Genomic DNA, 207844 nt, shown 5'->3' with positions numbered 1-207844 from the left:
CAACCAACTTTAGCCTGCTATAAAATGTTGGCATTCTTCTCCAAAACACAAACTTGCCGTTAAAAGGTAACAGCATTTTCAAACGAAAAAATGAAAAAAAAAAACTATTACTGACACCACACGCAATGACAAAAAGTGCTTTTTTTGCAGAGTGTAAAGCTTAAGTTAGCTGTTTAGTGAACGTACTTCCAGTGAACATTTCAAAATAAAAGCATGTCGTGTTCGTCATATAAATAACGATTTCTGGAGTTAATCCCACATACTTCAGAATTGAGATTTTACAAGAATAGCTTTAAAATGACACCCTTCATTAAAAATCTTATTGGCAATGAATAATTACTATTACTATTATATATAGTACTATATTCAGGGGTGCACATGTTTTTTGCCCAGGTTCTCAGAGGAGGACCTGGAGATGTGACTTGGTCCTCATTGACCTTGAGAGCTGACCCGCCTGATGCGATAAATTTATGACAAGCTTTACTTAGAGCCAATTAACTTTAATTAATTATATTAACAATTAATGCTTGATTAACATCAACTGGCACAACAAAATTGCCATTACTTTGAAGTGAAATGTAAAGAAATAAAAAGCACCAATTCAAAATAAAGGGCATTATGCGGCTCCCACATTAACTCCAAGCCTTTTTAAAAGTGGGATGTCCTCCTCATAAGACCTCATTGAACGTGCATGTTTAGCTTTGTAAAATGCGAGCAAAAACACGTTTGTCAGTGCATGTCGCTGTTCATTACCTTTATTCCGCCACTTGTCCATAGGGCGAGCGGGGTCCTGTTTGACATCGATAGTTTGCTTAATTGCCACATGCTCTCTGTTTTTTTCGTGCTTTTCAAAGTTTGGATGGCTGAAATTCTTTGACCCTACATAAAATGCGCTGCTCTTATCGGCGACATTGGGATTCGCACGGCACATTTTGTACCGCATTTCCGTGCGAGCATCATTTGCTTCTAGCCATGGTACATCCTGTAGCCACTTTTCAGCAAAAGTCCTTTTTTTCGGTAGCTCCGGTGACGTCTCTGTCGTCTATCTGTCTTTTGACGGGGGTCGGTGAACACGGAAGTAATTACTCAGTGTGGCCTGCCTCTTTGACATTTTGAGAAGTTATTTTCTCGTGTCCGCCGCAAATACGGTGGTCAGCCATCGGTACGCAAAAGCGTATGGAAGTCGTTGAGGGCCAGCGCGTTTGTCTACGTCCGGTACGCATGCGCGCATGCAGACCACTTATGTGCACCCCTGACTATACTATAATATTAATGCTAGGAATTTTTTAAAGAATTGTTTTGAATCATATTGGAAAGGCGAAGTCAGTGTTCTGAATCTGTTTACATTCCATTCTTTTGCACTAGTAAATGCAATCAGTTTTTGAACTCGTTTGAACTCGTTTATTTGTGATTTATTTTTGTTATTCACGTGTATATATATATGTATATGTATATATATATATGTATGTATATGTATATATATATATATGTATGTATATGTATATATATATATATACACATATATGTATACATAAGGACCGATTTTTTTTTTTTTTTTTTTTTTTTTATTGACACGGCCCTGTTGTGTTGAAGAAACACAACGATCCGTTGTCAACCATTACGGTACGTGATGTCACCATTTCAAAAAATAAGCTGCTTCAAATATACTTTTTTTTTTTTTTTTTTTTTTTTTTTTTTTTTTTTCAAAAGAAAAGTCACTTCATTCAAAAAAAAAAGTAATTCAATCGTAGCAAAAAAGGTTTGAATGTGAAAAAATAATTGAGACTAGGACTTTGTGTCTAAATCATTCAATCCGAATAAAATTTGCTTCAATCAAAAAAAGCTATTTTTAATCAAAGAAAAAAAATAATTTGCAAAAAATTATTAATTTTTTTTTTTTTTTTTTAATATATATATTTCATACCGGTGCCCTATTTTCGGCTTGGACTCGAACAGATTCCAATGGCTGGATGGAGCCCTGGTGGCCATTATTCTTGCTTCATGCTTTTATGCCATTGGCGTAGTCACCTGCCACTCAAACATGTTGGAAGTAGCGTTGAAGTTTGATCTTTGTGTCAAAATGATTTAATCGAAAAAAACCTTCAAAACTTTTTCCACTTCAAAAAAAAAGTGCCTTCAAAACTTTTTCCACTTAAAAAAAAAGTGCCTTCAAAACTTTGCTTTTCAAAAAAAGTGACACTTCAATAAAAAAATATATATATTTCAAAAATAAATAAATAAATAAATAAATAAATTTTAAAAAATTTAAAAACATTTTTGCTATTGATTTTTTTTCTTTGATTAAAAAGGTTTTTTTTGATTGAAGCAACTTTTATTCGGATTGAATGATTTAGACACAAATGTCCTACCCATAATATGCCTCAAACACAAAAAGGATTGCTTCGATCAAAGAAAACAGTTTCAATGAAAAATAAAGTGTTCAAATGCGAATTTCTGAGTCTCAAATATTTTTTCACATTCAAACCTTTTTTTCTACGATTGAGTTTTTTTTCATTTTTGAGTGAAGTGATTTTTCTTTTGAAAATATATTTTTTTTTGTTTGAAGCAACTTATTTTTTGATTGAATAGTAAAGACACAAATGTCCTAGCCAAAATGTGGTCCAAACGCAAAATTACATTACTTCAATCAAAAAAGTTGTTTCGATAAAAAAAACTTGACTTAAATTAAAAATATATATATATCAAAGAAAAATTGTTCTCAATTACATTTTTTTGAGTTTCAAATTTATTTTTGCATTCAAACACATTTTTTTAATTGAAGTGACGTTTTCTTTATTGAAAATATATATTTTGATTAAAGCAACTTTTTTTTTTTTAATTTAGTTATAAAGACACAAATCTACCTCCATACTGCACTCTCCATCTCACTGTCATGTCAGCCACACGGTGCGTTCAGGTACAGCACTCACATTAGATATAATTTATTTCTTTGCTATGTGTAATTGCCATTTGTAATAGTACCAGCAGTGTTTATTAAGGATTTAGTGTAGGTGTTGGAACTGTGGAACGAATTAATGGAATTAAAATGTATTCTTATGGGAAAATCATGCTCGACTTCGTATGTAGAGGTATCACTGTAGATACATATATAGAGAGAATTTGTATATGAAAGGGTTAATATTGTGGCCTACATGACTCAAAATACGATGTCAACATGTGTGGACGTCAGTCTTTATGGGGCTAAATTCTTTTAACGACCTAAAAAAGTCATTTTGCCTGTAATGCATTTTAATGCTAAACTATAATTATCAATGATTTAAGAAAATACTGTGAGTGTGGGGGTGAGTGTGACAACAATAGATATTTCTTCATCCATGTCCAATAACATTTATTCACTTAACAGAAAGAGAAAGTATTTTTAATTTTTCTAAATTAGATCTAATTCATTTTTGGCATCAACATGTTTTAGAAAAAATCCTGTAATCCAGAGTTAAAGTGGAAAAAGTTCTAAAATTATTTATGTGTCCCATTTCACAAAAGCCACATTGTCTTTGGCAAAAAGTGGCAGTGCATTTCCACAGACATTACATTGCATGCATGTACTTGCAGCTAAGCTATTGTTAGAACTCTCAAAGCAGGTATTTCCCTTTCATCACGAGTCTTCAATTTTCCATCACATAGCGATCCGAGCCAATCAGATAAGCACGATGTGAACAAATATGACAAGCACCGAACATGTTTAGTCTTATACTTGATTTTGATGATTGAATGTTTATTTGCAGATCAAAAATGGTCGTTTATCGGAAATGATCCGAGCCAATCCGATAAACATGATGTGAATAAATATGACAATAAGCACTGAGCATGTTTAGTCCTATACTTAATTTCGATGATTGACTGTTCGCTTGCATAGTCAACATGGTCACTTTCATCGGAAAGTTATCAAGTCTAAGCTTGCAATAATTTCCTACTGGCATATTTTTTGACAGGTAGACCTTTGTTTCAAACAAATTTCTCAAAACCAACGTAGTATTAAAGTTATGATTGCACATGGTGTAGATTCAGGGTTTAGTTGTTTAGTTTTATTTTTTTATTTTATTTTATTTTTTAGTTAACATTGATTGTGTTTGGAAAGATATGTAATTTTGGCTGTCAGATGTTCTGCACTCAAGACATCCACAGGAGCTCACTTTTATATGAATACCAAGTTTAAAAGGTTGATAATCAAACACTATCCCTAAACGTAAAGTATAAAAGCTCTTCCCACTAAGGTATTCAAAATTCATTGCTGTGGCAGCTAAGTGCATCTTTTATCTTAACTGTCTTCAACAAGCCATAGTAAAATTACCAAGGAAGTACACAGGAAGACTGCTAACTGTCATAAAATAGGAATTTACATACTGGTCAGACCAAAAATGTGAGTTTAGATAATGCGCAATTGAGATTTTTGAATTTGGAAAGCAGCTTTATGCCTCTGTTTATTTGTACAGGTAGTCCCCAGGTTACGACGGGCCCGACTTACGCGATTTATACTTTACGACGCCTGCGTCTCGTCGTTTTTTTTGTTTGTTTGTTTGTTTTTTTTTATTTTTACTTTTGTTTTGTGATGCATGCTTTTATTTTGGCCCAGGAAGCATAGAACAGGAAGTGAGAGCATGTACAGATACGCCCGCCCACCCCACACAGAACACGCACAAACAGAGCAGCCGAGTGACGGGTGACATCCTGCAGGCACATTTGTTGCTTGTGAAGCAACTAGAGGCGATTTCTGTCTATAACCCCTTTTGAACTGTTTATTGTGAGTTTTCAATTGTGGTCGAATACTTGGGCTGAGTTTATGTAATTGTTTTAGATGATGCGCGGACGCCAACTGATACATGCTAATCGTTTGTTATTGCTGTAACAGTAGCTACTTGTAAACGCACATTTGAATTGCTGTTATTGAAGATGAGACCGATTTAATTTCATTTACTTCTAGTTTCATTCTGCAAGTGCTGATGTCATGAGCAGCTGAATAAAGTCAGTAAACCACACGGACGTCGGACATCGTCATTTCGGAGCATAGATCACTGTCTTGTTAGGACTGCCAAAAGTATTGGCATCCCTGCAATTCTGTCAGATAATGCTCAATTTCTCCTAGAAAATGATTGCTTTTACAAATGCTTTAGTAGTAATATCTTCATTTATTTTGCTCGCAATAAAAAAACAAAAGAGAATGGGGAAAAAATCATTATCATTTTACACAAAACTCGGACAAAAGTATCGGCACCCTTTGAAAAATCATGTGATCCTTCTCTAATTTGTGTAATTAACAACATCTGTTACTTACCTGGGGCACATAACAGGTGGTGGCAATATCTAAATCACACTTGCAGCCAGTTAAAATGGATTAAAGTTTACTCAACTGCTGTCCTGTGTCTTTGTGTGTACCACACTGAACATGGAGAAAAGAAAGAAGACCAAAGAACTGTCTGAGGACTTAAGAAGCAAAGTTGTGAGGAAGCATGGGCAATCTCAAGGCTACAAGTCCATCTCTAAAGACCTGAATGTTCCTGTGTCTACCGTGCGCGGTGTCATCAATAAGTGTAAAGCCCATGGCTCTGGGCTAACCTCCCTAGATGTGGACGGAAAAGAAAAATTGATGAGAGATTTCAACAAAAGATTGAGCGTGTGGTGGATAAAGAACCTTGACTAACATCCAAACAAGTTATAGCTGTCCTGCAGTCCGGAGGTACAACAGTGTCAACCCATACTACCGTCGGCGTCTGAATGAAAAGGGACTCTATGGTAGGATACCCAGGAAGACCCACTTCTGACCCAGAGACATATAAAAACCAGGCTGGAGTTTGCCAAAACTTACCAGAGAAAGCCAAAACGTTTTGGAAGAATGTTCTCTGGTCAGATGAGACAAAGTAGAGCTTATTGGGAAAAGGCATCAACATAGAGTTTAAAGGAAAAAAACTAGGCCTTCAAAGAAAAGAACACAATCCCCTCAATCAAACATGGGGGAGGTTCCCTGATGTTTTGGGGTTGCTTTCCTGCCTCTGACACTGGACTGCATGGCATTACAAAGTCTGAAGACTACCAAGGAATTTTGCAGCATAATGTAGGGCCCAGTGTGAGAAAGCTGGCTCTCCCTTAGAGGTCATGGGTCTTCCAGCAGGACAATTACTCAAAACACATTTGTACTAGAAAATGGTTCGAGAGAAAGCACTGGAGACTTCAAAAGTGGCCAGCAATGAGTCCAGACCTGAATCCCATAGAACACCTGTGGAGGGATCTGAAAATGGCAGTTTGGAGAAGGCACCCTTCCAATCTCAGAGACTTAGAGCAGTTGGCCAAATAAGAATGGTCTAAAATTCCAGCAGAGCATTGTGAGAAACTCATTGATGGATACCGGAAACGGTTGTTCGCAGTAATTTTGTCTAAATGTTGTGCTACTAAGTATTAGGCTGAGGGTGCCAATACTTTTGTCCGGCCCATTTTTGGACTTTTGTGTAAAATGATAATGATTTAATTTTTTTTTTCCATTCTCTTTTGTGTTTTTTCATTGCAAGCAAAATAAATGAAGATATTACTACCAAAGTATTTGTAATTGCAATCATTTTCTGGGAGAAATTAAGCGTTATCTGACGGAATTGCAGGGTGCCAATACTTTTGGCCAGCAGTGTAGCGCCAACGTCTTAGCGAGGACAGTACAATGAGGTATAATACATGTTTTTGGATAGTTTTTTGTTTTGTTTTTTTTATTAAGAGGGTGGTGTTTTGATGTATTTAAAGGGATAATTCCGATTTACGCGGAAATCCGGGTTAGCTTGCCAGCGCAGGAACAGAACTCTTTCGTACACTGGGAGTGGGGAGAGTTGCTGTCGAAAACTGTCAACAGTGGCACGTGCATTTAAGGTAATTTTTTTTGTCTCATTGTTGAAGGTTCTGTGTTTCTCCTCAGGGAGAGTGAGAAGACAAAACTCCTGATTACACAGCAGACACAGAAAGTTGTGGAGAAAGAGGCAGAAACGGAAAGGATCAAAGCTGTAATTGGTAACATTGTTTCAATCATTCATAATATGGTCTATGCAGTAGTTCAAATAAAAAGACTGAATTAAGATGATGTGTCTATCAGAGGCTGAAAAAGTGGCCCAAGTGGCAGAAATCAAGTTTGGACAAAAAGTAATGGAGAAGGAAACTGAGAAAAAGATCTCCGAAATTGAAGGTTTGTATCCTGGGATCACATTGACAGTATATCATACAGTTCATAATTTTTGTGTAATACATTTTTATCCGTCATCAAAAATATTGAGCAAGTCCCAGCAAGTCATAGCTGCAATATGTACAGTACAATGACTAATGTCTGGCAATACTGTGTGTAGGTGAGCTGAAGAAATATAGGGATATAACTCATGTGGACCCTCTGGAGGTACACATTTTCTTTGATGTGGCAAGTCTATAATTTTTTCGTAGATGCAATTTCTTTCACATGCTTGCTGATTAAGAAGCAAAAACATTTTGCGTGTGTAGGAAAATTGAAACAGTCATTAAACCGGATGAATACCTCGATCCCACTCACCTGCAAGCCAAGTCAGGCCCCACACGCAGTTGCACAGCATTGTTAGGCAACCTTTCTTTTTCCGACATTGTTCCTTTGCTTTTCTTGCTCATAGATCAGGCTTTCCTGGCACGGCAGAAGGCCAAAGCAGACGCCGAGTTTTACACAACATTGAAAGCAGCAGAAGCCAACAAGGTAAGAGAAAAACATGTTAGACCGCACTGTAATAAAAGTTAAGGTGAGCAAGGCTGCTGAAAAGTACTACATGAATTAAATCTACAAATCATTGGTGGAAAGCATGATTTTGGTCATTATGGTGGTACTCAAAGAGCTAATAATTTTTTTAGGAGGTGTTTAGGGTGAAAAGATGGTGGACCACTGGTTTAACGTCAGTTTACACTGATACTATTAATGTTACCGATACAGCACTAAAATGGTACCATCGTTATCGGGGAGTACTAAGAAAAAGCGCCGGGCGCTGTCTATGGCTACCAGAAAGTTAAAAATATTAAATTTGTTCTTCCTCTAACCAAGATGCACCCTGCTGGCTGCAATTGAAATGAACATTCATTTGCTCCCCTTCATGGCAGACAATAAGTTAAGCACTCTCTGATCAAGCCATGATAGCAGATGTGTATGCAGTAATTAGGTATATACAGTGGGGAGAACAAGTATTTGATACACTGCCAATGGGAAAACCCTTTGGCAGTGTATCAAATACTTGTTCTCCCCACTGTATGTATATGTATATATATATATATATATCAGTACTGTGCAAATGTTTTAGGCAGGACACCTGCCTAAAACTTTTGCACAGTACTGTATGTGTATATATATATATATATATATATACATTTTTTTTACCCCTCAAAATATTTTTTTTTAAACGGTACAGCATCGGAAGATGCCACACATAGTGCTGGAATTGATATTGGGAGCCAAAAAATATGGAATTGGTGCAACACTAGAATAACCTTGTGTAGACCATTTTCATTGACCTTTATTGTGATGTTACTTACCGCCAAGAGTAAATTTGTAACTACCGTATTTTTCAGACTACCAGTCGCACTTTTATTTATATAGTTTGGCTGGGCCTGTGACTTGTACTCAGGTGCCACTTATATATCGATACTTGTACTTGAGCATGCCCTCTACTTCAATTTGGTGCAGTTGTTCAACAGTGATACTGAAGATAAAGAATTGAAGGGATGTTGTAGTGATTTGGAGGGAGATTGAGAGTTTGTTTTGTTTATTGGTGCCTGAATAACTTAATATGTCAACAGATACCTATTTTGCACTTTGTTCTGTGTTTTATTACTACTATAATGTTTGTGCTTGGTCTCTGATTAAGTAAAATGAACTCCACAAAATTCGATTTATACTCCAGTACGACTTATAGCATATGTCTTAAATTCTTTCCTCGTTTTGCGTTTTGGCTGGTGCGACTTATACATGGGTGGGACATATAATCAAAAAATTCCGTATACAAATCTGTTTGACTGGGAATGCACCAGAGTTAAAGCAAGACCTGGTAACTTTTCAGTTTTGGTCGATTTTAGCGACACAGTGGACAAAAGCGGTAGTGTTTTGCCTTAAGGAATTCTGCGTTTTCCATGAGGACCAGCACTGCGTTTCCCATGAAGACCAGCGCACACCCGCACAGTGGAAACAACATTTCTGTTTCCAGCGGCTGTGTGAAGCCAACGAGTAAAAACCGGGCCAATGTTTATTCTGTATATCTTGGGAGCCTCCTTTTTTTAATCCTCCCCAGACAAAACTTTTTGTCTCTTTTGTTGCTCTGCCCTCTTTGCAGAATTTGCACGAAAGCGTTCGCATCGACTTCCTTCTTTATAATGAATGGGGAAAGGGGGAAGTGACGTAAGCCGTAAAGCAGTCAGCACATTTGTAGTTTTTTCGTTTTTTGTGTGTGTGGCAGGGTTCCTACCACCCTCCTCAAAATTAGTGCCGGTGAAAGTGATACAGATCCCCTCAAAATATAACAGAGGTGTCATTCAACTAGTTGTCAGTCGACATATTATCACAAATGTAATGAAAATATTTTATAAAGGTTGAAAAGTTACCTAGTGTTGCTTTAAGTAAGTGAATGATCATCCAACCGAGCCCGTGTTCACAGATTTTCATTCTTTTTGTCTCTTGCAGCTGAAGTTAACACCTGAATACCTGCAACTGATGAAGTACAAATCTATCGCAGCCAATAGCAAAATCTACTTCGGGAACGACATACCCCAGATGTTCATGGACTCTGCTGGCACCCCATTGAAGGCTTCAGCAGCCATGGATCTTGTGGGGGAGCATATCTTGAACATGGATTAGACAAGAAGGTAAATGGGGACCTTGCGGTTGGTGGACTAGATGCTGGAGGGCTATGACATGTCACCCTCCAGCCCATAGACTCCCTGCTGAATATCTCTGAATCACTGCTTTCAAAAACACTGTCAATGTCTTACTCAGTGTTTAAAACCTCAGCCTAAAATGTTAAACAACCTCACTTAGGATAAAGATGCAATCCATTGTAAAAAAAAAAAAAAAAAGGGGGGGGGGGGGTGGGGGGATTCAAACTTTCAAGTGCAATGCATATGTTTTTATTCTCATCATCCTTAATTAGTCCCCAAATCCCTTCACCAACCAGCATGACTATCAATGTATAGTTTGTTCATTCCATATCTGTTTTAGAATCCAAACTCGTAAAACAGTTAACGACTAATTTCATTTCTCGTTTTCAAATGAAAAATCGGAAAACAACGGCCTATTTTTTTGCTGTTTTGATTTCGTTTTGAGATTAAAAATGGAATACGAGAGATGGCGGCGGACGTGTACGTGCTTTATCTACCATCATCTTCCGTCCTAAGTGTGACACACTTTACCTCTTTAAAAAGAGCACATTTTTTGCCCTATGGAAACAGCCTTCAAAGTACAAACACGGACCAAAATATCACTTTCGACACTTGAGGTTTTAATTGTTGTAACTGTCATCATTTTCACCTTTTTGTCTGGTCGAGTTTATTACAATGCACTGAGTGCATTTAGCACACAGTTTTTTTTTTTTTTTTTTACATTGTCTCACAGCCACAATGTACGTTATCTAGACGTGTAGTGTTTGAGCAGATGATAGAAACTACTCAGGAGTTAGGCTTAAATCACCATTGTTGATATATAATTCTATGCATACATGACGGATCTGTTAATGGCACACAAAAGTCGTTTTTTTGTTCCAGTTCGGGGGAGAAAAGGGTTTTATGATAAAGCATGACTTTGAATGTGAGGCTTTAAATTATAAAACTTCAGTTCCGCTGATGGAATGTTATGTATGTATGTGCTTGTGGGTACATATTGTACTGTTTTTTTTTTTTTTTTTACCTTACAAATTTCGATCAGGGTTAAAATTGGAGTGGATTCATGAAAAGATTTATTGTAGATATCTGAATGGGTCAAGTTGGTATTTAACTCATTCACTGCCATTGTCAGCAACAGTTGCACTGTCCATTATAATGGCAGCGAATGAGTTATTGACTAACAAAGGTTACTGTTATAATAAAAAGGCAAAGATATGTGCACTGATTTAAAATGAAAATATAATATGACAATAAAGCACTGTGGATTTATTTGACTGCCCAGAATTTGTTTTTCCCCTTTTGAATTGCATCTACTATCATACTTTTGATACTCTTTTTTTCATACGGTTTAGTGACAGACTGTCTGTGCCAAGATGTCCTGACGTACAGTTGTGTTCTGAATTATTCAACCGACGCTGCCGTATAGTGTTGGAAGAAGTATTCCTCATGAGAGCATGACATTTCTTCATTTTTGTTTCATTCATAAACATATCAAAAAGGATTTAAGTGTAATCAAAAAGGATTTTTGTTTGTTTTTTTTAACAAGTCTTAAAACTGCACCCGGTAACTTCTCAGTTTTGGTCTATTTTAGCGACGCCGGTGGACAAAAGCGTGTTTTGACTTAAGGAAGACTGAGTTTCCCATAAGAACCAGCGTACACCCGCATAGTGTAATAAAATGATCTCCCGGTTGCCTGCAGATGGATTAAATGACATTTCTGTTTTGAGCTGCTATTTGAAGGATGAATAGTAATAAGCTAATGAATCCAGTTGTGGCTAAACAATAGCATATGACTGTTAGCAACTGTGTGGCTTAGGGGCAGTTTACATGGCGACTGTGCGACACGAAGACGCAATGACTGTGTTGCGGAGTGGCCTCGCGTTCCTATCGTGTCGGCGAAGACGGAAGACAAAGACGCAAACCTTGGAATCCTGCCTCCAAAGTGGAAGAATTCGATTGCAGGGGTTGAGGGGGGCTTGCTTCGCATGCATATCAAAAACCCTGACGGCGCGGGACCGCGCCGATAACGTCAGCACTTGTACACGTCACATTGGACGTCGGCTTTAATTGACTGTTTTTATAATATTTTTTATTTAAATATGTTGAATGTTTCAATTTCTGTGCCTTTTTGAACAAAAGAAAATGATATTGCTTGGAGTGGGCGGGCATGTTGTCTTCCGGGCTGAGGAGGTCAAAGTGCATCATTCGCTGTCGCCTTGTAAATCTGCACTGCCCCTTGGGCCTGGCATGAATACTACATTGTTTTCATGCGGAATTGCGACATTGTTCGAATGGAGACGGAACCATATAAATGCAAACATGACATTTTTCGTCATCTCGGAGAGTCACCATGTAAACAGCCCGAGTTATACTTCCGCGTCAGACCTGCGCCGTCATGGAAGACCCGATTTACGACCCTGCGCCGTAGCCTGACGCGGTCCTATTGATTTTTCAAACCCTAGCGTCACTTTAATGCATATGACAAGGCGGAAATAGACTGTGGTTGGTTCGCTCAGACTGTTGTTTCCGGTTCAGCGCGAAATCACCGCCATTGTAAAACATTATTTTTCTAAACGCTAAAATGGACCAGGCTGACGGGAGTATCGTCGAAGACCAAGTCTCGTGAAGACATCATAAAGATTGCCAAATGGCAAGGTCAGCGATTGAATAAAAAAAATGGAAGAACCACCGAGACATGTGTGTTCGGAATTGAGTGGCCACACGAAGCGGTGACCCAGTCGGCCAAAAACTGCTAGCTTTTTTTCACTTTATGTCGTATTTTTGGTTGGTGCACTTCAATATTTATTGTGTACATATGTTTGCTGAGTCTGTGACTTATTTACATGTCATACTTCAAGTATATGAAGAATAAAGCACAGGTTTGGTGTGAAATTAGTTGTTTTGATATTTAATTTTCAATAACAGACAATTCACACACGATACATCATCACTGATTGAGAGTGCCTCGGTGCTTTTTATGATAACGTTAACATTAAGGCTTCCAACGCAGTTTGGGAAGTTCCATGGATGCCAGAAATCTGTTGTGGCTTCCCACTGGCTGGTTGTAGGACACTGCAAACAAATCGGGCTGGAGGGCTTTGCAGACCTCGGACAAAACGCTGGACGCAGTGCTCGATGCCAGTCTGAAGCTAGCAGCCACAGCTTGCTGGTTTCCATCCGAGGCTAGAACTCTATGCGGCATCAAAAGTTGGACGACCGCCTCGAAACAGTCTTCTGCGTCGCCTGAGCCTCAACATTTGTAGGATCAACATTTATTCAATGTTAATGAGCTGAAGATCCACATTCAAGCGTTCCATCTTGCATTGTTTATTTTTTCTCCGTTAAACTAGACAAGAGGAAGTCAACAAACATGCCCAAAAACCGTACAAAAATAACGCCATAGCCCTCTAGTGGCTTGGCGGTGAATTACAGAGCAACGCGTCACCTAGCCGGAGAACTATCGAATGTCAAATGACGCCGTAGTCGCTGCGCCGTCACCGCAACGCGGGAGGATAACTCAGGCTTAAAGTCTGAGTTATTAGTGTGGTTAACCCCCCTCTCCCCCCAACCGAACTCGTCAGCGCTGACTAGTTCGGGTGGGGTGCGGGGGAATCACGCCAGAGAGTTAAAGCCGGGCCATTGTTTATCCTTTTATCCCTGGTAGCCTCCCTACCCTTTTTCCTACTCAGACAAAACGTTTTGTCTCTTTTGTTGCTCAGCCATCTTTGCAGAATTCTTGCGAAAGCGTTCACATCTAATTCCATCTTTATAATGAAAGTTATGTATGCCGTAAAGCAGTCAGCACATTTGTAGTTTTTTGTGTGGCAGAGTTCCTACCACCCTCCTCAAAGTTAATCAGTGCAGGAGAAAGCGATATCGACCCCCTCAATATATAAAAGAGGTGTCATTCAACGAGTTGTCAGTCGACATATCTTCACAAATGTTATGAAAATATTTTAGAAAGGTTGAAAAGTTACCGAGTATCGGTAGAAAAAAAACTAGAAACTGCAATTTCTGGATAAGTTGCATGGGGATGCTTTACTATTAATTTTGGGGCATTTTCGGGTCACTTGCTTGTTAACTCACTGGCTGTAATTCAGTGTTGTTAATAGCGTCATTACAATATAATGGCGTTACTAACGGCATTATTTTTTTTTCAGTAGTGAGTAATCTAATTAATTACTTTTCTCATCTTGGCAACGCCGTTACCGATACTGAGGATGGAAAGGCGTGTGTTACTATCCGTCACTATATTGGTTGAATGACACGAGAAAAGTCTGAGGGAGACGGACTCACCGAGACGACAGAGCAGGAGTGGGGAGGAGGCAAAAAAGTTGTGACGCCGAGCAAACGCGATGCTAGGTGGCTCCGATAATATCTGACTGTAGCCGTTAGCCTACAAACTATGCCCGCATGATATGGTAGACATGGTAGATATCACACATATATATAGAACTAGATGCGAAATGACAGACACGGCGGCGTTAGCAACATGTACAGTACAGGAAATAGATGTGTTACTAAACAGCCGCCATCTGTAAATGGCGTGTGGGTCTGTGAATTTGCGGGCACTTCCGTTTTTGCATTTATTTTGAAAGGCACCGCGCACAACCCCATGCTCCCGTGTTTTTCTTAATGAGGAAATCTAGCACACCTGTCTGTAAACCTGTCCACACGCTGCACTGTCTAAGAAGCAGCACAGCCACATCGTAGGTGAGTCCACAAATAAATCGCAAGGGTTATTATTACTGCGGGAATTTATGTTTATATTAGTTTGGCTTGTATTAGTGTAAAGACTGTAGTGTGGAGAGGTTGTATTGGTCCGATTGAAGATAGCACGCTTGGAAAGCAGATGGAGGTAGGAGAAATGAAAATGTTTATTGTTGGTTTTGTGAATTGTATTTTAATGCCACACCATTGTTACGTTTGAATTTTTGTAGTTTTCACGGTGTCAACAAAAGAACAAAAAAATGAAAATAAAGTTAAAGAACACCCGTCGAAGCCCTCTGCGTGTCGCATCATTCCGAGCGGTCAGCTACAGTGAAAACTCCTCGGCGGCGACCAGCGCATGTTTCCCGGCTGCAACGGATTGCCATTTCGGTGGAGGCCCGGACGCCCTCGTACCTTAAATTCATCGATCGTCCAACAACAAGCCAACTAAACTAACTCCACTCCCATCGGCATCTTGCGCAGGGAAAAGCGCATTCAAGGTAATCTACGGACACAGACACATGACACAGAGCGACAAGGAGCAAAGAGGAGGGACATACGCACCCAATCTGGCAGTGGAATTGAAGATCCAGCCATGACAGCTCGCATTAGATGACGTCAAAGTAATTTGTGGCGTAAATTAAAAACTTTGGGGCGCAATTTTGGTTCAAATGTTTATGGTATAATATTACATGACATGTCTGTTTATAAAAGGGAAATACGGTTGAAGCTCTATAGCTATTAATGTCTATTTAGGGATTTCCATTAATGGCATTTTTTGATTGTCACTGTGTATGCTGAAATTCTATTTGAAGGTCCATAAGTTTTAAATGCTTGACAAAGTGTTACTCTGTGGTGTAAAATAACTGCAGCTTATAAGTATAGTTTCAAGCGTGGGACAATAAAAGGTTTCAAGCAAATAAGACAGTCAGAAAAAAAAAAAAAAAAAAGTTAAAATGTCACTTCAAGCCGAGAAAACAGACAATCCCATAGACATGCCACTCAGGTCTAGTTCACGTGAGAGAAAATTAACAGAAAAGGGCCAAGAGATGCAGAAGCAAATGGCTAAAAAACATGCTAAAATATTTCATAAAGCTTATAACTCTTGGAAATTGACGGCGAGGGATGTAAGGACTCAATTAAAGACCCTCTGCTTAGCAGAAGAACTCAACAAATCAAAGCAAGATGTTGAAATGAAGCACAATGCTGTAAGAGAGCAATATGAACCTATTTTAAGGAACAGTAACACCACACCTGAAATTGTCAACAAAATGGACGCCTGTGTTACTTTAACGAAGGAAATAAGTAATCTAATAGTTAACCGCCTTGAAACTGTTGACGAAGATTATAATGATCAACTTGAGAAAGAGCGAGTCAGAGCAGCTTTAAATAAAAATGAATATGGCTCAGTTTTTGGGTACACCATAACGGAAACTACAAGTTCATCTGAAACAACAAGTGATCATTCTGGGTCAAGCAGCACTCAAAGCAGCAGAGTAGAGGCCAAAGCAGAGTTAGCCGCTAGGATTGAACGATCCAAGTCCATGGAAGAAATTCAAGCACAGCAAGCCCATGTCCACAAACTGGAAAGTGAATGGAAGCTTAAAGAAGCAAAAATGATGTCGGAAATGAAACAAAGGGAAGTTGAAACGCAGCAGCAGCTAGAGCAGGAGAGGGCCAAACTGCAGCAGTTACAAGCAAAAAAGGAGGTCGCTATTGCAGCAGCTCGTGTGAGAGCATATGATGGTTTTGATGGCTATGAGAATCGCAACGAAGGAATCAATGACAGAATTAACCCTGTATGTCACAGACGACTTAAAACTGAGCCTTCATTGAATCCAGGTGCAGCACCGTTTCAACCTCGCCAAGCATCGTTTGACAATACGACGCAAGAGGAAAGTAGCCTAGCACAAGCAATTGCTAGTTCTTTGAGTATGAATCGGTTACCAGTGCCTGAACCCACCATGTTTAGTGGCGATCCTTTAAAATTTACAGATTGGAAAATGTCGTTCATGACTCTCATTGACAGAAAGCCCCTCCCTGCAAGCGAAAAAATGTTTTATTTAAAAAATTATCTTATTGGAGAGGCGCGCAGAGCTGTGGAAGGTTTCTTTTACCGAGATTCCGAAAATGCTTATAACGGAGCTTGGAAAGTTCTACAAGACAGATATGGAAATCCGTTTATTGTACAAAAAGCGTTCCGTGATAAGCTCTTAAAATGGCCAAAGATAAACACTAATGACCCACGAGCACTACAAGAGTTCTCTGACTTCCTCCAAAGCTGTGTTGAAGCAATGCCACACGTCAGTGGTCTAGCTATTCTTAACGATTGTGAAGAAAATCAAAGGTTGCTCAAAAAACTACCTGAATGGATTGTTAGAAAGTGGAGTCGAATTGTGGTCGATGAACTCGACACAACAGGCAACTTTCCAGACTTCGCATGCTTCACTGAGTTCCTAAGTAAAGAAGCGAGAATCTCTTGTAATCCCATTACTTCTCAACTGTTGACAAATTTCAGAACTATAGATGACAGGAACCTAAAGAGAGCTAAAGCCTTCAATACAAACACACAACCAAGAGATCTTGCACACGAAAGCCAAGTAGCAATTAGCAGTAAACCCAAATGGCCTTGTTTTGTGTGTAAAAATGAGACACATGTCATCACAAAATGTCCCACCTTTGCAGCTAAGAGCATTGAGGATAAAAGAGCCTTTATACATGAAAACAGACTCTGTTTTGGATGCTTGAGAAAGGGTCACATGACCAAGGATTGTAAAAGACGACACACCTGTAGCACCTGCAATCGACGTCACCCAACCTGTTTGCATGAGGACCGAAGGCAAGAACTGGTGGAAGCACGAACTAGTAACTCTGCTGCCACAGAAGGACATGAAAGTCAAGTGCCACACCATGCTGTGTCACACATATCAACACAACATACGTCTGCCACCTCAAGTATTGTACCAGTTTTTGTGTCATCAGTTCAAGAACCACACAGAGAAGTACTCACATATGCAATGCTGGACACACAAAGTGATTCAACATTTGTTTTAGAAGATGTGCTCGACAAAGTAAGTGTAAACGTCCAACCAGTAAACTTGAAACTTAGTACCATGACCGCAATTGACACAATTATACCCAGCAACTGCGTTCATGGTCTACAAGTACGAGGACTCAATTCTGAGATCCTCATTCAAATACAAAAAGCCTATAGTCGTGACTTCATCCCAGTAGATAAGTCTTATATTCCAACAAAGGAGACAGCATTGCGTTGGCCTCATCTCAAAACCTTGGCATGTAAAATACCACCTCTTCAAGACTGTGATATCGGGCTCTTAATCGGATACGACTGTCCTACAGCACTGGCTCCTCGTGAAGTAATTTTAGGTGACACAAACCAGCCGTTCGCACAACGATCAGAACTAGGATGGAGTATAATAGGTTCATCAAACCCCCACCTAGACAGACAAGGAAGTCATAGCTTTGTGCACCGGCTCACAGTCAAGGAGTTGCCATGTCCAACAACGACAGATGTTATAAAGGCCCTTGAAGCAGACTTCAGTGAGAAAGCGTACGAGGATAGGTACGTGTCACAAGAAGATGTCCAGTTTATACAGTTTCTCAGTAAAAATATTAAGCAAAATCATGACAGCCATTATGAGATGCCCCTTCCTTTCAAAGGTGACAGTTTACCTAATCTGCCAAACAACAAGAAATTAGCTATGGTTCGCTTACAGTGTCTCAAAAGAAAATTGAAGGCCGATAAACAATATTATGATCAATACAAAACATTCATGGAGGAAACTATTAACAAGGGTGATGCAGAGCCTGCCCCTACAACATTCAAAGGTCAAACAGAGTTGTATCTGCCGCATCATGGCGTTTATCATCCTAAAAAGCCAGATAAGTTAAGAGTTGTGTTTGATGGTTCTTCAAAATTTCATGGAATTTCTTTAAACGACACACTGCTAACTGGACCTGATCTAATTAATCCCTTAGTAGGAGTGCTTTGTAGATTCAGAAAGGAAAAGGTAGCCATTATCTGTGACATCGAAAGAATGTTTTATCAATTTTCTGTCTCTCCGGAGTCAAGAAATTATTTGAAATTCCTTTGGTGGAAAGGTGGTGATCTGGAGAAGGAACCACAAGAGTACAGAATGACAGTTCATCTCTTTGGAGCCGCATCGGCTCCGGGATGTGCCAATTTTGGCCTCAAGCATCTAGCAAAACAATACGAGGATAATCATCCACGGGCATTAACATTTTTGGAGAAAAACTTTTATGTCGATGATGGTTTAGCTAGTGTGTCATCAGTGGAAGAAGCCAAGAAACTGATCACCGAGTCACAAGAGTTGTGCAAAATAGGAGGCATGCGCCTGCATAAGTTCAAGTCGAATGAAGATGTATCTCCGTCAGAACAGTGTCTCTGTGTTCAGTGGTCAATTAAAGAAGACGCTTCCAACTTTAACATATCTGCAAAGGATCAGCCTTCCACCCGCCGTGGCTGTTTGTCCGTCATCGCCTCTCTCTTCGATCAACCTGGATTCATTGCCCCATTCATTCTAACAGGAAAGCGAATCCTTCAAGAGCTTAGTCAACGCAACACTGGATGGGACAAGCCATTCTCAGAAGATATTAGACCACGGTGGGAGGAATGGAGGAATGATCTTCTCAAATTGAAACAGGTTGTGAATTGTGCTCAATTAATTAGAAATGACAATGATCCACAGACTTGGGAACTTTTAACACCAAACCATCTCATGTTGAAAGCACAAGTTTCCCTTCCTCCTCCTGGAGTATTTGTAAAGGAAGATTTATATGGGACAAAGCGGTGGAGGAGAGTCCAATATCTTATTGAACAATTGTGGAGTCGGTGGAAAAGGAAATACTTCCTTAACATATGCACAAGAAAGAAATGGCACTTACCAAAGCGCAACCTAAATGTCAATGATATTGTTATCATAAGGAACGATCACCTTTCAAGAAATCAGTGGCAATTAGGACGAGTAGTTGAGGCAGTCCAAGATGGCAATGACTTAGTTCGGCGAATCAAGGTTGGCGCACGCAAGGCGCAAGAAATTCAGAGTTCCTCCTTTAAAAGGTCCGTTATCGAGACACCAATTCAAAAACTAGTTCTTCTCATGGAGAATTGACAGTAGTTATACACGCACACCGTCGAGAAATTCTGCACAATTCATTTTACTGTTTGTTCATTGTAACAGAATTTGGTGGGAGTGTAAATGGCGTGTGGGTCTGTGAATTTGCGGGCACTTCCGTTTTTGCATTTATTTTGAAAGGCACCGCGCACAACCCCATGCTCCCGTGTTTTTCTTAATGAGGAAATCTAGCACACCTGTCTGTAAACCTGTCCACACGCTGCACTGTCTAAGAAGCAGCACAGCCACATCGTAGGTGAGTCCACAAATAAATCGCAAGGGTTATTATTACTGCGGGAATTTATGTTTATATTAGTTTGGCTTGTATTAGTGTAAAGACTGTAGTGTGGAGAGGTTGTATTGGTCCGATTGAAGATAGCACGCTTGGAAAGCAGATGGAGGTAGGAGAAATGAAAATGTTTATTGTTGGTTTTGTGAATTGTATTTTAATGCCACACCATTGTTACGTTTGAATTTTTGTAGTTTTCACGGTGTCAACAAAAGAACAAAAAATGACTGAAAATAAAGTTAAAGAACACCCGTCGAAGCCCTCTGCGTGTCGCATCATTCCGAGCGGTCAGCTACACCATCTTAAAGCAGTAGACTTCTTAGGAAGGCTCTGTTGTAGAGAACCTTCCTAGCGAACCTAAGTAACTTTTTATCTAAAATACTCCTAAATCGACAAAATCTTGACTTGAATCTATCTTTAAATGATGAAACCGTTTTAAAAGTTACACATGTTAAAAGTAGACAGAAGGGAACTTATGCAATAATCGGAGCAATTTTAACGGTTGATTCAGGGTAAAGGGTAAATTAAGGTAAATAATTGGGCTAGGGCCAATTGTCCCAAAAACCTTTTAAAGTTCACATAGTATAACCTATGTTTTGTTTTTTGTTTTGTTTTGTTTTTTAAACATGAAAATTATCACCAATTACTTTGCCAAGTAACTAATTACTCTAACATTCAAGTAACTGAGTTACTAACGCAATTACTTTTTGGGAGAAGTAATTTGTAACTGTAATTAATTACTTTTTTAAAGTAAGATTAACAACACTGCTGTAAGTGACTGCGCCGGACATCCAATTCATTTTGACTGAGAGAGGCAGTTGTTCATTCACCTCTCCCAGTCCAAATGAATTGAACGTCTAGTGCTGTCAATGGCCAATTACTTTTTGGGAGAAGTAATTTGTAACTGTAATTAATTACTTTTTTTAAAGTAAGATTAACAACACTGGTGTAAGTGACAGCGCCGGACATCCAATTCATTTTGATTGAGAGAGGCAGCTGTTCATTCACATCTCCCAGTCCAAATGAATTGAACGTCTAGTGCTGTCAATGGCACTGAAAAATGAGCATTATCAGTCTTCCCAGCTTAAATCAGTTGAGTGTTTGTTTTGGGGCCCTTACAGGTCACTTTGTTTTGATTTTGAATCAATTTCTGAAGATTTGTCGGCATTCTCAAGTCACTTCCTGTTAATTTGGGGGCCATTCGAGGAAGTTTTTTTGTTTTTGTCAAAAATAATGACCACAAATGGAGTTTTTTTTTTTTTTTTTTTTTCCCCCCCAATTCCGAGTGAAAGCAATAGGAGTGAATGGAAACATTTTGTGGATGTTGAATGTGCCATTTTAAATGAATGGGGTCATTAAAAATGTATGGGGAATTTTTTGTTCAATTTTGGCAGAAATGTACGTTTTTTTCTCTCTTCTGTGCACCTTAATTTTGAGAATATTTTACTCTGTGAATCAGACAAAAAAAGGAGAACAAGTAGCATTTTGACATTTTGAAATGAATGTTTTTGCCATTGGAAATTATTTTTTGTCAAAAAAAAAACACAAAAACGTTTTTGGCACAACCGGGAACATTAGGGGCAAAACTGAAAGAGGGCCTGTGTTCAGGGGCGGACTGGGACTAAAAAGCAGCCCTGGACTTTGACTCAGCCCAGCCCACAAGAATCGCTTTACGAAGGGAAACAGACCCCCTAGGGGTGTCCGGGGGCATACCGCCCAACCCCCCAACCCCGGGGATAATTTTTTTTTTTTTTTTTTTTTTACATTTTATTGTAAAATGCATCAATTTCTTGCACTTTAAGAGAAAATGAAGAAAATATGTCTAGACTCTCACTGTCTGGGTGGCACGGTGGCTTAGTGGTTAGCACATCTGCCTCACAGTTCTGAGATCAAGGGTTCAATCCCGGGCTTCGGCCTTCCTGTGTGGAGTTTGCATGTTCTCCCCGTGCCTGCGTGGGTTTCCTCCGGGAACTCCGGTTTCCTCCCACATCCCAAAAACATGCATGGTAGGCTGATTGAACACTCTAAATTGTCCGTAGGTATGAGTGTGTGCGTGAATGGTTGTATGTCTCCTTGTGCCCTGTGATTGGCTGGCAACCAGTTCAGGGTGTCCCCTGCCTACTGCCCGAAGTTGGCTGGGATAGGCTCCAGCACCTCCGTGACCCTCGTGAGGAAAAGCGGCATGGAAAATGAATGAATGAATGTCACTGTCTGACTTGGGGCGCTCAAAGTACTGCAAGGCTGAACTGGAGTTGGGTTCATTTTCTGTACTAGCTCTATGATAGACCTAAATAAACAAATGAAAGAATGTATTTTTCAAAGCAAGTTTTAAGTATTCGGGCAAATTCCACATTCTGAAACTGTCAATGATTATGATGATGATGACAATGACAGTAAATTCATTCATTCATGTATCCGATTGATTATAATATATCTCTATATATCTCTGTCTATAAAACAATTTCATTGTTTATGCCATAATTCAGTGGTCTCCAAAGTATTCCACATAGGGCCGCAGCGGGCACAGGATTTCATTCCAACAAAACAAGACAACACCTATGCACCAATCTGGTGTCTTACAAGTGTAATCAGTTGATTGCAGTCAGGTGCTGCTTGTTTTAGCAGAAACTTCATTGGTTAAACTGTCGGTACTCGATCGGTTGAAAGAAAAACCAGGCCCCACAGTGGCCCTTGAGGACCGGTTTGGAGACCCCTGCCATAATTAATCTTGCCATACAAATAATAAATTTCAATGAAAATACAATAAACATTTCAAGACAAATCCTGTATACATAACCTTCATTGGAAAGTATTAACCAGAAAACAAAACGATATATAAATGATTAAAAATATATATCAATTTAACTACCTAAACTGTAAAGTAAAACCATTCATTTTATTAATATTTTGTTATATTTCTTCTGAATTAATATTGCTGCTGCGTGTGCATACGTTGTTTTACAGCTAAAATATTTTTTCTTAGGAGAGTGATAGTAGGACTAGCATATTGTAACTTGACACGATTGCCAACGGGTACATCGACTAGCTGGCACTAACCCTTTAATTGTCATTTATTTCATTTAAAATGTACCTACCTGGTGGATAACAATTGCCAGTATACCGAACAAGTGACCCTCTTCATCCATTTTTACTTGCTCTGCGCTTGTCTGGGGAACTTCCCTGTCGAACTTCCACCAGTTTATCATTACCCCCTCCCTCTTTTTTTCTCTCTCCCTGAACCGGCTGCGCGTCAGAGCGGCTGCCGCTCCCCCTCTCACGCCGGGAGTGGGCTGCTGTTACCCGACGTGGCCGTTGCAGCCAGACTGCTGCTTGCGAAAATATTTGTCAACTTATGACATTTTGATGCTTCGCTCTCCAGTTTCTTTAATTTTTTTCTTCCTAACCTTCTTCGCGCCACCCTTCTCTTTTCTTTTTTTGCCACCACCATCCATATTGTGCATTAACGCTCGTCGCCATTTTGCTTCCACAAGGAACCAATGAAGGCAACTTTGTGTTTCTTTCGTTCTTCTATCAGACTGGCGATGAACAGCCAGGCACATTGCTGCCACCTGTTGGATTGGATGCGAACTGTAGATAATCAGAGGCAAGGGGGGACAATAACAGTGATGTATAATGAATGGCGGCCGCCGGCCGTCCAGGGCACCGGCCGTTCTGTGATCCTCCAGAACCCACAGATTACCAGTCCGCCCCTGCCTGTGTTGCGTGAATTTTGGGAGGTTTCTAAGTTGGACTTGTGTGAATCGGTCAAAGCAATTGGAGTTTGAAGCACTGAAAAAGTGGGGAGAAAAAAAATCTGAATTGTACTGTATAAGTTTACATGTTCATATCATGTTACAACTAAACCGCAATGGAGGGTGAAGGATTTTGAACACAACTTTATTTCATGATGAACCATAATTATTTTGGAGTGTGTATTTAGGAGTCTCCATCAATAGTGTCCCCACTGGTGAGCTGAACAAAGGTTTTTCTTTAACATAAGAGTTTACAACAGTTAGGACATTATGACAATCATGCAGGCTCTATTGATTGCTTTCAAATGGTTTTCACATTCCAACCTTCTGTCGCAAAAACCTAAACAATACTTTTTTGGGAGATTTTTTTTTTTTTTTTTTTTTTTTAATGATTTCAAGAGGCATGCCCCTCCTCCAACTGCGTGGGCTGTAAAATGTGGGGGAAGGGGCTAAGGGGGCTCAGCATCACTCTCCATCCAGTAGAAGTTGATGTTATGAAACAGAAAGATGTACTTTTTAAAGGAATACTCATGCTGACTGAAGGTGTGGCTTGTTCTGACTATTACTACTAAACATGCGTGTACCTAAAAGTGAAAGTGACTCAGAGCCGGTATTGCCTACTTATTAGCAGAGCAGTGATGAAAATGTAGATCTACTGCGCTCCCCCGTGATGAACGTGCCTTCCACGCAGCGTGGAGAGCCATGTGGCCCGATTCTCCAAAGTCTGTGGGACTACGTGAGGAGTGAACACGAGGGGGTCCTTCTCTCCCCTCACCTGCCCGTGTTTTGCGCTTTCCTCACCCACGTCGCGTTTTGCACACCTTTCCTGGTCCTGGATCTGCTGGCCGGATTCAGTCGGCGGTTTCGTGCGTGGAGGATTTACGCCGAGGAGCCACTGCCGCCGTTTCGCGCCTGGTTGAAGTGTCTGTGGAAGTTGGCGGTCCAATACCTGACCGTCGTGCTCCCCGTTTCCGCCCTACTCCAAATGCCGAGATGTCCCCTTCGACTCCCCGGGAGGTCTCCAACGAGCTGGCAGCTTTTTGTGGACGTCTTTGCCTGTTTTCTGCTTTTTGATTCGCTCTTTTTCTTTTGGCATCTCAGCATGCACAGGTGTGCAACCTAAAAATGTCATATTTCCTTCGATTTCTACTTTAAAGTAAAATATGTTGTTAGAAACATATATAGCGATCTCTCGTTTTTCGCGGTTCATGGGGACCAGAATCCACCGCGATAATTGAAAAAACGCGAAGTGACGAGCCACTCCAACCAATTTTTTTTTTTTTTTTTTTTTTTGGTGTTCAATGTTTTTATCCAGATTTAGCATTGGAAAGAGATACATATAAGACATGTTTTGTTTTTTACCCCCCCCCCCCCCCAAGTCTAAATAAAACTTATACATACGTTTGTTTGTTTTTTTTAGATATAAAGATACTGTATTTTTTAAATAGTTTTAAGCACTTCAAATATAATAATTTTAAGTTTTAAACATGTTATTGTCCCACCAAATTATTTTTAAACAAGAGTAAAGTCTAAAAATGCTTGTTTTTATTAAATACTTCATTGAGTGAGTCCGCTCAAGCTGCTCACATACACACAATGAGTTGCCACAGCAACTGTTTAGCAGGTTTAAAAATGATTGACGCATGCAGCGCTTTGAAGCTTCGAGTTCCAGGCATCTGTGGCAAGATTCAAGATAAAATGTCTGACAATCTTAATTAACGCAGCAAAGAGCAGGGAGAGTGAGACTACGCGATCGGCTCGGGCCAGCTCATCTGTATTTTTATTTTCTTTTTTTAATTGAAAGAACATTTGCGACAGACCGAAGTTTGAAGTGCGAAGTAGCAAGGGATCACTGTATTATTGCCATTGGTTTAAAAATCTATAATATTTAGTACATACAATTGCTTTATAAGGAAAATCACGACTCCCATGTCACGCGGATGTATAGTGCTGTAGACTACGCGATTGTCTGTCGTATGAGGAATGCGGGTTTGAATCCCGCTGGAGACCTTCATTTGATTGCTTTTGCTGCTCGTTTAGTGAAATATCGACAGTGCTCATCACTTTTCCACTTGGGTTCAAATTGGAAAGGCAAATTCTATGACATGTTTAAGTAGCTAAAGAATGACACTGTGGTAGCCCGGTAGCGCCGCCCAGTAGATTCACCGCCCAGAGGGCATTGCGTCGTCAACAACAATGGCGACCTACGAGTTAAACAAATTTATTAAAATGAAAACACTGAGGGGTTTAAATATCAAGTTATTATAACTCATACTAACATTTATCTTTTAAGAAATACATTTCTTTCTGTCCGTGGTACCCTTTACGGCTTTATGGGGCAAGGGAATATTTATTTATATTTTTAATTCATGATTTTATTTCATTCAGACAGGGATCTCAAACTTGCGGCCTCAGGACAATATTTTGTGGGCCCTCCAGTTGACATCTAATTTTCGTATTAGTCTTACCCGTACATATTTGGAATAAAATTAATTTCAAGATCCTTTTTTTTTTTTTTTTTTTTTCGGAAAAAAATAATTGTACAAATAGTAGTAAGTAAAAAAATATAGAATAAAACAGGAAATTAAAAAAAAAAAATCTCTAAATTAAAAAAACATGAAAACGAATTGTAATAAATTAAAAATGAGAAGAATAAAGGCATTTGATTAAGTGTGACCCAAGTGTATTTTGCCCTGAGAATTTTATATATTCTTTGGGTTCATAAATCTCTTGTGACCTCACATATCTTAAATCTTTGGCTGCCATTGACAGCAATCCAATCCATTTTAACTGGGGGGGTTGGAGAGGTTGGGGCCTCTCACAGTTGAAACGTCTATTGCCGTCATTCGATGTTTTCAATATCAATTTCCCTCTTTTACTATCTACCACAACACTGTGACCTAGGATGTCAGTGAATGAGTTAAGCCAGTGATAACTTTTGAATAGGTGTACGCTGTGGCGACCACTATCCCTGAAAGGGTAAACTAGTAGGTCTGACTGTTAATGCTCATCTTCAATGCCATTGACGGCGCTAGACGTCCAATCCATTTTGCCTGGGAGAGGGCTAGTAGCGATCATTCGCTTCCCAGTCAAAATGAATTGGATGTCCTGCACCATCAGTGACAGCCAGTGAGTTAAATGAAGGCCCTATAAAGGGTTAATATTGTCTTGGCTGTATACTGTTTACAGTATATATTTTTGTGAAAGTATCATTTTTTAATTTTTAATTTCGCACCAGTTTCACTCTGCTGCGTGACTAACTTGGCTAACTCAGCATACACACGGTATGCTGCATATCTATTGTTTACATATTTTTTTATTAGGAGAATAGCATTATAATGTTAAACATTAATATAAAACATTCAATAAAAGAAATCAATTGGCTTTATTGCAGTGTTGCGATGGCTTTCAAGAGTGTGATGTAAGCTCATTCATTTTCACTGTTAGCATCGTGTTTTCGTTTTGTTTTAACGTCGAATGAATAGGCTACTTCTCCTCCCCACCCCTCAATCAAGCACCCTCGTACCTGAAAATATTTAAGTGTCTGTATTTTTGCTTTGACTTTTCTATTTGTCTATCACAATGTGAAAACGTTCAAGAGTTTGTAAATGTATTTTATTCTCTTCATGCCTACTTAAAATTTTGGCTCCGTCTTTGTGTATAATTGATCAGAAAGTGGTGAATGGTAAAGAAAAATGGGGCTCACTAGATACTGTTAATCATCAAGTTGGTGTATTGTCCTGTGTTTTATTAAGGAGCCAGAAGCCAGCAGATTTTTGTATTTTCTCCAAGCTAAGCAGTTTATTTATCTAAAATACTAATGGGATGAAAAGCAAATGGTTTCTTGTGCAATATTTTTAGTCCCTGTCTCCTTATGTTGTACCCTTTCACTGATTTCATTACTGGAAAGTGAGTTTTCGACCAACAAATGAGACCGTAGTTGGTGAAAGACTCTGCTGTGCAATCCATTTAATATATGTAGCTTCACGTATAATTTCTCATGGAATTGCTATTCTTCAACTTGTTTACTTTTTTCTTGTGTGTGTATGTGATGGAATGAACACTTCACTCCATATAAATGTTTACATTCTTCCAAGCATAAAGCCAGCTGCCACGATGCCTAAAAAAAATTGGCTCGATTATTATTTTTTGTTGTTGCCAGAAATTTCTTCACATGTCCATAGCAGGACAGAAGGGCTGGTGGTGTGCATGTCTGCCTCATAATTTCACAGTTGTAGCAGAGCTCCAAGTTCTTAAAGGGATCGACAGGTAGAAAGACTTGTAGTTCTTAAAAGATAAACGTTATTAATGAGTTAAAATAATTTGATATTGAAACCCCTCTTGATGTTTTTGTTTTTATACAATTTGTAAAATTAGTTTAATTAGTAGGTCGCCATTGTTGTTAACGTCGCAGGGCGATGACATCACATGGTTATGCTGCCGGGCTTCCAGAGTATGACTCTAGAGAAAAAAAACCCGTCATCTGTTCAACCCTTTCAATCTGAACACAAGAGGAACATTAATGAGTATGACAGCATTGTCAAAACGAGCAGCAAAAGCAAAATAAACAGGAAAGACGGGATGAAACGAGTAGGGAAAAAAATGGTGTTCTGCCAAAATGTGCTAAACTGGCTGAACGTCCTACAAGAGGCAAATTTGAGACCCAAAGTACTACCATTGGCTTTTGCATGCGAACAGAACATACTAAAGATACCTTAAGAAAATACTTAAACGTAGTAATATCAAATAAGTGTGGTTTAAATATGCTACAAAACATGTATTAAATATTATAGATTTTTAAATCAATGGCAATATTTTATGTGTTTCTAATTACATAATCTAGAAAAAGACAAAAATTTGGGCTTATCAGAGCCTACAAGTCTTTAAATCCGAGGTTCCCTTTAAATTTGAGTCAAATAATATGACAAGTGCCCTGAAACTGCGTACTGCAAGCAACACATCACTTCCGCTCATTAATATTATGACGTTAGCTACTGTTGCTGGGGGGGGGGGGGCATGCTTCCGTTTGTCCCCAATTGGAAATGAATGGAAATAGTGTACGAAGGAGATGTTTACAGAGCTAAACCTACCAATTCTGTCCGAAAATGATGTCCCTGGTGCCAAATTAACTGCCAAAGATGTGGAAGAACATACAAACGTTCAGTGAAAAAGATTGCTTGAGTGTCGAGGGCTGAGAAAGATGGAAAAAAGAAACGAGCCAACCTAAGCTTAGCCTAGCTTTTTTATCGACACCTTTTTTAAACGCCATTGACAATGACATTCTCCTGTTTTAACAATCTATCCTTTACCACCATATGCCCTGTCTTTCTTATACATTATATCCTCTGGTTGTCTTACAACTCTGACCTTTCTTGGGGGCAATTTACATTGCTATTTTTATGTAGCGATCGCAAATGCGACTCGTTGACAGCCAACTGACACTTTTAATTTTTTCATTAATAACAAATCTTAATGCTATAATTTATTTACACTTCACACTTACTAAAGTTGTTTTTTTTTTACAACAGAAAAGGTAACAGTGGCAGTCAGATGCCATTGTAATATTTTTTTCAGGTCAGTCATTGTCAGACAGAAGCAGCACGGCAAAAAGCCTCGCTAAAAAATAAGACCAAAAAAAATCAAAATGGCTTACCTCCTCGTCCTATGAAGGACCATAACCCCAACAAAATGATTACTGCATGTGAAATGTGAATGGCTTCACCTTACTGGCGTTAAACGTCCGCGCAAGTTGATCCGTTCACAATTTTTCCTCCCGAGTTTTTGGTTTCGGGAAACGTATAAAGAAAACATCCTTCATATGTCGTAATGTCTAGAGTCGTTTCTACAAGTTTCATAGTAGCAGTGTTTGATCGGCATGTTCGTTTTTGAAAGATCTCCAGAGAAAACTACCAGAGATACAATAGTTTGTATGCGAGGGCGCGTCTATAATGTCCCAATAATGTTTCTACAACTCACTCAACTGTGCTGGAAGAACTGTAGCAGTATTATTCGTAGCATAGTTTGTATGGACTGTGTGGTTTATTGTTGTTGTTGTTGTTTTTTTAAACAAAAAATGTACTTCCCCTTCAGGTTCCCTTGGTTGTACCGCAACATCCACCAACAACACCACCAGCACCGGGTTCCCTTTGCTCTGCAGGCCCAAGATGCCAGTACCTCCGAGCTGCTCTCTCTGCTGCTGCTAGCCCGAATCAGTGCCTTTTTGGTGAACTGTCACCCCATGAGTGAGATCCTCTTCCACATCCTCAACACCTGGCTGGCGGTGGAGGACCACTGTGGCTACAATCTGCCCTGGGCTCTGCACAGACTACTACCTTTTTTGGGCGGAGCTCCACACCACCACACTCACCATAGACGGCACAATGTCAACTTTGCACCCTATTTTACCCACTGGGACCACATTTTTGGCACATATAGCGAGGGCTGAATGTGTTTACAAGTTTCATCAATGTAATTTTAGATTTTTTTCATTTATCCCGCAATCTACGCAACAATTTTTGCATCCAGAAGTAAAATAATCTACAGTAGTGTGTACATCATGTCTACTGAATAAATCTATGAGCTTGTCTCCATAGGGACTTGCTGTTGAATCCACAAGTAGAAAATGAAATTTAACAGCAACATTACCGCGCTATTTTCATCATCAGACACAGGAAGTTTCAGATGTCCAAGTTTGTCTGGACTTGAGCAGGGAGAAGGCATTCGACCATTTCCCTCAGGGATTTCTGGGGGGGTGTTTTCATAGTATATTCTACCACCATATGGTACTACAGACGATTCAGTGCACCTGGAATCAGAGTTTGTTTCGCATTACTCTGCCAAGGCTTCTCTTTATCACTAATTCAGTTCATAACCTTTATGGACACTTCTTCATGCAGGAGAGTCATTAAGGGCCAGCCTGAGTACTAGATATCTGATTTTTGGAGGCAATGTGGCTCTTCTGCCTTCACCAGGCCGTGATCGTTAACTCTGTTAGGAGCATTTCGTAGCAAAGTGTGAAGCGTTTGGGATGAGAATTCTCATCTTTAAATCTTAGACCATGGTCCTCATTTGGAAAAAGGTGAGGTGCTCTCTCCAGGTTAGGACGGAAACTGTCAGGATGCGTGGACAAGGTGGACCCAAATGCAGAGAAACAGGAAGGCGAGGCAAGGTGGTGACCAACTCAAAAATGTTTTAATAATCTTAAAAACAAAGTTCAAACAAAAGTCAAGGGGATACAAAGCAGAAAGGCAAACAAGACTCAAGGTACTCACAAAAGGTATCAAAACAAACAGGAACGAGGGCTTGGACGGAGAAATAGACACTGGGATTGACATGAAATCAACACTCGCAAAGACATTTGGATAGACAATGACCCAACAAGAACAGAAAGCACATGGGGAACTTAAATACAGACATGGGGTACTGAGACACTTGCCACGTTTACATGGAGCCAAATATTCCAATTACAATCGGAATATTTGTTCAAACCGAATAAATGTGTTCCATATAAACACCTCATTCGGAATGAACAGGCCCAAACCGAATGGAATTTCATTCCGATTCACAGGGGTGGAATATTCCTTTTCCCAAACCGAATAGAAGTAAAATTATATCATGTAAACAGGGAAGCGGAATGGTGTCTGGTTGCGTTCTTTCTGCACATGCTCCGTACTGACGTGGTGACGTCACTTGGTGACGTAAGTAACGTCACTTGCAACATGGCTTCCAAGCACAGCGCACCTAATTGGAGTCCGGCGGAAAGATAGTATTTAATTCAAACTTTAAAATAATTGAATATAATTGCTCGCTTATACGGGCATAAAACGAGGAACAGTGAACTATATTAAAAAGTTCACGAGAGGTTACACGAAGCCGGAATAGACCGGAGCGTTGACCAGATTAGAAATCGGTGGAAAACGCTGACAACCGGCTACTACAAGGCAAAAGAGCAAAACAGCAGAAGCGGATACGACACCACAAACACAACAAGTGGGTTAAAGTTAAAACAGCAGCACTCTGACGATCGATCTCCATGTTTTGCAACGTGACGCTTTGTTTTGATTAATCTGCGCATGTCAGACGGCAGTTGTCAAACATCCTTTCGGAATAAAGGCAGACACATGTAAACAATGGGTCGGAATAGATGAAGTGACATGTAAACAGCCGATCTGAAATTTCCATTCGGAATTATTTGAATCGGTATGAATAAAAGTCAGCATGTAAACGTGGCTACTGAGACACCGGTGGTTGATACAAGAGGCAGCAGATTGGTCAAGACACAAGTAGCAGGCCACAACAGTTGAAATCAATGGGTAATCACATGGACAAGAATCGTTATGGCACAAACTGAACAGAACTTATTGTCAACCATGACAGAGGGCCACGGAGACAACCCAGGACACGCTAGAGACATGTTTCCCGACTGGCCTGGGAACGTCTCGGTACCCCTCTGATGGGGAGAAGAAGATGGATGGATGGAGTTTTATGGATTGCAACATCATGAACAACAACTGTGTTTTGTACAAGCCAATTTACCAGCTAAACTAATCAGACTTAAATATAAAAAAGTAACAATGGCAGCCAATGAGTTGAACACAACATCAGCAATAGATGTTCAAGCTGCCCTTCTATTATTAGAAGCAACTATCTTGTGCTTTCAAGTTAGCATACCATCCAAATATAATTGTTTTTATGTATTTCTCTTGCATCGAGTGGGCATTGTTCCAAATGTAAAAAGTATTTATTGCACATATTTTATCACATAAAGTGTGATTTAATAAAGTCAGTGTTCTCTTTTGTGTCACAGCTGTTTTTAACCTTCTGATGTATTTGATTAGTTTGTGGAAGATTCAAACAGAACGAAGAACACAGCTCACATTTCTATTTTTCTACCTCCGTTTAAGATTTCTGTGGCGCCTCCAGAAATTTTTCATAGGGGTGGCCAGATGGGGCCACTTAAAATCTTGGGGTGGCCAAAATTAAAAGCCATAATTTCAGGTTTTCATCATATTATTGCAGTAAAAAGGTCAGGGGAAAACTATCAGAAAGACTTAAGGACACGGCTACTGATATACTTTGGTGTATTGTGTAATATTTGATGTTACTAATGATTAAATGTGCATAGTCCATAACTGTCCAGTCAACATTTTGAGTTCCACAACAATTCTGTTTTATTGTGTTATGTATATCTTAGGCATAAGGTATAGATTTAACTAGGGCTGTCAAGCGATTAACATTTTTAATCGAGTTAATCACAGCTTAAAAATGAATTAATCGTAATTAATCGCAATTCAAACCATCTCTAAAATATGCCATATTTTTCTGTAAATTATTGTTTGAATGGAAAGATAAGACAAATATATACATTCAACATACTGTACATAAGTACTGTATTTGTTTATTATAACAATAAATCCACAACAGGGCATTAACTTTATTAACATTCTTTCAGTGAAAGGGATCAACAGATAGAATGACTTGTAATTCTTAAAGGATAAATGTGAGTTTGTATATTGTGACTAAATATTGCCATCTAGTGTATTTGTTGAGCTTTCAGTAAATGATACTGTAGTGACTTAACTGTTATGCCCAAATGCATGATGGCAAGTGGTGCAACCATGACTGTGTGTGGTGGCTGCAAATGCTATATCTTCTCTGTGTTGGGTACACTACTGGGTGTTAAGAAAAAGATCGACTCCTCTCATTCTTCCCCACGTTGCTTCCCACAATATTTATAGGTGCTGTGGGAGAGATGACAAAGCTTTTCCCAGTTAAAAGCACGGCCCCAATGAATGCTTGTATCTACTCCACTCTGCCTCTTATCTCTGTGTATAAAACGGCACCATTGTAGGCTGTTTGCGGCAATGCGTGAATGAGTCGTACAGCGAATGCGTTAATTGCGATAAATATTTTCAGGTGATTAATTTTTTTAAAATTAATTACCGCCCGTTAACGTGATAAATTTGACAGCCCTACATTTAACAAAACAAAATAAATGCTTTATTTGGGATGAAATGCATAACTGATGCTATAACAATCTAACAATATACTGGCAAGCAGGGTGGCCAGTGGGGTGGCCAATCAATTTATAGGGGTGGCCATGGCCACCCCCTGGTGGCGCCACTGCGCATGGACTTCTGTTTGCCTTGATATGGACCAACCAGGACCAAATTAAGAAAGCGAAAGCATGTGTGGAGATTGGAAATCACCTGGCTTAAAAAAAAAAAAAAAAAATAGCAACTCATGATCCAAATCCAAATCTTTTCAAAATAAACCTGTTTTGTCATTCCTCTTTGTTTTTTTAGCTGTGCTTACTGAGCTCTGTGGTTCAACATGTTACAACACAAAGGCTTTTTTTGTCTGTTTAGAGCAAATCATTTGATATGATAATTCCTACATCCAAAAGTTGCATAATAGTGTCAACATCTGCTTTCCATTTCTGACTCAATGACGAAACTTTCCAACATTTCCCAAGACAGAGTCGATGTGAATTGTTCAAAGATGTCTGGACGTGTTGCAAAGTCCTACGCGCACAGTCAGCAAGTCAATGTTTTCTTTGGGGAAGGAGGAGAAAGCAAAAGAACAGTGCTGGGTGGCGGTGTTAGTGGGAGATGGGTTGATAAAACGGTAGTAAAAGCGGAAACGATCATTAGAGGCCCGACGTCAGAGTCAGGGCGAGCCGCGAAGCTGCGGGACCCACATGTTCTCAGCGAGATACACGTCGACAGCCGGATGCCCATTCGAAGAGATGTGGCATTATGGGATATTAGACACCGTACATTGCCAACTCCTCCCTGTGTTTACTCACTGTAAGGTACACATGTAAATGGATCACGTAGGCGAAATCCTACACAATGCCATCATGAAAATCATGTGATGAGAAACTAAATGTCAAAACAAGAAAGAGAAAAGGGACAGAGCACTTGCCAGGATTTGTTATCATTTCAGTAAATACGAAACACTTCCCATTTCATCATAGTTCCTGAAAGTAGGCTCTTCACTGACAAAGGCCAGATTCGATTTCGCTCCCCATTTTGTAAATATTCAATTAGTGAGCTTTCCATATCTCGCTTCTGCCTTGTTAGAAATCTTTGCCTTCTGGGTCTGCCACTATATATAGCTTTTTTTTTTTTTTCAAACTGTCATTCTACACACTGAAAATAAATAACTTTTTCATTTTAACTGGGAGGGATGCCAGTGATCATTTAATGCTAGCTCTCCAAGATAACATGGATTTGATGTCTATTGGCGTGAGTGAGACAACAACAATAACTAACAATCACAATTTGAAATCCTTCTGATGTGTTTGGTCACTTTAAAGGGAACCACCTGTAGAAAAACTGGTAGTTTTTTTTTTTAAAGATAAACTTTAAAATGAGTTAAAATAATTTGATGTTAAAACCTTTCTTGATGTTTTCATTTTTATACAATTTGTAAAAATAGTTTAACTAGTAGATCACCATCGTTGTAGATGTCGCAGGGCGGTGACGTCACTGGACTACATTGCCGGGCTTCCAGGGTATGACTGGCGACAAACATGTAATCTGTTCAGCCCTTTCAATTTGAACCCAAGAGGAACATTAATGTCGATATTTCACAAAATGAGAAAAAGCAAAATGATCAGCAAAAGCAAAATGAACAGGAAAGATGGGATGAGCTGAGATGAGAGTAGGACAAAATCTTTGTTCTGCCAAAATGTGCTACACTGGCAAAACGTTCTACAAGTGCCGAATTTGACACCCAAAGTACTACCGTGCGCTTTCAGTTTGGTTTGTATAGATGCATACAGGCAGAACATACTAAAGATGCCGAAAATACTTCAACAGTAAGATCAAATAGGGTGGTTTAAATACACCTCGTGACTAATGTGATCAACGGATCAACAATCTGCTTTACAGCTACCAAAAGAAAACAATGCATAAAAGTATGAGAGGGAAACACATGCAAAAAGTATTTTGAGGCAATGAAAAAGTAATAAAAGACTCAATAAAAACACGAACAGTAAGTACTCACCGCTTTTAACCGATGTGTGCATGTGTTGGAAGTCTCACTGCGTAAAAAAACAAGACAAGCAACGAAGGGGTCGAGAATACGAACTGTTAAATGGCAGCAAGTCAATATCTCGGCAAGCCACCTAGGATCAGTTTAAAGACAATGCTGATGAGCTGGAAGTAGATGCAGGTACTACTTCAGGAACTCATCCCACAGCTCTGTAACAAAACAATCTGACCAGCCGCAGAATGTGACAACATCATGCCAGTTGTCATACTAGCTTTGCTTGTTAGCTAGCACAGCTATTCTCCCTGTCCAGGCCATTTACTTCATCACACCGAGCGTCCATTACGCACATAAAAAAAGCCCAAAACAACCAAAAAAAGAACCCCCCAAAAAAAAAATGTTTCAGCAAAGAAAGCGGGTTGCTTGCCGATACTACCACAACCAACTGAAAATGAGGACTGTAATTTTTCGCTGCTACAATGGCTAGAGATGTGCTTTTTGACAGTTGTTTTTCTGCTAAATCCTGATGAAATGATAATGCCATTCAAAATGTGGCGTCAGATCTTCGGAAATTACCTGGTAGTTATTGGTACAAACAGAAATTCTCTGCCGGTTATACATCAGAGAGCCGTACTTTTGCATTGTCTTGGCGCAGTGGCAAATATGAAAAAATGATCAGAAGGAATGTCCGTGTGCCACTGAGAAGCACTCCTCTTCCCAAAAGGGGACAAGAACTTGCTATCGCTGCGGAACCAAGGGAGATTTGGCTAGCTCGCCTAGCTGTCCTTCTGTGTCAGTCACCTACAGACAGTGTAAAAAAGTGGGACATTTTGAGGGAACACTCTGCTGGGGAGATTTAATATAGGTGCTTTCTCTATGAATTGAGAACAACAAAGTGCTACTGCGCCCACTGATGCAACTAAATTGTGTGCGTTACGTTGTATGTATCGCATATATGTATTGATTTAGTGTAGGTTTTCGGGCTGTGGAACGGATTAATGTAATCATAATGTATTCTTATGGGAAAATCCTGCTCGACATACGCAGAGGCGTAGCAAAGGTCCCCGGGGTTCCCAGGCAACAAGCAACTTGGGGCCCTTCTGAGTCACGTGACACACATACATACTCGCGCAGTATAATAAACACAAAGGTGGGGGGGTGCGAGTGCGCGCTGCATGCATGTGCGGTCATCTTGGTCATAAAAGTGGCGAAAACTAAGCACTTTACGCTGACTCATATGGATGTGCTTACATTCATTCATGGACGCACAAATTTAGGACAATAACAGGACTGGTTGCAATGGGAACGTACGCATACCCTAGGAACCTTGCTAAAAGGAGTATTAAAATTGCAAATAAAATCGTTTAGGATTATTTTAGATGCGTATATGTTATATTTTTCTTATAGAGTATTCAACGAGGAATATGATAGACCCATTAATAGATTTTTTGGGGAAAAATCACCATTTCTTTAAGTAGTCACATGAATAATGAGGTGGCCTGTGAAAATCGATGTAAAACAACTCGGCAAAGACTGTCCAGAGAGTACTTGGTGAGTCACTATTTAAACATTCATGTGGAATTAATAGCTGATTGGACTTTCTTTAACATGTATAACCTATGTGACATGGTTAGTGCTGATTGGGATTGATAACAGAATCATTAGATAATCTTGCCAAATGATTCCATGGTATGGAAACTCTCCCTACACGTGTCGCTGCGACAGTGCAGTAAAGCTGCATGTGCTTTATCTGTTGGCCCTCTGGGGGCTCCTGCTGGGTGGGGGCCCTAGGCAATTGCCTGGTTTGCCTAATGGGATGCGTCGCCTCTAGACATACGACCATTTCAACTTACAAGCAAGGTCCTGGAGCGAATTAACTTCGTATGTAGAGGTATCACTGTACTTCCGTATTGGAGTGCTGGCGAAGTCTTCTGTAAATTACGTCATCAGGTAGCGGCCGGCAGCGAGGCGCATCCCTCGCTGCTAAGGTGTTGCTATGACAATAAATCAACAACTATGTGGTCAGTTAAAAAAATGTAATATTAGTTTTGACATAGCGAATGATGCATTCAATACAATTTAACCGAATAAAATGCTCCAGAATTAACCTCTTTGTCTGAACTTTAATAACGGATCAGGTGTAACATGAGTGGAATTGGCGAACACTAGATGGGATGCCATACTTAAGACCATGCTTTAGATTGGTGTTTGAAACCGTCTTCCTGAATGGTCCTACCAAGAGAACAGTAAGGAAGGAAGGCATGCTTCTTACCTATAGCTACCAAACCTCCCTCATAGGTTTCCATTTTTGAACAAACTTAGCGAATGTTCACCAAAATGTTAGCGTGTGCTAACACTGCTTATCTTAGTTACAATGAATTTAATTTATTAAAAGGGGTTTACATCCTGGAACTCGTTAGGCTCTTCCAATCAGTACTGCTCTATTTTCTGTACAGTGCTGTTTTCGTCAACAATGACAAAACGAAAATATTTCGTCGATGAACAATTTTTTCATGATGATGATGAGACGATAACGAGCTAAAAACATGACTTGGGAGACTAAAACATAACGACGCGAATGCCAGTTTTCGTCCGACGAAACGAGAACCAAATAAAAATGTGTGTGATATTTTATGAGTAGTAAGCCTGCATCGTAGCAGTGTCTGGTTATGTCATTCATGTGACGTGCTACGCCCCCTCCTAACTCACTAGTGTCCTCTCCAGGCTTGCTTGTTTTGAAACACACACTGTCAGATTTTTTTTTCTGATCTTGTCAAAAGAGAATAGGCAATGTTGCTTTAGCCTTTAACTCATTCACTCCCAGCCATTTTCACCGGAGCAACCCCCTTCACTCCCAGCCGTTTTACTGGATTTGACTGATTTTGCAAGGCCCACAGAAAATTCTGTTATATTGCTATATAAAGATGGAACCCACCAAAGGAAAGATTAGGCTCTCTTCTTTCATCAGGAAAAGGTATAGTAAAAGTAAGTTCATATCTTTTCCCATTCTTTAGATATCAGCATTAGAAAATACCTTAGTTTGAGCAATTTTCCAATTTCTGATGAAAAAAAGAGAAATTGAGCTTTTTGTAAAAGCATACATTTCAAACATAACGTTGACTTTAACACAGCTATTTTTTGCTTTTGTGACATATCAAACATCTGAATAATGTTTTCCTTCTACAAAATAACAAACAAAAGACAAATAGAGCTTTTGATAGCAATGTAATAATTTATTTACACATAACTAAACTATTGAACTGAGAGATGACGCTGTTATGGCCGCTGCTGTATCGGCAGACGGGGTAAATTTTTCCCTCATCACCGCCTGTCTCTCTCATTAAGATTTTTTTTTTAATCTTTCTTTTGTAGTGACCGCTACCTCAAAACTTGTGTGAGGCATGTGCCTTGTGTTTACATCGTTCTCCACATTTTTCTCACGCTTCTTACTTCTGCCAACTTCCGTTTCCTGACTATTTCTCTTCATTCATTTCCTCTCATGGTCCGATATGAGTTCTTACCAAATGCGCTACTGCCCTCCAGTGGCCAGTTTTACCGCTTTAAAATGGATTTTGGGCATTGTGCTTTGGAGCGAATTTGCATCAGAACCTAGAGAAATGTGAAATGTGAAATGAGAAATGTCACTTGTGAAAAAAAAAACGTAAAAGACGTGTAAATACGTTTTTGGGACACTGAAACAATTAAAAATAGAATGTATTTATACGTTTTTGGGAGAAAATGAGTCAAAGGTCTGTGCTGAGTGATCATCACACACTAAATGTAACTCGTAGCGTTAGCATAGCATTATTGCTAACTGCAAGCGTCCTCTTAAACTCTCGAACATTTTCCAAAATACATGCAGTTCATGGCGTCCAGGTGGGTATAATTCATTGAAAATTAGATACTGTTTTCCTGCTGAGTGTGTATTGTCACGTGATAGATTTGTATATGCTACAATATGTGCTCTTCTGTCAGTGTTCATTCAAAATAGTTGGAAATTTTTTCTTTTTGTAATGAAACTTTCTAATTTTACGGACAAAAAATATTGAGTAAACGTTCACTAAAACCAGATGAGATTAGTTTGAGTTTTCGTCAGCAAAAACTAGACGAAGACAAAACACATTTTTAAATGACTAAAGTATGACTAAAAGACTAATAAGTATTATCGTTCAAAAGACTAAGACGAAAATTAAAAAGGCTGCCAAAAACAACACTGGTTCTGCGCTGCTTTAATTGGCTCTATGATCTATCTCATCTCTAATCTTCACAGTTTAGTGTGTAACCTGACAGTTTTTATTTCATGTCAAACCTAATCCCAATTTGGAACCAAAATTAGGAGTGTTCAACATGATGTTAGAACGTGCTAATGTAGCTAGACGTAATTATAATGAAAATGTAATTTAATGGCGTACCGCAAGCAACAAGTCACTTCCGTTCATTAATATTCATGACATTAGCTACTGTTGCTAAGTAGGGACAAGACACCGTTTGTCCCTAATAGGAAATTAATGGAAATCGTGTACGAAGGAGATGTTTACAGAGTTAAACCTACCAATTCTCTCCGAAAATGATGTGTCTGGTGCCAAATTCACTGGCAAAGATGTGGAAGAACATAAAAATGTTCAGTTAAAGAGATGGCTTTAGTGTCGAAGGCTGAAAAAGACGAAAAAAACGAGCCGACTTAAGCATAGCTTTAGCTTTTTTATCGACGCGACTGACAATGACATTCTCCTGTTTCAACAACCTATCCTTTACCATCAGCCCTGTCTTTCTTATATATCCTCTGGTTGTCCAACGTCTCTTACCGTTCTTGGGGGTAATTTAGTTACCTTTGTGTAGCGATCGCAAATGCTACTCAGTGACAGCCAACAAACACTTTTAAATTTTTTCATGATAACAAATCCTAATTCTATGATTTATTTACACTTCCCCCTTACTAATGTTGTTATGTATATATATATATGTGTGTGTGTGTGTGTGTGTGTGTGTGTGTGTGTGTGTGTGTGTGTGTGTGTGTGTGTGTGTGTGTGTGTGTGTGTGTATATATATATATATATATATATATATAACAGAAACAGTAACAGTGGCAGTCAGATACCATTGTAATTCTTTTCAGGTCATTCATTGTCAGACGGAAGCAGTACGGCACAACGTTACGCTAAAAAATAAGTTAAAAATATAAAAATGGCTTATCTCTTTGTCCTCTGAAAGACCATGCCAACCCAACATAATGTTTACTGCATATGAAATGTGAATGGATTCACCGCGCAAGTTGATTCGGTCTTCACATTTTTACCTCCCGAGTTTTTGGTTTCCGGAAACGTATGAAGAAAACATCCTTCATGGGTCGTAATGTCTAGAGTCGTTTCTACAAGTTCCAAAAAAGCAATGCGTGATCGGCATTTTTGTTTTTGAAAGATTACCGGCGAAAAGTAGCACTAATTGCGTTGTGTTTATGCGAGGGCGGGTCTATAATGTCCCACTTCGGCTTTACTTCCGCTTTACGGTGCGACGTCACGGTCTAAAAACAGCCTGAGTGCGGTACGCCATTAAAGGATTTTCCTTTTTTTAATTGTACTCCTAATAGGCTCTTCTTGTCAGTCAGTGCTGCTCTACGTTATACTTGATAGCTCCTTATTTTCAATGAAAGCCAGGTGTAGCTCGCAGGCAGCATACATGAACCATGAAAAATGCTGCCAATATGGGTAAAAGTTCTACAGGTACAGGTACAGGTTTAGTTTAAGTTACTCACAGACAGTTGACAGTTCCACTTTGGAGCCAGTAATCTGGTACCAATGTGCATTATTTGGCTCTGTAGAACATAGTTTATTCTACAATAAGAAAGGAATGTCTACTCAGCACACTTTGAACATCAATCATCTTAGAACTGTGTTTCATTTATTATGGGGACAAGGGAATGGGGAGATCTGTGCATTCTGTTTTACATTACTGGGGACCTTTTATAGTCGGGTTTTATATGCTGCAGCTGCATCCGCCCCTTATCACCTTATTTCACCACAATTCTTTAATATGATCAATATACTCTTTAGAGGCTTAAATAAATGACACAACGATTAAACGTCACAGAACTGTAAACAGATAACATGGAAAGTATAATTGGAAACTCAAATGCAGAATTGATTCCCAAAAATACACCTTAATGAATGACTTGAGTAATGGCTGCATTGTGTACTTGAAGTTCTACAAATTTGTTATAGCCATATAATTCAATGCATGAATTGGATCACATCCTTTATTTACAACTTTATTGTGCGTTATAAAAGAGCGAGACAAAATTGCAATCTTTTAGAATTCGACAGTTTGACAGCAGAGCGTCATTCAAATAATTTGAACCGTGTTTCCACCATAGGGTCACTATGAGCAGCACCCAATTCATTTTCCTTATCAATAGTCTCTCTAATCACTTTCCCATGGTTCTTTGTTTGGGAGCCATGGGTGAACACGAAGAAAGCAATGAGGAAGATCAGGCCAAATGATTCTTTGCAATCAAATAGTCAAGCCTCATCTTTACTGTGAAAATCCAAATTAAAGAACAAACCTAAAACTTAGAAGGCTTTAACTAAGGATTTATTGCTGTCACTTATGTGTCATTTATTAGTTTCTAAAGTTCAAATACCTTCTTACAAGCATTACACATGCTCATGTCACATAGAACATATATACAGTATAGACTATAGAGCTAAGCCCAAAATTATTATGTCTTAGAAAAATTAGAGTTAACCGTTGTTCATTTGTTGAATGATTTCATAGACTTCATTATTAGTTGACAGGACACGGGGCTCGAGGCCAATCCGTAGGGGGCGTATTTTCAAAAACTTAAACTTGCCAAAGCCACTAGCGACCTAAAACCAAAACAGGCACATCCCTTAGGCATATATGAGTCTCCATGAGCAGCGACATAAAAAAATTCAAAGTCGTTCCCCAATAAAATCCCAATTATTTTTTTATACGAGTATAACAAAACCTAAAATGGCTATAAAATTCTCAAATTTTGTGCTAGATGCACAAATATCACCAAATGCAGAGAGAATCACCTATATTTTCAGGATCATTAGCAATATTAAACATATCATATAGGTTTTTGCCCAAAATAGCAAATTAATTTATTTTCGACAGTTAATAAATTGCTCAATTTTCACATCAGAAACTTAATACTTGAGGAAAGCATGCAGAATCATCTTAATTTTACTCAACAAAAGCAAAATTTGCATTTTTCTATATACAATCACTACTTATTTAGGTTGAATTCCGATGTTACTATTGCCTCAGCACGGAGAAACGTCTTTCCGGCTATCTTGACCTCGTCATTTTTAGATTGAAATGTTACATAAAATAAAATGTAAAAGGCAACCAAAATTTTGCATGGACGCAGAAATGTCTAAATTACTACTTTTTTTACCCCCAAAAACGGGCATTTGGCTGAAAATTACTTGATCATTTGAGTGTACTGTCAAATGTACACTACTGTGTGTGGATACACCATGACGGCCATCACAAAACCAAGAGCTTATTAAGTTCAAAATTTATGTAAATAAATGCGTACATCCCGGAATTTCTATGGATATGAACATAGTTCAGTCTAGATTCATGGTTAAAAGCCCCCCCAAAAAAAACAAACAAACAAAACGGGCCATTATCATTCATTTTACATAAATATTTCAAGCTAAAATTGCGCTAGTGTGTAATCCAACGTGGCGGCCATCAAAAAACAAAGAGCTTTTTAAGTTGAAAATTCTTGTAAATGGAGTGGGAACCTTTTGGTACCTCACAATACGATACGATTTGCGATACAAAGCTCACGATAACGATGATCTGACGATATGGCGATACAACGATTAACGATACATTGGTCAGGAAATCATTTTAGAATATTCTACAAACAACTAATAAACAGAAAAACAAGCTTCTGCTCTGAATTGGAATGAGTTTATCACTAGTAGACGTTCAATCCTTTTGAAGTGGGAGGGATGGCAGCGAATGAACGAATGTTCATTCGCTGCCATCCCTCCCGGTTCAAATGGATTGGACGTCTATGACCGTCAGTGGCAGCCAATGCCAGGCAATGAGGTAGTTTTGGGATATTTAAGGTCATTTACCTGTTGATTTTCAGTTACTTCCTGTTGATTTTGGGCGTATTTCACAGGTTACTTCCTGTTCATTTTGAGTTACAGAACAGGATGTGACCTGGGAATCACCCAAATGAATAGGCAGTGACTCAAACTCAACAGGAAATGCCCTGAAAATCGGACAGAATGACTGAATGCTCTGGTTTCGAATGAACGAACGTTCCCAGTCTAAATGGATTCGGCGTCGTGCACCGTCAATGCAGCCTTAGAGTTAACTGAGACACTATTATGGTGGAAGATTTTGGTAGCAACTTGTTGGTTCCTTTTTATTTTTTAGACATTGACACCTTTTTAAAACGATATCTCGATTCTTGGCAAGAACATATAGATAACCTTTTGTGACACAAAGTATCACGATATATCACCATTTCGATATTTTGTCACACCCCTATAGTCTATATTATTGGTTAAAAGCAAAAAACCAGGCAGTTATCATTCATTTTACGTGGATATTTCAAGCTAAAGTTACGCTAATTTTTTCCATGTATTTTTTTCTCAATGTTTCAAAATGCATGCATGGGGATATTTTTATATAATCATTACCTTGAATCCTCGACCAAATCACTCTTGAGACATTCTTGCCTGCTTGTATGCAGTAAAACATTTGTCCTTTTTCCACCTAAATCCGGCGTTTGTGTGTTTGAGCTTCTTACAGTGAAAGCCGAACGGTCTTCCTGGGTCGGCCTCCAACGGGAAGGCGTGTCGCAATGTTTGTGGGAGCTGTCTTGTCAACTGATGGTGAAGTCTATGAATGGTTTCTTTGAAATTAAACATTTCAGTGTTCAAATTATTTTACTTCCCTCTTATAGCATATTAGAGGATCCTAAACAATTACAAATCCGAAAAACTTTTATTACATTTGCATATCTCCAGGAATTGTACATACATCTAAGATTTGTTTTAAAAAAATAAAATAAAATAAAGATTGTGCTGAAGGCTATAGCCGTTTGCCTGTTTGTCACTGCACATTCAACATATAAAAAGTCACTATAACTCTAAATTCGTCCATGGTGTTAATAATGCAAGGCTTAACTATCTGTTTCATTAAAAAATAAATTAGAACAATAAATAGTGTATTTATTACAAGCAGCAGAGGTATCAAAAGCCTTAATATCCAGAGAACTTGGCTTGGCTTTGGTCCACACATGATAAATATCCCACTGAAGAGACAATTTTAGTATAAAAGTGATGGATGAGCCAAACGAGGAGCAGGAGGTGCCGAGTCAGAAAGGTGAGACAGTTAACAATATGAGTTGCCTAAGAATGCAGTCACCCCTTGCCCCTCGTTCTGTCTCGATCCCCCGTCCCACCTTTCAAACAATGTCTGGAATGAGGTTGGTGTTTGATTCATCCAATGCATGTTTCCCAACCTCAAACACCTTGCTATCACAGCAGCTTATTTGTGTGTATTCGTTGTCAGTGGAAAAGAGGCATGTGAAGTGGGAAACTGGGTTAGGAAAGATAACCCCACTAGCCGGACTCTTGCGTGGTGCCTACGTATCAGGAGCCTGCAGGAGGCGAGCCTGGAGAGTTCAAGTCTTGTCAGGTTGCCCAGAGGAGGTCATTTCACTACAACAGGGCGCATGAAGTGCTGATTAGTGTTTGCATCGAGTGAGGAGGCCAAAGATAAGTAGAGAGGAAAACACATGTCAGGAGATGGAGCAGGAGGGGGAAACTCAGGCCCACCAGTTCCCACAGACACTGCAGAATGTGCTTAGTTAAAGGATCTTTATGAAAGTCTTGCAACTTGTACTCATGCTGGCAAAAAATGAGCATAATTTCTGCAGCATGTCCTGATCTCCACTCTCTGTGATGGCACTGTGTTGGCAGCTACCATTCACGACTTGAGATCTGCGTGAAGCGATAGTCTTTTCTGTCCCAGTGGGCAAAGTCCAGCCACACGGGATGTAATAAATATAAACCAGATGCACGTCCAATCCCATGGATTATCTCATTGAAAGAGTCTAATTACTGTTGTCGAAAACATTTAACTTGATTTCATGTCCATCAGCTATCGACAGCCACACTCAGCCACTACCATGCCTTCATACTTGTGCTTAAATGTGACTACTCCTGTGTCGTCCAGGTACAGGAGTGAGATGGGCTCTAGCTTGGTGGGAACGCAACACGCTCGCGCTGTTGTGTGAGGACTGTTGATGTTCACCAGCGTTTGGACGATAGCGTGTTTCGTAGGTGTGACGTGCTTGGTGAGCGGGAATGAACAAATCCCAGCGCACTCGTAGGCATCGTAACTGCTCGGCGCCAGGATCCAACTATCCCATCCAATGTCCTTGAAGTCCACACGCAGAGGTCGCCTCCCGCAGTGGTCGCCCTTGGCGTTCCTACGTATGCGGGAAGATGTGTCGTAGATCAGGTTGGAGCGCATTTGGATCAGGTCTTCTTCATCTGGCTCGGATTGTCCATTGCTGTCAGACTCGTCCGACATGTCTTTCTCTAAATAATTCGAGAGGATCATGTCAGAGGTCTCGTGGTCAATCATTTCATTCAGGTCTTGCTTGTCATCTCGATGGTCGCTACTTTCATCATCAGAGAAAACAATTAGCAGGGGTTTGTGTTTTTCCTTCATGTTTGTGTCGATCTTCATGTCCCCTTCATTAATTCTGTTTTTGTTTCGATTCGTGGCATGTTGAGCATCACCTTCCACACTGTCAATGTGCACCTCCAACCGATGTGTGCTGCCATGCACAGATTTACGCCACCGCTGAGCAGCGGCGGTGAGGTTGAATGCCTCCCACCCATTGTCGGTGCCATACACTTGTCTCGAAGCCAACTCCACTAGTTCCGTATGCTCCTTCCTAACCCCGAAGTTGTCTCCCGTCTCCAAATTCTCATCTGTGCTGTTTTCACCTCCGTTTTGGCGTAGCACTTCGTAGATAGTGACTTTGCGGTCGACGCCGGCAAACAGGTGCCGGTCAGTCTGGACAAGTGTGTAGAGTCGGAGTTCGGCTGAAATGATGCGTTCGTGATGGGGGACCGACACGTTGAACAGGAGTGGGTGGTGCCTTACTCCTCCAACACCAACTGTGCTTGAAGAAGAATCTGGGCAATGCAGAGGAAATGTGAACAATGAATTAGTAAGATCATTTTTAAATGCTATACTGTATTAGCATTAGCAACACACAGTATGTCAAGGTACAGTACATGCAGGAGTTATGCTCTCAGATCTTATCTAAATCTATTAATGTCACGTTTCAGTTTTTAGGGGAAGACATATTTTTTCAATTACGAATTCAAAAGTTTAAGTCTATTGTGTTTTCAATGAAGACACAAAATAACATATAACATTAGCAATAATAATAGAACATTTCTATTATTAGAGATTTCCTCCACAATTGGCATTGATCCTGGTTACTAAGACTTTAAAACCTCATCAAATCACCTGGACAGCATAGTAAATTGCATATATAGGTAAATTAATCTCAATAAATAGGATTGAAAATTAGGAATGCCATGAAAAATGCACAAAACAAATGTACTGTATTTTTTGGACTATAAGTCGCAACAGCCATAAAATGCCCAACTAAGAGGGAAAAAAAACATATATAAGTCGCACCAGAGTATAAGTCGCATTTTTGGGGGAAATTTACTTGATAAAATCCAACACATAGAACAGATAAGTAATCTTGAAAGGCAATTTAAAATAAAAATACAATAGAGAACAACATGCTGAATAAGTGTACAGAATGATAATGTTACATGATGCATGAACAACGAAATGCGAACGTGGCCGGTATGTTAATGTAACATAGCTATTAAGTAGGGTTGTTCCAATCATGTTTTTTGCTCCCGATCCGATCCCGATCGTTTTAGTTTGAGTATCTGCCGATCCCTATATTTCCCGATCCGATTGCTTTTTTTTTTTGCTCCCGATTCAATTCCAATCATTCCCGATAATTTTTCCCGATCATATATATTTTGGCAATGCGTTAAGAAAAAAATGAATAAAACTTGGACGAATATAAACACTCAACATACAGTACATAAGTACTGTCTTTGTTTATTATGACAATAAATCCTCAAGATGGCATTTACATTATTAACATTCTTTCTGTGAGAGGGATCCACGGATAGAAAGACTTGTGACTTTGTATATTGTGACTAAATATTGCCATCTAGTGTATGTCTTGAGCTTTCAGTAAATGCTACTGTAGCCATGCCCCAATGCATGATGGGAAGTGGAACCATGACTTTGCGTAGTGCTACCAATTGATATATCTTCTCTGCGTTGGGAAATAACATAAGGTGTTAAGAAAAAGATCAATTGCTACCTTGCTTCCCCACATTGCTTCCAATGATATTTCTAATCGTAGGGAGAGGGATTGTAAGGCTTTAGCCAATTAAAAAAAGGCTACAGAGGCTGCCAAAATTCACTCTACTCATTTTACGCTGCCTTTTATCTCTCTATATACTGTAGGTAAAACGGCGCCATTACAGATTGAGCGCAACAATGCGTGAGTGGGTCGTGCAGCGCATGCATTAATTGCGTTAAATATTTTAACGTGATACATTTTTTAAAAAAAATAATTACCGCCGTTATTGGGATAAATTTGATAACCCTACCTTAAGCCTAAACTAAAGACTCTGGATGAGTGTAACATATTATGTCTGTAACGTTAAATACAATTAGAAAACGATTTAATTTAAAAATATATATATATTAAAAAAAAGGCATGGCCGATATTTTTTTGCCGATTCTGATACTTTGAAAATGACGTGATTGGACCCGATCGATCGGGACATCTCTACTATTAAGAGTTATTCAGATAACTATTGCATAAAGAACATGCTAACAAGTTTACCAAACCATCAGTGTCACTTCAAAACACCTAAATAAAATGTGAAATGATATAATAATGTGTTGATAATTTCACACATAAGTCGCTCCAGAGTATACTGTAAGTCGCACCCCCAGCCAAACTATGAAAAAAACTGTGACTTATAGTCCGAAAAATAAGGTAAGAATAAGTTAGCATTTGAAAATCCACTTAATTATAAAATCCTGTAAATGTTTCTTTATAAACACTTTAGTAATGGAATGAGGTGTTCGTTTGATGAGCCTATATACAATATAAATTGCATGCAAAATTGTGCAAAATCTTAAACAAATCTGTGACATAGAAATGGAAAATTGTTAGCAAAGGCTTTGTACCCTCATTCTTGAAACTGCGTACGATGCTGGCACTGGGCACAGAATTGCGGTCATTAGCGAAGCGGTTGTAGAGCTCCATCATGTATTCAGGCGGTTCCTCTCGTAAGATTCCAGGTGGCAGTGGAGGAAGACCCATGCCAGACAGGTTGAATGTTTGTAGGTACTGCTCTTTCAGACTTTCCAGAACACCCTCCATGATTACATTGTTGTCCTGCTCCAAATTGGATTGCTCCACCGCCCGTCCCAGCCCGTCTCCCAATCCAGGAATGGGTGGAAGCCTTTGGCCGGTGTTGGAGATAGGGCTGCTCTGGCCACAAAGTGGCCCCTGAAGCAACAATATAAAAAATAGCAAGTGCAAAATCTCGATGCTGCAAATGGTTCCCGGTAGAGAAACCCAAATTCTCGCCATGGAGACAAAAATTGCACTTATCTTATTTTTTGCTGTCACAGTCAATAAAAAATGTGTTGTTGACCTCTATTTAAAAAAATTGGGATCTTCTTCAGTAAGCCTTGTGCAGTTTTGCCGCTTGCATTGCATTTAGTCTTATGCACACCTATTGGGCTGCATGTCCAGTGGCAGCGGAATAGTGTCTCGGTACGGTCCACCTAGTCATTACTGTTGCGTTGTACTCGCTTTCTGCGCTTTGCTCTCCCTTCCCAGCTTTTTCTCCCGGTCTCTTATCAACGATATGGTGGGCTCTGATTTGCTCTTGTGTGTGCGTGCGTGCGTGCGTGGCCTCCACTTTGTGTGATGCTGAGCATATGTTATCACACAACTTCCTTAATGAGGATTTTGTAAACACTGTCCTGTAGCCTCTTCCTTGTGGAAGTGCTATTTTGTTTGGGTGGGTGCACCAGAGTTGATTTTTTTTTTCATTTGTTTATTTGGTTTGTAAATGGAAGACTTCTGTATGCCGTTGTTCATGCGCCATTGACCATTTACTTTTGACAAAGTATGTCAGTCTGTTGATAACATTGCATATTGTAGGATATTAAAACACTTGCCCGAATTGAATTGGAATTCAATGAGCTGTGAGGTCCAATGAACAAGCATGAATGATCCTTTTCCTTCCTTTTACAATGTAAATTGTACATTTTACCATCAATAAACTGCCTAAGTTTCATGTGAGTTGAGAAACATTCAACTTCTCTCTTTTGCTGACGCAGTTTTTCATAAGCGGTAAAACTCACCCAGTTATTGCTCATAAACATTGAAAAGCCTTGTTAAGTTATTTCATTGTGTGCAAAGATAGAGAATAATATCGTGCCGGATTGCTGTGTTATAGCAATATTCAGGCTTCAACAGGGTATCTACTCACGTCAGTTAAAACCTGGCTTTCTGTCCCGCCTCTTCGGCTATGCAAGGAGTAAGAACCATCATTGGCTATTCAGCATACAGTGCCCTCCATAATTATTGGCACCCCTGGTTAAGATGTGTTTTTTAGGCTTCAACTGGGACCGTCCCAGGCTTCAACTGGGACTGTGTGCTTTGGTCAGATGAGACCAAGATTGAGCTTTTTTGGAACCAAACACTCTAAGTGGGTCTGGCGTGCCACGAAAGATGCGCATGCTGAAAAGCACCAAATACCCACTGTGAAGTATGGGGGTGGGTCAGTGATGCTGTGGGGCTGTTTCACTTCCAAAGGCCCTAGAAACTTTGTTAGGGTGCATGGCATCATGAATGCTTTGAAATACCAGGACATTTTAAATCAAAATCTGTTGCCCTCTGCCCGAAAGCTGAAGATGGGTCGTCACTGGGTCTTTCAGCAAGACAATGACCCTAAACATATGGCCAAATCTACACAGAAATGGTTCACCAGGCACAAAACCAAGCTCCTCCCATGGCCATCTCAGTCCCCAGACCTTGTTTTGTAGGCAAAAGGGGGTTGTACAAAGTATTAACACCAGGGGTGCTAATAATTGTGACACACATTATTTGATGTCAAATAATTATTTCTTTATGTGGGATTTTTTCCCCAGTGAATAAATGCACTTGTATTGAAGGTTGGATTTTTCTCTATTTTCCATTAAGGTCCCATATTATTTGAATTTAAAAAAATATTAGAAGCTAAAAAACACATCTTAACCAGGGGTTCCAATAATTATGGAGGGCCCTGTAATTGCAACATCCTCACTCATAACTTGGCCACTAAGCTACAGTGTATCATAAAAGTGAGTACACCCCTCGCATTTCTGCAGATATTTAAGTATATCTTTTCATGGGACACCACTGACAAAATGACTGTTTGACACAATGAAAAGTAGTCTGTGTGCAGCGTTTATAATAGAGTTGATTTATTTTCCCCTCAAAATAACTCAAAATATAGCCATTAATATCTAAACCCCTGACAACAAAAGTGAGTACACCCCTTAAAAACTACTTGAATCTCTAAATATCCAAATTGAGTACTGCTTGTCATTTTCCCACCAAAATGTCATGTGACTCGTTACAGGAGTGCTGTCAGTATTGAAGAGGTGGGAGGTCAGCCTGTTAGTGCTCAGACCATACGCCGCACTCTATATCAAATTGGTGTGCACAGGGCCGGCCCAGCCTATACGCAGACTATGCAGCTGCTTAGGGCCCCAAAACACTAGGGGGCCCCCAATCTGGCAATTGTTTAATTTATATTTTATTTTGTTTACTACAGTTTGTTTTAGTTGACTTTTGTGAGTTTTGATACTTAATTTCAAGCTTAAAAAAATAAAAGTTCTTCCTTAACTTTTTTCTTTTCCTCTTTTAGGAAAAGGTTTGGCGCTATCTACTGTAAGTAGATGTGGGTGGCGTGGCTCAGTGGTAGAGTAATTGTAGAGTAATTGTCCCCCAACCCAGAGGTTGTGGGTTCGATTCTCCGCCCTGATGAACACGTCTCAGTGTCCTTGAGCAAGACACTGAACCCCACGTTGCTCCTGGTGCTGCGTCACCAGTAGGTGGATAGTGAGATAGTGTAAAGCGCTTTGAGCGCCTTGAAAGGTGGAAAAGCGCTATATAAGTGTAACACCATTTACCAAGTACTGACAATCATTTGGGGTGAGAAGTTTGAAGTATGCAGTGCAACAAAATCTGATTAATATACAAAATATGGACGTATGGGTTGGATTGCATGTATGGGTTTCACAGTACACTGTGACGAAATGGTTGCCCAAAAATATGGGCACCTTGGCATTATTTTGCTTAGGGCCTCCAAATTGCCTGGGCCGGCCTTGGGTGTGCATGGTTGTCACCCCAGGAGGAAACCTCTTCTGAAGACGGTACACAAGAAAGCCCTCAAACAGTTTGCTGAAGACATGTCAACAAAGCACATGGATTACTGGAACCATGTCCTATGGTCTGATGAGACAAGCAGGCTTTCTTGTATACCATCTTCAGAAGAGACTTCCTCCTGGGGTGACAGCCAGGCACACCAATTTGATGTACAGAACGGCGTATGGTCTGAGCACTAACAGGCTGACCCCCCACCTCTTCAATCTCTGCAGCAATACTGACAGCACTCCTGTAATGAGTCACATGGCATTTTGGAGGGAAAGTGACAAGCAGTACTCAATTTGGACATTTAGGGATGTACGTAGTTTCTATGAGGTGTACTCACTTTTGTTGCCAGCGGTTTAGATATTAATGGCTATAGTTTGAGTTGTTTTGAGGGGAAAATAAATGAACTATTATATAAGCTGCACACAGACTACTTTTCATTGTGTCAAAGTGTCATTTTGTCAGTGTTGTCCCTTCAAAAGATATACTTAAATATCTGCAGAAATGCGAGGGGTGTACTCACTTTTGTGATACACTGTAAGGCTGCAACTTACCCCCCCAACTAGATCTTCCATTAGGTGTTTTTGTTTTATGTCTTTTGTGGCTTTCTGTTATCATGATAACGCTATACACGTGAGGAAAATAAGTATTTGAACACCCTAAGATTTTGCAAGTTCTCCCACTTGGAAATGATTTTCATGGTAGGTGCTTGTCCACTGTGAGAGACAATTGGGGGAAAAAATCAGGAAATCACAATGTATGATTTTTACTAATTATTTGTATTATACTGCTGCAAATAAGTATTTGAACACTTGAGGATGTCAATATTTGGTACAGTAGCCTTTGTTTACAATTACAGAGGTCAAACGTTTCCTGTAACTTTTCACCGCAGAAGGGATTTTGCACCACTGCTCCACACATATCTTCTCTAGATCAATCAGGTTTCTGGACTGTCACTGAGAAACATGGAGTTTGAGCTTCCAAAAAATGTTTTCTATTGGGTTTAGGTCTGGAGACTGGCTAGGCCCCTCCAGAACTTTGATATGATTTTTACGAAGCCACTCCTTGGTTATTCCGGCTGTCTGCTTCGGGCCATTGCCATGTTCAAACACCCAGTCACAACCCATTTTCAATGCTCCAACTGAGGGAAGGTGGTTATTCCCCAAAAAATCTCACAATACATGGTCCTGGTCATCCTCTCCTTAATACAGTGCAGTCGTCCAGTCCCATGTGCAGAAATACGCCCCGATGTTTCACATTAAGAATGGTGATGTTAAGATGGTACTCAACATTCTTCTTCCTCCAAACACTATGAGTGGAATTAAGACCAAAAAAAGTTCCATTTCGATCTTATATGACCACATGACTTTCTCCCATGACTCCTCTGGATCAACCAAATGGTCATTGGCAAACTTAAAGCAGGCCTGGACATGTGCTGGTTTAAGCAGGGGAACCTCCCGTGCCATGCATAATTTTAAGCAATGACGTCTTACTGTATTACCAACTGTAACCTTGGAAATGGTGATTCCAGCTACTTTCAGGTCATTGCAGTTCTTGGCTAATCCCTCACCCTTCTTAGGATCATTGAGACCCTACGAGGTAGATCTTGCATGGAGCCCCAGTCCGAGGGAGATTGACAGTCATGTTTAGCTTCTTCCATTTTCTAATAGTTGCTGCAACGGTGGATCCTCTGCTTGGCAATTGCTCCGTAACTCTTTCCAGCCTTGTAGAGGTCTACAATTCTGTCTCTGGTGTCTTAGGACAGCTCTTTGGGGTGTAGGATGTTGACATGTGTTTATATGCAGCTAACCACCTCTGAATTTCAATGGCGGCAGCTTTTGCTCATACTCATTGCTGCCAAACAGAAAGTCTCTCTTGGCCAGTGAGCTGAGCATTGCTCAGAAACTATCGTAACTGGACTTTTGCGGTTGTCACGAAGAAAAAACATGCAGTTGCTATCGATTAGTTGCCCTGAGAATAAAATAACCTAAATGAATGAGAAGATCCATATGCAATTGGTTGAGACACATTGAATGGACAATGTTTGCATGGAATACCAAGCAACAAAGACGTTTCCTTTCAAGATAATAAAATGGCCTCTGTACCATCGGGAATAATATTCCTACTTGCCACCTGAACACACATACCAGCTCACAAGTGTCACTCTCATTCCAGAGCTACTTGGAGTGACCCGAAGATACACTCAGTGCGTCACCCAGATGGGAAGCAATGAGTATTTCCCGCGCCTGCCATTCATCTGCCAGGGTGACACTTGACAGTGGTGCTCTTATCTGTTTTACTGTTAAACTGCTGTTGCAGCCGACATCACACTTTCCTGAGGACCCATCGAAGGTTTTAGTAGCAGCCACAAGCAAACACATGCGCATACGCGTAGGATTTTCTAGTACGTTACCAATAAAGTTAACCATCAAAACAAATATGACTTATTACATACATATACAGTCTCTGACAAAAGTCTTGTCGCTGATCCATTTTGTAGAAACAATTGCTAATAACCTGACTTTTAATTATTCAATTGGTTTCACAAATGGCTCATTTGAAAGCTAAGACCCTCCCAAATGATGTTGAATATTTGTTTCACTGAAAAAAGATTTATCATTTAATGGAGACATAAAGGTCAAATTTTGGCAAGACAAAAGCTTTGTCGGCTACAGAAAGTCGTGTGAAAATTGAAGAAAAAATGTACTTCAAATACAAAATTATGTTACGTAACATAAGCGAATTAAGTAGTGGTGCTGTGACATCCAAATTTTTTGTATGACTTCAATGGGCTTCGGCAAGGATTCATACAATTTATTGATGAAGTCATCAGGAACAGCAAAGAAAGCAGTCTTGCATGCCTCCCAAAGTTCATCAACATTCTTGGGTTTCGTTTTCCATGCTTCCTCTTTCATAATACCCCAGACATGCTCAATGATGTTCATGTCTGGTGACTGGACTGGCCAGTCCTGGGGGATGTTGATCTTCTTTGCCTTGAGGAACTTTGAGGTAGAGATTGAAGTATGCGATGGAGCACCATCCTGCTGCAGAATTTGTCCCTTTTTATGGTTAAGAATGTAAGAGGCAGCCAAGATTTGTTGATGTTTTGGACTATTTATGTTGCCTTCCACCCTGCAGATCTCACACACACCCCCATACTGGATGTAACCGCAGACCATGGATTTGCCACCACCAAACTTCACTGTTTTCTGAGTGAATCTCAGATCCATGCGAGCTCCAGTAGGTCTCCTGTAATATTTGCGGCAACTTTGGTGTAATTCAATGGAAGATTCATCTGAAAAATCCACCTTTTGCCACTTTTGAAAGCGTCCATCCTTTTGACAGGCTGTGGGCCTTGGCGATTGCCACACATTTTTTTTTGTCCTTTGTTTAATGCTGGTTTCTGGGCACTGATTCAACAAAGGAGGCCATTTCTAGACATAATTCGACAGACACAGGGACTTCAGATGACTAGGTCTCGTGGAGCTCTGCTGCAGTGGAAAAAGATCAAGATCCTCCAGGACTGGCCAGCCCAGTCACCATACATGAACATCATTGAGCATGTCTTGGGTAGGATGAAAGAGAAAGCATGGAAAACGAAACCCAAGAATGTTGATGAACTTTGGGAGGCATGCAAGACTGCTTTCTTTGCTGTTCCTGATGACTTCATCAATAAATTGTATGAATCCTTGCCAAACCTCATGGAGGCAGTCCTTCAAGCCCATGGAAGTCCTACAAAATATTAAGTTTGGATCTCACAGCACCACTACTTAATTCGTTTATGTTATGCAACATATTTTTGTATTTGAAGTACATTTTTTGTTAAATTTTCACGCTACTTTCTGTAGGCGACAAAACTTTTGTCTTGCCAAAATTTGACCTGTATGTCTTCATTAAATGATAAATCTTTTTTCAGTGAAATAAATATATTTTTGTACATTCAACATCATTTGGGAGGGTCTTAGCTTTCATATGAGCCATTTCTGAAACCAATTGAATAATCAAAAGTCAGGTTATTAGCAATTGTTTCTACAAAATGGATAAGCGACAAGACTTTTGTCAGCGACTGTACAATACATAAAATGAAACTGTACCTTACCAAGTCTAAATAAATTTCTGCTGTGTGTTATCCAATATCCTCCATTCCTAAAATTGAGAATATGCTAGCTTGATTGCGAGGATGCTGAGTGACTTTGCCACCATGAACTTTGTTCTCTATATCTTCTCAGGCCTTTATCTTGTATTTTGTCCCTGGCAGGAATGACAGGATATTGCCTCATTGTTTTGTATTTTCTTCAAAAATCTTTTGCGTCACACTCAGTTGGATCATTTGGTGTCTTATGTTTTGCCTGATATGCAGTAGGAGGCTAAAATAATAGCAAAGACAGAACCAACACACACACGTGTGGTCAAACATGTTAGTACTCTGTTAAACATAGCACGATCACAGCAAACGTACACTGTCCCTACTGTGAAAAATCGTGGTGGCTTTGTAATTTTATGGGGCTGCTTTGCTACATTTGGCACACAGTGTCATTAGTCTCTGCAGGGTACAATGAAATTTCAAGACTAACACAGTATTTAAAGAAAAAAAAGTGCGATATCAGAAGGATTTGTCTTAATCACATGTCAAGACTCATGCAAAGGCATAATGACTAAAAGAAACAGGTAAAAACTGACAAGAACAGCCATATTGACCATATTTTGATTTCCAAAAAAGAGGACACTCGGCCCGGCCTCGAGATACTTACATTTTACATAAAGTTCACTCAAAGATGCCTTATCACTTAAATATATTTATAGGTGTGCCTCCTGGATCTGGATCGGAAAATTCAGTTTTATTTGTCAGTTTTTAGTGCAAATTTGTATCCAAAGTCGAATAAATGTATTTTCAACTTAACTCATTTACTCCCAAAAACATATAAATACATTCTATTTTTAATTCATTTCCTCCCAAAAACGTATAAATATGTTCTATTTTTAATTGTTTTAGTGTCCCAAAAACATATTTATACGTCTTTTATGTTTTTTTGTTTTTGGGTTTTTTTTTGACAAGAGGCATCTCTAGGTTCTGTTGCACCTAAACTGCAATGCACAATGCTCAAAACTCATTTTAAAGCAATAAAACTGGCTACTGGAGGGCCGTAGCGCATTTTGTAAGAACTCATCTCGGGCCAAGAAAGGAAGTGAAGAAAAATAGTCAGGAAACGGAAGTTGGAGGGCTCTTGTGAAGACGCGTGAGAATTTGTGAAAAATGTGGAGAACGATTGGGGAAAAAAGGGAAACGACACTGGAGGAGTGTTTTGAAAAGAAAACGAAACCATCGTCAAAGAAGGATTAAAAAAATCTATTTTGAGAGAGACGGTGACGGCCACAACAGCGTCAGGTTCCACACGCGTTCTACGGAGCTCACGTTGCGTTACTCCTTAGCCCGAGGTTGAAACCAACGATGAAGATGATGAAGACAATGAAAAAAGTGAGACCGATCTTGATCCAGAATCATCAGATTATAATTGTTCAACAGTTCGTTTAGTTAGGTGTTCATAAATTGCTACTTTGCAATCAAAAGCTCTATTTGTCTTGTAGTTTGTTATTTTGTAAACGAAAACATTATTCAGATGTTTGGGATGTCACAAAAGCAAAAAATGGCTGTGTTAAAGTCAATGTTTGTAATGTATGCTTTAACCAAAAGCTCAATTTCTCTGTTTTTTCACCAGAAATTGGAAAATTGCTCAAAATAAGCTATTTTCTAATCCTCATTTCTAAAGAATGGAAAAAGATATGAACTAACTTTTTTTCTGCTGAAAGAAGAGAGTCTAATCTTTCTTTTGGTGTATTCCATGTTTATATAGCAATAGAACGGAATTTTCTGTGGGCCTTGCAAAATCAGTCAAAATCCAGTAAAACGGCCAGGAGCGAAGGAGGTTGCACCGGTGAAAATTGCTGGGAATGAATGAGTTAATTATTCTTTTGGGTATATGAGCATTTGATTATATACGTATTTATCATAATAAAAGTCTTACCAACTCGGCAGGCTCTCTGGGAACACGTTAGGGTAAGGGTTAGGGTTTAGGCAGAGTACAGTACCGTAGCATTCTTTGCAAAGCATCAGTCAATTTCATCACACGCTAATTTGTCCCATGAAAAATAATGAAAACCGGACCTTTTTATGAATTTATAAAACCCCGGACAGGATGTAAAAAGTGGACATGTCTGGGGAAAAGAGGACGTTTGGTCACCCTAGTTTATTCTGCCTTCCTTGAGCCCTGACCAAAAACTTACTGCATAAAAAGCTGAAACGTCGTCTGGAGAAAGCAACTTGTGTTATGATCGTGGGCAGAGAACCCTAAAACAGGCACATGATATGGCCAGGGTAGGAATTAAAGCAGTTTATACCATCGGTTTATATAAGATGAGTCCACACAGAAATATTCACAACTTGAGAAAACACTAACAGTAAACTGAAAGAGACGGTCTAGCAACATGGTGGAGCTCTGGCTGGCTTATGTAGGCAGTTGAGGATGATTTCTGACACCTGGTGTTGTTCACTTGTAAGGTGCTGGTCCTGTAATGGGATGACAGACACACCCACACACTCGCCCAGCCTGGGGCCTGACATCTTGAGATAACTAAAGCAGTTTTCTAATGAAGAGTATTGGTAGCCTATTTGCATGCATCAGTTTAGTCACAAACCTACATTACAGTAACTACCAGTGAGAGTTCTGAATGTCTTTAAACAGTAGTTTGTTATATATTATAAGTTTATGTTATTTCATTTGTTTCATAGAGCTTCACTAATAGTCCTACCCCAGTTCCTCATATCGGACAAAGGCCTTTGTTAATCCAAGGAAGACATATCCCACACAATATAATAGTTCTCTTGCAGCAGGAGAAACTTTATTACATCACTGGAAAATATCAATCTTCTTAACACACTGCTCTCAAAGGAGCCAATAAGAAAACGTCCCACTGGCCTCAGCAGCCAAGAAGAAACAATTCACCAAATGTACAACAATGACATCTCCCAAAAATGTTCAGTGGAAGTTCGGTTCCTTCAAGTGAGGAACTGCTGAATGTCCCGTTGCAGTTCTTCATTTCGTCTGTGAGCTTCATCCCGGCTACGCTCTGCATTTCTTAGGCATATTTCCAAAGCTGACACACGCCGACGCTCCGCCTCCAGAGTACACCGAAGCTCAACCACAGTGGCCCGTAGCTCCTTCAACTCCTGCTGAACACTGCAAGACACAACAAAAGACTGACTCAAATATCATGGATCCAAAGACAACAACAAAAATTACGGGAAGAGATTTCTCCAGATTCTCTGACTGATTTCATGATACAGTGGTAGCTCTTGTTACGAACGTCTTTACATACAGAATTTTCAGGTTACGATACGCCTCAATGGGAAAATATTGCCCCTTGTTACGAAGGAATTCTCACGATACGAAAGGCAAAAATACAGTATGGACTGCTAGTCAGTGGTCACAGCTCCCAGAGTTTACTGAACGTAACATAATTACGGTATTGGCCCAAATATAAGGCGGCCCTGATTATAAGAGGACCCCCTCTTTTTCAAGACTCAAGTTTGAAAAAAAGACTTTCTGAACACCAAATTAATTTTTATACAGAAAATAATTACAGTACATCTGAAACAAATGATTATTACAATATATTTGAGAGAAAAAGCATTTGCCTTATTGAAATCTTAATATCTGAACATTTAAATATGTAAACTAAAGTCCAATCACATTCGTAAATGAAAGGCTTCTGTTTTTTGAAATGTAAATAAACCAATCTATTATGATAAAACAACAAAATTGCAATAACTGCATTAATCATCAAAGTGAGGTCTAGCTGTAAATGTAGTCTTGAAACAAATCTGAATAAGGAAAAACATTGCAATAAAATAATGCAAACTGGTTAAACTTGAGAGTAGCTGAGATCTGTCATGACAGGACATTACTCCTGAAGTTCAACATTTCCTTCAATGATATCTGGCGCCATCTAGCGTCGTGAATGGGTATAATGTCTAGACCCCGAATATAAGACGACTCCCACTTTTTCAGTCTTATTTCAATGCAAAAAAAACACCGTCTTATATTCGGGCCAATAGGGTATAGCTGCTTTACCGTCATAGAATTCACTAGACAGCTCCTACAGACATTGCGCCACGGCTTCCTGTAGGGGGCCGGGCCAGGCAGAGGATTGAGGAAGCTTTCACTGCAATAAACTCAAACACACGTTGCGTTCTAACGCCGGATATAGGTGGAAACAGTATGAACGTTTCAATGCTTACAAGCAGGCAGGAGTGTCTCAAGAGTGATATGGTTGAGGATTCAAGGTAATTATTACATATAAAAGCACCATGCATGCACTTTGAAACGTTGTGAAAAAAATGAAATGGAAAAATTTAGCTTAACTTTAGCTTGAAATATTTACGTAAAATGATAACTGCCCATTTTTTTTTTTTTTTTTTTTTTTGCTTTTAACCAAGAATCTAGGCTGTTTTACGTTGATATCTATAGAAATTCCGGGATTTACGTAATTATGTACAAGAATTTTCAACTTAAAAAGTTCTTTGTTTTTGCGTTGGCCCCCATGTTGGATTTTGTATTCATACACAATAGCTTTACAATTACTTTACATTCAAATAATCAGGTAATTTTCGGCCAACTGCCCGTTTTTTGGTAAAAAAAAAAAAAAAAAAAAAAATAGTAATTTAGACATTTTGCGTCCACATAAAAAAAAATTCGGCTTTTACGTGTTTTATTTTATGTAACATTTCAATCTAAAAAAGTTGAGGGCCAGGTAGCAGGCAGGACGTGCTGAGGCAATAGTGACATCGGAATTCAACCTAAATAACTTGTGATTGTAGATAATGCAAAATTTGCTTTTGTTGAGTAAAATTAAGATGATCTTGCATGCTTTCCTCAAGTATTAAGTTTCTGATGTGAAATTTGAGTGATTTATTTGCTGTTGAAAACTTATTTTAAAATTGCACTAAATTAAAAAGATTAAGTCACTTTTTCGGGCAAAAAATCTATATGATATGTTAAATATTGCGATTAATACTGAAAATATAGGTGATAATCTCTGCATTTGGTGATTTTGTGCATCTAGCGTCAAATCTGAGAATTTTATAGGAAAGCCTCTTCTGAAGACGGTACACATGGAAGCCCGCAAACAGTTTGCTGAAGACATGTCAACAAAGCACATGGATTACTGGAACCATGTCCAATGGTCTGATGAGACAGGCGGGCTTTCTTGTGTGCCGTCTTCAGAAGAGGCATCCTCCTGGGGTGACAGCCATGCACACTAATTTGATGTCGAGTGCGGTGTATGGTCTGAGCACTAACAGGCTCACCCCCCCACCTCTTCAATCTCTGCAGCAATGCTGACAGCACTCCTATTACGAGTGACATCACATTTTGGAGGAAAAATGACAAGCAGTACTCAATTTGGACATTTAGGTATGTACGTAGTTTCTATGGGGTGTACTCACTTTTGTTGTCAGGGGTTTAGTTATTAATGGGCATATTTTGAATTATTTTGAGGGGAAAATAACTCCATTACATAAGCTGCACACAGACTACTATTCATTGTGTCAAAGTGTCATTTTGTCAGTGTTGTCCCATGAAAAGATACACTTAAATATCTGCAGAAATGCGAGGAGTGTACTCATTTTTGTGGTACACTGTATATAGCGCATTTATCTACATGGTTACCATGCCCAAAGCGCTTTACATTTGCACACATTTACCCTTTCACACACACATTCACACACCAACGGTGCTACTGCCATTCAAGGTGCTGCCAACCCATTGGGAGCATATTAGGGTTCAGCGCCTTTCCCAAGGGCATTTTGACAGTGGGCAGTCATAGCCGGGCATCGAACTGCTGACCCTTCGGTCCCAGGGAAACTCTAGCTACCAACTGCACCCGCCACACCCTATTCTTTGTTTTTTTACATAATACACAATTCTTATTTTGAGTTTATCGTGCAATAATCTAATTGTAACGTGTATTTGCTACATGTTTTAACGAATTTGTATGCTTTGTAAAATATTTATGTGTGAATTCTGGGGGGTTTGGAACAGATTAGGGCAATTACATGGATAACGCGTTTCCGCTTACGGAATTTTCAGTTCAAGAAATTACTGTACTTCCAGAACAAATATATTTCGTATGTAGAGGAACCACGTTATAATGAACTTTAGATAAAGAAATCCCCAAATTCCTTGTAATTTTATGTTGAGATATAATTCATTTGAACTGTTGTAATTAGGGGTGTGACAAAAAATCGAAATGGTGATATATCGTGATACTTTGTATCCCAAAGGTTATCGATATACTCCAGTCAAGTATCGAGATATCATTTTAAGAAAGTGTCAATGTTTAAGAAAAAAAAGAAAAAAGAGAGAGAGAGAGAGAGAAACCATCAAGTTGCTACCAAAATCTTAATAATAGTGTCTCAGTTAACTCTAAGGCTGCCATTGACGGTGCTCAACGCCCAATCCATTTAGACTGGGAGCGTTAGTTCATTCAAAACCAGAACATTCACAGTCATTCGGTCCGATTTTCGGGGCATTTACAGGTCACTTGCTATTTATTTTACAGCAGTCACTGCCTATTCATTTGGGTGATTCCCAGGTCACTTCCTGTTTTGTAACTCAAAATTAACAGGAAGTGACCCATAAAATACCCCAAAATCAACACGAAGTAACTGGAAATGAACAGGTAAATGACCTTAAATGGCCCGAAATTACCTCATTGCCTGGCATTGGCTGCCACTGACGGCCATAGACGTTCAATCTGTTTGAAGTGGGAGGGATGGCAGCGAATGAACATTCGTTCATTCGCTGCCACCCTCCCAGTTCAAATGGATTGGATGTCTACTGGTGATAAACTCATTCCAATTCACAGCAGAAACTTTCTTTTCTGTTTATTAGTAGTTTTTAGAAAATCCTAGAAAGATTTCCTGACCAATGTATCGATAATCGTTGAATCGTCAGATCATCGTTATCGTGAGCTCTGTATCGCAAATCGTATCGTATCGTGAGGTACCAAGAGGTTCCCACTCCTAGTTGTAATATTTGCGTACACATTTTATGGACCTTGCCCAATTTTTGCTTGTGAACAACTGACCCTTTTGGAGATGTCCTTTTTGTATCCAATCATTACACTCACCCGTTTTCTATCAACTGACACTCACAATATTTATAAATTAAAGTATACATGTTCTTTAAATGAGGGGATAAAGCACGGACTATCATGATAGAACACGCAAATCCCACAGAAGTTTTAATCCAGGACGTTCTGAATGTAAAACAGACTAACACCTAGCACACCATGCTAGGGTAAACCGAATAAAAAAAATAATCCTCACCTGTCTAGACTCTTTTGGCTGTCTTTTTTCTCTTCAGTTCTGTTGTTGACCACCTGACTTAAAACACTTCCTGTCAAGGGCTCATCATTCCTTCCAGTCAGAGCAGGTTGGGAGTCCCTTTCAGTTTGTGGGGAGTTTATAGTAGTGGAGGCTTTGTTATAGTTTCCCTCTGTCTCTTTGATAGTTGCTGACGAACCTTTTAAAAAAGATCCTGAACTGCGCAGATCCAGGATTTTAAAGATGTCCTCTGACAACGTTCCACTCTTATCTTCCTCAAGCTCTTGGACACGACTCCAGCGAGTGATGGCGCCAGCCTTTGCTGCCATCCCCGTGAGGGGGCAGTTGAAATTGGGCAGAGTTTGAGTGCGTTTGCGAGGGCTCCCGGACCAGTTGTCAGAAGATGACATGGAATCTTGCCGCAAAACTGGACTGCTGCAATTTCCTCTGATGAGACCTGGACTGTCATCTTTTTCCAAATCAGTGGACTCAGAGAATGAAGTATCACTCATCTAGAACAAAATTATTCATTGTGAAATATTTTGTACAGACAAAACAAAACTTTGGCAATTCACAGGGTTGGGTACCTCAGTAGACCCCCACCCCACAAAGTTGCGAGGAGAGTTCTTGTTGTTCTCCGACTTGTTGGAGAGAGGCGAGGGAGGCTCATCATTACAGACAGGAAACAAGTCCTCATGCTGTCGAATCATTTCTGTCATCAACTTCTGGATGTGAGGAGTAGCTGTGAAGAAAAACATTATTATTAAGGTCTCATTTATTGGATAAATTCAAATGAATATTGTTTCTGTATTTCAAATACAAAGTTAATAAAATATGGAAACAGCTGATAACAGATTTAAAAAATGAACGAATACAGATACAGGTAGTCCCCTGGTTACGAATGAGTTCCATTCCTACGCTGGCGACGTAACTCGAATTTCCACTTAAGCCGGAATTAACCCTTTAAAAAATAACTATCCAGAAAGTCCAAAAGTGTTTTATTTTGTTTAATGATGGAGGATACACTGCCCTCTGGTGGCAGCGTTGGGTGTAGCTCGACTGTCGCCTTGGCCTCTATGATAGAGTAGGAGACTCGTCTGACATGGATATAGGACAGCTGCCCTCTCGTTTGGCCCGCATAAGGCTGTAAGTTTTTTTCAGCTAATATAATAATGTGCATGCATTTGTAATTAAGTTTAGAGGTGCAGTTTGTGGAGTTATGAGTGAGCGATTTGCTATGAAAATTGTGAATACGTTAGCATTCGTAGCATTTAAGCTAGCCGACTTTTGCTAGGCAAATTAGGTTAATTCAAACTACTAAATTTACATTTTGATCAGATGAGATGGATGTTAGAACACTAATTGTTTTGTGCCAGGTGTTTGACAATTAAAATGCATGTCTTTTTTAACATAAATCTACATATGTGTGCTACAGCTTTAGAAATGGTTATGAGTGAAGGAAGGAAAACGCTTCAAAAATCACGATTGCCTTGTTTGCTGTCTGTCAAGCTGAACAACTCCTTGTTTAGTGAGGACAGAACGCGTCAAGTTAACAAAGTTAAAAATAAGATACTGTGTGGTACAATAAGCTATGACCGTAGACATTAGTGGACGAGACTGCGTCGTCGTCGAAATTGTGTAAATCGAGTCAGTCTTAACCCGGGGACAACATGTATATTGTTTTACCAAACACGAATAAGTAAAACAAAAGGTAACACTTTATTTGAACTCAGTGTCATAAGACTGTCATAAGACAGTCATTTTTGGTGCTTTCTCGACAGTCAAGATAATTATGACATGACACTGTCATGAACATTAATGAATGCTTATGACAGATCTCATTTAGTGTCTAAACCCTAAAACTCTAATCCCAACCCAAAGACATTTGACAAAATCTCAATATTACATCAAAAATGACATAATTTACTAAATGACACTCAATGACATCTGTCATTAGCCCTCATTCATATTCATGACAGGTGTAATGTCATCATTATGACAGTTTTATGACATTGAGTTCAAATAAAGTGTGACCAAACAAAATGCTTGATTATTGTACCGTATCGTAAGACATTATGAAATATTTGTACCCTTCATGACTGAAATGGGATCTTCTAACTGTGGTTTGAGCAGGTTGATCCCCATCACAGTGGCCAGGTTCTCCACATTCATCTTGTTGATGTTGGAATTCAGCTGCACCTCAAATAAGAATCTGTGGTACACAATTGAAGTTGTTTTTACTGATTTCATTCTGCTTCTTGTTCAAAGAAATTGTACATTTATGACGAGTTTCAGTTTACCGGCAGACATAACTTAGAAGATTATAGTTCATTCTAGGAAGAAGGGCAATCTGTTTCTCTAACTTTTCTCTACCCTGAAAGAACACATTTAGTCACACAACAATTTTACACATATACATAATGCATCATCGAGGCAAAACAGACTTCTTTATTGCCAGAGTCCAACATGTTGGTGCAGTCCAAAAAGTCCTGGTACTGAGACCATGGAACCACAGGTTCAGGCAACTCTCGCAAATACAGCTTGAGCAGCGATGCCACTGTGTGGACATCTGTATCACTGTGGGGAAACCACACACTAAACTCATTACACAACTAATTGTCGACAAATATATTTACACTTGTTGGGGGGTGTATGACATATCTGCATCTTTGAACCACAAATCTCATGTAATTATGCAGCCAATGACCATAAAGTTGTCGTTCACTAGCATTACACTTAACCACATGCAGAAAGCCTTAATGTTTTACCATATAAGCAGTGCAGAAAAACAAAGCTTATCAAATTGAGTAACACATGCATGCATCCTCTTGCGTACCCAGCCAGAACAGGATGTGGTGTCATCTGGCCCTTCAGTTCTCTACAGGTCTCACTACTTTCTTAAACAAGAACTGTTGGTTTGATTTTGTCTTTGACCACTGTGTTCGCAAAGTTATTAGGAAGAGTGAAAGTATTAGTTAACTGAAAAATAGCTCTACATGAACTTGTTTTTTTTTTCAGCATTATGTACGTTTTATGTAATTGAATTGGGTCAGTGCCTTTTATTATAGTCAATTTAAGTTCATTACTAAGGTTGGGTCCAACTCAATTTACTCAATTTATTTGAGGTTGCACAGTTTATTTACAGTATATAGGTTCAGTCCATTAAAGCTTGTACAGGTAAATTTCACTGCTGCAGACAAATTTGAGTCCTTAAATCACCTACCAGTTGGAAAAATGGAAGGAAAACAGCCACAACTCGTGAATTAAGGAGCAGATTTGTTTACCAATCACTATAATCTCACAGCAAACATCTTATTTGCATAAATTTTCCACAAAGGTCTCTAGTCTTGACGACAGCAACAAACTATAAATAATATAAGACAACCCTGATTATTAGACGACCCCCTCTTTTTCAAGAAGTTTGAAAAAATACTTTTTGAACACCAAATTAATTTTTATACAGAAAATAATTACAGTACATCTGAAACAAATGATTATAACAATATATTTGGGAGAAAAAGCGTGTTATTTTGTCTCATGAAAATCCTAATATCTGAACATTTAATTATGTAAACTAAAGTGCAATCACATTTGTAAATTAATGGGTTCTGGTTTTTTAAATGTAAATAAACCAATCTATTGTGATAAAACAACAAAATTGCAATAACTGCATTAACCATCAAAGTGAAGTCTAACTGTAACTGTAGTCTTGAAACAAATCTGAATAAGGTAAAACATTGCAATAAAATAACGCAAACTGGTTAAACTTGAGAGTAGCTGAGATCTGTCCTGACAGAACATCGCTTCAATGGTATCTGGCGCCATCAAGCGTCGTGAATGGGTATAACATCTAGACCGTGAATATAAGACCACCCCCACTTTTTCAGTCTTATTTCAATGCAAAAAACACTGTCTTGTATTCGGGCCAATATGGTATACTATATACTATTTTCACCGGTCAAACCAGTTTGAACCAGTCTTAACAGGATTGTACTGGTCTGAACCATTCTAAACGGGATTAGATTAGTTTAAACTGGTCTAATCTGTCTTGAACTGGTGTAAACTGGATTACATCAGTTTGAACCGGTCCAAACTAGTCTGATCCTGTTTGATTGGGGTTTCAAAATAGGATTAGGGTTCCTAATTTTAATTCAAACTAGGGTTAGAGCAGTACTTCTCAAATAGTGGGGCGCGCCCCCCTGGGGGGGCGCAGAGCGATGCCAGGGGGGGCGCGTGTGACCTCGGGGAACATGCTTTTTTTTTTTTTTCTGCCGTACTGGAATAAAGTGTACTTGCGCATCCACTCAGTGGGTGGCAGTGGCGCTCTCATTTTCAGAGTGCGTGCAGTATTTTTGAACTAAGGAAGAGCACTCATCACACAGAAAACAAATATGAAGGTCAGTGCGCCGCCGCCGTTTTCGAAAGCCGTTTTCCGACCGGACTCACTCACGCAGCGACCCACTGTCTTGTCCGGTTCTCACGCCGCCGCCCGATAAGTGCCATTTTCGGCTTGGGATCGTAACGACGACCGCCCTCACCTACGGTTCTACCTCGGCCGCCGAGAATGCGCTTTGTTCGTGCCGTTTGCCTTTTAGCTTTGACTTTTAATACTGTGGGTGATGAGGAAAGACTGTTTACTGTGTCTAAAAATAATTATAGCGGACCGCCAGAAGCCAAATCAATTAAGACGCCACTTAAAGACATTCGACCCCAATCTCATTGATAAGCCGCTTGATTGTTTTTCAGCGAAAACGTGCCGAATATTGCCAACAATCGTCCTGCTTTGTCAGTGTTATATCAGTAAACCAGTGAGCATTGTTAGCATGCTCATTGCAATATGACTCCACACCATTGCAAAGGAGGTAATACTGAGTGTGAGCAGCAAAAATAAAAACTGTCCTTCTGTCCAAGGACACTCTTTTTTTCCTTTATTCATTTTTGTTTTTTCGGTCAAATTTTTTGGCATATTGTCCTCATGAGTGAATGTTTCTAATCATTTTTAATTTGTTATTATTTACTGATTTTATTACATTTTATTTTTCTGTATCAAATGGTCAAAAATGTACCTTGAGTGTATTTTTACAGTTTGAATGTGACTTTTTTTTTTTTTAATTCAGGCAAATTGATGCACGTCGTCTTCTCTGTTACAAACAAAACAATGTTAATAAAGTTATACTTTATTATAAGTTGATCTATGTTACTTTTTTTCTTTATTAGAAAAAAAGGACACAATATTAGGCAGATGCGTATTTATAATAGTAATTTTATAGACAAATAATACTATTTACAGTGGCGGCAGAGAGTTTGGGGGGGCGCGAAACATTTACGTCTTGCTTGGGGGGGCGTAGCAGAAAATAATTGAGAAGCACTGGGTTAGAGTATCAAATTAGATTAGGGTTAAGGTTCACAATTATAATTTTAAAATAGGTTTTCAAAATATGGTGAGGGATCCAAATTTGGGATTAGAGTATCAAATTAGATTAGGGTTAAGGTTCACAATTATCATTTTAAACTAGGTTTTTCAAAATATGGTTAGGGATCCAAATTTGGGATTCAAACTAGGGACAAGGTTTACAATCATGGCTTCAAACTAGTGTTAGGGTTTACAATTATGGTTTCACATTATCGTTAGGGTGTGAAAGTAGGATTTAATACCAGATTAGGGTTTACTACAAGGGATGCAAATTAGTGTTTAGGTTCCAATATAGGGTTTCAAACGGGGCGTGAGCACACAGTAGGGTTCCTACCTTGTACAAAACTCCCATTTCAATACACTAAAGCAACCCAAAGCCATCACATAGTCATCATTCTTCACAGATGTGTTCAGGCACTCTTTAGGGTGCTCTAGGGGCGGCCGTGGTGCAGATGGTAGCTCGAGTTGTCCTGGGACCGAAGGGTCAGCGGTTTGATTCCTGGCTATGATTGCCCACTGTCAACGTGCCCTTGGGCAAGGCACTGAACCTTAATTTTCCCCCAATTGGGTGGCAGCACCATGTGTGTGTGTGTGAAAGGGTAAATGTGTGGTAATGTAAAGCGCTTTGGGCATTGTAACAATTTAGATATATGCGCTATTTAAGTATTATTCATTTACCATTGACTCTTGAAGGGAAAACAGATTTTGAACAAGCTATCACTATATTTTGCAACGCCACATACCCTGTGGACAGCGCGTGGTTGGAGCCAATTTTATCCTACAGCCACAGCAGGACAGAGACACAAAGCACGCCCTGAAATTCTGCAAGAACTATTTAGGGAGCGGACAGCTCCTATTCTATCTGTAATGGATTGAGTGGCCAGCACAGTCAGCAGATCTTAACCCTATTAAATTGATTGGCTCCCTATACTTCTCCAACATCCCTGGGATATGATACCACTGAGGACGACTGATATACAAAATGGATGGATATTTGAAGATAAACGAATAACACAGAGGAAGTGTTTGTATGACCTGGGGAAGGAAGGCCTCTCCCCTGCATCAAAGGCGTCTCTGAATTGTTTGACCGCGTTGTCTTGACCAGGGAGACGAAAGATGCCCTCCTCGTTGAGACCATGTTCTCTGATATATTCCACACATTTCTGGACCAAGATGGGCACCATTTGGGGCCCAAAACGTTGCTCATACATCACTGTTTCACTTAGGCTTTTTCCAAAAACTGTAGGGGACAGAGGAGACATTTTACAACTTGGATGAATAGTCTCCACACATCATTCTAAGGAAAACACTTTGACATTATTATTTTTAGGAAATAGGTTTGAACTACAATAATCCAAAAGAATAAAAAAACTTCTGTAATAACTGACTTTATATTTTGGGGACATTTTTAGAGTTGCATTGACTGTTGAAGTAATTTGATGTTACCGGACCTCCATTCGGAACCCCGATGACCCTGCGCAGAGTTCGGAGCCACTCATCCATTTCAGTTTGGGAACTTGCCATGAACACGTGAGGACATCGCTCTTTGTCCCCATTTGTAGATGCTGTAATTAAAGACTGATTGAGTGTTCAGTATACAAGAATAAGATCAAATAATCCCCGTCAAACAACCCTTACGTGCGCGTGGTCTGTATTACGTCATGCGTCGATGCAAAATAGGAAGTTTAAAGGTCACCAAAAGGAAATACAAGTGCATAAATAGCGCTTTGAATGTTCTTGTAAATACTGAATATTTCTTTGATGACAATCTCACCTGGTATAATTTCAAAGATGTACTTTCCAGGCTCGTCTGTGTTCAAGGGGAGTTCGTTGACCTTACTGAACTGAAGCTGGATAAGTCCCTAAAAACAAAATACTGTAAAAACAGGATTGTGGACAAGCACCCGTTGAATGTAATGTTTTTTTCATTAGCCCTATTCAAACTGTACACATACAGCTCTAAATTCTAGGGTTGTTAAAATCATGTTTTTTTGCTCCCGATCCGATCCCGATCGTTTTAGTTTGGGTATCTGCCGATCCCAATATTTCCTGATCCGATTGCTTTTTTTTGCTCCCGATTCAATTCCAATCATTCCCGATAATTTTTCCCGATCATATACATTTTGGCAATGCTTTGAAAAATGAATGAATGAAAAAATGCAATGAAAAAAAATGAATAAAACTCGGACGAATATATACATTCAACATACAGTACATAAGTACTGTATTTGTTTATTATGACAATAAATCCTCAAGATGGCATCCACATTATTAACATTCTTTGTGTGAGAGGGATCCACGGATAGAAAGACTTGTGACTTTGTATATTGTGACTAAATATTGCCATCTAGTGTATTTGTTGAGCTTTCAGTAAATGATACTGCAGCCATTCAACCCAAATGCATGATGGGAAGTGAAACAATGACTGTGCGTAGTGCTACCAATTCAAATATCTTCTCTGCGTTGGGAAATAACATAAGGTGTTAAAAAAAAAAAAAAAAAAAAAAAAAGACCAATTGCTACCTTGCTTCCCCACATTGTTTCCCATGATATTTCTAATCGTAGGGAGAGGGATTGTAAGGCTTTAGCCTATTTAAAAAAGGCTCCAAAAGCTGCCAAAATTCACTCTACTCATTTTACGCTGCCTTTTATCTCTCTAAATGGGTAAAACGGCGCCATTACAGATTGAGCGCGACAATGTGTGAGTGGGTCGTGCAACGCATGCATTAATTGCGTTAAATATTTAACGTGATACATTTTTTAAAAATAAATTACCGCCGTTATCGGGATAAATTTAATTACCCTACCTAAAGCCTAAACTAAAGACTCTGGATGAGTGTAACATATTATGTCTGTAACGTTAAATACAATTAGAAAACGATTTAATTAAAAAATATATATATATTAAAAAAAGGCATGGCCGATATTTTTTTGCTGATTCCGATACTTTGAAAATGACGTGATCGGACCTGATCGATCGGGATGCCGATCGATCGGGACATCTCTAGTAAATTCCTAAATTATCTCAACAAAAATAAAATGATTTTATTTGAATAATAAACAGTATATATTTACACATTATTCGGTCCAAATTATAATCATAAAAATGATTGAAAATATACACTAATGAAATATTGACTAACAGTGTTGTTAATAAAGGCGTTAGAGTTGAACAGCGTAACAAACGGCTTTATTTTTGTCAGTAGTGAGTAAAATCTAATTAGTTACTTTTCCCATCTTTGCAACAGCGTTACGGTTACTGAGGATGTGAAGGTGCGCGTTACTAAAATTTGGTTGAATGACGAGCGAGATGTTTGAGAGACACGGAGAGAGCAGAGCGGGAAGGGGGAGGAGGTGGGGGGGTTGTGACACCCTTTCAAACACAATGCTAGGTGGCTCGGGCGAAAAACGGGGGAACACAGAGAATTTTTTTCCCACTGTATTCTCGCGATTTCCCGCGAAAACCGCAAATAAAAAACGAGGGAATACAGCAAAAAATAAAAATGTCACTGTATTCCCCCACTTTTCTGCAAAAAATGAGGGAATACAGCGAAAAAAATGTCACTGTATTCCCTCGTTTTTCGCGATTTTTCGCAGAAAAGTGGAGGAATACAGTAAAAAAAAAAAAAAAAACACCAATGGGCGTTGTCCTTGTAGATGCTACAATATAATAACAATTTATTTTTGATTTTTATCACCAAAAATAGACACCTGCTCTAAACTTTTCTTGAATGACATATTCATAAACCTTGTGTAAAGTTTTTAAATCAAAACAACTAGAGCAAAGAAAGGGCGGGGAAGACATTCAAAGGCTCACCTTCATATTGAAAAATATAGAATGGCGGAAAACACTCAGGTGACTTGAAGCTCCACTTTTTGCCAATTTTCAAAATTGTCCGATATGCATGTGTAATACATCATTGGAAAGCTTAAAATCTCAATTTTCTGGGGGAAGACAAATTTTGAACAGGAGGCCATTAAAAAAAAAAAAAAAAAAATTTTTAATAGCAAAACCCTGTCCGGAGGTGAGAGCACGCGAGAGCAGAATTACAGACGCAACGACTTTAACGAGATATTATTGCGTACTTACCTTGTTTCGATCCAAAAACTCCATGTTGCATGTATCACCGAGTGTCAAGACACAGCTTGTGAATGGCCACAGCTGGATTTTGGGGGGATTTTATGGGTGAAACATGATAATATAACAAGGGTCGCGATGCAGAAATTGCAGACATCAAAGAGTGGTCGAGATTTTCTTTTTCATATCTTTGCCCTTTTAAACGTTTTTTTTGTTTGTTTTTTGTTTTTTCCCAATATTTCTTTGTTTGGATCAATTGTTTATCATCTAACATATTGGAGAAAATGCGACTAACAAAAAAAAAAATACAATTAAGTGATAGTTATTATATCCGTGACTTTTTTAAAGACACCATATGTCTAAAAGTTTAAAATATGTAACTGAATAATTTTTTATAGTTGTTCCTTTTTTTTTTTTTTTAAATCGAAATATTAGAAATCAATTAATGATTCTAAGCTAAAAATGACAAACATTTTGAATAATAAATATAATTAATTACCTTCGTTTTATGGCTGGGTTGAAACAAAAGCGGTTGCGCGACGTCTGTAAACAGGGTTTTCCAGGGTAAAACGGACAAATTAAAAATAGCTCAGGGGCTTAATGCACCATGAATCTGCTATGGCAGCATACAGACATATTGTTCTATCAAAAACAACAGTTGTTTTGGCTTAAAATGCAGCAGTTTCTTGTAAAGAGCTGTGCAAGAGCAGAAACTGCTTTTTCAGTCTTGTCTGTGTTTTCCGCCATATATATCAGGGGTGTGATGGTACACACAAGCCACAGTTCAGTACGTACCTCGGTATGAGGGTCACGGTTTGGTGTGGGTTCAGTACCACAGGAAAAACATAAAGGCTTTTTTCTCACAACATTTGAAAGTTTGTATACCATTACACTCTTACATACATACAGGTGAAATTTAAAAAAAAAGTAAAAAGTATGACCTATGTATTTTTTTGACTGAAAAAGACAGTTCAGTTCAATCAGTTCTTATAAACATATTTGGTTTGAAAGACGTTACAGAATGGACCATGTCACGTGTAGAACATGAAAAGTAATGTCAGTTACATTGCGGATAGGGTTGTTCCAATCATGTTTTTTTGCTCCCGATCTGATCCCGATCGTTTTAGTTTGAGTATTTTCCCGATCCGATTGCTTTTTTTTTTGCTCCCGATTCAATTCCAATCATTCCCGATAATTTTTCCCAATCATATACATTTTGGCAATGCATTAAGAAAAAAATGAATAAAACTCGGACGCATATATACATTCAACATACAGTACATAAGTACTGTATTTGTTTATTATGACAATAAATCCTCAAGATGGCATTTACATTATTAACATTCTTTCTGTGAGAGGGATCCACGGATAGAAAAACTTGTGACTTTGTATAAAATGCATGATGGGAAGTGGAACCATGACTGTGCGTAGTGCTACCAATTGATATATCTTCTCTGCGTTGGGATGCGCTGCGATGATATTTCTAATCGTAGGGAGAGGGATTGTGAGATTATAGCTGGTTAAAAAAAGGCTCCAAAGGTTGCCAAAATTCACTCTACTCATTTGACGCTGCCTTTTACCTCTCTATATAGGTAACACGGCGCCATTACAGATTGAGCGCGACAATGTGTGAGTGGATCGTGCAGTGCATGCATTAATTGCTTTAAATATCTTAACGTGATACACTTTTTAAAAAATTAATTACCGATGTTATCGGGATAAATTTGATAACCCTACCTTAAGCCTAAACTAAAGACTCTGGATGAGTGTAACATATTATATCTGTAACGTTAAATACAATTAGAAAACAATTTAATTGAAAATTATATATATATTAAAAAAAGGCATGGCCGATATTTTTTTGCCGATTCCGATACTTTGAAAATGCCGATCGATCGGGGCATCTCTATTTGCAAAACAAACGAACAATTGAACCCAACTGTTTGGCTGGTTTTCAAAAAACATTCCACCCCCAATATAATGATAGATATGTAAAATTGTCGCTGTCAAAGCCTACTTTCTTACCAGGACAGTGGTTTCTCGATCATCTTTGTGGTAACTCAGCGTGCTTCCCCTCAGGACTAGATAGCGCTGATGCCAGTTTTTCACTAAAGACTTTTGCTGTTTCTTCAACCAGCCTGCCTTCAAAGGCTTCTCCATGGACTTGAATGAGCGTCGTGAGCCCGGAGTCGGACCAGGGCTTCCTTCACCAAGTAGTGTACTCTTAGAGCGTACTGGAACAACAAAAAACAGTTGAAGTAAGACAAAAGTCTCACATAACAGGAAAGAAACAAAAACATCTGTGTTGCTTTACAGCTGCTCTTCCTCTTTTTGTTGTGAACATGCACCAGCCTTTAAGGGTTAGGCTTGTTTCGTCTCTTGCTTATCATTTCTGGGTGGATGGAAACTGCATCTTTGTGTAAACCAAGTTCCTGTTGAGGCGGCCGACACAGAGCTGTAATTGTCTTGTGACAAAATGATTGCAAATGGACAGTATAAAAGTGGTAGAATGTTGTCATAGAAAAGAAGAGAAAAAGCAGTACCCGTTGAGGAAGTTTTCATTTCACTAGCTGAGGCTTCTACCTGTAAGATTAAATATTTTTTGGTCTCCTTTTTCTCCTTTCATTAGAGACCGCATGCACAGTCACACCACAAACTGGCATTCAGGGTTAAGTCAAACATAACATTTCAAAAACCATAGATTTCATAATTTATTGACATCACACATTCCCCATACACTGCATTACGCCTTCCTGAAGGGGACCGTCCAACACTCTGCATCATTTATTAGCAGTCGGTAACATGCAGCGATCGAACGCCGGATTTAGGTTGAAAAAGTATGAAAGCTGTACTGCATACAAAAAGGAAGGATTGTCTCAGGAGTGATTTGTTCGAGGATTCAAGGTAATTATATTTTTCATACTATGCATGTATTGTGAAACGTTGAGGAAAAAAATCAATGGGAGAAATTAGCCGTTACAGCATTGGCATTATACTTCGCAATATTAACGTAAAATAACTGCTAAGTGCCCGGCTTTTTGCTTTTAACCAACAATGGAGACTGTTTTACGTCCATATCTATAAAGAATTCAAGGATTTAAGCATTTATTCACAAAAATTTTCAACGGAAAAAGGTTTTTGTCTACATATGGCGGCCGCTAATTTCCTTACTGACTAGCGTCATAGTTCGCAATATTTACGTACAATAAATGCTAACTGCACGTTTTTTTTCTTTTAACCAAGAATCCAGACTGTTTTAAGTCCATATCTATAAAGAATTCAGGGATTTAAGCATTTATTCACAAGAATTTTTAACGAAAAAAGCTCTTTGTTTACATATGGCGGCCACTAATTTCCTTACTGACTAGCCTCATAGTTTGTAATATTTACTTAAAATAAATGCTACCTGCCATTTTTTTTTTTTTTTTTTTTTTTTGCTTTTGACCAAAAATCAAGACTGCTTTAGATCTATATTTATAAAGAATTCAGGGATTTAAGCATTTATTAACAAGAATTTTCAATGGAAAAAGCTCTTTGTCTGTGTTTCTACTCGGTCGGCTTTGACGGAGATAGGCCCCCTATGAATCTGCTCCGTGCCCCGTGTCCCGTCAATACATTATGAAGTCTATGCAAAAACAGATTTGTCTATTTGTACTTCATTATTGATGACATTCTATTCCTTGAAGGAAATCCAGACCACAAAGATTCAAGAGATGTCATACAAGTGTGCAGTAGTTACAACTAGTTTCAATTTCTTTTTGTCGTTATCATAATCTCTTCATTTGGATGAATTGTGTGCTAAAAAGGACTAGGACATTTGACTTTAAATCCCTGTAAAGCAGGAATATGTCTGCTGAGTTATATACACCACAGAAAAGAAGAGTTACCAACCTGCCAAATTTCAATAAGACTCGCCTTCATGAAGGCTCAAGGGGATAGAGACATTTGGATTGGTCGATATACAGTAATATTGTGTTTTTGTGTTGTTATTTTGTCAAAAAATAAATAAATGAATAAAAAAGATATAAATTCAGGATATATACAGTGGTATGAAAAAGTATCTGAACCTTTAGAAATTTCTCACAAATTTCGGCATAAAATCACCATCAAATATGATCTGATCTTTGGCAAAACCACACAGATGAAAATACAGTGTCTGCTTTAACTAAAGCCACCCAAACATTTATAGGTTTTCATATTTTAATGAGGATAGCATGCAAACAATGACAGAAGGGGGGAAAATAAGTAAGGGAACCCTCTGCCTAACATAAAGAGCAATTGAAACCAATTTTACTAGGGCTGTCAAACAATTAAAAATTTTAATCTAGTTAATTACAGCTTAAAAATTAATTAATCGTAATTAATCGCAATTCAAACCATCTATAAAATATGCCATATTTTTCTGTAAATTATTGTTGGAATGGAAAGATAAGACACAAGATGGATATATACATTCAACTTACGGTACATAAGTACTGTATTTCTTTATTATAACAATAAATCAACAAGATGGCATTACCATTATTAACATTCTGTTAAAGCGATCCATGGATAGAAAGACTTGTAGTTCTTAAAAGACAAGTTATAGAAATTTTATATCAAAACCCCTCTTCATGTTTTCGTTTTAATAAAATTTGTAAAATTTTCTATCAAAAAATAAACTAGTAGCCTGCCATTGTTGATGTCAATAATTACTTACACAATGCTCATGGCCTATAAAATCAGTCGCACCCAAGCGCCAGCAGAGGGCGGCAAAACTCCGAAAAACACAACAAGTACACTTTTCACTGTGCTCTTATTTTAATCTGTTTGAGCGGGGCATTTGTGCGTTAATTGCGTCAAATATTTTAACGGGATTCATTTAAAAAATTAATTACCGCTCGTTAACGCGATAATTTTGACAGCCCTAATTTTTACCTAACATTTTAAGTCAGGTGTGTGCCCAATAACTGATGAGTGTTTTAAAGCTGCCCTGCCAACAATAAAACACACACCTGGTAAGAAATGTCTTGATGAGAAGCATTGTCTGATGTACATCAAGGCTTGGTCAAATGAGCTGTCTGAATACATGTGATCAAGAATTGTTGATTTGTATAAAGCTGGGAAAGGATACAAAACCATCTCTAAAAGTCTGGATGCTCATCAATCGACAGTCAGAGAAGTTGTCTACAAATGAAGAGAGTTGGGCACTGTTGTTTCTCCTCCAATGAGTGGCCGTCCACCAAAGATGACGCCAAGAGTTCAGCGCAGAATACTCAGAGAGGTAAAAAAAAGAACTCTGAAGTGTATGCTAAAGACTTACAGAAATCACTGGCACATTCTAATATATCTGTGCACACATCAACTATATGTAAAAGTATGGCCAAGAATGGTGTTCATGGAAGGACTCCACAGGGGAAGCCACTGCTGTCAAAAAAAAAAAAAAAACATTGTTCTTCATTGTTCATTGTAAAATATTTTCTGGACTGATGAAACCAAATTTGAATTGTTTGGGAGTAACACACAAAGTCATTTGTGGAGAGAAAATGGAACGGCTCACCAACATCATTGCCTCATCCCCACCGTGAAGCATTGTCGAGGGAGCATCATGATTTTGGGGCTGTTTCGCTGCCTCAGGGCCTGAACAACTTGCAATCATTAATGGAAGAATTAAATCAAAGGTTTATCAGGATGTTTTGCAGGAAATCATGGGGCCGTCTGTCAGACAGTTGAAGCTAAAAAGAGAATGGATGCTGCAACAAAACAATGATCCAAATCACAGAAGTAAATCAACGTCAGAATGGCTTGAGACGAAGAAAATACACGTTCTGGAGTGGCCTAGTCAAAGTCCAGACTTGAACCCCATTGAGATGCTGTTGCATGACCTTAAGACAGCGATTCATGCCAGACATTCCAAGAATCTGACTGAACTACAGCAGTTTTGTAGAGAATAATGGACCAAGATGAGTCCTGATCGATGTGCCAGACTGATCTGCAGCTACCGGAGGCGTCTGGTTGAGGTTATTGCTGCCAAATATTAAATGTAATGGTTCACTTACTTACAATCCCCCCCCCCCCCCTTATGTGACTGTTTGCATACTATCCTCATTAAAATATAAAAACCTATAAATGTTTGGGTGGTTTTAGTTAAAGCAGACACTATTTTTTCAGCTGTGTGATTTTTTTGTTCATTTGTTTACAGGTGGAAAACGCTGTTAGGCAAGGGAAGACAACTTGATATGCCTCACAACAACACTCACTGTATGTTGACGGACATATATCGAGACTACGTGCATTCTACTTTGATGATGGAAGGCTCGACTTATGCCCCACCTTCGTTGATATTTTACTAATAATTCTATAAATTGGGATTTATTTACCTGTTTTGCATATGCACCAATCGTTTTAAATAAAACAAGAAATGGAATCATGTTCTCCAAAAGTTTTATTGCGATAAATATCTGCAATAAAAAAAGAACATACTATTTGTGTTTATATGTACATGTGTGATGAGCTCATAATACCATAACTATAATCTAACCAGACCATAATTTTCGCACTATAAGGCGCACCTGACTATAAGCCGCCACCCACCAAATTTGGCACAAAAACCTAATTTCTTCATAGATAAGCCGCGCTGGACTATAAGCCGCAGCTGTCCTTACTGTATTATGGGATATTTACACCAAAAGATATTAACCTGTAACACTTTATTTGACAGCGACATCATACGACTGTCATAAGACCAAATGGACCCCCATGAAGCTTTGAACCAATTGGCTGTAAAGCTTCATTGCTTCAAGGAGCTTCATTTGGCCATCACCCTGGAAAAAAATGCCACTTCTTAAACGAGGGAAAAAAATATTTTAAATGAGATAAGATTTGCAAGTAAGAAAATTCTGCCAATGGAACAAGCATTTTTTGTCTTGTAAGAATTCTTAAAATAAGACATCCATTCAGGATGAACTAGTAAAATATAACTAGTTTCAAGATCTCGTTGAACTAGTAAAATATAACTAGTTTCAAGATCTCATTCATCCTGAATGGACGTCTTATTTAAAGAATTTTACCAAGACAAAAATTGCTTGTACCATTGGCAGAATTTTCTTGTTATACGCATAATCTCATCTCATTTCAAGTAATTTTATACTTGTTTTAGAAGTGGCATTCTTTTCCATCACTGCTCCCTTGCTGCCACCTGCTGTCAACGCTGTTGTTGTCCAACATGCCTCCTACCATGCATTGCAGCGCTAGAGATGTAAATAACATCAAAATTCATATTCTGTGCTGTATATTTCTTCGGTTACTGTTCCGGTTGTTTCATTAGTTGCTAGTTATGGTATTTTGTAACACTTTATTTGACAGTGTCGTCATAAAACTGTCATTAGACAATCATAATTATCACATGACACCGTCATGAGCATTAATTAAAATGGACATAGTTAGTGACATAATTTGCCAGATAACACTTAACGACATAAGTATTCTGTAATGCCCATGATAGTGTCATGCCATAATTATTACAGTCTTATGACGCCACTGTCAAATAAAGCGTTAACTTATTAACCCAAATAAACCAACAAATATGCCGTGCTGAACTAGAGGCCGCAGGATTCAAAATGAAGGAAAAAAATTAGCTGCTTATAGTCCAAACATTACAGTATTTACTTGTAACAACAAAATTCGTGTCAACCTTTCTGCATTCGACAATTGTAATATTATTTGTAGTTTTGCCTCATTGTGGTCACTCAAGTGGTCAGCGTATCAATCTACACCTAATGTTAACACAGGCTGCACAGATTGTTAGAATTTTGTTCACGAAAGATCAACTAAGTGATAAGAACAAATGCACGCTTCATCTACGTCGTGCTGAATCAATTTTTGGAGATTCCGTGGGTTTGTCTGGTTTGATTCTGCAGTTTTAACTTTGTCTACACATTGCTCACTTCAACCGCACTTAATGTTGTTCTGTCTAAACCGGAAGTCCGTAGCAGAAAATGTCAATGACAGTGCTGCCCATGTTTCGCACAGGAAACTTGTCTATATAAGTATACTGTATACAGTATATCATGCCACGTGATAGTGGTGCAATTTAGTTAACGTGGATGCACTGAACATTAGTACGTTTAATGTAATAGCGGCCTAATTGAGTACTGCATAATTCTCAATACTTGCACACAATTTTGACAATGATCATATTTTAAAACAAGTCTCAAATTCACTTTACGTATCAACTAGGTTACTGGCACTGACGCCTATAAAAGTCAATTATACGGCTGTAGGAAGCTGGCAATGAATAAATTTTAATGCGCAAGACTGTCATGTAAAATATTGTATGGTGTAACAAAGGACAATGCACACATAGATAGGCAACTTCCCCAATGCAGAGCAAATACACATTGACAGACACAGTACTCTTACAATAATCTAAATATCAATTTCTCTTTTTGAAGTCACATCGAATTAAGACCCTCACAGCTCCTGCACACAAACAGTTCAACAGGATGTGTCTTCCTGTGATTGTGATGTATTCCCATCCACATTCATTCCAAGTCAGCACGAAGATGTCACCGCATGCGTGCAAAGCTCACATATCAATGTTGGAAATAGGCCCGAGGCAACAAGGTGTGTGATCCTATTATCATGCAGATACAAGTAAGCTCAGTTTTATTAGGTTTACGATTCACGAATATAATAAACTATACTATAATTGTTATAGTTATGTTATACATGGAAAAAAGTAGGTGACTACAGTTAATGTCATTATCAATATCAATACAATCCAAAATTTCATTCCATGACTGTAATCCTATCTCCAGTGCGATGATAATGCATTGGAACGGATTGTACATTTTTACAACCCACGTGTAATAGAAAATAAAGAGTTTTAGTCAGTAGGCAGAAGTTTCTACTGCTATTGAAGTTTGATACGTCCTGCAGTCAGTGAAGGCAGCACGGCCATCTGCTTACCAATGCGAGCTGTCTCAACTTTGAAAGTGCTGAAATCCCAGTTGCGAGGTAGTTTCAAAGACATGATGTAGTCCTCAAGTGTTTAATTTTACATACACACACTCACACATACACGTTAGGCAGGACGCGCAAATCACACTTCCTGCTTCCTGTGTGTTCTTTTTCTTTTTTTCCACTCAATATTTTAAACATTCATGTTTCCTCACAGCCTTTGCTTCCATGTTCAAACTTGTTTTGTGTAAATTTCTTTCAAGGTGATTCACGAAAAATGCACAGGTGTTTTGAAATGTTCATGGAACTACACATAATAAGCTACTTGTCATCGTTCTGTTTGACACCCACAATGATGCACACGTAAGGCAACGTTTATTTGTTTTGCAGACTGAATACAATGTACAGTGGTCCCTCGTTTTTCGCGGTTAATGGGGACCAGAAGCCGCAGCGATAAGTGAAAAACCACGAAGTAGCGCCCCCTCCCACCAAAAAAAAAATATATATATATATATATATTTTGTGTGTGTGTGTGTGTGTGTGTGTGTATATATGTGTTCAATGTATTTATTCAGATTTCATATTGGAAAGCGATACATATAGGAAATGTTTTTTCACTTTTTTACCAAAGTAGTATAAAAAAAAAAATTGAATGGAATTTCTCATATTTCTGCATAAAATTACCCTCAAATGTGATCTGATCTTTGTCAAAATCACACAGATGAAAAAACAGTGTCTGCTTTAACTAAAACCACCCAAACATTTATAGGTTTTCATATTTTAATGAGGATAGTATGTAGTAAGTGTGTAGTAAGTGAGCAATCACATTTAATACTTTGTGCCCCCCCCCCCCCCCCCCCCCCCCTTTGGCAGCAATAACTTCAACCAGATGCTTCTTGTAGCTGCAGATCAGTCTGGCACATCGATCAGGACTAATCTTGGCCCATTCTTCTCTACAAAACTGCTGTAGTTCAGTCCGATTCCTGGGATGTCTGGCATGAATCACTGTCTTTAGATCATGCCTCGGCATCTCAATGGGGTTCAAGTCTGGACTTTGACTTGGCCACTCCAGAACGTGTATTTTGTTCTTCTGTAACCATTGTGAAGTTAATTTACTTCTGTGTTTTGGATCATTGTTTTGTTGCATCATCCATCCTCTTTTTAGCTTCAACTGTCTGACAGACGGCCCCAGGTTTTCCTACAAAACATCCTAATAAACATTTGAATTCATTCTTCCATTAATGATTGAAAGTTGTCCAGGCCCTGAGGGTGCAAAGCAGCCTCAAATAATGATGCTCCTACACCCTGCTTCACAGTGGGGATGAGGCAATGATGTTGGTGAGCTGTTCCATTTTCCTCCACACATGACGTTGTGTGCTACCTCCAAACAATTCAACTTTGGTGTCATCGGTCCACAAAATATTTTGCCAAAACTTCTGTGGAGTATCCAAGTGCCTTTTTGCGAACATTAAATGAGTAACAATGGGGTTTTTTTTAGACAGCAGTGGCTTCCTCCGTGGAGTCCTCCCATAAACAACATTTATTTTTGGCTATAATTTTACATACAGTATAGTTGATGTGTGCACAGAGACAATGGACTGCGCTAGTGATTTCTGTAAGTCTTCAGCAGGCACTCTAGGGTTCTTTTTACCTCTCTGAGTATTCTGCGCTGAACTCTTGGCGTCTTCTTGGGTGGGTGGCGACTCATTGGGAAAGAAGCAACAGTGCCAAACTCTCTCCATTTGTAGACAGCTTCTCTGACTTTCGATTGATGAGCATCCAAACTTTTAGAGATGGTTTTGTATCCTTTCCCAGCTTTATACAAATCAACAATCCTTGATCGCAGGTCTTCAGACAGCTCTTTTCACCGAGCCATGAAGCACATCAGACAATGTTTCTCATCAAGAAAATTCTAATCAGGTGATTGACAAACTCATTGGTGATTGGGCACACACCTGACTTAAAATGTTTGGTAAAAATTGGTTTCAATTGCTCTTTAAGTCTCCTTAGGTAGAGGGTTCACTTACTTATTTTTCCCCCTTCTGTCATTGTTTAAATGCTATTCTCATTAAAATATGAAAGCCTATAAATATTTGGGTGATTTTAGTTAAAGCAGACACTGTATTCAATGTTTTCATCTGTGTAAGTTTTGACAAAGATCAGATCACATTTGATGGTGATTTCATGCAGAAATGTGAGAAATTCCAAAAGGTTCAGATACATTTTCATACCTCTGTATGATAAGTTTTAAACATGTTACTGACCCACCAAATTATTTTTAAACAAGAGTAAAATAGAAAAATGCTTGTCTTTATTAAATGCTTCATTGAGTGCGTGCACTCATATCCGCTCAAGCTTCTCACTTACACACAATGGGTTGCCACAGCAACTGTTTAACAAGTTAAACGATGATTAACGCATGCAGCGCTTTTAAGCTTCGGCTTCCAAGTATGTGACAAGGTCAAACATTAAACGTCTGTCAATCATCATAACTTTAAAAAGCAACTCCAGTGCGCAGCCTGACCAACAAAGAGCAGCAGGAGCGGGAGTGAGATGTTTGGCTTGGGATGGCTCATGTGTATTTATTTGTTTATTCTAATTGAAAAAAAAATCTACGATGGACTGAGGGCGCAAAGTTTGAAGCACGAAGTAGCGAGGAATTACTGTATTCCTTAAAAAATAGCAAATATTCGGTAGACTAGGAAGAAATTACACAAGAAACAACGGCCAACTGCTTTAATATTTTCATCTTCCGGTAAGATAAGTACATTTTAGCATCATGAATACATTACTTTTTATAGACAAATACTGTGTAGAACAAAGCACTCCACTGCCTAAGAAAAACTCATTGATTTATAGGGGAACCCCCAAATAAAATTTCCTAGAATGCTAGCGAACAATATGTGGTTGGGGTTGAATACATTCTATTATTTCCAAAAGAAAAATGAAAATTAATGGCAGTACTCCAACAATGGTCCACAATGGCTTTCTGGTTGCCATTCACATTATTTATTAAACTTAAAAATTTGAACCCTTTATAAGGCAAGTTGATGACTAGTTTTGGTCATTAAAAAATAGCAGTAATAACAATATTAAAACAATATTAACATTTGGTATAAGTGTGCCCTACATGACCAAAATGTGATTTCCACACATGCGGACGCCAGGTCTTTTGTAATTAGTGTAGTATTTAATTACTGCATTAATTAAGATATGACTGCATTATATAATTATTTATCATTACCATAGTATTTATACTGTATATATTAATGTATGTCCATTTATGTTTCATTATTAATCATTCATGTACTTTTAGTATATTTTTTATATATACTGTATTTTTAACAATACATTTTTAATTTAAAAAAAATAAAGTAAAACAAAATTAAGACGAATAAAAACTGAAATACACTATGGGTATGACCCCCTCAATAACACTCTAAAGTTGATTTTTATTATTATTATTTTAAATTTCATAGTATTTAACTCACTGGCATTAACGATTATTCGCTGTAAGCTTCTCCAATTCAAAATGGTATAGCGCCGTCAATGCCAGTCAATGCGTGCCCTATAAAGGGTTAAGTCTGCCTGTATTTGCTATGAGACCTATGGAATTAAAATATAGATTTTGCAACTATCATTGATTAGGCAAATGTTTCAATAACATCAGCAGACCATGGGTGCTCCCACCTCCCTCTAGTGGTCGCCTCTAACAAAGACCAGGTTTGAGAATACTGTATAATAGAAAAAAATACAATCACAGTGACACACAGTTATACCAAACAAAAATAGAATTCTGACGACAAAACACAGCTGCAGTATCTGTGCAGCTTCTATTTGCACTGCGACAAAAAGAGCCAACAAACAGCTCATTGCAAGAAAGCGAGCTCTTTTTTTGTAACAATATCTTTTTGTAAATGACAATATAGCTTGAAATATCCCTTTAGTCAAAAAAATATTAAAGCACACCAAAATATCTCTAAATTCTACACTATATTAACATTGACAGGAACTGATTCAGCATAAACACTTTATGAATCAATTTATGGCTATGTAGTCGAATGGCAAGTGTATCAATGTGTCATTGACATAACATTTGCGTGACAATACATATTGTACTTCCAGAGTATAGTTTTAAGAAAAAGAACTTGCACATGACAATGCAATGAATGGAGATAATGTCTTTAGGGGGAAATGTTTTGAGGACATCAAAGAAGTAATAGATTTTCTGTCTTTACGAGCTGGTCATTGGCCATCCTAATGTTCATGTCCCTATAACATTTCTAACTGGTTGAGACTACTACGCCACCAAAAAAAACAAAACAAATGAAATACATTGGTAAGATTGTTAAATCAAAAGGGCATTAAGAAGTTTTAGTCAGGATCATCATGGTGAACATTGCTGTGAATAGCTGCACCGCCACTCGTTGATCTTCATTAATACAACACAGTTCACCATCAAATCTGTCACCAATGTAGAAGTGTTCTCTCTGTGGACCATATTTACGGCACTGAAATATAGCCAAAAGTTGTACTTTCACCCCAAAAATATTTGAATACCATTTTTGAGATATTTGCTACTATGCTTCAGCATTGATCAAGTCTCATTAAGATAGCATGCATTTTAAAAAAAAATCTTACAGTAAATATGAATATGTTTAGGTTACAAATGGCATTTGTTGCATTTTCTCTAATTATAAAATATAGTAAGAGTGGCAGTAAGACATCCCAACATCCAAAACTGGGAGAAAACTTGCAAAATCACTCACTTTTAACCACAAATTATAACACACATGCTAGCAGCGTTTATTAAACTGGGAATGAACCCTAGCTGCTGTGTAATGTGCCCACTGCTAAAGAAAACCTTAATGGTCAATCACTTCTTTTTTTTTTTTTTTTGATAGAACATATTGTCAGTATCTGCTTGGGAGTTCTTATCTCTGTAAGGGTTCAAACAGACAAGCAGATTATGGCAGTGATGAAAGGATCTAAAAGTTCCATTTGAGCATTGTCAACATTGTGAACAATAATAACAGAATAAAGACACTCCTAATTTAACATGTGAAATTAACCAGCACAAAAGTGAAATATTGAACAAAAACAATATAGAATTTGCTTTAGTTTCCATGACAGTAAAAACGCATGAAAGCGGCTAAGGCTGTGAAATGATGAATGGCAGTGAAAAGACCATTTAATATAACAGTTTATAAATTAAAAAAACACTCCCAGATATAGTAACATAGCTGATATATATATGTATTTTTTTTTAAAAACTATATAAATATTAACAACCACAACAAAACAACTCAAAAAAGTTAACAATACAGTGAGTGACATTGTTGAAAGCAGAGCTTTAAAAAAAAAAAAAAAAAAAAAGCACAATAAAATAATACACGATGAAGGTACACCGAGAATATTGTGTACAGGTAGAAATGTAAAACAGACCAACACTGTTCAACAAACAATGGGGATTGTTAATGGAAAAATGTACATAGAGTATTTGAACCCAGAAAGACTTGAGTAACGTGATTCACATATAGTATGGAGGACACATACTTCATACCCAAATGAAATGGAATAACCCAAGGGCGCCTTTTTCTTTTGTTGGATTTCCTTTTTTTATGCTCCGAGAAAAGCAATTCGAGTCTCCCACAACAGAAACGCACGTGCCGCCTTGGATATGGGCAACTCTAGGCGGCAGCCTCGTCCAATGCGGGCAGCAAGCCCTTGTCGATGAGGTGAGCCTTCAGAGAATTAAAAATGTAGAGTTGCTGGTCGGCGCGAAGTGCCAAGAGCTGCTGAATCACCTTGCTAGGGTTGGGGCCCCTGAGAGGAAATGCAACCACAAACAACCACTTTGTGATAAGACACACAATCGTCATGTTGGTCATGACTGTCGTTTGAAACAAATCATTTATTGGTTTTACCTGATAAAACTAGCAATGTAGACATTTACAAATGTGGCCATGAGGTACTGGCAGTCGAATCGGTCCATTATACCACCATGTCCAGGAATAGTGTTGGCAAAATCCTGAAAAGCATTACACATTTTTTGCATTTTGTCTTAAAAAACAACAAACAAGAGGTATATTGAGAGCAGTGTTGTGTTGTATTTGTATGTATATAAGTGTTGTTTTCGCCAACGATGCCTATTACAAAAATATTTTGTCGATGAATTTTTGAATTTGATGAATTGATGAATGATTTTTTTCATGACAATGACGAGAACGATAACGAGCTAAAATCATGTCTTGGGAGCAAGGGTGTAGGTTTGCATAGGGACGGTAGGGACATAACTAGGGTTGTTCCGATCATGTTTTTTTGCTCCCGATCCGATCCCGATCGTTTTAGTTTGAGTATCTGCCGATCCCGATATTTCCCGATCCAATTGCTTTTTTTTTTGCTCCCGATTCAATTCCAATCATTCCCGATAATTTTTCCCAATCATATACATTTTGGCATTGCATTGAGAAAAAAATGACTAAAACTCGGACGAATATATACATTCAACATACAGTACATAAGTACTGTATTTGTTTATTATGACAATAAATCCTCAAGATGGCATTTACATTATTAACATTCTTTCTGTGAGAGGGATCCACGGATAGAAAGACTTGTAATTCTTAAAGGATAAATGTGACTTTGTATATTGTGACTAAATATTGTCATCTAGTGTATTTGTTGAGCTTTCAGTAAATGATACTGCAGCCATTTAACTGTTCTGCCCAAATGCATGATGGGAAGCGCAACCATGACTGTGCGTAGGGGCACCAATTGATATATCTTCTCTGCGTTGGGAAAGAACATAGGGTGTTAAGAAAAAGATGAACTACTACATTTCTTCCCCACACTGCCTCCCACGATATTTTTAATTGCTGAGAGAGGGACTGTAAGGCTTTAGCCAAATAAAAAAAAAGGCTCCAAAGGCTGTCAAAATTCTCTCTACTCATTATACGCTGCCTTTTAGCTCTATATATAGGTAAAAGGGCGCCTTTAATGCGTGAGTGGGTCGTGCAGCGCATGTGTTAATTATTTAACGTGGTTAATTTAAAAAATTAATTACCACCGTTAATGCAATAAATTTGATAGCCCTACTTTGAGCCAAAACTATTCTGGATGAGTGTTAGACATTTTGTCTGTAACGTTAAATACAATTAGGAAACGATTTAAATTAAAAAAAAAAAAAAAATATATATATATATATATATATACTGGACTGTCTCAGGAAATTAGAATACACAATATTCTAATTTTTTGAGACAGTCCTGTGTATATATACAGGACTGTCTCAGGAAATTAGAATACACAATATTCTAATTTCCTGAGACAGTCAGGTTTTTGCTCATGTCCTACTTTGCCTTAACAAAAATATAATGAAGAAATCTGATATTATTTACAACTGAGAAGTTACATGTTATAATTTAAGATGTATACACCCCCCCCACACACACACATATATATATATATATATATATATATATATATATATATATATATATATATATATATATATATATATATATATATATATATATATATATATATATATATATATATATATATATATATATATATATATATTTATGCACAGTACTGTATACAGTGCCTTGCAAAAGTATTCGGCCCCCTTGAACCTTGCAACCTTTCGCCACATTTCAGGCTTCAAACATAAAGATTTAAAATTTTAATTTTTTGTCAAGAATCAACAACAAGTGGGACACAATCGTGAAGTGGAACAACATTTATTGGATACTTTAAACTTTTTTAACAAATAAAAAACTGAAAAGTGGGGTGTGCAATATTATTCGGCCCCCTTGCGTTAATACTTTGTAGCGCCACCTTTTGCTCCAATTACAGCTGCAAGTTGCTTGGGGTATGTTTCTATCAGTTTTGCACATCGAGAGACTGACATTCTTGCCCATTCTTCCTTGCAAAACAGCTCGAGCTCAGTGAGGTTGGATGGACAGTTTATGAACAGCAGTCTTCAGCTCTTTCCACAGATTCTCGATTGGATTCAGGTCTGGACTTTGACTTGGCCATTCTTACACCTGGATACGTTTATTTTTGAACCATTCCATTGTAGATTTGGCTTTATGTTTTGGATCATTGTCCTGTTGGAAGATAAATCTCCGTCCCAGTCTCAGGTCTTGTGCAGATACCAACAGGTTTTCTTCCAGAATGTTCCTGTATTTGGCTGCATCCATCTTCCTGTCAATTTTAACCATCTTCCCTGTCCCTGCTGAAGAAAAGCAGGCCCAAACCATGATGCTGCCACCACCATGTTTGACAGTGGGGATGGTGTGTTCAGGGTGATGAGCTGTGTTGCTTTTACGCCAAACATATCGTTTTGCATTGTGGCCAAAAAGTTCAATTTTGGTTTCATCTGACCAGAGCACCTTCTTCCACATGTTTGGTGTGTCTCCCAGGTGGCCTGTGGCAAACTTTAAATGAGACTTTTTATGGATATCTTTGAGAAATGGCTTTCTTCTTGCCACTCTTCCATAAAGGCCAGATTTGTGCAGTGTACGACTGATTGTTGTCCTATGGACAGACTCTCCCACCTCAGCTGTAGATCTCTGCAGTTCATCCAGAGTGATCATGGGCCTCTTGGCTGCATCTCTGATCAGTTTTCGCCTTGTTTGAGAAGAAAGTTTGGAAGGACGGCCGGGTCTTGGTAGATTTGCAGTGGTCTGATGCTCCTTCCATTTCAATATGATGGCTTGCACAGTGCTCCTTGAGATGTTTAACGCTTGGGAAATCTTTTTGTATCCAAATCCGGCTTTAAACTTCTCCACAACAGTATCTCGGACCTGCCTGGTGTGTTTCTTGGTTTTCATAATGCTCTCTGCACTTTAAACAGAACCCTGAGACTATCACAGAGCAGGTGCATTTATACGGAGACTTGATTACACACAGGTGGATTCTATTTATCATCATCGGTCATTTAGGACAACATTGGATCATTCAGAGATCCTCACTGAACTTCTGGAGTGAGTTTGCTGCACTGAAAGTAAAGGGGCCGAATAATATTGCACGCCCCACTTTTCAGTTTTTTATTTATTAAAAAAGTTTAAATTATCCAATAAATGTTGTTCCACTTCACGATTGTGTCACACTTGTTGTTGATTCTTGACAAAAAAATTTAATTTCATATCTTTATGTTTGAAGCCTGAAATGTGGCGAAAGGTTGCAAGATTCAAGGGGGCCGAATACTTTTGCAAGGCACTGTAATAATGTTCATGTCATGAAAATTCTGGTTAGGTCAAATGCAAATCTATGAATCCACCAATAGTTTTTTGACCTACAGGTGTTTAAAAATTTAGGTGAATATAAATTGAGAAATATATATCGTATATATATTATCAGTTATTTTATCGGTATCAGCCTTAAAGAGCATATGACACGAGAAAAAAAGTCTTAAATGGCATTATTATGTGAATTAGAATCATATTTTGAGACGATTCGACTATATACAACAATTTAGCAAAGCACAGATGACGAGAAATTAGTCTTTTAATCTGCCGGTTAGCCACGCCTACCATTATAGGGCTTTAGCGTCCCCAACAGGTGGATGACGTCAGCGGTAGACTGGGCTCATCGGTTTTACTATTCAGCCCATTGAGGGGGAATTATTCAGAACAAGGAAAACGCGACGAAGAGAGCTGCAAAATGTCATTTTTTTCAGTCTCTCTACTCCAATATTTTTACAGGATATTCTTTTTATCCAAGTATTTTCCCCAATAGCTATATAAATGGCTGGAGAAGGACCAGTCAGCCCGTCGAGGGGGAATTATTCAGAACGAGGAAAACGCGACAAAGAGAGCTGCAAAATGTCATTTTTTCAGTCTCTCTACTCCAATATTTTTACAGGATATTCTTTTTATCCAAGTATTTTCCCCAATAGCTATATAAATGGCTTGAGAAGGACCAGTCAGCCCGTCGAGGGGGAACTATTCACAACGAGGAAAACGCGACGAAGAGAGCGGCAAAATGTCATTGTTTCTGTCTCTTTACTTCAATATTTTTACAGGATATTCTTTTTATCCAAGTATTTTCCCCAATTGCTAAATAAATGGCATGGTCATGACAAATAACAGTCTTGTGCTGAATGGAATATGAAATAATAAAAATGCATTTATTCAGGACGACATGGCAAAATTACTCCATAATGGTCAAAACTGTCGACTTCACCTTTACTGTCGCACCTCCCGAACGATATTTTATGACACCTAAATCGGACATATGTCATTTCCCTTCCCCGGCTTCGGAGAATGTAAACAAACCAGAAGGTGTGACAGCTAGCCGACATGCTAACCCGAACCGAGTGATGTTTCAAAGTCTTCGAAGAGGAAAATCACACATAACTATCCTGGATTATTTGACATGACGACCCGGTTGTCGATTGCCTTTGCGGATCGGCAAACCGCCCGGCGTAGAGCAATTTACAGTTCGTTCCCCGGAGGAGGGTGGCTGGAGTTGTTGTGCAGCTAACGTGCTGCTGCTAATGAGCATTAGGAGAGCTTTTTACATGCCTATCAATGATCAAACGTAAGTAGTCCTTCATTTAAAGAAAGTTTGTAGTGTTTACTTTGTAATCGCTGTATTCGTATTTGACATAATACAAAACAAGATGTTTACTCACTTCCTCGTAAGTCCAATGGTCTCACAGTAAATATATCCACAGTGAATGGGAACCTCCAAAAAGGCGCATGCGCCTCTCCCTCATACAGAATGATTTTTCTGCAGCCGTTTGGCTGGCGTGATGCAAAAAATGAACGTATTAATCTGCAAAATCAGCTGAATCCTTCGTCCTCATACACAACAGTACACTGTAGCGTGAAGAGGACGTCTTCTACCGTACACGTCACATCGCCCTCCTCCTCAATGCAAGACCGAAGCCGGAAGTCACTCATTTTCATGGCGCGGGATTCAAAAAACTAAATAAAAATAGCGATCGCTTCCACATACATCCAAGCGGCCCATATCATTAAGGGGCATAAAATACCGCGTGTATTATGAAATAAACATGCTTTTTCGTGTCACAGGCACTTTAAGGAGCAGGAAGTTATCGATATCGGTATCGGTTTGAAAAAATGGATATTGTGCACCCCTAGTAAATAAGAGCACCGCAGCATAGGGTTAAACTGCTGTTTTCATTCAACTCATTTTTTCCTGTTTTGTTTAGTGTAGGAAGCCAGGGTAGTGGCTGTCTTTTTGTTATTTCCTGTTTACGATCAGGGTACCATTTACCATTTACTTAGTGGGTGGGGTTTAAGTGTAGTTTCATTTTGTTTGTTGTTTTGGCCTGGGCTTACGCTGAAGCCAGCTTCTTCCTCATTTTGTATATTTTGTTCATTGCGAGTTCGACTTGTGTGAATACATTTGTGTCCACTTGCAACTTGTGTGTGTGGCTCGTTTTATGTTACGCCCTTAGCGAGCCGTCCGTGGGACGTAACAGTGGGATTATGGGCTGCATGAGCGAGTCATTCCGCGCTTGCGTTAAATGCGTCAAATATTTTAACGTGATTAATTTAAAAAATTGATTACCACCCGTTAACGCGCTAAATTTGACAGTACTAGTTACATTAAGTCAGAAACTCGTTCGGTACGCCTGCGTTCCAAACCCAGCACCCCGTACCGAAACGGTTCAATACAAATACACGTACCGTTACACCCCTATGCAACACAGGAATCTTATGCTTACTCAAGCCATAAAATCAATAGAGTACCTTTATCTTAAAGGCCCTCTTAAAGCCGCTGGCAAAGAAGCCACCAAAGGGGCCGACGATTGAGGCAAATGAGGACAGCGCGATGCTGTGGATCTGGAATGGATAGAGACGAACCGTGGTCTGCAGAGAAAAATAGTGTACGGTTAGATGGAAAAAGGCAGCAATGCAAAACCGTAAAACCTTTTTTTTTTTTTTTTTTTTTTTTTAACTCAATGTCAACAAAAATTGCTCCACTTTCAACAATCTTCATTGAACCACTTCACAAATTGTCGACTCACCCATCCAGTGACCGACTGTAGGACGCTGGGGAGGGTGTAGTACTGTAGCTGGAAAAGTTCAGGTGGCTCGCAGTCCACCTGGAAACTGTTGGAATCGTTGTTGAACTCAACTGGACATACGAAGTAACGATAGCCAGCCATCACGTAGGAGAGCTGTAAGTGAAATCAAAACTTCAGGTTACTTGGTCATCAATTGATAGTCTATCAAAAGATGACAAATTTAATGCATGCCCTTTGTTGTTCTCTGACAATTATATGTTAGCCCATAAACCTATGCAAGAAAATTACACAATTATTTCTCACTTTTTAAATGACAAAAATAAATAAATCACCATGATGCCAAACAAAATGGTCGAGAAGAATCCACCGATGAATCCCTCCCATGTCTTCTTTGGTGATAGCTGAAGCAAACAGTACAAGTGTGAAGAGCAGCTCATTAAAACACAAAACAAGGGATTTGTAAGTTTGTTCAGTCGACCAACCTTAATGAGAGGGGTGCGGCCAAAGAAGAAACCAAACATGTAGGCCATAATATCATTACAGATCACACAGGAAATTGGCACAATGAACCTATTGACAAAAGAACAATGAAATTATTTTAACATTTAAAATAGGTCATATTCCTGCAAGTGTTACTAGAAACTGATAATAAATGCTACAAGGTAAAGCAGAACATCAAATTTCTACTGGTTAAACTCAACTTGTACACTGTTTACATACCAGATCATCCCTTCAAACAGGTTGTGAATGATGAGGTGAGACTGAGTCACCACAATCAGCAGAGTCACATGAGTCCAGCCAAACTGATGGCAAAAGAAAAATGAAGAGGTTTGTGACATACACATTACTTGGCATTAATTCACTACAATCAGGTCCAATTAATGAAACACAATGGTATCTGTAATGTATTAGAAAAAAAGCCTCCTATAATATTGCCTGCCTCCTTCCCATTGTTAGCTGGGATAGGCTAAACCACCCCCACAACCCTTGTTAGGGTAAGTGGTTCAGAAGATGAATGAATTAATAAACAATTATACACAAGTTTTTTGTTAATATCTATTGCCTACAACTGAAATGAACTTTCTTTATGGCCTGTAATACGTTGTGTATAATAAACAAACATGCTTCTTTAAATATCTAAACAGTTTACACAAATGGGAATTTGTGCCAAAACAATGATTTGGGCAAGACACAACTAGTATAATATGTATCATAATAATTAGAGCTGGGAATCTTTGGGCACCTAACGATTAGATTACGATTCAGAGGCTCCGATTCGATTATAAAACGATTATTGATGCACCCCCCTCCTTTATTTTTATTTATTTATTTATTTATTTATTTATTTATTTAAATGTTTTGTACATTAGTTCCAAAATTGTTCAAAAATCCTCTCAGGCTAAACCAAACTACTATTTCAGTAAAGTTAACATATAACAGTAAACAAATGTACAAAAATAACAGTAAATAAAATACTCCAGTCCCCATTCTGTATCAGCAGCTTTAAACTACATTCAATTAATTTATTGTTGTGAATCAACCGTTACAGTTGTTAAAGTTGCTCCCGTTATTCCGTATTTCCCTTCTGTTTACTTTTGACATGTCAAAGTTTTAAAACTGTTTCATCATTTAAAGATAGATTCAAGACAAGATTTTGCCGATTTAGGAGTATTTTAGATAAAAAGTTAATTACTGTAGATTCGCTACTTCTAAAGAAGTCTACTGCTTTAAGATGGCGGCTGTTTGCTAACGCCGGCAAGTCCGTCATTTCGCATCTCTGTTCAATAATACATGTTCTAACACCGCCGTCATCTGTCATTTTGCATCTAGTTCTACATATATATGATATCTACTGTAGCCGTTTGTTTGTAGCAACTAGCAACCGGGCGTTGTTTGTAGCGGCTGTCGGCCGCTGTCAGGTATGATTGTTTTTTTTATCTAGCGGCATGAGTTGAACATGATATTTACTCTCTGTCCGTTCCTCATTGTGTCCCAAAGACCGCGCTGACTGTGTTTACTTCCGCTTTACCTGGTATAATTCAATAATCGGAATTTGAAAGTTTGTGAATCGTTCTCGAATCTTCCACGGCCGAATCACGAATAATCTAAGAATCGGAAATTTTGCACGTCTCTAATAATAATTATTGGCCATTTTATGTCATGATGACAGTATGCAACGATTTAGAATATTTTTAATTTGATAAAATATAGTTATAAAAACAAACAGAAAAATTTATCAATAATTATGTTCGTCTTCGTTTATGGCCGATTACAGTGGTACCTCGACACAGAGATCGCTTCGACACACACCTTTTCGACATCCGATGTAAAACTTGATTCGCCATTTGTTTCTACATCCGCCAACATGCTTGAAATACGACGATTTATGACAGCGCCGCAGTCTCTTTGTTTTCCCGCAAGACGGACGCATGGCGGATATTCTTGTGAACGAAATCAACACGGGTTCCAAGAAGGTTAGTGCAGGTGGTGAAAAAAGAAAAAACTATACAACTAGTATAATATGTATTATAATAATTATTGGCCATTTTATGTCAAGATGACAGTATGCAAAGATTTAGAATATTTTTAATTTGATAAAATATAGTTATAAAAACAAACAGAAAAATGTATTATTATGTTTGTCTTTGTTTATGGCCGATTACAGTGGTACCTCGACACAGAGATCGCTTCGACACACACCTTTTCGACATTCGATGTAAAACTTGATTGGCCATTTGTTTCTACATCCGCCGACATGCTCGAAATACGACGATTTATGACAGCGCCGCAGTTTCTTTGTTTTCCCGCAAGACGGACGCATGGCGGATATTCTTGTGAACGAAATCAACACGGGTTCCAAGAAGGTTAGTGCAGGTGGTGAAAAAAAAGAAAACAGGTGACGCTGACCATTGAAATGAAGATGGAAATGATAGAAAAATATAAGCGTGGTGTGTGCAACCATGAACTGGCTCGACAATATATTAGTAGAAAGTCTACGATGTCCACGGTCCTCCACCGACCTCCGTTCGCCAGTCTTTATAAGTTAAGGTGACAATTATTATTGCGGTAACATCACCAAAGGAATCGCCAAGTTTTTAATGATTTATTTTAGAACTTGTGCAACACAACACGCCTACTGTCCGCCGCTGTTGACGCCAACAACAACAGAACATTTAAAGAGAAAGTAAAATCTCTACCGCACCTTTCTCACTATGTCACGTCAGCCACGCGGTGCATTCAGGTACACCGCGCAAACCACATCCGCCACATTAGAACCTGATTCGTTACTTTATTATCGGAATTATTATTATATCTTTATTCCGATTTTTATTTTTAATTTATTTGTTTTGCTATGTGTAACTGCCAATTGTAAACATACCGGCAGTATTTGTTAAGCATTTAGTGTAGGTTTTTGGACTGTAGAACGAATTAATGCAATTATAATGCATTCTTAGGGGAAAATCCTGCTCAACATACAACAATTTCGACTAACAAACAAGGTCCTGGAACGAATTAACTTCATATGTAGAGGTACTAGGGCTGGGCGATATGGCCTTAAACATGTATCACGATAAATTGAGCAGATTTATCTCGATAACGATAAATGACGATAAATTCGCCCAAGCGGACTGTTATATAATTTGAAAATCTGAGTCAATGCATGAAATACAGATTCACTATTTCTTGTTGATTTATTTACCAGCATTCAATTTGATATACTGTATTTAACAATTGTACATGCAGTCTAAACATTAAGTTTATAAAAATGTATTGTAAGCAATAAGAATTCAAGTATGAACATTTATAACAGCGTGTATGACTTGAACAATGTACATTGTCAAAATCAATATGCCTGTGCAAACATGTAATTGTAACACAAATGACTTGCAGCTTGAACAGTACACTTCAAAAAGACAACTTATTGTTAATGGCTGCTGTGACATAATTATTAAATACAAGTGTTTACTTTATGGTTTAAGGTTTTTTTTCCCCCCAGTGCATTTTTTAATAAATGCACGCACAATAAAAATAGCTGGGGCCATTTCTCGGTCATTATAAGTTTTGCCGTTGGATTGTACTTTATGCTGAATGCTTTACCATCACAAAAGCTATCAGAGGAATCACACACAGATACAAAATAACGCCACATAGTAATTGCTAGATGCAGTCCGTGCCCAATCCACTCATTAAGTTCAGCCGTTTCGACAAGGTTAGAGCTGCTATCCGACTCCATAACGTTCATTTGTAGTGTTAGCCGCTAGCTAGCGTTAGCCTGGCTACCAGTAGAAAGCACTGAAAGCACCGTCTCCGGAAATCGTGAGAACAAAGGAGGACAGCGGGTGAAAGCCCGTCTGGATGCCACCAAGAGTCTACTAAATGTCGGTTGAAAGTTTGGTGAACCTCCCTTAAGCCACACTCCATCACGTTTTGCTTGTAGCGTTAGCTGCTAGCGTTAGCTTACCGGGCTTTTGTTTGATTGGCTTCCTGATGATCACGTGACTCCCTACGTAAGCACATTCACTGCTTTCTTAAAGGGGAATGAACATAGACGAACAACACAGAATCAAAGCGGGATGAAAAGACTATATTTTCTTGTTTTATTAATTTACCGAATTTACCGACATGGTCAAAATTACGTCGGTCATCGTTAAGAATTTCGGTGACGGTAAATTTTCGGTTTACGCCCTGCTCTAAGAGGTACCACTGTATTTTTCATCGTAGTAGTGGTGGCTAGGTGATCAATTTCACTGACTGATTTTTTGTGTTGTGTGTTGATTTATCGAGTAAAGTACAGTATATTTTCATAATAAATGAAGAAAATTGATGATAGTGATGAATTAAGACCTGAAAATTATGTTGCGTGGGGCAGTATTCATTATATATTCATATTCAATTGTCTTATTTAGTTGAAGATGAAACTAAACAAATCAAGGGCAGGCAAGTGCGAGATATGATAAGGCTGAACATAAATAAAATTAGAAATGTAACAAAATACTTGTAAATAAATGCATGAGAACAACATTCAATGTTCCACAATCTAGATAAATGCTGGAAAGGGTTGTTTAGTGTTGTGAACCGTTTGTTTCTTAAAAATGACAGTCTGCTAATGATTTCTAGGACAACCGCTACCCCACGCCTGCAAACACGAATTCCCTCTTTCAGGCCTCATTAATAACCCAGCGTGCCTGAGGGTGGCGGCTAATAAGAGGCCGGATGCTACTTACCATGTAAAACTGAAGGCGGTAGTGCTTCTTCACCAAACTCAGCACAAACATGCAAAAACCTGAAGTGGGAAGACGGTTGTCAATGTAATTCTCTCTAGAGGCACATTACCTAAAGACAGAATTTGGGTCCTTTTTCCACAAATTGATAAATGTTAGTCTAGACCTTCGCTAAAAGTCAAAGTTAATATGCAGCAGAGTGTCTCAAGATTGCTACACTCTATTAATAGGACTGAGAAGGTGTCCTTGAAGAGAACTAATAAATTGGAAATACAAATCCCTCGTCTCTTATCAGCTCTTATTTGACAGAGATAATTGACATTGACAGAGATAATCATGAATGTTTTTAGTATAAATTTTATTTTACTACCACAACACATAATCTGTGAAAACCATAGATATTTTTGGGCTGGCAGTGAATGCATTAATAAGCACTGTAAATGATGTGAGTCACATGTTGTACCTGTGAGGTAGAGGGCAAAAGAGATAAAGCGATGGTATTTGCTGAGGATACGAAGTGGCTCTTCCCTTTGCACTAGTGTGAAGAAGTAATCTGTGACCGTCTCGCCATAGAAGAAATAGTTGACACAGAGCAAGAAGTACCTGTCGGGAAGAGAGTTGAAAGTCATCTTACAAGATTATTATGGCTATATTCAATGGTTTCCATTTTTAATTTTGTTGCAAGTGATGATCTCATTATATATAATATTACATAGGGATGACCATCACAGGGACTACAAATCTTAACTATTATTACTGCAGCTATTCTCTACGTCACTTAAAAACTACAACTACACTAAATAATTAAAACAGCTTGGACAACGAACCTCAGCAAATCTGCAACAAAATGGATCAAAACAAAGAAATGATAAGAAATGAAAATGTTTAACAGTTATGATGCAAAAATGTCATTTTAGCTTTGTGGGTACTTACCAACTGAGTGTCCTGAACCATGGCAGATGGTACGAGTGGTAAACACTGTAACCGATGGTGATGATTTCTTGGAAGCATTTAATTTGAACACACAGGACCTTGACAGGGAAAAGCTTTATTAGAAGGGAAGGGCATGGTAACCCATATTAAATGTATCAACATAGACTTTACTATCTGCTGACGAGACAGCTCCTATAGACATTGCGCCACGGCTTCCCGTAGGGGGCCGGGCCAGGCAGAGCGTCGTGGGTGGCTTGCACTGCGCTAAACTCTCATATACATGCGTTCTAACTAGGGCTGTCAAACGATTAAAATTTTTAATCGAGTTAATTACAGCTTTAAAATTAATTAATCGTAATTAATCCCAATTAATCGCAATTCAAACCATCTATAAAATATGCCATATTTTTCTGTAAATTATTGTTGAAATGGAAAGATAAGACACAAGATTAATATATACATTCAACTTACGGTACATATGGACTATTTGTTTATTATAACAATAAATCAACAAGATGGCATAAACATTATTAACATTCTGTTAAAGCGATCCATGGATAGAAAGACTTGTAGTTCTTAAAAGAAAAATGTTAGTACAAGTTAGAGAAATTTTATATTAAAACCCCTCTTAATGTTTTCTTTTTAATAAAATTTGTAAAATTTTCAATCAAAAAATAAACTAGTAGCCCGCCATTGTTAAGGTGTCAATAATTACTTAAACAATGCTCATGGATGCTGAAGCCTACAAAATCAGTCGCACAAAGCGCCAGCAGAGGGCGGCAAAACTCCATAAAACACAACAAGTGAGCGTTTCACTATGTACTGTCATTTAAATCTCTCTGAGCGGGGCATCTGCGTTAATTGCATCAAATATTTTAACGTGATTAATTTTAAAAATTAATTAACGTCCGTTAACGCGATAATTTTGACAGCCCTAGTTCTAACGCAAGATTTAGGTGGAAACAGGACGAAAGTTTTAGTGCATACAAACAGGCAGGAGTGTCTCAAGAGTAATTTGGTCATTGATCCGAGGTACCGTAATTTCCCGAATATAACGCGCAAAATCCACTTGGAAAATCATGGTGCGCATTATAATCGGGTACATGGATGGAGACAGAAATATATATATATAAATGTGTATATAAACCTTTTTTTTTTTTTTTTTTTTTTTTTGGACACGGCCACGTTGTGTTGAAGAAACGTATGCGGCGATCCGTTGCCGAGCATTACGGTACGTGACGTCACCATTTTGTGTCGGTAATACTTCACTCTGATCGGCCGAATAATTTCGTCTGTGTTAAATTCTGCTTTTTTCACTCTTCATAAAGCACAGAATTTAGTTTCTTAAACTCATTTGAGTCAACGTTTATTGCAGCTCCGCAACTCGGACCATAACAAATGTAATAACACGGACTTCCTGTGTGTGTCCATCAACTATATCTGTCCCTCGGGAAACTCAAACCCAAATAACAATTGTTCCTATTGTTACTGTCGTGTCAACAGCGATGAGCACTCTCGGATTTCCGACTTACGTTCTCACTTTCATTTTACCGTATCAATCCATGGAAGAAACATTTATTCATCATGATGAAACGAGCAAGTTATACAGCAGCCTTTAAAAGAAAAGTCACGTCTGTTTTGTTTTCTCCTAGATTCTGGTAAGTTGGAGAAGTTGTCAAATTATATTATTACCGTAAATATTGTTAGTTTATGGCAATGTTTTGAACTACCAATAAGCTATGCCTGTGCTGTGTTTCACCAGTCAGTAAAATGACATTTCTGTATCTGTACACAAGCTCTGTTTTCTTGTATTCTTCTATTTATTGGTGCTAAAATTAGGGTGCGCGTTCTGAACGGGTACAATAATTTTCCCTAGATTTTACAAGTAAATTTGGGGTGTGCCTTATACTCGGGAAATTATGGTAATTATTATATAAAATAGCACTATGCATGCACTTTGAACCGTTGTGAAAAAAATGAAATTAATGGCAAAAATTAGCGTAACTTTAGCTTGAAATATGTAAAATGAATGATAACTGCCCGTATTGTTACTTTAAACCAATAATCTAGGCTGTTTTACGTTGATATCTATAGAAATTACGGGATTTGCGCATTTATTTACAAGAAATAACCAAAAAAGCTCTTTGTTTTGTGATGGCCGCTATGTTGGATTTAGTATCCATACACAATAGCATAACTTTACATTCAAATAATCAGGTAATTTTCGGCCAACTGCACGTATTTTGGCTACAAACTAGTAATTTAGACATTATTTTGTAATCGCTGTATTCGTATTTGACATAATAGGAAAAAAAAGATGTTTACTCGCTTCCTCGTAAGTCCAATGGTCCCACAGTAGTCGGGCTTGTTTTGGCCAATATCCGAGGTGAATGGGAACCTTTTGAAACTCCAAAAAGCCGCATACGTTTCTCCCTCATACAGAATGATTTTTCTGCAGCCGTTTGGCTGGCGTGACGCGAAAAATAAACGTATTAATCCGCAAAATCAGCTGAATCCTTCGTCCTCATACACAACAGTACGCTGTATAGTGAAGAGGACGCCTTCACCCGTACACGTCACAGCGCCCTCCTCCTCAATGCAAGACCGAAGCCGGAAGTCACTCATTTTCATGGCGCGGGATTCAAAAAACGAAATGAATATAGCGATCGCTTCCACACACATCCAAGCGGTCCATATCATTCAGGAGCATAAAATACCGCGTGTATTATGAAATAAACATGCTTTTTCGACTTAGAATTTCTTGATGCCGCTGCTCATGGAGACTCATATATGCCTAAGGGAGGCGCCTGTTTTGGTTTTAGGTCGCTAGCAGTTTTGGTTTTTGAGAAAACTGAATTTTACATTTTTGAAAATGGGCCTTCTACGGGACGGCCCCGCACCCCGTTTCACGTCAACTGATAGTGAAGTCTATGGTATTAGATTATAAATTGTTTGCTTCAAAGTAGAAAAATACAACACGGGTATTGAATCGGTATACGTGATGAAGAAAAAGTTATTCAAACACTAAAAAGGAAGGTTCTGTCCCTACTTACAATCATCATAAGCACCATGGGGCCCAAGTAGATGATGATGAAGAAGAAGGAAATCATGGCCAGTGTAAGGATCCCTCGAACCCACCAGTTCTTCCATCTGAAAGAGAACAAAACCATTTTGCTTTCAGATGAAACACTTCTGTACATTCGTAGGGGGAAACTTTGGGTCAGGTATATTTTTATTATTATCACTGCTGAAGTTACTGGGACGTACATATTTTTCATGTGTTCCTGCCAAGTTTGAGGACATTAAGTATAGTCAGCTCACCTTGAGGAGAGTCCGGACAAGGCTTTATTTAACACCTCTGGTGTGTCATCGGCTGGCACTGGAACCTCAGGGACCCCTGTGTCCACTTTGGGGTCACTATCTGATCCGCCATCTTTTTCCAGCCTCAGCTCACTGTCTGAACCCTAGAATGCAAACAGACATAAAGGCTATAAAACAGTGACAAACAGTCGCCATAATTTGCCATTCCAACTAGTGTTGCGACGATTAATCGATTAACTTGAGTGATTCGATTAGAAAAAAAGCTTTGAATCAAATTTTGCTGCTTTGAGGATTTGTTTGGGTGGCGATGTAATGGTTTGTTTGGAAAGTGTTGCATCTAGTTTTATTGATTTGGGTGGATACACTGCCCTCTAGTGGCAAGAGTGAATATGACATATAACTCATCTGACATGGCTGAATTCAGCTACTCGCTAAGGCCATATCTACACCTAGCAGGGTTTTTTTTAACCGAGGATCCTGCCCTAATACACCGGGAAAAAATAATTATGTCCACACCAACACATATGTAGAAAAAAAACAACCTTCCACAGCCAACCGAATTCATTCATTTTTAAGTACTTTCATAACAATGCACGAAAAATAATTGTCCATAATACCCCCATCCTTCGCATGTGTTCTTTAATATAAGCACTGCAAGAGTTTGTAAATAAATGGAAGCAAAAAAGCATTTGCAATTTACTCCAAATGTAAACATTAGTCTCATATGTGCCGTCAGGACAAAGTTTGTCGCAGTCAGTGACGTTTCCACAGTCAAATCTTCGGTTATCAGTGTCCACATGATGGCGCCACAAACGCAGAATTCGCACATCTTCACTCTGGGCGCAATTTTTAAGAACCCTCGTTTAAATTTGCATGTGGATCATAGGCCAAACCGCAGAAAAAGTTCTTCTTTTTGCCAAATACACTGCTATGTTTAGACATGACCTCAGGTCAACATAAAGGTGTAAGTTTTTGTTTGAGCTAATTTGTTTGTTTATGCATTTGTAAGCACATGGTGGTTATCATTTCCCGCAGAGTCATGATAGACACACACACACACACACACCAATGAATTACCGTGGCACTGATTGCACTGGGAACACAATTTTTGTTGTTTCCTTTCTGACAGCTGTTTTTAACATTTTTTGGTGCTAAATGCAAAACTGATCCGTCTTTCTCCATCATGTCAAGTTTTTGAACAATAAGACCCCAGTTTGGATGGATGGATGGACGGACGGACGGACGGACGGACGGACGGACGGGCAGATTTAACATATGCGTTTATTTAAGATATAAAAAAAGATTCTAATATTGACCAAAAATGAAAGGAACAGGCAGGACTGCCATGTTTATTTAACGCTACTATGTTTTTAGAAAGGATCAAACGAGTGGAGGGAAAAAGCTGCCCTCAAACAGCTTTTTTTTTTTTTTAACAAGAAAGTGCAAAAACATTAACCATTTTAAAGGCAGTACTTATTTCTCAACATGCAACATGCATTTCAAAACACACAGCTGACCTTGAGATGCTCTTTTTCACAAGAAGGTGCAAAAACATTAGCTGTTTCAAAGGCAGTACTTATTTCTCTCAACAATACAAAAAAAAATTGCGATGGTGGAATGAATTCCAAATTTTCTGGAAACAAAGTATCTTCAGAAATAAGACTTATTTTAACCAATATACTGTGGTTTCACAGATTTCTGTATTATTTGGCATCTTTGTAGTGATACCGCTGTATTTAATCCTGGTTTTGAACATTCTGCATCTGGAATAACTTTTGTACACCACCAAACAACGTACATTTTGACATGGAAATACATGTTAGCAAAGTTGCTTATTAGCATAGCACTCGACGCTAACATCCCAAAAACAACAATAAAAGCTTAACAATACGTTCATGTACTCACCTCTGATAGACGGACACAGGACATAGCAAAACACTAGAGACTTTTTCCAATTATTACAACTTGAACCTACTGCTGGACAACTGAAAGAGAAGGAGCAACGAACTATCTCTCTTCCCCTCTCGCTCTAAAAAAATAACTCAAACAAAGAAGAGGACCTGAAGCGCGACCGCCGGGTCCTGCCTGTCTCATACACACATTTTTTTTCGAGTCTTTTGAAAAGGAGTAAATCTCTCGCTCAGTAACCAGCAGCATCTATCATAACATTTGCGTGCGTTCGTTAAAGGTGTCCGGGCGGCAGACGTGTCTTGAATTTCGTTCTGCTACTAGCGGCTGTCATAGAGTTATTAGGGAAAATCATCGTGAACATTTATGAATCTTAATCGAATCGTCATGTATCGTATCGCGATGCATCTAATAATCGATTTTTTGGCACACCCTTAGCGAGTATAATTATTGCTTCATATTTTTTAAGGAGGAATTTGTAATGTTTTTTTTTTTTAATAAAATAAAGCCATTTAACACACAACATGAAGTAGACACCTATTTTTTACAACATAAAATTATCACAAATGAGCAACGATGTCTACTGTGTTTGATAGGTACTTAATATATTTTCTTTTGCCTTGAAAAAAAACATGCAATCATGTCATCAAAATTCTGTTGTGCTTACTTGAGGAATGCCTTCTCACCTTAAGTATGACACACAGTAACTCCCCTGCTTCTGGTGACCAAATTAGGTCTTGGAACCGTCACCAGAGAGCAGATGGTCTACTGACAGTATGTTAGAAACAACCAGGCAGGACTCAGCTGGCTCATGTCACGATCCAATGATCCCTTATTTAATTTCCACATCTGCTAGAATCATAATGTCTCAGTTTGAAAATGTATAAAATTTCCTTTAGATAATAATAACAAGACTTCAAAATGTGGAAAAATGCACATACACACACGAACAACCATTCCACGTCTTTTGGTTTCCATAGAGACATCCTTCTCTCAGGATGCTTGAGTTAAAAATAGCCCACCGACTCATATAAACACGCCCCGTGTACGCCCACTTCAGTTTTCCTGTTAGACCGCAGGGAACTTGGAGTTCCTGTTTTAAGGTGTCAATTGTAAACGCCACCTGGGTGAGAGATGATTGTAAATAAACAAACTAATAGTGCTTCAAAAAAAAAAAAGTCATGTAATTGGGTATCTAAATGAAAATTCAAGAATTACTAAAGGCCGACTGATTTGAAAGTAATAGAACACATACTTACAAATATTGAAATCAGACAAGCTGTGACATACAAAGATTTATGTAGGTAAATTTAATTAGCGCTGCAATGATTAATCGATTAACTCAAGTAATTCCATTAGAAAAAAAACTTCTAAATCAAATTTTGCTGCTTCGAGTATTTGTTTAATTAGAGTGGCGTTAAAATGGTTTGCTTTGAAAGTGTTTGCATTTAGTTTTATGGATTTGGGTGGATACACTACCCTCTATTGGCAACAGTGAATATGACATAACTCATTTAACATGACAGAATCCAGCTGGGAAAAAAATTAGCATCTTATAGCATTTAAGCCAGAGGACTTATGCTATGGAAGTTAGCCAATATTTCTTTTGTTGTACTTAGATCCTCGTTTATTTAATTTTTATTTCCGTTTGAAGCTAAGCTCAGGTATTTTAATTTATTTTTAAATCAAAGTGCAATTCTGCGTAGTTTGAGGAAACACTCGGAAATTTTGTGTTCGTATTTAATGCTCTTTTGAAAGTGCAATCTTAGCAAGCCATTGTTTTACATCTAAAATTTATTCTGCAACGCATTACATGTTTCTGTACTAAAATATTCGAACTAACTAGTTGATAGATTAATCGACTACTAAAATAATGAATAGCTGCAGCCCTAAACTTAATATCTTTTATTGAGATGTTGCCGAATCTGCTTTGGCAATGTGATTTCCCTTGAAATAGCAAATAATGATTCAGATGAACATGTCCCAGACAGAGCAGAAAAAGTATTTTATTCAGTTGAGCAATGTGGGTCATTGTCAAACAAACATTAATTGAAGTCATATCACCATATTCTTTCATATTTGAAATACTGAGAAGTTAGTCTGCAGGAGCATGAGTCATGGATTTTTGGCGGAAAAACTGATGGGCATGAGTGCAAAAGTTGATCTTCAGAATGCAACATGAAGTGGAATACTGAAGAAAGGAATAAGAGGAAATGTAAATATTACCACTTAAATGATATAAGTATCACTGATGTAATTAATTGATAACACTTTTGATGTTCAGTGTTTATTATTATGTTAAACAAAATTATGACCAAATCCTTAGAATTCCTAGCCTTACGGAGCAAGAGGGCCCTGCCTGATTCATCATGCAGTACCATCTTGACAACCTGAAGTCGTCCAACCAGCTATTGGCCTTCTGATGTTCGAATCAATCAGGGGAAAGATGCAAGTGCTACATCTGTGACATCACCAGGAAGTAACTAACTGGTTGAATCCAATCACACAGTGCAAAGGGGTTCTTGTAGATAGGTCAATTTCCTAAGTTTTGTCAGAAATACGTACACTCAATTTCCTCATTAGAAAAGGAGTTATAAACAGTGCCACTACAAGCTACTTTTTTTGTATTAAATTACATTTTTTCTCTTTTCCTGATCAATAAGTCATACTGTGGCTTAATGTGGATTGGCCAGTAATAAAATCACTGTCTAATAATGTCAGGTTGCAGAATTCCGACCTCTCAACAGTAAATATTGTCAGATTTCTGTCAGTGATGTCCTGATCCAATACTCAGTATCAGTAGTGACGCCCGATACTGATAATTTCGGAGTATCGGACATATCTGATTTGGTCACAAGATCGGATACGATCCATTTGTTGCCTGTTTTTAGTACCATTGTGCTTTTTGGCTGTTGTAAATTATAATAATATCGGTTACCACTAATTTTCAGCCGATATTGGCAATTACGATGTCACAGCGATATTCCAGATTTCTACAAAATTCAACCGATAATCCATTCCGATAATTATATACTTAATTTAATCTCCAAATGTGCGCAATTGACGTAGTTTTGTCTAATTTGGCGCCGGAGCCGCAACCCCTCTTTAAGGCATTTTTATGCAATTAAGTATTTACTTCGTGAGTACCATAATTTTCGGACTACAAACTGCTACTTTTTTCCTCCATTTTGAATTCTGAGGCTTATTGACCAGTGCGGCTTATTTGTTGATTTATTTGGTTTAACAGGTAACACTTTATTTGACAGCAGCGTCATAAAACAGTCATAATTATGACATGACACTATCATGAGTATTACTGAATGCTTATGACAGATGTCATTAGGTGTCAACTGGCAAATTATGTAACTCCATTTATGTCCAGCTCGGATCTTTTACATTCATTCAAAAGTGAGATAAGCGAATGACACAAAATGACATCTGCTATAAGCATTAATTAATGCTTATGACAGTGTCATGTCATTATTATAATTGTCTAATGACAGTCTTATTGTGCCACTGTCAACTGAAGTGTTATCAAATACCATAACTAGCAACTAATGAAACAACTGGAACAGTAACTGAAGAAATAATTAGCAGAGAGCATGAATTTTGATTTTTATTTACATCTGTAGCAATGCAATGCATGCTAGGAGGCATGTTGGACAACAAGAGTGTTGACAGCAGGTGGCAGCAGAGGTTTACTGTCTCCACCAAGGGAGCAGTGATGGCCAAATGAAGCAATGAAGCTATGAAGCTTTGAAACCATTGGCTGCAAAGCTTCATTGCTTCATGGTGGTTCATTTGGTCTTATGACAATCGTATGATGCTGCTGTCAAATAAAGTGTCACTGGTTTATATCTTTTTGTGTGAATAATAATACAGGATAATGAGGATAGCCGCGGCTTATAGTTCAGTGCAGCTTATCTATGAACAAATGTCGTTTTGGTGTCAAATTTGATGGATGGCGGCTTATAGTCAGGTGCGCCTTATAATGCGAAAATTACGGTATTATTATTAATTAATTAATATACATTGTTTAGATGTTGGAATTTACTACCTGTTCACATTTGATGTGGAAAAAGTAGGGTAAAAAAATTCTCTTTGCTGAGTAATATTTGCTATTGTGTATTTACAATTGTATATATATCTAACATTATCGGTTATCGGCTGAAAGGAGGAGGAAATTATTGGTTATCGGTATCGGTTGAAAAAATGCATTATCGTGCATCACTAATTAATAATATTTAAATATTATAATTAGTGCTAATATTTTAGTTTTTTTGATACCCTAAAATACTCACTTGTCCTATAAAGGGTGTCAACATTTGAATACATGTATAACGTTGACGACCGTAGAGGTCAAAGCCATTTCAGTTGGGACTCATTAACTAACCATGGCAGTGCTAAAATAACATAAATAAATAAAAACCTATCGTAACCCTCTGACTATACATTTGATTCATGTTTTTGGGGAAAATTTAATTATTTTCAAACAGAATAAGAATTTTTCCAGGTGAGACCTGTTTTTGGCAAATTCTCAAGAATCTGTGATATATTAGGAGTGGGAACCTCTTGGTACCTCACGATACAATACGATTTGCGATACAAAGCTCACGCTAACGATGATCTGACGATATGGCGATAAAACGATTTGCGATTCATTGGTCAGGAAATCCTTCTAGGATATTCTACAAAAAAAACAATAAACAGAAAAACAAGCTTCTGCTGTGAATTGGAATGAGTTTATCACTAGTAGACGTCAAATGAACGAATGTTCATTCGCTGCCACCCTCCCACTTCAAACGGATTGAACGTCTATGGCCGTCAGTGGCAGCCAATGCCAGGCAATGAGGTAATTTTGGGCCATTTAAGGTCATTTAACTGTTGATTTTCAGTTACTTCCTGTTGATTTTGGGTTATTTTATGGGTCACTTGCTGTTTATTTGGCGTTACAGAACAGGAAGTGACCTGGGAATCACCCAAATGAATAGGCAGTGACTCAAACTCAACAGGAAATGACCTGTAAATGCCCTAAAATGAAAAGCAAGTGACCTTTAAATGCGCCGAAAATCGGACCATATGACTGTGAATGCTCTGGTTTTGAATGAACGAACGTTCCCAGTCAAAATGGACTGGGCGTCAAGCACAGTCAGTGGCCTCCTTTTTTATATATATATTTTCTTTAATTGACACCTTTTTAAAACGATATCTGGATTCTTGACAGGAGCATATCGATAACCTTTTGGGATACAAAGTATCACGATATATCACCATTTCGATATTTTGTCACACCCCTCAATTGACACTGTCATACTGTATTGGTAAAGTTTGGTGGCGACCAGCTGTATCTTCACACCTAGAAATGTTAGAAATATTAACTGTGTTGTGAAAGCTCATGTGATACATTACATCTGCAAAATAGCAATGCAATTTACCCGACGATTCAAATTATTTTAGAAAAGCGAGTTCTCATTTGAACATTCACACAAATATTTGACAGTCAAGGCTAGGTAAACAACTATTAACAAATCGCGCATTGCTTTTGACAGGTCGTATTTCACGGAGAGATCTTTTGCAAGCCTTTTAACGAAATGACAGCGTCTGTTTCCATCAGCGCACCACGCCCCCCTTCAGCATCAACCCCCATTTCGACAACAAAACAAGCCCATTTCCTTCCTGTGTACATGAGCACTAGTTGAATTACGACGTGGTCCCTCGCAGAAACCAAAATAACCGTATCTGCCTCCCCAATAAATGACTAATATTACCTTTAAATTAAAAAATTTTTTCGTCAATTAACGCATGACGTTGTATCCCAACGAGATAAGGATGAATTAGGACTGTAGGAAAGCTAGGCAGCTAACGAGTGTTAGCATCACATTGAAATTTCTGCAAGCGGACGATACCTTGTCCTCGGACGGCTGTTGTTCTAACGTCGCCTCGGTGTCTTTGGCTCCACGGTGCCTTAGCTCTGTCATCTTAGCAAACCTCGGCCGAACGACGACAGCGAAGGTCCAGTGGTTCCGCGGCACCAGGCGCTCCTCTGGATTCAATTCGACAAGGTTTTAGTTTAGGTTCAAACTCACCGTATTAAGTGAGAGTAAAATGAGAGCAAGACTTCCGCTTTTCAAAATAAAGGTCCCATGCGATTGTTTGTCAAAAAGAGTGGGCAAATGTTTAATTGTGACTTGAAAATGAAAGATGGCTCAGTCTCTTCCGTAAGTTAAATATTTACTGATTACCAATTTGAATGATTTAAGTGTTGAAATAATTTTTTTTACTGTAAGTAATTCAACACTTAGCATTCAAACTGGCTCATGGAATCGTAGTTTGAGCATATCCCCCACAGTTCTCGCAGGACTGTTCTGAAGCAGAGGCGTCGCGTCCCATTAGGCAAACCAGGCAATTGCCTAGGGCCCCCTGCCAGCAGGGGCCCCCAGAGTGCCAACAGATTTAGCACATGTAGCTTTACTGCACTATCGCAGTGACAAGTGTAGGGAGTGTTTCAATACCATGGACTCATTTGGCAGTTTATTTAACACTTCTGTCAATCAGCACTAACCATGTCACGTAGATTATATATGTTTAAGGAAGTCCAATCAGCTAGTAATACCACATGATTGTTTCAAGACTCAACAAGTACTCTCTGGGAAGTCCTTGCCAAATAGTTTTATGTCGATTTTCACAGGCCACCTCATTATTCATGTGACTACTTAAAGAAACGGTGATTTTTCCAAAAAAGTCTATTAATGGGTCTGTCATATTCCTTGTCGAATACTCTATAAGAAAAATATAACATACTGGACTGTCTCAGGAAATTAGAATACACAATATTCTAATTTTTTGAGACAGTCCTGTGTATATATACAGGACTGTCTCAGGAAATTAGAATTGATTAGAACTGATTTCACACAAAGGTTTATACCTCCGCATCCGATGGTGGTATTTTTGTGTTGCTACTCTTTCATCTTTTTTTTTTTTTTTTTAAACCTGTCCTGTTCAGCTGTTTGACACAGAGAATGGAAGTCTAAGTGCCCGGATTCTGAACAGTTTTAATGTTTCACATGGAGAGTCTGACATACTCCCATTGTGACCCTTCAAAATACCTTTTTATTATGACAAAGCAGCGAACAGGAAGGGATTATGGGGGGACAGAAGAAAAGAAATACAAGAGAAGAAAGAAAAGAAACACATAAACAACAACAAGAAATACATTGAACATCTAAACTAGTTACTAATATGCTGGTGCTATCGTCAGCGAGATGTATTTCCGGTTTACACCATGTGGGGGCCAATTGGCCAGTGAAAGAGGAGAATGGGGGTGGGGGTGTCTATAAGACTATAAGCTAAGTGATTGAAAGGGGTAGAGTGTACACAAATCAGTTCTGTGATCTAGAACCCAGTAATCGTGTGAATCTCTTATGAGTGTAAGCCCGTTGGCGACCAACCCTACGCCGCCGCATCGCCAATCCCGGCACCGGAACCCCCAACCCGAGCATGCCCTACCACATCCAGCAGCACGCAAGCCCCACCGGGCGCGCGACAGCCACGCAGACGGGCGGAGAAACCGCGCGGGCGCCAACCCAGGGCCACGGCCCCCACCCAGCCAGCCCGGGGGGGCCATGCGCAGCCCATCCCTCCTCCCGCCGCCCAGCAAAGGAGCCACCGTCCCCCCCCCCGGGACCCAGGGTGGTCCCCCGGGCCACACGCGCGCCCAGCAACCGGCCTTCAGGGATGGCAGGAGGGGACGCATCACCAACCCCACGCCTACACCCACCCCCGCCCGCCCACCCAGGCCACGAGCCACAGCCACAGCCCCCCAACCGGCACGGCACGCCACGGGACCCCCAGCGGCCCACCAAGCCCCAGGCAAGGCAGGGTCCCCCGCCGGTGCAGGCGACACCCCGCTGATACACCGGCGCCCAGCCAGCGACCCGCGACGGAGCGCAGGGCGGATGCCCAGCCAGAGAAGAGAGGGGAAGGCAGAGGCAGGAGAACGCCCAGGAACTGCCACGGGGCGATGCAAGATCGGAGACCCGACCCCCCAACCCACTCCCGCGGCCGGCAGCCGAGGCAGAGGGGAGGCCACACCCCGGGAGCCACGCCATATAGAAAAAGTGTGGGACCCACCTACCACCCTATTACTGTGGCTGCCAGGTTCCCGACTGGCAGCCATCACCCAGCACCGTGATGGGGGTGTGAGGGGAGGGTAGTGCTACTCTTTCATCTATTGCTCCAAGTCCAACTGTCCCCCTTACTTGCACACGGTTGAAGGGCCCCATGTTGCTTGTTGCCTGGGGCCCACAGGGACCCTTGCTACGCCTCTGTTCTGAAGCACATACTAGTATTTAGCATCATTTATAAATCATAGCACAAGTTGACATGTAATCAATTTTACAATACAGAGTGATTCAAAAAGAATGCCAAAATCGTCACACATTTATTCATTTTAAAATCAGCGAAATAGACTGAATTTTTGATTAGGGTTATTAATTAATGAATTAATTAATTCATTAATTATATAATAAGAATTTACAGTCTTTTCAACAAGTAAGTAATTTTAACTAATTAAAAGTCATATCGGCTTGATGTTGTCCGTGCCGCTGGTGGTGGTCACATTGAGCACTTGTAAAGCATGAAATAAAAACTTGATGTCATATACAATAGTTGTATCCAGCTAGTTATTAATTGTTTTTTTTTGTGTGTGTGTTTTTTTTTTTTGTTTTGTTTTGTTTTTTTTGTTTTTTGCTATAATGGTAAAAACTAGGGGTGTAACGGTACACAAAAATCTCGGTTCAGTACGTACCTCGTTTTTGAGGTCACAGTTCGGTTCATTTTTGGTACAGTAAGAAGACAAAATGCAAAATATAAATGTGCTAGTTGTTTATTATACACTTTTGTGCTTTCAAAAATAGGAATATTAGCCTATACAAAGCTACAATTCTGCTCAAAAAGTAGCAAGTATTTAAAGATAATAATCCAACAACAATTTGCCTTTAAGACCCCGCGTATTGGTCAGCTTTATTTCTGAAAGAAAGAAGAAAAAAGAAGTCCTTTGCTAATGAGAAAAGCAATCCCAATGACAAAGATTTTAACATATATTTTACAAATGAAATGCCTCAATGAATCAATTTTTTTTCTTATGAACGGTTTTCAAAAGCTTTATTGGTGGATTTTCTCAAGTTAAAGCACCACACCGAAATTTATAAATTTAATTGTGTGGCAGGATCTGTGTATTACTCTTATTATTTCATTACAGGTGTTTTAGCTCATTTCAATTTATTTTATTTAAATGGGCTATTATTTATTTTATTATGTGTTTATATTTTACAAATGTGATGTAGCATTCATTTATAGTGTATATTTTATGTTGTATAACTTTAGTTCCTATGTGAATATGAGTTCCTACTTGTTTTGTTGTGGAAGGAGGGTTTTGTATTGAACACGGGGCCGTGTTGGTTATTATTATAGCAGAGAAGACACCAGTAGATCAACAAAGACAAGTCAGCTGTGCCCCGATCTACCACTCAAGAGATCTGATGGACTCAAAAAGTGGGTTACGATTGCATATTAGTTTGAAAATCGACCGGATCCACCGTATTTTTACACGAGTTACTACCGTTACACCCTTACTAACCCTACTACTAACTACTACTTGTATTTTGTCAAATGATGCCCTCTGGTGGCGGAGTTGGGTGTGTCTGAACTCTTGGCTTTTATGACTGAGAAGCAGATGTTTCTGACATGGCTAAGGGACAGCTACTTACTCTAGTTCGGCCCACTTGAAGCTGTAAGTTGTTTCAGTTGATGTATGTTGGTGTTGGCATTTGTAGTTAAGTTTGGAGATACTGTTTGTTTGGTTATGTTTTGCGATTTGCAATGAGAGAAGTGTGAATATGTTAGCATTCGTAGCATCTAAGCCAGCGGACTTTATTATGCAGACTGGGCTGAATTGATTTACTAAATTTACATATTGATCGTACTGGATGTTGAGTTAATTATCGAGGGTTGATTGAATATTTGACTTTCGAGGACAATCTTCCATTCGAGGACATCTTCCATGGCCGCAGCGTTGCATAACTGAAGTGTTGCTTACACACATGTATTTAGTTAGTTCCACCTACATGCTCACACATAGCCAACCAAAATCACATGTGTGTCTCCAGCTTGCTTTCCCCCTCCCTTTAGGGTGGCACCTTTCTGTGTTAGGACAAACGCCTAATAAAATAAAGAGCAAGGAGGTTTTTTTTTTTATTTATTTTGGTGACTATACAGCGTAATCTAGCATTTCTCTGTCTAGTCCCTCCTTGCGCTCCTTGGCCAAGAAAACTGAGTGTCTTCTCTCCTTATTTTTGGGTAATTTTACAAATGTCTACCTAAGGGTCTATTTTTGAACTTGACACTGGAGGAACGTATGATCACCAATTGTTTTGTGTAAAATGTTTATTGTTAATATGTGTGTCATTTTGAACATGAGTGCATGTATGTGTTGCAGCTTTATGATTCGTCAAAAGTGAAGAAGTTAAAGCTTCAAATTAAAAAATCCACTATTGCCTTGTTTTGCTGTCTGTCAACCTAAACAAATTTACGTTTAGTGAGGACAGAACACTATGTAAAAAAAAAAAAATTTTAAACGCTTGGTGAATTGATGCAATAAAAAAGAGCAATGCAACAGAAAATTGATTAGCTCTTTGCGAGAAAGGAAAGAGTTGAAGAGACTTGTTTATTTGATCTACTGGCCATCATTTATTTAGACTCATCAAGTTTCATTGTAAATTCTCACTGAACGTAAAAGAAGTATGAATGAACATATGTGGAACTATGTACTTAGTAAAAACAGGTGAAATAACTAAAAACGTATAATATTCTTGTATCTTCAAAGTAGCTTCCTTTTGCTCCGATTACTTTTTGTAAACTCTTGCCATTCTCTTGATGAGCTTCAAGAAGGAGTCACCTTGAATGGTATTTGACTTCACAGGTATGCCTTTTCAGGCTTGGTTAGTGGAATTTATTGCTTTATCAGTGGGGTAGGGACCTTCATTTGTGATGCATTGAATGAGGTGTGTATTTTGGCCTGTACTGCATGTTAGCTATATCCTTATTACAAAAAAAAAGAAAAAAAAAGAAAAAAGAAAAGTAAACATTTACATTAGCTTCAATTTTAATGTACATTCAATGTTCTTAACTAGTTAAAATTGAGGATTTGCATTTCGGAAATGCGGGGGGGAAATTAGAGGTTGTGGTTACTTCTGTTTTTGTTGACTTATTTTGCAAATCATTGAAAAAATATTACGGTATTTTGAATGAAAATGATATTTTGTTTGTATATGGTATAGGAATAACTGTGCCAACAGGAGTTTTATCTGCATTTCAGTGGTGTGACGAGGTTCCAGTTCAAAGTTCTCCTCACATTCAAGGCCATCCACAACCTTGCCCCTCCATACCTGTCCGACCTCCTCCATACTACAACTCCGTCCCTTGCCCTTAGGTTCTCCTCCTCCATACACTTGTCTGCCCCCCCCCCCCCCCCCCCCTCTCGCCTAAGCACCATGCATTCAGCCGCTCTGCTCCCCGGCTTTGGAATTCACTACCACCTGACCTCAGGAACACACTCACTCCCCCTTTTTCAATCCAAACTCAAAACTCACCTGTTCAGACTCGCATATCCATAATAATCCCTGATTTCTTTGTATTTTACTGTTCTGCTAATTATCTTCATCGATTAGTATTTTTATTGTTTTGAACGTTCTACACTTAATTATTTTTACTGCTTTTAGTCTTTATTTTTTTCTGATTGTTTTTTAAACTATTGTACGGTGACCTTGAGTGCCAGAAAAGTGCCTTCAAATAAAATGTATTATTATTATTATTACTTGTGTCTCACTACTGTAGATACTGTATATATTTCCATTATTCACTTGAACATTTATCTGTTCATATCACATCGTTGCACATAATCATTTTTTGTTCTCATAACTGTGTTTTTCTATGAACGTCTGGTAATAGTACAGCTTGTGTACAAGGACTTTTTGTTCCGTTGTTTTTATCTAGAGGCTGCTACTTGATAGGACAAATATAAACTGTATGAACTTGAAGGTCGGGGTAGATCGACTCGGGAGCGCCCTGTGGTGCTGTCGGGGGATTTGTCCCAATCGGCCAGCATTTTTCTTTCCTCACAAAATATACACTTGGTATTTTCTTTTTGTTCCTGAATTGTGAGTCATCATCTCCTGTTCGGTAAGAGAATAAAAGAATCCGTAAAAAGAAAAAATCTGCTTTTTTCTTCACTACCTACAACACCGAGGCATTAGGTCATTGCATAAGTCTTTACATGCAAAATGACTGAACATATTGTCATAATATGTCAGGCATATGTCTTAGCATTTTCATGATTATTTTATAAATCTGTCCTAAAGTGGTAAATTTTAATATATATATATGGGCTTACAATGGCTGAGGCTGGTAGAAAGGTGTAGCCAAATGTTGGGAGAACAATTTCAATCACAGTTCTACTTGAAGGGATTCATAGATAGAAAGACTGTTCTTAAAAGATAAATGTTATTATGAGTTAAAATAATTTGATATTGAAACCCATTGTGACGTTTTCGGTTTTATACAATTTGTAAAATTAGTTTAACTAGTAGGTCGCCATTGCCTAACAAGTCCCTCCATAAACTGCAGCTCCTACAGAACTCAGCAGCACGCCTCATCACACGAACCCCCCAACACATCACATCACCCCCATCCTCCGTCAACTTCACTGGCTTCCCGTCAAACAAAGAATCAACTACAAGATCCTCATCATCACCTTCAAAATACTTCATGCCCTGGCCCCTCCCTACCTTTGCGATCTTCTCCGTCTAAACAATCCAACCCGTTCACTTCGCTCTACCACTATTCTTCCCCTCTCCGTCCCCCGTGTCCGCCTCTCCACTTTTGGTTCCAGAGCTTTTAGTCATTGCGCCCCCCAGCTCTGGAACTCCCAACCCCCAGATCTCCACAGCATATCTACTCTATCACTTTTCAAATCTAGACTGAAAACACACCTGTTCACTCCTTCTTACCCACCATAACCCCTAGCTGTCATATTTTTACTTCTTTTTATTGTGCTTTTAATTTTTTATCCTTTTAATACCTTATTATCGTACTGTGATTCCATGTCTCTTGTGAAGCGTCTTTGTGTGTTTGAAAAGCGCTCTAGAAATAAAATGTATTATTATTATTATTATTCATTGTTGTTGACGTCACAGTGACGTCACACGGTTACACTACCAGACTTCCAGAATATGACTCTAGCTACATGAACATATCATCTGTTCAACCCTTTCATTTTGAACCCGAGAGGAATATTAATGAGCAGGACAGCACTGTCGATATTTCACAAAACAAGCAGCAAAAGCAAAATGAACAGGAAAGACGGGATGAGACGAGACAAAAGTAGGGGGAAAAAAAACGTTGTTCTGCCTAAATGTTCTATACCTGCAAAACGTCCCACAAGAGGCGAATTTGACACCCAAAGTACGATTGTGTGCTTTCAGCTTGTTTTGTTTAGATGCATACAGACAGAAAATACTAAATATGCCTAAGAAAATACGTGACTAATGTGGTGAACAGCTCAACAATCTACTTTAAAGATACCACAACACAATGCTTAAAAGTATGAGAGGGAAACACATGCAATAAGTATTTTGAGGCAATGAAAAGGTAATAAAAGACTCAATAAAAACACAAATAGTAAGTACTTGCCGCTTTTAACCGATGAGCGCATGTGTTGGATGTCTCGCCGCATAGTAACCCAGCAATATTTGTCAAGTGACAGTGACAATCTACGTCATCACCCCAAGTGTTCATTGCAAGTAAAAAAAACAAACAAAAAAACATGGCGCCCTCTGTAGGTCAAACCATGTACTAAATATTATAGATTTTTAAATCAATGGCAATATTTTATGTGTTCTAATTACATTTTAGTAAAAGAGAACAATTGTGGCGTATTAGAGCCTACAATTCTTTAAGTTCGAGGTTCCCTTTAAGTTTTTGTTTATTTATATTTATTTGTGCTACACAGTGCTCTTTTTCATTTCTATATTTCAATGACATAGTCCGTCAACACATGCTATAAACAGTAAAAATATAAAGTAAATCCTGTCCAATCCAGTCTCTTGCAATCAATCAACAACCCCCGTACAGACAGTAAAGTAACTTATAATTAGCAAAAATTGTCATCAAAACTTTATCTTTTGCATGAAATAAGCAATTTGAGTGTTTTGTCCAAACACAATGACACAAGGACTTGTTGTTCTGACATGTTCATTGGCACAGGAAAATTAGATTTTGAGAGATGGACTCAGGATTTTGAGCCACAAACTGGATTTTGCATATAATACAGGTGGTTTTGCGACTAGTAGCAATTGTTTTTGAGAAATGCACAAACTGTTTTGCAAACGGAGAGGAGGATTTGAAAAATGTACCAAAGCCATTGAGAAAAACTGTCCGTTCATAATCTCGTTGCGTCAATGTTTCAATTTTATTTTTAAGGCAGATTTATGCAATGTGCGTTAGGAATCTACGATATCACCAACTTGATGTGTGACACCAAAGAAACGCAGGAAAACAATGTAAATGATTTATTTGTTCAATATTGTTCATGTCCTGTACTGTTGCCACAAAATGTACATTATCTTGAACCGATGGATAGATAAATTGATTCAGTTTCTCTTGCAATATCTTTTGAAATTATTAATTAAAAGAAGCTTTTTATTTGGGCTGTCAAAATTATCACGTTAACGGGCGGTAATTAATTTTTTTTAAATAATCACATTAAAATACTTGACGCAATTAACGCACATGCCCCGCTCAAACAGATTTAAATGACAGCACAGTGCAACGCCAACTTGTTACTTGTGTTTTTTGGAGTTTTGTCGCCCTCTGCTGGCGCTTGGGTGCGACTGATTTTATGGGCTTAAGCACCCATGAGCATTGTGCAATTATTATCAACAATGGCGGGCTACTAGTTCATTATTTGATCGAAAATTATACAAATTTTTATTAAAACTAAAAAATTAAGAGGGGTTTTAATATAAAATTTCTATAACTTGTACTAACATTTATCTTTTAAGAACTACAAGTCTTTCTATCCATGAATCACTTTAACAGAATGTTAGTAATGTTAATGCCATCTTGTTGATTTATTGTTATAATAAACAAATACAGCGCTTATGTGCTGTATGTTGAATGTATATATCCATCTTGTGTCTTATCTTTCCATTCCAACAATAATTTACAGAAAAATATGGCATATTTTATGGATGGTTTGAATTGTGATTAATTACGATTAATTAATTTTTAAGCTGTAATTAACTCGATTAAAAATTTTTATCGATTGACAGCCCTACTTTTTATTCATTTTGTATTTCATTGTAGTTTTCCCATTTACCAGCAAGTGGCAGCAAGACTTCATTGGGTGCTGCAATACAGTGTTTCACTTGTAGTGTGTTAGCAGCAGTCAGCCGTTATAAATACTTAATTATTGGTTAAAACAGAAATGAGCAGCAGAGGGTTGAACACTGCAGAGCCAAGCGTTCGATATTATCTGACATTCCAAAGAAGTTTGCTTAGTTGCTGTGTAGTCTCTGTGATGAAAGCTTTTCCAAAGTTGTAATGTCAAGGGGTATCAGGCTGATCATTACATTTATTGTTATTATTTTTCAAATTCTCTGTGTAATGTGGAAATATTCCCTAAAATCCCACCTGATAAATGTATGAGTTCATGTTCTACTCAAATACACCCGTCCATGGTCACCACCATCCAATCAAGCTATTCAGTGGCCACAATAAATGGGTGGACCCTTAATTATTCCAACTGCAGTAACTGTGGCAGCTCATCCTCACTGCAGCGTGATCACACCGTCTTCTGTGTGCCCCAGACCATAGTGATATCCTACTCCTCCACAATGGATTAAAAAAACAATACATTTTTGGCAGGGGCTATTTAGCAACCCAAGTTCTGCAGAGCTGTGGGACATCTGCAATGCAGAAGTCTATATATAGCATGGAGGTAGAGGGTGAGAGCAAGAGAGACAGACAGACAGACAGACAGAAGGGGTGATGGGTATGGGGCGGATGACACTTTGATTGAACAACAAATTAAATCATCAACAAGTATTTTCCAGATAAATTGGAATGCTTTGAAAACTTTTTGAGGAAAAACGTACACTTTACAGGTCAGCATTTACTAATACCACTGCTCAGTATAAGTAGATCTTTAAGTCACCTAAAACAATGATGTAATTGGTTAACATAAATAGATTCTTATTAAAAATGTAATGTCCTGCATGTCTAATATTGTTTCCAAGAGTCTTAGTAGAGCAGTGAAAGAGGAGAGTAGTTTGATTATATATACATCCCCACAACGAGAAAACTGCTGACTGCAGCACACAAATGGCAGCAGCAGATCAAGGGCAACGCTTCAGCAAGCAACACACCCCTTGCTCACGACACGGCATTGATCGGATCCCTGAATTCACAATAAATCTGCTCCCTGACACTGTCCGTGTCTGTGGGCCTCACTTTACAGGCCAACGACTGTGTCACTACGCTCCATGTGTCATGCAAGAAAGATGGAGCATTTATCATGCTGACATAGGAAGAATTACAGAACTTTTCGATACAAATGAAACCCTAATGGTTGTCATTTGTGGAACAATCTAAAAACAATGAACAACATGAATATTCAATGTATTTGAAGGTGAATAAAACGCAATTTTACGTCATGTGATTTACTTGCTTTATGATGACAGCCCTTTTTAGTGCCAATTTAAAGGGTGTAATCTGTATGAGCCTTTCCTACACACTTTTACATATATATATTGGTACATACTGTATATACCTACAGTGGGGCAAATAAGTATTTAGTCAACCTCTAATTGTGCAAGTTCTCCCACTTGAAAATATTAGAGAAGCCTGTAGTTGTCAACATGGGTAAACCTCAACCATGAGAGACAGAATGTGGAAAAAAAAAAACAGAAAATCACATTGTTTGATTTTTAAATAATTTATTTGCAAATCATGGTGGAAAATAAGTATTTGGTCAATACCAAAAGTTCATCTCAATACTTTGTTATGTACCCTTTGTTGGCAATAACGGAGGCCAAACGTTTTCTGTAACTCTTCACAAGCTTTTCACACACTCCTGCTAGTATTTTGGCCCATTCCTCCATGCAGATCTCTAGAACAGTGATGTTTTGGGGCTGTCGTTGGGCAACACAGACTTTCAACTCCCTCTGCAGATTTTCTGTGGGGTTGAGACCTGGAGACTGGCCAGGCCACTCCAGGACCTTGAAATGCTTTTTAGGAAGCCACTCCTTTGTTTCCCTGGCTGTGTGTGTTTGGGATCATTGTCATCCTGAAAGACCCAGCCACGTCTCATCTTCAATCCCCTTGCTGATGGAAGGAGATTTTCACTCAAAATCTCTTGATACATGGCCCCATTCATTCTTTCCATTACACAGATCAGCCGTATCCAGTGTATCAAATACTTGTTCTCCCCACTGTGTATATATATATATATATATATATATATATATATATATATATATATATATATATATATATATATATATATATATATATATATATATATATATATATGTGTGTGTGTGTGTGTGTGTATATATATACTCTATATATATACTCTATATATATACTCTATATATATATATACATACATACATACATATACTGTATATATATATATACTATATATATATATATACATATCATATTTATATATGTATATATATATATATATATATATATATATATATTTTTTTTTTTTTTTTTTTTTTTTAATTGCTGTGGCTATTTGGCTGTGTGCTTCAGATCATTGTCATGTTGGAACATCCAGGCACGACTCGGGAAGGAGGTTGTGGCTCAAAATCTGACGATACATTTCACCATTCATCCTCTGCTTTATACAGTTCAGTCGTCCTGTCCCTTTTGCCAAAAAGCAGCCCCAAAGCATGAGGTTTCCACCCCCATACCTCACAGTGGGGATGGTGTTCTCGGGATTGTACTCATCCTTCTGACAGTAGCCTTTGAAACTGTGCATCCAGCTCTCTTCAGGTCATTGACAAGCTCCTGCCGCGTAGTTCTAGACTGACCCTTCACTTTTCTCATCATGAGTGATGCCCCACGGAGAGAGATTTTACATGGAGCCCCATTCTGAGGTAGATTATCAGTCTTTTCAATTTCCAACAATTGCTGCAACTGTTGATTTATTCTCACCAAGCTGCTTTCCAATTGTCCCGTTGTCTTTTCCAGATTTGTGGAGCTCAACAATTTTTTCTCTGGCGTCCTTCGAAAGCTCTCTGATCTTGCCCATGGTAGCAGTTGGATTATCATTGACTAGGGGGTGCACAGGTAACAATAATGAGCTCAAATGCGTGGTAGGTGGGTGGTTATTCATGGGGTAAAGGTGGACTTTTTTTTAAGGTAGACTGACAACTCTTTGAGTGTCATAATTATTGCTGATTCTCAGGGGTACAAATACTTATGAACCCCAGTAAATTACAAACAAATTATTGAAAAATCATACAATGTGAGGTTTGGATTTTTTTTAGATCATGTCTCTATGGGTGGAAATACATCTATGATTGAAGTTTCAGACCTCTTCCTATTTCCTAATTGGATGAACTTGCAAAATCACAGAGGGTGCAATTATATAATTAACTGCTCCAAAACTTTGGAATGACCTGAAATGAAACACACTTACTTTTTAACTACATGTAGTAGCGTTGAGTTGAGATGGCATTTACCCAATACTATACTGATACTTAAGCTTCTTATTGATAACTAATCACATCAAGCAGTTTCCGCGCCTTTTTCCTTTTTATTACCTGTTTGTACGCAAAATACACACATACACATCCATAGCACATGATTAAGTTGTCACTGGTGCCACTAGCGGCAGTTGCTGCAAATGTAATCCATTTTAACCAGGCTCATTTCTCAGGGAGAAAGACGACAGGCATGCAGACACTGCGAAGGGGCGATGCCAACACCCAGTAGCAATCATGCTGCTCGCCTCGTAAAGAGGCATCGATTTCGGCCTCAGGGTTACAGAGACAGACCGACCCCTTCTCAGAGGGGTTAAAGGAATCACCACTATCAATAAGCTGCTTTGAATAATTAGTCTCTCATCCATTCTAGAAGATTCAATTAATACTCAAAAAGTGTCTTAACAATGAAATAGCTTACACAAATGTATAGGTACATACATCTTTGTATACACTATCAATGTACTTTGGCGCACATACCGTGCTGGCCAAAAGTATTGGCAACCCTGCAATTCTGTCAGATAATGCTCAATTTCTCCCAGAAAATGATTGCAATTAAAAATGCTTTGGTAGTAATATTTTCATTTATTTTGCTTGCAATGAAAAAAAAAACACAAAAGAGGAAAACAAATTAAATCATTATCATTTTCCACAAAATTGTCACTTTCAGCCTAATACTTGGTAGCACAACCTTTAGACAAAATAACTACTAACACTCACTTCCGGTATACATCAATGAGAATCTTGCAATGCTCTGCTGGAATTTTTAGACCATTCTTCTATGGCCCACTCCTCCAGGTCTATGAGATTTGAAGCGTGCCCTCTCCAAACTGCCATTTTCAGATCTCTCCACAGGTGTTCTATTGGATTTAGGTCTGGACTCATTGCTGGCCACTTTAGAAGTCTCCAGTGCTTTCTCTCAAACCATTTTTTAGTGCTTTTTGAAGTATGTTTTAGTCATTGTCCTGCTGGAAGACCCATGACCTCTGAGGGAGACCCAACTTTCTCACACTGGACTCTATATTACGCTGCAAAATTTGTTGGTAGTCTTCAGACTTCATAATGCCATGCAAACCGTCTAGCAGTCCAGTGCCACAGGCAGCAAAGCAACCCCAAAACATCAGGAAACCTCTGCAATGTTTGACTGTGGGGACCATGTTCTTTTCTTTGTTGGTCTCGTTTTTTTCCTATAAATTCTATGTTGACGCCTTTTCCCATAAAGCTCTACCTTTGTCTCATCTGACCAGCGAGCATTCTTCCAAAACGTTTTTGGCTTTTTTCCAGGAAAGCTTTGAAAAATTCCAGCCTGGCTTTTTTATGTCTCTGGGTCAGAAGTGGGGTCTTCCTGGGTATTCTACCATAGAGTCCCTTTTTATTCAGACGCCGACGGATAGTACAGGTTGACACTGTTTTACCCTCAGGCTGGAGGTCAGCTTGAACTTGTCTGGATGTTAGTCGATGTCCTTTATCCACCATCCACACAATCTTTCGTTGAAATGTCTCATCAATTTTTCCTTTCCGTCCACATTTAGGGAGGTTAGCCACAGTGCCATGGACTTTACACTTATTGATGACTCTGCCCACGGTAGACACAGGAACATTCAGGTCTTTGGAGATGGACTCGTAGCCTTGAGATTGCCCATGCTTCCTCACAATTTTACTTCTCAAGTCCTCAGACAGTTCTTTGGTCTTCTTTCTTTTCTCCATGCTCAATGTGGTACACACCAGGACACAGGACAGAGGTTGAGTCAACTTTAATCCATTTTAACTGGCCGCAAGTGTGATTTAGTTATTGACACCACGTGTTATGTGCCACAGGGAAGTAACAGGTGCTGTTAATTACACAAATTAGAGAAGAGAAGCATCAGATGATTTTTCAAAGAGTGCCAATACTTGTTTCCAGCCCATTTTTGGAGTTTTGTGTAAAATGATAATGATTTAATTTTTTTTCCCATTCTCTTTTGTGTTTTTTCATTGCAAGCAATAAAAATAAGATATTGCAATCATTTTCTGGGAGAAATTGAGCATTATTTGACAGAATTGCAGGGGTGCCAATACTTTTGGCTATCACTGTAAGTGCTACACAAGTATGCATGCACGTTCTAAAATATTTAATTCAGACTGGATTCACTTGTTACATCACATTTGCATACAGTGACTAAAATGCATCTGCTTACATAAAAGTTTTAGGTTATTCAACGCTTACACTGTGAGAGCTAAGTTCAAAATAAAAGCCTCATTAGGTAATGCAATGCATCAACATTTATGCATTACTTGTTGGTCTTTTGTTTTGAAATTAGCCCTTGCAGTGTGTTGGTGATGTTTTCGTACGTACGTTGTAGTGGCTCAGTTAAAATCCTTCCCTTTAATGACCTCTTTCAATGTTTTTATTTTACTATAGTCGTTCAGAACAGACATGGGGAGGGGAAAAAAAGGAGTCATGAAATGTTTGGCGATAATAAATGACTTTATTTGGCTTTGGGAGAAAATCACTGCATTTAGCTTGCAGCATGTACAGTCAGGTATGTACCAAGCAGATCAAATGGGAACGTGGTTTTATACCTCTGCTACCCCAGCATTAAATCTGACACAGGAGAGAACATGTTGTATTTTATAGCTTCAGTTATGGTTAAGGCAAGTTTAAATTGAAACCACAACAAGCAAATCATGATTTCCAACCACAAGTATACTATTCAAGCTCTGAGAGTCAGGCCATGCATTAGTGCCTCTCGTTTCATTCATTTGTCAAAGAGAACGAAGGGGTGGGAAAGTGTGGGAAATGATGAATGCCGTAAGTTGGCGTTCTAAGTAGAAAACAAAAACAAAACAAAAAAGTAAAACAAGAGGTCGGGGTGAAAATAGCCCTTGTATGATTCATGCACTCATCATGAACAACCTGCCAGTTGCAGTCTGAGTGGAGGGCCATCGGTGTCACTGTCAGCTGCCTGCCACTCAGCCATGCTCACATGCTACATTCAAATAAAATAAGGTGTTTGAAAAAAAAAAAGAAAAGAAAATAAAACATGGTTGGTTCTCACAAAAAAGCAACAACAGAAACACAGAAGAAATAAATCAAAGGACGGGACAGATTGTACTTAAAAAAAAAACGAGAGAAAAAAAACGTAATGATCAATTTTAAGCTGTTTGTGTTTCACTCGTTTTCATTTTTAAACACAGAGGGAGCTCGTTTCTTTATTTAAGCAAATAACATTATCTCAACACACTACTATACTTTATGAGTTGCCATTATTGCTGCGATCTGACATTGCAATGCGAAGGTGAAGGGATATGGATGATTGATGAATGGTTCACACAAGGTTGGACTGAAATGGAAGTCATTCATTCTCCTTTCCAGCCCAGTATGACAAGCTAATATTAACATTCGAGCTGGTAGTGCTATAATTAACAACCAAAAAAAGTCTGCCAACTTTTACCTTTAAAAATCACATAGCACCGTAAAAGTTGGACTGGCTGTTTGTGTCATGCGTTGTGCATTTGTCTTCATGTCTGTGTGCTAATATGTGCTGTTACTTCATGGGCTGAACTATTCTTATTTGTCGTGATTGGCACATTAATTGCTTTGATAGAGGGAAAAAAATATGTAATGTATAAGTTTGTGTGCACATGTGTGTAATTGGTTGTCTCAGTACATCTTATAAGCAGGAACAATGAGAAATGGTGATGGTGATGATGATGATCAAGTAACACAAGCAGTTTAGTTCTTGTTGCTCTTCTCAGTGGGACTTTCCTTCTTCTTCTCCTTCTCCTTCTCATCCTTCCCTTTTTGCTTCACCTCCTCTTCTTCTTCTTCCTCCTCTTCCTCTTCCTCCTTACCACCCTCCTGGTCGTCTCCTTCATCTTCCTCCTCCTCCTCATTCTCTTCATCCTCCTTGTCCTCTTCTTCTCCTTCCTCTTCCTCTTCCTCCGGCTTGGACTTCCTGTAGGCTCCCATGGAGTAGGTGCGGGATGGCATATAGGAGAAGCCTGGGTAACCGGACTGCACCATGGCACCACCGACAGTGCTGAGGCGGCACTCTTCACCTTCCAGCAGTTTCCTACATACAACAAAAGATATTACTATTGGGAAGTTGTTATTACCTAAAATGTTAGGTAGCATAATTTTGATGATACAATTATAGACTTGAACGATTCCACTTTATACAGCCCTTTTGCTCTCATTAAGCAACTCCATCCTATTTCTCTATACCGTGCTTTTCTAGGTCGCTATAATTTAAAGACAAGAACCATAAACTAAAATGTATATATATTTTCACAATTGAAATGAGATCAAAATGAGATTTAGTTGTTAGAATCCTGGTTGTCTACTGTCAAAGTGCATTTGGGAAGACACGGAACCCTAAACTGCTCCCAGGTTGGCATTGGAAATGAGAATGAATTCTCACTACCCTTAAAATAAATGACTGAAATTTTGTGTTTGTTTTTCTATTATGCTATTCTTTTTTGATCTTACACGCAAGACATGCAATGTATTAAAGTAAAAGTAATTCTAGAACTAATAAAAATGAATTTAAATAAAGCCTTTTGGTAAAACAAAGTGAAATACAGCTGTTGTTGTCGTTGTTGTTGTTTTTTTTTTTTTTAATATACCAGTATTTGGATGTCAGTATGTTCCTTAATTTCTGCTTGGATTTGGGACTTAATAACTAAAATTGAATCTACACTGGAAAAAGTTTGTAGAAAAGTAAAATAATGAAGTTAAGTAAATCAAATAAAATCACATTTATTTCTATAGCCCTTTACTAAAAGGTCCACAAAGTAATTTATAATAACGATATTGTTCATGATAAATAAAAGGTTGGGAAGTATTGTACAACAACATTGAGAAAAAAAATGAAAACAAAAACAATGCATTGCAGTAACAGTCAAACTAGCAAATAAAATAATAAAACAGATACAATCCAAAAGCATTAAAACCCTTAAGAAATAAAACCAGGCTACCCTAGTCTTGATTCAGGGCGAGTCTAAAAAAGTGGGTTTAACCGTGATTTAAAAATTTAACGGTGGGGATTCCAGACGGCAGGCTGTTCCACAACCTGGGGGCAGCAACTGCAAAAGCTCGATCACCCCACTGTTTAAGTCTCAACCTTAGAACTTGCAGAACAGGGACTTACGGAGGGTTAGAATCTCCGACAATGTAAATGAGTACATTCATTTCAGGTTACCCTAAAAGTGTTAAATAGTTTGACATACTACTAATAGATTAAATGGTAACCCTTTACAATAAGGGTCCCTTAATTAACATTACTTAATGCATTTTTAGACATTGACTCATGTTTAAGTAACATGGCAATAATTCATTTAATCCCTTGTCTAGTATTTATTAATATATGAATTAACATGAGTTAATGCATTAGTTAATGCATTTTAAGACAATAACTCATGTTTAAGTAACATACAGTAACAATAATTAATATAATTGCTTATCCAACATTTATTAATATATTAATTAACATGAGTTAATGCATTAGTTAAAGCATTACCAGACAGTAACTAATAGTTTGGTAAAATAAAAAAAAATATATAGGCCTATATAGGGTTAGGGTTTGTTAACTTAAGCATTTATAATTTCTTAGTTAAGGGACACATGTACTACACTTTACAATAAGGGTCCAAAAAGCATTCATTAATGGTTAATAAAGGTTAAGTGGTGGGTTTGGGGGGACTTAAGCATTAATAATTTCTTAGGTAAGGGACACATGTGCTACACGTTACAATAGGGATCCAACAAGCATTCAGTATTGGTTAATAAAGGTTGGGGGGGGACTTAAGCATTTCTAATTTCTTAGTTAAGGGACACATGTGCTACACTTTACAATAAGGGTGCTAGACTTTACAATAAGGGTCCAAAAAGCATTCAGTAATGGTTAATAAAGGTTAAGATGGGGGAACTTAAGCATTTATAATTTCTTAGTTAAGGGATATGTGTGCTACACTTTACAATAAGGGTCCAAAAAAAACATTCAGTAATGGTTAATTAAAGTTAAGTAATACTTATGAGGTACGTTCACGTGAAATAATACCATTCTTAAGGTTAGGTTATAGTATATAATATATATAATATATATAATACATTACTTAACATTAATTCACAACCCTATGTTGTTTTAAAATGAGAAACATTGCTCTAGAGTCCTTGAGTGCTGCTAACCTAACCATAAGTATGGTATTATTTCACGTGAACGTACCTTATAAGTATTACTCAACCTTAATTAACTATTACTGAATGTTTTTTGGACCCTTATTGTAAAGTGTAGCACCCTTATTGTAAAGAGTAGCACATGTGTCCCTTAACTAAGAAGTTATAAATGCTTAAGCCCCCCCCCCCCCACCCCCCCTTAACCTTTATTAACCATTACTGAATGCTTTTTGGACCCTTATTGTAAAGTGTAGCACATGTGTCCCTTAACTGAGAAATTGTAAATATTAAGTTAACAAACCCTAACTCTAAACCCTAACCCTATATAGGCTAATATATATTTTTATATATTTTACCAAACCATTAGTTACTGTCATGTTATGCATTAATAAATAAATAAATGTTAGATAAGCAATTATATTAATTATTGCAATGTTACTTAAACATTAGTTATTGTCTACAAATGCATTAACTAGTGTTAATTTAGGGACCCTTTTTGTAAAGTGTTACCGATTAAATGACAATCAGACCTCCTTTGTTTGCCATATACTTTAAATGGAATTATTGTACTACAGTTGGGTCTTATATAGATTATTGCAAACCTGTAAGCAGCTATTTCAATGTCAAGTGCCATTTTGACATTGAGCAAATCCTGATATTCCCGCAAGTGACGGGACATTTCTCCTTTGGTGCTGCGCAGTGCAGCCTCCAGCTGCTGAATGGTATCCTATTAAAACACAGAGAATAATTATGCTCATGCTTAATTTGATAGTATCTGCATTGGAATACTCCATCCTAACACAAACCTGCATGTCTCCAATTTCATTGTTATGGCGATCCTCCATCTCAGCAATCTGCCGCTCCAGAGCCTCATTGTGGCCCCTGAGGGCCTCAATCTCCAGGGTGCGGGCTTGCACCTGCCTGCGGTACTCGGTCAGCTCCTCCTTGGAGTGCTTGATGGCGTCCTGGTTGCGAGCCGCCGCCTCGGTCACCGTCGCAAACTTCGAACGGTACCATTCCTCCGCTTGGGCCTGGTTCCTGCATGACAGGTTCTCATACTGGGCCCTGATGTCCTTCAGGGCTGCAGCCAAGTCTGGTTTGCTCATGTCCATTTCGACTGACACCTGGACATGTGAGGGATAAAGAATGTTTTGAAGGGAGTTTTCAATTCAGATTTTTTCTGAAGCTTTTTTTTTTTTCCCCCTTACATTAGTGCATAAAATTGGGCCTACCTGGAAGGCAAATGTGCATTAAAACGACATGCAAATGAGCTGAATTCCAGTCAGCGATTGCTGGAGGACTGAACTGAACGATTGACTGCTGACTCAAGCTTCTGCTGTGCCATCAATAGCTTACATGGCAGGAAAATTACTTGCAGGACAGCGGCAATACCCTTGAGAAATCTTCCTGGCAACCATCTTTCAATATATTGATTCCACTTTGTTACTTTTACTCAGCAACAAAGTCTTTAATAGATGTGAAAGTAAGTTATCTGTTTTGAATGCACGCTTCCGTTATAATTGATTTTATTCAAAAAGTGTTAAGTGCCAGTTGGGTAGGCTGTCCTGACTACTGATCCTTGGGGAGACCACGCCCTTAAATGATGCTCGATTTCTGTGCCGCTTTGAAGCCTCCCTCCTCCTCAAGTCTAAATATTCGCTCATTCAGTGACAGCAAAATTCCTCTCACTTGTGTGTGTATATACACATTTCAGGACATATAAAGCACCTTAATAACACTGGAGTTGTGCATCAGTACAATAGAAAGCTTTTGCTGCTTTAAAATCTAAGTATAGATAAGCATGCATGGCATAAAAAAGGGAGAAAAAAACTTGATAGAAGGGGGGAAAGTACATATTATTAAAATATATCTTTTGGATAAAATCCAGTGCAAAAATGCACATAAACTACCAAAAATCTATTAAAGACTCAACAAGAAAAAAAAAGTTTTGCTTTTCTGGTGTGGACTCCACCCCACCTGTACGTCAACTTTCGCGCAATACCGTCAGAAATTCTAATCACATACCACAACATAAATACGATGATGATATTAAACCATAAGAATCATATAATGTTACATCTCTAATCTCTATGCAAATGTAAAGATGAATGAAAGTTTTCACTAGTCAGCTTACTGCAGAAGGGTGGGACCACCTGAAGTACTGCAGTACCATAAATTGATTTTGACATTAGACATAAAAGGCATCAAAATGCACCCAAAAATGCGTTTACAATCCTGGCGCAATGTGGGCTCATTAACTGCCATTGACAGCACTAGATGTCCAAATCATTTACTGACAGGCTGTCATTAAATAATCAGTAATGATCGATTGACCTCACAGCCAATTCTCCGAGTTTAAATACATTGGACGCCTATCCTTGTCAATGGTTCAGCAATGAATTAACCCTTTAATGCCTGCAATATTAAGCAATTGTCAGAGAATCACAAAATTAGAAAAATATGGTCTTAATGGAACCTTTTTTTCAAATTTGTAAAAAAAAAAAATAATAATAATAATAACATTAATATAAGCGTTGTAATATATATAACCCTTGCTAAATCCTCTTTTTTTCTCATGGAACCTGTAAATGCATGAGGTGACTTGCATCCTTTTTTTTTTTTTTTTTTGGAGGAAAGATATTTCAAAATTCTGAATTAGTCTCAAAATCATGAAATTCTAAATGTGTCAAATATTTTGGCAAGAAGGGGGTTAAGAGTGATTTATAATGCGCATTTGCGCAATATTATAATGTGCTGCAGTGCCAAAATGTTCCATGAGGAACAACTGAGCTCGTAAAGTTGACCAATAATTACATTTTAAAGCATCGCGTACCTGCGTGGCCTGCAGGGATGACTGCAACTCCTGCAGCTCCTCCTCGTGAACTTTCCTGAGAAACGCGATCTCATCCAGCAGCGATTCCACTTTCTTCTCGAGCTCCAGGCGGGCCAAGGTGGCGTCGTCCACATCCTTGCGGTAGCCCTTCAGGGTGTTCTCCGCCTCTTCTCTCAGCCTAGTCTCCTCGTCCAGCTTCTCCCGCAGGCGCTCCAGAGCCTCGTTCATCTGCACGCAGTCCAGGTGCATCTGGCTCTTCTCGTGGGTCAGCTCCTCAACTCGCGCTCTAAGCTCGCGGATCTCCTGCTCATAGAGCTCGTGCAGTCGAGACGGCTCGTTGTTGCGCTGCCGCAGCAACGTCACCTCGGCCTCGAGAACTTTGTTCTGCTGCTCTAGGTTGTGCACCTTTTCTATGAAGGACACGAAGCGGTCGTTGAGACCTTGCAGTTGTTCCTTCTCGTTGGTTCGGATGATTTTAAGCTCGTTGGTGACCGCCGTGGACTGACTCAGGTCCATCAGGGAGTCCTGCATGGAGGAGAACGCGCGACCGGGGGCGGCGGTCCTGCGGTAGCTGCTGGAAGAGATGACCGAGGGCGACCCGTAAGTGCGGCTGCGGTACCCCGAGGAATGCACGCGGGACGGGCTGCTGCTGCCCACGCCAGCGCGGCCGGACCGCGGGGCATCGCCGAAAATCTTCCGATAGGAACTGCTACTGTACATATCGCTGGAGTAACTCATGTTTTCTTGTAAACTTGACGGTGTCCGAGAGTGCGGGAGAAGCAACGTCAGATCAAGTGCGGTTTGCACGCAGTCTTGAGTTCCACGCAGGTGCTTTTATAGGGAGGGCGCCCTGCGCATCATCTGACGCAGGGATAACAGAAGATGGGATGGGTAGTGGGTGGGGTCGTGGGGACCTGCTAACCAACGCAGCATACCTCCACCTCCTCCCACGCTTATTCAACGCCTCTCGACATGCAACTCGACAAATGGAAGATACACGGTTTAACTTTGCTTTGTCATCACGAAAAGTGAAATCTAAGTAAAAAAAGTCTTATTTTCAACAGTACACTTGTCATCCCTGTCAGTGGACCTTATTTCTGCTGGTTCGATGTGGGCCCACAGCAGTGCATCAGGGTGTGTTTTGTTACTGCAGTACCCCCAACCCCACCCCCACAACTGATCCTCACCTCTGCATTGCACTTTTATATCCTCTCACACATTTGTGGGATGTGAAAATGTGCGGATATTTGTGAAATTTATGACCGGACTTTTAACATGAAATTATATTTTATGCAATGACATAATAACCTCCCGCCACCAGGTAGCCTGTTAACTCATTGCCTGCCATTGAAAACAATATACGGCCAAATCATTAAACTGGAAGGACTACCTGTGAGTGCTCATGTTTCAGTGCCATTGACGGAGTTAGCCGTCGAATCCATTTTGACTGGGGGAGGCTGACAGCAAATGATCGCTGCTGGCGCCAAGAGTTACCTTGCGGGACAGTATTGTATATAGGTGCAACGCGTAGCTTCTCATTCATTTTTTAAGCCTGGTGTGATAGCAAAATGCCAAAATACTGAGTGATATGACATTGAATTTATGCATAGCTCTGACTCTGGCCTTCTTGCTGCATCTGAGCTTCCAGACCACACCCTTGAGCACACTATTCCTCCTCAATACAATAATGTGCCAATGTAACATCATTAAAGCAAGTTTAGAAACCGATTTTCCAAATAAAACTAATTTACAATCTAGACACTATCCGTTTTATACACATTTTCTCCACTAGGAGGTACCAAAGTCTCATTTGTCCATCATTACTGCCCCGTCCCACTTTAGTAATTATACGTGTTTTACAGCATAGTAAACATGTTGAAGCTCTCATTTACTAAGTCCCATGCATATTTGGGTGATGATATAAACTAGAAATTATTGATAAGCATTTGCTGGAGATGTATAATTGTAATGGCTGGATTAGAAAAAGCAAGGTCATTTATATGAGTGGTAATATCAATCCAGACCAAATGCAGTGCTGCATTTTGGATATTTTGCAGTGTGAGGTGACACAAGCGAAAGCTGAAGAGGTGGGGCGGCGAGTGGGGTGACAGTGACTCAGCAGGATGTGAAAGGTTGCTATTGGCTGTTGTTGCCCATGCACATCCTTGCGGAGTGAGGGAGTAACGAATTACATGTAACGATATTACATAAATTATATGTCTGTATTCATTTATATTACCTCATTCACTCCCAGCCATTTTTCACCGGTGCAACCCCTTTCGCTTCCGGCTGTTTTACTGGATTTTGACTGATTTTGCAAGGCCCACAGAAAATTCTGTTCTATTGCTATATAAACATGGAATGCACCAAAAGAAAGATTAGACTCTCTTCTTTCAGCAGGAAAAAAAAGTTAGTTCATATCTTTTTCCAGTCTTTAGAAATCAGCATTAGACAATAGCTTAGTTTGAGCAATTTTCCAATTTCTGATGAAAAAACAGAGAAATTGAGCTTTTTGTAAACGCATACATTTCAAACATAACTTTGACTTTAACACAGCTATTTTTTGCTTTGGTTACATCCCAAACATATGAATAATGTTTTCCTTTAACAAAATAACAAACAACGAGCCAAATAGAGCTTTTGATAGCAAAGTAACAATTTATTTACACATAACTACCTAAGAAATGACGCTGTTGTGGCTGCGACAGCCGGGGTAAACTTTTCCCTCATCGCCGCCTGTCTCATAAAGATGGATTTTTTTTTTTGTCTTTTCAACACGGACTCAACGGCATCGTCCGCTGCACTGGTGGTCCCGGTCGTTCTGCTCGGTCGTCCAGCACCTGGTATCCCGGGCATCCTCCTGGTTGTTCTGCTCGGTCGTCCGCCGCCTGGCATCCTGGACGTCTATTCGGTCGTCTTCCGCCAGCGCCGGCCGTGTGGCCGGCCGTTCGTTCCGTTGAATCGGGTTGGGGGTAGTACCAAATGCGCTACTGCCCTCCAGTGGCCAGTTTTATTGCTTTAAAACATATTTTCAGCTTTGTGCTTTGGAGCTAAGTTGAATCAGAACTTAGAGATGTCTCTTGTTTAAAAAAGCGTAAAAGACATATAAATATGTCTTTGGGACACTGAAACAATTAAAAATAGAATGTATTTATATGTTGGTATGTAGTTTATAAATATTGGCTTTTGGAAATTTTAATTATAACTATTTTAGAGTTGAAACATCATAAAAACTCATCAAAATTAATAGGATTTTCTTTTTCGTGATTTTTGGGTTACTCGATTTTAACATTTAATTCAGGACATGACTTAAATAGGCAGTTATGTAATATGAAACACTACATCAGACACATTTGTGATTACTATAGGTCAGTGGTTCTTAACCTGGGTTTGACCGAACCTCAGGGGTTCGGTGAGTAGGTTTAAGGGGTTCGGCGAAGGTAAAGAAACGCATAGCCCTATTTTCGCACGCTGATTAAATCAAGGCAATGTGGTCTTTTACACCAGGTTTTGGACTGGTTTGCTCCTATTATACACGCTTAATCAATTTCTTTTAACTGCTAGTCCTCGATCTGACAAGGGGAGAAACTGGTTTGCTCAGTGGAAGGTTGACTCGCACTTGGTATGAGGGAATACAGCAGACTAATTTTGACCCGTTAATAAAACATGCAGTCAAAATGAGAATTAAATATGACCGGGAATTTGATAATTATTACCTTGCTAGCTTAGATATATCGGTTTTGAATTTGGAAAAAAAAAAAAAAGTCTTTATTATCCAATTCCGAAGGGTTCGGTGAATCCAAATGTGAAACTTGTGGGGTTCGGTACTGTTAGCAAGGTTAAGAACCACTGCTATTGGTGAAGCTGTATCACGTTTTCCCCATGCAAAAAAAAAAACATCATTTGAGATAATAGAGTCAAAATAAATAGAAAATACATCTAATCTAATGATTTACGTAATTGAAATGGACTACTCTTTCATTTCCAAAGTTGTCCACCAACACTGAAAATAGATATGGTCAAGAGATACTCCTCCTAAAATAACAGCGTCTCACTGAAGTACAAAATTAAAAAAAAAAAAAAAAAAAAAAAAAAAAAAAAAAAAAAAAAAACTCCAAATGTATAAAGAACAACAAAGTACAAACATGTCTCACCGACCAGGATGGAGTACAACAGGGAGAATAATTCTCGTTAAACAGGTAGGACAAAAAAAAATCCTTCAACATGCGAAAATCCAATATGGAATGCACACAAAATGCAAACAATTAAAACACTAAGGACAAAGGAACGATCCAATCATCAAACATAGGTTGAATAAAAATGCAGGTGTGACTCTCCGTCCCTGCTCGACTCCTCTATAGCAGGGGTATCCAACTCCGGTCCTCGAGACCCCTGATCCAGCTTGTCTTCCATGTCTCCCTCCTCCAACACACCTGACTCAAATAATCAGGATCGTTATCAGGCAGCTGCAGAGCTTGCTTATGGGCTGATCATTTGATTCAGGTGTGTTAAAGGAGGGAGACATGGAAAACAAGCTGGATAGGGGCTCTCGAGGACCGGAGTTGGATAACCCTGCTCTATAGGGTCATTAGGGAAGTTGAAATTAAAACAAAAAACAAAATAAACAACTAAATATTACTAAGACCTTTTCCAGATTCATCCATTTTAGACTCACCAAGCAAAACCAAAAGTGTTCATTGATCAATGGTGCTATATCAGAGTACTGTACTAGTCCTTCTAAAAAAAAAAAAATAGCATATTGTGATAAAGTTAATTATTTTCTGTAATGTACTGATAAACATTATACTTTCATATATTTTAGATTGATTACACACAACTGAAGTAGTTCAAGCCTTTAATTGTTTTAATATTGATGATTTTGGCAAAAATTCAAGAAAAACCCAAAATTCCTATCGCAAAAAATTTGCATATTTACTCCGACCAGTACAAAAAATTGTTTTTTAATACAAAAAAAAGTCAACCTTCAATTAATCATATCAGCTATGCACGCAATACTTTGTCAGGAATCATTTTGCAGAAATGACTGCTTCAATGCGGCGTGGCATGGAGGCAATCAGCCTGTGGCACTGCTGAAGTGTTATGGAAGCCCAGGATGCTTCGATAGCGGCCTTAAGCTCATTCACATTGATGGGTCTGGTGTCTCTCAACTTTCTCTTCACAATATTCCACATATTCTCAATAGGGTTCAGGTCAGGAGAGTTGGCAGGCCAATTGAGCACAGTAATGCCATGGTCAGTAAACAATTTACCAGTTGTTTTGGCAATGTGAGCAGGTGCCAGATCATGCTGAAAAATGAAATCTTTATCTCCATAAAGCTTTTCAGCAGCTGGAAGCATTAAGTGCTCCACAATCTCCTGATAGCTAGCTGCATTGACCCTGCACAAAACACAGTAGGCCAACACCAGCATCTGACATGGCACCCCAGACCATCACTGACTGTAGGTACTTGACACTGGACTTCTTCTCCCCAGTCTTCCTCCAAACTCTGGCACTTTGATTTCCGAATGACATGCGAAATTTGCGTTCATCTGAAAAAATGACTTTGGACCACTGAGCAACAGTCCAATGCTGCTTCTCTGTAGCCCAGGTCAGGCGCTTCTGCCGCTGTTGCAGGTTCAAAAGTGGCCTGACCTGGAGAATGCGGCACCTGTAGCCCATTTCCAGCATGCGCCTGTGCACGGTGGCTCTGGATGTTTCTAATCCAGACTCAGTCCACTGTTTCTGCAGGTCCCCCAAGGTCTTGAATTGGCCCTTCTCCACAATCTTTCTTAGGGTGCGGTTACCTCTTCATACATACAGCATTTCCTGCCATACTTTTTCCTTCCCACAGACTTCCCACTGAGGTGCCTTGATACGGGACTCTGGGAACAGCCTGTTCGCTCAGAAATTTCTTTCTGTGTCTTAGCCTCTTGCTTGAGGGTGTCAGTGATGGCCTTCTGGACAGCAGTCAGGTCGGCAGTCTTGCCCATGATTGCGGTTTTGAGTAATGAACCAGGCTGGGAGTTTTTAAAAGCGTCAGGAATCTTTCGCAGGGGTTTTGAGTTAATTCGTTGATTCAGATGATTTGGTTAGTAGCTTCTTTAGAGTACCTTTTCATGATATGCACATTTTTTGAGATAGGGATTTTTGTTTTTTCTTCACTTTTTGGCCAAAATCATCAATATTAAAACAATAAATGGCTTGAACCACTTCAGTTGTGTGTAATGAATCTAAAATATATGAAATTCTAATGTTTATCAGTACATTACAGCAAATAATGAACTTTATCACAATATGCTAATTTTTTGAGAAGGACCACTAGTATAAATCTTGTATCTTGACATAACAAATATGTGAGAGGATTTTCCAACACTAACCGGAAGATGGTGCTGTCCTTCCTGCAAAGAACCCTTTGGGCGTTCATGGCTTCTTAAAAATGGCGGACATGAGTCAAAATAACCCATGTACAGTACTGCAAAAGACAGAAAAAATATAAAGTTTCCAATTGAATAACATACAAGAGGCTCTCTTTGGACAATTAATACCTTCGAATTTATACAGCCGTTCATCATTCGATGTTTAAGTCTGTAATATGAATGTTTAATTGAAATCAGAATAATGATTGTCATTTGGGTCTGAGTACCAACCATTGCTGTCCATTGTGTCCAACTGCTGCACAATGCCTTCTCTTGAGTTTTGAAACGCCAGGTGTTAACAGCACTTCTTTTTAATGTGTCACTTGCAGAACACCACCCGCTTTGTCTGTATTCAGAGAACTGAGCTCTTGTGATGTGCATATCTCACTTCATTCCCTTGGGAAATCCCTTGCTCACACACACATGGGCTCTCCTCTGTTTGCAGAGACAGCAATGCAAGCTAAGAACATACACAGTTACCCTACACACATCAGCTTGTTTAAAAATTAAATTCAACATAATGCAAAAGCAGCACCTTTCATATCAGTGTTCATTAGAAATGCTGTATTACACAGTTCATATTTGATGGCTGCTTTCCTTATATCTAAAGGGTAACAAATGTGAGTGTCGTGATATGGTATTCCGTTCCAGGGCAGTGTTTTCACAGATTACTTGAAAAAGTAATTTAATTACTGTTAATTACTGATTACGCCTCAAAAAAGTAATCTACTTACTTTACTGATTACTTTATTATCAAAGTAACTACGTTACTTTAATAGGAATTTATCGGTTACGTTTTACCCATTTTTCTCCCTTTGCTGCCTCAACATAAGAATGACAACAGAAAAATGGCATCGCATGGAACTGAATTTAAAGGGGAAGATCAGAATTTTTCACATAAGTAATCTTTGAGTTAAAGAGGATTTATTCAATTGATGGAGTTGATTCCACCCATTATTGACTTGCGCTAGCTTAGCCACTCCGGAGCCCTAAAACTAACAAATAACTGGCAAACTGCATGGAATTTGTTGAAATCAACTCCACCGTCTAATTAAACCCCCCCTAACTCAAAGATTAAGCCTAATGTCGAAAATGTTAAACTACGGGTTAGGGTTAACAGCATATCAGTGCCAATAAAATACTGCAAATTGACTGCACAATAATCAACAACACACAAAGGAATTGCACAGTGCAATAAACACCAAGGTGGGGGCGGGCGCGAATGCGCGAGCACAACCCGGAAGTACGCCGTACACACATACGGTCAATTTGTTGCAAAACGTAGCGGAAACTCATAACACTCAATCGGAATTACAACACATCCCAAAGATGCTAAACAAACGCGTCACCTCATGGCATAAATGTGGAACAAAAATATAATGTAAACATTGCTCGCCGACTGCCCGCCGTTGCAACGGCAAAGCTACGTAATGGCCCGCATGTCGCGGCTCCAACCTATTGCTGGAACCCTTTAGGAAAAATACTCACATTCATTCATGGACGCACACAAATCCACATTCCCTCGCACATCTCAACAGGTAGCTGCACTCGGCTTGAATGTGCAACTTCGCTCCACACTCCTTTCTCAGTCCCAAAACATTTGGCGCGTGTGACTCGAGACCAAAACAGGAAGTAACTATGAGCGGTTACCATGGAAACGAACGCGTAGTGGGAACCTTTGTAACATTTTACATTCAAAATGCTCTTCGTATAAGACTATAATATTGTTCATTTTATATACATTATGAAGCAATAACAAAATAGTAATGCACAGGCACCAAGGAAACTAATCAGATTACTGGTTTGGAATTAGATTGCTCGTTACTGAAAGAAAGTAATCAGATTACAATAAGTGACATCACTGTTCCAGAGTGTACCTCAACCTCTGTAAACTTGTATAAGCTGCAGTTCACATGGTAGCTTAATGACATATCAACATAGAAAGCTGAAATAGTTGCCATTTGCATTAACCTGTAACATAATCAAAAGGTTTTGGAATGTGGGAAGGCTCCGGAGGTGAAAGACGGCTTGCACCTTACAATGGAGTTCCCCCTCCAATGTCTTGGTACAACATGCTAAGTGATAAAAATCTTCTAATGAAATGTTTATATTGGTTATTGCTTGGGATCCTGCAAACAAAGAAACACATGCTAAATTTTGTCGTGGTTGTGAGGACAACCAAAGCATGAATGACTGACTGTGGTGGATAGGCTCACTTAATCATTCCCAGCAGTATAACATTGCCGTCTATGGCAACTACCCACATCCAGTTTTGTTTGAGCATGAAACCAGTGTGTAAGGCAAACAGAATTATTTGCAGGAATTCTGCACGGGCCTTAATTAATTTGTGTTAGATGTTTTCTAATAAATAATAGGGCCTGACAGGACCAAATAATAAAATTACTTAATTTAGATTTCCACTTGAATTAAAACAGATGCCAAGGAGTTCCTTACCATTCAGTTTTTTTTTTTTTTTTTAATTGTAATTTTTGTGTAGTGTCCATCTTGTGAAGCATTTCCACAGTTCCAGAAGGTGGGGGGATCCTTTCAACATACCCATCCCCCTCTTCCCTTGCATGTGTGTGTAGCAGTCAGATGGCTGTGATTACACAAACGTCAAATCTGGCAAGTAGATGATTCTGAAAACACTGGTGAGAACCAGTGTGCCATGTCTTTCATGTGTTGTAGGAAAAACCTTCCAATTACTGCTCAAGTATTATCATACCTGCAACAAAAACATTGGTATCATTTGCTTTGGCACAGAAAAATTATGAAGTGATTTTCTGTATGGTGGAGGGGGGGAAAAAGACAATCTCAAGGTGCTCAGTAGGTAACCAAGGGTTTAAAAGTCATTTATTACTTTCAATGGCAAATATAAATTACTGCCACACATTGTTGCTTCAGTTGTCCAATTTTTTAAAAATTAAGTGCACGAAATGTCCACCTTTAGGTTGATTTTTGAACATACAGAAGTAATGAGCCGCCTGAGAAGGCAGCATCAGATGACAATGATATTCATGTTACAATGTTGATGCTGAGAGTTATGTTGATGCAGGACAGCACGCCTCAAAACAATTTGCCTTACATTTCAATAGATTCTATTCAAACATGTAGCAACATTTATATTAGGTTTTTACATTTTAGGTCAGTTTAAGGCAACACTAGCCACAAAAGTATGCACAAATCAAATAAGTTACAAACAAACACAAGAGCCATCAGTGCTGAAACCTGTAGCTTAAACAACTGGTTGTTCTTTGAGATTGACCACCTGCCTCTTTAGGCAGATGTTTAAAGCACCAGGGTCTTAAACACTCTCCATCTACCGCATGCTTGCCTGGCCTAAACTCACAGATGCCAGGGCAACATGAGGAAGGGTTCAGGTGGGGGTCACACGTGCAGATTGGCGGAAGACAAGAAGGTCTTTGACGGGGGGGATGGAGAAATTAAATGGTAAGGTTAACACGTGAATCTTTCTTTAAGCAAACTTTTTTTTTTTGCTTTTTGAATTATACTGTACATATACATACAGTGTTTTGTGTTTAAAACTGCCATTACTATACAAACTTATTCAATCCTCTCCGAAGACAGTGACACAATAATAACACAATGGGCCAATTGATTAATCATCTCAATAAAACATTACACTAAAGTCCTGCTTGTAGGACAACTCTAGGTTGTTAGTTTAACAGCAATTAATACAAATTAAAATTTAAGAAAAATTAAAAGACTCAGAATAAGCAATCCAAATTTCAAATTTGATTACTGCTTTATCATGATGCACAATCAATTGTCCAAGGGTTGAGACACACACATACTACATGCATGTGTCAGTATATACCCGCTTTTCTATACATTTCCCTTCACATCCTCTTCATAACATTGCTACACATCCTTTCTTGAATAATTATTTTATTTATTTATTTTTTATTTTTTTTACAAAAAGCAGCATTCCACACTCAGAAACTAATATTTATTTTTGTGATTCTGTTCTTTTTTTATCTGTTGATTGATTTTGGTGTACTATCTTTATGTTTGAACTGAGAACCATAAGCGGCGGATGTCACATTGGCTGCTACCACAACCACTCTAAACTGGGCCACCATCTATTCTATGGTATAATTTTTCCATTCACAAATTTTGTTATGGGTTCTTTGCACAAAACCACTGCCTAAAGTGTATGTTTAAACAGACTGTTGTGTTAGTTAGTCTTTTTTATGTACTTGTTCTAACCAACGCTGTCCAAAAGCTGCTCGGTCTTTTCCAGTCGTTTTTTTTTTTTTTTTTTAAATGGCCCCATTCATTCCTAACCATCAAAGATGGACGTTCTCTTTATAAAACCTCATCCTGCACACTGAAAAGAAATTTTGAGAAGGTTTTAACATACTTGGAGCAGCTATACTTCCGAACATTGGACTTGCACTCAACAGAAGTTGTACTTGTACTGGTACTAGTAATTATTCGCAGGCCCCTCAAGACGATCGTCCTGTGTGTGTATGTATGTAGCAGGGTGCAAGTGAAATTTGTTTTTGCGGGCCCCTCCAGGCTGACAGAGATATTTTACTAAACGCTATATTACAGCTCCGCACGTCATCTTATCCTTCTGTTTGACCCTCCCCTGCCTACTTTATGCCTGCAAACAGGGCCCCTTAGAGGCCTGGGCTCAGGTGCAGTTGCACCCCCAGCACCTTCCTAAATTCCGCCCAGTCACAGAATATATACAGTACTGTCAATCACAAATGAGTTTAATACAGCTGAGAAATCCGTGGATTCATAAAATTTTGTTGAAATCGGTTGAAGATGTGCACAAAACATCAATATAAATGCATTTGTTAGTCATGCTTTTGGAACCGCTAAATCCAAGTTCAAATGTACTACGACCGCTCGACTTCCTAAAAGTATTATCAGCTCAAATGCAGGATAAGCACAGCTGAAGAGCGCACATGCACTCGATTGGGAAGTGCCAAACCCACAAGCACCAATAAATCTGCAGTTAATTGATTAGCCCTCAGACATAATATTGAAATTCGGGCTTTGAGGATCGATATATATACATCCCTAGACTATACCCAGGGGCGCCGTATAGGGGTGAAAAGTGATATTGATTCTAAGGGCCCATGCCCTGATGGGGCCCACAAAGAAAATTAGAACATCAGGTAATCGTTTGCTAATTTGAATATTAATCATTATAATTTTAATAGGATAAAACCAAGGGTTTCTTTTTCTTTTCTTTTTTTTTTTCGCAAAAACTACCTAGGGACAATATGTATGCCAGCCCTCCCACCAAACCCCCCACCCCCTATATTTTCATTAAATGGTTTGGTCAGCCCTTCCTTTTATCAGAGCTGGAGTAGTGATGCACATTTACACCAGTCAATGACTCGGAGTGCGCGGTACTGCAGAAATGTTTTCAAAACAAAAATCGGTTTATCAAAAGAGGAAAGAAAGCAAAAAAAGGAGAGGGGTAGAAAAGGCCAACAGGATGTGACAAAGTACTTCACAAAGGAAGATTGGTGTCTTGTGTCAGTGTAGTGCTGAAAATTAACCTGTTATTTTGGCCTACTCCAGCCCCATCTGGAACCTCGCAATGTCTATTACAAAGCTCCGAAGCGAGGTCCCGGCCTCAATGAGCGACATTCACCTATTCAAAAACATGAATTCCAAATAATGACGGCATTTTTTGGGATCCTGCAGATGTTGAAAGTTGGTGTGAAAATGTTCTTTTTTTTTTTTTAATCGGCTTGAATCAAGTTTGTCAAGAATTTATTGAATTTAGTTTGTCATCAATTGAATTTAGTTTGTTAACAATGGACCTTGCTTCGGAGCTGTAGCCTATAGTGGAGATCGCGAGTTTCCAGATGGGGCTAAGCCTACTCCATAATGAAATACTGTAATTGTTTGCTAGCTAGTGTTTGCTCCACATTTAGCTTACATTTAACCAGTACAGCAGGCAAACCCTTAGCAAGCTCTTCATACTAAAACAGTTGTCTCTGCCCTTGCCTGTTGTAACAGGCACAACTCCTCTTGCTGCGTCTGCCTCAGCAGCCCTGTCTCCTGACCCCCTTTGTGAGCCAGCCGCATCTTTAACAGGAAATGACGTAGTTGATACTCTAAAAGTGTGTGTGTGTCCCGGCACCATTGGTGGGGCCCAAAGTGATATCTTTTCATGGGGCCCAAACTCCCTGGCAGCGCCCCTGAATATACCTACATAATTTCATTCAGATCATTCCACGAATGACGGAGGAGTAGGCAATTTGAGTTTATGTCCTCAACCAGAACCTTTTTAGTTTTAGCCCTCCTGCTGAGTGGTCTAAAAAAGAAAAAAAGAAAAAGAAAAAAAACTAGCTTTATGAAGGCTCAAACTCAGCTGGAATTCAGTAACGAGTTTGCAGCTAAATCTTCAGCAGTGATGTCATGGCGTTCTCTGCAAAGAGCCCTTTAGGAACCTGGTGGCACCGTATCCCTAATATTAACCACAAATTAACATGTCATATTATGTGAGATCTGCTTTCAAACTTCCTAACAGACACAAAGCCTTGAGGCACAAAAGACATTTCTAAATATTCAATGGATTGACTAGGCTGTGCAAACAAACGACACATGTGAAACTCTCAAAACTTCACAAGAACAAAGGCTATGCAGAACTAATTAAATATATATGTATATTCTTCTCTAGCTTTACCAGATCTAATAAATACTTCTGATAGACATAGGTATCTTTCTTTAAACTATTTACATTAGATATACATTTTTTCAAAAACAATAAATAGCTATCAAGGCAAGACAATAGAGATGGTCTTTCTGGCATTAACACAGAATGGAGTCCACTCTTTGTACTGTATGTGCTCATGGGAAAACAAAGCACACCTTTTTTTAGGGTGATATTTTTTTGTAATTTGATGGCAGGAACTTTAAAAAAAATCATGCTCTCAGCCTTTCTCTCTACACAGTGGAATGTTCTCCAGCCTCTCGAATCTCTCAGTAAGTAGACCTTCCATCCCAGGTAACACCTGCTCAAGAGGTAATGGATAATAGTGCACCACCTGCCAAAACATTCCACAAATAGGCCAGGGAGCTGGTGATAGAAACTGCCTAGAAATCGACCTCTGCCGTTGCCAGATTCAGACAGACAGACAATCACGCATTTATAACTTGCAAAAGACAGAGAGCATCAACCCCAAACCTCCAGTTTTCAGGTGTTGACCAAAATTGTCAGGGTGAAAAGGCCTTAGCTCGTATTGCTGTTCCATGCTGTGCACTTTGTAATGTTTGAAGCACTTTCAAGTTGACTTCTGAAGTATGAAAGTGGGGAAGGGGTGTATACCTTTTAAGAAATGCTTGGAAAAGGTTGAGAAGGCTATTTTATACAAAAAACAGATGACTGACTGGTGAGCCTGGCAAAGACCTGCTTTTGTAGAACACCTTACAGAGCAACGTCATAAGGATAAGTAGAGAGCAACGATGGAGTGTGTGTCCGGATGTGAAATTTCTTAAGTGCTTTTGGACACATTAAAGAAGAGGCAGTGGGATATTGTAAAGTAACATTCTCTGGCTGAAAGTCGCATTTGTGATGGACGGAGGGACAAGTAGGGGAGGACCGAACTGTTTCGTCATAAAACGACTGGCAGGCTGCGGGGAGGTTCTTCATAGACGCTTGGTCAGAATTGGAAGTCGCTTAAAGGCAAAAAAAAAAAACTGGGTTGGATGAAAAGCCTCATGATTGGTTTAGGCTTGAAGGCGGAGGAGGGCTTGAGGTGGGTATATCACCATGGGAGGGCACCACATTCTTGGAACGTGATTATACGTGGACCAGTGAGGTTTATAGACTGCAGGCCAGCTGCTTGGCCCTCTCCTGAGTGTCTTGCAGGCGCCGCAGACTGGCGCTGGCATAGCCCTCATCACTACAGCTGCTGCGCAGGCTGCCCCGTTCGTCCCCGGAGTCACTCACGCTACTGGTACTCCACTCTAGATCACCCAGTAGGTAGTCCGTCCCCTCCACGTCCACATCCAGGTCCTCTGTAGGCAACAGAGAGGAAATATGAGTCATTACAATTAAGGGCGTAGGTTTGGTCTCAATATTGGTAGGGATGATATAACAGCATAACCTGCATGAATACTTTCTGCTGGGGATGGGACATAAGACCAAATAGACTGGGTGAATGGGGGTCGGGGCTTAATTAATAGGCCAAATCATCAATGCAAAATAAATCTGTATTGATTTACATTAAGTTTCATGTGTATTGGTTCAGATGATAAACCGTTCGATTTAAACCTTTGTTTTCAAAAACTGCTATAAAATAAATAAATAAATAAATAAATAAATAAATAAATAAATAAATATTTTGAAAACTTCCAGAATAAATGTCTGGATTTTATTTGCCAATTTAAATTGCAATTTTTAAACAAAACTTCAATTATATTAACATACACAATAAATTCAAGGAATGCCAAAAATAAACATTTGTCTTAAGACCATTGATTATTGTTGAAAAAAATAGAACTGAAAAAAATTGTAGTCAGCGTATAACAAAAATAAATAAAGATTTAGTCTTCCTGCAGGAAAAACACGACTGCTTTTTTTTCCAAAAGCACAGCCAAACTTAACAAAAAAAAGATGAAAACTATTTAACTCGATTAAGATGAATGTATGATCATCTGAAAAAAATATTCGTAAAGGCTGCAAATAAAAATATTTTTACATGAAATAATGTAGAAAATCAATCAGTACATTTCAAATGAATGAAAGTCATCAGCCAATCACATGTGCGTTTGGTGGGGGGGGGGGGTGAATGTAAGTCTGAACATCATGAAAATAATTCACTTAATAATGGTAAGGTCAATTCTATCCTTACAAGATATGGGAAGACAATCGAATTGACCTATATAACTGAACACATTATGTAATGCTGCCTAAAAGGTGGTGGGGGCAATTTGAGCATCCTGAAAAGTTCCTAATGTTATGTCCCTATGCAAAACTTTGCCCGTGATTAATATGATCACTGACAACATATGACAAATTCACCAGTGATGTATGGGCCATTCCAGAATTCAGGGACATTTTGGCTGCAAAATTCCTGAAAAATAAACCCTCACTATTGTTCCCCTTTAGTTAATTCTTTGTTTTTCTGTTGAGAGCCAAATTTTGAGTTATGACCTAACTTCAGAAGCAGTGAAATTGAAAATTTTCAAAACTTGCACAGCTGACCTACCTTGGTCAGAATCGTATTTGTCTGAGGACACGGTTGAGCCAGTGCTGTCCATTCGGATTCTTTCCACACCGAGCTGCTCCAAGCGCCTTCTCAGATGTCTCTGCTCTCTCTGTAACTGTTCTAAGGTGTGCTGGGCTCTTCTGTCACTCTCCTCCAACTTCTGCAGAGTAAACGAGCGAAAATAACAATACATTATCAATACAGCAAGCAGTAAACAATGACATTGTATGGCATAGTACACCAGTGTCAGAACTGCACCATGCCAAAATAGACTGTGTCACTGCAAAAATAAATAAATGCAATATTTAATTAAAAAAAAAAAAAAAAAAAAAAAAGTATATTATTTTTTTAAAATAAATCAAAATGCTTCTTTGAGACCTAAAACACTTGAACAGAACATCAATGTTTATATCAGCAAAATATGACCACACACACCTTGATGTGATCTTTGGCCTTCATCAGCAGGCTCAGGGTAGTGTGCCTGTTGGCATCGGGACCTAATGGAACCAGGGATTTCAGTCGTTCTAAACACAGTCGAAGATGTGCCCGCCTTAAGGTAGAGGGAAAGAAAACAGAGTTAGACATTGTCAACATGTGAACTATTTGGTTCAAAGCATTTTACTTATATATACTTTAGTGATCACTATTTCTTAAGTTTACAAAATAGTGAATGACTACCAAATTTCTGATGAAGAACCCTGCAAAAAGAAACCCAAACCATAATAAACCCATGCAAAAATCCTACCTAAACTTGATTATACAAAATGTATGCTGCAAATAAACTGCACATTTAAGATGACTACCCCTTTTTTAGGTTTTGAATGTCTAACATGTCTAATATACCTAACCAAAGAATGCTAATCCATCATCAAACACATACAATATGTACAGAATAATTTGCCGACTGTCTTGTGACATCCTTTCCAAACATTCACATCTATCTCTTGTTTTTACATCTCTCCAAACTGACAGTTCTGGTAGTTGCTAAGGTCTGGTGGGTGTTTGACACCAACTGACCCGGCTGTTATGCAATACACACCTCCATCTGCAGTCTCACAAAAACTGTGTGCGTGCCAGTGTGCATGTGCAAGTCTGTGTGAGTGGGGGGGTGTAAGACAGACTTCTTCAAAGATTTGATTTTGGAAATGTTTGTTCTACCTCTCAAGGTTGGATGAGCTACTAGTTTAATGTCTGTTGCAGGTGAGTTTGTATTGGTAGAGTACAAAGACAACCAAGTAAAGTAAGTAGGTAAATAACAAATAAGCCACAAAATTAAGCACCCCTGCACAAACTGATCGGCTTTAGTGGTTAGACGTAATAGAAAGAACATACGAAGTAGTAAAGTATTCTATGAATGAAACAGTGTGTTTTACGTCTGACTTCCAAAGTCCAAAGGTCATTAGACTCCTTACATAACACACAAATGCCCTTGCCTGCCTTGTGACATAACACGGAGTAGTGAATGTTTGTTAACAACGCTGTCCAGACGCTGTGTCCAACTTAATGAGGAAAAAGAGGGGAGTGGCTGTTTCAGTAGCAGGTTATTGTGGTTAATCGCAAAAGGGCACTGTGTCAATAGGTCAGTATCAAATACATAATATAAATGAGACTCCAGCTATAAATCTGTGGTCTCTGCGAGCAGAACTTTTACTTCCAACCTAAATTGCTTGGTTTTCATAAGCCCTAGACTGGCTGAACTCTAACGAGGTCAGCAAGGTGCACTCAAATGGTTATTCAAAATGAAGTGGGACAAAATTTGTAATAAAATTATGACAGGGTTCAGACTTCAGATCAGGGGTGGGCAAACTATTCCAAAAGGGCCACAGTTGCCACGTTTACATGGAGCCAAATATTCCAATTACAATCGGAATATTTGTTCAAACCGAATAAATGTGTTCCATATAAACACCTCATTCGGAATGAACAGGCCCAAACCGAATGGAATTTCATTCCGATTCACAGGGGTGGAATATTCCTTTTCCCAAACCGATTAGAAGTAAAATTATATCATGTAAACAGGGAAGCGGAATGGTGTCTGGTTGCGTTCTTTCTGCGCATGCTCCGTACTGACGTGGTGACGTCACTCGGTGACGTAAGTAACGTCACTTTCAACATGGCTTCCAAGCACACGCACAGCGCACCCACACAACTTTTTAAATGAACGGCGTATCATTCTGAAGTTTTGTTTCCACTCGAAAAGTTAAAACAGCAGCTGATCTGACGATCGATCTCCATGTTTTGCAACGTGACACTTTGTTTTGATTAATCTGCGCATGTCAGACGGCAGTTGTCAAACGTCCTTTCGGAATAAAGGCAGTCACATGTAAACGCTGGATCGGAATAGATGAAGTGACATGTAAATAGCTGATGTGAAATTTCCATTCGGAATGATTTGAATCGGTATGAATAAAAGTCAGCATGTAAACGTGGCTAGTGGGTGCAGGTTTTCGTTGAAACCCATCAAGAGGACACCTTTTCACCATTCTGGTGTCTTACAAAACTGCCTGTGCAGGATCAGTTGTAAGAAAGAGTAGGACCCACTGCGGGCCTTGAGGACTACTTTGCCTACCCCTGCTTTAGAGGGTTACTTAATAAGGGTTTAACATATAAATTATTTTTTCAATTGACAAGATGCCGTGTTATAAACAAATGCATAATATCAATTTAGTCAATAAACTGATCATTGACCGATCCAACTGTAGTGTGGGAGAGATTATTGATCAATTGCATTTTGATAAAATGGAGGCAACTACTTGACAGCAACCAGCACTAGTAGTGTTTAATTCAAATACTATCAAATTCAGGAAGAAAAACCTGCTGTACTGTATTTTTTCGTATAGAGGACGCACTGGAAATCATTGACAGTGAACCTTATAATCCAGTGCACTTTATGTATGAATCCTGATTGTGCGTAATGCCCTCGAACCTATTTTGTTGGAGAATAACTGTAATATACTGCTCCAATAAAATGCTCGAGATTCATTATTGATCAAACCCATAAATATAACAACAACATTGATGCACTAATGCGTCTTATAATCAAGTGCGCCTTGTGTATGAAAAGAAACTCATTCATTTATGGTGAACCTAATAATCCGCACCAAATTATTACTTTATAGTCTGAAAAATACTGTGAGGGTAAACCTTGAGACCACCATAAGTGAAGGGTCAGTGTACATTTAACACAGTATACGTATTACTGTAAACTTTTAATACTGCTAATATTTTTTGCCTAGTTATCATGAACATGTCTGTGGCACTGGGTTCATTGTTGAGTATTTAGAATATTGAGGTTTGAAGGTATATAAAAATATTTTGCTTTTTGAGCAACATCAGTAATCACTGAATAGCATATCATGGTTTTTGCACATCTTTAAAGAGATTTCCAGGGACAGCGAAGGATGGAGAAATACATCATTGGATTATAAAAAAACAATTGAACAAGATTGATACTTATCTAAATATCAATAAATAAAGAAATACCTGTTCTTCTCCATTTCATTGTGTGTAGACCTGTGGAGATAAAGCAAAACATGAATAACCCTCCTTTCATGTCATTACTACAGCCCTAACTGCCTACTGTGGGGGTGTGCGAAAGAAAGCGAGTGAGCAAAGCTGTGAGGGAGAATATGGCTGGCAGAGTGGGCTGATGTGAGTTTCAAGGAAAATGAAGGAAAGGAAGACTGGGTTTTCTAAAGCCTGCAGGCCATTCAGTAATGGAAACGTGTTCTTTTAAAGGACCGTACATGTCAGGAGGTGGCAGTAACAGTAACCAGAAACATTAGGCAGGACTATGCCCCTATATCCAGTTTTTCCTCATTATTCACTCTGAATACAACACACTAGAGTGGTAGTCCTACGAAACAGTGCATGACATGAACCGAGGAACAAGATTAGATTTCAGCTTCTTTGGGTTTTAAAATTAGTAGAGTTGGTTGATAAACTTAATTTGCTGGACCTGCCCAAAAGAAAATGGAGGTGTCCGAGGGAAAAAAAAGATATCCTTCCATTACCAATTCACACAACTACTTCAGCCAGGCCCCCTGATCCTTTGACCCGTGTCCAAAATTAGCCTCTGCTCCCACATCTAAGGGGACTTGCACTGGCTCATGTATACACACAATGTTTTCATCACACTCACCTCAGTCTGAAGGAAGTCTTTACTTCTGCCACTTGAGATCAAGTGAAGGAACTTTGAAGTCAAATTGATTGTTCATTACGTACTAGGCCTGCGGAATACAGTGATCGCTCGTTTGTGTGTCCACTCAAATTCGCTAAAGCTGCTCACTAAGTTGCCACAACAACTGTTTTACAAGTTAAACGATAATTGACGCATGCAGCGCTTTGAAGTTTCGGCTTCGAAGCATCTGTGGCGAGATCAACCATTAAACGTCTGTCAATCATCCTTAACTTTAATAAGCAACTCCAGTGCACTGGCTGACCAACAAAGAGCAGCAGGAGGGAGAGTGAGACTACGTGATCGGCTCGGCATGGCTCATCTGTATTTATTTATTTATTTTTTTTTTTTTTAATAGAAATAAAAAATCCGCGATGGACTGAGGGCGCTAAGTTTGAAGCGTGAAGTAGCGAGGGATCACTGCTTATCGTTTGCATATCGCCATCTCAAGGTGCGCGTGCACATTAGTCCTATCACAGGTTGTACAATTTTTTTTTTTTTTTTTACATGTAAACTTTTGGTTTACTTCATAAAAGCAGAAAGTGTGAAGAGGCATGGCTTCCTGTTTCCCTTTTATACTGTATTTAGCAATCTTCATCTTTCCCAGATAAACCCCCTTAGCCTGAATTAAACAGTATATGAATACAATCATATACTGTATCACGGGTTTGCAATTTTTCTTACTTTCAATTCTTAAATTAATAATAAATAGATACACTTACAATTGAAGCATCTTAAATATATATTGCAACAATAAAAAATACAGAAACTAAGATAACATTTTGATAATGAAGAATATGATAAATTGTTTAAAGCAGGGGTGTCCAAACTTTTTGCTAAGGGGGCCAGATTTGGTCTGGTAAAAATGTGGGGGGCCGACCTTGGCTGACGTCTTTTACAAAGAAGAATATATTTAAGCAAATTTTAGCAACCCATTCTGTGTTTCACATTTGCTTTATTTTTTTTTTTTAATTAATAATTTCAACAATCTCGCAACTAGCCTTTGTGGCGCTCTCTTTCGACTCTCAAGCTCTTGCAAAATACTATTGCTGTGAAATTTAACTAGCTTCAAGTTGCTTCAATTTCTCGCTGCGTATCTTCCCTGTAATCTTGTCGTACATGTCAGCGTGTCCTGTTTGGTAATATCGCCTCACATTGAACTTTTCAAAAACAGCGACTGTCTCTTTGCAAATGAGGCAGACACAGTTGTTGAGTATTTCAGTAAAGAAATAGTCCAATTTCCACTTATCCTTGAAGGGTTGCCCATCGCAGTCAATTTTCTTTTGTTGATTGTCGCCATTTTAGAAAATTGGAAGGGTCACACGGGGTAATGTTGCTTAGAGTGCTGCTGCCTTTTGGTGGATAAATGAGGAGCAGCATTTAGTGTGTAAACTACTTCATATGCTGATAGCAGTACTGCTGATTAATTTATAAAGTGTGTGTGGGCCAGACATTATTGATTTATGACAGAGGCTGTGGGCCGGGTGAAATTTGACCACGGGCCGCATTTGGCCCCTGGGCCGGACTTTGGACATCTGGTTTAAATTATATAAAATTAAGAAAAACATTCAAGAATACAAGGATAAATGAGAAAAACAAGGGGGGAAAATCAGGAAAAACAATCTAATAAAATACTGAGTGCAAAAACATGGTGTGTCAACCAAAGTCTTCCTAAACAGAGCTAGTCAAGTCATCTGGTAAAAATTCTAGTTTTAATATTGCAATATACTGTATATCGGAATATATCGCAAACCCGCGAAAAGTCGCAATGCAAGTTTTTTCCATTATCGTTCAGCCCTATTACATACATGGGCACAGTCCTGTAAATTTAATTCATCTTGGAGGCATTCAATTGCACTGGCCCTCTCAAACTGACGAAGAATTCCTACAGAGTGCAGACAAACCACTAGTGATACAACAGTGCTGGCAGAAGAACTGTACCGCTCATTCATACTTGATTTCAGCCTACGGGCCAACCACTCTGTTCCACAAACTCTGCTCTAGGGTTACTAGGCAAATGGGTGAATACACTTTCAAGTTTTGTTTTTTTTTGCCTCATTTAAAATTTACCTCTGTCAATAATTTAACAGTAACATGCGCAAATCTTCAAACTGACAGCCAAGTCAGGATACATAACATACACACATGGAATCCATTGTTGTTTTCCTGGTGTTAAGATAAAATCACAATCCTCAATGAAATAACATGATTCATACCAAAACAGAAAATGCAAATTGACTGAGAATTAACAACAACAACAAAAATTTTAAACATCACTTTATATTAAACAGGCCTGGAGAAGAATGACATTCTCACCATAAATGATTTTAACAGTTTGGTCATAGGGGTAAGTAAAAGTACCTAAGGCACATCCCTCTAAAGACAGTCACAGGATTGTAATCAGTCAGTCTGGCCTTTTTAAAGGATCACAAGTAATCATTGTGTTGTTTGGTGTGATCTTATTCACCACACTAAGCCAAAAACCAAAGTAAGCAAAAGGGAGATTTGTATCAGAAGATAAGAAGGATGTCACTGCTAGAATGAACACGACATTGGCTGTAAAACGGGTTGCACAAAGGAATATCCTGTAATAGAAAGAGCCAATATTTAATGATACAGTATTTATTGTCACTGTCATGTGAATTCTCTAACTTCCGAAATGATAACCTTTAAGGAAATTAAAAAAAAAAAAAAAAAAAAAACATTTTGCTTGAGTTTTAATCACTGCTTTGCTTGTGCATCAGAGACACTGAATTATTGTTTACTATATCTGTTGCACCCTCACATCTTCACAAACAGGTTTAACTAAACCTATGTAAATAAGCGGTATACAATCAGATTTTTTATTGACTCATATTAGAGGGGAAGTACTTCTGCAGATTTAGTTTTTCCACTCTAGCGCAAAAAAATTGGCAATATTTGGAAAATGAGGTTAAGAATTTCTATCAGAGTGGCCAGATTGCAAGGACTACATTTACCTGCTTAGCAAGGATGCACAATTTTCTGCATAGTACGATGCAGTCACAAACAGAGTGCATGTACGTGAGGGTGGTGGGGGAGGAATCTCTCCATTTATGTAATAAAGGAGCTGATGCTCTCTCTCCCGCGAGTGTAAACCTAGCAGGGAAAACATGAGAGGTGGGGGAGGTGAGGGGTTACTGTCAGGGAAAGAAAAGAGAGAACGATGAGGAAAGAAAAAAAATAGGAGAGACATGACAGGGGGGGGGGGCTGTACAACTGACTCATGCACATACACACTACCACCTCCACACACATACACCCTAACACCCACACTCTCCCCATCGAGAAACAACAGGCAATGGAGAACACAGTACTCACACTGACAAATTCCTATTGAATTCATTCTTTCATATGCTCTGTTCCATATTTACCAGAGTTGGCTGGAGCAAATATTCATAAAATAACCTTCTCGCCAAATAAATCACAATGTCATGTCTAGTAAAAAAAATTATTATTATTATTTTTTTTAAATCAAAAAAGCCAATTTCAATGGGCAATAATAACAAGCAGGTTTCCAAGAGTTACTGTTGGCAGAGGCTGTGAAGATTAGCTCAAATGACTGAAACAACCACAAAACCTACAAGACATCATCCAAATTCATCATTTGAAGTCAACCATGTGCAGTTTTCTCCTAAATGCTCTCTTTATTGAATAGGGAAAAATATTACCAGCTAAACATTTCTTCTCAGACACTAGCAAATCACATCTTAATGTTCATAAAAATTTCTATTAAAAACAGAAGAATTGCTTCAAAAGAATGAAGGAACAAAAACGAATGTATGTGGGCCACATAACATTTCTGCCAAAAATTTATCCTTATCAATATCTGAACTGACGAGCTACACATCAACAAATGCATCAATAGCATGAAAAGCAACATTGTGTAATTTTCGAATAATGATACAGTCGAACTCGAACTAAACATTAACATTTTCAGTCAGTCCATTTTAAATTCTTAACAATACACTACAGAAACAGACTTAAAATCAGAAAAACAGCCAAAGCAAAATTAAACCGTATTTATTATGATTATGGGGGGAATTTTACAGCTTTGAGACAATTTTCTTGTCTAGTAAAGGCTCTTTTAGCCGCCGTTTGACTGTATCACCATACTTCACCTAGTGTTTGTTCTTAAAATGCCAAATTAAACTTGTTGTGTTGAAGCTTCTTGGTGTGCCATCCAACTGCCACTCAACAAAATGATAACAACTACACACATCAAACCTAAATAGATTGACTTATGGAATCCAGACCACATGCAATAACTGTACAGTACACCGTGTTCTACCGTAGCCCCTCATGTTGAGGTGACCGAGTTGTCAGCATTGCCTGTCACTGAAATCTCTCCCGCATTCACCTTGAATGACCCATTTTGCCTTCACAAGTGGTCAGTGGCCATCAGCCAGACACTTGTTTGCTGTTGTTCCTACGTGATTGCAGCACAGACAGCAGAATCAAAACATAGCTCTTACCCAACAAAGTAGACATCTGTACAACCTGGGCTTCCATACACCTACACAGTGCCACAGACTGACTGCTTAATGTCACGGCCCATTGATGAAGTCTTTAACGCAAAAGGCTGCTCAACCAACTTTTGAGTTAAGAGAAGTGAACATATTTTTAGAAGCCTTACAGTGGGGCAAATAAGTATTTAGTCAACCATTAATTGTGCAAGTTCTCCTACTTGAAAATATTAGAGATGCCAGCAATTGTCAATATGGGTAAAACTCAACCATGAGCGACAGAATGTGGAGAAAAAAAACCCTGAAAATCACATTGTTTGATTTTTAAAGAATTTATTTGCAAATCATGGTGGAAAACAAGTATCTCGTCAATACCAAAAGATCATCTCAATACTTTGTTATGTACCCTTTGTTGGCTATAACGGAGGCCAAAGGTTTTCTATAACTCTTCACAAGCTTTTCACACACTGTTGCTGGTATTTTGGCCCATTCCTCCATGTAGATCTCCTCTAGAGCAGTGATGTTTTGGGGCTGCCGCTGGGCAACACGGACTTTCAACTTCCTCCACAGATTTTCTATGGTGTTGAGATCTGGAGACTGGCTAGGCCACTCCAGGACCTTGAAATGCTTCTTACGAAGCCACTCCTTTGTTGCCCTGGCTGTGTGTTTGGGATCGTTGTCATGCTGAAAAACCCAGCCACGTCTCATCTTCAATGCCCTTGCTGATGGAAGATTTTCACTCAAAATCTCTAGATACATGGCCCCATTCATTCTTTCCTTTACACAGATCAGTCGTCCTGGTCCCTTTGCAGAAAAACACCCCCAAAGCATGATGTTTCCACCCCCATGCTTCACAGTAGGTATGGTGTTCATCGGATGCAATTCAGTATTATTTCTCCTCCAAACACGAGAACCCGTGTTTCTCCTCTTCTGGATCATCCAAATGCTCTCTAGCGAACTGCAGAAGAGCCTGGACGTGTACTTTCTTCAGCAGGGGGACACGTCTGGCAGTGCAGGATTTGAGTCCCTCGCGTGTGTTGTTGTGTTACTGATAGTAGCCTTTGTTACTGTGGTCCCAGCTCTCTGTAGGTCATTCACTAGGTCCACCCGTGTGGTTCTGGGATTTTTGCTCACCGTTCTTGTTATCATTTTGATGCCACGGGGTGAAATTTTGCATGGAGCCCCAGATCGAGGGAGATTATCAGTGGTCTTATATGTCTTCCATTTTCTAATAATTGCTCCCACAGTTGATTTCTTTACACCAAGCGTTTTACCTAATGCAGATTCAGTCTTCCCAGCCTGGTGCAGGTCTACAATTTTATCTCTGGTGTCCTTCGACAGCTCTTTGGTCTTGGCCATAGTGGAGTTTGGAGTGTGACTGACTGAGGTTGTGGATATGTGTCTTTTATCCCGATAATTAGTTAAAACAGGTGCCATTAATACAGGTAATGAGTGGAGCCTCGTTAGAAGAAGTTAGACCTCTTTGACAGCCAGAAATCTTGCTTGTTTGTAGGTGACCAAATACTTATTTTCCACTCTAATTTGGAAATAATTTTTTAAAAAATCAAACAATGTGATTTTCTGTTTTTTTTTTTTTCCACATTCTGTCTCTCATGGTTGAGGTTTACCCATGATGACAATTACAGGCCTCTCTAATATTTTCAAGTGGGAGAACTTGCACAATTAGTGGTTGAGTGGCTGCCATTTACGGCACTAGATGTCTAATCCATCGGAACTGGGAGGGTTGGTCAAGTTCAGGGGTCGGCAACCCAAAATGTTGAAAGAGCCATATTGGGCCGAAAAAAACAAAAAACAAATATGTCTGGAGCTGCAAAAAATTAAAAGCCTTATTATATTAAAGGCAACACATGGTGTATGTACAGTGGGGAGAACAAGTATTTGATACACTGCCAATGGGTTTTCCCATTGACTGTGTATCAAATACTTGTTCTCCCCACTGTATGTATATACATATATTAATTATATTAGCCTACTATCAAAATGACTAAGTTGGCCACAAATACATAATCAGCCTTCATGATTATTTTCCCTGCAGTGCATCCTATAAAGGATGACGCACCATGTTACTACTGTTGTACGATGCTGCCTCAAATTTAACTTTATTACACATTAATGAATAAGAAGAATATTTGTGTCATGTTTGTCCTCCCACAGAAACTATCGGGGTCCCTACTGGTTTCAACAGGTGAAATTTAAGACATTTAAAGACGTTTAAAAGACAAGACCACATTGAAGTATAAGACCGTTTAAGACCCATTTCACATCAATACCGGCAAGAAATACATAAAAAGACTTGAAGGAAAATGAGCGAGCAGCACAGGTACAGTAGTTCTGCTTTGTAGTTAGGGTTTGGCGTCCTCAAAAATCGAAATGTTTATGCATGTTCTAAATAATCATATTCAATAGATTTCAAAATTATATTTAAGACCTTTTGTCAGATTTTAGGAGATTTTGAGACATTTTAAGGCCTTAAATCCAAAAAATTGGAGTTTGGCAAATTTGGGACTTTTTCAGACCCCATGGATAACCTGAACATATTAAAACAAAACAAAACAAAAAAAATTCCCTCTCCCATCTTTTTCCATTTTCAAATTTTTTTGAAAAAGCTCTGGGGAGCCACTAGGGCAGCGCTATGCGGCTCTAGAGTGTGGGTTGCCGACCCCTGGTCTAGTTCAAATGGATTAGTAAACTCATTTAAATAATTTTAATTTATTTTTTAAGAGTCTCATGATTGGACACCTACCATCGTCGAAGGCACTGAAAGAGTATCGAGTATTATTTCGAGTATCGATATCGTTTTGAAAATTTTAGTATCATGACAACAGTCTTTAGATGTGAATATCCCTGGGGCTTATATTCAACTGTGTCTTATATATATATATGAATAAATACTGTTTCCTTGTAAAGTTTGGAGGATGGAGATTCTAATAAGGTGTGCCTTACAGTAATATAAAATAATCATAATAATCATCAAAATCCAGGAATGTAATGTGCTTGTTTTGCATGCTGCAAAGTTCAAACACTCAGACCCTGAGGGGATTAGGATTTACCTGCTACTTATGTTTTTCTTGCTTTTGCTTTTCCTTTTCAAATTTTCCCTCTCTCGGCTGCTAATGAAAGGTGGCAGGGAAGCATAGCCATGCTCAGCTTCTGCAAGCACATAAACATAGTAACCATTTAGGTCAATGTCCAAACGCCAGATCAAGAAAAATAAGTGCACCAATATACTTTTCCTATCTTTAGCATTCAATCAACATGTTGGAAACTTGGTAAAAAGACAATTAAACCATTCTCTATATATGCTGTATTTTCTCCCCTCTGCCTGGACAATGATGTCATCTTGAACTGGAATAAACCCCACTAGAAAACCACAACAGCAGGAAAGGAGGGGCTATCATGAAAAAAAAAAATGTCTCTGGCTACATTACTTTGGAATTTACATTATGGAAATAAAAATGAAAAATATGTGCTATGCAATTAAAGATTGATTTTTCCTTTGCATGATGCATGTATTAAACGCATAGTATAACGTATAGAATGAGCATTTTTGGGGTTAGTGATACATTCTAGTGCAATGCTTTGCAAAATGCATGAAGCGATTAAAATAAACCCAAATTAAAAACGAGATTCGGGAAATGAATCGCCGTTGTTTTAACATGATAGGTGCACAAATACGACACATAAAGGGGGAGGGGTATCGCTACATATTCCCGATGCATAAAATACATTCCAACCGAGATTAAAATAATACTTTACCTCGTTCCCTGCGATCAAGATATTCGGCTGCTTCGATGAGCATCTGCACCATTCCGATAGCCGTCATGTTCAGCAATATCACTGATATTTAAATAATCCGATGAGGGATCCTGTGGCTGTACACAACCTGCTCTTCGTCCGAACACACAGCAGCTTTCTGCTCTGACAGTGGCTATTTTAAGGCAAGTGTTTGTCTCTCCGACTAAGTATCTAACGGGTTGTAGAAAACTTGAACGTGCCACAAAACAAGGCAAGACGCACTTTCCCCTAATTCTTTGCCTAAAATGTCAGATGAAGTGGTTCACGTAAACACTATAGCGTTTAGCTGCTCTGGCAAACACTGCTTTATAGAAACGGATGCTTTACTCTCATTCGAGACAACTGCCACTGACCCTGGCAATTCACTTTACAGGCAGTTTCAACTATTGGGTTGACGCATAAAAAATATTCTCGCTCTGCCAGGAAAACGAGAACGAGCAATCGAGCCAGTGACAATTTGCGATAAACATAAGTTTGTCACGAGTTCCACGACGTATGGGCGAGTCTAACTGGTCCAAAAAGCACAAATATTGGCCTCGTTAAGTAAGTTACAGGAAATTAACACGAGTTAGGCCTTTTTAAAAGTTCACCCGTCGATGTCATCCAACCTTATGAATTCAAGGATGTGTTGATAGCTTGTTGTTGTGCTAGTTCATCGCTGATCACACGCTTCGTGTCTGCTAAAACGTAGAAAGCCACAAATATCAGCTAGCGTTAAGTCTATCTGCCTTCTATATACTGGCTTGTGTATACAGCATTTGGATGACATTTAATTACTGTATTCCAAGACAAACCTTTTCCTTTGATTAGATGTGATTGGTTATAAAATATACCAACTCAGACTTCTATTGGACGTTCAACTGTCAATCATTAGAAATTACCCGACGTCCACAGAAACTGATGTCTGGGATGAGCCATTTTGGGTCACCCACACGCTGGCTTTGTTCATTGGCGGAGCCATAATGGCAACCTTGCAGCTGGAATACCATTGTGGGCTCCCATTGGTTAAATTATGTCAAACCCGGTTATCATTGGCCACCATCTTGACTCATAACGCCCATTTTGAAACGCCTCCGTAAACATGCTCAATCGCAGTGTAGGATTATGATTGGCTCTTGCAGTGTTGTTTGTCTCGTGTTGTGGTCGGGGATTTGTTAAATTTACATGCGGTCTTTCAGTTTGCTCCTCCTATAAATTCATCTGCGCAGGCGCGTCTCTCTTGGTCTTCCGATTCACGTTTGCCAAACATTACTGGAAAACGTCTTCAAAAACAAGAAATCATCTGTATTGCTCGTAAAACAAGTCTATTACTGCTTAACTATTTAAAGATTTTAAAATTAACTTTACAGGCGTTGAATGTCAGGTATTGAATATATTACATAGACACATTTATCATCAAATCAGAGAATTGAACATTTGCTTAATATCGTGGATACTGTATGATTATTCATCTTCAGAGTTGCCATGCAACTGCCTGCATATTTGACAAAAAACTGCAAATTGAGACATTACAGTTGAATAATTTCAAAAAGACTTTTATTTCAGTTGATTAACATTACTACATTTACAACTTCAGAACAGCATGAGGCTTGACAAAAATCATGTTCATAACAAAACATGCATGGTGTAATAGAAGCACCAAGACCCGATGTATAATAATGCTGAGCAAAAACCTATAGAGAAATCCTGCATCCCACACAACATAAGGTTACAAAATAAAATGGAAAAAAAACATCAAGAAATTTGTTTCATGAATAAAGAGACAATAGGGCTTCATGCGATGAAGTCCAGAGGTCTGTTAAATCCACCCTTCCTGTTCATGTATTGCCTAGAAAATACATATAAAAGAAAAAACACATTACATCACTGTTACCCTCGCAACACTTGCAGATGACATCATCGGTCACCAATAGGGGAGCTAGAATCTCTGCATAGAAACACCTGCAGAGGTGATTGGCTATATTGACAATAGCAGTAATAGTGCTTGTTGTGAGGAGACTTAAAATTGACATTTTAAAGCAGCAACCCGACCAACAACAGGTGACTAATATGACGCCCCCACAACAACGTAATAAGACCTGACAGCACAGCACAATGGGCTCTACTCTAACAATAATATACCTCTTTCCTCATTTCTTATACATATGTCATACCTGTATTTTCTTTTCATGGTTGTATTGACAGCATAAGCATTGGTAGCTCCTTCACTTTTCTTCCCCTGAACGAAAGCAGGAAATGTAATTTCAACATTTGACCCATCTCATCTGAATTTAGCAGAAACTACCAGTCATTAGAGTAAAGCAGAAGAAAATATGTACAAAAATTGCATCGTGCTACAGACAACGTGTCAAACTGAAGGCCTCGGGGCAAGATCAGCCCTCCACATAATTTGATGTGTCTTGTGAAAAAGTCATGTGTGTCAACTTCAAGCTTCTTGTTCAAATATCACTATTGCAAATTGTCTTCTCTATATTGTTGTTCCCAAAATTTATTATTGACATTAACATTAACTGTGAATGAAATAACTACTTTTTGTACTCTTAAGAACGGTCATGGTAGAAATGACCCCCCCCCCCCCCAAAAAAAACCTGAATGTGCAAGATTAACATACCTAGACAATTAGTGCTTCAACAAACGTCACAGAGTTGAGTTGAACATGCACCTCCAAGATACAAACCAGATTTTTAAAAAGTTGGTACGCTATACAAATTGTAAATAAAAACTGAATGCAATGATATGAAGGTGCCAAAATGTTGATTTTAAATTATTTGTTGTCAACAAATCTAAAAAAAAAAATTTTTTTTTTAAAGTTGGGACAAGGTCATTTTCATCACGGTGAGGCATCCACTCTTCTTTAAAAAATCTGCAAACGTCTAGGAATCAAGGAGACAAGTTTTGAAAAATGGAAAGCTATCCCATTGTGTGATATTGTACAGTATGATACATACCTCTAACTTCACTTTCTTAGGCCGCCTTTGTCAAACCTTCCTCTTCATGATGTGCCAAATGTTCTCCATAGTGGAAGATCTAGATTGCAGGATGGCCATTTCAACACAATACTATCTTTTTTCCACGTAGCCATGTTGTAATTAATGCCGCGTGTAGTAGGCCTGCACACTATATCGTTTAAACATCGCCATCGCAATGTGTGCATGCGCAATAGTCTCATCGCAACGTGCAATTATGTTTTTGTTTTGTTTTAATAAATACTTTTGTTTAAAAAAAAAAAAAAAAAAAGCAATTGTGCAGAGACATGGCTTCCTGGATCCCTTTTATATACACCAATTGTCACCATTCACAGATACACTACCTTAGCATTATAATTAACCTCACATATTTTTGTCACCTGATTTGAGAATCTGCCGATACCGAGTACCGATCCGATAACAGAAAAAAAAAAAATTTTTTTTTTTTTTTTCATTTTGAGCTTACACTGCCGAGAACAGCCTCTCACTAAGACAATGACTTAGTTGCCACAGCACACTTCAGACTGTGTGTACCAAGCTTAACGATGATTAACACTTTTGTGCCTTTGATCGTACAGCTATCAAGGTGTCTCTGGCCAGATCAAAACTATATACCAGTCAATCATCGTTAACTAAGTACCAAACGCCAGCTGCAGTGGTGACCAAGAAAAACTGTTTGGACACACGGCTTAGCAAGAGGGAGGAAGAGAGGCTGTACGATCATGAGGCAGAAAAACATAAAACCCTGTCCTTTACACCAGATCCTCTAAAAAATGGCGCGTTCAGCCCAATTTCCGATCGGATCGGGACATCTCTGATGAATACAATGTGGTCATAGTGAGTCGACCAAAGTCTTTCCAAACAGAGCTATTCAACTCATCTTGTGAAAAATTCCTCTAGTTTTAATATTGCAATACAGTTGTGGTCAAAAGTTTACATACACTTGTGAAGAACATAATGTCATGGCTCTCTTGAGTTTCCAGTTATTTCTACAACTCTGATTTTTCTCCGATAGAGTGATTGGAACAGATACTTCTTTGTCACAAAAAACATTCATGAAGTTTGGTTCTTTTATGACTTTATTATGGGTTGACAGAAAAAGTGATCAAATCTGCTGGGTCAAAAATATACATACAGCAACACGAATTAGCAATTTCTTGTGAGTGATTATGGACTTGAACAAACATTGACTTGAACAAGTCAGGAAAGTCACTTGGAGCCATTTCAAAGCAGCTGCCGGTCCCAAGAGCAACAGTGCAAACAATTGTTTGTAAGTATAAAGTGCATGGCACTGTTTTGTCACTGCCACGATCAGGAAGAAAACGCAAGCTATCACCTGCTGCTGAGAGAAAATTGGTCAGGAGGGTGAAGATTCAACCGAGAATCACCAAAAAGCAGATCTGCCAAGAATTAGAAGCTGCTGGAACACAGGTGTCAGTGTCCACAGTCAAGCGTGTTTTGCATCTCCATGGACTGAGAGGCTGCCGTGCAAGAAGGAAGTCCTTGCTCCAAAAGCGGCACCTTAAGGCTCGACTGAAGTTTGCTGCTGATCACATGGACAAAGATAAGACCTTCTGGAGGAAAGTTCTGTGGTCAGACGAAACAAAAATCGAGCTGTTTGGCCACAATGCCCAGCAATATGTTTGGAGGAGAAAAGGTGAGGCCTTTAACCCCAAGTACACCATGCCTACCGTCAAGCACGGTGGTGGTAGTATTATGCTGTGGGGCTGTTTTGCTCCCAATGTAACTGGTGCTTTACAGAGAGTAAATGGGATAATGAAGAAGGAGGATTACCTTCAAATTATTCAAGATAACCTAACGTCATCAGCCCGAAGATTGGGTCTTGGGCGCAGTTGGGTGTTCCAACAGGACAATGACCCCAAACACACATCAAAAGTGGTAATGGAATGGCTAAATCAGGCTAGAATTAAGGTTTTCGAATGTCCTTCCCAAAGTCCTGACTTAAACTTGTGGACAATGCTGAAGAAACAAGTCCATGTCAGAAAGCCATCAAATTTAACTGAACTGCACCAATTCTGTCAAGAGGAGTGGTCAAAGATTCAACCAGAAGCTTGCCAGAAGCTTGTGGATGGCTACCAAAAGCGCCTAATTGAAGTGAAAATGGCCAAGGGACATGTTTCCAAATATTAGCGCTGCTGTATGTATATTTTTGACCCAGCAGATTTGATCACTTTTTTCTGTTCACCCATAATAAAGTCATAAAAGAACCAAACTTCATGAATGTTTTTTGTGACAAAGAAGTATCTGTTCCAATCACTCTATTAGAGAAAAATCAGAGTTGTAGAAATAACTGGAAACTCAAGAGAGCCATGACATTATGTTCTTCACAAGTGTATGTAAACTTTTGACCACAACTGTATATATTGCAAACCCCCAAACAGTAGCAATGTAATTTTGGTCCAATGTCGTTCAGCCCTTGCGTGTAGTCTGGCATTATCATATTGAAAAGAATGCAAGGTCTTCTTTGAAAGAGACAATGTCAGGATGGAGGCATATGTTGTTCTGGAACGTGAATATAACTCCCTGCATTGATGGTGCCTTTCCAGATATGCAAGCCGCCCATGCCACAGGCACTCATGCAACCACATACTATCAAAGATACAGGCTTCTGAACTGAGCACTGATGACAAGTTGTCCTTATCCTCTTTGGTCAGGCTGACATGAGGTCCCAGTTTTTCATAAAGAACTACAAATCGTGATTTGCCTGATCACAGAAGTTTTCTTCGCAATACTTCAGTTTGAATAACCCCTAGTCCTGAGAAGACGCCTGCGCTTTCTTTGCACTGTTTGCACAGTTTCAGATGGGAAAAGCGGATGTCATGGTGGATTGTATTTACTGACAATGGGCTCTAGAAGTATTGCTGAGCCCATTTTGTGATGCAACATTGGAGGAAATAGTGATCTTCTACCAAGCTTGGCTTTTGAGATACACTGCAACTGTGAGAAGCTCTTTTTATACTGAACCATATTGCCAATTGACCTAAATGGTCTTTCAGCGGTCCGTTATATGTGCAATTGATTTTAGATTTGTTAACACCATGAAATTTAAAATATTTTTTCCTTGAAATCATACATTTTCCTAGTTTAAACTTAATATGTCATCTATGTTCTATTTTGAATGAAATATCAAATCTAGCAACTCCACATCATTGCATTCAGTTTCTAATCATAATTTCTCACTTCCTTCATCACAACTTTTTTAGAATCTACTTTGTATGATTGTGAAATTATTTTAAATTGGGCAAGAAAACACAGGCACAGTCTATTCTATTTTGTTGAATTTTATGTAAACCCATAATTTCCCCTTCCTAGTGGTAGCACCTACACACTCACCTTCGTAGAATCAAATGTTGAAAATCCCATTAGTTTCATCATCTCAATTTCTTCTTCAGTTTTGCCTTGCATGTCCTCAGCTGTTGAGAAAAAAAAAAAGTTTAATTCTTGTCCATAACTAGTGTGGATAAGTTGAGAACCTTGTCAATACAGTGGAACCTCTAGGGCCCAGCATAACCAAAAAATGTATACGTGGAGTAAACATGTCAGTGCAGTTATTTTCTTTTGCAAAATTGATTATTATTTAAAATACAGCGTATAATGTTATCCAGCCAACAAAGGATTTGTTTAAATCTGGAGCAATTTAACTGCCCTTATGTATTTCCTAAGGGGAGGTTTTACAGTAAATTCTTAATACCCGATATTTGAATAGGTTTTGACGACTTCTCTTTACGGTCATCTTCACGTCTGTCTTTTTGCCTCAAAGGAGAGAGCGAGCTAGAGCGATGGCGTCGAGGGGACCTGCAAACAGAATAAAACAGCAGCAGGAGAGGTTATCACAACTATTGACTGTAGAAATCGCTCTAAATAATGAAAGAAGAATTAAGTGCCATTTTTGGTGGAACGCTGATCAGCATGTTCCAGACCCATAAACACATTAAACTTTAAAGTGCCTGTGACACGAAAAAGCATGTTTATTTCATAATACATGCGGTATTTTATGCTCCTGAATGAAATGGACTACTTGGATGTGTGAAGAAGCGATCGATATATTTATTCAATTTTTTGAATCCCGCGCAACGAAAATCAGACTTCCGGCTTCGGTCTTGCATTGAGGGAGAGGGCGCTGTGACGTGTACAGGAGAAGGAGTCCTCTTCACTATACAGCCGTACTGTTGTATGAGAAGGACTAAGGATTCAGCTGATTTTGCGGATTAATTCGTTTATTTTTCACATCACGCCAGCCAAACGGCTGCAGAAAAATCTTTCTGTACGAGGAAGAGGCATGTGAGCCTTTTTGGGGTTTCAAAAGGTTCCCATTCACTGGTGGATATTGGCCAAAACAAGCCCAACTACCGTGGGAGCACGGGACTTACGAGGAAATGACTAAACATCGTGTTTTGTATTATGTCAAATACTGGGATCATTTTAATATGTAGGTGTCTTCCATTTTGTGGCTGACATGCTCCTTGTCCCTTCGGCCTACGACCAGCGGCTTGTCACACATCCCCCCGCCGGGAGAGCACTGTACTTGGCTTTTTGCCCTCTTAATGTGCCCGGTGTTCTGTCAAATTTTCCAACTGATCATAAATTGCAATTTTGTGTTAAAAATAGCCGCGAATACAGTGATTACAAAGTAAACACTACAAACTTTCTTTAAATAAAGGACTACTTACTAGAGGTGGGAATCTTTGGGCACCTAACGGTTCGATTATGATTCAGAGGCTACAATTCGATTGCATATCGATTAATGATGACACCCCCCCCCTCGCTATTAGCTGCTTTTAATGTTTTGTACATTAGTTACAAAAACTGTAAAAAGCTTCGCAGGCTTAAATAAATGACTATTTCAGTATCAAGTTAACAGTTAAAAACAATAAATAATATACTCAAATCCCCATTCTGTATCAGCAGCTTTAAACTACATTCAACTAATTTAATGTTGTGAATCAACCGTTAAAGTTGTTAAAATTGCTCCCGTTATTCATTAATTTCCCTTTTGTCTACTTTCGACATGTGAAAGTGAAAGGGAAGGGAAATGACATAAACCCAACTTAGGTGGCATAAAATATCGTTCGGGAGGTGGAACAGTAAACGGGAAGTCGCCAGTTATGACCATTATGGAGTAATTTTGCCATGTCGTCCTGAATAAATGCATTTTTATTATTTCATATTCCATTTAGCACAAGACTTATTTGTCATGACCATGTCATTTATTTAGCTATTGGGGGAAAATACTTGGATAAAAAGAATGTCCTGTAAAAAATATTTGAGAGACTGAAACAATGACATTTTGCGGCTTTCTTCGTCGCGTTTTTCTCGTTCTGAATAATTCCCCCTCAATGGGCTGAATAGTAAAACCGATGAGCCCATCCTCCCCCTGACGTCATCCACCTGTTGGGGACACTAGAGCCTTATAATGGTAGGCGTGGCTAACCGAAAGATTAAAAGACTAATTTCTCGTCATCTGCCCTTTGCTAAATTGTTGTATATAGTCGAATCATCTCAAAATATGATTCTAATTCACATAATAATGCTATTTAAGACTTATTTTCTCCTGTCGTACGCACTTTAATTTATTAAACGTGAGTGTGCCCCAGCACACTACAGGCTGAAGGTTGTGCATGCATGCCCTCTACTGGCAAATTCCTAACCTACAGAAAGAGGCCCTCAACTGGCTACGTCTTAACTATAATTCAGCAATGAATTAAACAGCCCTTCAAAATCATTGGTTCACGAATGATGGAAGATTAGTTCAAGTAGACTTCAAAGTTGGTGTCCACAAGAACAACAACAACCACCACCACCCGAAAGGCGACTTGACAGGGCTTCAGCCAGTAAATACCACGGCTACTTCTATCAAGAAATAGGACACTAATTTATAGACTGTTATTTTGAGGTAATGAAGACTTGTTCGTATTGTGATCACACTAGGGGTGTGGATCTCCATTACTGTGGCGATTAGATATGCATCTCGATGCCCTTCCAGCAATACGATATAATTTGCGATACACTGAATCCCTGCCCAATACGATACTTGCGATTAATCCATGTTTTCGATACAATGCGATATGATTCACCCTCCATCCCAATTTGATATGATACAATGCAACCTGTTCCCGATACGATGTGATGCACTTCGATTAAGTGCGATGCACCTGTTTGTGATGCTTTTTGATAAATTAGTTCAATCAAACTCGATTCAGTGGGAAGCAAAAATCGTATATATCGTATTTTATCTACTAAGCAAGCAAACAAACAAAAATAATATGGCAACTAAGTATGTTACAAAAGGCTTTGGTTTATTAATGTAACAGTAAAATAAAACAAAAAGATAGCTTAAAGATGCGTACGTGTAAACGTTACAGTAACATTAATCACTCTCAATGAGTGACTTAACCCTTGAGAGTCCGGCGCGTCCTCAGCGCACGTCGTCTTTGAAGCGCCCTCACGTTTTAAATACGTCACCCACATGCCGTTGGTTGGCCTCGTTTTAAAGTGCGGAAGTTGCGGTTTACTCTCGTTATTATTTGAAGTCAATCGACCAATTAAAACGTGAGATATTGTCATTTAAGTTTTATAGTTTTATTGTCCTCTCAAAAAAACATTAAAACGCTGCATGGATCATTTGTTTGTGTCTATATTTCCATCATTTCTTGTCCTTTTTCAAAACGCAAGCTCCATGAAAAAAACACAAATCAAACGAACCCTTTCGAAGTCACAGTGGAAGCACAAAATGCGTTTTTTAAATAAATATAACTGCCATGCGAGGTTCCACCGAACGAGAGACAGGAGTGTTCTGAAGCAGCGAGGTGGCGAGCCGACGGCCGTTTGGATCGAGCAGCGACTTTGTGTGACTTTGAGAATGAACGGAAAACTAAATTTAGCGCAAGCAATTGTGCTATTTGATCAACTTGAGGAAGAGGATGGTCCAAATTCGTCATCATCGTCTTCTTCGGAAGAGTCCTCGAGTGAAGATAGTGACGTATTTGAACACGTGGGTGACGCCATCGATGAGCAGAGGTAAGCAAACTCACTTTTTTTTTTTTAAGCTGGAAAAAGTTTCTTTTGAAAGTTTCTTTTGATATTGCATGACAAAGTTAATTTTGATGCAATATAAGTGTGTGTTTGTGTATATAATAATAAAATGTGCATATCAGATCAAAGTCGTACGTGAACTGTGTGTATCCAAGGCAGGAATTTATAATTGTGGTGATCTTCTTTCTATATGAAGATTAGGGATGTAGCACATATTCAGCTGTGGTATTCTTTCTATTGTCATACATATAGATTTCCATTATTATTTATTGCTGTATATATTTTTATTTTATACTTTATTATTTTCATAAATACTGACTTTTTTTCATGTACATTTATAGTGACAATGAAAGTAAAGTGAAATGAAAATGGAAGGGTGGAAAGAGGACCAACACCCCATGGAAGTGTGGGCTGTGTGATGTCGCCCTGTTTCGAATTCCAGGACGAAACTGCTTTTCGGAGTGGCATGCCTGAAAAAAATTTAACTTGTTTATTGTAAATATTTTTGAAAATACTTTTTTTCCCCCAATGTTATATATATATATATATATATATACATTTTTTCCCACAATCAGTCTTCTCAATTTGTGTATATAAATGTGTGTTCAAGAAGCTTGATTGTGTGTACATAGTTTTCATCAGGTGATGGGCCGCAATACCTAAACTCATAAAGAGATGGCCTTTAAACACTTTTTGTGTTAGATGGTATATATTTTTTCACTGTTCGGTCTGCTGTATATAACCTGTTTTGACTAGAGCATGTATAAAGGCAAAAAACGCCTATGCTATACCTGTTGTTTATGTTGAATTGTCAAATATAAGACTATTTATTCTAATTTTTTTTGGTTGAATGTTCATCCTAACATGTTGAATAAATATTACAAAGTTTCAAAACGGTTCGTTACGCATGTTTGGTTGTCAATTGGACATCAAAATTAAAAATTTTGACAAAACGATTGTGGAATTTTTGGTCTTTTTGGGCCCAAAATGATGATTTATAATTGGTCAGTGACGGAAACAACAGTTTGGACATGAAGTTCAAGGTGTCACAAAAAAAGGGACCAAACCAGGCCATCGTAAACAATTCTTTCTTTGAAATATAAAGGCAACTTCAAAGGCATGCAAAATCAGACAAAATAGGCCCAGACCTTAAAGGGTTAAGTAACACTTTGCAATGTCTACATACCTGTCTGCCAGACAAAACCTAATATGTAATACACACAACTGCTTGTGCAAAGAAGACCACAAACAACTTGGCAGTGGCATCTGCTGTGAACTGACCACTCTCACTGAGTGTCGTAAGTGCAATGTCCATCTATATCCCAAATAGTAATATGAAAAACAATAACAAATAATGACATTTCACAATTAGGTCAATCTTTAACAAATCACAACTGCTTGTGAAAAGACCAATACATACAACTTGGCAGTGACATCTGCTGTAAACTGACCACTCTCACAGAGTGTCTTAAGTGCAATGTCCATACATAAAAAACAATAAATAACCTTTCACAAAAGTAGTAGCTTTACTGTTCTTGCCATAATAATCTGTTATCTTCTCTTCCTTCTCATCAGTCTTATTGTTAGCCCCCTGCATTGTCATTTTCGCGACGTCGATACCATGCTGTCTCTTCAAGTGAGTTCCCATGTTTGTTGTGCTGCCGTTGTAAGGTTTAGAAGCGCGGCATTCTTTACAAATAACGTGAGTCTTGTCATGTCCGCCATGTTTCTTGTAAAATCCATAGTACTGCCAAACGACGGATTTGAACTTTGAGGGTGCATTGAAAATCTGATCCGCTTCAGCGCCACTGCTGCTACCCTTCCGCCATGTTAACTTGTAGCACTAGCTGATGGTGCATTCAAGACACATCGGAAAAAAGGACAGAATGCAGTACAACGTGGAAAATATCGATATAACGTTGAAGATTACCGATAAAACACACAGCGAACAAATGCATCTTGATTTTACGCAGTCTTTGCACCGATGTACAGTGAATGAATCGATACACTCGCATCGCGCACCTTTTATCTCAACCACAATCAATATCGGTTATTTTCCACACCTCTAGATCACACACATCTAAACTGCTGCCACCAACATCAACACCATCACAAAATAAATTTTCCAGACTTGTTAAAGAAAAAATAAACTAACTTAAACCATAAACAGCGACTAAAAAATAACTTTACATTTTCTGGATCCAATGAGAGGGGTAAAAGGGGATCCTACGCTGCATAATTCCAGCACTTGGCCAGAGTACTTAAAGCCATGCAGGTAAGTGAGTAAAAAAAAAAAAGCATTAAAAAAAAAAGCATATGAAAGAATATGTCCCTTGTTGAATAAACAGTAAGTATTTTGTTGTGATATATTGCCAAATGAATAACTTCATTTCGTGAACATAAGGCCTATTATTAAAAAATGATTATTACATTAATCATTAGTCTTTCTATATTTAACCTAAGTGCATTGAACATTACAATTCCTTCCTGACTTTCCTCACCTTGAACGCCTCCTGTGGGGAGATCGTGAGCGACTTCTTCGCCGGTCTCTGTCACGATCTCGTGAACGATCTCTCTCTCTTCTTCTTCTATCACGTTCTCGTGAAGTTGAACGTCTTCTCTCTGTTGGCAAGATGATTGAGGTTTAGATAGGGATGCAGGAGTAAAACACAAAATGAAAAAACGTGGAGAAAAAAAAAAAAAACACATGAATATTGCTAAATTACATTCTCGGCATTGGTTATGCCAGAAGGTTATGGACCCCTTGTTTTAAAAGTCTATTCATTTCTCTGTGATGAGACTTCTAGGCACATTCATAGTAAAGGTGTGCGAAATTTCCGATTCTTAGATTATTCGCGATTCGGCCGTGGAAGATTCGAGAACGATTCACAAACATCCAAATGCCGATTATTGAAATATGTCAAGTAAAGCGGAAGTAAAACACACTCAGCGTGTCGCGCGGTCTTCGGGACGCAATGAGGAACTGAGGGAGAGTAGCTAACCATCATGCTTGTCATTACCCGGCCCATCGGGTAATGCCAATGCTCAACTCACGGCTCTAGTTCAACTCATGCCGCGGGATAAAAAAACAACAACATACCTGACTGCTGCAGACAGCTGCTACAAAGTGCGTCCAAATAATGGTACGGTAAATATCATATTTATATAGGACTAGATGCTAAACAGACTCGGTGGCGTTAGCAGTATATGTACAAAAAGCTAGATGCGGGTGTTAGTAAACAGCTGCCATCTTAAAGCAGTAGACTTCCCTGCAAGGCTGTTGTAGCGAACCTTCCAAGCGAACCTAATTAACTTTTTATCTAAAACACTCCTAAATCGGTAAAATATTGACTTGAATCTATCTTTAAAATAGTTTTAAAACTTTCACGTGTCGAAAGTAGACAAAAGGGAAATTATGGAATAACGGGAGCAATTTTAACAACTTTAACGGTTGATTCACAACATTAAATTAATTGAATGTTTATTTATTTATTTAAGCCTGCGAGGCTTTTTTTTTTAAAAACAGTTTTTGTAACTAATGTACAATACATTAAAAGCAGCTAATAGCGGGGGGGGGGGGGGGGGGGGGGGTCACCAATAATTGATTTACAGTGGTACCTCTACATACGAATTTAATTCGTTCCAGGACCTTGTTTGTAAGTCGAAATGGTCGTATGTCGAGCAGGATTTTCCCATAGGAATACATTATAATTCCATTAATTCGTTCCAAAGCCTAAAAACATACACTAAATTCTTAATAAATACTGCTGGCACTGTTACAAATGGCAATTAAACATAGAAAAACAAATAAGTTATAAATAAATAAGTCAGAATAATATAATAATAAGAAGAAGAATTAATAATTATTCCTGTAAATAATGTAACGAATTGGATTCTAATATGGCGGACACTTTTTACTGTCCCTGAACGCACCGCGAAGCTGACGTCACGGTGAGATAGGTCGGTGCGGTAGAGATAATACTTTCGTTTTCTTGAGAGCAGTCAACTGCTTAAGACAATGGGCGTTTTGTGTTGGATAAGTTCTTAAATAAATGATAAAAACGTGACGAAGCTGGCGATTTCCTTGGCAATGTTACCACAATAATAATTGTCACCTTAACTTATAAATAGTGGCGAACGGTGGTCGGAAGAGGACCATGGAGCTGTATTGTTGAGCCAGTTCAGGGACGCGCACACCAAGCTCATATTTTTCTATAACTTGCATCTTCATTTCAAAGGTAAGCATCACTTTTTTCCTTGTTTCTCCAACTGTATCAACTTTTTTTGAAAACTGTGTTGATTTCTCACACAAGAAAATCCACCGTGCGTTCGTTTGCAGTGCTGTCATGTCGTCGTATTTCGAGCAACTCGTCGGATGTAGAAACAAATGGCGGCTCAAATTTTACGTCGGATGTCGAAAAGATCGTGTGTCGAAGTGATCGTATGTAGAGGTACCACTGTATAATCGAATCGTAGCCTCTGAATCGTAATCGTAATCGAATCGTTAGGTGCCCAAAGATTCCCACCTCTAATACATAGACACACGCTGGTTAACTAGACACACGCTGGTTAACTACACACGTGTGACTAGGGTATATGAAGATGAGATATTAAGATGTTTAGCCTCATTGGAGAAGTGGTTTTACGACTCTCTACCAACTGTGACCTGGTAAAGACATTATGGTGCATGTCACTATCCAGACTAATGGGTTGGAAAAAGTAACAACTGAAAAGCGATTTTGATAAACCGAAAGAGTAGAAAGTAAACACGTTTTACTGTATTGAATAAAATTGCAACGTCGTCGGAAAAGTAAATATTTAAGTACCTTGAAAATTCTACTTCGAACTATTTACATTTTACTTACTACCACTGACAAAACACATTACTTCCTAGCTACAGGAAGCTAACGTTAGAAATTGCGTTTGTGGTTGAAAAATACAATAATTCCGAGAACGCGTTAAACACCGTACTGTGTAGCAGAGTAGACTGTAATCGTACTATTTCCGTTTCTCGCACCTTCTTCAATCGACCAATGCAAACCAGGTACAAAATCACTACATGCAGTTTCTTACCGCGCCTTGGAGGAGTTCGACTCCTGCTCCTTCCCATTTTACCCGGTCAAGTATTTCGCCAAAGTAAAGAAATAAAAATGCACAAGAGGAGCAGAACGCCGCTGAACTTGATATTTGTTTTCTTACGCTCGCCACCATTAGTTTGAGAAGATTCCGCCTTGTCTGGTGACAACTTCCGTTTGGCGTTTTTAACGATAGCGTCCTCTAGCGAGTCGGGGCTGAACTGTTTTACCCACCTAAGATGACGGTAGGACAGAAGGCCAATAAAACACCTGCAGTCCTCACCCTGAATTTCATTATGGATATTCTAGAATCCTAAGGGCTTCCTTTAGTAGTATGGAGTCACAGGAGTGCCAAAATTAAAAATAAATGAATAAATACATAAATGACTGAATAAATAAATATAAAGGGAAATAAATATATAAATAAGTAAATAAATATAAATATAAAGAGAACTAAATATATAAATAAATAAAAATATAACAGTATACTTTGTCATATTGTCAACATTTACTTTTGGTCATTAACAACCACAAACGGAAAAACCAATGACAATATTTTTCATTCACTTTTACTTTCTGTCATTGAACACCACAAACAAACAAAAAAAAACAATGAAAATTGTATTTTTTGCCTTTTCTGTTTGGCTTTCACATTGTCATTGTCACGATCGGGTAATGACAGTTGATCACTGATTGTTCCTGGTTCAACTTTCCGCACATGCGCCGTACGGCTACCCAAGCGCGACCGCGGCTGTTTTGTGTGACTGCACTACGCCACTTCCTCCAATGTCGTCATGATTTTAAACGCAAAGATTTGGACATAGAAAATAATTATTCTTTGAATGGTCTGGCATGTGTGTCGAATAATACATTTTATAATATGTATTTTTTACCGGTCTAGAAAAATGTATTTCCATCGTTGAATCTATCACGTAAAAAGTCTATCCATATCCATATCTATCCAGTCTATCCTACCGATAAAAACCGCACGTGCAACTCGATAACATACGTCAATTTCCTTCAGGTAAACTATCAGTTATCGACTACTATTCCTGGTTGGAAAGCCCCGCCCAACGTCATTTGATTGACAGACCGTTTCTCTGCGCATTTGCCATTTACATTCCCGAAGAGGAAAGGCGATCGACAATTGAGAATGACAATGTAAAAGCCAAACAGAAAAGGCAAAGGGAAAAAATACAATTGTCATTGTTTTTTCCGTTTGTGGTGTTCAATGACAGAAAGTAAAAGTCAGTTATTCGTTCATTTATTTACCTATTCATTTATTTATTTATATATTTATTTCTCTTTATATTTGTTTATTCATTTATTTATTTATTTTTAATTTTGGCACTCCTGTGACTCCATACTGTATTAGTTCAAAACGGAACGCAGCATTTAATTCCCAATTTCGGATCGTTCCTTATTTTAAGGGACAGATGGCAACCCTACAGTTAGCTCGTTAACTTCCAAATCCTAACCATGTTAACGTCACAGGCTTTACAATTTCTACAACACCAAAATGAGGACAAATCAATCCATCTTTGCTGCTTTTGCCCACCTAGCATTATATGACGTCCATTGTTTTGGCATGACTACCAAACTGAAAAGAGCTAAAATAACAGTTTTCATGACTTGTCAGTTGATTTGAAATAAAATTTTAATGACATATATGGTAAACTTGCAACATTCACATACACATTCTAATATAAAGAAATCAAAATCATAGGTAAACATTGCATCAGCACTTGTTTTGCACAAACTGATTTAAAACAGAAAGCATACTTGACTGGAGGTAATTTGCATACACATATCAGGAATATGGGGAAAGTGAAATGTTTTAGTGCCTTCAGTGTATTTACGTATCTTCAAGCTGCAATTACAAGCATATTATAGAGCCACATTTGTTTTCTTGCAAGACAGTAAGATTTTAACCCAGCTTCTTTTCTTCACCGCGGTTCCTGCTATTAAAACATTTAGACTGATGTACAATAAACAGCTTTCAGAGCACAATCAGTAGCTATCAGTATACTCTTCTACATGTAATGTACATGTGCTCACATATACAGTACAGCGGCAATATCAATGTGTTTATAACTAAACCATTACAAGTTGTTGTGATTGATCAAGTGCTTTTCTAGAGATACAAGGGGGCGAATTCAGAGATGTGAATCCAAATGAAGAACATGTTTCATCTACAGTAATGGTGGTTTCATCAAATAATGGCAACAATAATACATGAGGAATACTAAGCATGTGTGTGATGAGAAGTAGAAGTAATGAGTTGGAGTTGACCCATAGTTCTCTTTAAAGCCAAAAAGTAAAAGTGTGACCACAGTCAATATTTTTTGTCATTATTTTGTAAATGGCTTTATTACTGACCGTGTTTAAATAGATCTGCAGTGATCGCCGTCTGTTACTGGATTGTACACAAAAAGCATTTCACAGCAAAATATCAAGATTTGGCATTGATCAACTCAGGATTCTGCCTTTTCTTTCTGCTTCTTGCTCTTTTTCAGGAATGATGGTGGCTTAAACTTCTTTTTCTTCTTTGACGGGGACTTGCATGGCGAACCTTCAGGTGTTTCACCCTGTGGTTTGGCAGGCAGAGTGGCAGGGGTGGAGGTGTCATTGGTTGAAAGAGCCTTCATTCCTTTCTCTAAGTCTTCAGCCTGCTTCTCCTCTTCACCTCCATTCTGTATAACTGGGGAGCCCGTCTTTGTGTCTCCTGCTCCAAGGGTTTTCATAAAATGAAAAAAAAGAAAACATTTTACTAATCAGACAAAAAGTCTTAAGTGTTGTTAAAGCGGCAAAGCAAAAATGTACACCAGTACATCTTATCATTGCAGATGAGCATGCGCGCTTCGCGAGATGTGTGCGGTTTCTGTACTTACTAGTGAGACAAGACCAAAGCACCACAGGTGTGCCCTATGAATCATTTGCAGAGTAACACAGAAAAGGACAGACAAACACAGAGGAACACAGGTACAGGAGATACAGTGGGTACATGGACAAATGGATCTGTATCAAAACTTATGACTTTGGTAGCAAAACATTGTGTCTTAAGACACAAACCATCAATTGCCCCAAAAGCGATGCATATTTGTATACAGATCGCCGAAATGTCCTCTTGAGAGAAAAACAGCTAAAATGGACATCCATTATAACTGTTCTTTGACTGTCAAAAAATGTGGAGAAACCACAGACAATTGTCGCGGCGAGCTATATGGAAAATACATGCAATTAAAATATTCAAAGCAGGACTCAAGTGTTGTTAGCATGTATAAGCACGGTATTTATACATGTTTACAACTTGCTTGAGATAAGTTTCAAGATGCGAACCAATCTTTGGCAGATTTTTTTCCCCGTGAAAGCAGGAATTTGAGACCTCAAGTCAACCATGTCTAGACTATGACAGAAGTATTCCAAAAGGAAGACACTAAGTTTTCCAATGCCACTCCCAATTAAAGTTTACTGTCATATGTAAAACAAAAAAACAAAAAAAACAAAAACAAAAAAACGACATGCTTTTGTGTTACATTTGCAACTGGAATGATATTTCTGATACGTATATGTGTTTTGAGTTCTAAGCATGGTGGTCACTCAAACCCTTATCAAGGCCCCTCCTTTTATGGGAAATTAATTAATTTTGAATTTAGTCAGGCTTTTACAGAATGCTCTTTTGAGGCTAATATTGCTCCAGGTAGTTTTACTTTTATAGTATATTAAAAATGATTGAGAAGGGGTGGCGGTGTCAAAAAATGCTCTGTCTGTGTATCACTTCACGAGGTCACCAATATTCAAATACAAATTATTAATTGTCCTATAACTGTTCAATTTTGAATGGTGGGAATTTACAGTACTTGTGTATTGCATGCATGAATCTTTACAGCCAATATGATCTGTACTGCACATTTTCACAAGCTTACGTTATATTTTTCTAATTTTGTACTTTCAGTAGTGACATCGAACTCTAAAAAGTTGGTTGGTGACTACTAGGAGCAGTAATCAGGCCATCAGTGACCATTTGAAGCATGAGAGGGTAAAAGCAGTAGAGCAGAATCGCCAAGTATTGTTCATGGATGACTGCAGCAGGCAGCCGGGTCAAGAAGCCACTGTACATGGCATGCAAGCCAGGCATGTGAGTACACCTCCAATGCCTCACCTGAGAGGGTGGGGTGGTTGGGTTGAGGACTCTTTGTGGGAGAGGTAGCAGGAGACGCATCATTTGCCACCTCTTCCCCTAATTACACAAAGCACATACAGTAGTTACATGCCAATACTTAATTTCTCAGCAGTGCAGACACTTTAGCTGAGAGGCAAAGAAAAGTATTAAGACTGTGGCAAATGTCCGTAATAACTGTTGTATGAAGTAGAGATTGGTGTATCAATACTGTAGTACATATCGATATCCATGCATTTGGCATCAAGTGCAACAAAAACAGACAAAGAAATATACATTGGTTTGACATGTACAAACAGGCTAATGAGGATGAATGTAAAACTGAATAGTTATCACTGTAGGTGACATGAAAAGGAAACTTGACACGTGACATCAAATGTGCTATATACCCAACGGGGGAGCCGTAAAATAGCCAAAAGTGAAGTCAAACTGTTTAATTAAAATATTAAATAAATAAACCACAATTTTACTGTAGTGTCTCTTTTGTTTTTCAAAGAAATTATGTGTCGTGCGGGCCGTCGATCTGGCAACCTGGTCTCCGGTATGCTGAGGCTACCTCCGTGAGCAAGGTTCCAAAGAGGATTGCATCAAGAATGATAATTTTGAAGAAACCAGCAATAAATCAAGAAAAACACATATGATTTGTAATGTGTACACATTGCAGGGATTTTGCAAAGCCCAATATCTTAATCTACTTGACCCCCCAAACATATATGCATCATAATATATACTTTTTTTTTTAATAAGAACCACGTTTGCATGTGTATGGCAGAGAAAGATACCTTCATTTAATGAGATACTATGGTACAGGGTGACCCCAAAAAAAGTTTACACTGCCATAATACAACTTAAATGCCATGTTTATTCGTCTTAGAATTAGAATTTAATCACAAATTATACATTATTGTAAAGAACATGTACAGTACACTCTATTTTTCAATGTGTCCTCCCTTAAGTGTCACAACAGCCTCCAGGCGCCTGCGGAACACTTGACAGGTCTTCTTTATGTAGGATGCTGTCATCTTTTCCCAAGATCTAACAATGGACCTCTCCAAGGCTGCCACAGACGTTTGTGGCTTCTTACAGGGACTGTCCTCCACAGTTGCCCATATGCTATAATCCAGGGGATTGAGATCTGGACTCTGGGTGGCCACATATCACCTTGTCAATCAACTTTTTGGTCCACACAGATCGGGCACTTCCAGACCCAGGTTTTCGTGAGGCTGTTCCAGTATCTTTCAGCTTCTTTTTAACTTTGTAGACTGCACATCTGGATATTCTCAGATTTGCTGCAATCTCAGTAGGTGTCAGACCGGCACGCAGCAATTCAGGTACAGCTAAAGTTTTCTTCATTTTCAGAAGAAGCACAGGAATTGTAGAGACGAGAGATTACCAGCTGCATTGAGTGACCTTAATGAATCACTTAAGCATGACAACCTATTTAGATATGTTTCAATGGCTTTTAAACAAGCAGTCAACTGAGTGTAAACTTTTTTTTGGGTCACCCTGTATATACGGACAAGGCCTCAGAACAGCTACTTTGAATATTTTCATTTGGTTTTATGCTGATTAACTACAAGGTAGCTTCATATCTTAGCTCAGTAAAAGCTAATAAAACGAAGTAAACTTGAATTCATTTTTGCTGTTCATTAATAAGACAGTAAAACAAAAGACAATACAGAGACCGGAATCTGGAAACAAGTCCACTAACAAACATCTACATGATTTCAACATGCAGTATATTACAGATGTAGGGCTCTTATAATCTGACAAATGGAACTGCCGCATGATACAAGGAGGCCTTTTAAATCCGTTATTAGTAATTTGGCAAATACACATTAAAACATAGCCTGTCAAGCCTAGCCGAATGAAACCTACCATTGGGCCCAATGTCTTGTTTCTTCTGAACTTCCATGCGGTAGTCCTCTAGCTCCTTGTCTGTCAGTTGATTAAAGGGGTTGGGCATTTCAGGCTCTGGTGGAAGTTGAGGTGGGCTGACTGGTGACTAATGAACACAACAATGAAATACTGTTGTCCTCAGAATAATACAAATCCAATGTCACTTTATTTGGTGGATAGTATATTTTTAAATATTTATACACTTAGTGATATTATTTAGAACACAACTGTATAAAGACTTTTACCGGAGGGCTATCATCCGTTACCACGCTGGCAAGGACCTGGGACTGTGGCCCTGCTGTTTTCATGTCTTGACGATTCTGCTGTCGGATCTGTGGTAGAACAATAAGACAAATCAATTATGTTGTACTGAAACACCAGCATGACAGTTAAAATGTACCTTGTTTCGTGTCTCGATCACTTCTCGAGGGTTAGTAAAAAGAGGCACAAACTGGTTTGGGTTTTCTATCTTTATAGCTGTACTACCAGCTTGTGTCATTTCCTCCGTCTTCATCCACTGAGGGAGAGAGCCAACAGTTGAATATAGAAATTTACAAAACACTGCAATAATTTGAATTCATTGCTATTTTATGAAATCAGGCTTCCATCATGAACTCGAGCTCCCTCTTGAAAGTAACGATTTATTCTGCCACAACAGGGCATACTATGCAGTGAAGCATACACTGCTGAACCCATATGAGTTAAGGCGGCCTTTTCTGCATTGCAGCGAGGGAGAACTAGAGACAAATGAATGTCTCTTTCTTGCCACTGGGTTCCTCCCAATGGTATGAAACACTCATACAATGTTCTTCTTTTTCGTCAGTTCAGACATCCATTTTCATTACCAATTAGTCCTGTCCAGTTAAGGAGAAAGTGGGGCGTATCCCAGATGACCAATGGAGAGAGGCAGGACATACACTGTCTGGACTGATCAACTCAATCATCAATCAATAACAGGAAGCCATCTCCAACAGCTCTATCGAACCATTCACCGCACTTCCCCCATTTTTGCGTAACTATAAAACAAATACAGCCCTAGACCACCATCACTAGACTTGGGGCTATTATTCTATTAGTTTTTAGCGAACACGGGGCAGAAGGTGATACGTCAGTTGCCATACAGTTATAAGGCACAGACAAAGCAACATTCCATTTTGGGCCTTGAATTAACCTGAATAGCATTTCAGGAGGATGGGGTTGTCTGTGGGAAGAAAAAGAATCATCTGGAGAATACACTCATGAGCACAAGGTGAAAAAGAATCTTCAGTGTGGTGGTCATTCTGTGTTGATATCATGGGTTTACACTAGGGATGTCCCGATCCAGGTTTTTGCACTTCCGATCCGATACTGATATTGTTTTGCACTTCCGATCCGATACTGGCCGATACCAATCTATCTGAGCATGTGTTAAAGTTTAAAGTTATTTAGCCTCCTTACTTAGTTGTCAGACTCATGTTGAAAAAGGTTTTAGTACCCTTGATAACAACTAGCCAGCTGAATTAGGTGAGTTTGAATAACACACAACGGTTGGTAACAAGAAACTGACCTGTTTATTCAGTGACAAACTCAAAACATTATAAAAAACAAACAGAAATGGCATAGTCAGTCAGTAAAACGAGCAAATAATATTGTAAACGGTCTTAAAAAAGCAAAACACACCAACAACCTCAGTGGAAAATCCCACAAATCCCCCAAGCTATTAGATGCTTTTAATGTTTCGTGCATTAGTTACAAAAAATGTATAAAAAGCCTCTCAGGTTTAAATAAACGACTATTTTAGTATCAAGTTAACATTTTAAAACAGTAAATAAAATGAGTGTCAAGTCCCCATTCTGTATCAGCAGCTTTAAACTACATTCAATTCATTTAATTTTGCGAATCAACTGTTAAAGTTGTTAAAATTTCTCCCGTTATTCCATAATTTCCCTTCTGTCTACTTTCGACATGTGAACGTTTTAAAACTGTTTTGAAGATAGATTCAAGTCAAGATTTTGCCGATTTAGGAGTATTTTAGATAAAAAGTTAATTAGGTTCGCTTGGAAGGTTCACAACAGCCTACTAGGGAAGTCTTCTGCTTTAAGATGGCGGCTGTTTACTAACGCATCTGGTTTTCAATACTTCAATGTTGCTAACGCAGTTGAGTCTGTCATGTAGCATCTGGTTCTATATACATATGATATCTATTATCTCCAGTAAAACGACGTTGACGTAGTTGCGGCTTTCAGCAGCAGTCAGGTATTCTTGTGTTTTTTATCCAGCGGCATGAGTTGAGCTAAAGCCGTGAGTTGAGCATTGGCATTACCCGGGTCTAAGACAAGTTATGTTTACTTTCGGGACGCAATGCGGTCAGTTTGTCATTGCGTCCCGAAGACCGCGCTGTGTATTAGTTCCGCTTTACTTGACATATTTCAATAATCGGAATTTGGATGTTTGTGAATCGTTCTCGAATCTTCAGCGTCCGAATCGCGTGTTGGATGGTGCGTCTTTACTCACGTGAGATAATGGCTCGTCATCCAGAATGAATTCTTCGGCAATGACTCTTGTTATTCCCTGGGGTTTGGGACTGTCGAGTGCCAGTTTGTCACGCATAGCAAAAGTTTCTGCCAGTGTTAGTTGTGTAGGACCTTTCTTTTTGTCTTCGGTTTTCTTAACATACTCCTCATATTGTTTGTGGTGGTATTTCGCTAAATTTTTGATTAGGTTGGTTGCATTAAAACTTCTTACAGCTTTACCACTACACTTGACTTTATTGTGGCATATGTTGCTCTCTGCCTCTTCGTCTTTGTCGTCCTTTAAGGTGAAATTATCCCACACAGCTGACATTTTTACCGATAAAGTCTCTTGGTAAATTGGGAGACGGTATTGTAAATGTAGTGTGTTGAAGGTGTGCCGTAAAATGCGGACCGGATTTTAGGGAAACCGAAGCAAAACTGGAATGGATTATATAAATCAGTGCGCTGGAACACCCGGACCGGACTTAAAAAAAAAAAAACTGGATCGGAAGTCTGGATCAGAATTTTTCCCGTGTTCCGATCTGATACCAATGCGCATTTTTTTGCCCATATCGGTGTCCGATCCGATCCAAATATCGGATCGGGACATCTCTAGTTTACACAACATATTGTAAACCCCAAAATTATCATCATTGCTCAGACAAGACAGAAATTCAGCCAACAAAAGGTTTATTTACATTGTTTATGTGCAGCACATAAACATTGGTACGAACATACCTGTACAGTATGTGATCAGCTATTCTTGAGCACATTCCCCAAAACAATCACATATACTGTAGAACACTATATTGTCTTACCGTGGTGCGCTGGTGTCCAGGACTAGCCTGTTCTTGGCTGACTTTTTGGTAGATATTGGGGGTGTTGAGCCATCTAGTTCTCTCCTGCTGCTGGCGGAGGGTAAAAGGATGCTGTTTGAGACCCAAAGGAAGGCCGTCATCATTGAACTGGTGAAAGGCTGTGGCAGTTGCAGGAACCTCTATATCCTTTCGTGTTTGTGATCGTGATCTTTCCAATAGCAATGGGAAACGGTAGGCGTAGCCAGTACGATAACCCTGGAGGACATCAAGTGGGAAAAGTTTATATTTCATATACAGATCACTCACCACCAAGTCTGCTAAATATAGAAGATGTCTACCAGATTTTTAAAAAATGTTTCTCTTTATCCCTGATTTGATACATTTAAAGGGAAATACATTCCACCATTCAATCTTTTGTTTCAGTGTTCTGAATTTTGTTTATTTATAGCTTACTCACCAAATTATCTAGAGTTCTCATGAGGGCTTCAAACTCATGTTCTCCAATGCGACTCTTTTGCATTGGACCAAACGTAGAGCCAGCCCAGCCCACAGTGCCAGCATGACTGGGTTTATGGGTGGTCCGGTCAAGTAAAATCAGGTTCTGTTCACCACCAGCACTGCACAACGCTGATACCTGCAAAATATAAATTGAATAATCAATCATTTTAAAAATTGCTGCTACATTTGTGACTTTCTCAGGATTTGTATGTTGGATATGTGTTTTTGTGCATACTTGAATGCGTGTGTACCTGGATTTGACAGGCAGCCTGAATGTGATAGATTGCATGGAAGGTCTCTTCCACAGACTCCCCAAGTGCCACTATCCCGTGATTTCTAAGCACCAGTACCTTGGCATAATTGAAATCCAAAATACAGTACAATTGGATTAATAAAGGTTGAACATTTAGATGTCCATCCACATGCACTAGAGGGCATTCTTAAAAGCTCCAATCTTAGAGGCCTGCTACATTCAGTAATTAGGAGTTCATCCTTTGCACCGATGGGGAAAGCACAAGGCTGCAGTTTAAAGCACTATATTGCAGTCTTTTGTAGTCTGCTAACCTTGCAAGTGGGGCCAAGGCTTTTCTGAAGCTCCACACGTTCTTCCTCCACCTCCATTACTCCATTGTACTCATAATAGGCCACATCACCAACCAGTAGGGCTTCATGGGACAATGGCAGCAGGCCACACTTCATCGCCGAGACCTAAAGACAGACATTGCTGGTTAAAGATTGTAAGTAATAGTCATTTTCACATACAATACTATAGTGTTATTTGTACTATATATGGATATTAGTGCTACATTAACACTAAGTAGAATTCCAATATTGATTTGCTACATTTGTTTCCAACCATATTAAACAGTATTAGACCAAATGGTGCCAGTTGGGGCGCAACGTTTGATTTAAGACATACACAGGAAGTCAACAATCCTCTAATGAAACCCTATAATGACTTACTGCAGCTGTGGCTGGTGTGTGCAGGTGAAGTAGGCAGCGGGCATCCGGTCTTGCCGAATAGATGGCTGAGTGCAGGCTAAACTTCTCCGTGTCCACACCAAGGTTGGTACTGCCCTTCTCCACCATTTCACCCAAGATATTCACCTTTACCTGTAATTCACCATATGTATGCAGCACTTAAACATGTCAAAATTCACTCGAGCTATAAAACACTTACCACGGTTGTGTTCTTCTCCTCAAAAATCAGTAATAGGCCAAAAACAAGGTTTTAGTTTACCAAACAACATTTAAGTGTAAATAGAAGCTACAGAACTGTATGCATTTACAACTATGTAATAAAGTATATCGACAATTTATACAGGGCAAGTAAGCATGTTTGGTGAAAGAGGGCATATTATGTAGAGTGAGGAAAATACTGTAAGTATTTGAACACTATGCAACAAGCACCTACCATGAAAATTTCAAAGCTGCCCATCATTTCTAAGTGGGAGAATGTGCAAAATGTTCAAATATTTATTTTCCTCACTTTATAAAAAAATTCCTTTAAAATGGCTAGGTAATAAAACACTACCAAAACATAAAATGATTACATTTTTTTGTAGCGTAATTATTAGCATTTCAATGAGAGCCTAACAAAGGTGAATATTAACCCAACTAAATAGTTATTTGGACACATGCTATTGTAATATTACTAACCAGGCTTGATCCAGTAACCTCACTGTAGGCAAGGCCATCTGGTAGCACCAAGAAGTGTTCCTGTTCTTTGCTGACACGCAGCTGTCAAAAAAGACCAACACATCATACTTGATAACATCATATTTGAAACTGCAGTAATGGCAAACCAGTGCATCCTGCAGTGTTTCAAGTTAATAAAAACAAACGAACGGTGAGACAGGTGTGACTGATCTGGGCCCAGCCATAGAGATCAAAGAGACGATGGACACTGGCAAGCTTGCAGCGCATCAGTCGCTCCCCCTTCACCATGCTGCCAGGATCCCAGCCTTGGAGATCATTAATGGGCGTTACCATCATCATATCTGTAAGCAAATTCAGAAAATGAGAGTGTCAGACACAAAGCCACATTATGAAATACTGATTTTGTATTAATATATATCTTATCCTCAAAGGCGACCTCCCATACATTTCTTTTTATCTCTGTTCTTCAAAACTTTGATGTTTTTTATCAGGTTTGCATGACAATTTGGGTTGAAAATGACCAGAATGTCCTTTTTGTTGGCCACTACAAACAGTTGTATTCTAATTAATATGTGGCTCACTGGATAAAATTTGAATATTTCATTTCATCTTTGCTCTGATAAACCACTAGTGCGTGGATGTGTTGGTGGGCAAATAAGACCTTGCATGGTCAATGGTGAGTGGGCTTGTATGAAGCACAAATCAAGCAAGTACCTGCATATTAAGGCGCGATGTGACAAGATCACACATAAATGATTAGTAATCTGATCATTTGCACACCAGTTTGACTCACTAAAGTGACTGCATTTAAATGACAAATCAAATAGATGAAAAACTTCAACCACATCACACACTCATTTTGAAGCCGAAAGGAAAAGAACGTACAGTACTTTTAGCTGGTTAACGAATATGATATGGGACTGGCACATTAATGAATACAGGTTGTTTATTAAAGCAATGTGGGCACAGTGTGCATGCTCACAAGAACTGAAGATGGCATGAGGTAACATAACGTCTGTAAAATTTTGATTCTGGGGGTTAAGGTTGCCATTTTTTATTTAAATTATATAGACTTAGAGGATATACAGAAAGGGTTATAAATACTTCATGGAACTTTGTTTCTATTGAGTGTTTTTTTTCCACTTAGGTTTTCAGTGTTTTAACTTAAGTTGATTTTTCTAGTGGGCGGGGCAGAGAGTACGATTCCCGCAGTGCAGTAGCTCAGGCAATATGATCTTTCACATTACCAAAGCTATATTTTACGTGCATACTTCCTTTAATCAAACAAACCCTTTAGAGTGAGCATTGAGTGCCTGCCATTAAATGGTTCAAAATAAATTCACCCATAATAAATACCTATGTCTTTGCCTGTTGTTGGCAGGTAATAGGACACAAAACGACTGAAACAGAGCAACAGTTAGGACAATCCTAGTGTTTGCATAATTTTTACATACTGGATGGGGACACTGGTAGTGTTGCAGGTGAGCCATGCAAGGCCATGTAGTCGGCCAATTGCCTGAGTGCCCAAAGGTTTGATGAACTGCCACCCTTCTTCATCTGTTCCTGGATCAGTGCATCCAGCTCCTCTTTGAATGACTGGATAAACAAATGCAAAAAAACATGCTCACAGGGAAGAAAAAATAAGATACAACGTTCTATGGTTTTACTCCATTATATGTGATTACACGATCCAGTTGTGCAATATTAATTAAAAACAATCTTGAGCTGCACTTTCGCTTTAATACTAATATATTTCAGAATTGTGGAGCACTCTTGTCATTTTACATGCTCAGCCACAGTATAGAGTGCGGCATCAGCACAAATGTGATATTTGAGAACAAATTGATTTTCTGACAGAGTCAAGACCTCATCATTTTATCCTTCTGGTGACAAGCCCTAAGGTGTTCCTGTTTAGATTTTATTATATTGAATGTGTGTCGAGCAGACTGATCTCACCGGGCTCTGAAGAAGACTGGAGATGTGTTTCTTAATTTGCGGCTCGGAGCCAGGAGTTGAATGCTGAGGAGACTGGAGAATCTCAGGGACCCCGTTACTGGGGCTCCGCTGCCCCGGGGTTTCCATTGGGGTCGGAGATTTGCTCATGTTCTACAGTTGGTATGTCACAACCACAGCTCAGGCAATGACAACTGTCAAACGTTAAATCAGAAGCAAAACGGTATTAATACAGTATAGTACATACAAGACCACAGGGAGTTCAATGCATCCGCCCACTTCCTAAATTGCAGCCTAAGCTGATTGGACATATATATATTATTTTTTATTACAATTTACTTTTTTTCTTATAGACAAGAATATACTGTATATTCGAAAACTGAAACCTTGTGGCACACAACAATTTAGAATATTTCTGGTCATTAATTTGCTTTGACAATTTGCATTAAATTGATCAAACTTTTGCTTAATAAAAAAAAAAAAAACTGCTGTCCAGATGTCTAACTTTTTCTCTACCTTTCTCTGTCCCAGCTCCATTTTAGAAGCTGGTATCACAGTATTATGAAATGCCTAAAAGTGCCTTAATATGACATAATCGGGAAGAAAGTCATTTTACCATTCTGCTGGAAGTTTTTATATCTGCTGAATTTTACATATTTTGGCACCCACACTCATATGTTACCATCACTGAGGATTGAGTTGAAAGAGCTTTTTGTAGTGGCAGACTAGGTTGATTACACTTATGTTGCGAGTCATGCAAAAACGTGCTCTGACTGACAGTCATGAATTTCAATCGAAGGCCAAACACGAGGGAGGATTAGTGATAGGTTGAAGGGGGCTTGACTGGTTTACTTGTATACCAATTTCATCAAAGAGCTGGGCTTTTTTAAATCCTAAAATTAGGATGCTATTGCTCGAAACTTTTTTTTTTTTTGTTAAATAAATTGGACAACTCGTCGTTCGTGACCGATGTCTTGGGCACCATTGCTGCACATGGATTTGACAGTGGGAAGAAGCACCCCTAGAGTAAAAAACAAAACTGATTGTGTAAGTAATAAATAATCCAAATTGTTTACATTTTGCAACCTTTACATTTCCCCCACTTTACTACTTAAAGTTGGCTGTTTTTTTGTTATCCATCAACCTTCAAAACCCATTAATACAGTAACACATTTATAGTATATGGCATTTCACAAGAAACCTTCCCAAACAAAAGGGGGGCATACAGCAGTGGCAAAATGAAACAAATGATAAGTGCTTACAGACAGACAACCCCATAAGAATTATGAACTATAAGTAAAACTGCAAGCCAGCTGTAATGGTAAAAAGAGAAGAATTACCGTAAGGATCTTTAGAATGGAGCTGAGGCCTCTTCTGTGTAAACACACATTCACACACAAAGTGCTGCAGGGAGTAGATAAGGTCCCAAGACACCCCACACCCACACTGACTTACAGTACACATATAATAAGACTGTACAGCGCTTTCATTGAAATTTTCTGTTTAAAATTTAGATATTGATGGATGAGGAGACTAGCAAGGATCTACTCAAAACTTGCAGTAAATTAGAACATGAAAAATCCCAGAAACCCATTAAGACACTTTACAGTGGCAACATGCATGTGCATGTGAAGCTACTGTAAATGCATCAATCTACCTACAGTGGTTTTAGGAGCACAAACATCCAATGGAATAATTACCCAAAGTACTTCTATATTGATTTTCCTGGGCTCCACTTTCATTAGGCTTGAACCAGAATGGAGCACTATCCCTAACTGCATGTAGTATATCGTGTTTCTCACTATGTAATGTAATAGGTAACTCAAAGGCCATCATGGCAGGTAAATTGAGCGATAATATTTTCTGTTATTTTATTATGCTGTCTGGAAAAATATTTAGATGTTGGCTGTATGTATATATCTGCTTTATTAAAAAAATAAAAATAAAAAAACATGCACTGACTGGGGAACAGTTAAGACCAGCAGTTGGCTAAGCCTACCTCCATAAAGGCATGCCTCAAACTCAAAGGATGCCTAAAAAGATTTCATTCCAAAGGTTTCACGATCTCAAGGATGGTGTCAGTTGATCACGTCCTCGTTTGGCAAAAAAATAAATAGGCCAATTGTTCACCCATCCTTTTTTGCTATTGGATTTATTATTTATTGATATACAGTTAACCAGTCGAACTTTAACGGAAGAAGCTATTTTAGAGCCCCTTTAGCTCTATCACCCACCCTCCTTGTCATCTGGCCTTTGATTGGTATAATGACAGTATGTCAGACCTCACCCCCACCCACAACGTCATACTGGAGCACTTTCAGACTTTTCATAACACTAACAATTAAGAGGGAACTGAGGCAGACTAAAGCAAATGAGTAAAATTCCCAAATGTCTGGAAAGCAATCAATCAAGTTTTTACCGGCTGAATATTTTAAGGCAAAGGCTTATTTTCAGTGGAAGTTTTTAGAGCAAAGTATTGACCAAAAATACTCCTAATTGTTTGCAAGGGGGTTCAGTGTGCCAAAATACAGTATACATCAGAAAAACAGTATTGTACCTATAAGCAGTGTTGTTAATCTTACTTTAAAAAATTAATTACGGTTACAAATTTCTTATCCCAAAAAGTAATTTAGTAACTCAGTTACCTGAATGTAAGAGTAATTAGTTACTTGGCAAAGTAACTGGTATTACTTTTCATGTTGCCCCCCCAAAAACAAACAAAAAACAGGTCACACTATGACAAGTTCAAAGGGTTTTTGGCACAATTGGCCCTAGCCCAATTCTTTACCCTAAACTTAACTAGACACAGGGGTACTTCGGATATTGCGATAACTAGATAGTAACCTTTGCTATGCTTGGAAGTCATTTAATGTTGTGAATCAACCGTTAAAATTGTTAAAATTGCTCCTGTTCTTCATTAGTTCCCTTCTGTCTACTTTCGACATGTGAACGTTTTAAAACAGTTTCATTATTTAAAGATGGACTCAAGTCGAAATTTTGCCGATTCAAGAGTATTTTAGATAAAATGTTACTTAGGTTCGCTGGGGAGGTTCTCTTCAACAGAGCCTTCCTGAGAAGTGTACTGCTTTAAGGTGGCGGCTATTTACTAACGCCGGCGAGTCTATCATTTCGCATCTAGTTCTCTATACATGTGATACAGTACCTATCGTAGCATCATGTGGGCGTAGTTTGTAGGCTATCGGCTACAGTCAGGTCTTATTGGAGCCACCCAGAGCATTGCGTTTGCAACGGCGTCACAACTCCCTTTCCTCCTCCCCACTCCCGCTCTGCTTTCTCCGTGAGTCCACGTCTCTCATTTTTCTCGCGTCATTCAACCAAAGTAGTAATGCAAAGTAACGCACGCCTTTACATCCTCTGTAACGGTAACGGCGCTGCATAGTTGAGAAAAGTAATTAGTAGGGCTGTCAAGCCATTAAAATTTTTAATCGAGGTAATTACAGCTTAAAAATTAATCGTAATTAATCGCAATTCAAACCATCTATAAAATATGCCATATTTTTCTGTAAATTATTGTTGGAATGGAAAGATAAGACAAGACCGATATATACATTCAACATACTGTACATAAGTACTGTATTTGTTTATTACAACAATTAATCAACAAGATGGCATTAACATTCTGTTAAAGCGATCCATGGATAGAAAGACTTGTAGTTCTTAAAAGATAAATGTTAGTACAAGTTATAGAAATGTTATATTAAAACCCCTCTTAATGTTTTCGTTTTAATAAAATTTGTAAAATTTTCAATCAAAAAATAAACTTGTAGCTCGCAATTGTTGATGTCAATAACTACACAATGCTCATGGTGCTTAAATCCATAAAATCAGTGGCACCCAAGCGCCAGCAGAGAGCGACAAAATACCAAAAAACAAATAACAAGTGGACATTTTAATCTGAGCGAGGCATGTGCGTTAATTGCGTCAAATATTTTAACGTGATTAATTTTAAAAATTAATTACCGCCCGTTAAAGCGATCATTTTGACAGCCCTAGTAATGATTACTCACTGCCGAAAAAAATAACGGTTAGTAACTCCGTTATACTCTAACGCTGTTATTAACAACACTGTCTATAAGTTAACCATATACAACATACTGTATTTGTGTGCGTGCGATCATTTTAGGTTAATTTAAAACTTGTTGGGTATCCCTGTTTTTGTAGTTTTGATGTCATGGAGGCCAGTCTTCTCCCACACCAAATTCATCATTCACCATATACTTGTAGATTGTTTTGTGCACTGAAATATCAATCTTTACATCATTAGCAGAGGGGTAAATACAAGTGGGACAAATAGGGCGATCAATACTTCAGAGGGTAGGAGAAGACTATGGGACGTAAATACGTAGACGCAATGTTGACTGTAACCTCAATCTTTAGTCCTGTACATGCAATTTTACAGAAATCGGTTCGATAGTCAACGCAAATGCAGCACACATGCACAGTATCAACAAGAAAAAAATTCACGCTAAAGGAGCAATATCTTCAAAACACCCTCATACTCAGACTTCCCCTTTGTGGTAGCATGGTGGATGGCTGCTTAGCAACAATCGCACGCAACGCAGCATCAGCACCAGCGGAGCCAATGACCAGCTAATGGACTCCCGCAATATATGGAGGCCGACAGCCACGACACAGCGCAGTATACCCGACAGTAAAACAGTCGTGCAGCTGGTCACCTTGTACTGTCACGAAAATTGCATCGTGATCGGTTAAATGCGTGACATATGCAAGCCCAGCACAGCAGCCACGCGAAGAGGTCGTACGGAACACATCCTGCAGTCAAAAATGCGAAGACGACGGCGGGGCCGGCACAGATTATAAAAAAATATATATATTAACATACTGTATTTCATTTACAACAAAATAACACACAATAAACACAGGAGGGAAGCATATCTTGGCCGTGGTTGGTTTTAAACGCTTCTATCATCAGCTAAACGCATACATACACGCGTCAGGGTGCACGCAGTACAACGCCCAAAAACAACACAGATGTTGGACGCAAGAAAATGATAAGATCGTGCACTGACCTCAGTGCCTCCCCAGGACGTGAAGCTGCAGAACACGCACTGACGACTGCCACCGTCAAAGCAGGCAGATGTGCTCAGCTGCAAATGTGTTTGGGACAGCTAGGTTCCTTTGTCAGACTCTATGTAGCAAGCCAATGGACCATGATGCTTTTCATTGCCGAGAGTGTCGTGGACCAGCCCACGGCCACGCCTGTTCAGTCTGACATGGTCACACTACAACAACCAGTTTCAGAATAATATGCAGGATTTATTTCGCCTGCTAAGGTTACCTATATTTCCAGTGCCCTGAGAAACAAGGTTGCTCAAAACACATAAAGGCTCGATTAAATTAGACACGAGTGAGACGCCACCTTCTGTTGGGATGATAAACCTTCAAGTTGAAATGCAGAGAATCCTTCATTCAATAAATTTAACATTTAACTAGTCCTTCTCAAAAAATTTGCATATTGTGATGAAGTTCATTATCTTCTGTAATGTACTGATAAACATTAGACTTTCATATATTATAGAATCATTACACACAACTGAAGAAGTTCAAGCCTTTTATTGTTTTAATATTGATTTGAGCAAAAACAGTCAAGAAAAAGATAACATCGCGATGTAAAAAAATTTGCATATTTCATCCGACCAATACAAAAAAAGTGTTTAATACAAAAAAAGTCAACCTTCAATTAATTATATCAGCTATGCGCTCAATACTTGGTCGGGAATCGTTTTGCAGAAATGACTACACTGTAAAATATTATAAGTTGACTTTACTAAAAAAAAATATGCAAACTTGCTGCCTTAAAAAATTTTAATTTATGTTGACTTAGATGAATTAGATTTGATTAACTTAATTATTTTGAGTTGGCAGTACTCAAATTAACTTAAAAATTTTGGATTATAGTCACTTGTTTATTGTGAGTTGGCAGTACTCAAATTAACTTAAAAAAATTGGATTATAGTCACTTGTTTATTTTGAGTTGGCAGTACTCAAACTAATTTAAATAACTGGATTACAGTAACTTGCTTATTTTGAGTGTACAATACTCAAATTAACTCAAATAATTGGATTGTAGTAACTTTTTTTTTTTTTTTTGAGTGCAGTATTCAAGTGATAATTGTGTATTAATTATCTTTAGTTTTCCATTTCATCCATCATATTCAGGTCAACTTAATTTTCTTGACCTAAAAGAATTCCACAATAGAAATTACAACTGCACATACTAATTTTATTAAAAACACATTATCTAATAGTAATGACCCCCAAAACACAATAAATGGAGAACACTCATTGGATTAACTCAGTGGAATTAAAGTTTACTTTAAAATGCTCAAAAGTGCATTTAATGGGAGACACTGGCTCCTGGCAGGCTGAACAGTGTTTGGTTAATTCTCAGTATCAATGAACAATCAGTGGATTAATTATAAACCCACTTTTGCCAACATTTTGCACTTCATACAAAGTACAGTATAAGTACCTAAGATAACCTTTTGCGACAGAAATTACTGAATAATACCTGAACTGCATCAATGTTCACTCCTATCCTGTGATTTCCAAAGACTAACAGGAGAGATCCTATTTTCATAATTTCAGGACATTAACTTAGCATTGAAGACATGGCAACAAACTAGTTGCCCATTATTTTTATTTATTTATTTAATAGAGACAGTGCACATTGATGAACATCTAAAAAGATGTAAATATGCCAGATTGTAGCAAGTATATGCTAATTTACATCTGTAGTCCCTAAACAGGTGACACAAACATACAAAAAGGAAAGAAATAACAAAAGATTACAATAAAACAACAATACAATACGTTACTAAGAACTTAAAAGTCAGTGATTGCAAGACTGATTTGCTTTCAACCACTGCTTGAGCTGAGTTTGAAAGTTCGTATTGTGGGACATTGCCTGATGGCCCATTACAACATGAGCTTGAGCTCTGGTAAAGCTAACAGTTCTGATTTCTCCAACAATATTAGTAATCAAAACGAACTACAATCAACATTGCCCCATGGTTTAAACTGTGCAGCAGTGATAAAATAAATATAAAAATACAGAACTCTTTTTAAAACACACAACTCAGTTCAAATTCAAATTTCACTTTAACACCTAAAACAGTGAACAAGATACCTTGTTTTTTTCACATCACCAGAAGAGTACATGCAAAACGTGTACTGGAGTTATACACCTCAGAAACCTAAAATCTTACCAAGAATATGTGTCTTATTTTTATTCAAATTCTAATTTCATATTAAGCTCTATCGTCTAAAAAAAAGTCTAATTTCTAGTCAAAAGTATGTCATTAGTATATATATATATTTTTTCAATCGAAGAAAAAGTAACTTTAAAAAAATCAATTGTAGAAAAAAAGGTTTGAATGTGAAAAAATATTTGAGACTCAGAAATTCACATTTCAACACTTTATTTTTCATTGAAACCGTTTTCTTTGATCGAAGCAATCCTTTTTGTGTTTGAGCCATATTATGGGTAGAGGACATTTGTGTCCAAATCATTCAATCCCAATAAAAGTTGCTTCAATCAAAAAAACTATTTTTAATCAAAGAAAAAAAAATCTTTTGCAATTTTTTTTTTAATTTAAATATATATTTTTTTTATTGACGTGTCACTTTTTTTGAAAAGCAAAACGTTTTAAACGCCTTTTTTTTTTTTTTTCTGAAGTGGAAAAATTTTGAAGGCACTTTTTTTCGGTTCAATCATTTTGACACGAAGATACAACTTCAACGCTACTTCCGACATGTTTGAGTGGCAGGTGATTACGCCAATGGCATAAAAGCAGGCAGCAAGAATAATGGCCACCAGGGCTCCATCCAGCCATCGGACTCTGCTCGAGTCCAAGCCAAAAATAGGGCACCGGTAGGGGGGTGTGACATCGGCATCTCACCGGAGTGTCCGCGATGGTACGGTGCCGTGTCTCGGCACACTGGCGGACCCCGATATCACCCCCCCTCCCCGGCGCGGAGGCCGGCTGTTGAGTGGACGGCCCACGAGTGACACAACACTCATTCAAAGCTGAAGCGACAGGGCTCCCGAAGGGGGCTCCCGGCGCGGATGCCGGCGACTCGCCGGTAGTCCACTCGCTTACTGGGCAGGCTAGTGTCGGGCCACTCATCGGCCACTCACGTACCGGCGTGTCGCGACACTGCGGTTGGACCACGATTGCCAACCATCAAGTCAGGGCAGCGGGTGAAGTTCCCTTTGTTGAATGACATTAAGCAGCAGCGCACCATACCATCGCAGGCACTCCGGTGAGATGCCGATTTCACACCCACGTACCGGTGCCCTATTTTCGGCTTGGACTCGAGCAGAGTCCGATGGCTCGATGGAGCTCTGGTGGCCATTATTCTTGCTGCATGCTTTTATGCCATTGGCGTAGTCACCTGCCACTCAAACATGTCGGAATTAGCGTTGAAATCGTATCTTTGTGTCAAAATGATTCAATCGAAAAAAAGTGCCTTCAAAAACTTTTTCCACTTTAAAAAAAAAGTTTAAAACTTTATGCTTTGCAAAAAAAGTGACACGTCAATAAAAAAATATATATATTTCAAAAAATATAGATTTTCAAAAAAACATTTTAGCAAGAGGTTCTTTTTCTTTCATTAAAAATATTTTATTTGATTGAAGCAACTTTTATTGGGATTGAATGATTTAGACACAAATGTCCTACCCATACTATGGTTCAAACTCATTTCACATTTCTGCTTTTGTGTGCAGTGAAGGTAGAATAAACAGTGCTCTGAAAGTTACAGTCTTGATATATGCAAGTAACCATTTGCCTCAGCTTAAGATGTCTTCGCAAATGGGTAAAGAAGTCTGCTTCTTAACAAGGCTCCACAAAGTTGCACAACTGACAGTCAAATGCAGTTTCTCCACTTTTGTTTGCATCTTTTTGAGAGTGCCATGTCGATAGGTGTACTTTGAGTGCATTAAAAGATTTAAATGTGCAGAGGCAGTCCTTATGAAGACATGGGGAGTAGGGATGTCCGAGTGTGGTATCCATGTTTTAAGCGGTAATGCTTAAGCAAGTAGCCTCTCTTTCCAGCAGAAAATGTGCAGTACTTACAAGTCCACTGCATTAGAGAATACTGCTCTGGTTGACCTGAAAAGACATAATAATTTCAGCATTGAGAACTTGTTTGAAAAAAAAGTTACATTTTTTCTTAACAGTTACAAATTAAAATGTCCAATTATTTTTAATCACAAATTAAAATCTGCAATGACTTAGTTTAATATTCACAAACTGTGTAATATTGAGTTATTTTTAAATTAATGTAATTGATTATTTTTTTAACATTCAAATTGAGATGTACAATTAATTTCTTAATCCATCTGTAAAAACATTAATGCATGTTTGTTATCCCAACCCAACAAATACAAATATTAAATAATTCATTGATCAGTGTATGAGACATACCTGTAATTGCAGAGACTGAGGTATGTGTGGACTTCTGACCATTTGCTTCAGCCTGATTGGGGGACGGTGAAAAAGAACACAAAATTAAGGCAACAATTTCAAAATATAGGCACATAAATGACCAACCTTCAACACACCAGGTTGTTATAGCATCGACTGTGATCTCTGCACTCTGAAATGTGATCTAGTCCTCCGATTTTTGCGATTAATGCATTTTAAAACAATTTCAAATTATCAGTGCAGTTTGATCAAACATGGAGGGGGAGCACTGCACATGAAGAAAAGCAAATGGAAGTGCAGATGACAAACGCTCTAAAGAAGGGGTCCCCAAACTTTTTCCTGTGAGGGCCACATGACTTTCCCTTCTCTGATGAGGGGCCGGGTCAGTTTGTAACAGAAACAGTGTGACGATTGCAGCAGTGCCTAAATGTAAAAATGTATTGTTTTTCAGAAAGCCACAATTAAATTAAACTTTCTGGATTCTTCACGCAACAAAATAAAATAAAAATAATAACATAATATAATATGATATAATATCATATAATAATGAATAATAATAACACTATTAATTAAAGAGATAATAACCAAATAACCCTGTTTGGGTTCTTCACAGAAAAAAAGCCAGGAAATAGCTAACACTATTTGGGGGGGGTTCAGGAGGCCGGACCAAATGTGGAGGCGGGCCGGATACGGCCCGCGGGCCGTAGTTTGGGGACCACTGCTCTAACGCAAGAACCGATTACGTTGGCGTACATAAAGTCTGAGTGTGCATTTAGCTCTTACCTGAGCCGAAATAGACAGGCTGAAGCTGACTTAATTCTAGCACTAACTCTGTAAATAAATCACTTTATCGACATTTCTAACATTTTTACGTGAGAAAGTAGCCGTTTAGATCCACAACGTGGAAATTCGGCGCTACTCAAGCTGGCCGTAGTGACTAAGGCACTTCCTGTTATTTTCACAAAATAAAACACCCACTAACGATAGAATTACTGTTTTTATTTTGAAAACAGGAAGCGAACCTCCCCTCGGTCTAGCTAACTTAACCGCTCGGTAACACAGGAAGCGAACCTCCCCTCGGTCCAGCTAACTTAAAACCGCTTGGTAACTGTTTTAAATCGGTTTTAAAAACCTCTCCCACCGCCTAAAAAACGTTACGTGCCCCGTCTGTCAACTTAATCACCAAGAATTCAAAACGCCGGCATAAATGGTAGTCTACCATAAACTGTAGTCTACATTTGTTTCTGAAAATTATGAGGTTACTGTCACGGTCATATAGCATGCTTGCTAGCGGTGATATTTGATGTAATTGACACTTTTCCTCCCTGGCAGCACACAGGCTACTACACTACAACAAGACAAATAGACGGTTTACAAAAGAGTAAAATATTTACTTACCAAATCAGTGTGCTGAGGACAAATAAACCCACAATGGCGAAAATAAATGAGAAAGGTGTTGGAAAGAGCGCGAAAGTAGGCAGGGCAGATCTGCGGCTGCGCATGTCTGATAGAACGCGCAAAGGACACTGGGTACAATAAATTATTTTTTCTAATTTGACTTAACTGGGATATATCAAGTTAAGCAAGTTCTCCAACCCCAAATTACTACTTACTTATTTAAAAGTAGTGTTCACAACAGGTTGATGAAAACTGAGTTTAGTTCACTTATCAAATTTAATTAATTTGAATGTTAGCATTTACAGTGTACTTCAGTGCGGCGTGGCATGGATGATGGAGGCAATCAGCCTGTGGCACTGCTGAGGTGTTATGGAAGCCCAGGATGCTTCGATAGCGGCCTTAAGCTCATCCACAGTGTTGGGTCTGGTGTCTCTCAAGTTCCTCTTCACAATATCCCACAGATTCTCTATGGGGTTCAGGTCAGGAGAGTTGGGTGGCCAATTGAGCACAATAATGACATGGTCAGTAAACCATTAACCAGTGGTTTTGGCACTATGAGCAGGTGCCAGGTCGTGCTGAAAAATGAAATCATCTCCATAAAGCTTTTCAGCAGACGGAAGCATGAAGCATCTCCTGATAGCTAGCTGCATTGACCCTGCCCTTGATAAAACACAGTAGATCAACACCACCAGCTGACATGGCACCCCAGACCGTCACTGTGGGTACTTGACACTGGACTTCAGGCATTTTGGCATTTCCTTCTCCCCAGTCTTCCTTCAAACTCTAGCACCTTGATTTCCGAATGACATGCAAAATTTTCTTTCATCGGAAAAAAGTACTTTGGACCACTGAGCAACAGTCCAGTGCTGCTTCTCTGTAGCCCAAGTCAGGCGCTTCAGCCGCTGTTTCACCCACGCCTGTGCACGGTGGCTCTGGATGTTTCTACTCCAGACTCAGTCCACTGTTTCTGCAGGTCTGGAACCGGCCCTTCTCCACAATCTTTGCGGTCACCTCTTCTGGTTGTGCAGCGTTTCCTGCCACACTTTTTCCTTCCCACAGACTTCCCACTGAGGTGCACTGATACAGCACTCTGGGAACAGCCTATTTGCTCAGAAATTTCTTTGTGTCTTAGCCTCTTGCTTGAGGGTGTCAATGATGGCCTTCTGGACAGCAGTCAGGTCGGCAGTCTTGCCCATGATTGCAGTTTTGAGAAATGAACCAGGCTGGGAGTTTTTAAAAGCCTCAGGAATCTTTCGCAGGGGTTTTGAGTTAATTCGTTGACTCCGATGGTTAGCTTAGTAGCTTCTTTAGCGTACCTTTTCATGATATGCTAATTTTTTGAGATAGGGATTTTTGTTTTTGCCAAAATCATCAATATTAAAAAAATAAAAGGCTTGAACTACTTCAGTTGAGTGTGTTTTTCAGTGGCATTGACGGAACTAGACCTCTGATCCATTTTGACTGGAAACCTCTCCCAGTCCAGATGGGTTGGAGTTCTAGTGCCGTCAATGATAGCCAATGAGTTAAACGGGTGCCCTATAAATGGATTATTGGCAAATGTATATATGTATATATATATATATATATATATATATATATATATATATATATTTTTTTTAAATTACAGTATAGCCAGACGTTTCACTGTATTATTATCAATTTTTATTTTTATATATTTGTTAATCCAAATACTAGTGTTGTAATTTTCACGAGCAGTCTTGGTCTCGAGGCTACATTTTGAGGGTCTATAAATGACAGCCTTAACAACTTACAATAGCCTTAGTTCGAATGTTTTAGTTGGCACTTATACATTCAGAAGAAAAATCATCCACAACAATTCCAGTAGAGATGCCCCAGTCCGATCACGTGATCGCGCCATTTTTCAGAGGACCAGAACCGGCTGAAAAGGATCGGGTTTTTAGGTTAATAAATATATGTTTTCTGTTTCATGCACGTACAGCCTTCACTCTCCCCCTGCTGCTTTTCTTGCTCACCAGTGCAGTGCGCTAGTTAAAGTTAACGATGAGTGACAGCCGTTGAAGCTTTATTGTTGCCAGAGAAGCCGGGGAGCACTACCTTGAAAGGAGCCGCATGTGTCAATCATCATGGAGCTTGTTAGAGGCAGGAATTTGAGCACTACTTGTTTTGGGGTGCAAAGGGTTAATGAGTGTGTGTGCATGGGGTGGGTGTGTCACTGTCACTCTGTCAACTGATTAATACCACCTGTGACTACCTGGGAAAGTTTGATTGAGGTAGAAAGAGAGGAGGCAGGGTGCCAATTTTCTGTTGACCGCTAACGCCAGCATTGCATTTAGTATTCCATCCCATCGTATTAGATTCGCTCTATACGCTAATATTTGATAGTTTATGTTCGGTTCAACTTCACTTTAAGTTTGACACGATCACGGTGACGGTGCACACTATTGCGATACAGCGTATACGAACGTGTCACTAGTTCAGCTTAAGCGGACGTGAAAGTGACAAATTTAAAAGTAGTAATGTGACCAAAGTTTATTATACACGCGATCATATTAAGGAATTAGACAAATGGAAGCCATCGGATGACCGACCCAGCCTCACCCGAGTCGTCGTGGATGCAGCGCGTCAGACAGAGCCCCGCTCTCCTCTCTATGTGAGTAATTGGACACTCACACAATATTGTCAACAGAAAACGGTGCTTACCTATTAGCGCGGAAACTTCGTTGGATTGCCACTCGCAAAATAATGGACCACGCTGGATGTTGACTGTGAGTAAATGAAAAAGATTGACTGAGCGCAGCGCAACCCATGGTATGTGGAAGTCTTTTTATTCATACTGTGAACATTCACATGCTTGGACACAGTTGATTAATAATAGTGACATATTGGATGTCTTTGGATGCCGTGGTCGCTGTGACGTCATCTTGATCTCCCCTTAACTGACGAAGTGCGTGTGTGTGCGCGCTCATTAACTAGGTGACAATTGGTGTCAAGAGTTGCGTTAACGAGGGCTCATAAATTTCTTCTGCAACTTTGTGTGCATCGTTTGCTGGGTTTCAAAATGAATGGATCAATGCCTGGTTCAGTTGTGAATGAATCAAAGTCAGAATCAAATGAAACAAAAACTAATGAAGCTGTGAAAAGGAAAGTCATTCTCACTGAAAAGGCTTTAATGTGTAAAATGGAAAAGCTTCAAAAGGAACGCCAAACAAAGGTGAATAAAATGAAGAGTTACATTATTGCTCTTAAAGAGCTAATGGAGAATGATGACAACGCATCACAAGTCCAAACTCAGTTAGACATCTTGATGCCATTGCACGACGATGCAATAATGCTGCATGAGTCACTAATGGAAATAATCCCTGATGCTGAAAAAGAAAAACAAACAGCATGGTTTTCAAGTATTAATAAATATAACAAAAGGTTTATTGAAGATGTGAAACAATGGCTGTGTGGAATTAAGAAGCAAGTTGCAAAGCATGCGTCAAATGAAATGGACCCAGATGACATTCAGCCGAATGACAGCATTTCAAATGTGGGAAATAAAAAATATGGATCAAAATCTGGGAGTTCAACTTCTGGCTCTTCAATTTCCTCTTCTCGGGTCAAAGCAGAAGCGGACATGGCTGCTCTTCTTGCGCGTCAAAGATTGCTCAAACAAAAACAAGAGTTGGATCAGCAAGAAGAGGAAATAAAGAAAAGGAAAGAGAGACTTGAGCTTGAAATGGAGATAGCAGCAGCTCAGGCAAAGATGGATGTCTTAAAAGTCTCAGGAAGCTGTGTTAAGGGCAGCAGAAGCAAACAATCAGATGGTATGGAATCCTACTTTGCCAGAGGGGCTCTTGCTGCTGTCAACGCTCAGTTGGATTCTGTTGTGCCTGGTGGCCATGTACGGTATGACAGTCTGATTTCATCCAAGTCACACAAAATAAAATTACAGAGGGCAGTTCCTGTTGATGGTGGTCCTCAAACAGTCCAGCAGATACCATTTGTATATCCAGTGGCTCCGGAGGTCCAAAATCTTGTGGCAGCTTCTCAATCTGCAGCCAGACCACACGTTCATATGCCATCCGGTGACGATAGTCAAAATTTATTGTCCGTAATGGCAAAACAAAATGAAATATCTGCTCTGCTGGTACGACAACATAACACCTCTCATTTGCCGAAAAGAGAGATCCAAGTATTTGATGGAGATCCTCTTCATTACCACACCTTTATGAGAGATTTTGAGCATGCTGTTGAAGAGAGGACAGGAGATGCTCGGGATTGCTTGCACTTCCTTTCACAATACACAAGAGGAGAACCACGAGAGCTTGTTCAAAGTTGTCAACGAATGCCTCCAGATAGAGGATACCAAACAGCAAAAGAATTGCTTGAAAAACATTTTGGGAATGAACAAAAGATAGCTTCAGCTTATATGGATAAGGTACTTGCATGGCCAATGGTTAAGGCAGAGGATACCAAAGCTCTCCAAGCTTATGGTCTTTTCTTGAGAGGATGCTGTAATGCTATGGATGACATACAATATATGGATGAGCTTAACATGCCTGCAAATATGCTGCTGATGATTAAGAAGTTACCATACAAGCTCAGAGACAAATGGAGGTCAGTAGTTTGTGACATTCAAGAGACCTGTCAACGGCGAGTAACTTTCTCTGACATTGTAAGTTTCATAGAGCGCCAAGTGAAAATCAGTACAGACCCTGTATTTGGCGATATACAGGATACTTCAAAGACAAGTCAAGTCAGATACAGCATCAAGGATACCAATCGTCAAATACGAAATAAAGGAAGCAGTTTTGCAACCACAACAGCAATAGGTGATTACAAGACTCAAGTGAAAAGGCAAGAAACCCCATTGGGAAAAAGAACCTGCATATATTGCAAAGCCCAACATGCATTGGAGTTTTGTCCCCAACTAGAGAAAAAGCCACATAAAGACAAAATAACTTTTTTGAGAGAACATGGAGTCTGCTTTGGTTGTCTAGCAGTAGGCCACCGAAGTAAGGACTGCAGACGGCGCCTATCTTGCAAAACGTGTGGAGCTAATCACCCTAGCTTGCTTCATATTCCCACAAAGACTAAAGACCAAAATACAGATGGAGCAAGTGCAGAAGACTCATTCGTTCCAGTGGACAGCTCTCCAGTGCTGGTACAAAGCAGTGGTCTCACTGGGGCCGGCGACCATGACTGCAAGCTTCCCATTGTGCCTGTCAAGATAAAGTCAAAACGGGGGCAGAAGATTGTTGAAACATTTGCCTTTTTAGACCAAGGTAGCTCCAGCTCCTTTTGCACGACAAACCTCATTAACAGACTGAATGTGTCAGGAACAGCGATAAAAATTCTCCTGAGGACTATGGGTCAAGAAAAACTTGTGAAAAGTCGAGTCGTAACAGATTTGGAAGTAGCTGGCCTAGAAGGTGACCTGTACTGTGATTTGCCAGATGTTTTTACACAGGAAAAAATGCCTGTATCCAGAGACAACATCCCGCAAGAGCAGGATTTGGAGAGGTGGCAATATTTGCAAGGATTACATTTGCCTCAAATTGATGCAGACGTTGAATTGTTGATCGGCTTGAATGCACCAAAAGCTTTGGAACCAGTGAAAGTGATTCCTAGTGAAAATGGAGGCCCATTTGCTGTGCAGACGTTGTTGGGTTGGACTGTAAATGGACCAATATCAGGTGAAACTGATTTAGAGCAAACTAGCATCACGGTTAACCGCATATCTGTTTTGAAATTGGATGAACTGTGGAAGCAGCAGTTTCAAGTGGACTTCCCTGAATGCACGTATGATGAGCAAATGGGCCCATCAAGGGAAGATGGCCAATTTATGCAACTGGTCGAAAGTACGGTTAAGCTGGAGGATGGTCACTACACCATTGGTTTGCCTCTGAAGAGAAGAAATGTGCCAATGCCGGACAATCGTACATTAGCAATTCAACGAATTTCGAGTCTCCAAAAAAGGTTCCAAAAGGACGCCAAGTTCCACACAGACTATGCCACCTTCATGCATAGTATTATCTCCAGCGGTTATGCTGAGAAAATCCCTACTATTGAACTGACATGCAAACCTGGCAGAACATGGTATATTCCACATCATGGTGTATACCACCCACAGAAGAACAAGATCAGAGTGGTGTTTGATTGTGCTGCATCATTCCAAGGAATATCGCTGAACTCAGAGTTATTGCAGGGACCTGACCTTACTAGCTCTTTAGTAGGCGTTATCACCAGATTTAGAAAAGAACTGGTAGTTTTGATGGCAGATATTGAAGCCATGTACCACCAGGTAAGAGTACCACCAGAGGACTGCGACCTACTAAGATTCCTTTGGTGGCCAAGTGGTGATTTCAGGCAACCTCTTGAGGAGTACAGAATGTGTGTCCATCTATTCGGAGCAACCTCCTCACCAAGCTGTGCTAACTTTGCTCTGCAGAGGTGTGCGAAGGACAACAGCAACTCCTTCAGTCAATCGGTGGTGGACACCATTTTGCACAACTTCTATGTGGATGACTGTCTCGTGTCAATTCCGTCAGAACACGAAGCCATTGCTCTTTACCATGATCTTCGAGCTATTTGTGCTAAAGGTGGCTTTCAGCTAAAGAAGTGGATGAGTAACAGCAGAAATGTCCTTTCTAATATTCCTGAAGAAGAGAGAGCAACGGGTATAAAAGAGATGGATTTGGACCATGGTATATTTCCAGTTGAGAGAGTACTGGGTGTGCAGTGGTGTGCACAGTCAGATGTGTTCAAGTTCAAAATTTCAATTCACAATCGACCTTTGACCCGTAGAGGGATTTTGTCAGTGATCAGCTCTATTTATGATCCACTAGGAGTGCTTGTCCCCGTTGTGTTAAGAGCGAAGCTGATCTTGCAAGACCTCTGTAGGAAAGGCATTGGGTGGGACGATGTCATACCCACAGCCAGTGCATTGGAATG

General features: G+C 38.8%; 8 protein-coding genes and 1 long non-coding RNA gene across 15 annotated transcripts in view; 2 read left to right on the top strand and 7 right to left on the bottom strand.

The window, feature by feature from the left end:
• The window catches only part of erlin2 (ER lipid raft associated 2), a 22475-nt gene extending 11345 nt beyond the window's left edge, over nt 1-11130 (top strand). The window contains exons 9-12 of the mRNA XM_057831779.1: nt 6911-7002; nt 7085-7174; nt 7623-7702; nt 9668-11130. Of these exons, the coding sequence (XP_057687762.1) occupies nt 6911-7002; nt 7085-7174; nt 7623-7702; nt 9668-9841 (436 nt within the window). The 3' untranslated portion in view covers nt 9842-11130. The remainder of the gene's footprint in view (nt 1-6910; nt 7003-7084; nt 7175-7622; nt 7703-9667) is intronic.
• Nucleotides 11131-24280: 13150 nt separating this feature from the next.
• Nucleotides 24281-32678, top strand: ch25hl3 (cholesterol 25-hydroxylase like 3). Its single transcript, XM_057831781.1, has 2 exons — nt 24281-24878; nt 29859-32678. Exons 1-2 carry the CDS (start codon nt 24439-24441, stop codon nt 30211-30213), a joined length of 795 nt encoding a protein of 264 aa, XP_057687764.1. The 5' UTR covers nt 24281-24438; the 3' UTR covers nt 30214-32678.
• Nucleotides 32679-44869: 12191 nt separating this feature from the next.
• bmp10 (bone morphogenetic protein 10) lies at nt 44870-49752 on the bottom strand. The gene is made up of 2 exons (XM_057831767.1): nt 49083-49752; nt 44870-46972 (listed from the first exon to the last, which is right to left on the bottom strand). The coding sequence occupies exons 1-2, from the start codon at nt 49489-49491 to the stop codon at nt 45924-45926; spliced, it is 1458 nt and encodes a 485-aa protein (XP_057687750.1). The 5' UTR covers nt 49492-49752; the 3' UTR covers nt 44870-45923.
• Nucleotides 49753-59198: 9446 nt separating this feature from the next.
• arhgap25 (Rho GTPase activating protein 25) lies at nt 59199-82266 on the bottom strand. 4 transcript variants are annotated; one of them, XM_057831763.1, is made up of 13 exons: nt 78317-78980; nt 75747-75859; nt 75518-75635; nt 75229-75437; nt 70900-70987; nt 70577-70690; nt 70161-70365; nt 66157-66289; nt 66013-66086; nt 65803-65924; nt 64300-64454; nt 63716-64224; nt 59199-59564 (listed from the first exon to the last, which is right to left on the bottom strand). In XM_057831763.1, the coding sequence occupies exons 4-13, from the start codon at nt 75361-75363 to the stop codon at nt 59384-59386; spliced, it is 1716 nt and encodes a 571-aa protein (XP_057687746.1). In that variant the 5' UTR covers nt 75364-75437; nt 75518-75635; nt 75747-75859; nt 78317-78980; the 3' UTR covers nt 59199-59383. The 4 variants fall into 4 exon arrangements, with proteins under 4 accessions (XP_057687746.1, XP_057687745.1, XP_057687744.1 ...); XM_057831762.1 differs by lacking the exons at nt 75518-75635; nt 78317-78980 and adding an exon at nt 82153-82173 and having other exon boundaries at nt 75747-75786; XM_057831761.1 differs by lacking the exons at nt 75518-75635; nt 75747-75859; nt 78317-78980 and adding an exon at nt 82153-82266.
• Nucleotides 82267-84864: 2598 nt separating this feature from the next.
• On the bottom strand, nt 84865-111623 carry cds2 (CDP-diacylglycerol synthase (phosphatidate cytidylyltransferase) 2). Its single transcript, XM_057831769.1, has 13 exons — nt 111444-111623; nt 103630-103772; nt 103362-103458; nt 100309-100406; nt 99839-99978; nt 99379-99437; nt 94874-94956; nt 94636-94723; nt 94486-94554; nt 94154-94306; nt 93876-93995; nt 88071-88174; nt 84865-87969 (listed from the first exon to the last, which is right to left on the bottom strand). The coding sequence occupies exons 1-13, from the start codon at nt 111513-111515 to the stop codon at nt 87834-87836; spliced, it is 1362 nt and encodes a 453-aa protein (XP_057687752.1). The 5' UTR covers nt 111516-111623; the 3' UTR covers nt 84865-87833.
• Nucleotides 111624-126827: 15204 nt separating this feature from the next.
• neff1 (neuronal intermediate filament family member 1) lies at nt 126828-134234 on the bottom strand. The gene is made up of 4 exons (XM_057831766.1): nt 133361-134234; nt 131334-131651; nt 131130-131254; nt 126828-128425 (listed from the first exon to the last, which is right to left on the bottom strand). Exons 1-4 carry the CDS (start codon nt 134096-134098, stop codon nt 128086-128088), a joined length of 1521 nt encoding a protein of 506 aa, XP_057687749.1. The 5' UTR covers nt 134099-134234; the 3' UTR covers nt 126828-128085.
• Nucleotides 134235-139030: 4796 nt separating this feature from the next.
• On the bottom strand, nt 139031-168206 carry mxd1 (MAX dimerization protein 1). Its single transcript, XM_057831783.1, has 10 exons — nt 168138-168206; nt 167780-167859; nt 164408-164486; nt 163613-163677; nt 161421-163287; nt 160715-160814; nt 152466-152495; nt 149418-149532; nt 148983-149142; nt 139031-147789 (listed from the first exon to the last, which is right to left on the bottom strand). Exons 5-10 carry the CDS (start codon nt 161485-161487, stop codon nt 147593-147595), a joined length of 669 nt encoding a protein of 222 aa, XP_057687766.1. The 5' UTR covers nt 161488-163287; nt 163613-163677; nt 164408-164486; nt 167780-167859; nt 168138-168206; the 3' UTR covers nt 139031-147592.
• A 9986-nt stretch (nt 168207-178192) lies between these two features.
• add2 (adducin 2 (beta)) lies at nt 178193-195424 on the bottom strand. Of its 4 annotated transcripts, none has more exons than XM_057831757.1 (15): nt 195104-195423; nt 190056-190246; nt 189554-189695; nt 188289-188440; nt 188100-188180; nt 187404-187553; nt 187005-187148; nt 186692-186790; nt 186400-186576; nt 185943-186197; nt 183033-183149; nt 182878-182964; nt 182612-182738; nt 180716-180793; nt 178193-179278 (listed from the first exon to the last, which is right to left on the bottom strand). In XM_057831757.1, the coding sequence occupies exons 2-15, from the start codon at nt 190200-190202 to the stop codon at nt 179028-179030; spliced, it is 2007 nt and encodes a 668-aa protein (XP_057687740.1). In that variant the 5' UTR covers nt 190203-190246; nt 195104-195423; the 3' UTR covers nt 178193-179027. The 4 variants fall into 4 exon arrangements, with proteins under 4 accessions (XP_057687740.1, XP_057687741.1, XP_057687742.1 ...); XM_057831758.1 differs by lacking the exon at nt 195104-195423 and adding an exon at nt 191393-194983; XM_057831759.1 differs by lacking the exon at nt 180716-180793 and having other exon boundaries at nt 195104-195422.
• Nucleotides 195425-199024: 3600 nt separating this feature from the next.
• On the bottom strand, nt 199025-201035 carry LOC130913300 (uncharacterized). Its single transcript, XR_009062750.1, has 3 exons — nt 200924-201035; nt 199526-199577; nt 199025-199210 (listed from the first exon to the last, which is right to left on the bottom strand). It is a non-coding gene; the product is annotated as an uncharacterized LOC130913300 (long non-coding RNA).
• Nucleotides 201036-207844: the final 6809 nt, after the last annotated feature.

The sequence above is a fragment of the Corythoichthys intestinalis genome, chromosome 3 (genome assembly GCF_030265065.1).
Source record: "Corythoichthys intestinalis isolate RoL2023-P3 chromosome 3, ASM3026506v1, whole genome shotgun sequence".
Lineage (NCBI taxonomy): Eukaryota > Metazoa > Chordata > Actinopteri > Syngnathiformes > Syngnathidae > Corythoichthys > Corythoichthys intestinalis.
The sequence above is the reverse complement of the archived record's forward strand: the minus strand, read 5'-3'. Positions and strand labels throughout refer to the sequence as shown.

Bases quoted from the DNA above. Each gene is read 5' to 3' on its own strand.
- bmp10 (XM_057831767.1), bottom strand. From the start codon at position 49,491: ATGGCGAGAATTTGGGTTTCTCTACCGGGAACCATTTGCAGCATCGAG. The intron at 46,973-49,082 runs GTACAAAGCCTT...TGCATTGCCCAG, and splicing joins ACGCAGTTTCAAGAATGAGG to ATTCTTCTTCAAGCACAGTT.
- neff1 (XM_057831766.1), bottom strand. From the start codon at position 134,098: ATGAGTTACTCCAGCGATATGTACAGTAGCAGTTCCTATCGGAAGATT. The intron at 131,652-133,360 runs GTACGCGATGCT...TCACATGTCCAG, and splicing joins CATCCCTGCAGGCCACGCAG to GTGTCAGTCGAAATGGACAT. The intron at 131,255-131,333 runs GTTTGTGTTAGG...GTGTTTTAATAG, and splicing joins ATGAAATTGGAGACATGCAG to GATACCATTCAGCAGCTGGA.
- arhgap25 (XM_057831761.1), bottom strand. From the start codon at position 82,216: ATGTCTTTGAAACTACCTCGCAACTGGGATTTCAGCACTTTCAAAGTT. The intron at 66,290-70,160 runs GTCATACAAACA...GTTTCCCCACAG, and splicing joins GAGAGGCCTTCCTTCCCCAG to TGATACAGATGTCCACACAG. The intron at 65,925-66,012 runs GTAAACTGAAAC...TGTGTACCACAG, and splicing joins CTTCTAAGTTATGTCTGCCG to ATTCTTATTTGAGGTGCAGC.
- mxd1 (XM_057831783.1), bottom strand. From the start codon at position 161,487: ATGACGGCTATCGGAATGGTGCAGATGCTCATCGAAGCAGCCGAATAT. The intron at 160,815-161,420 runs GTAAAGTATTAT...ATGTGCTTGCAG, and splicing joins TCTTGATCGCAGGGAACGAG to AAGCTGAGCATGGCTATGCT. The intron at 152,496-160,714 runs GTAAATCCTAAT...TTATCTCCACAG, and splicing joins AAGAAAAACATAAGTAGCAG to GTCTACACACAATGAAATGG.
- cds2 (XM_057831769.1), bottom strand. From the start codon at position 111,515: ATGACAGAGCTAAGGCACCGTGGAGCCAAAGACACCGAGGCGACGTTA. The intron at 99,438-99,838 runs GTACAACATGTG...TTCCCACTTCAG, and splicing joins TTTTGCCCTCTACCTCACAG to GTTTTTGCATGTTTGTGCTG. The intron at 94,555-94,635 runs GTTGGTCGACTG...TGTTTGCTTCAG, and splicing joins GCCGCACCCCTCTCATTAAG to CTATCACCAAAGAAGACATG.
- ch25hl3 (XM_057831781.1), top strand. From the start codon at position 24,439: ATGAACGTGCCTTCCACGCAGCGTGGAGAGCCATGTGGCCCGATTCTC. The intron at 24,879-29,858 runs GTGTGCAACCTA...CTTCCCCTTCAG, and splicing joins TGGCATCTCAGCATGCACAG to GTTCCCTTGGTTGTACCGCA.
- add2 (XM_057831757.1), bottom strand. From the start codon at position 190,202: ATGAGCAAATCTCCGACCCCAATGGAAACCCCGGGGCAGCGGAGCCCC. The intron at 189,696-190,055 runs GTGAGATCAGTC...TTGTTTATCCAG, and splicing joins CCAGTCTTCTTCAGAGCCCG to TCATTCAAAGAGGAGCTGGA. The intron at 179,279-180,715 runs GTGAGGCATTGG...CCCTTGGAGCAG, and splicing joins CAACCACCCCACCCTCTCAG to GAGACACAAAGACGGGCTCC.